This window comes from Panthera leo, chromosome B1, assembly GCF_018350215.1.
Source record: "Panthera leo isolate Ple1 chromosome B1, P.leo_Ple1_pat1.1, whole genome shotgun sequence".
NCBI classification, from domain to species: Eukaryota; Metazoa; Chordata; class Mammalia; order Carnivora; family Felidae; genus Panthera; species Panthera leo.
Window position 1 is genome coordinate 142,343,778 of NC_056682.1, and position 288,358 is coordinate 142,632,135.

Consider the following 288,358-nt stretch of genomic DNA (forward strand, 5'->3'; position numbering starts at 1 on the left):
TGAACCTGTGGAAGACCCCAAATTTATCTTCAAATGACAGTGAAGGACTTGAGGAAAATTTGATTAACTATCAAAGGCTGTTTTTATTGGGCTTTTTCCAATAATATTAACCATATTTTGTTGTCTTTTCCAGTGTCTCCCTGTATGTTGCCAAGACTCCTTCACTGCCATAATTTCCAGCTGATAGATAATCCTTTCTATTCAAGGAGGTTCAATTTATAGTTATCTACCTTGGGCTGGCTGCCTCTGCTTTTGGTAACTCCTATATATAAATTCCCCAACTGATGAATATTGACTCAAAGGTAGGAACATCTCTATGCCCCTACTCAGCAGGAAGAAACTATAGAAGATGAGATACTCTGCCTTCAGCAACTTTAAAGATTTAAGGGTCAAAATGGTTCAGGGGGGGAATGATGTGGGAGCCAAAGGCAAGCTGAGGGCAAAGCACAAGCTAACATCCCCGCCCCAGGTGGGATATGTCTGACATTCCACAGGCACTCCTGGCTGCCCAAGAACAAAGGAAAGGAAAAAACCAATGGTTAACTGATAGAGATCACAGTTATGCAGAACATGAGTCTCCATCAGTTTACAAATGCCTTAGTAAATTATAAAAAAAAAGGGGGGGGGGCAATCTTATCAGTAACCTATCTCCAGAAACCTATAGACTCAGTTTCCTGGAGCCCCAAGATCACCCTCCCCTCTACAGTGATGTGAAGAACAAAGACAAGAAGGAAATGGTAGGTAAAATTAAATTTCCTTATAACCTGCAGCCCATTGACAAATACTTGAGACTGGCAGAGTATAACATTTCTCTAGGAACTCCCTGCTGTCTTGATGTCAATACCTGGCTAGAGGAAAAACACAATCCTAGCTTGACAATAGCTAGGCCTCCAGTGTCTCTGGAGTCTTCTTTAGCATATGAAAGTCATGTTGGAAAACTCCCTTTTGCCTTTACCTCCCCCAACTCAAGAGTATATAATCAGTCAGTCCTCACAATCTCAGTGCCGATCTTTCTGCCCACAGGTCCTGTCTCTGTGCTTTAACAAAATCACCTTTTTGCACACACACAACAAAAATTAAATAAAATTTAAAAATAAAACATTTATTTGAAGGAAAAAATTAGAAAAAGAAACCCACAGGAATTTTAAAGATAAAATACAAGTCTTCAAAATCTTATGCCTATAGCAAGCTGCTTTAAACTATACCTCCTCTAGACTTGGTATAAGCACTTTTCCATTTTTAGAGGTAATTTAGAGCAAAAGTTTGAAAAGTGGTGTGTTTAGCTAGATGAATCCCAAAGCTGTTTGGAGGATGGGATAAGGCCAGAGGCTAAGAGGCCAGCTGGAATTGAGCTAGGGTATAACAAAGCAAGAAGTCTAAGGCAATAAGCCAATGGACAAGTAGGAACAAATTGACTTTTTTATTTCTGTGATTGCTACCAGTGCTTTCTGGGAATTTGCTAATTCCAGTCATCCATTTTCATCTTGAGTGTTCATGTATCTATAGTCAGGAGAGAGAAGATTCTCTCCTGAGGCAGTCAGTAGCATCAAAATTGCCAAATATGCTTGCAAAGTATGTGTTTTTAAAAAAACAACACCTAAAAGCCAAAAAACAAAGCACATTACCTACTATGGGAGATACAGTAAGTAGTAAAGAACATGGACTATAAAGGGGGACAGACCTGTGTTTAATTCTCCACTAGATTTACCTCTGCTTACTAGCTCTATGTTCTCACACTAGTTAACCTCTGTAAGCTTCAGCACCTCATCTGTGAAATGAGAATAAAGAATGCTTACTCATAAGATTATTGTGAGGGTTGATTAATAACATGTATAAAAAGCATCTAGAATAGTTCATGGCATATACACAGCACTTACTATTACCTAGATATGTTCTACATCCAATCCGTATTGACTCATTTCATCCTCACAACAATCCTGTCATTCATCTTTATGTTCCAAATGGAGAATCTGAGCCACAAGACAATGAATAATTGGCCCAAGGCAACATAGCATATAAGCGATGGAGCTTGATTCCAACCCAAACAGTCTGGCTCTAGAATCTTTGCTTTTAGCCAGAACACTGCACTGCCTCTTCTGTTATCAGAAAGGAAGCAAGAAGAAAGGGGACATGGCATGCTGAGAGGTCCAAAAACAGGTACCTTGATAGGAGGGAAATGGTCAGCTCTACCATGGTACTACAAATATATAAATAATGCAGGTATAAATTGGGAATGATATCAAACTCATGTCTAAAAGCCAATTGGAGTGGTAGCACTTGCTTCTGCAGGCCCAAAAGTCAGTGAGAACATTCCTTTATAAGTCATGTAATAACATTGTAAAAGTAAAGTTTACCAAATTAGAGACATGCCCTCCCCACATGCTTATCCCAGCATTTTCTCAGTTGATTTCCTGTACAGAAATCTCAAATACCAGACAGTCCAATTCAAAACTAGACCCGTGACAATCCTCACTGTAGAGGAGCCAGCCAACATTCCACACTTAATCATCTTTCTTCAAGGTGAAAGCCAACCCAAGCCTGAGGCAACATTCTTGAAGGCTTCTACTGCTTCCCAGCCTAAGTAGAGGGCAACCACAAAAGTGAAGGCCCAACTTGGACTCCTAATTTGACAACCCCATCTCTAATTTACTGTTCAAATGTTACCATCCTTTGAGTCCTTACTCTGAGCCGGATGGCCTATACTTTGACTCATTTAATTCACCCTTGACACCCATGAGATTAATATTGACATTACCATTTATGAATGAGAAAATTCAGGTTCAGGGGGATTAAACAACTTTCCCTAAGTTACACAGCTAGTGAGAGTCAGAGCCAGGATTTAAACCTCAGTTGTTCAAATTCCAAGGCCCTGCTCTTCAGCACTAAGATATACAGTTGAGGTTGTCAAGAAAGTGTATTTGAAGGGCAAAGCCAGTAACAACTTGTCATGGCCTTATTATCCCTTTTTCCAATGAAAGATCCCTAACACCCACAAAAAAATAGAAAAATGTTCTTTCTGCCACAGGAGCCATCCATAGGGACAGGCACAGAGAGAAGAGGTGCAGGAAAAGTACTCCAATTTTTTTTTTCAACAGCTTTATTTCAATTGTTACTTTTGAACCAAGGCAAACTGCTAGACTCCAAATCCTACTCAACCTTTTTGTCTCCTTTGCCTCCACCAAAACCTGAATTGGTGAAAGAGGAAACGGAGGAGAAAAAGGGTTTGTGCAAAGAACAATTCCAGTTTCAGTTTTCCTAACTCATTCTAAACTGGACTAATTCCAATAGGTTGTTCACTAGAACTAATTGCTGCTCTCAGTGCATTCTGATGCCTGCTTGGACCCTGTGCCTATTCTTTGAAGAACAAAGGTAGCCAGGGAACAGGTGGTGGAAGGCGGCCACCATCCCTACAAGCACAGAAGAAAGAACTCTCTGTGTTGGTGGCCTGCCCTTTGGAAGCTGGATGTGTTGCTCTGTAACTCATTGTATGGAGCTGATGGTGTTACATATACAGATATATCATAGTATTTATTTGATCTTTTACAGCATCCATGTGATATTGAACTTCAGAAGCCTAATTTAGAATATAAACAGACCTAGAACTTTCCAGTTCCTTCTCATGCCTATATTTCTATGTCCCCTGTTTGAAATGAGAAAGCAGCTGCCCGTGTAGTAAAAAGCCTACCTATATAGACTTTCTCATGAGTCCACCTATGGCAGCATCCATTCGTCTACTACTGTAGCTTAAGCCCTTAGTTCTCACCTATTCCTTTTCTCTACCCTTCCTACTGTGTTCACTATTTGCAAGGTCCCACCTTCTAGACCATTCTCCACACTATATCCAGAGAGGGCTTTCTAGGACAAAACCCTTCTCTGGCTCCACATCATGATTGGGATAAAGACAAATTCTTTCCACAGTAAAAAACAAAAACAAAACAAAAAAGAGGAAGGGAGGGAGAGAAAGAAGGAGGGAGAGAAAGAGAGGGCTCATTTATTGACTGATTCAGTCTTCCATCACTCAAGTGCCATTCTATTCTGGCTCCCTTTGGTTCTCCTTCTAGCATTTCCCCTCTACTGTTCCATCCTCTAGTACATCTTCTCTCTTTTTATTCTCCCCATCTCCTGGCTAATTCCCATTCATCCTTCAGGGAACAACACAAGTTGTGTCTTTTTCAGAAAGCATTTCTCTATTAGACTCCCCAACATAAGTTAAGAACCTCCCTCATGTTCTCTGAAAGTAAAAAAAAAAAAAAAAAAAAAAAATCTATAACCTCTTGTTACAACTCTGTTGTCATCATCTGTTCACTTGTCTGTTTCCTTCACCAAAATTGAGATCATGGAAAATATATCTTCTTATTCACCTTTATGGCCCAGTCCCTAGAATAGTTTCTGACCAGAAATAGTTACTCAGTTATGATTTGTGAGGGAACGAAGGAATGAAGGGATGAGTAAATGGCCAGGTTACTCTATCTAGGAATAAATGACATACTCAAATGGTGTGATTGAGAAGAGTTTAATAAAGACACCATTTATAAAGGTGTAGACAAGGTAAAGGAAAACCATAAGAAAAAACGAAGCATCCTGGGGCCAGCTACAGCAAGAGCTGGGACGATCTCTAGGTCTGAAGATACAAAGAGAGAGAGAGAGTACCTTCCAGAATCCAGAAGAGTCACTGAAGGGGAAGAGCAGTGGACAGGAGGTAAGTTCAGTAGTGGCCTTCAGTAGAGGATACATCCAACCTGAAGTGACCTGGTGTGATGGGAGCTGAAAGAGTAAAGTGCCTGAAGGCACTCTCCTCCTATCCTCCAATCTCCTGCTACTGCCTCTCACTGGTCAAACCCACCAGACACCAGAGGGCAAGGGAGCCCATGATGCAATCAAGATGGTCAACTTCTCAAGGCACAGAGCAGGCTGGGGAGGAGATCTGAAAGAACTAATGGAAGCTAGTCAACAGTTTCTTTCCAAGAACAGAATCTCTGGCTGCATCCTAAAGGTTAAGCAGTTTAAGAATAATAACCAAAGAAAAATTGTCTTCTCTGCAGCTGGTAAGAGAATTATTTCTAAAGAGAGAGAAATATTTGATAAGCCAGTTCTTATAAAGAAGAGCAATAGGCTGGCACCCAGGTTTCTTGCAGAAGAAGCCCCTTTTTCTGGATGATAAATGAGAGAAAGGGAAGGAGAATGGGGTTGAAACTTGGGGCTAGTTTAAGAGGAAGAGGAAGACAACAGCCAAGGACTGGGAAGAAAGAGTTAGGAGAAGAAATCAATCTAATGGAGATTTTCCAAATGAAATTGTGGGCACTCTGTGCAATGAAGTATCTTTTTGTGGTCATTATAAACTCACAGCAAGAATTTTTACAAAAACATTATATGACCACTGTGAGTGGATTTTTTGTGAAAGTTAGTGAAGGGATTTATTTACATCAAGATTGGTACCAGGCTGCCAAAGACAAGGGTCCAAGAAGGAAGACACATTTCCTTAGTCAACCAGAGAAGGAACTGGGGTTCAGAGAAGTAAAGTGACTGAATGAAGGCTGAACGAAGAGCAGCATTAGAGGAGACAGAGCAGGACTCAAAACCTGGGCATTTTCCTCTGTCAATCTGCCTCCTTCCATTGTGTCGCTGACACAAGAGGAGAGAAGGGCATGTGAGAAACTTAGGTCTCTGGAATATAGGAACCATGGCTAGGTACTTCTTATCATTTACAGTACATGCTGATAAGGATTAGAATTAATGGAGGACATACTTTGTGCCAAGGACTTTATGTGGGTTATCTTGTGTAATCAAAGTAACCCAGGAGAGCTTCCACTACCACCGCACTTCAGTGATGAGGAAGTACATTGGAAAGATGAAGCAACTTTCCCAAAGTGGATACTTAGAATTCAGCTTTCAAACCCAGCCAGTCTGTATTTGTAGATCATCTCAACAGCTGTGAGTATATTTACTCATTTTCAGCATTTTAAAGGGGAGCTTTTATAGCCTTAAAAAAAAACCCCTACAAATCAGGGTATTTTTGAAGCTGGGTTGACACCAGCTCTAAAATACTATGGATCTGTTATCACGAGGCTCCCTTGATTTTAAGCCCCAATTCCTACTGTCTTGCATACCTCAGTAGCTGCCACAGTTGTATTTTTCACATTTTCTCTTTGAAATGAGACTACTGTGTGGCAGCTCTGGAATCCCACGGTGCTTCTTCAGGACCCCACATGTTAGAAGAGGTCCCTACAGTGACCTCTGCAGCAGCTCGTCTCCTCCCTGCAGGTCTGCTTCAGATCCAGGAGCTCAGAACAAGGCAGAAGGGTTCTTTCGAAAAAAGGAAAGGAAGAGGAAGCATTGTTATTCTCTGTGGTTCATATTCCTAACAGTAATGTTCCAAGCACTTAGATTTTGGTAGTACTTCTCCCACTGATACTTCATCCCACAGGGATGGTATTCTGCCTTTATCCGGAATGTTTTTGATGAGTACTATGGTCAGAAATGCTGGTTTGACATGTCTTAGGCTTTTCCTTAAAACACTTTGTCTATGGATAGTAAACATTTAACATCATCATTACATTTCATATGAACCATGAGTTTTGAGATGACATTGTTAAACTTTCATTTCATAGACAGTAAGAAAATGTCACATAGAGAAGTAAGTGACCTATCTATGTCATAAGTCAGTGGCAAAACCAGGACCAATATCCAGTGTTCCTGACACCAGAAAAGATTAATTCATCTCCTGAAAATGTTCTGTTTTTCCTTCTTGTATGTCCAAAGCCTCTGTTACCTACAGAATAAATATCAGCCCTTTAAGAAATACCAGATCCTAATAAGTATTTAATAAGTATCTAATAAGTAGCAGTTCTTTCGTGCTACATGTTAAGGGAAGAAGCCAGCACCAACCTTCCCTTACAACTCCATAGCCGCAAAAGCATTTGCTTTGGAGTCAGAAAGCAGAATTAGAATCCCAGCTCCATCTTTGAATTTAGGGATAAATCCCTTCACATTGGTAGGTTTTAGTTTTCTGTAAGATAGTAGACACTGCTAGTTACCTGCTCAATGTTTACTCCCCTTTGTATCTTCTACTAGAAACCTGGCTTAGTTCAGAGCATCAATGTGCCAGGTAGAAACATTGACTTCTCTAGACTGTCTCACAGCTAAGGGTGCCCATTACCCATGTGATAAAGTTCTGGGCAGTGAGTCATAGCTGAGAGTTTCTGGGAAACTTTGCTTCCCTCAGTAAATGCTCACCCATCCCTCACCTCGTCTTCCTACTTGGCTCCACTTTTCCTTCCCCCCCCCCCCCCACACTTGAATATTCATTTCCATATATTTTTTATTACTTTATTTCATGGATGAAATAACTAATTAGTTGAAATTAGAACTCTTCTTCCCTTTGATACCAGCCAAAGGTACATTTGCAAACACCCTCCTCAGCACCTCCCTGGAGAGCCTGCTGAAACTGAGTCTTCCTTAAAAGCCTGAAGTTTTTATCTATTTGTTTTCAGAATCTCTCAATTTTTGAAGAACAACTCACACCTCTCTACAGAGGATCCAGACTTGATTTCCTTATCTCTCTCTTCCTTATTTTCGTCCTAACGATGTTGAGCACCATCTCTACAAAGAGGACAAAGGAAATGATTGGGTATCTTCTCTTTGTCATTCAGTTCCACTCTCAGTTCTTCTCCATTGTGCTTTCTACCCAGGAAATAAGATGGGCTGTATCACAGGGCTCTCCTTCTCTCTGGCTTCTAGGGGAGCCAGCAGGGAACCCTTGCAGAGATCAGAGGGAGGAAGAAATATGAGATCCTGGCTCCTTCCTTTAAATGGGCTGTGTCTCCTCAACTGAGGTCACAGGTCCTCTCTCATGTCTTCTCTTCTGCTTCATTTCTTCACTAAAGAAAAACCAACCCAATAGGTTAGAGATTTCAAGCTTTTCATGTTTTAAAATTTGTTACTTACTAGGACATATAACCTTACTTTGTCCTAAGGTTTTAATAAAGGCATTTCCCTTTGCTAAGATTGGGAAGCCCAAAACTAATTTACTCAGTTTTCTCAGTGAGTGTTGACTTCACAAGGACTGACTCACTCTAACCAAAGTAATAAGAAATTGATATGTGAAGCAGAATGCCAACCTACGATTTAAAATAAGATCTATGATATGGGAACTTTACAAATGTTATATAAGTCATGGGAACCAGGCAATGAGTATATCACCTACAAGTAACAGGGGAAAAAAATGAATTAAGCCATAGGAACATTATTTATTGTTTATTCAACAAGAAGAGCAAGCAGTCTCATCAGCGTCAGCAAGGAATTATACCATTTCGCATGTTTGCTTATGGCCTCATGGTTACAAGATGGCTGCTACCCTAGACATCAGTACTGCATTCAAAATCAGAAAACAAATAGCTGGTTGGCAGAAAGGGAAAACACTTTCTTTTCATAAGGCTTTGTTTGTCTTTTAGCCCAGTTAGCATCCCAGAAGTTCCATGGGCAAGAACTGGGTCTCATGGTCGTTCCAATTGTCAGGGAGGTTGGGAAAGCAAGCATCGAACTCTCCAGCCCCTATTCAGTGGTAAGAGTCAGCACTGAAAGAGATTTGGAAATGGCCTTGGATACTGTAGCAGCTATGGAGGGTGTGCTGCACAGACCTCCCTTCAATAGAGCTCATGGTTCCGCTTTGACAGGGCAGTTGGCTGACAGCTTCTAGCTGCAGTACCTTCAGGATATGCCTCATATTTGAGCCAAGGCCCTACTGTTCCTGTGTAGCCTCAGGCAGTACTGTGCAAACTGGGAGTACTAGGGTCTGGCCATGTCCACCCGATGCAAGACTCCTCTCATCTTTGTTTCAGAGATCCCTATTGAGCTGGTAGAGACTTGTTCAGATCCACATCACAGTCTGAAGCTCTCCCTGCACAATTCTGCTTCCTTCCCCATTTCCTTTCACAGATGTCAGATCAGCATTGTGGCCAGAAGACTTTCCCCGCCCAGTCCTGTTTCCTCCCTCTTTATCTCTCATGGTCATTATCCCACAAATACATCTCTGTACTCCTTACATTTTTTTTAAATGTTTTTATTTATTTTGAGACAGAGAGAGACAGAGCATGAGCAGGGGAGGGGCAGAGAGAAAGGGAGACACAGAATCCACAGCAGGCTCCAGGCTCTGAGCTGTCAGCACAGAGCCCGTTGTGGGGATCGAACTCACAGACCATGAGATCATGACCTGAGCTGAAGTCGGATGCTTAACCTGCTGAGCCACCCAGGCACCCCACATCTCCATACTCCTAACTCTATCTCAGTATCTGCTTTCTATAGGAGCTGAACTTAGAGGAAAGGCCTATGGCAGCAGAATTGTTCCCTATAAAGAAATCTCCATGGAAATCAAATAATATTTGTGTGCTAAGAGAATACAGGATCAGAACAAACTAGCCTACTCTGAGGAATCCACTTTTACCGTGAGGATATTCCTAATGTAAGCATTCCTCTCTTGTGTTTCAGAAAGGACATCCATGCTTTCAGCCTATACTAGTAAACACTGGCAAAGTTGATCACTGCTTCTCTGACTCCCTTTTTTCTTTTTCCTTTAAAATCATCTCTGTTCTGTCGGCTTCTGCTTTCTTGGCAATGTTGATTCCAACATGGGATGCTGTAACCAATCCTGTTTTCCCCACCTTGGGACCTGGAAGACATTCTATTTTCTCTTTTGTTCATTTGTTTGCTTGTTTTGTTATTGCTTTAAGGATAATATGCCAAAAATCTGTTCTCTTCCATTATGTGTTGACTTTATGGTTTCAATTCTCTGGGTTCTGAAGAAGTCTCACTGCCACTCCCTTTTACTTCTTACATGGTTCTGGTGCAGGTCTTTATTTATTTACTTATTTATTTTATTTGTTTAATTTTTTTTCTAAATATAATTTATTGTCGTTAGCTAACATACAGTGTATACAGTGTGTTCTTGGTTTCAAGAGTAGATTCCCATAATTCATTGCTTACATACAACACCCAGTGCTCATCCCAATGAGCCCTCCTCAATGCCCATCACCCATTTTCCCCTCCTCCTGATCCCCCCAACCCTATTCTCTGTATTTAAGAGTCTCTTATGGTTTGCCTCCCTCTCTATTTAAAACTATTTTTTCCCCTTTCCTTCCCCCACGGTCTTCTGTTAAGTTTCTCAACTTCCACATATGAGTGAAAACATGATATCTGTCTTTCTCTGACTAACTTATTTCACTTAGCATAATGCCTTCCAGTTACATCCACATTGTTGGTGCCGGTCTTTAAAATAGCATCAGTTCTAAGGGTGCCTGCGTGGCTCAGTTGGTTAAGTGTCCAACTCTTGGCTTTGGCTGAGGTCATGATTTCACAGTTTTTGGGTTAGAGCCCCACATTGGGCTCTGTGCTGAGAGCATGGATCCTGCCTGGGATTCTCTCTTTCCCTCTTTTCCCTGTCCCTCTCCTGCTTGTGCATTCCCTCTTTATCTCTCTCTCACTCTCTCTCTATCAATAAATAAACTTTAAAATAAAATAAAATAAAGTAGCATCAGTTCTAGAGCATAATTTCTTCTCAGGAATCCTCAAATAGCTTCATTTGTTTATTTGTTCATTCAACCTTCACTTATTAAGCAGCTACTAAGTGATAGACTCTCTAGCAGGTGCTAGGCATACAACAAAGAAGAAGACACAGGCACTCTCCCAAGAAGCTGTTTTGAAGTTAAACAAAACTAGAAAAAAAGTCAGAAGAGATGAGATGTAAGTCAACAGAATAGTGAATCACTCATCAGAGCTTTTCTGCCACCTAAATATTTTAAATTTTCCATCCTCTATGAGATACAACTTCAAAGGTTTTCAGGGCAATAAGCCTCTCTACATGCACTGGATATTAAATATGGATATGGCTTATTTTCTACCAATCTATGCTGCTTATCACTGTCTGGTGCCACGTTAAGATTCCCTCTGCTGATAGCTTCCTGCCTGAGATGGCTTCTCTCTTACCAGGGCTTGAAAAATAATGGAGCTCCCCAACTGGTGACTATTTCTGCACAGGCACATTTGCAGCACCGTCCCAAGTATGTATGTGTTAAGGCATTTATCCTTGTCTTGGTTTCAGATTGTATTTGTTCTAAATGTGCTCATTCCCATTTATTAGTGTTTATCATTCCATTTTCCCACCATAATTATTTATATAATCCTTTATCAGTTCTACCCTTCTAAGTACAAATTAAGAAAGCCCAAGACAGATTTGACTGGATCACAGACTGGATATAATCTTAAAAGAGATTACAACTAGAAATAATGATAGCCCTTTAGTCTAGGATTTGAGAAACGCTCTCCCAGAAGACAACAGTCTTGTGTTGCTGTAGTATTTTCTTCTCTAAGTTTTGGAAAAAGAATGGCAAACTACAGTGCACTTCAGAAAGTCACCTAGCCCAATATCCTCATTTTACAAAGAGGAAAATTAGCTCCCGAGCAATAGATTAACTTCCTTAGGTAAGACGACTTGACGGATAAGGCGCTAAAACCCACTATTCCTTAGTCAGGCACTTTCCAACAGCTGTCCACACTGAATTTGCCTGGCCTCTCTGGCTTCCACAGCTAATTCTGCTTTTTCCATATTTAATCCCCACCACACCCCCCTTTCTTTCATCTTCTGTCATCTGCAGTTTCCTTTCCTTCTCTCTTGCTTCTCCCTCCACAGGATTTTTTGCATTCCTGTCAGTCCTGTGTGTTTCCTATTCCTGAACCTTTTGTTTTTTTCTGTCTTGGTGAGCAGTAAAGGAAGAAAACCAATATATGTGTCTATCTTTGTATCTTCTATATTTAGTACTTTTAAAAAAAAAAAGCTTGATGTATATGGAAATCCTGAACTATCTTTAAAGTAACAATTCCACAAATACACTATAAATTCTACTGGAAAAATAATGCTTCTGAATTCCCAGGGCTTAATACTAACACACTTCTGAGACAGCAGAGTAGGTTTTGAAATAATTGCATGGGGCCCTCAGGACTTCAAGAAAAGATATAAAGTTCCTGTAGGGGGATTAGTCTTCTGTAATATAATCAGATCAAAATGTAATGGATGATATTAACTCTCCATACAGCAATGGAAATAAATGACTGAGAAGAGTTTCACAAAGCACAAAAACCACAAAGTCCCATCACATTAACTAGAGAAAGCTTCTTGGAGACAAGCAGAGGCACCAAATTCCATCCAGTCTGCACGGGATGATGCACAGAACAAAACTATTCTTCTTAGTGTAAGATGTGAACCAAACTGAAACCATTTCAATGTCCCGCATATTCTGCTAGCAGGAAGGGCATGTTTCTGATGGCAGGCATTAGCATTCTAGATCCAAGGAAGGGAAATCTTCTAATATAAATCAATTAGTTGGTACTCTCATTTCCTGTCCTTGCACTCCATGTGTTAGACTCTAGCTCTGGGCCTGCAGAGCTGATATTCTGACCTTGAACTCTGGTGACCCCATCAAAATGCTGTCACCATGAGCACGGCCCTAATGTCCACCCAGCTTCCCTCTTCAGCATTTTGGGGCCCTTCCTACTTCTGTAAGTTGATAAATTAACAAATAACTATTGAGCATGATTGCACGGCCTTGATTATGGTTAAGTTGTTTGCCCTTTGAGAGTAGACAATCTGGATTTAAACAAACCAGTAGTGGGTAAAAATGATTTGAAGAAATGGATGGTTAGGCCTGCATTCTTCTGTGCCATTTCTGTTCACATTCTTCTAATAGCATCGAAAAAGGAAGGGAAAGCATTTCTGAGACATGCTGGGACTGGCCATGAGTAAGCAGACACACAGTTCTCTCTGCTCCCCAGGCAAAGGAAAAGTACCTCTTGTAGGACCATTTCACTTCTTGCTTGAGTGGCCCTGGCCGTTCTCAAAATCTCAGAGTCCTGGAAACTGTTTATAGGAGCTATGTCACTGAACCTCAAACGGGACTCCTGCCCTAAGTCCAGGCAACAGCTGTTAAGCAGCTGTGCCATCGTGTCCTAAAGCCGCTTAGTGTAAGATGTGAATGAAAAAGGGACCAGCTCTCTGAACCTCTGTGAAAAATACTAACCCCTGAGACAACAGCTGGCAGGTAACATATATTGTGAAAATATTCATGGCATTAGAATGGATACATGGTGGATGATCTTTAGATTTCTATTTTAAGGTTTTTTTCCCATAAAAGTTATGCACCCTAATCTTTTCAACTTAAGAAAAATTAATAAGGAAGAAAACAAAAAGAGGGAAAGGGAAGGACCCTGGCAGCTGGCATAACACGAGCATGGAAACAGGTAAAATGGGACTCCCTGTCATCCTCACCTTCTTCTACTGCCTGGTGCCCCACCCAAAAATAGCATGAAAGGCTTCCCTGGAGCAAGCAGGATAAATGTCTGCTCCTGGGGCCAGGCCCCAAGTTCAGGCACAGCACCACTTCTGAGAGTTGGCACCTTGTCTAGCCTTTGATCAACTTTCCTTTGTGGGACACGTCAACTTTGTTCCTCTTTCATGTACAAGATGGGACAAGAGCTTGAGCCAGGCAGGTATAGCTGCAGGCAGGGCTTTCTTCAACGCTGGGCAGAAAGGCTTTTGCCTGCCCAGGCCCAAGGAGAGCCCCTACAGTTGTTTGCCTGCCACATCCTACAAAGAGGAGTCCTGGTGTTCTGGTGGCTTGGCTTGCGTGTTGCCCAACAGCAGGCAAGCTGGGACCTGGGACCAAATGGAAAGCAGGCAGCAGGTTATTTTCTAAGCCCAGCTTTCAGGGTCACTGCTTACCTCCCCTCCCTCATCCCTTGCACAGTAGCACCTTCCTCTGAGCCCTTTAGGAATCTAATGATCCCGATCACTTTTTCTGACCCCCTTCCCCTGTCCCCATCAAAATCCTCTGGTGCAGAAGTAAGGAAACAAATTGACATGCTCATTGATGGGAGTATAAATTCTGAAAGTATAACGTTTCAGGAGAACAGGTCAACAATATAAAATTTTAAATGTGTATTCCCTTAGAATAAACCCAGGAATTTCACTTCTAGAAATGTATCCTAAAGAGGGGCACCAGGCTTGCTCGGTGGGAAGAGCATGCAACTCTTGATGTGGGGTAGTGAGTTTGAGCCCCACATCGGGTGTACAGATTACTAAAAATAAAGAAACTTAAAAATTTTTCAATGTATCCTAAAGAAATTATTATATGGATAAACCGAAATGTATGCATATGAATGTTTACTGCTGCTTTGACTACAAATACTGAACAATTGGAAACAAAATAAGTATCCATTAGAAGGGGATCTTAAATAAATTGTCACATAAGCATGCAATGAAACATTCCACCACCATTAAAATTAAGGAAGGAGATTCATACAATTGACACTGACTTTTGCCCTGGCACATTGTTAAATGAGAAAAGTGGGTTATAGAAATGTATAGAGAGTAGAGTCCCATTTATATTTAAAAAAAAAAAAAGTTTATGGGCACCTGGATGGCTCAGTTAATGGTGTCTGACTCTTGATTTTGGCTCAGGTCATGATCTCACAGTTCATGAGTTCGAGCCCTGCATCAGGCTCTGTGCTGACAGTAGGAGCCTGCTTGAGATTCTCTCTCCTTCTCTACCCCTCCCCAGCTCATTCTCTCTCTGTCTCTCTCTCTCTCTCTCTCTCTCTCTGTCTCAAAATAAATAATAATTAACTTAAAAAACTTTTTAAAAGTTTATATGTTTATACTTGTATAAAAAGAATGAAATGATAAATAGCATTTTGTTAACAGTATCTCTGAGGGGTAGCATTGTAGGTATTATCACTTTCTCTATATTGTTTACATTTTTAGAAACGAGATTTATTAACAGAAAAAATATTTTTGATGTAATTTTTAAAACTGTCTCTCAGGAAAATATATACAATGCCTTCACACTGAGAACCATTTATATTTGTAAAGAGATTCCCAGTTTACAAAATAACTTCTATTTTCTCACGAACTCATTCAGTCCTCACAACACTGTGATGTAGGAAAATCTTAGCATTGTCAAAGATTAGCAAAACTAGGCATTAGTTAAGGTGGTGAAAAGAGAAACCAGGAGAGAAAGAGCTAAGCAGAGGCTCAATAAAAAATGACAAAGTTGGGGGTGCCTGGGTGGCTCAGTCGGTTGAGCGTCTGACTTTGGCTCAGGTTGTGATCTCACAGTCTGTGAGTTCGAGCCCGGTGTCGGGCTCTGTGCTGACAGCTCAGAGCCTGGAGCCTGACTCAGATTCTGTGTCTCCCTGTCTCTCTGCACCTCCCCCACTTGCACTCTGTCTCTCTTTCTCTCAAAAATAAATAAACATTAAAAAAAATGTTTTTTTAAGTGACAGAGTTGGTGAGTGTAAATGTGGTTAGGCCAGCTGTACCCTCTATCCAGCAGCTTTCAAAGTTAGGATGCTAGCTTCCCACAGACACTGGGAGACAGAAGCCCTACTCTTCCTAATGATTACATCGCAGAGGTTTTCAGATACTTGAGAAAGACACTCCTGAGTGTCACACATCAAAGGGCTAGAAAAAGTGTCACATGTCAAAGGATTAGAAAAAGGATTCACAACGTTTGGACCTTTTTAGTAAGTGCTGTAGGAAAGGGAAGTCAGGTGTTGGCTAGAATGGACCGTAAGTTCTCTTCCCAGCTGTGGGGGCTGGGGTTGTCCCAGGGACATAACCAAAAGCTAAAGGCCTGCTAAAATTTGCTCAAGTCTCTAGTGCAGGGGTTTGAATGGAGTGATCTTGCTAAGAATTTTTGCAGTTCTCAGTATCTCCCCTTTTCAGATTAAAACACTTGTTCAGAGATGGTAGGTAACAGCTTGGAGATGCACCAGTTGCATCTTTCTCTGGAAAGGACCTGCCATCCCCTGTAAGGAGACCAGTAGCCAACAGCCACCAGGGGCAGCCCCTTCAGGAGCCACCTCTGCACCAGGCCATGCTCTTCGAGAACAGACCCCAGCCAGTGACTGAGCACTGGGAGCGCTGAGCCTGGCCATTACCACCCACGGGGCTGTTCTAACTGGCAGCTGGAGTTCCCAGGTTAGGTGAGTCTTTGTCAGACCTGCCTCACAGCCCCAGGCTCTCCCTGTCAACCCACCTTCCTCCCACTTTCTCGTTCACAGGCACCACCCCTGAACAAACCTACTGCACTTCTGACTTCTCAGCATCTGCTTTCTAAGGTTCCCAAACTAACACATGTTTCTTGCCCAAAACTATACTCACAGTGAACAGGTACTCAAACCATAGTTTCTGAATCCCATTACAGTATAAACCCTGCTGGAGATATTTGCATTTCCTCAGACTCATAATCTTTAGCTAAAAGAAAGATTTTCCAGAAGTGAGAATGACAGAATGCACTAGAGGGAAACAGGGATGTGAGGGGCACAGGAAAGAGGATGGACCATCAAGGCCTCCCTGAAATTACCAAAATCACACCAAATGATTATCAGAAATCATTTGGTTCTATCCAGAAGATGCTATACTGTGCCTTGAACATATTTCTGTTATTGTACTTCTTACATTGCATAGTAATTGATTGTCTGCCTCTCCCTTTAGAGTATGAGCTTCTCAATGGTAACACCTGGGTTTTGATTCCTTTTTGTATTCTAAGTGCCTAGAGTAAAAGTCAGTACATCATAGCAGCTCAACAATAGTTGAATAAATTGAGTCTTATCTTAGCAGCGAAGTAAGAAGATTGGGCAAAAGTAGGGTAATAATTATTATAGCCAATATTTACTGGGAGCATATCAAGCACTGTTTCATATTCTTTATCTTGTGTCATCATGTCATTCAATACACATAGTAACCCCACCAGTTAGTGTTACTGTGGTGATGTCCAGGAAGCAGACTCTGAGACAAAGTTTATGGTGCAGGATGTTCCTTAGGAAGCACCCTTGGGATCAACATCCATGGCAGAGAGGGAAAGGAAGCATGTTAGGGTGTAGGAAATTGAGCCACAATGCTGGCCCAACAGCAACCTCAGCCAACCCCCATGAGGAGCACTGAGACCAAAATGATCCATCTGGGTTTTCCTGTGTTGGACTAAAGTGACCAAGCCTTTATACCTCCTCTCGCCTTAATCTGGCATAGATGTGGGCTCTTCTGGGCAGGGTATGACCTTGGGTGGGGCTGTTCTCTGGGTGCATGACCTCAAAAGGGTTGTTAGCTGAAGGTTTTGTGTCAAAAGCACTCCCAACAGCTGAAACATCTAGGCAGCACATTTCTGTGTCCAAAACAAGTAAGTAATGTTACTTACCCCTTTACACAGAGAAACTGAGGCACAAACACTTTAGTTAACAGCCAATCAGGTCACATACTGAATGGCCAAACCAGGATCAAATCTTGACAGTCTGGTTAGAGAGCCTGTGTTCCTGATCACTACATCTTACTCATGAATAACGTGTATAAATTGTCGCAGTGGGCTAGGGCCCCTGCATGCCTAGTAATGACGTGAAATCCTAACTTTGGGGAGGGTGAATTCATCTTTGCATGCAAGGAAGTTCATCTCTACAAGCTATGAATCACTGCAATCAGGAATGGAAAAGGCACCATCAGGTGAGATACATGTAGAAGATGTTGACACCTGTTTTACCCAGCATTATACTAGGCACCATGAAGGATAAAAAGGAAGCATATCACATGGTCTCCTCTCAAGGGAAGCTTAGAAGTTAGGCAAAGGAATAAACCACAGACACATGAAATAGTTATTGGAAAAATCCCAGAACAGTAAATGAGCAAGTGGGAGATGATGGTTACGTTGGATAATAGTAAGACAAGCAAAGGGCAAGCAGACCTTTAACCAAACAGTCCTTTATTGATACAAAGTTCCACCCCCTTTAACACCGAATGACTGCGGGCCTTGGAACCCAAGATAATGATAAAGTATAAACTATAACCTAAGCATAAAAAGGAACCAGGGATTGGGAAGGGCCCACATTGGGAATGGCTCAGGCGAACACAAAGAAGTTTCCAGGGCAAATTAAAATCCCAGCTTTTGAGAGACTTCATCTTCTCTACCAATATACGGTCTTGAATTTTTCTATTACCACTTCTAACTCCTGGGCAATTAAAGACATTTTAACTCTAAATCTTAGCCACTTTTTCTTCATATGGGTGTAAGCACTTAGAAGTTGAAGAGAAGAATACTGTGACTTATTTTACTGGTATAATGAGCAGCGTTTTCCTTATAAGAACTTTTATGTCACTCATTCAACAACTGTTTAATGAGTGCCATCAACATCTGGGTAGTAGTTTAGCATTGTGGTTAAGAAAGAGCATAGGGTTTGGCAGACAGACTTGGTTTGGATCTCAGCCCTGCTACTTATCAGATCTATGTCAAAGTACTTGTCTAATCCTTAGCTTCTTTCCTTGTAAAATGGGACCAACAGCAGTATTTGTCTAATAGATTATGGCAAAAATGAAATAATTCTTGTAGGGTGCCTGAAACATATCAATTGGTCAGTAAAGTTACTTGTTATGGGTAACAGCCAGAGGAGAAGGAGGGCCAGATACTATGCTGGGTGTTGGGAAGGCAACAAGCAGCCCCTGCCTTCCCAGAGCGGACAGGTAAGTTAAGCAAACAAGGGAGACAGACAAGCAGGGTATTGACTGCTAGGGTAAGAAAAATATAGTTTTATGGAAACATGTAGCACTGAGAAAGAGAGGAAAATGAAGGAGCTCCAGAAAGATTTCTTGGAAGAAAATACCATCATAACCTTTAAAAGTCATATTCTTTGCCGTGCATTGTTTGGTTTCACCACTAAGTTGCATGAGGGCAGGGACATTGTGCGTTGTGTTTGGTTTTATGTGTAAAGCTCTTATTGTAGTGCCTCGCACATTAATAGGCATTCAAATATCTGGAGGAAATGGAATGACTCTGAAGGTGGAAGGTAGGAGTTTGCCAGATGAGGATGACAGGAAAGGTGTTCCAGGCAGATGAAAGAGTATGCATGAAGCCACTGAGGTGAACAGAAGCATAGTGAATAGGAGGAGGTAAAAGGCAATCAGGCTGGAGCACCTGGGTGGCTCAGTCAGTTATGCACCCGACTTTGGCTCAGGTCATGATCACGCGTTTTGTGGGTTTGAGACCCACATGGGGCTCTGCACCAACAGCGCAGAGCCTGCTTGGGATTCTCTCTTCCTCTCTGCCCGTCTCACTCGTGCTCTCTCTCACAAATAAACTTAAAGGCAATTAGGCTGGAAAGGTGTACATGGCTGCCATGAGGGATGAGGCTGAGAAGGGAGCAGGGGTCAAATCAAGCAGGGTCTTGTAAGCCTTGGTAAGCAGTTTGAACGTGATGCGAAGGAACAATGTGAAGCCATTAAGGATTTTAATCAAAGAAAGGATATAATCAGTGCGGGTTTTTTGAAGTTCATTCTTTATTCTGTTAATACCCTAATAACTCAAATCTATTTTAAAATGAAAAAATGGAAACTACAGATACGCATTATTAGAAAGAAAAACATAGTATCAGCACTCAGAAGTAACCATCAGACAATAAATAACAAGCAGCCTATCTCAATTAATTCTTGCTGTATATAACAAACCACCCCAAAACCTAGTGGCTTAAAAAAATTCATTGTTTTCATGAGTCTGTGGATTGAGTGGGATGAGCTAGGTGGTTCCTTGGCTCTGTGTGTTGTAGCCGAGGACACCTGTGCAAGTTGCATTCAGCCGGAAACTTAGCTAACACTAGAACATCCAAGATGACCTCTCATCCTCAAGAAGCACCTCTCCACCTGGCCTCTCCTCTTTCAGTAATCTAACCCAAGCTTCTCTGCAGCATGGTGGCTGGCCTCCAAGAAGGATAAAAGGGAAGCTGCCAGTCTTCTTAAAGCCTTAGGGTTGGACATACACTGAAATTCTTCCACTGCACTTTGGTAAGCAAAACCAGGCACGAGGCCAGCTGAAATTGAAGGGGAACAGACTCCACCTCTTGACGGGAAAGAGCAGCATGTACGCATAGGGATGGAAAGAATCATTAGCTATTAGGAAACTATCTACCACACAACCTGATTTGCTAAACACAAAAACAGTAAGTTGTTGACCAATTTCTGGTACAAATAATTAGAGAAACTTGGTTCAAAGTGACAAATGCAAAGTACATGGTCTTTGTCCATGTAAGAACCTGGTAAAATGGGTTGCCTAAAAAAAATTAAAAAAATAAATTTAAAAAAATGGGTTGCCTAAATAAGCTAGCAATTTGTATGTGCACAGGGGAAGGTGGGAGGCAAGGGGGAACATCATGTTAGAACTTAGTGTTGAAAGAAAAGGAATTGAAGGGAAAAGTCAAATCTTTGACAAAAAAAAAAAAAAAAAAAACTGGTTAAAATTGTCATGAATTCTACAACCAATGCCTCTACAGTTGACCTGAATATTAACTGAGTGTGACAGGTGATTAAAACATGTTATTTGTTCAATCTCTCTTCCTGAGGGCCAAATGGGTGGAGACCAAGGGACCAGGCAATGATACAGCAGCATGAGGCAGCAGAAGCAATGAAGTATGCATGCCACATCCTAGGAGATGACTAAGATCTTGTAGTGACTCTGCTGTACAGGGTTAAGTACAGGGTTCAACCAAGCCAGTGGCAGAAAAGAGGAGACAGAGTAGTACAAAGAGCTATACAGTATAAATGAAATCATATAAATGGAAACCTCCAGTAAAGAGGTAGGAGATGTGGATATCCCTTAAGTTTCCAACTTGAGTAAATGGAATACCTATTCACCAAGATAAACATACAGGAATAGCAGGTTTGGGAGTATTCAAAAACTTGCAAGTGGGGTGGCCAGTTGTGAAAAAACAAGCTGGGAGCTCAGTAAAGACAGCTAGACCAAACGTACTGAAAGCCAGAAAGGGGAACAGATGAAACCATGTGTGCAAATTCACAGTAAGAGCATCTAGTAAGAAAAGCAGTGAGATCCTGAACTGAATGAAGAGGGTTTTGAGATTTAGAAAGCCACCAATACCTTTTATGTTTCAACAAATCAAAATCTGAAAGCAGAATATATTGTCTATTACCCAAATTACCTAAGGAGAAGGTCATCCTCAAGCCAAGAGTCACCCCTAGGAGGGTTAGGAAAACATGGCCCTATCTCCAAGGGAGAAGAGGTATTAGTATTAAATGAAAACCACATTAGTAGATCTGATTTTCTAACCAACTAGAGAAAACAAGTCTGCAAAATTAACTAGACGGGTAACATATGCTCCTACACACACACACACACACACACACACACGCGCGCGCGCGCGCGCCATGACTTTCAAAACAAGCCTAAGTCTTGGAAAAAGAGGTCCAAAGTGCCAGAGGCTGGCAGGGTCAGTCATAATAACACTCCTCGTGTTTATTTGCCAAGCAACCTTCTGATTAGAATTTGGCGTGTCTGCAGAAAGAAACTATCGATCTCCCAACCTGAGTATTCCGGTGTACTTGATACCTGTTGCCTTTCGCTATAAATTAATAGGCATTCAGGTCAATACATCACTCTTTTGTTTAATATAAGTCCACCCCAGAGAGTGGTCAATTCTCAAGTGACAGATTTGCTTTCAGTATCTCCAAGGCTGAGGGCCAAACTGTGATGAAGAAATATTACCTAGAGGACTTCTGGTAACCAGATAGACAGCTTACCTTGGAGGCACTCCAGCCTCACTTCAAGCCTTTCCACTGAAATACAGCAAGCACTTTTTCTTTTTGCCAAAAAAATTAAGATTGCAGACGAAGAGTATAATTCATTAACCTTTTTATTTTGAGTTGTAATCTATCATTACTTCAAAAAGATTCACTTCAGAAAACATCCAATGGATGTTGACTGACCATTTAAAAAGTCATCAATGTATTACTTAGAATAACAGAATACACAATAAATTATATTTACATGCAATGACTAGACTACCACACACACAAGGTAAAAAAATACAGTATTTTTATGTACATTTTTAAAGATTTACATTTTCATATACAATTTATAAAGTTAAAAAAAATTCTCTGTACAAAATCCCAAGTGTACAGAGTTTGTAAATCCCTATTCTCATGGCTGTACCACCACACAGATATGCTTAAAACTAGAATGCTACAAACACTTTTTTTTTTTTTTTTTTACTTCATGTTCAGTCTTGGCACCCATACACTAATACCAATATTTTTGAAACGTGAATTATAAAGGGAATAAAACATAATCATGCAGACTTTTTTTTAATATAAGAAAATGAAATAAAATATGCTACAAAGATCAACATTTATCATTCCAGTTACCTATAGTTCTCTTCAGCTTCCTGTACTGCTTTCATATAGATGCATGCATAACTAATAGATTATGGATTGTTTTAATAACATTAAAATAATACTATAGTCTGACAATACTTAGGCATTAGAAATGCAACTAACAACCCTAGCCTGTCAATGATTTCTGCTTTAGCAGAAACCTCAATTAACACATTATATACTAAAATTCACAGAAATGTCACTATTATAATTCCTAAGTTTATAGAGTCTGCATCAGAGAGTAAGTGATCATTTAGAAAACAACAAAGCAACAAAAAAAGTTGTCTGACATTTAAGAGTATATTCTCTGTTCCGAGAATGGAAAGTAGGGGAGATCTATGATAAACCATTAAAGGATTATCCAATGTCCCTGCTGAGGAAGCACTTTTATGCTCCCAATCTGTTTAAAGAAAGACACGTGAAGGCTTTATAAAAAGTTTAAGATAAGCTACACTATTCATCTTTAAAAATCTTCTTGAAAAGTAATAAATTGAAGGTATCAGCACCTTCCCTCCTCCCCCAAGTAGCTAAAGATCAATGAGAAAAATAAAGTGCCAATGTGTAAAACATTGTTAATTGTTTACGAGGCACTAACCCATTTGATGGCTTAGGATTAAATATGAAAATAGGCCAGATCTGATCTGAATAATAAATAGAAGGTAGGTATTCTAGTCTATGCGATTCCTGCCTAGATGGGGGATGGACCAGAAAACTACCTACTCCCCCATTTATTGCTTTGAAACCTGTATACGCACTTTAAATTCTGACACAGAACAATTACATTTCTAAGATGGAAAGCACAATGTCTGTGCCACTTTGAAGTTGAAAAAGAAAGTGCACTCTTGATCGCTGGAAGGAGAGCTGCTGAGACTCTCTTCACAACTCATATCTTCACAAGAGTCCTCACTAAAGGGAGAACAAGACACAAGAAGAAGATTCCATTGTTTAGAAAATACTTAAAGGTTTTACAGGCCAAATGAAACTGCTAAATGGGTATCTTTAGTCTCAGGGTTTCTGTATCAAAATTTAAACTTTATAGAGACAAAATTTAACTTATAAGGACTTCCTAAAATGAATTATAATCTATTGTAATCTTAGAAAATATAGATTCTAAGAGATTTAGATAAATTGCCATCTGCCAAACTATTATTCTTGTACCAATTAATACATATTAGCAACTAACTACAATTCTAACCACTTTAAATCCAATAAATGGAGACTAAGGACAACATATCTTCAATCACATGGTTTTGATATCTTTCTTGCATTAACAATTGTATCCCTATTACTCTCAAATATCAAACCAAGAAACCAGTAAACTGTGAAAATAAAACTCGTTATTTCTAGATGGTAAAACAATCAAATTTAGTAAAAGTATTCATTTTATGAACGAAAATGAACTCTGAGTAAGACAATGGCATCTGACAAAACCGTAAAAATATCTACATAAGTCTGCCACATTAGTGGTGGTGGTTCCCTCCCTTTTCTGGTCATTTAACCCGCAGCACCATATTAGGAATCCATACTAACCCTGAAAAGCTGGTAAAGCCATTTCAGGTTTTGTTTGTTCTTAAACTAGATTTCAGAGAGCAAGGGAGATGTGAAACAACCAGTTTTCAAAAAGGGAGGCAATGAAACAAGTCATACTGAGAAAGACAAATACTGTATGATCTTACTTCAGTGTGGAATCTAAGAATGAAAAAAACAAAAACCAGAACTCATAGATGCAGAGAACATATTGGTGGTTGACAGAGGGAGGGATAAAATAGACGAAAGTGGTCAAAAGGTACAAACTTCCAGTTACAAGTCCTGGAGATGGAATACAGAGCATCATGTTTTGCTTTTTTTAATAACGAAAAAAAAAAAGGGAGGGGGGGGTTGGGAGCATATCACTAAATCCTCACCTATTTTCATAAAACTACCTCTAGCTAATTTTCTCAGCTGAAGAGATGATGCTATTGGCTTTCTTTAATACTGTGTAGTATTGCCAGGTTCCATTTTGAGTGTAAAATCAGTGTTACTTACTCTGAGGAGGTCTAATTTGTCAAGGAACCTGCTTACCTTTCACTTTCATCAAAACAACCCCCTTCTGGTATTGTTGGCAACTCAGGAACACTATAGTAGCTGTTGTGGAGGTTCTGGGCTGTGCGCCTTGAAACAATCCAAACCAGTTTCTTAAGATCTGGTTTGCAACATTCAGGAGAAGAATATTCAGCTAAGCATTTAGAAACCAACTCCCTCCAGTAAATGAACTCGGTGTCATTAACCTGGAAAAAAATATTTTAACGAAGAAGTTAAATACCTCAGAATCACCTGTGATGCTTAAAATATACTGATGCCTGGCTCCCACCACCAGATATTCTTATTTGATATGGGATGTGAGCTGGACATCAAGATTTTTTAAAGCTCCACAAGTGATTCGAATGAGCAGTCAAAATTTGGTAACCGCTGATTTAAGGGAGGAGCATCACAGATACAAACAATTTACACAGAACCTAATAAAATGCTTTGCCTATTTTAAGAAAATACACTGACCTAAAAACATTAGGTCTGCTAATCAGCCAATTATTAAGTATATTCTTTAATAGCCTCAATGAAAGGAATGTAACATGATTTAGGTTTCTGTGACATAGCATTGTTTGGATTGCTAAAGACACCAGATATATGCTAATGGGGAAGTTAGCAATATGACAGAAGAGGAATTTCCCCAAAAGGGCATAGCCTCTCCACCACTGGGAAATGCCCCAATTTATTAATGAGTCAATTTTCACTTAAGATATTTCCAGATAACGTTATTAAAAAAGGTTTGGATTAAAACTAGTAAGTTCATTATTTAAATGAAAGCTAGAATTCATCTGCTAAAAACAAAACACTTCACAAATACTTTTGCCACAAACAGAAGATAATTTTATATCATCGTGGTCTCCATTTCCACCTAATCCACCTACATCTTAACCCCTTTGCAATCTGGCTTCTACCACTAGCTTCTCTTTCTACTGACATCTCCTCTAGGTATAGAATAGCCTCCTTCAATTCTTTTTATACTGGGCATCTCATCTAAATTCAATATTCCTGACCACCTCCTTGTTGATAACTTTTTTCCAACCTGACGGCACACTTACTTGTCTCATGTACCCTCCTTCACTGGACTCTTATGGGGAAAACCACCAACACTGAAAACCCAGAGTTTCAACTGACCCCTAAACAAAGAACTCCCACAAGTTTCTTATGGTTTCTATTATTATTTCTTCATGAGAAATTCCATATTTCAATCTCCAACTACAATGTACCTTCTGAGTTTTTATTCCAGGCTGCCAAATATCTGCTAAATATCTACCTACCTGAAAGATATACAAATACCCAAAATCATAATTTGATCACAAATTAGTGTCTTTCAAGCTTCCTTCAATGGGGTCAACATTCTCCCCATCATTAGGTTCAAATCTTGGTCATTCATGACTCCTTGTCTCATTTCCATGCTTGGCTTCCAAAATCACTATTTGAGTTGGATCTCCTTACTCCTGGCTTCTGACTATCACCTAGACATTCCAACTATAAGCCAACCTTAAAATGATTCTCAAACTCTTCTAGTCCACCAACCTTCTGGCCACAAGCCTCTGCTACCCAAACTTTCATTGTCTAAGATTTTTTTGGTCCAATGAGACTCCCAGTCATAGTGCCTCTCACAGTCTGCCCTACCTCTGTGCTAACAGAACCCTGAGGCACTCCTTTTAGTACTAACACCTTTTACTGCAAAACTTATTGAGCTGGCTTAAAGAGGTTTAAAAAGAAAAACATTGTTGAAGTTATTTTGGTAATGCTACTAATGGGATAATGATTCAGCCCTACAGATGTAACGGGCTGCCATTAGTATATTTACTAAGTCTATTTCCTAGTATGTATTTTTGAATAATCTGCACGTTGCACTGCAGAACACTGTTATCAATAAGTGAGAATACCAGAGAAGATACAACATCTGAACATAGAAAGAAGCTAGGGTAAGTGGTCAGGTTCCCTTCCAGTTTAATACTGTCTGGGTCAGAGCTGCATTTTGAGAACGTCAACACATGAGGTACAAAACAGAAGTGGAAAAGGTAAAAGGCCCATAAGGTTATTATTTAATGTTTAAATCACCACAGGGGTAAAAAACTGATAAATTAGGTAACAAGTCTGCTTTAAAGAATAAGAACTGAAGATCAATTACCTTGGAATGTTTTTTAACAAGCAGAAGAATTTCCAGTAATTCAATGGATTTCAAAGTTTCTACTTCCAAATTGAGAAGGCACAAAGCTAACACAGATGGCTATTAAAAAAAAAAAAAAGAAAAAAATATTTTTTTAAAAATTAAAAACAGAAACAGCGAGACCTATGTAAGCAAGAAATCAACTTACTTTTGCTTTTGAAAAGGTAAGTCGGCAGTTGCAAGCTTTCAGCTGAGCTTCTAGTTTATCTAGACTCAGTATCTCTTTCCTATACAATGAAAAGGTAGGACAAAATATTTATTAAACTTCCAAAGACTTAAATGATTCTAAAAACTTGCTCTTGAAAATCCAAGTTGAAAGTTTAGAAAAGTAAAAATATAAACTTCACTGGCATTACAACTGTTAGCTACAGGAATGCTAAAGCACAAAATTTTTACTTTTAATCCCACTGACCTTTCTGATGTATGACACAGTACGATAGTATGGTATAAGTGCAAAAAGTTTAAGGCAGTAGTAGCTTCCAATTCATAGTGCAATTTTTCTGAAATTATTTTTTCCATCCGTTTTATGTCAGAAGCAGTACATTTACATTGACTGATCCGGATTACGTCATGAGTGGATGGAATATTGCATTCTTCTTCAACTATTCTAGCAGCCAGCAAAAAACAACAGACTCCAATGCAAGACAAATGTTTAGGTTTCACCTGAAAAGCAAAGAACAAAAAGCTTCTTCTAACAACTGTCACTCTGATTCAGTAAAGCCGACACTTAATATGATGATGTCCCTAACTCTTAAGACAGAACACAATCTGTTACCAATACTTTACCCTTATTCACAATTATAATTAATCATTTTTACATTTTAAACTGACTTAACTTCCTCTTTTTTAAAAAAGGCATTTTAAGCATTTAAATTAAGTAATTTAAATGCAAATTTAACAGCTAGGTTTCTAACACTGAATTATACTTTGTATTTCAAACATGAAATTCCTAATAGTGCAATCTCCCCCAAAATAAATTAAGCCTTTCAACTCTAAGAAAATATATACTTCTTTGAATATAAAAATAATACGTGTAACTTATCTTTTTATCTTCTTCTCTACTTATCTTTAAATATCATCCTACATTTCAGTGCAAATTTGCCCAAGAGAAATATTGCATCAGTTGTGCAGAACAGAGCATATGTAAAAGCTGCCATGGACAGATGGCTGCCCTTTTCTTTTCAGTGCCCTGAAAACTGACCCAGCAGCTGACAGCAATCCTATTGGCAGAAGAATTGCCACATTTTTCTAACAGTAGCTGGTTAATAAGACTATGGTTCCCCGCTTTGAAAAGACTTCTCACAGGGAAGGCAGTAGGTCACCTTTAACATACTGCTATACTTGAATTTATGTTTCAGTATTAAAAATACCTAAGCTCCAACAGAAAATGTGATGAAAGATGAAAATGTGAAAACCTTATTTTGAGAATTGTATACATATACAGGGAATACCTAAAAACAGTGTTCTTCATTTTGTCACATCTGCAAAGAGAAGGCATAGAAGAGGGACAGCAAAACCAAACTTAAAATCCAACACAGTTAATTCTGTAATCTCTTAACCTGGCACTAAAGATCACACTTCCAATTAAAAATGTTTATGCACAGTGACATAATTACATTCACTTGTCAAACATTTATCGAACCCCTGTATCCTAGGCACTGTGCTGTGCACTACGTTTAGAAATATAAAGATATAGGGATGCCTGGGTGGCTCAGTCGGTTAAGCGTCGGACTCTTGATTTTGGCTTAGCTCATGATCTCATGGGTTCCTGAGTTCAGAGCCCTGCACTGGGCTCCATGCTGACAGTATGGAGCATGTTTGGGATTCTGTCTCTCTTCCCTCTCTGCTCTTTCCCTGCTCGTTCTTGTTCTCTCTCTCTCTCAAAAACAAAACACACACACACACACACACACACACACACACACACACACACACACACACACACTGGTTAAATACCTTCATAAGAGCCAAGAATCTGTCCAAAATATTGACAGCCAGGACAAAAGTTTCAGTGCAAGATCCAAAAAAGTTGGTTAAACTCCTTAAATCTTCTACTTTGGCATTTCTCAATCTTGGACACAAAGTGTTATCATCCTGAAATAAAAACCAAGAGCCAAAGTTATGACTTTCTTAGAACTAGATAAATACACACAATTAGATTCAAATAGAGTAATTTTTTCCCTTAACCTTTAAGAATATGGGGGGAAAGAGTGGAATCATTTAATGCTACAAACCTTTTCAGGTACGAAATATGTATACATATCACTGCTTTTTTAAAACCTACATTACAGAAGAGCTTCAGAAAACTGTTGTCACTTCCAGGGGTTAAAGCAAATATAACTCCCTTGTAATGGAGATAATTAGATTTTTGTTTTTTCTAATAAAGAAAAGGCCCTACTATGAAGTATTTCACGGGCAAAGGTTATTTCCACAACGGAACTACTCAATTCCGACGTAAGAGTCTCCCCCCCACCCCAGAAGCTGCAGGTTGGAGGTACCACATTTGAAGAAACACTTCTCGAGGGTTAGTATCACTCTCGTGCATAATATTGTAAGATTTATCTTAGTACTCTAGAAAGCCAAAATTTTATCTTAAGAAAATTTGCAGCCTTTAATCTTTTTTTTTTTTTTTTTTTTTTTTTTTTTTTTTTTTAATATATGAAATTTACTGTCAAATTGGTTTCCATACAACACCCAGTGCTCATCCCAAAAGGTGCCCTCCTCAATACCCATCACCCACCCTGCCCTCCCTCCCACCCCCCATCAACCCTCAGTTTGTTCTCAGTTTTTAACAGTCTCTAATGCTTTTGCAGCCTTTAATCTTGATTCAACTTAAAAGTTATCCTTTTCCAAGCCCTATCAGCTGTTTGAGCAAGACATCTTTTCTGGGAGCTTACCTCCGGTGTAGCCTCGATCAAGCTCAGCCCTTTTTCTCGAGGTTGGAATCTCTGTTCCTGTTCTAAATAGAGGTTCAACAATCCGAAGAGCTGGACCCCTTCACGACCCGCCAAATACTCTGCCCCTAAATCCTTCATCTGCAGCAAAGACACCACCCACAGTTAGAGTAGGTATCCTGGGGAGGGGGTGGGGAGTGGGCAAAAAAAGAGCTGGGGTCAATACCTCAAGCTAGAGACGCCCCAGCACACCCTGGGTAGGAGCGGATGAGGGGATCAGTCACGTCCTCCAGAACCCCGGCGCAATCCTCCCCCACCGCCAGGGAGGTGTGGCAGGAGGAGGGGCCGCGCTGTCGTCCGCCGGCCAGCGCTGGGTCAGACCGGCCAGCCCCAGCCTCCCGGAGGTTTCACAAACCGGAAACTGCCCTGGGGCGGCAGTGTCCGTCCGCCCTACCTGAAGCCGTGGGGGAGGAGGGGCTTCTGCCCGCGGAAAGCACCCGGGGCACCTAAGGCAGCGGGTCTTGGGAGTGGGCGCTTTACACAATAAGGGGGAGGGGAAAGAAAGTCTCGCGACTGAACAAAGAACCGGGGGGAGGAGACTCCCGAGCCCCGCCTCTCCCGGGGAGCCCAGCTCCTGAAGCCCCTCTCGCTGGAGTTCAGTCCCCAAGCTTTCTCATCCGCTTCGGCAGCGCCTATCCCCGTTCCACCCGAGTGGCAAGACCCCGATCCGTGAGAGCGGTGGGGTGGCGTGGCCCACCCAGTCGGGGGACAGAAGTCCAGCCCACCCCATGCCTGGACATCACCCGTCCATCCACTGATCCCAGGTTCCTCAACCGTGCTGAGCCCTGGGGCTGTCAATCCAGGAAGCACCACCCCAGCGAGCCCCCGTGACAAAATGGGGGTGGGTTGCAACTAAAGAATTGTCTTCAGTCTCCCCGACTCACCACTCCTCCTTCCAACATCCTTCCGTCTTCAGTGCTCACTCCCCCGGGGCAGGGCTGAGGGCAGGACCGGAGTCGCTCCGGGGCCGATTGGGTACTCCCACATCCCCCTACCACGTCCCAACCACAAACAAAGAAACCCCGCGAGCCCGGGCGAGCCCACTCACCGTGCCGGAGAGGAGCCTCAGCCGGCCCGCGTCGTCACGGTCCGGTGAGGACTGGGCACGGCGGGGGCGTCCGAACCTGTCTCCGGAGGTCGGGGACCCGCCGCCTCAGCGGTGCCCCCAGACCGGCATCGGACCCTTCCCCCCCCACTGCCACCTCCGCCTCGGCCTCACAGCCGGAGCTTCATCCCACTACCCGTGCGCCCACCCTCCGGCTGGGGCGCAGTGCCGGCCCTTCTAACCCTGGCCCTTTGCGGGCACCGCCGTCTCCACAGCGGAGGCCGAACCAAACCCCTTGTTTTTGTTTTGAGTTTTCGACGCCCCCAAGGGGGCGGGGCACGTGACTCCCCGCGGAGGGATCCGCGGCTACCGCAAAAGACTTTGAAAAAGAGTCCCACCCCATACTGCTGTCCCCAGCCGGATTTGTGCCCTCTTCAGCTCGGTTTTGCTTTGCCGAGCCATCCCTCCCTCTCGGTCCCTGGGCGGAGGGTGGAATCTGGGCGTCGGCTTTCCACGATTGATCCGGAGAGGGGAAAGACGGGGAGTGATAGGCTTGAGAGGCGGAAGGAGACGGTTTCTGGTCGCATTGCACCTTTTAAAGGTCCCCATTTGTTTTGTTTTCGCTGTTTTGAAAAGTCCGCCCAAAGCAGCCAGCTCTCCGATTGGATACTGGTACAGAGATCAGAATGCTGAGCATCTGATGCACTCTAGAATCTGGATTGGCTAACTGATTAGCCTTTGAGTCCTCTGATTGGCTTTCGTCTTATCCGGAGCCTCTATCTTCCTTGGGGCCTTAGCAACTCTGGGGTCTGGATTGCGCATGCCTGATGGCTCCGGAGGAATTTATAAACCTTACCCGGGTCTAGTCCCTCCCACCCCCACCTCCACTCGTCTTGGGGGTATGCCACTCTACGCTCTTACCTTAGAAGAGCCGTAACAGCTAGAAAACATTTATTTGTTCTGCGGGTCCACTTTACGGTAATAGTCAATCAAGTTATTATAAAATTTTTGGGGTGTTTACTGAAATATTTACAAGTAAAATGTTATCTCGCGTTCGCTTTAAAGTTTTTCCTACCAAGAGGAAAACAATAGAGATAAGTGAAACGAAATTGGGAAAACGTTAAGAGGTGATGAAGGTGGGAGATGGGTACAAGAGTGTTGGTTTTAAGTATTCTTTTTACTTTGATGTGCCTTCAAATTTTTCCATGTACAAGAGGGGACTTAAAAAAACTTAATCTGTGTATGTGGATAAGGGCACATAAACTTTTAATCATTATAATATCATGCCTCCAGAGGTTGTCATTGTGCTGTTGTTTTAATGAAGACTCCCAGAGGCTTCTTGGTCTCAGCCACCCATAAATTATAACTTATTGTCCATTATAATTAACGTTATTAAGAGGCCACACCTCTTATGGAGCAGAGCAAAAAGGCAAAACAAAGGGTGCCTTAGGCCAGAGAAACAAACCTGCACACAGAATGTCTTTGAGAGGTGTAAGAGACTCCCTTCTAACATTTATACTTTCTTCACTTTCTCTGTCAATTCCCAGCCACAGTCAGCCAAATACACAAATCAGTAAATAGTAGGTTCTTGAGTTCTCATCTAAGAAATCAGCCCTGAGGAACAGATTCTCTTTTCTGTTCATCTGCATGTTTTCTGTGAATTGTTTTATTACTTGTAGAATATGAGAAATCATACAACACTGCTTTAGAAGCAGATTTCTTTTCAGAGCAGCTAAGGAAGTTTAGAAATAGATCCCTATGCATATTAGAGGGGACTAGACACAAGAGTCTCCAGCACAAGAGCAACTGAGTGGAAGGGAAACTCAAAGAGCAAATCCTATTTTAGAAAAAAACCAAAATTACATTAACAGACTACTTTTAAATGATTTACAGACTGCATAATTTTGTGCAATGCCTGTGATCTTGTAAACACTATTAAAACTATTGTTTTTATTTGACATAAACTTTTTGCTGGAAATCTGTGCTGAAAAACATAAGTGAGGATATGTAACTAATATGGAAAATAAAGCTAAGATTAGAATTAAGTAGATAACAGCTCATTGCGGTATATAAGGAGGCTCCAGAGACAGAAAGCAGCTGGACAGAAAACATACACCTCAAGAGAAAGGAGAGTTTGTGGCCAAAACATGAAAACTTTTTTCAAGTAGGAGGGCAAAGATAGAAAAGGAACATAAAATAAGTGATGTGAAAGAGGAAATGTAAAATTATGTGGTAGAAGATTTTTTAAATAGAGATGGTATAAGGCAAAAGAAAGAGATCAAGAAATTGTACTTGACTTAGATCACTGTTATAAAGTTATACAAAATGTATACTATATGATATTTCAAAATTGGGTTTTTTTTTTTAATCTTTTATCAGGCAGCCTTTTGAATGATGAGCTGTTCTCTAAGAGTAAGACAAGAAAGCTTGGTAATCTGTGTTCAATTTCCTGCTCTCAGCAGGCTCTATTCAGTAAGGGAGAAAAGACTGATCAAATTGTCCAGTATGGAGCCCTTTACCCACCTCAATCCACTTACCTTTTTAAGATAAAGGAAATAGCAATCATCAAAAAATAGTGGACAAGTAGTTACATCATCCTCTTTTTCAAAACACCTCCTTTTAACAACGATGATATTCTGATAATGCAAGTTTTCTTTTGTTATGCTCATTTTTTAGGTTATTAATATGGCCTTTATTTTTTTATTTTAATTTTTAAATCTTTTTTTTTTTTTTTTTCCAGAGAGCAAGAGTGAGCATGTGCATGATAGGTGTGGGGGAAAGGGACAGAGGGAGAGAGAGAATCTTAAGCAGGCTCCATGCTTGGTGCAGAGCCTGATGCAGGGCTTGATCCCATCACCCTGGGATCAGAACCTGGGCAGAAACCAGGAGTGAGACGCTCTACCAACTGAGCCATCCAGGCGCCCGAAGCCTTTATTTTTTAATCTTTAAAATTTTTAAATAAGTTATTTTTGAGAGAGAGAGAGAGAGAGAGAAAGAAGGGATGGGGCAGAGAGAGGGAGAGAATCCAAACAGTATCCCTGCTATAGCACAGAACCCAATGTGGGGCTCAACCCCATCAACCATGAGATCAGGACCTGAGGTGGAATCACGAGTCAGACACTTAACAGACTGATCCACCCATGTGTCCCAAATTTTTAAACTTTTTTAATGACAGACTTTCTCCAGGCTCCATTTGTCTGCTCTTATCACTTAAGTTTACTTTCCTGCAGCTGTGGGTCTTATTTATTTAAAAGACATTTTCCTCTAGGTACCTTTCAGCTACCTTTCAGTGTTTCCTAAGCTTTCTTGGGGGCGACTTTCCTGCATTAGGCACGCATACAAAACGGAATCAGAAATCTGGCAGTTCCTGGGATGCCTGGGTGGCTCAATCTGTTAAGTGTCTGACTTGGGCTCAGGTCGTGATCTCATGGTTCATGAGTTCGAGCCCTGTGTTGGGCTCTGTGCTGACAGTTCAGGAAAAAAAAAAAAAAAGGAATCTGGCAGTCCCCAAAAAGGACTTTGAGGGGATTTATTTCATTACAAGATACTTGGTGTTCTACAGCACAGTGATAGGGGTGCAGTGTGATTGGGTAATAATCTGTCCCCAATAACCCCATGAAGGTCAGACAGGGAACTTGTCCTCAGTGACATCTGAGACTGTGAAACTAGAAAGTGGGCACAGAGCAGGAAATAAACAGCACACCCACAGAAACACAGCCTTCATTCAGCGAATCCTTGACTCTTGAGGAGTGTCTTTCAAACCACTCAGCACTTAAGCTTCTACCTTGGAAATAAAATAGAGTATTTCCACGCAGCTGCTGCACTGCTTCCCTTAGTGCTTTATACTTGGACTTTCCCTGAACTTTGTAAGGCATCAGAATCCCCATACAACTTTTCTGATAACATCTTTCTTCTTACAAATGGTAGTTTTAAACAATAAATCCTAACTTTTTATTTAACTGACATTTAATGAATATATACTAGATACCAGGCATAGTACTAGGCCTCAGGGATACAAAAATAGGTAAATAAAACACAGTCCCAGAATATGCCCAGAATATGCTGGTACATCTGAGGTGTAGGGCAAAAGCCCTAGCTGAGGGATCTGAATACCTGACTTTGAGTCCCAGCTTTCTTTTTAAAAAAAATTTTTTAACGTTTATTTATTTTTTTAAATATTTTTTTATTTATTTTTGAGACAGAGAGAGACAGAGCATGAGCAGGGGGAGGGCAGAGAGAGAGGGAGACACAGAATCCACAGCAGGCTCCAGGCTCCGAGCTGTCAGCACAGAGCCCAACGCGGGGCTGGAACTCACAGACTGTGAGATCATGACCTGAGCTGAAATCAGACGCTTAACCGACTGAGCCACCCAGGTGCCCCTAATGTTTATTTATTTTTAAGAGAGAGAGAGACAGAGTGTGAATGGGAGAGGGGCAGAGAGAGAAGGAAACACAGAATCTGAAGCAGGCCTCAGGTTCTGAGCTGTCAGCACAGAGCCTGATGTGGGGCTTGAACCCACGAACTGTGAGCTGGTGACCTGAGCCGAAGGCAAACGCTTAACTGACTGAGCCATCCAGGCACCCCCTTACTTAGTAGAAATAGCACCTTAAATACCTTGAATAATGTGAATTGTACTGAACCTTAACTTTGTAATCTGGAAAGAAAAATAGGCAGGAACAATCACCAGGGGTAGTTGTTTCCTCTTCATATGTAAAGAAACGTTTGTAAAGGCACTTTTACTATATCCACCTATGTATGCTGTCAGGACTTTCACAATGCTGTGACTTCTTGAGGGAAAAGAAGGGACCATCCCTAGCTTTGTCAAAGGAATCTAATAGCAAGCAGCCCTGAAAGGAAACAACTTCAGGATGGGGACTGGTAAAGCTGACATAATGCCACACTCCCTCTTCCACTCATGCACTATTTCTGGCTCTAAGCCTTGGCTAGTTTCTGTCATTTAGGTGTTTTGCAGACCCAAATCTCCTGTTTAGATTAACCTTGCTAGCAGAACCTGGAAAAGGGGACAGGAATGCTTTCTGGAGGGAAAGGAACAGGGAAAGCATAAACTAACCTGGGGTGCCATCTTGAAGTAATTCAGGTTTTCAACCAAGTGCTCATTTTTCTAAATCTGAACTTGAAGGAATGAGATGATTTTATATGCAGACAATTAATTCCTTTCTCCAAGCAATCAATAAATGAGTGAACATCTCATATATTCTGCCTTGTGACTTTTTCTCATAGACAAGCCCCCAAATCTGAAATTAGCGAATTCAACATTTACCATTTATTTACTATATATAGAACTTGTTGTTTTTGTTGTTGTCAATGTTGGAGCATGTTGTATCTTTTAGAGGGAGTGTTTATCCATGAGAGGGTTAGTGATATTCATAATACAGTTAATCCCCCAAAAGTGATGTGCTCAGCCTTGGAATTGTGGGACCTACCACACGGTAGAGACCTTCTGAAGAGACCTTTTGCCAGCCAGCCAGGTTGGGCCCTCCCAGTCCTACTATCCTGCAAGTGAGTCAGCCTTATAAGAACTATCTCTGAAAAACCCTTGAACTCAATGCACATTTAACCTCAGTGTCCTGACTCATTACTTAGTGTCCAGAACTCTTTCTGTTACGCTAAAGTTAACTGAAATAAATGGAGTAGCTTTGACATGGCATGGAGAGATGGGTAAAGGAGCATGCAACCGATAATTTGGCAATTCTTGAAATCAGAGATGATTATCTCAAAATGGTATATCTGTCCCAAAGCAAATATATTTTAAGTGGTCCAGGCTGCATTCTGGGACATTGTACATTATTATTTACATAACACATTCTTCTTTTATGACTTGTTCCAAGAACCATAACCTAAGTCAGATATTTCCTGTCTTTTCTTGCCATCACAGCGCTCTGGGAAGTTGATACTGTCAGTAAAGAATCATTTAGGAGACATCTGTTGAATACATCATCTTAATGCTAAAGGAAGTTTTCATTTTCTGTGAAAGTAATTATCACTTATTTTAATCTCAGATGAAAAGGCAATTGACATTTAAGGTGATATGAATAAGTAATATAAGCTTAAATTTTGCTTTTGTTATTTTAAGGTGTCTTCAAAATGAAGGATTTTTTTTAATTTCTAAGAAGAAAGGTTGCATAATTTCAAAGATCCTCAGGTCTGCTTAATTACATATATTATTATGTTTTTTAACCACACTCTGAATAAGAAATTCTGTCTACATTCAAGAACAGAACTAACTTTTTTTTTTTAATTTACATCCAAATTACGTAGCATATGGTGCAACAATGATTTCAGGAGTAGATTCCTTAATGCCCCTTACCCATTTAGCCCATACCCCCTCCCACAACCCCTTCAGTAGCCCTCTGTTTGTTTTCCATATTTAAGAGTCTCTTATGTTTTGTCCCTCGCCCTGTTTTTATATTTTTGCTTCCCTTCCCTTATGTTCATCTGAACAGAACTAAATTTTTAAGGAGGGGTTAAAGCTTTCCAATTTAGAGGAGTTCTCTCTAGGAAAAAAGAGTAGGATTAACAATACAAAATTAGATATGAGCGTGAATGTTTATTTAAGATGAAGCAAATCAAGAAAAATTGTAAATTTTTAAAAGCTGATATATGCTAACTGGCCCAGTTACTTATTGCTGTGCAGTGAATCGCCCTAAAACTTAATGGCTTAAAATAACGATAATCTTATTATTGTCACTCACCGTTCTCAGTTGGGCTGAGCTCAGTGATGCAGTCAGTCCTTTCTCAGGGTCCTTCATGAAGTTGCATTGAGATGGTGGTTGGGGCTGGAGCCATCTTGTGGCTTGCTCCCTCACATGTCCGGAGTGGGGGCTGACTGTGGGCTGGGCTGAGGCTGGTGGCCAGAATGCCTGCATGTGTGGCCTTTCTCTGTGGTCTTTTTACTTCCTCACAGCATGGTGACAGGCTTAAAGAAACCCAGGTGAACACTGCGCCTCCTTTTACAAACTGCCCCTGGCAATCCCATTGTTTCTATACTAGTTTCATACTGCTACTATAACAAATCACCATAAATTTAGTGACTCAAAACTACACAAATGTATTATTTTATAGTTCTGGGGGTCGAAAATTTGAAATGAGTCTCACTAGGCTCAAATCAAGGTGTTGGCAGAGCTGTGTTCCTTCTGGAGGCTTCTATGGAAGAAACATTTCCTTGCCTTTTCCAGCTTCTTAAGACCATCACATTCCTTGGCTTGTAGCCCCTTTCTTTATCTTCAAAGCCAGTATCCTAGAATCTTCAAATCCTTCTCAACTCTGACTCTTCTGCCTTCCTTTTCCCCTTTTGAAGATCTTTGTGACCTTTCTCATTCACAGTATGAGCTGTAAAACTTCAGGGCATCATTGAAAACTAGCCATACTCATTAATTAGCTTCTCTGTTTCCTTATTGCAGAAACATATTTTGAGTTTTATGTTCTCTGTGTCAACATCAATATTTTATATCAAATCAGCAATAATTTTTTTATTAATAAACTGCTTAATGCATGGTTATAAAACTCTTTGCCAAAGTTAATGGCTTCAAACTCTCCGATTACCTCTTCATAAGATGATAATATTGTAATATAATTTTCTATAGAATTTTGTAAAATTTAGTCTTTCCTCAAGCATGGCTTAAAAATTAAAATAAAAAAATTGTTGCTACCTTAAGATATTTCTTTCAGTTTTATGACTCATTAGGAATATCATAATACATGAAAAAAACTGGATAAAGTTTTTCTTAAATAAGACATCAATCCTAAAGTATAATATTTGCATGTTTCTAAGTTAAAAATAGTTAAAGTGGTATGTCCCCAGATCAACTTACCCTTAGCCAGATCCCAAAATACTGGTGGACACTCAAATACCTTTAAACACAGGAGAAAATGGTGCAGTGGAATTTGACATGGAGAGAGACAGCAGCCTTAACTGACTACAATTAAAATGTCTTCCTTTTGCAAAACTAAACAAAAAAGGGGGGGGGGGGCTCTGCTAGACCCCCACCCCCCTGCCCCGAGACCTCAGGAAGAGCCTGTGCAAGTGAGGTCCTCTAAAGCGACACAATAAATCCACATCAGCTTCACAATAAATCCACACTTAGTAATCAATAATTAACTGTCAACCATTATACTAAGTGATTTATATGTATTGACATAATTTTAATGGCTGTAACACACATAGAGGCAGAAAAAGAGGTCCGGAGAGTTTACGTAACTTGATCCCACACCAGGTACTGGTGGATTCAGGTGGATTCAGTATGCACTAGCAGACTCCATGACCCACACTCCTTTTTTTTTTTTTTTAAAGAATTTTTTTAAAGTTTATTTATTTTGAGAGAGAGAGAGAGCCAGAGGCGAGGGGGCAGAGAGAAATGGAGAGAGAATCCAGCAGGCTCTGTACCACCAGTGCAGAGAGCCCCATGAGAGGCTTGAACTCATGAACCGTGAGATCATAACCTGAGCCAAAGTCAGCTGCTTAACTGACAGAGCCACCCAAGCGCCTCTATGACCTCACATTCTTAACCACTATTTTACATAGTGATTCTGGTATCAGGAAGAAGGAGCATAAAACTCCAAATTTGGACATAAGCTTGCTCCATTTAGTGCATTTCTTAAATTCATGTAAAATGCTTGCATTAGTAGTTTAGGTTAGCCTAAATCAAGGCAATTTAGATTTGGATGTTTTACTAGGAAAATTAATAAATTAGCCACCTGCATACTTGTGCAATGTGTTTTTCTTTTGTTGTTATTTTTTTCTTAAATAGCAAGACATCGTATTTTTCTCTGCCAAAGTAATCTGAAAAGAAGTTGTCCAGGGGTGCCTGGGTGACTCAGTTGATTAAGCATCCAACTCTTGGTTTCGGCTCAGGTCATGATCTCATGGTTCATGGGTTTGAACCCTCTGTAGGGTTCTGCACTAACAGAGTGGAGCCTGCTTGGGATTCTCTCTCTTCCTTTCTGTCTGCCCCTTCTCTCTCTCTCTCTCTCTCTCTCTCTCTCTCTCTCTCTCTCTCTCAAAATAAATAAATAAACTTAAGAAAAGAAAAGAAAAAAGAAATTGTCCAGATAGAGACCAGACCTACCTGGATTAACTCTTCCCTGGAATTTTGAATTAATGTGTTTCTAACAAAGAGGCCAATTGTTTGAGCACAATTTCACCACTCCAATCACAGGAAAGCCAATAAGGGAAGAAAAAAGAGGCACTTTCTCCTCTGCCTTTCTTTAGACATTGCAGGGAGATGTCTAAAGACTTAAAACATCATGTGAGAATGTCATATCAGTAGTTGGCAAATGTCCGAGCAATAGAGAGAAATTGCTGCTGTGTTCCTACTGGTCTTAATAAGGGGCTATTTTGCAGATATCTGGGCTGTTTTCCATCTTAGGATATGTAAATATTTTTTCTCTTTGTAACAGAAGATTGTAATCAGCAAATACTCTGATTGCCCTACCATGGTTAGTTGTACTCTCCTCAGAACCTTCATGAGGAAGTCAAGCTCTCTAATCATTCACTGCTAAAAATAGCAGTTTTGAGCCTTACTACCTGCGCTGGACAGAAGGAAGGTGGACCTGAGGAGGGGTAGCACAAATACTATGTGGAAGATACTTCTCTTGGCATGAACGCAGAGGTTACCAATTTACTGTGCTTATTGTGTTGTGCAATGTTGGTAAGTTTTTATTATGGACATAATATCTGATCTTCTATTTAAACACAATAGAAACTTATTGACTCATTCTGCATGAAGATTAGCCTCTAGAATATTCAGGTTTTTGTAGCCATGTGTTTTATAAATGCAGCCCACACTGCATTTTAAAATTGTTGCTGCTTCTTTGTTCAATTTAATAAACATTAACAGGGCAGCTGCTCTATAGGAGGCACAGTGGTAGAAATAAGAGATACAAAGTGGCTACGGTTAAACACTCCCCACAAGGAGCTCCAGCCTAGTAAGGGAGAATCAAGTCTACAAATAACAATATTACTCTCTGATCTAGGACTGTGCCCAAAGTATAGCAAACAAGACCTGGGAACAAGTTGTATCAAGAGGGGGAAGGGAGATTAGGTAAATCCGTATATAGGACAGGATTATTGCTTGCTTCTAGAAAAGTTGCTTTTACTCTATGGCTCTATCTTCTCCATTCAACTCAGAATGTTGTATTTATTTTTAAAACTGAGCTGTTTCTGGGGCACCTGGGTGGCTCAGTCGGTTGAGCATCTGACTTTGGCTCAGGTCATGATCTCGCGGTCTGTGAGTTCGAGCCTCACGTCGGGCTCTGTGCTGACAGCTCAGAGCCTGGAGCCTGCTTTGGATTCTGTGTCTCCCTCTCTCTCTGCCCCTCCCCCACTCATGCTCTGTCTCTCTCTCTCTCTCTCTCTGTTGAAAATAAATAAACATTAAAAAAAAAAAAAAACTGAGCTGCTTCTGTCCTGAGAACAGATTAGGAGCATCTGAGTTTTTCAGGTGTTCATGTTGGTAGAAGTTCTACCTTCAGAATGTTCTTTTAACACTGGTGTTTGTCAGGTATTTGTGATATTCATTATCTTAACTAAAACTACTTCAAATTACATTTTATGACTTATTTAGGCTAAGTCAGAATATTGCCATTTCCCTATAAATGGATTCCTTTAATGTATTTTAATTATGAAGATAATAAAAACACATTAGAGAAAATATGGAAAAAGGAATCACCTATAACCAAACCATCCTACACAACTAATGTGATTGTGGTGATGTAAAATCTGCTGGTCTCTTTTCTAATGTTCTAAAAAAATTTTTTTTTAATGTTTATTTTTGAGAGAGAGAGACAGCACGAGCAGGGGAGAGGCAGACAGAATGAGAAGCAGGCTCCAGGCTCTGAGCTGTCAGCACAGAGAGCCCAACGTAGAGCTTGAACTCACGAACTGTGAGATCATGACCGGAGCCAAAGTAGGACGCTTAACTGACTGAGCCACCCAGATGCCCCTCTTTTCTGATGTTTTTAAAAAATCATACTGCTGAGGGCCCCCTGGGTGGCTCAGTTGGTTAAACGTCCGACTTTGGCTCAGGTCATGATCTCGCAGTTCGTGAGTTCAAGCCCCGCATCGGGCTTTGTGGTGACAGCCCGGAGCCTGGAGCCTGTTTCTGATTCTGTGTCTCCCTCTCTCTCTGCCCCTCCCCCACTCACACTCTGTCTCTCAATAATATATAAACGTAAAAAATTTAAAAAAAAGTCATACTGCTGAAATATACATACAAGAGAGTATGTATAGTTTACACACCATTTAAAGACCGATGATAAAACAAGTGATATATCCACCACTCAAGTTAATATATATAGAATATAATCTGTACCTTTGAAGCCTCTGGATGCCTTACTGGGGTCACATCCCCCACTCTCTCTAAAAGTAGTTCTAGTACTAAATTTTCAGTTAATCATTCTCTTCCTTTAAAAAATAGATTGGTTTATGTGTATCCCTGAACAAAATATTGTTTTGTGTCTGAATTTTATGTAAGTAGAATCATATTGAATGCATTAGTCTGTGACTTCTTTCGACATTATGGTTTGTTGGTTTGTTTTCCTTTTTAAGAGAAAACCTGAATGGGAGCCCAGCCTCAGGACACTGGATGCTGTTAGCTTTTGCTGCCCTCCTGGATCAACTTTACGTTTTTGAGCTTCCTACATGTTTGCCTACAGCCATAGCAATTTTAATTGCTAGATAATGTTACATTGTATGAAAATACTACATTCTATCCATTTTACTGTGGATGGATTTTGGATATCTTTCCAGTTTATCATGATTATAAAAACTGCTGCAATTCATGCCTCCCCCCCGCCCCACCACATCTCTTTGTACATACATCCAAGAGTTTTTCTATGTTAGATACCTATAAGTGGAATTTTTAAGCCTCAGGGCATGAGCATTTTCAACTGGATTGAGTAGCATCAATGGATTTCCTGAGAAGTTGAACTAACTTCCACTCCCATCAACTCTCTATGAGAGTTCCTGTGGTGACACATCCTCACCAACAGGTTACCTGTTTTTTGATACGTAAAAATAAAATTCAGAATGACTTACAAGTCTGTATCTTCTTCTTTATATAAAGCTAACCACAGAGCAGATGCTCAGTAAAAATTCTCTGGTGGCTAGATTTTGGAGACTATATTCTAGAAAATTCAAGACCACTATACTTAAACATACAAGTTCTATTTCCATAGATAAGAGAATGCTCTGCTTTTATTTTTAAATTAACAAATACGTACATACATAAACATATATGCAGACACATACATACACTCAAACACAATATGTAATGCTTGATTATTAACAAAAAGCATGGGGGCAAAGAAACACTATTTCTTCAGTTAAAAAAAGAGAACCTGAAATTTTTCTACCGTACCCACACACGTACGTGCATGGTGTATATGGCACACACGTGTGTGTGTGTGTATGTTCCTCCTTAGATATTTGAATCTGTGAATAAATGGGTTTTAAAACATTGTAATTTGAACATAGTAGTCCATTTCACATGCTCCTCATTTGAAACCACTGATTAGAGGTTCTCAAATTGTGTAGAAATCAAATTAAAAATACATAGTTTAGAGGCACCTGGGTGGCTCAGTTGGTTGAGCATCTGACTTTGGCTCAGGTCATGATTCCACAGTTTGTGAGTTCCAGCCCCGCATCAGGCTCTGTGCTGATAGCTCAGAGCCTGCAGCCTGCTTCAGATTCTGTGTCTCCCTCTCTCCCTGTCCCTCCCCCACTCGTGCTCTGTCTCCCCCCCTCTCTCTCTCTCTCTCTCAAAAATAAACATTAAAAAAAATTGGGGGGTGCCTGGGTGGCTCACTCAGTTGAGGGACCGACTTCAGCTCAGGTCATGATCTCACAGTTTGTGAGTTCGAGCCCCGCGTCGGGCTCTGTGCTGATAGCTCAGAGCCTGCAGCCTGCTTCAGATTCTGTGTCTCCCTCTCTCCCTGTCCCTCCCCCACTCATGCTCTGTCTCTCTCTCTCAAAAATAAATAAACATTTAAAAAAAAAAAAGCCAAAACATAGTTTAGGGGCACCTGGGTGGCTCAGTCAGTTAAGTGTCTGACTTTGGCTCAGGTCATGATCTCACGGTTTATGAGTTCAAGCTCTGCATCAGGCTCCATATCAATAGTGCAGAACCTGCTTGGGATTCTCTCCCTTTCTCTCTGCCCCTCCCCGCTCATGTGGTGTCTGTCTCTCTCTCTCTCTCTCTCTCTCTCTCTCTCTCTCAAAATAAATAAACTTAAAACAAAATAGATACAGAGCTCCTGGGAGGCTCAGTCGGTTAAGGGTCTGACTCTTGGTTTCAGCTCAGGTCGACATCCCAGTTCCTGGGATGGAGCACTATGTCGGGCTCAGAGCTGACAGTGCAGAGACTGCTTCCAATTCTTTCTCCTTCTCCCTCTGCCCCTTCCCCACTTGCAAGCTCTCTCTATCAAAATAAACATTTTTTTAAATTAAAAAATTTAAAAATACACAGTTTAAAGTGATCTTAATTAAAAAATGTGACTCTATCCAAGAAGAAATAGTTTTGGTGAATTACTTGAAACTCTAAATTTACTGTTTCTCTATATCAGATTTTCATCCTCTTGCCATTGCTGCCAATTTAAAACCAAGTTTATTTAAAAATATATATCTTTTATTCATCTGTCAATACAATCAATTTCAACTTAAGACTTTGGTAATTTTAAAGCCAAAGACAGTGGATTCATGCAATTTTGACATATTTCAAAATCAGAATATAAAAATTTTAATGATAGTTGTAAAAAAATAAAGCCATTTCTTACTAGTTAAATACATGATTCTTATCTAAAGTTTAAATGACTACTAAGTGATAATACATTACAAAGAGTAAGACAATTGCCTTTGTTTTCTAATAATTTTGAGAATTATTAGAAAATCAATACTTTTCAGATACTTCAACTGCAGAGAAGTTGTGTTTTACCAGTCAGGAAAGATAATGAAGTAAGTAGCAGAGAATATAAGCTTTCTAGTATCACACCCGATGAATTGTATTGGATCTCATATTTAAAGTAGTATATATTCTAATTTTCACTGATAACACTTCATTCATGTTTTTAATTTTTCATTAAATAAAAATGGAGTGGCTGGGCCTGATAGGGCCTGAGTAATCTGGGTAATTATGAAATCTACATTATACTTTGTACTGCATAGACTTTAATTTCACAATAAGTATGCATATGCCTGACCTCAGCTGTCTAATAGTTGAAAGATCCTGAAACCTCTAACCATCACACTTAGCTCTGAATATTGTCCCTGACACCTACTAGCTGAGTGATCTCTCAGAGTCTCCATTCCCACATTTGTAAAAACAGAAAATAACTCCTGACTATCTTAGAAAACTGTCTGGGAAGATTAGGTTAAAGAACGTATATAAATGCCCTTAGTAAAACATAAGATGCTAAACAAATGTAAATTGTTGTTGTTATTGTTATCATTATTATTGTTTTGGGGGGTTCAAACTCCAGTTTTATTGTTTAATATCTCTATGACTTATGTGGCAAGTGACTTAACTTTTTAAAGCCTTTTTTCTTATCTGAAAATATCAGTTTTATGAGGATTAAATGAAATAATACATATGGCAAGCTTAAGCACAGAGCGGATGGTGAAGACTTAGCAAAGGTAACTATTAGTTCTTATTGTAACTTATTACCATATCAGGAGAATAATTGCTTGAGTCATTCTTCCAATAATCATAATAGATAATACTGAACTGTCCATATGGTCAATGACCTGCACGTTAAAGAGATCTGATTTGGACAGCACCCAAGCCAAAGCAAAGAAACAGATGTTTTCTCTCTATAGAGCTAACCTGCCATTATGAGAACTGACCCTTGTTCTTATTAGTTAACTGGCTGAATCAACCTGGACATAAACTATGTAAACAAATTTCATATGCCAAGAATATTGTTGCAAAGCCCAAGGATCAACATCACTATAATTTGATGACTATTACACTCATAAAATGTTTAGATAAAAATTAATATTGCTTGTTTACTTCATACAAGGACAATTCAATCATGACCGATTTCTTTCTTATTCAAGATACAATTCTGTACTCTGTCCTTCCTTATTGCCCATTTCTACAACCAAATGACTTGGGCTGTCTCTTCCCAGTTGTCTTTTTTCCATGGTTTTTGAGAGGTGGACAAAATGGGTATCTATGGAGAAAAGCCACGTGCTACTTCTCACAGGCTTAATTCACTTTCCCCTACAGCCTTTGAGGTCAGACATCTCCAAGAAGTTTATGACCCAAATTCAGGTCAGCCACGTGCCAGGGAAAGCAGACAGCTGTATGGGACAATTCTGGCTCCAAATGATGCTAACCCTTTATGTTATTCCATTAAAAAAAAAATAAAGTGACATACATTTAAAAAGTATGAAATTTTTGGTATATTGTAGTATGTGGCATACAGAACAACAGTAATGTAAACCAAGTAAATATTGTTTTATTTCTCCATAAATATATAACAGCGTGTGTTCCCAGCAGTCACTGAATCATGGTAACTTCTGATCTTATCCCAACCAGTTGCACAAGTACTGGGAATCAAACACCTGTTTATTTGTTAATGCAACTGAAGGAACTTGATCACTGGGTTTCAATGACTCTAAAATAGACGCACGCATTCTGTTTCAGATCAAACAATATATTTCCTTTCGTGTATAGGTTTGTTGTTAATAATCTATTTCCTATTTGAAAAATAAAATGGTGTGATTCACATATTTACCCCACTTCTGATGGTAACTTGTTTTTTTTTTTGTTCTCAGGGAATAATAAATTCTATATGAATATTATCAGCCAGTTTTTAAGTTTTAGGGATTGTATATGGTGTCAATAACTGACTTGGCCTTACCTTGGGGTGTAAGACAGTTAAATGCACTTATATCACATCATATCCTAATATAGGAAATGTATTCGCTTCCAAACTATAGATTAATTATAGACTTTGGCCTCTTCAATATTCTTTTGGAAGAAGTTTTTCCCTACTACCCAAAGAGATTTACTGGGTTATATATTAGTTGTTATTCTGCCACTTCTGGAAGAGTTTTCTAAAACAGCACAAAAACATTGATGAGGAGAAAAACATTCACTATGGCTCAGTGAGCACTTAATGAGCAGCTACTGTGTACCAGGTACCATGATGGACACTGGAAAAAAAAGAAAAAGGAAGAAGAAAACATAGCCCTTCACTGGTCAAAAGGCAAGCACATAGGTCATTCAAATAAAACATTGTAAATGCTATAATATAGGTGAGCACAGGGCCGTGGAAGTACAGAGGAGAAACTAAAACCTTCTTTACTGAATTTCAGACTCACTAATCCAACAGCCTACTGGATATCATTCACTTCTCAACACGTGCAACACAGAACTCAGAAACTGTCCTATTCAAATACCTGTGTAGCAGAAGCTGCAGGTAACCTGTTCATTTTCTCTGGCCTCCAGAGTCTGTCCAGGCTGTATTTGAGAACAGCCCTGAACCAATGACTGAGTGGGTGAATATATAACCCATCTGTCTCCCAACACAGGTGGGATAGCTCAGAGATGGGATAATTCTTTCATTTGTTCTACAGTGGTCTCACTGAATCTCTGCATAGTGAGGACCATTATCGTAAACATGGGTCAAGTAGAAGACCCCGGAAATTCTCATCCTTACTAGGACTGTAGCCTAAAAACAATGCCTCAACCCTGATGGAACTTCAGAGATTAGCATTCCCATCAAAGATTTGACAAAAAGCAGGGGTAACGAGACCTATAGTATTACCATTTACTTTGCCTGTTTGACCTATAGGGAAGTTGGATGGATCCTTGCACATGACTGTGCAGTATGGCAAACTCCATCAGGTGCCTTCAACTGCAGCTGATATTTAAATGTAGCCTCTTTCCTGGAACACATCAAGCATCTCTGGCACCTGGTGTGCGGCTATTGATTTGAAAATAAATCTTTTCCCATATCAGCGTGCACTGGCCACCAGAAGCCATTTGTGTTTATCAGATGTAGCCTCAGTACTATGTCAGCTTTCCTGCTCTCTGCCACAATGTATTTGGCAGAGATTATGCTGATGTCACAGTCCACATAAAATCACACCGGGCTACTGCATTGAGGGCATTATATTGGTTGGGCCTGATCAGGACCTCAAGAGGAAGTAGCAGGTATTTTCTGTGACTTAGAAAACACATGTGAGTCAGAGAATAGGAGATAAACCCCATGAAGTTTCAGAGGCTCATTACATACGTGAAGTTCCTGGGAATCAAACAGTATAGAACATCTCAAGATGCCCTTCAAACTGAAAGATCGTTACTGCACCTTGTAACGGTCTACCTCTAAAGAAGAGGCACCTCTTGGTGCCTTTTTGGATTTTAGAGGTAATATATGCCATATTTGAGTGGGCTACTTAGGTCCCACTTACAAGTAATCTGCAAAGCTGCCAGCATTGAGTGACACCAAAATAAGTATGGGATGAAGGGCAAGCTGCTCTTCTTGGTGACCCAGAAGACTCAATGATACTTGGACTGTCTGTGACAAATGGGAGGTTGAGTGAAGTTTCTGGCAAGCAACAGTTGCAGAATCAAGTGTAGAACTCAGGGTTTTGAAACAAATGCATGCCTCGTCCACCGATAAAAATTCTTTTCAGAAACCACTTCTGCTGTGAGACCGGTACTGAATGCCTTACATATATTCTGAATTTCCCATTATGAACTAGGTGACCTTCCTGGCCGTAAGATTGGGTATACAAAGAAGCGACTATCATCAAATGGAAATAGTACACAAGAGATTGAGCCCAAGCAGGTCCAGAAGGGCACAATTAAGTTGCCCGAGCAGGTGGCTTACTCCTTCAATATCAACTCCTGGCTCTTCTTCAATCCATATCTATATAGCCCCATAGGGGAGTTTCTTATTACCAGTTGAATGAGGAGGAAGAAGATCAGTCCTGATTTACAGATAGTAAAACAATATCCTGGGACAAACTGGAATAGACAGTTGCAGCATTATAGTTCTACTCAGAACTATATGCCCCAAAGGCAGAACTTCGAGTAATATATTTGGTTGTCCATGTTTTCTGAACTAAGAGATGGCCAGAAGTATGGACTTACCCTGGTTCATGGGCAGTTGGTAACAGTTTGACTGGATGTTCAGGGGCTTAGTTAAAAAAAAAAAAAAAAAAAAAGGACTGGAATAATGGTGAGAAGGGATCTGTGGCAAAGATGTATGAATGGATGTCTCATAATAAGCACAGAGTATGAAGTTGTTTGTGAATACCCTCCAAACAGCATACATCACAGAGGAAGCTTTCAGGAATCACGTTGGTAGAAAAAAATGACATAGTCTGTATAAATCAGTTTCTTTCACCAGCCGTTGCAGGGCTTGCTCACTGGGCCCATATATAACATGGTCACGGTGGCAAGAATGGAAGCTATTTGTGGACTTAACAACATGGACTGGCCTAGCCACTGTTACTGATGAGTCCATAATTGGCCAACATAAGGGATCAATACTGAGTCCCCAATGTAGCACTGTTCCCCAGGGGACCAACCAGCTACCAAGTGCAGACTGATTAAGGTGGATCCCTGTATTAAAGAAGAGGCAGAGACTTGCCCTCACTAAAATAGACATGTATTTTGGAGATAGATTTGCCTTTCCTTGTTGTAATGCTTTTGCAAACATCACCATTTGTGGACTTTAAGAATCTTTTATTTGCCATAGTGGCATTCTGTACAACGTCACTCCTGGTCAAAGAATTCATTTCACAAGCAAAGAAGCAATGGGTTTACCCATGGAATTCACTTGTCTTACCACATGTCTATCAGTCAGAAGCAGTTAGCTTACAGGAAGAGTGGAATAGCCTCCTGAACTCACAATGTCTCCCAGAGAATGGGGCTCTAGCATACAAGATAAAAACACTCTAAATCAGCAACTAATATGTAATGCAGTCCCTTCCATAAGCAAAATACACAGGTTCAGGAATCAAGGGGGACATGGGAATGCATCCCCTCAATATTACATTTAATGACCATTCCCAGGAGTTTTGTTACCCATTCTTGCAATTTACAGTTCTGTTGATTTGGAGATCTTGGTTCCAAAGAGCAGAATATTTTTGCCAGGAGAAAGAACAGTGGCTCCATTGAATTGGAAGTTAAAATTGATACCTGCCTCTTTAGGACTCTTCTTATTACTGGCTGAATGCGTACTTGAGACTACTGGAACGATGGATCCAGATTACTGAGGTAAAACTGAATTGCCACTAAACAACAAAGGAAGGGGGTGAGGACTATGTCTAGAGCCCAGGGGATACTTTGAGGAGCTTCTCACTACTTCAATTTAATAGAAAACTACAGCCATAAAAAAAGTCAGGACAACTGAATATTTAGATGCCTCCATACTGAAAGTTTACATGATACCACCAGGCAAAGAATTCCTATCAGCTGAAGTCCTACCCAAGGAGAAATAAAATATAGAAAGAAAGAGAGAAATTATTAGTATCAACGATGGTCTTGTGACCAGTTTTAGAAATAAAGACTGTAGCAGCTTTGTATATTTTTTCTTGCTTGTCATGAATGTGTGTGTATATACAGAGAGAAAGGGGAAAAAAACGATTTTATTCTCTCTCCTTCTTCCCCTTATTATTTTACACAAGTTTTGCTGGAGGTTACCTTTACAAGTTAGCCTATAGTAGAAGAATATTCAGGCGAGACTATGACTGAATTTGAGGAATACTTGACATGGTCCAGATGTAGGTGGTGCAACCAACACCCAGAAACTGATTCAATGATTATCAGCACCTTGTGTCTCCTCAATTTGACAAGAAAGGAAAAATATCTTCAATTACACAAAGGATAGTTGAGTCTTGCTGAGTGGAAATGTAGAGTTCTTTTCATTTTCCATCCGATCGAATACCAGGGTGAGTATGGATGCTGTGTAGCTGAGGAGTAAACTGTGTCAGTTACTAAGCTGTTATCTCTCAGCTGCAAATGCACTCTTCTCTACTCTTGTTTTGTGATGCTGATACAGGAACTCCCACACTTTTGTTCTGCCAGCTGGCTGCCTGTTAGGCACCACTAAGAAGGTATTCGAGAAGGATACTGCAAAACTGCAGGAGGATGAGGGCACTTTCTGCCTGCTTTCTGTGCCTGTGAGCATTGCTCTAACATCATGTCTTCACCCTAGCAGCACCATTTCTTTTCTTCCCAAAGCAGCAGCTTAACTCTATTTGCAGTTTTTCCTCTTCCTGTAGAACCATCCTCATTTTGCCCTACTTTAAAGACAGCAGCAGGCAGCAGGCACCCTTTCCTCAGAGATCTGGCTTCCAGCCCAAAGGGCTCCTCTTCCAAACTTGAGAGATACCAGCACCAACTGAGCAATCCCTCAGGCTATGATATCTGAATTTCAGCTCCAAGCTTCTAAGTTTTAATAAACCCAACATCTCTCTATTCCACCAGCCTTGGAGTGGTGGCTGCTCCCAGCAATTGTTACTTCCCTAGTAATTTGGTGTTTTTCTTTTGTCTTTTTTGGTTCGCTAGGTAACAACATTGTACCTAGATAATAATTCCTTGTGTTACATTTTGGTGTGCTTTTTGTCTCCTGACTGGATGCGGACTGATACAGACACCTTCCTAGGATTCCCTCGCCTGCTCCATCCTCCATTCTAGGCTGGAAATTTCTCTCCCACCGTACTACCATTAACAACCCTCTAGCACAATAATTATCATATAATTTTGTGGTTGTCTGTTTTCTTATATCCCTGATAAATGGGGAACTCTGTATTTCTAAATTAGTCATCCTGGCATCTCCATTTCCCAAAATAATGCCTAGAAAATAGAGACATTTGGTGGATATTTTTTTGGGTGAGTAAAGGAATACTCTAGGAAGTTTCCTAATGGGAAGATGACAGAGGAAAGAGAGTAGCCAGCAGACCAGTGGTTCACCAATATATTGATCTCAGCATTCCTTTGGAGAGTAATATACTGGTAAATATTGAATAAACAGCTTTTAAAAAAAACTCTGATTTGTAGCATATGCTGATTTTTCTTTTGTAAACCCTTCCTCCATCGCTGATGTCAAGCCATCAACATGATGTCATTGAATGCAGAGCTGGAAGGAGATCCACACAATTGGCTCTCATGAACCAGTGCCTTCAAGCTCCAACACACCATTGCTTTACAAAGTTATTAAGGACTTCAAAGGACTTTGGTTTATGTAAATTACATCTGCAAATATTTACAGCATTAGTAATTAGAGCTGAGAAATTTTTCAACTCTTTATTTCTTAGCTCTATTAAATATAACAATAATCCCACTACTTGTTAGCATAAATAACATTTTTGTAAAATATAACTATACTTTCAAAACAAAAAATAATTAGTGAGAAGAGGAGCATGGTTTTACATTTTGGCAAATCTCTTAATTATGAATTATGAGAAGACAACTGGATTCTCATATCTCCTTCAACATTCATTCTATTGGGATATGTTGTTTTGGTTTAAGTATATGACGAAAATATAGTCCCACGTAGATATGTTATTACAAAAAAGAGGAAGAATGCATATTTTAATATCCATTTCAGATCATTGAGGACATTCTTCTTTGACAATACACTAAAACTCAGAAAGTGGTAGTTTCTTTTTTTTTTTTTAATGTTTATTTTTTTTATTTATTTTTTTTTTTTTCAACGTTTTTTATTTATTTTTGGGACAGAGAGAGACAGAGCATGAACGGGGGAGGGGCAGAGAGAGAGGGAGACACAGAATCGGAAACAGGCTCCAGGCTCCGAGCCATCAGCCCAGAGCCTGACGCGGGGCTCGAACTCACGGACCGCGAGATCGTGACCTGGCTGAAGTCGGACGCTTAACCGACTGCGCCACCCAGGCGCCCCTTTAATGTTTATTTTTGAGACAGAGAGAGACAGAGTGCAAGTGGGGGAGGGGCAGAGAGAGAGGGAGACACAGAATCTGAAACAGGCTCCAGGCTCTGAGCTGTCAGCACAGAGCCCGATGCGGGGCTCAAACCCACAAACCGTGAGATCATGACCTGAGCCGGAGTCGGACGCTTAACCGACTGAGCCACCCAGGCGCCCAGAAAGTGATAGTTTCTTAAAGGTTAGTTATAATGTGGAATCTGAAACCATACAATAAACTTTTAAACTCTACTACAAGAATGTCCATTAGTCTATCTTGCATTCTGAGTGGATCTTTTACCCAGCATGATTTTGTAAAATAAAACATTGGTCATTTGGAAAGTATTGCTTCACTGAGTTATACAGCTGTTCCAAATATTGTCATGCTTCATTATATAAGGTCAAAAATTATTTTCACTAATATCACCACCAATCTCATCAGTAAAGTTTTTAATACTCGGAAACTATCAAGCTCACTGTGGTGGAGATAAGTTTCCCAAAATTCTAATTTTCACTCCTATTTTTCTCATTGGCAGAAAGCACCATCAATTGTTTTCCTTTAAGTGACAGGTTCACTTCATGCATTTTTAATAAAGTGTTTGCCAATGCCCAAGTCTGAATAACTATCATTTTCTGTCAACCATTTTTTCAAGAAATAATGTTGCATGTGAAAAGCAACCAGTTCAGCTTACATCTACAGCAATTGTCCAAGCCATTTTAATCAAGGCAACTATTGTACTCTTCTCTCTGCAACAGAAGTGCTTTATGCATATTTCCCACTTCTTTACATAGAATATTGAAAAATATATAACCAAGTGTCAAGATTCAAGAAAATTTATTTTACCATTCCATCTAGGACTTTTTTTTTTTTTAATGTTTATTTATCTTTGAAAGAGACAGAGACAGAATGTGAGTGGGTTAGGGGCAGAGAAAGAGGGAGAGACAGAATCAGAAATAGGCTCCAGGCTCTGAGCTATCAGCACAGAACCCAATGCGGGCCTCGAATTCATGAGCCATGAGATCATGACCTGAGCTTAAGTTGGATGCTTAACCAACTGAGCCACCCAGGCACCCCTCCATCAAGGACATTCTTAAGGGAAATTGGCTTGCTTGCTTTCTTGCTTTCTTGGTTTTTACTGTGAGTGCAAGAAGGTGAGAAAATATAATGACTCCTAGTACAATTCGGTGCCACTGCCTTGAGTCACACTAAGATGCCAGCAATTTTAAACACTATTGCTTTATCCCATTAGTGCAAATGTTAACACAGAGAAACAGTATTATAATTTTGTACTATCTTAGTATTAAAATAAAAATAATTTGGGGGTGCTTGGGTGTCTCAGTCAGTTAAGTGTCCAACTTCAGCTCAGGTCATGACCTCACAGTTTGTGGGTTCAAGCCCTGCATTGGGCTCTGTGCTGACAGCTCAGAGCCTGGAGCCTGCTTCAGATTCTGTGTCTCTCTCTCTCTCTCTGCCCCTCCCCCACTTATACTCCGTCTCTCAAAAATAAATAAACGTTAAAAAATAAAAAAAAATAATAATTTTAACCTCACAGACTCCAGAGAGGATCTCCCAGGGAGTCTATTGACCACACTTTGAGAATCACTGCACAAGACAACTGAAAAAGTATCTAGCCACAAGTCATCTTCTGGGAGGCTTGCATATATATAAGGGCCATACAAATGTGAATGACTGAACATTTTTGGGAAGTTGTTTTACCAGGTCACTATGAAGGAAGGAAGGAAGGAAGGAAAGAAAGAAAAGAAAGAAAGAAAGAAGAAAGAAAGAAAGAAAGAAAAAGAAAGAGAAGGAAAGAAAGAACTTATTGAGAGCTATATTAAACAAATGAATCATGTCCATGGTCTCTCCTGAGATGGAGCAGCTCTAGAATGTCATGATTTACCATGAGACCATACAGCTTTTTCATAACACCCAGCATCCCTATTACTGTCCAGCTATGACTTTGGACTGAGGACACCCAATATAGAGGATCATAGCAACCAGGATATTATAATGACATTAATCCAAGAGCTATTCTGAAACAGAGATTAACTAAACAGAAATCAGACTCCTTCTCTCCAAAATTTAAATATAGAAATTAAAAAAAGAAGAATCACAAAAATAGGCACGTAGATCAAGAGAACAGAACAGAAAACCCAGAAATGAACCCACAATTATGTGGTTGATTAATCTTTGACAAAGCAGGAAAGAATATCCAATGGGAAAAAAACAGTCTCTTCAACAAATGGTGTTGGGAACACTGGATAGCAACATGCAAAAGGATGAAACTGGATCACTTTCTTACACCATACACAAAAATAAATTAAAAATGGAATTAAGACCTAAATGTGAGGCCTGAAAAATCCGAGAAGAGAGCACAGGCAGTAACTTCTTTGACGTCAGCTGTAGCAAATTCTTTCCAGATACGTCTCATGAGGCAAGGGAAACAAAAACAAAAATAAACTATTGGGACTTCATCAGAATAAAAGGCTTTACACAGCGAAGGAAACAATCAACAAAACTAAAAGGCAACCTTCAGAATAGGAGAAGATATTTGCCAATGACATATCTGATAAAGGGTTAGTATCCAAAATACACAAAGAACTTATAAAACTCAATAGTCAAAAAGTGAATAATTCAACTAAAAAATAGCAGAAGATATGAATAGACATTTTTTCAAAGAAGACATACAGAGGACCAACAAGCACATGAAAAGATGCTCAATATCACTCATCATTCTGGAAATACAAATCAAAACTCTGATGAGATATCACCTCATACCTGTCAGAATGGCTAAAATCAACAACACAAGAAACAACAGGTGTTGGTGAGGATATGGAGAAAAAGGAATCCTCTTGCACTGTTGGCAGAAATGCAAACTGGTGGTGCCGCTCTGGAAAGCACTATGGAGGTTCCTCAAAAAGTTAAAAATACAACTACCCCACTATCCAACAATTGCATTACTAGACATTTACCTGAAGAATACAAAAATACTAATTCAAAGGGATACATGCACCCTGATGTTTACAGCAGTGTTACCTACAATAGCCAAATTATGTAAACACCTCAAGTGTCCATCAACTGATGAATGGATTAAGAAGGTGTGGTGTGTGTATGTGTATATATATATATATATATATATATATATATATATATATGCAATGGAATATTAGCCATAAAAAAGAATGAAATCTTGCCATTTGCAACAACATGGATGGATCTAGAGAGTATTATAAGTGGAATAAGTCAGAGACGGGTACCATATGATTTCATTCATATGTAGAATTTAAGAAACAGAACAAATGAGCAAAGAAGAAAAAAAGAGAGAAGGAGGCAAACCAAGAAACAGATTCTTAACCGTAGAGAACTGATTATTACCAGAAAGAGAGTGGATGGGGGTGAGGGGTTAACTAGGTGATGGTGACTAAGGAATGCACTTGTTGTGATGAGTACCAGGTGATATATGGAAGTGTTGAATCACTATAGTGCACACCTGAGACTAATATTACACTGGATGTTAACTAATTGGAATTTAAATTAAAAAAGAAAAAGAAAAAAGAAAAAAATATGAACTAGAGAAAAAAAGAATCAGCAAGTGTAGATGACATAGAAGCTGAGAGGGAAAAAAACACTCAGATCAGAAATGGGGTAGTCAGGGCTATAATGGCTCACAAGCATACAAAAATTATAATAAGCTGAAGCTACAAGAAAAGAGACAATGAGTGAGGGAAAACAGATGAAGTAGAGAAAGGGGGCTGAAGAGAGGGTGAGCAAGTTGGTCAGTAGAGCTGCAAAAGCAATTCAAAAAGAGGTGAAGAGGAACCAAGCCATCATGATGGTAAAAGGGCAACAAACTCCTGCTACTGAAAGGTTAACTAGAAAATCCAGTTCTTAGAGTAGCTGTGCCAGGCCTCAGCTCTCCACTGAGATTCCTTTTGTCTATGTATTTCCTTCCAAGAACCCAGTGTTTAAAAAAACAAAAACAATAACTTGAGTGTTCCTTGTAACCACTGCAGTCCGATGAACTCCTAACTACTAGGGAAGGCATCATGCTGGGTACTTTCACATCATTGTCTCAATTTAAGCCATATTTCTTGGCTTAAACATATGTACCAACAATGCTCCCACACATCAGGTGCAATGGGAACAAACAAGGTTGACATGACTTTCATTTCCATAAGCCATAAAATACATAAAATACAGAGGCTACAAGCCAGAGGGAACTGTGTAGTTGGAGAATTTGTTGCTTTCTGGGGTGTCCCCAGTTGGGATTATTTTAGTTGCAAAAAAAAAACCCCAAAAAACAAAAAACAAATCCAGTTGAATTAAATTAAGCTAACAGGGAGAATTCATTATAAACTGCAGGGGTATCTCATAGAAACTTAAAGAGATGCTCAGCCTCAGAAAGAGCCACCTCTGGATTCCTTGTGTCTCCATCATGTTTCTCTAAGTGTAACCACTGCATTCTTCTGTCCATGTACCCTACCTTTCTGCCTCCCCGGTAGAATGAGGCTACCCACAACTCCTGACTTTGCAGGTCACCATCTAATTCCCAGGGAAATTGAACCAGTTTCCTCCTTCCTTGCCTTCTTTGTTCCCTCTACTCTTCATCCACCTCAATTCCAAATTTGTAGAAAAAGTGCTCTGATTGGTCTCGCCTCAGTCAAATATTCATCACTGGTACAATGAACTGCAACTGAGAAGCAGAGTCAAGGAACCACCTTACACAAAATGGAATTGATGGTTGGAATAATGTAGGAGTTGGGGAGTGCTTGGTTTTACTACCATGAATCACCAGATGGGGCAATTAAGTGAGGGGTGGTGTTTATTATTAGTTGGCTGATTCCAAAAGATGTCCACTACAAAGGATGAACCATATATCACCACCACATTAAGCGAAAACAACTCTTCAGTGATTCCAAGTTGATGAGGCTCCATCTCACGGCTTTGGAAAAGGACATTTGAGATCTACCACCCTCAAAATACAAACAACAACAAAAACCACTTTCTGACACCCAGCAATAATGTCAAAATATGTTTTGAGAAATCTCTCCCTTTGCAGACTTCCCCCAGCATATGCCTTATGCCTCCCACAGCCCACTTTGTCACTAAACCTGGGCTGGCCATCGCCCATGCACTACTCTACCTTCTAGACCTGTTCTTCACCCAAGTATTACCTATCTGTTCTATATTGCAGTCTTTTCCTCCATGATAACAACTGGAAAAATAACCTGTGTTAGAGTTTTAATTGTCTGATACTGTTAGCCATTCCAAATAAGACATATACCAAATATATATATATATATATATATATATATATATATAAGAGAGAGAGAGAGAGAGAGAGAGAGAGAGAGAAGTGGTTCTGACAGTAGCAACAACAACCCTGGGCCACTTAAAAAAAAAAAAAAAAGATACATTAAGAAAGGAGGCCCATCAATGTACTACTTCTAATGCAGCCCATTTCTCCTAAAATGTGGATCTTGACCTTTCCTTCTGTTCCCATTCCAAACAGTAGTCTTGTTTTCCAGACCTACTTTGTAATTGCTATCTGTGTGTTTGCACATTTTAGCCATCACGCTGTGTTCTTTGCAGAATAAATAATATTATAAACAGAAGGCACTATATGCAAAATCCTAAGGAGTCTGCATTTGTGCAATACCTTCTAACATCCTAAAGAATGAACAAATTTAGTTTTTAATGAGCCCTAAGAGAGTTTTCAAAGATGGGAATTTTCCAAAATTTGCAGTTTCTGTCCTCTTAAAATGCAAATTTACAAGCGTCCAGCAAGAGCTGGTTTTTTAAAAAGGAACATGGGTGTTTACATGCATTTTAATAAGTGTTACCCATATTTTCAGCTCCTTTCTCATTTAAGGGGCTGCAAATCATCTTAGAAACTGACCTACTTAATCTAAAATTCTGTAACTGTGGTACAGTAACCAACAAAAGGAGATTATAAATTATTCTGTCATAGCTTCCACCTCACTCTGTCAGCTATAAAATCTATACGCAGATCATAGATTTGAATTCTACTTCTCTCTTGCACAAAAAGACAGTATGCCTTACTGGTCAGTCTGTGGACACGTAACCAGACTCCCTAGATTTAAACCCTTCAGTCAATAGTTGGGAGGCTTAGGGAAAGTCGCTTAAACTCTCTGTACCTCACTTTCCTCACCTGCAAAATGGGAATCATAACATTATCCACTCTTACAAATATTGTGAAGATTATTTAATATCGCAAAGCTCTTTGAAAAACACTGGTCAGGGCGCCTAGGTGGCTGTTAAGCGTCCAACTTCGGCTCAGGTCATGATATGGCTCAGAGCCTGGAGCCTGCTTTGGATTCTGTGTCTCCTTCTCTCTCTGCCCCTTCCCCGCTCATGCTCTGTCTCTCTCTCTCACTCACTCAAAAATAAATACACATTAAAACTTTTTTTTTAAAAAAAAGAAAAAACACTGGCCATACTAAGCATTAGTTATTAATGCACTAACTTTATAACCTCCACTGACTCTTGGTTATTGCTGATGAATACTCTTTCCCTGACCTACTTTTAACCAGCCTCCTATGAGCTCTCTGCTGGGCTAGGTCAGACCTTAGGTTTCACTCTTTGTCCTGTAGAATCCAGTTTAAGCAAGAATCCTGCTAAATCAGTTTAATGATCTCTTATCACCCTGGCCTGCTTTCAGCAAGAATTCTATTGAACCTGCTAGCAAGAATCCTCCTTAACTTATAATGTTTCCTCTTAGTAATTTTCCAACCACTGACTCCCCCACCTACCTTGGCTTGTCCTTACTGGAGTCAGAGTGGAGTCAGATCTCTCTCCTCTACTACAGAACTTCACTGAGGTAGCCCCAACTTGAATAAAGTCTGCCTTACCATCTCTAACAAGTGTCATGAATAATTTTTTCTTTAACACTGCCCTGTTTTTGTTTTTAAATGATCAATCATCCTTGTGCAGCATGGGAGAAGAGATGTATTTGGGAGATGGTTCTAATATTTTAATCTTGTCTTGAATAATTTAATCTAATTTATTAATATTTAGGAGTTAGTAATAGAATGTTTATGCCTTAACTACATAGGAAAGTTGAAAATGAATATGTAATCGTTTAGAAGGACCAGCCTGTGAGAGTTAGAAGAGACAACAAGAATTACCTCCACCAGAAAAAAAAAACATGGTCTTATGATAAAAATTATTTTAATTTTGATAAGGTTTGCATTGATATTGTTCTTTATCATGCAGTCATAAGCTCATTTGTTGAGATGCGTAAATAAGGAATATAATAGCTAAATCTCCCAACCTTGTTAGGGCTCTGATAAAGATGACTGCCTCTCCAGGAAGGTTACCGGTTTCCCCTAGATAGGTTTTATTCTATTATCTTGCAAGAAGCATGGAAAAACATTTCTTGACTGAATGGCTTTTAATGACCACAAATTTGTGGGAAAGTGCTAAAACATATATCATTCATATAGATACATACATATTTACTGTTCTGTTAGAGATATTCCTTGGAGGACAGACTAAGTGCCAAAAAATATTAAAAAGTCACATTAAAAAACTAGTTGTTTAGTCTTCAGAAGAAAAATAGAGGGGATATGAGGTAACATGTTAAAATGTCGAGGTCTCTGTTAAAACTTTTACAGACCTACATAATGTTACCAATCCTATCCCAGACAATGCATCTAGGAAACTATTCAATAACTTAAAACAACACCTGTTGCCTTAGATCAGGTTTTGTAGATGCAGAGGCCAAGAAAGGGTTCTGATATGTATACTTTATTGAGTGAATGCCGTTTAGGAAAAACCTGTAATGTAAGGAGGAGAAGAAGCAGGATAGAAAAGAGTTGAGTAAGGATATGGTCCCTGGTAAAATCTGGGAAAAATATGAAAGAGTGGAAATGAGTTAGTCCTTGGTTACACTTGGAGAAGGGAAGGTATAATCGCTCAGGAATCTCCAGTGAAGGAGCCCTACTTAGCCCAGGTCAAGTCTCTGGAGAAAGTCACAGCTATAAGCTATTAGCACAGCTGCTGAAGGATGGCTGCCCCAGCCTATAAAGGGGATCTGGGCTGGGAACATCTACCATAATGCTCCTCATTTTTCTTTAGTGATGAGTTTTAACACATGACAATAGAGACTTCACTTTGTACATGCTCTATATCCCTGGTACTTATCACAGTGCCTAGTTATAGTAGGTTTTTTTAAATAAACTGTTTCATTAATTTAAATTACGTAGTGAGAGTAGCCTATTGAATTTTTTAAAATATCTTATTTATATTTGAGAGAGAGAGACAGAGTTCGAGCAGGGGAGGGCCAGAGAGGGAGGGAGACACAGAATCCGAAGCAGGCTCCAGGCTCCTGAGCTGTCAGCACAGAGCCTGACGTGGGGCTTGAACCCATGAACTGTGAGATCATGACCTGAGCCAGTCAGATGCTTAACTGACTGAGCCACCCAGGCACCCCACCTATTGAATTCACAAAAGCAGTTTCTTAAAAGAGCCATTTAAAGTCAGATTTTATTGGGGCACCTGGGTGACTCTGTTGGTTAAGCATCTGACTTCGGCTCAGGTCATGATCTGACAGTTTGTGGGTTTGAGCCCCATGTTGGGTTCTGTGCTGACAGCTCAGAGCCTGGAGCCAGGTTCAGATTCTGTGTCTCCCTCTTTCTCTGTCCTTCCCTCACTCATGCTCTGTCTCCACCTCCCTCTCAAAAATGAATATTAAAAATAAATAAGTAAAACATTTTAAAAATTCAGAATTTTGCCCATTGCTAAGTAACATTGTGGTGTTTCCGTTCATGCCCTTGTTACCACCCCAGCTGCTTACATTTTATATTGCTTTCTGCATATCAGTAAGAGAGGAAGGAAATGTGGTCTTGTGGTTGGAAGAGTAACTTGAAAACCCAGAGATTCTAGCATTACCTCTCTCATTGGATGTCCAAGTGAAGTCACTGAACCTCCCAAACCCTCAGTTTTAGGAAGGGAGAGTAATAACTCCTTAAAATGGTCTGTTTTATTTCAGATTGACTACATCTTTCGAACCTCTCTTTTTATGTTAACCCTTTTTATGGTATACACCATGAATGAGAATTATCTTAAACACCTTTCTACAGAAGAGAGGAGGCTAGAAGCTCTAATGTTTACAGAACACATTCCTGGAAACTTAGAATCAGCTTACACACTCTGCTGTGGATAGAGAAGAGCTCAGATGAGCTTGTCTTTGCTTATAACGCACATGGGCAATGCACATGGCCTCATTCTGTATGTATATACATAGAGGGTAGAGAGATCTCAATGGTGAATCTACTCTCTCATTAGCAAGAGCACTGGGCTTCTTTCACTCTGCTTCGAGTTTTGTCCATCCTCCTCCTTAGACCTAGAGAAACTGGTGACCATTTTCTCCCTGTCTGACCATACCTCATATACCTCATCTGATCATACCTCATATACCTCACAGAGTGGGGGCCAGTTCACATCCAAGAAAGTCTTCATTTTTTAAATGGATTGAGATAGGCTGGCCAAAATATCATGTTATAGAAATTATGTAACTGAAGCCCTTAAAATTAGAGAAAATTGGGGAATAAGGGCCTATCAGAAAAATGCAAAGATCTTACTGCATAGGATATATACATGCAAACACGAGTGGAATTAATAGCCTAATTAAAATGTTTGCTCATAAATTACATATAGATTAAATTATAAATTAATAAAGGCTTTTATAACCACAAATTATGCCAGGTATTTACCTCAAGAATAATCATCTGGCTCCACCAGGACCGAGGACTTGGGGGTAGAGGCATAGAAGGCTTTGCAACTTGATTTAGAGAGAGAATTTCTGAAGTTGACTCTGTGTGTGTTTTTACTGCAATTGTAAATAACTACGTGTGTGAAGTGGGAGGGAAAGCTGGTTTTGGAGAGGCAGGGATAAATAGGCATGGGCAAGTAAATGGAAAGTTCATAGGTCTCTAAGGATAAATCTTAAACATTTCCCATCATTATACAGTGACAGGGTCAGATGGAGAATTCTACTACCCCCATTATCATATCACGGTAGGGTTAGATGGCAAATAGGTTTAGGGCAAGGAAAACTGGTTTTGACTGGCGTCTCTCTTCTCAAACATAAGAATCTTGTCCATTGAAAGATTTAGTCCTTTATATATATCACACCCAGTGTCCAAGCCCTCTCCTTTTTTAGCCTCTATCCTAACTCAGCTAGCTTACTGCTAAGGATAGTCCTCAGGAGTGGGTATAAAGATACCTACAAACAAGTTAAGGACATTTGGGGTCATCACTGCTGCATGTCTGAGTACTGGGGTAGAAGGGACATTAGGAAGAGAGAAAATATGGTAGAACCTCAGTAGTGGTCATCATAATTGGGTTCCTACTCAGTCTTGGACACACAAACACTTTCCAGCTTCCCTTGAAGTTAAGTAGGGGCCATGCATGGGCTCTGGCCAATGAATGGAGAGTAGGAGTGATGTGTGTTATTTCCAGTCTATAGCAACTGAGAGCACATGTGTGTTCTCATTCTCTCTCATTCCCTGCTTCAGTGCTGCTGGAAGTCTTGTGTTTCAGATAGAGTAGCTGTAAGATGAAAGCAACCTGATTCCTAAGTCATCACTTGCAAGGAAGCTCCCTGAAAAGCTACTGGACCTATAGTACACTTTGCATGAGTGAGTTAAGTGAAGACTTAGGGTTTATTTATTGCTGCAGCATAGCAGAGCCTCCCCTGACTAATGCAGAGAGAGATGAAGAAACAGATGCAAGGAGGTATATATACCCAGCCCTGCTCTCCTCACCACTTTCCAGAGCTACAAAGAAAGAGCCTCTGTTCTAGAAAAGGCATAAAAAAGTCTTCAGTGAAGGTGGACTTTTATCTGTCTGCTTCTGTACTTTTACAATAAGAATGTACTTCCTATGTAAGTTTTAAAATAAAAAAGTTACCAAAAAAATTCCCTGGGCAACTTTCAGAAGGCTTCATAATGAGGAATTTGGAAGACCTCCACAACCCTCAAAAATGTTTCCTCCATTTATAGAAAGATTTATTTGGGTTACCAAGTGCTCATTTAAAAAAAGAAAAAGAGTCCGTGAGGCAGCATAAACAACTGAATTCCTGGATTGGTAGGATTTGCATCACAAATCCTGGTTGTTGCTGCCTCAGGTCAGCTAGATTTGACAGGTTGATGGTGTGCACCATCTCACTCCACCTCACTCCAGTTGGTGAGCCCCGGCTTTTTTTCCCCCTCACAGTGATTAGCAACAAGACCCCAACCTTCTTTAGCAAAATGACATGGTTTCCATTGATAAAGTGTATTTCCCGCTAGCAGCCTGAAACGCTTCGTGGAAGGAGGTAGGATATAATAAAATACAATTGTACGTAATAGGCACTCCTGACTTGTGTAAAAAAAAAAAAAAAAAAAAAAAAAAAAATGTGGGATGACCACTCTGTTGAGTAAACCATGAGAAATTAGAGTAGCTCCTTTGAATGCATTCCATGAGACATCAGCTCACTGGACTCTGTGAAAATGACTTCTTTATTAATACTGTTGGTGGCACTAGCAACTGCATAAGCCAATAAAATCATCATAAATTCTGCTTCACAACCTTGGTAGCACAACGGGGCCTAGAGGCAATACTCCCAAGTCACCCGTGTAAAAATACCTTCACAGACCCTTGTGTTAGCAGACATTGACAAGAAAGAGGCCCAAATAGACAAAAGGACCCTGAGCTCTCTCCTTCCTTAGCTCTGCCCACTCGACCCCACTGCTACCTACGCTGAATTCCCTCTTCCTAAAACTCTGGGAACTGCTCTAATCAGTAATTTATTCTCTTCAATTGATTAACTGCTCACAGGTAGGAATACATTTCTCCCAGTGAGCTACCACAACCAGGAATTTTCTCTGTAAGTCTTTTATCTCTGCTTGTGGAGCCATAGAGCTATCTGTTGATGGGATTTTACACATCCACACTCAGAATGTTTTGGGGACAAAGGGTCTATGAAATCACACAGGATTATTAGTAGGGTGGCCCAGAAATGGGAGCTAATCAAGATCATTTCATGCTCCTGAAGTGAAGGTCAAAAATCACAGGTCTGAGGACGCCTGGGGGGCTCAGTGGGTTAAGTGTCCGACTTCAGCTCAGGTCATGACCTCGTGGTTTGTGGGTTCGTGCCCCACATCAGGCTCTGTGCTGACAGCTCAGAGCCTGAAGCCTGCTTCGAATTCAGTGTCTCCCTTTCTCTCTGTCCCTCCCCCACTTGTGCTCTGTCTCTGTCTTTCTCTCTCCAATCACATCTCTGTGAGTCTCTCCTCAAAAGGCTCTCTCTCCTAAATGAAGATCTGACAGGTTTCTGGGAAGCCTGTCCCCAGGAATCCTCAGTGATAGCCAAGTTTTTTCCCCACCCTGGACCCGGCCTTGCCCTTGTGTGGATTTTTTTAGAACACCCCTTCTCCTGGACCTCCCCTTTCTCAGCTGGCTGAGTAGGAATTTCCACTGCCTTCCTTATTTCCAAATTTTAACATTTCTCCTTCCTATGTTCTTAAGAACTGAGATGCATAGTCGACTTTTTCTAGGAAATCTGACTTTATTTTCATTATGGAAATATATTTTTATACCACCTCTTTTCTGAAAATTTGGAATGCTCTGATTTAATAAAGAAATGCCCTAACTTACTCAGAATATAGAAGTATGAGATTGTCATATTTTTTGAAGTCTCATTTTAGCATCCATTATTAGAGGGCCCAGAATCTCCAAATTCCCCAACCAAATGCATATACATGTCATCACATCTTTTTCAATTAAAATTGGTCCTGGTACCAATTCCAATGTGTGTGGGGTTCCTTACATGCCAACAAGCAATTCTGACACTATCTGCCTGGAGACAGCATCAGATTCCACAGGTTAAGAGTTCAGTCCTACAAGACTGTCCTTCCCGCACATGTGCCAGTGGTAAGCCTAGGTTATTACCCGTGCTTCTGATCCAATGGCTACTGATTGGAGGTTCCCACCACCCTCTCCTGGAGCTCCATTAATTTGCTAGAGTGGTTCACAAAATTCAGAGAAATATTTTACTTACTAGATCACAGGTTTTTTAATAAAAGGATATAACTCAGAAATAGCTAGCTATATGAAAGAGATGCAGAGGGTAGGGTGTGGGAAAAGGGTACAGAGCTTCCATGCCTCCCCAAGGATGACACTCTCCCCAGAATACCTATGTGTTCACCAACCCAGAAACTCTCTGAACCCCACCCTTTTGGGGTTTTGTGGAGGCTTTCTTACATAAGCACACCTGATTTAATCATTAGCCATTGATTTGATTCAACGTCCAGGCCCTCTCAAGGCAGTCAGGGTGTAGGACTGAAAGTTCCATACCTCTAATTGTATGGTTGGTCCTCCTGGCAACCAACCCCCTCCCTTAAATACTTTCCAGAAGTCACTTTATTAAAATAACAAAAGACACCTTGATCATTCTCAACACTTAGGAAGTGACGTGGGTTTGGGAAACTATGAGCCAAGAACTGTGGAAGACCAAATATATATAAGAAATATATTTTGCAGGGTGCCTGGGTGGCTCAGTCAGTTGAGCATCTGACTCTTGATTTCGGTCCAGTTCATGACCGCACAGTTCGTGAGATTGAGCTCCACATCAGGCTCTGTGCTGACAGAGGGGAGCCTGCTTGGAATTCTCTCTCCCTCTTTCTCTCTGCCTTCCCCTGCTTGTGCTTGCTCTTGCATGCACTCTCTCTCTCTCTCTCTCTCAAAATAAATAAACAAACATTTAAAAAATACATACATATTTTGTTTATTCAGATGACCAAAATGTACTTCTTGTAAGTCATAGATCGAACACATGTGAAGACTGTTGTATTAAGCCTGAGTAATTATAATGAAGTTAAACTGGTCTGAAAGAACAGACATTGTGACTCACTCGGTACTTCAACCCAATTCCAACTTTCTTTGATAAAACAAGTATTTGTTCCTGATTCTTCATCAGTTTCTGTGTTATCTCCAAAAATAACTTAAAAAATTTTAGAAAAGCCTGCATCAGATTTTCATTGAGGAAAATTGATTCATTGCCTATGTTGTAAAATTGCAACTAATTTGAGTAATAAATTATGATTCCTTCAAGTTTTCTATTTATTAAAATTCCAAAAATTAGATGGACTAAAGGGTGTTTTTCTAATTTAAAATATCTGAATAATATAACTGCCCTGAAGGTTTCCCTGTTGCAACTTCACATTGCCATGTTATTTGAGTAGCTTAAAACCCATGAATCTTTGGTAACATACAATACACTGTAGATGTTAAATATAAGACAACGGGCCCAAAACAGAATCAGTTAATTGTAAGCCCCATGTCACCAAACCTATACTTTATTATAGTTTCAGTTCTCCCAGGAATGGAACTCAAACCAATCAGAAGTCACCTCATCAGCACTTGTTAGGTAATCTGCCTGATAGAACCATGCCGTCCCCTAAAGGAAAGTGATCTTGCCATAACCATTCACTTTTTTGCCTAGTATGACTTCCTTGTTCCAACTCTCATCTGTCTATAAAAGCATTTCATTTTGCACAGCTCCTCGGAGCTCCTTTCTGGATGCTGCTTGATTTATGAATTATTGAATAAAGCCAATAATATTGCCGAAAACCGACCTCCATGCTTCTGAGCCAAAATATAACTCAAAGACTGAGTTTGGGATAAAGATGAAATAGAACTTTCTTGCTTTGCCGGGCAAAGGGGGCTGCATCAGGCCAAGTCCTTCAAAAATTGCAAACCCACCCAAAAGAAGGGGCTGAAGGTGGGGGTGGGGGGTGGGAGGGTTTACAGGGAAATACAGGATCTAGCCAGTTTTGACAGCAATTGTGCACATGCTGTCAGCCAGCTTCATTTGTCTCCTCGGGGTGATATGGGTTTCCTAAAACAAAAGGCTAAGAAGGGAGGAGAGGTATGCAGAATAGAGAGGAAAAGGGTTACTTTAAAACTGAGCTTCGCTGAGGCATTAGTGCAGCCATTTTGACTTTTGTTCAACTTTGTGCTTTTAAGCAGTTTCAATTTGATCTTTAAAATTTACTCAATTCAAATTTGTTTCTTTAGCATAGATTACACATTGACCTATGTAGTGTCATTTATAGCCCAAACAATAAGAGGCTGTATTATTAAAATATGTGGAGCCACACAGAATGACACATGGAGGTGTGTAAAAACTTGACCTGGCCTAAAACTTTCTCCCCTCCAACATCACCCTAATAACCCGAGATGTGAACTAGGAAAGACAACAGAAGAAATGGGGTTTTCTTGACTCTATTTTCCTCTCTTATGTTGTGAATGAGTGTTGAAGAGCAATGCATTGGTCAAAAGGGAGACAGCAGGAGAGAAGTCAGAAGAAACATAGAAGTTGCAACAAACACAAATTGAATAGCCAGTCCCTTCATAAATTATTAGTAATGGTGCTCTCAACTATTGATTAACCACATGAACGGGAGAGAGTTCCTATACTAGTCTGCTAGGGCTGCTATACTGAAGTACCACAGACTGGATGGCTTAAACAACACATTTATTTTCCTTCACAGTCCTGGAGGTTAGAAGTCAGATCAGGAGCATCTGGGTGGCTCAGTCGGTTAAGCATCCCAACTCTTGATTTTGGCTCAGGTCATTATCTCATGGTTCGTGAGAGAGTGCGGAGCCTGCTTGGGATTCCTTCTCTCCCCCTCTCTCTCTGCCCCTCCCCTGGCTGCGCATGTGGTATCTCTCTCTCTCTCAAAAATAAATAAACGTTAAAAACTAAAGAAGTATGAGATCAAAGTGTTGGCAGGGTTGATTTCTCGGTGAGGCCTCTCTCATTGGCTTGTAGGTGACTGTCTTCTCCCTGTGTCTTTATATCATCTTCCCTCTATACATACGTGTCTGTGTTGAAATTTCCTTTTTTTCTTTAAGTTTTTAATTTTAATTCTAGTACAGTTAACAGAGCGTTATATTAGTTTCAGGTGTACCATAAAGTGATTCAACAATTCTATATATTACTCAGTGCTCATTGTGATAAGTGTACTCTTGATCCCTATCACCTATGTCACGTATCCTCCCCTCTAGTAACCATCCATTTATTCTCTGTAGTTAGGAGTCTGTTTCTTGGTTTGTCTCTCTCTTTCTCTCTCTCTTTTTCCTTTGCTCACTTGTTTTGTTTCTTAAATTCCACATAGGAGTGAAATGTATGGTATTTGTCTTTCCCTGACTGACTTATTTTGCTCAAAATTATGCTCCCTAACTCCATCCATGTCATTGTAAATGGCAAGATTTCATTCTTTTTTATGGCTGAATAACATTCCATTGTATACATACCATATCTTCTTTATCTATTCATTTATTGACGGACACCTGGGTTGCTTCCATAGTTTGGCTATTGTAAATAATGCTGCAATAAACATCAGGGTGCATGTGTCCCTTTGAATTAGTGTTTTTGTATTTTTGGGGTAAATACCCAGTAGTGTGATTGCTAGATTGTAGGGTAGTTCTATTTTTAAATTTCTGAGGAAATTTCATACTGTTTTCCAGAGTGGCTACACCAGTTTGAATTCCCACCAACATTGTAAGAGGATTCCCTTTTTTCTACATCCTCACTGACACTTGTTGTTTCTTGTGTTTTTTATCATAGCCGTCCTGACAGGTGTGAGGTGATATTTCATTGCAGTTCTAATTTTTTCTTCTTAAAAGGACACTAGTCCCATTGGATTAGAACCCATTCTAATTATTTATTGTAACTTAGTCACCTATTTAAAGGCCCAATCTTCAAATACAGTCACATTTTGAGGTGCTGGGGGTTAGGACTACAACATATAACTTTTAGGAGGGACACAGTTCAGCTCATAACAGAGCCCCAGCACCAAATTTTGGTGCTGAAAACCACCAACATTCCATTTATAATAAGCAATGCATCTTTTTAAGTGCATCAAGGGGCTGAGAGGGAACAAAAATACACACAAACAGGCCAAAAACTAAAGTGGAACCTAGGTAAATAAAGGGAACAGAGAAACTGTTTTCACTTTGAGATTACTTGTCAAAACCTGGTAAATGTAAACATCTGTTTTTTTGCTTTTGCTTTTTAATTTACAGGGAAAAGAGAACAGGAGATGAAACATAAGACCTACTCAAAGTATGGAACCTAATAAAAGCCCCCTCAAACTGAAAGGATAAGCATTCAGTGGAAGGGTGAGCTAGAAAGAAACCTGGCCCCTACTCATACATGCAAACCATGGATGGGACCTCCAGGAAAACTCCCACTCTTCAATCATGGTGTTGGGTGAAGGGAAAATTCCTTTTCTAATAATTCATGGTTACAAACCAGCCTCAAGCAAGTCAGTAGCCAGGAGTCATACTATTTTTTTGCCCAAAAACACTCTAAAACCGAGAATTTAAGTTAGAGTCTTATATTGGTCTTATTCCCAGGTATCTGGCGGAAGTATTCTGGTCGCTGATTGCCAAATAAGAACCCACATTCCTCCAAACTTTGTACTATAAAACAGTGATATTATTATACTTATGGATTCTGTAGGTCAAGAATTTGGAAAGTATACAACAGGGACAACTTGTCTTTGCTCCATGGTGTCTGGTGCCTATCTGAGAAGACTGAGATCAGGGGGTCACTGAGGGGCTGGAAGCTGGAATTATCTGTAAACTAGTTTACTCTCATGTCTGGTGGTGGATACAGCCTGTTGGCTAGGACTTCAGCTGAGCCTGTTGGCAAGTATACCTGCATATGGCCTTTCCTTGTGGCTGCATGGGCTTTCTCATAGCATGGTGGCTGGTTCCAAGTGCAAAGCATCCCAATAGAACCAGGGGAAAACTATCTTGCCTTTTATCTTCCAGGCTTGGAAGTCCCATAGAATCATTTCCACCCTCACCCACAAGGCCTCCCAGATTCAAGGAGCAAGAACATAGACCCCACTTCTCAATGGGAAGAGTGTCAAAGTCACATTGTAAGAAGAGCGTGTGGAATGCATGATACTGTTGTCACCATCTTTGGCACATACAATCCATTATCCAAAAGCATACGCAATTTCTTTTTGGAAGAGCATTTTTTCAACTCAGAATTCAAAGTATTTCCCCAGAAAACATCCCAAGGAATAGCAGCACAAAAATCACAAAATACATAAAATTCATAAAGAAGACATTTTTGCAAAGTTAGCAGAAGCAACCAACAGAAGAATCAGACCTACAAACCTTCAGATATTGGAACTATTAGGCACAGAAAATAAAATAATTGTTTATTTAATGTGTTCCAGTGAATAAAATAAAGGCAAAAATATGAAAATGGAAGAAAATACCATAAAAATGACAAAGCAAATTTGAAAAAGAACCAAGAATTTCTAAAAATGAGAATATGAGCATTAAAATGTAAAACTGAGTGGGCGAGCTAAACATCAGATTAGCCACTATTAAAGAAAAAAATCATGAACTAGAAGATAGATTGGAGGAAATTACAGAGAGTGTAGCACAAAAAGTTAAAGGCATTTGAAATATAAAAGAAGGATTAGCATGGAGGATAGAGGAAAAGGCCTAATATTTACCCATTCAGAGTTCAAAAAGGAGAAGAGAGAGAGAATAAGGTAGAAGCAATATTTGAAGTGATAAGATCTGATAATTTTATGAGCCAATGAAAGACACCAGTCTACAGTTTTAGAATTATCTATGAATCCCAAGCAGGATATATAAGAGGAAATCCATATCTAGACATATCATAGCGAAACTGCAATCCAGAAACAAACAAAAAAAATTTTTTTAAATCTATTCTCCCAAGGAGTTAACAGTTATGCTGACATCAGATTTCTCAATAGGTATATGAAAGCCCTGAGTCAAAAGAATAAAATCTTCAAATATATAAATCTAAAATTATATATCTAGCAAAAGGGTGAAATTAAGACATTTCCAGAAGCAAGAAAATGCAGAGTTTATCACCAATATATCTTAACACAGAATGTCCAAAAGATTGAAAGAAGAAAAGTAATTCCAGGTGAAAAGTCTAAGATATAAGGATGAATAGTGAGCAAAGAAAATACATCTAAATAAATATTGCCTATATATCATAAATATATAGTTCTGTCTAAATATAACATATATAGATATAATATAACAACAATAATGTGTTATTGGGTTAAAATAGCCAACAACAATTGTATATAAGTCAGGAGAGGGGTAATCAAAGCAAAGGTGATCCAAAGATCTTTCTATGGTTTAGCAGGAAATTAAAGATAGTATAAATTTCTAAAGTAACCACTAAAATAATAGAGATGGAATGAGAAAAACTGCTCAAATAATAAAAAAGAAGTCATGACAGAAGAAAAAAAAAAACATAGGTAATGTGGGAAATAAAAGCTGAGAAATAAATTACAAAAGCAATCTCAATAAATGTAAGTAAATGGACTAAATGCTCCATTTAAAAGAAAGCTATTAGACTGGATAACAACAACAAAGTCCAGCTGTTGAGCTGTTTACATGTGTGTTGGGTCTTCTCTACTCTTCTCTGTCTGGCTCTATGCCCAGGTCTGTGCTCTGCATTCCTGAGATCCTTTGCTCTTTAACTTCCAGTTGAGTTTGGTCAGTAGCTGATAGTGGCAGAAGATCACAGGGCAGGAGGAGAGAGAAGTAGGGGTATTAATTCCCCCAGCTTCCCTTACGAAAGAGTTTTTTAGTGTTATCTCTACTTAAGATCACAGATCCTGCAGGTGTCCCCTCTCCCAGCAACAGCTTATACTGGGTTCTACTAACAGTGCTCCCTCTCTTTGACCCTTCAGAACTAGGGTATAAATGTTTTTCTGTATTTTTAGTGTCTGAGTATTTTACTATCTCTTATTGCTTATTCCTTAATGCTGTCAATACCTCTCTAAAGAAATTTTGTTAAACTCTCCTCAATGAACATTTTGAGGGTACTGCCTTTTTATTTCCTACCAGAATCCTGATTCACAACAGGAGACACACTTAAAACATAGTAACACTAAAAGGCTGAAAAGAAAAGGTTGAAAATGTTAGCTCATGCAAATACCAACTAAAAAAAGCAAAATCAAAAGCTGATGTCACTATACTAAAATAGACTTTAAGATTAAAAGACAATATTAGAGATAAAAGAGATACATGATGGAAAATTCACTTCACCAGTAATATAACATTATTAATACCATAGCCTCAAATTATATAAAGTGAAAAAAAATTGAGACAAGAATTAGATAAATATGTCAACCTAATGCAGAGTGAAAAAGATAAGAATGATCTACAAATAAGTGTTTTTAAAAAGTACACCGTATACTTGAATGGTTTTATAACAAGCCATTTATATTCTTAATTTTATGTTTTCTAGATTAATATCACCCTTAGTTTGCATTTACCTTAGAAAATACTGGTTGGCAGTGGAGAAAGGCAAGTACAAATGTAGAGGATTGAAGAGCAGAGCTGGAAAATGTATCTGGATCTGGGCAGTTCTGAAACTCATGTGCTAAACTATTATGCAACACAATGCTCCAATATTATCACTTAGAGCATACTGTAATAGTTTAGTTAATGTATCTACTACCCCCAAAGATTAAACTCTTTCAGAGTCTGAATCATACCCATCTTTGTATTCCAGCACTTAAACAGTGCCTGGCAAATGACAAGGGCTCAGTATTTTCTTCTGGGATGAATGAATAGCAATTGTACATGTATCAGTTAAATAAAAATTTAAGGTGCTCCATAATTGAATGTGAAAGTTAATGGGACAGACAATAAGTGGTTTTAGGGGCTCCAAGAAAAGATCCAGCTGTACTATAGCATTTGTGAAGACTTCATTGTGCTCTGGAATGAGACCTTAACTCAAGAAGAGATTTGATTTGATGACAAGAGAAAAGCTGCAGGTGCAAAAGTAAAGGCAAACAACTGAAATGAACATGGTGTGTTTACAGTATATTGGCAAACTCAGTGTAATAGAGAGAAATAAAAGCGAGATTAGCTCAGAAGGGTGGGAGCAATTTGTGGCATGCTTTGGAAGTCATGTTGAAGGATGTGGATAGCATAGAAAAAAGATTAAAAGCAGACTTCTAGTTTCATGTGGAGCTTGCATCCCACAACCACCAGTAGCTAGGTGATCCTGGGAGTTTCCTAAATGTTCTAAAATTCTTCCTGCCTTGCAGAAGCCACCACTCCTGAGCTGCCTGTGTTGCCCGGTCATGGTCATCCCAATGTTCTTCAACATGGCATCAATGGTGAGCTCTTGGGATGCATCTCCTTCCAGCTGTTTGCAGACAAATTTCCAAAGACAGCAGAAAACTTTCAAGTTGTGAGCACTGGAAAGAATTTTGTTTTCACAGAATTATTCTGCACTTTATGTGCCAGGTGGCGACTTCATTCATAATGGACTAGTAAATTCACCTATGGGGATTAAGTTTGATGAATAGAATTTCATCCCAAATCACATTAGTCTTGTTATCTTGTCCATGGCAAATGCTAGACCCAAGACAAACCAGCTTTTCGTGTGTACTGAGACTGAGTGGTTGGATGGTCTTTGGCAAGGTGACAGAGCGCTTTGGGTCCAGAAATGGCAAGACTAGCAAGAAGATTATCATGGCTGACTGTACAATTATGCTCATCATGTTAAGTGTACTCTTTAATCCTCTTACCTATGTCACCATCCCCTCACGCACCTCCCCTCTGGTAACCACCAGTTTGTTCTGTATGAAAAGTTCTTAGAGTAAGAGGAAAACAGGGTAAAGCCCTGCTAATGAGCCAGATGTGTTATGTGCTCTGAGAGGTCAGGATTAGAGGTGAAAGCAGGCCATTACATGGACTACTGTTAGTAAAGTGATGGTGCAGACATTCAAGGAATGCCAAGAAAGCTGAGAAATAAAGGCCTCAACCTCAGTAAAAAACAATAAGGCAAGACCAGTTGCTGAGAGTGAATGGAAGAGGATGAGGCTGAATGCTTAGTTGGGACCTTGGAAGAAAAGATACAGACCATTGGAATTTGGGTAATTTGAGGGAGTTTATAGAGCTGTGAGCAAGGCTTAGGAAGAAGAACAAGGGATGGGGCATTACCCCAGGGCTGGAACTAGGTGGGACTACGACCATCCGTAGGCCTGAAGAAGCAAAAGGAGGGACACTTACTGGGACCAGAGATAGCTGTTTGGAGAGGACCATCTGACTGGAACTATGGCCTTTCAGTAAAGGGATATAGCCCACCTGCAGGGAACTGGTAAGGAGGTAGCTCGGGAGTAAATAATCTGACCCACTCTCCTCCCACCCTCTAGATTTTAGCTAAAATCATTCGTGGAACTCAACTAGAAGCCATAGGGCAAGGGATCCAGGTTGTTGCAACCTCATGGTCAGCTTCCTGGGCACAGAGCAGGGTAGGTAAGGTGTAGAATGGGTCCAACACAACTGCTTAAGAAGAGTGGGAAAGGTTCAGCAATGACAAGTGAGAAAAAGGATGAGGAGCCAAAACATGAAAAAGAATTGCTGGGCTTCTCTGGAAGATCCAGCTGATCTAGGCCATACGTTAAAATAAAGCTATTCTCTTTATCTGATTACAAGGATCATACATGGTCATGGTAGAATATTTCAGAAGTATTAAAATCAAAGAAGAAAATTAAAATTACCCCAAATTCCATTCTCCAATGGTAATCAAATCTAATATTTTGAATATACTTTCATTATTTTCTCTGTGCACAAATAAACTTTTCAAAAAACAAAATGAGATTACATTATACACACTTGAATCATCTAAAGTTCTTTGGATATAAGCAACAGAAACCAAATCAGATTAATTTAAGATTAATTACTTAACTAATTCGATATTTATTGCCTGCCTAGAATGTATAAGGAATTTAATAGTATTACAAAACAGATTAAGTTTATAATTTCATGGAATTCACATTCCAGTAGAGAGAGACATATTATATATATATATATATATATATATATATATATATATATATATATATAATATTTTGGGGGGAGTCATAAATGCTGTAAAAAAATAAAACTGGTGGGGCACCTCTGTGGTTCAGTCAGTTAAGTGTCTGATTCTTAATTTTGGCTCAGGTCATGATCTCATGGTTCATGGGTTTGAGCCCCATATAGGGCTCTGCATTAACAGCGAGGAGCCTGCTTGGGATTCTCTTTCTCCCTATTTCTCTGCCTCTCCCTCAATTGCACTCTCTCTGTCTCTCTCTCAAAATAAACATTTTTAAAAAACTGAGTGAGGGATGGAGGTGGGAGGCTAATGCAATCGTCAATGTGAAAAATCGTGGCTTGGACTAGGAAGGTAATGAAAGAGGTAGTGAGAGTTGGATTCTGGATGTATTTCAAGGTAGAGCTGACAGATTTGCTGGTGAGAGTGCATAGATGTTCTCTGATTGCCCCTTCAGATCCACACTCCATTCTCTCCCATAGGCTGGAAGTCTGACCTCCACAGACCACACACCTGGATTCTCCTGTCCTTCTTTGGTTGGGTTCAGACAACTGGAGATTGGAGGGCAGGAGGAGAACAAGACCAGGACGGTTATTCTCCTGGATCCTTCCCTGCCACCCTTCAGTCTGGCAAAGACTACCCTTCTCTCCTGTTAGGCAGCAATCTCCCATAGCTATAGCTCTTGCTGGCTCTGGCAAACCCCCCCCCCCCCCCCCCCCCCCCCCCCCCCCCCCCCCCCGCCAATGCTCCTTCCTGCCTACAGGGAGTAAAGTCTTCCTGCTACCTCTTGGGCACTTCACCATTTCTTACTAGTTTCCCTTAACCAGACCACATATTTCTAAACAATCTTTTGAATTTTCCTCAGATACCCTTTTAGTGTGCTATTTGTATCCTGCAGGGACCCTGAGGTCACAGCAGGTGAAAAAGGAGTCCAAGATGACTCGGAAGTTTCTGGTCTGACCATCTGGAAGAATGGAGTTGCTATTTACTGAACTGGGGGGAAAATTAGTAGTGTAAAATGAATTCATTAGAAGGATATGGGGTAGCCCACAGAAGAGAATAAAAAGAAATGTAAAGAGTGGATTGAGGCTCCCAGTTGGTGGAGAGCTCGGATTCAGAAGTTGGCAATCATTAGACTAGGGTTCCTAAAGGAAAAATGGGCTCACAGTATTCCACTTAAACAGAAGGCACCAGAGATCAGCTCTTACTGCCTGAAGGAGGAAATAAAACAAAACAAAACTTGCTGACTACATTTAGCTACAGCATTTAACAAGCTTGGGGCCTAGAGGAAACCAAATACTGCTAAGCATCCTTCAATGCACAAGACAACTCTTTCAACAAAGAATTCCTCAGCTCAACGCATCAATATTGCCAAGATTGAGAAACCTTGCTCCAAATGGAGGCTATCACTTGCTCCAGTTTCTAGGTCTGAGGACAACAAATCAGATTATGGTACTCTAGATCCATGACCTCAAAATTCTATTGGTAACCAACTTTAAAAGTGGTAGTGGTAAATATATGGGTACTGCCCAAAAGAGGCTGTGCAGGAATAGGCACCACATCTGGAGATCTTAGTTTAAGAGTTGAGACTTTATCTTTACAACACTATAGTAAACTGCAAGGGCCCAAATGAATACAACCCCCCTCACTATAGTGTTTAAAATAGTGTTTTAAATAGCGCATTGTGTATGCGCTCACAGTTGCAACTAAAATTAATAAAGTTGCACATCATGTAACAACTTTAAAACTCCTGCAGGAACCTCTCCAGGAAGCAGAGAGCTATGGTGTTGTCCAATGACAGTTTCTGAAGCAGGCTCACACACAGGTTGCATTCATCAGGCACAACATGTTTTCTGTGTCCCAAGGATCCTCTTGAGACATTCTGATTTACCTGGAATAGGTAGACAAACTCATTAGAGAATGCAGCATACACTTCAGACATACTTTTGTCCTTAGCACAATGGTAGAACTGAGAATTTGAGACTGGCCAGGGGCCAGGGAGGAGGCACTGAGAGCAGATGAAGAAGAGGAACTTTGCAAATGAGCCACAGAGCCTCAGTGCTTGGACGACTCACTTGTTTCCTAACATTCTGGCAGAGACATTTTTCATAAAGTAAGAATGATTTTTTTTTTTTTCTATTTGGAGCTAGAAAGTTTTGCGTCTAAAATAAACATGATTCATGTCCCAAGAAAGCTCCGTTCTAGAGAACTCTGTATCCTTGGCTGACTTATGACTCCCAAACCCTCAGGATCTGATTTCTGATTCCCAACTCTGAGGTACTACCTCTCTGCCCTTTATTTTCAAGGTCCAGGAGGACCTCGAACCTTAAAAGAAAAGGGTAGAAATTGTGCAGCTATGTTCCAGGAGTTTGAGTTTCAATTATCAGAAAAGTGAGATCATTCTATGGTTTTCCCCTCCTCATTTTGCTACCTCTGGAAGTCCCCTAAGTTTAGTTAACAGTATTTCCCTGAAGCTATAAAGGCAGGCTTTTTCTTTTTTTTCCTTAGCTCAGGAATGTTTTCATTATAAATATGAGATGCACAGAGATTTTGCTTGAGTACTAACAGTTTAGGCTGTCAAGTTAGTTCAGTAACATAATTCAGTCAACTCTATTAACTGATTTTTTTTTCTGTCACAAATAAATATGTAAGTCCTCTTTTCAGACATGTGTGGTTTGAACTTTATGCATATTAATAATCAGTGTGAATTAATTAGCAATTATTCATTCAAAATATCCTTAACTCGTAAGGTTAACCAGAGTATATTTATACTATTATTAAATCTTTGTGTGTGTGTGTGTATGCTTTATACATGTAACATAAACACTTCGCATTTTAAAACATATTCTATATTTCTTTCACAATCATTATAGTACTTGGACTAATTTTAAAAAATTAATTTCATTAAAATTTTTTTTAATTAATTTATTTTTGAGAGAGAGAGACAGAGAGAGCAAGCTGGGAAGAGAGAGAGAGAGAGAGAGAGAGAGAGAGAGAGAGAGAATCACAAGCAGGCTCTGCACTGTCAGTATGGAGCCCAATGTGGGGCTCGAACTCATAAACTGTGAGAACATGACCTGAGCCGAAACCAAGAGTTGAACGCTTAACAGACTGAGCCACCTAGGTGCCCCTCATTTTTTAAAGTTACATTTGGTATTCATGTGTTTATTTCTTATTTTATGATATGGAAAAATGACATCTGTGGGGCATTTTTATTCCCCCAATACAGCAAATATTCTGTGAAACATTATGATATTCATTGTTATCTTTTGAAGCTTCTGATTTTCCTTCTCTTCATTGACTTATTCTTTCTGGTTATAAAACAGCTAAATTAAAATACAAGTTTATGACAAATCCCTCTTAAATTCCATATACAAAATTAGTATTCTTTCAGGCACTGATAATAATGGAAATCCCTATGGGGCTCCTGGGTGGCTCGGTTGGTTGAGCATCTGACTTTAGCTCGAGTCATGATCTCCTAGTTCGTGAGTTCAAGCCCCACATAGGATTCACCGCTGTCAGCTCAGACCCTGCTTCAGATCTTCTGTCTCCCTCTCTCTGCCTGCCCCACTTGTGCTCTCTCAAAAATAAATAAACATTTAAATAATAATAATAATTGGAATCTGTAGTAAATGTATCATTAAAATCTTATTAATTCACTCCAGAGTTCACTTAGCTTATCTCAAAATGCAATCTTCAGCCTACCTGAGGGTGCAGCAGTTAAAATGCAGATTCAGGACTTCATCTCAGAAGTTCAGATTCAGTAGTCCAGACCTGACCCAGGAATCTGGTTTTTCTCTCAAAGTAGCCAACAAGTAGCACTCTTACAAACATCTTTTACACATGTGTGCTTACTCAGCTTGACTGAGCTATAATTGACAAATAAAATTGTAATATATTTAAAGTATATAAAGTGACTTGATATGTGTATACATTGTGAAAGGATTCCCACATTTGACTTTATTAACACATCCATCACCTCACATATTTACCTTCTTCCCCGCCCGCCCCCCCCCCCTCCCTTGGTGAGAACACTTCTACTCTCGGCAAGTTTCAATCGTACAATACAATTTAACAGCTATAGTGACCAGGTTATACTTTAGATCCTCAGACCTTATTCATCTTATAACTGAAGGCTTGTGTTCTTTACCGACCTCTGTCCACGCCCCCTACCCTCCTGGCAACCACCATCCTGCTCTCTGTTTATATGGGTTTGATTTTTTTCCTTTAGTTCCACACATAAGTAATACCGTGCAGTATTTGTCTTTATCTGACTTATTTCACTCAGCACAATGCCCTCCCGGCCCACCAATGTTATTACAAATGGCAAGATTTGCTTTTTTTTTTTTTTAAAGACTAAATAATATTCTATTGTAGATTTAGAGATATAGATATAGATATATAGACATAGACATAGATATACAGATATCTCTTATCACCTGCTGATGGAAACTTAGGTTTATCCATACTTCAGCTATTGTGAATAATGTTGCTATGAGCATGGGAGTGCATATATCTCTTCAAGACAATGATTACATTTCCTTTGAATATACATACCCAAAAGTGGGATTACTGGGCCACATGTTAGTTATATTTTTAATTTTTTGAGGGAAACTCCATATTGCTTTCCACAGTGGCTGCATCAGTTTACATCCTACCAACAGTGCTCAAGGATTCCCTTTTCCTCCATATCTCACTAGCAATGAGGGAAATGGGGAGAGGTCAGTAAAGACAAGTCTTTTTGGTAATAGAGATCCTAACAGGTGTGAGGTGATATCTCATTGTGGTTTTGATTTGTATTTCCCGGATGATTAATGATATTGAGTATCTTTTCAGATGTTGGCCATTTGTTATGTCTTCTTTGGGTCTTTTGCCCATTTTTTATGTGGGTTTGTTTTTTGTTTTTGTTTCTTTGTTTTTGTTTTGTTGTTGTTGTTGTTCTTTTGTTTCCATTTTTGTTTTGCTATGTAACTGAGTTCCTTGTATATTTTGGATATTACCCCCTTATTGGATGTGTGTTTTGTAAATATTTTCTCCTATTCTGTGGGCTGCTTTTTCATTTTGTTGATTGTTTCCTTTGCTGTGCAGATTTTTAGTTTGATGTGGTCCCTCCTGTTAAGTTTTGCTTTTGTTTCCTTTGATTTTGGTGTCAAATCCAAAAAATCATTGCCAAGACCAATGCCAAGGACATTTATCAATGCTACTCACAGATCATGTAATTCAAAGGAAATGATGGAAATCATGAAAGATTTCAAAAGGAGATAAAGAAATCTATTATTTCTTCCTATCTATTATTATTTATCCAAACTAAAGAAGAAATCCTGGTGATAAAATGCATCACATTTTCATAAACTGATGCCACCTGAGAGGAGACTGAAGCTGCAATTCTAGAGCATAAAGTGGATGAAGGCAAGAGAAGAGAGTTATACGGTCATGGGAATAGACGACCTATAGTGCCTTTTGGGGGATCACCCCTGGTACCAGTTATGGTATTTGGTCAGATGGTATTTTGTAACTAACCAGAGGTTTAACACTATTCTAGGACCAACTCTGATCAGCCCAATTTGAACTGGGATTAAAAACATAAAAAAAAATATTATGTCTGTATTAGATATATCAGTCATCTTTCCATTCACAGCCTATTCTAAGAGAATCTGCCTTCTAGCCTTTGGCCATGACTATTCTAAAAGACTCTGCCTTTGGTCATGCTTGTCTCAGGTGACTCTGCTTTCCTGGCTACAACTGATTGAACCAGGGGTAGACATCTGATTCAGCCTGAGCCAATTAGATGTTCTCATGTCAGAAGTTGAATGAGAACACAGAGATTGAGACTAGTCAAATTGTGCAGAGGAGCTCTTAGCCATGAAGGATTGGGGCAAATATGATACCATGGCAAATCAAAGTCTCAGAGGAGAATTACAGGGGAGTGAACTTCCAAAGCTTTGGAAAGATCAGAAATGGGGATGTAGAGGAGATGGAACAAGTGGGCATACCCAGAGGAACAGAGATGAGAAAAAGTAGTTTTTGGATGGCCAGCTACTTCCTGTGAAATAGGACTCTACCTTCTGAAATTAGATTCCCTGATATTCCCTGCATCCCTTCAATAAATAACCTTCCCACACATGGTGAGAGAGTTAAGTCGAGGGGGTTTCTGCTGCCATTGGCAGAGATCCCTAAGCAAGACTATCTGAGCTTATCAGCCACAGTTTTCAGAGTTAACTAGGAAGGAAGCACACATCCTGTGAATGTGCTCAAGACTGCAGGGCTTCCTGTGGGATGCACGTCGAGTGTTGAAGCTCAGCCTGATGGGCTGGCCCTTTGTGACAGTGCAGTGACGGTGCAAAGGTGACACTTTTTGCAGCGACGGTCAGCATTAAGAGATACTGCTGCACAGTGGGCTGAGATTTTTCTTTACTGTTTTCTTACTACCTCCACTCCTTTGCTCCAAAGACTAGTAAGAACCTCAAGGGAACTAGGATGAAAGTGATGTATCTGCCAGAGCACCAACTGCTAGGTTGTTTTCCGAAAAAATGTTTTTAAGAGATACAGATCATATTAATATGTGGCAGAGTTTGCTAATTGTCCTCTCAACATCCTTTGTCTTCCATACTAATGACAGTTTAAGCTACATCTAAATATAGCTAAAGACAGCATAGTAAATGGAATGTAAGCAGAATGACATATGCAACTTCTGGGTCAGGTGTTTTCTTCACTCTTTTTCCTTCAAAGTGAGCTTGGAATCAGGATGTGCTGGTGAGCTCTTTTCGGGGCACAAAAATGAAGCCAAATCTCTAAGGCTGGAAAACCAACAAGACGGACAGAGTTGATTCTCTATATTATAGAGCCACCACTTTGGTATCTTTATTTTTGAGTCTTTTGTTTCAACAACCTAGGCAGTATCCTAAATAAGGCCATCATTGTGCAGACCTTTCAGATGATTCTCTCCCCATTTACTGGAACCTGACATAAATCTAAGGGAAGAGCACAGAACATGTTTGAAGAGATGGTAGGTATGCACAGTAAATCCGTATCAGGGGCAAGAAACAGAGCCCCGGGAGGTGAAATAGATCCACTGAGATTTTAACAGGATCTTAGAATAAAGAGAATATTTAAGAATACTTAGGGATGTGCTAGCTAGAGGGGTGGGGAGGTGGGCAAAATGAGTGATGGGCATTAAGGAGGGTTAGAATAAAGAGAATATTTAAGAATACTTAGGGATGTGCTAGCTAGAGGGGTGGGCAGGTGGGCAAAATGAGTGACAGGCATTAAGGAGGGCTCTTGTTGGGATGAGCACTGGGTGTTATATGTAAGTGATGAACCACTGGTTCTACTCCTGAAACCAATACTACACTGCGAACTAACTTGAAATTAAATAAACTAAAAAAAAAGAAAAAAAGAATATTTAGGAAAGCAGAAACTCTAAGTATTTTCTAAGAATACATAGGAAAGTTACACAAAATATTTGCATAGCTATTCTCAGTTTTCCCTTAAAATTATGATCACTGCATATTTCCCAATAAGTATACTTGTGTTTGTAACATTATCTCCTGCTTTTGTGGTCAGCTTGTGCTCAGCTTAATGTTTCAACTCAGCCCAAGGCCTTATACACAGTTGATACTCAATAAATATTTGGGTATTTACAGAGTCAGATGGAGTCCCATATGACTGCAGCTCTTACTAGTAAATGTAGCTTGCAAAATCAACTGACATTAGCCTCAGTCTGTACCACACGATGTACCAGGATATGTTTAAATATGCCTTCAAGAATTTATTGCATTCATCTTAAAGAATTTGGAAGTTACTTAAAATGTATCTTTTACAATACCTACTTTTTTTTTTTTTTTTAATTTTTTTTTTCAACATTTATTTATTTTGGGACAGAAAGAGACAGAGCATGAACGGGGGAGGGGCAGAGAGAGAGGGAGACACAGAATCAGAAACAGGCTCCAGGCTCTGAGCCATCAGCCCAGAGCCTGACGCGGGGCTCGAACTCACGGACCGCAAGATCGTGACCTGGCTGAAGTCGGACGCCCAACCGACTGCGCCACCCAGGCGCCCCTACAATACCTACTCTTGAAAGAAGGAGAAATGAGGGGGGGGGGCTCTAATGAAAAGGTATAATCTCATCAACTTACTGGCAAATACAACATGGAGTGATGTTGCTCTGGCCAGGATATTTCATCCCAGGAAATAATTCTTTCTAGCAGCTTCTCTGGGGGTCCTACTCAGAAAAGAGGCTTGACCCAAAAAAAGCTATTGAATGATAGTGGATAACAGTTTTAAAAAACCCAGTTAACTCTAAAGAATGGAGATGGTCAATCTAAATACAAAAAGTTTCTGATAAGAAAAATAAAACTTACAAAACTGAATAATAAAGATTGATTTCATATATAATCTTCAGCTACAACAGTTTCTCCTTATCTCTCTTATCTAACCATAATATTAAATGAAAAGTCATATTATTGTTCATAGTAATAATTCTATTAGTAAGTAATTATAAGTCTATTATAAAAAGAATTTTATGTTTCTACTCCTTTGTTAACAGAAAGTGAATTTTTCTCTTAAAAAGTGAGAGTTATGTTTAACACGGGGGCTTTACTTACTTACGCACTTTATAGAAAGTAGGGCCACCAAAGGCTCTAATGGATCTTGAGAAAGAGAGATGGAGAGAGGGTCAGAGAGAGAGAGAACACTTTGGAACTCACAGTAGTCTCTATAGGAAAGGATCAGGTGAGAGAGAGGCTGCCCCCTAATTTCTTTGGGGGTTACCTAACGTGGGCAGGGAACTCACTCTGCAGAGTTGCAAGTTAAAGTGTCCAGACACAGACACTTCAGGAGTTAAGTAGTGTCACATTAAATGTTACCTGATCCAGTGCCACATAAGTCGACAACAGAGCATTAAGAGCTAAAAGCTGTAAGAAATGTGTCAACATAAAATTTGACACTGTGAGCTCTATAAAAATGGAAAGCAAGTCCACACCGTTTAGAAATTCATTGAAAGGATTATAACACCAGCAAAGAGAGAATCCCTCAGTTCACTTCACTCTTTCTTTACTTAGAACAGCATAGATACTGACTTGCAAGGGACCTAATCCAACAACAGCAATGAGGACAGCGATGGTTGGCTAAGCATAAAATGTGAGGCAGTGACCCCCACAGGTCATGCCAAGGTCAGTACACATCTGAAGAGAGCCAGCAGCGCAGCTGTGCAAAGGCAACCAGGCAGAGAACAGAGATGAAATTCTTTCAACGTCTATCAAACAGATCAAAGTTTACTCTTCTCGAACCTGCCAAGGGAAAGTAGAAAGTTTGAGTGCCAGGAGGATTGGGGCACCAGCATTGACAGGGGTTGCTCAGAGCCAGCAATTCCTGTTGTCATGGCATCTACCCCTTGGGTTATACCCCTTCAAGCTGCTGTAGGACATGAGGCTACGTACTGATTGCAGCAAGCTTTAATGAAATTTTTTAATGTAAGATGGTTCACTCTTAATCCAAAAAAAGCCCCCCACTCAAAAAAACCTGTTGAAAATCTTTTCTCATGCTGGCTTTTACTGTAATTCAACTCCTGGAATTAGAAATAATTTTAGTATTATGATAAAGGATCCTGGTTTTGTTAGCATAGAAATTACATTTTGTCTCGGTTCCTTAGTTTAATGTATATCAAACTTATAAAAGTCAACAGCTACCACTTGACATTAAAAGTTTTATAAATTCATTTTGAATTCAGTGAATAGTGAGAACTTAGTGAATAACTACTTGGCTTTTGAATAGTTTTAGAAACTAAAGCACTAAAATATGTTAAAAGCAAAGGCAAATAGCAAGATACTATGTATAAATATAAAAGCAACATTATCAGTAACATAGATAGCCTTGTTTTTTCACATAGACAAGATCCAGTTTCTGTGGCCTTAACTATAACTTTCTACAGTAAAGAATATGGTGCATATATTATAATGCATGTGGGAGTAGTTGTCAAAAGAAGTCTGTTCTATTCAACAATTCTCTGGGTGGAAAAAAAACCTGACTTGGCATTCAAATCAGTCTTTTAATATTCATTACCTATTTATATGTATGTTATAAATTTCTTATAGTGGTCAGGAAGCCAAGTTTCAATGGACCTATAAAAATTGATCAGTGGCTCTCTCTGAGAGGCATGATGGAGAATATCTGATATCCTAGGAGGAATGGAAGGTCCCATGGAATACTGCAGTCTCTTTAGCACAATAGTTGTTTCCTCTCAATATTATTTCTGCATTATTTTTCCTCCTTACCAACCTCATCCCCAAGCATTCAGAAGACAATATGGACTCAGGAATAGAAATTATTTTACAGAATAGTGAGTTTGGGGTATTTTTCTTTTTGCTTTAAAATGCAAGTGGTTATAAATATAGATAAGATTTAAGTCAAAATTAGCTGATCATTTTCTACACAGGTTGATCCAAAGTATATTTTGTTTCGTTAGATTTTGGGGTCTTCATTTCTGCCATCACAGACTTCAAATGAGTAATAATATAAGGAATAGTTTTCTGAAATATGCAAAGGAACACAATTAAAAGGAGGAGTATATTTCTTTAGAATGGATTAGTTAAGAGGATTTATGGAATACCTCCAGTGGCAATCTTTCTAGGTAAAACAGGAAAACTATTTTTCCAAGATGGTTTAGATTTAATTTTACTAAAGACAGAAAGATAAAGAAACGATCAAAATCTCCTTTATTCATTGACCTAGTATTTGTGTTGATATATTTGAAAATAAAAGAAACTGATTTTGATAAAACCTTTGTTTCCTCATACTGTTAATGAAGCCCTTTTCCTAACACACTAAATATGGAAATCACACTTGGTTGAGCTTGTAGGATGATCAGTAGCAACGAGGAGATGGTGGGGGAAAGAAAAGAACACAGAGCAGCACTGATGCATTAAATATTTCTTTTTTAGGAAGCTAGCATCTCTTTCAAACGATGTTGATGTCTTCTTCACTCACCCAAAAAATCTGCTCATTTAATAGAATTCACCAACCCATCTAGTGGTGTTATCCACCCATGGGTGCTCTGAAACTCACAAATTATATAATGATGTGTTTAAGAGGGAAAGTGAAAATTGGCCTATATCCATAGAACTAACTCCCAAACTCTCTTACCTTCTTTTATGCTTTACCACCAGGTCTCTGCCCCCATTTATTTTGCAAGTCCAGCTCTGTTTCCCTTCTAGTTTGTTGCATCTTTGGCTCTGCTGGTTGTCCAGACTTTGCTTCCTGTTCTCTCCGGCTATGGCAGGATGTAACCACAGACTTGTAATTCAGATCACTTTCCAGTGGCCTCACAAGACTCTCCTGCCCACGCTATATGTGTCTTGTTCTCAACGAAGGCCCAGAATGGAGTGGGCCAAAAGAATAGGCTGGAACCATTATGACTTCAAGTTCTGAAGCTCTGAGATAAACATAAAGAATTTCCTGCTCGATGTTAGCTACAAAGAAAAATATCTCCAGCAACAAGGATGAAACAGCTTTTCTTTTATGCACCCTCTGCAAAGAAAAGATGCTTGAACAATATTTATACTTTTAGAACCACCAAGTCCAGCTGGTATACAAACTGGGTCCTTTAGTTCCCACCTACATTTTTGTCTTTCTTCCTAGTTTTGCATTTCAGTCTGGTAGGAGGCATGGCTTAAAAGGAATCCTTGAAAAAAGGCACGAAAACAAAAGAAAAAGTTAAGAGAAAAAAGTCCAAGTGAGGAGAATAGAGAAAAATAGTTTTGAAATGAGTAAACATTTTGAAATATGGGAAAGGCTAATTACTAAAACTATGTGGATTGGGAAGGAAATCATTGAAAGGAAAAAGTGTAATGTCAATAAAACCAAATTTTTCACTTGTCAAAATAGTACTGAAGATGAAGCATGACAAATATTCCAATATACCTTCCCTAATAGAATTACAATATTCTATGGGAATGCCCCACCAATATCAGATGTTCAAAGTCATGTCTGGTTAGACATCAGAAAGCCATGAGAGAGCCACTGGTTAATTTCTGTAAATTCAGCAATCTGCTGAGTATGGTATTTGGGGCCCTTTGCAATCTGAACCCCAAATTGTCTGTACTGTACAGGGTAATATGATGGTTAATTTTATCTGTCATCTTGGCTAGGCTGTAGTCCCCAGATATTTGGTCAACAATTATCTTGGATGCTTCTGTGAAGGTGTTTTTTTGGATGAGATTTAACATTTAAATTGGACTTCGAATAAAGCAGATTACCCTCCATAACATGGGTGGGCATCATCTAATCAGTTGAAGGCCTTACTAGAACAAAGACTGACCTTTTCTGAACAAGAAGGAATTCTGCCAGCAGACTGCATTTGGACTTGAACTGCAACTCTTTCCTGGGTCTCTAGACCACCGGCCTACTCTGCAGATTTTGGACTTACCAAACCTCCATGATCATGGTTGCTAATTCCTTGGAATAAATTCCCCTTTCTCTCTCTCCATATAGAGATAAATGTAGATATAGATGGAGTTGCATCCTTTTGGTTCTGTTTCTCTGAAGAAACTTGCCTAACACAGGTAGTGATAAGATCTGGATTCTAGAACTGAAAATAGGGTTCAGAATCTGGCTCTGCCACTTACCGTTTAACACATGATGGGAAAGTTACTTTACCTTTCTAAGCCTGTTTCCTCATCTTTAAAATGGGAATAACAATAACTCCCTTAATTCTGTATTCTTTTGTTTCTGTTCTTCCCTTGCCTGTCATAAGTTTGTTCCTGTCTACTGAGCTAAACCTTACTCTTCTTTCCATACCTGTGATGGTCCTAAAAATATGTTCACAAATTCTTTGATGCTCTTCAAGTTTAATTCCCTTCTCCTTAAGTATGGCCTGGTTTTAGTGAGTTGCTTCTAACTAGTAGAAGAATATGGCAGAAGTGACGGTACATCATTTCCCAGTTTAGGTTATAAAATGACTGCAGCTTCCACCTTGGTATTCTGATTCTCTGTTTCTGTTTGCCTCTGTCTCTCTCATCACTTGTATGAGGGAGCTAACATGAACAGCCCTTTGGAGAGGCCCTGTGGCAAGAAACTGAAGCCTCCTGACTACAGCCACACGATGAACTTGCAAGCAGGTTCTCCAGGCCCCTCATGGCATCAGCTCCAGCCAACAACTTCCCTGTAGTCTCATTAGAAACCCTGAATTAGAACTACCCAGCTAAGATACTCCTGGATCTTGAGCCTCCAAGACTGTGTAAGACCCTAAATACTTGTTTTATACGGCTGTTATTTTGTAAATATAAATTTGATACACAGCAAATAATGCCACATTCAAGTTTATAAAAGCACCCCTGATCAACAGAATTTCTCCTCTGTTTACCCATAGCATTCTGCATAAAACTATTATAAAACTTTTCATGTTATATGAATAATGTTCGTTAATGCGATTGTCTCACTTGCATGGCTGAGAGCTGCTTGAGGGTGGCCATCTTTAACTGTATTAAGTGTAAAAAAAAAAAAAAAATCACACTCAAGCCTGGCACATAAAGGACTCTTACAATAGTTAGCCTGTTAGTGTCTCCAGTGTCATACGTTGATCTAAGTAAGTCTTTTGCAAATATTTTCCCGTTTAATCCTCATAAAAACCACGAGACATATTATTACCCTCATTTTACAGATGATGCAGATGATGAAACTGAGGTCAAGTTATAGAGAAGCTGATTAACTTGCTCACAGGCACACAGCTAGTAAATGTTGCTGAATTACAGAATGAATGAATATGTTTCTTACAAACAGGACCATGTATGACTCACCTTCCATACAGTGCCTAGCCCAATATGCGACTGGGACTCAGTATTTACTAAATCACCGTCTGGTAATAAAAGTAGCTTAGCTATGTGAGAAAGAAGTTTTGGAAACCCTGATTGTGGATAATTTCAATTGATTCCCCAAATAGTTCTTTTCCTTTACTTATAAGAAGGGTTGCAGTAAACATATGTTGTGATGAGACTAAAACTTTGGAAGATATTTACCTCTCTGTCCATACATCCCCCATAAATGTTTGACAAGAAACAATATGTATTGGTAGTTTGATTATATTAGATATGTTTAAAAAGATTTTTTTCCCTGAAGTTACTAAATTTGGTCGTTCAAGATTCAAAACAGTTTGTGAAAGAGTAAAGTGGCGGCATTTGAATGGTGTATTTTTGTTCCAACAAGAACAACAAAAGAATATTTCTACTGAAGACTCTTTGACTTACAAATTTAAAATAGGTGACTGCTGTTTGACTTCTGAGGCCCTTCTTAATGAAGCATGCAACCAATGATCCCTTTGGGTGAGGTCTTTCTAAATTAGCACCTGAATATGAAAAACCTAAACTAAAGCCAGCTTGCCTTCAGAGTTGGTCAGTCTGGAAAGCGGCTTGTGGCTTCCTATTTTTGAATTTTTGACTTGTTTTGTCTGAGCCCTTTCTCCCCACTTACTAGTAAGTAGGAGGTCTTTATATTATTTGATTTCTCTTGATGTCTATTTGGGAGGTTTATTCCTCTTACATTCTGTCACCATAGTGATTAATGAAAACATATTTTGGAAGCTGTAAAAAGGATCCTTAAGTGTAAGCAGATGCTAAAGATAAGTGGTTATAGTGGAAATAAATCATTTCCTTGGTTCCTGTAGGCCTCAGTATTTCTCCCTCAAGACAGTACCTTCATAAATCTGCTGGGAACATTATCCTAAAAGTTTCATTTAAGACAAAGGAGACCAGAAATTTCTGTCATTAAAGATTTAATAGCCTGTCTTCTATACTCATAAAAATGTAAGCAGTGTACTTCTAATTATTTTTCTTTAAAGATTAAGGACGGCAAACCATTTTCTGCTCATCAACTTGATTCCCTTCAGTTGTCTCACTTTACACTATTTTGCATTTCCGAACAGAGCCTTTCTTATGACAGTAACACTGTTTCTCAGGTGTTTCCCTACTCTACCACTCTGCATTTGGAGCAAGGCAGGTTTATTATTTCAAGATTCAATATTCCAGTCATGAACTAAAACAGGTCTAAGAAAATTTAATAACCCCCTTTTAAGCAGAAATCAACTCTCTAGAAATACAAATATAAACTGCTAACTAAAAACTTAAAAAAAAATTATGTGTTCTAAGATTAAAGGCAAGACAAAAATAACCAGAGGGTTAGTATTTTTGTTCAAAGATTTAATGTAGGCCAGAAATATCCACAGGGTGAGGCAGGAAAGGGTAGTAATTGGAAGCACACCAGGCTCCAGAGTTAGACATCCTAGGTCTGAATCCTGGCTATGCCTCTTCACGCCTGCAGATTTACTTTACCTCCTTATCTTCTGTAAAATGGGGACAACAAAAAATACCTACTATCGAGGAGGAGGAGTGCTGTGGGAATAAAAATGAGAGAATGCAACATGAGTGCACTGCCTGTACATAGTAAGTAATCAATGTATTTTAGTTATTATTATTTTCAAGTGCCATATGGAAAGATATTTATTTTTACTATTAGGACAAAAGGGAAACATTTCTAAAAAGACTGAAAAAAATGAAAAACGATGAATTTCTTGCCAATACACAGATATTAATATATTTACTTCATATGCCTTATTTCTTTTCTAAGGGAACTTCAAAGGCTTTCCTTTTTTACAACTATACTCACTGTAAAAGCAATTTCACAATTATTAAGAAAATAGAGATGTTGATTGCAAGGTCTTATGGGTGAACAGGGTAGAAGAAAGTTGATAGTTTTTGTTGGGACAACTGAAACTTGTTCTTACCACCTATTAATTACTTGAAATTCCGTTTATAGTATTGTAGATTAAATTGTCACTGGCACTCTGACAGACAGTAAGACAGTTTTAATAAACATAAAGTTCAAAAGGGTTAAGTACATAATGAAGTAGAAGCTCTTAAATGTTCCCAGTTACATTTTAATTGGTTTAACCCCTCTGCCAAATGGCCTGGCAAATTGGTATTCATCAAAAGCCATGAAGCTGTAAGTACTATTGGACCCAGTAATAACCCAAAAAAGGTCACAAATGAAGATGTTAATTGGATTCTTTTTGTTTCTTTCATTTTTTTTGACAACTGCATTATTGATATATAATTCACATTTCATTCCATTCAATTAAATGTACAATTCAATAGTTTTAAGTATATTCGGAGTTGTGCAACCATCATCACAATCAATTTTTAGAACATTTTCCTCAAAAGGAAACCCAACATCCTTTGGCTATCGTCTCCCAATTCCATCTTTGCAACCAGTGCTAAGCAACACTAATCCTTTATGCCTCTATAGATTTTCCTATTCTGGACATTTCATATAAATGGAGTCATTACACTAAGTGAAAGAAACCAGGCACAAAAGACAACATACGTTTTCAAGGATCATCCATGTTACATCATATATCAGTACCTCCTTTTTTATGGCCAAATATCCCATTGTTTAGATGTACCACATTTAATCTATACATTTATCTGTTGGTGGACACTTGTGATATTTCACTTTTTTGGCTATTATGAATAATACTGTTATGAATATTCATGGACAGGTGTTTTTTTAATTAAAAATTTTATTTTTATAGTAATCTCTACATCCAACGTGGGGCTTGAACTCACAACCCTGAGATCAAGGGTTGCATGCCCTACTGACTGAGCCTGCCAGGTGCTCCCCATGAACAAGTTTTTGCTTGGGCATGTTCTGATTTTTCCTGGCTACATATCTAGAAGTAAAATTTATCATGATTCTTACAGGACTGAAAATCATGGTCCAACAATGTAATTATGCTGTGCTCCCAAAGGTATTATGCAGAAGTGTTACACTCTCAAAAGTATTCTGCAGAAAAATGTTTCCCATGTAGAAGGAAAACCACATAGTAATATGGGAAAAGGCCACATGAAGTGAAAAAAAAAGCAGGATACAACTCACTTAAAATCCTTCCTGGGCTTCCCATTCTCTGCTCTGTCCTATGGACCTGTGGTCCTCGGTTCTCTCCCCCTCAATTCTCAAGACAGCTATATATACTACCTTTCAGAGATTTTTAGAACATCTCAGCTTCAGACCCTTTGTACATGTTGTTTCATCTGCCTGTATCACTTTTTCCCCACTTCTTTGCCTAGTGGTTTCAAGTCTCATCTTAAATGTCACTTCCTCAGAGAAACCTTCTCTGATATCCCTAACTAGGCTAAGGTTAAGTGTTTCCATTGCAGTCTGCAATTTTCCATCTTAATACTTTTGAATCTGGTAATTTTTTAGTAATCAAATATTGAGAGGTTATTAAAGGGACAGGGACACAGGGTGAAACAAAATATGCAAGATCCCTGTCATCCTAGATCTTGTATTTTAGGGTGGGAATACATCTACATGTATACAACTCAATATACTGGGTAATTTTATTCTTCATTTCATTTTATTTTATTCCAGTGTAGTTAACATACAGTGTTATATCAGTTTCTGATGTATAATATATTCAACAGTTCTATGTATTACTCAGTGCTCACCCAGTTAAGTGTACTATTAATCCCCTTCACCTATTTCCCCCATCCCCCCCCCCCCCACCTCCCTCTGGTAATTCATTTGTTTGTTCTTATAGCTGAGTCTGTTTTTTGTTTGTCTTTTTTTGTTAGCTGTTTAGTATCTTAAATACCACACAAGGGATATATGTCTTTCTCTGATTAGCTTATTTCACTTAGCATTATACTCCATAAATCCAACTATGTTGTTGTAAATGGCAAGTTCATTTTTTATGGCTGCATAATACTCCATTGTGTGTGTGTGTGTGTGTGTGTGTGTGTGTGTGTGTGTGTGTGTGTTGTATACACTATATCTTCTTTACCCACTCACCTATCAATGGACAGGTGGGCTGCTTCCATAGTTTGGCTATTGTAAATAATGCTGCAATAAACACATGGGTGCATATATCCCTTCAAATTAGTGTTTTGTAATCTTTGGGTAAAAATGTACTGAGTAATTTTAGATAGTGATAATCAGATTAATGTTTATCCTGTTTGGATTGTACACTCCATGAAGGCAGGAGCTATTTCTGTCTTGGTTACTTCCAGTTTGCTAGACCTTAGCACTGAGTCTAAGTGCTGAATATGCTCAATATAATTTTTGTCAATGACTGGTAAAATAGGCCTATAAAAAATAAGAGCTACTCCTGTAAATAGTTGACTTTGAGGGCTTTTTTTTCCTTTCTGTAATTTCACATATTCTTTCTATAATTGCAGCAACTAAAAGATGAGCCCAAAATTATCATAGGTGAATGAAAGAACCTCAAATAAAACACATTTATATGTCCCCACACACTCATTAAAGACCTGGTAATAAAACCTACTCAAATACTCAGATGTGTTGGTTAAGTGTATAGAATTCCCTTGGCGCATTACCAAGAAGGTTCCCCACCATCAGGAGTATAATTTACGGTTGTAAAAGACGACTTTAGCACCCAAGAAGGTGCTTATGGATATGAACCTCCGAACTGCCAGATTTCTAAAGCCCTTGAGAATCTACCTCCATCCACTATGCGCCAGAGAAAAACCGCAATTCTACTTATACGTAATTGTCAGACACTTTTTTGCGAGGTCAACAAAGAATGCAAGATCTTTACACAACAGAGTACCAGCCCCTTCCCAATAAACCCTTCTTACAAGCTCTAGAGACCTATTAGGTTGGATAAAATCAGGTAGCTCTGGGGTCTTCCAGGAGGGCATCCAGACAAAACCCCACCCCCCAAGCGGAGCTCTCAGCCGCCTCTTTCTTCCCCGGGGCGCATGCGCAGCGTACTCTCCGGCCACCGCACGCCTCTGCCAGCGAGTGGAGAGCTCTTACGTCACCGTGAAGCTGATGATGTGCCCTTCCGCTTCTCCAAGGAAAATGAGTCCGTGCACTTTTGACCTCCCTTGGCATACAGAAAACGTCTTCCTTTCTTCCACCCCAGTGCTAAAGCCTTCTCCCTCCCGTCTCCAACAGCTCAGCTTTTTTTTGCCGGGCTCCTCTGTACGTTCGTAGGACGAGGAAGGCGGCGGAGAGGAAAAACGACAGGGCACGAGACCAGTTCAGCCTTGTTTACAGGGAGTGAGCAAGGATAGGAATCGGTCCGCGAGGGCGGAGCCGAGGAACCGGCACTTCTTCCTTCCCTCCCCTCCCTCCCCAGCCTTCCCCGCGAGCGGACGCGGCAGCGCTTCTGTCTCGCTTTTTCTTATTTTCCCCCCCTTCCCCTTTTTTTTCCTTTTTCTCCCATTCCCCCCTTTTCACCATTTCCCCTCGGAGGCGCTTCCCCCGGGCAGGGGCAGAGCCGGTCTCACCCCCCGCCTCTCCCCGGCCCCCGCCGCCCTATGGCGAGAGGGAACCCCCTCCCCACCCGGGCACTAGCGGCGGCGGTTGGAGGAGTGGGACCGGCGGTGGCCGCGGCAGCCTCAGGTCCGGGGAAGTCATGGAACTAATTCGCTGACCCACCGGCCACAGCCGTGCGTCCCGCTCGATCGCCAGCGCCCGCGCTCCCCCGGCCCGGTTCCCCCTCTTCTCCCTCCTCAGTCGGTCCGGTCCTCGTCCCGCGCGCCCCGCCGACGCGCGCTGAGGAAAATGGGGTGGTAACGGGCCCCCGGATGACCCCGCGTCACCACTGTGAGGCCTACAGCTCCGCCGGGGAGGAGGAGGAGGAGGAGGAGGAAGAGGAGGAGAAGGTGAGGGGGCGGGTGGGGGGGGACTCGCGTCTCCGCGCCCCGCGCTCGCGCCCCGCCCCCCGCGCCCCTATTGCCCCTCCACCCAGTGCCACTCGAAGGGAAGCTCCGGGAGCCGCGCTCCCGGGTTGAGGCCCGGCCCCCGCCTCCCCCTCCAAAGGAAACCTTCGCGACCACCCCCCACTCCGCCCTCTCCACGCCAGAACGGTTCAGCACCTGCCCAGTTTGTAAACGGCACTGCTGTGTTCCCTTTCGGGCTAGTTTTTTGTCAGCGAGGAACTTTTTTGTAGCAGCAGCAAATTGTCTACTTTGGTGCACTGGGCACCTCGAGCCTGTGTAACACACAAAGAAGGAGACACACCCCCACCCTTAGACTTCAACGCTACTGCGGGAGCCAAAGGAAGATAATTGACATTGCAAAGCGGAATGAATGCCAAACGATCCGTTGAACGGCCAGTACTGCGGGCGCTCGCGGGAGGGGAATGTTACCCCGGGTGTGAGTGGGTGGGGGAAATTGGAAAGGAGGTGAGCTAGAAAGGCGGGGTTGAAGTACCCGAAATTTTGAAAAGAGGACAGAACGGCCCCCTCTTGAGCTCGAGGTTCCTTTGCAGGTCATTTGGGCAAGGGTTGAGAGTTGGGTAGCAAAGTAGTGGAAGGTGTTCCTGGGGAGGTAGAATGGAGTCACTGAAAGCCTCTGAATGTCAAGCTCAAGTCTTCAGCTTTTTTATTCTCTCAGTGGAGAGCGCCTCAGCGTTTGAGGAGCAGGGTATGATGTTAATAAATAACACTTGTTGAACCTTTTTATCTGACGGCATTGTTCAAAGCAGTTTGCAACTCACTGAAGCCTCAAAAGGACTCGTGGTGAGGCAGGTAGTTCGGGAGCCTTAGTTTATCCAAGAGGAAAACTGAGGGTCCACAGGATGAAGTAATCTACCCTGTAGGTGACAGCTAGAGCCGGATGGCCAGAATTCAAACCCGAACAGCCTATGTTGTAGACTCTCTTTACCGAAAAATGCATTTGTTGAAAACATTAACGATAGGATTACCTGCTTCTGCTTTTTCCACGTGATTTGTGGTAGATGAGATAGAAGGTAGTGGACAAATAGGTGAAGAATGAACAGGGTTTAGGTTTGCAGATTTGGAACCCGAAGGATGGGAGATTCTGAACTTCTGGACTGGGATAAATTTCTTACTACTGATGTAGAGCAGACTAGTTAGAATCAGCATGTGTGGGGAAGGCACGGTAGCGATGATTTGCAGCGACGAATAACTGGGTTTAAGCGACAGTGTGACTCCCAGTAGGTTAGAATGGAGCTCTACGATGTTTTTTGGTGAAGATTGGAAGCTGAGAGCGTGTACACGTTTTATTCCGATTGTAAAACACTTTAAAAACGAAAGGTACCTTTCTGTACCTTTCTTCATCTTTAAAAATGGGTTTAATAATACCAACTTTGTTAGGTTGTATAAAGATTAAATGAGTTCATATGGTGTAATAAATACTTTGAACAATACCTGGCTGAGTTGTAAGCACTGATTGCTTTTTCTTATTCAGAACTTAAGCATAAGCTATTTATTAGGCATAGTGCTAAACTCTGGAGCGTTTGCTATCAAAGAACTCAGGGTTAGTGGGAGAGACAGGTCTATCACACAGCAGATAAATTCAAAAGTAGGATTATGTCCAAGTACAGATGTGAGAAGGCAGGGTACTATTTACAGACCTGTGCAAATGACAGCTCTGTAGAAAGGGAGGTGCCAGCTAGAGAAGGACATTTCGGGTTGAAAGAACAGTGTGTGGAAAGGCATGGAGCTAGGGAAGCAAACAGCAGGCTGTTTTGGAATTACAAGTACCTGCAGTTCTTTATTAGGTTAGGAACATAAAGTCAAGATGGTCACATTAAAATCCCTCTTTTTAGAATAGGAACTTAGTTCCAGAAGTCAGCATCAGTACAGAATTATTTTAATGGAGTCGGTGTTATGGTGATAATAAAGATAAGAATTCTGTGTTAATAAAGTTTCTGTTGTTTATCCAGCCCTGTGCAGCACGTTTTCTTAGAAGAGCAGGAGGCTCTGTATGTAGATTTGTAATATAGTTTATGCTGTACAGTAGGCATTTTATAAACTATTCACTCATACATTAAGTTATTTGATAAACATGGAGAAAGAAGCAGCAGTGGTAAGTGAAAGAATGGCAAGAGAAATGTGAAACTACTGTAAAGTTAGAAGTGTATGGAATATGCCAACCAAAACAGTCTTTTTGTTTCTTAGTTCCTAGAGACTTCTAGCTGTCTGAGCACTCAAAGTTTTGGATGTAACTAATGGCATAAAATAATAACATATACATAACCATAAAGTTCTAGTATTTCAAACAGTAAAATTATATTTTAAGTGTATTTTATTCTTTTAAAAAAAATTTTTTTTAATGTTTATTTTTGAGAAGGAGAGAGCGTTAAGTGAGGGGCAGTGAGAGAGGGAGACACAGAATCCGAAGCAGGCTCCATCCAGGCTCTGAGCTGTTAGCATCGACGGGACATGGGGCTTGAACCCATGAGCAGTGAGATCATGACCTGAGCCGAAGTTGGACGCTCAACAACCTAAGCCATCCAGGCGCCCCTGTATTTTATTCTTCAGCAGGTTTCATTATTCATCTAACTTAATCTATTTTACACATCAGAAAACAAACTTGTACATTATCAGAGAAACAAAACTCAAGTTAATGTTTTCTTCACTGTACCATTATTTGTCTTACTAGAATCTTAAAAAAGGAACCTAAAAGGTATCCTGGTAATATAAATACTTCCATAACTTGTCTTCTGTTGGGGGGGGGGGGGGAGGTTTTCCAACATTCTTAACTTGAGAGTAATTTCAAAAAGAAACCCTATTCCTAGATTCATCTGTCATTAATATATCACCCCACTTGTTTTATCATTTATCCTCTCTTTCTTTGTCGCATATATATGTTGCATGCATTATGGCCCTTTACTCCTAAGTATTTTACTGTGTATTTCCCCAAAAATACGAATATTCTCTTATAGAATCGCAGTAAAGTTATCATTAGTAAGTTTAACATTGATAACATTTTTTAAAAATCTTTTTAAAATGTTTACTTTTTGAGAGGAGAGAGCATGAGGGGCAGAGAGACAGAATCCAAATAGGGTCCAGGCTCTGAGCTATCAGCACAGAGCCTGGCATGGGGCTCAAACTCCCAACCGTGAGATCGTGACCTGAGCTCAACCCGACTGAGCCACCCAGGTGACCTTAACATTGATAACATCTACTTTAATTTGTCTGTTCCCATTATGTCAGTTGACCCAGTAATGACTTTTAGCAGTTTATCTTCCCACTACAGGATTGAGTCTACGGTCAGATACTGAACTTCCATTTTTCTGTAGCCTCTGATCTGGAATATTTCTGCAAGTGTCCTCCGTGCTTTTTTCTTTCACTTGGATTATTTATGTCTTATTTTTGAAAGATAAAGGAAGTTTTAACTCTTTATTTTTTGTTACATTCCCCTAGTGTGAACAAAGAATGGTTCCTTTATTTACTCATTTTCATGTGGTGTATTACATAAATTGATTTCCTGAATGTTAAAGCAACTATGCAGTCCTGGGCTAAATCCCACTTGATTATGGTGTATAATCTTTTTTTTTTTTTTTTTTTTTTTGCTAGTATTTTGTTAAGGAATTCCACATCTGCATTTAGAAGAGATGTTCATGGGGCACCTGGATGGCTCAGTCGGTTAGACGTCTGACTTCGACTCAGGTCATGATCTCATGGTTCATGGGTTCGAGCCCTGCATTGGGCTCTGTGCTGATAGCTCAGAGCCTGGAGCCTGCTTCGAATTCTGTGTCTCTCTCTCTCTCTCTGTGCCCCTCCCCTGCTTGCTCTCTGCCTGTCTCTCTCTCTCAAAAATAAATAAAAATTAAAAATTAAAAGAAGAATAGATGTTCATCAATAGTTTTCTAGTGCTATTGTTTTTGCTTCACTGGCCTCATAAAGTAAGTTGAGAAATGCTATTTATTTTTTGGAGGAGTTTGTGAAGAATTTTTAAAATTTTTCTGCAGATGTTTGGTAGAATTCACTAGTGAAGCCACTTGGGCATAGGCTTTTCTTTGACAATTGTTTGTTTACTGAATCAGTTTCTTGTATGGCTGTTCAGCTTTTTCTGTTTCTTTTGAAGTCCATTTTGATAATCTGTGGTTCTAGGTGCTTGTCCATTTCATGCAAATTGTCCAATTTATTTGCAAACAATTCATAAAATTTCTTTATAATACCTTTTATTTCTACAGCATAGGTGGTAATGTCTTCTCTTTATTCCTGATTTTAGTACTTTAACCTTTCTGTTTTTTCTTGGTTGGTGTAGCTAAAGGTTTGCCAATTTTGTTGATCTTTTCAAAGAACCAACTTTTGGTTTCATTGATTTTTCTCTATTTCTCTATTCCTTCATTAATTTCTGCTCATATTTTTTCTGATTTGCTTTTGGTATAGTTTGCTCCACTTGCACCCTATGAGTTTTGGCATATTAGGTTTTCTTTTTCATTCATCTTGAAGTATTTTCTAATTTCCCTCATGATTTCTTCTTTGACCCAGATTCCTTTGTTTTAAAAACAATTGTTAAAGCATCTAAATATTTGAAAGTCTTAGAATCTTAACTGTAGAAGATTGAAGAACAGGAATCTCTTGAATCTGAGGTTACTCTTTACATGATTTGATGCTGTGCGTGCATCTCTGTCCCCTATTCATCCGATTTAAAAGTAATTTTCAAAGCAAACATTTTGAGGGAAGAGTAATCACAGGGGCAGCTAGCCATTGGAGAATGTTGAGAAAGTTGGGGGATCCTGGTGAGCCACCCTGTTGGGTATAGCTAATGGAATGAAACAGGTAACTTTCGACAAGAGTTAATTATGTACTAAAATGGTAAAGAAGAAGCCTTAGAACCAATGAAGTTTAATCTCCAACTAATATAGGTGTTTTTTCTAAATATCTCTTAACAGATGGTCATCTAGCTTATACTCCATTTCCAAGGTTAATATTTATATCTGCTTCAGATGAAATTATAGTGACTTTGTTCATCTAATTTTAGAGAATCTGGGAAAACTACCAAGGCAACAAAATTGGAATCTCAGAACACCTCAGCATAATGTAACAATAGTTAGAATCTAATAAGGTGACTCTCCTTCAAGATGACTTTTTTTAAAAAGAAAGAGTATATTTATGGTCCTGAACAAGGTCCCCTCTACCTTCAAAAAAAGGGCACCAAAACTGCACGCACAATGGAGTAGGGCAGGTGAAGAGAATTTGCCTGAGTGTACCTTAGTAAGTCTTAAGAGTTGTAGTTGACCATAAATTCTATCTGAATTGATAGTGTGATGCAGACTCCGAAAAAATAGCTAATGATCTTAGACTGTATCAATACTTAAACTGGTGCTAATTTAGAAGAACAGAAATCATGTCATGTGAGGAAACCTTGAACAGTTTTACAGCTATGAAAAAGATGAGTTGGTGGGCATGGTAGCCGCTTTCAAACATTTGAAGGATTGGCTTGTGAAAGATTAGATTTGGGTTTGTTTGTTTTGCTTCTTGGTTGTTTTTGTTTTTTGCCCCAAGGATTGAAACCAGCCTTTGGTTGAGTCCCAGTTTTATCAGGGTTCTATGAGTGATAAAAAGATAATATTGGTAGGTATCATTTCATTATCCTATAGTTTATTATTTCATAGGAGGTATAGTGGGAAGGGATAGAACCTGGTACTGGCACAAAAACAGACACATGAATCAATGGAACAGAATACAGAACCCAGAAATGGAACCACAAATGTGTGGCCAACTAATCTTTGACAATGCAGGAAAGAATATCCAATGGAAAAAAAAAGACAGCAAGTGTTGTTGGGAAAACTGGACAGTAACATGCAGAAGAATGACCACTTTCTTACACTGTACACGAAATAAACTCAAAATGTATGAAAGGCCTAAATGTAAGACAAGAAACCATCAAAATCCTAGAGGAGGACACAGGTAATAACCTCTTTGACTTCTCTGTGGCAACTTCTTACTAGACATGTCTCAGAGGCAAGGAAAACAAAAGCAAAAATGAACCATTGGGACCTCGTCAAGATAAAAAGCTGCACAGTGAAAAAAACAACAAAACTAAGAGGCAGCCTACAGAATGGGAGATGATATTTGCAAATGACTATTGGATAAAGGGTTAGTATCCAAAACCTAGGAAGAATTTATCAAACTCAACACCCAAAAAACAAATCTAGTGAAGAAATGGGCAGAAGACATGAACAGACACTTTTTCAGAGAAGACATCCAGATGACTAATGGACCCATGGAAAGATGCTCAACCTCACTCATCATCAGGGAAATACAAATCAAAACCACAATGAGATACCACCTCACACCTGTCAAAATGGCTAAAATGAACAACTCTGGAAATAACATGTTGACGAGGATGCAGAGAAAGGGGAACACTTTTGCACTGTTGGTGGGAATGCATAGTGGTGCAGACACTCTGGAAAATAGTTTCTCAAAAATACCCCAAAAACAGAAACTACCCTGTGACCCAGCAATTGCACTGCCAGGTATTTATCCAAAGGATACAAAAATGCTGATTTGAAGGGGCACATGCACCCCAATGTTTATAGCAGTACTATCAACAAAGTATGGAAAGAGCCCAAATGTCTATCAACTAATGAATGGATAAAGAAGATGTGGTATATATATACAACAGAATATTTCTCGGCAGTTAAAAAAAAATGGAATCTTGCCATTTGCAACAGTGTGGATGGAACTAGAGTGTATTATGCTAAGCAAAATAAGAGAAAGACAAATAAGATTTCACTCCTATGTGGAATTTAAGAAGTGAAACAAAATAGGAGAAGGGAAGGAAAAGTAAGAAAAACAGGGAGGTAAACCACAAGAGACTCCTAATTACAGAGAATAAACAGGGTTGCTGGAGGGGAGTTGATTGGGGGGAATGGGCTAAATGGGTGATGGACATTAATGAGGGCACTTTTAGGGATGAGCACTGGGTGTTATATGTAAGTGATGAGTCACTTAATTTTCTTAAAACCATTACTATGCTGTAAACTAACTTGGATTTAAGTTACAGAAAAGAAAGAGTACCTGGAGTTGAGGATAAGGGTGGCATGGAAATTGAATAAGTTTATTTGTTTAAAAAAATTTTTAATTTTATTTAAAACAAATTTTCATGTCAATTCTAGACATTTAAATTTTTTTTAAATCCCATAAATCTGAAGTGCATACATAATATACACAGTTGAAAAATGAAATTGTTATATAAGGTTTATAATGAAGAACTGCAGTCTCCTGCTTCTGGACTTCTCACCCTTTTCTCACTTTCTTGAGGTGAATCTCTGAGCACTTATCTGTTTCTCTTGTTATTTAAGATATTTTCAAATAACTTGCCCTACTGTTTTTTGATATTTCAGTTTTAGATAATAGTTTTCCTACTGTGACATGTAAAGGGGTGGCTCTCGTTTTACCTTGTAATACCTCTCATCTTCTCAGTGCAGTTTTATCTGTTTGATAAAATCCCTATTTAGTATATTCATTATTGTTATGTAAATGTCGATATTATTACGTTTGCCTTCTTGCATAATCTTTTTCTGATGTTAATTACCCTTTCATTACCCTTTCATTTCCTTAGCTTTTATCAAATCTAGTTGAGTCTTGCCACATCTTAGCTTCTCAATCCAATTTTCTTTTTATTTTGAGAGAGACAAAAGGACAGAGTGTGAGTGGGGGAAGGGCAGAGAGAGAGAGAATCCCAAGTAGGCTCTGTGCTGTCAGCACTGGGGGTGGGGTTGGGGGGGTGGGGTTGTGCTTGATCTCACAAACCTTGAGATAGTGACCTGAGCTGAAATCAAGTCAGATACTTAACCAGCTGAGCCCACGTAGGCACCCCTCAATCCAATTTTCTAAGCATGGTTGTACCTCTCAGTCTCTAGTTTCTTTTTCTTTTCTTTTCTTTCTTTCTTTTATTCTATTATTTAAAAAAAAAAAAAAAACAAAAAAAAAAAAACTTAAAGACCTTTCTCCTGGACTTTCAGTTGCACTGCACTGATCTGGACTGTTGCTCTTTAGACTTGCTTATTTTAGGGTGCCTGTCACTTTATTGTTGAGTTTTCTAGATGATCACTCTCTAGTAGACTTTCTGCAGTGATACAGATGTTCCTTTTCTGCACTATCTGATGCAGTATCCACAAACTACATGTGGCTATTGAGCATTTGAAATGGGGCAGTTGTGACTGAGGAATTATATTTTAACTTCATTTAATTCTAATATAAATAGTTCTGTGTTAGCGGACACTGTATTGGAAGCACAAATAAAGGCGATTTCATACTGATTATATGGGTATGAGTGGGATATAATGCTATGGATTTCATTTTTTTTTTAATGAAAGAAAAGGTTAGTAACCTTTATCTGATTAGATTTTTAAGAGGAATATTTGAGATAACTACTTCTAAGAATTACTAGTATGAAAATCCAATGACTTAAAATTTGTTGGCACAATTTGAGATGTAATAATATATTTTCTTCAGAGTCTATAGGTTCTATCAATTATATGTCCATGTTTTTATTGTCTTTACTACTGGGTTTCATATTAAAAGTGAATATGTTTAGGTAACATAATTATTGTAACGTTTTAATGTATTTTAAAGACCTATGAAATCCTATACTGCCTTGTAACATTCTTATTTTGTTTTATGAATTGCTTAATAAGAACAACATATTTGTACAATGCTACATGTACTCTATAATTAAAGAAAAAGCATTGTTTTATATTTGATTTTATAGGTAGCTACATCAAGCTGGGAGGCAGGCAGATCCAAAGGATATCATGAAGTTTCCAGGGCCTTTGGAAAACCAGAGATTGTCTTTCCTGTTGGAAAAGGCAATCTCTAGGGAAGCCCAGATGTGGAAGGTGAATGTGCCGAAAATGCCTACCAATCAGGTAATAATTTTTCTCTTCACTCTAGATAGATGACTTAGAAATAAGTGTACTACTCTCATATAGTGGTGTCTTGACACTGCCTGGGAGAAATACATACTATTAAAGGATATGCTCTATTTTTTATTTAAGAAACTTCTTGTTTCATTCTGAAACAAGAATGAACTTTTTGTTAGCTTTTGTTATCTGAGTTACAGCTTTAAGAAGATATATTTGTTCTCTTTCACTATAGCCCAGTGCTAACACCAATAAGCCTTCTTTATTTCTAGGTATATAGTTAGCTATGGAAGCTGAAATTATCTTTAGTACACAAAAATTGTTCTTTCTTTCTTGAATATTTATAAGGGGTTCAAGTAAGCTACTAAGATAATGCCAATGTTGGATGCTTCTAGAGAGATAGGCTTCTTACCACTCAATTACTATTAGCCATATGCCTTTTCTTTTAGAAATGTATATGCTTCTAACATATAATCCTATTAATGGTTTTTTTTTTTTTTTAACAAATAATTATTCAGTTTATGCACTTCCAAAGCTTATTGTATAAGCTCTTTTTATCCCTAGTATCTTGCATTGTGCTTGGGATAAAGAACAGTGGCCAAGAAATTTTGATCTGTGTAGGTAAATGAATAGCAAATATCTGAGTTCCTCCTTTGTTGGTTTAGGTTAACCTTTGTTTGTAGGTTTTTGAAATCTAAATGCATCTTCTAATTCTAACCTATTTCTGTCATTCTTTGTCACAAGCTGATGAAAAATGTTTTGCATTTATTGTTACTTACTTGTCATTTAGCAGATTGAAATTAGTTATCTGGAGTGTGTTACCATATTTAATCCTTTGAAATAGGTAATAGTCCCTTTGCTCAAGACTTTATAATTATAATTTTTTTTAACGTTTATTTATTTTTGAGGCAGAGAGAGACAGAGCATGAATGGGGGAGGGTCAGAGAGAGAGGGAGACACAGAATCCAAAGCAGGCTCCAGGCTGTAGCTGTCAGCACAGAGCCTGATGCAGGCCTCGAACTCACGGACTTTGAGATTCATGACCTGAGCCGAAATCGGACGCTTAACTGACTGAGCCACCCAGGTGCCCCAGGACTCAAGACTTTAATAAGTAGTAGAGTTATAATTTGAACCTGAGGTAGTTCTCTTCCCATTATACTTTGTTTTCAGTTTTTACTTTTATGTACTTGTGTGATTTTTAATTTTTTTATTACTATTTTTTTAAAGTTTATTTTGAGAGAGAGCAAAAGAGTACAAGCTGGGAAGGGGAAGAGAGAGGGAGAGACAGAATCCCAAGCAGGCTCTGCGCCATCAGCACAGAGTCCGATGTGGGGCTCAATCCCATGAAACATGAGATCATGACCTGAGCTGAAATCAAGAGTCGGACTCTTAACCAACTGAGCCACCTAGGCACCCCATCTTGTGTGATTTTTTTTAGATTACTTGGGAATTCAGTCATTCAGTAAATGTTCATTAAGTATCTGCTACATTCTGAGCACTTTAAGCATTGAAGATACATCAGTGAGAAAACTGAAATTCCTGTCCTTATGTTCTGACATTCTGGTATGCCTCAAAGCTTAAATACACCTGGCTTTAGAACCATTTCTTTCTTCCTTCTTCTGCTGTCTCCTTGAGTCAGCATGTAACCAACAATAATATTCTTTTACAACATAGTCTTTAAAGGTGGTACTCTACCAAGATTATAGTATATTGCTATGTTATCACTTAACCTGGCCTATTTCTATAGGTGACTTAGTAAATACTACTGAGGTAATACCAGAGAATAGAACAGTATTAAACTTCTAAGAGGGAATACTTAAGGATTTGCTTTTAGTAACATCAAGTAGAAGCCAAAGTTAATTCTCAAATGTGGATGGGCTTGTTCTGATGGAGATAGGGAATAAGGTAGAGATAAGAGGAAAGAGCTGTAAGGGCTGGAGCCACTTTCTATAGTAACCCCCAAGGACACTTCTGTATTCTAGTTCAAATTTTTTTATTTTCTTCTATCACTCTTCACGGACTGGCTTTTTTACTTCTTTTTCCACTATTACTTCTAATCATGTTTTCCCTTCTTGATTTCTTGCAGAAAAGAAACAGTCTTGTTGTTAAGCCATATACATACTTTGTCCAACTTTTCTAATGTTTTTTTAAGTGCTGGTAAAAATGGAAAAATAAAATATTTTAATTTTCTGCTTTGTGTCTTTCCTTCAGTTTCCTTATGTTTCTTTCTCTACCTAAACTGTACCTCTGGATCACTCTCTTACAGTTCTCTTTTAATCTGCAGCTCGTATCCCCAAGTTTAGAACAGAGTGGTCACACGAGAATGTTATACATCTATCACTCCCTGTGTGTGTGCTCCTACAGCACTTTTTACTTCCCTTATAGCACACAATATTATAATTTCCTAATGATGTGATTGTGAGTTCCTTTGGGCTAGGGTTGTGTTATTTTATTTACTGGCATATAATAGACATATAATATAGTAGTAAACATTTACTGGCATATAATATAGTAGTAAACATCTCATTTCTTTGTAATTATTTCAGGTTAGAGAAGTTCTTTTACATAATAGTACGTTCAATTACACGATAATTTTGTTATATGAATTTGGGGGAAAAATTGAAGACTGGTCAAAGTGACATGCACTTTCAGATATTCTTTATTTTGCTAAAGTGCTTTTCATATGCAAAGACAAAACTATGCTTGAAGCTGTTACTATAAAGATGGTTTTCATTAGAAGTTTGAAACTCTAAGGAATCTTCAAAGGCCATATAATTATGTAGTTTCCAATACATGATCTCGAGCCACTGGGCTTCTGAGTGTATCAGAGTCACCCAGGAGACTTCTTACAGAGATTCCAGACCTCACTCAGACTTCTTGGGCTTGTGGTGGCAATTATGGAAATATGTATTTTAAAAAGCTTTATAGTTTTATTAACATGAATTAGATTTGGGAATCACTGATTTACTCTAACCACACAGTAGAAAAGTTCTCCTTCTAACATCTCTGGTAAGTGATCCTCTGTTTTGGATATTTTATTCATTCTACTATGGAAAAACTATAAATTATTGTCAAGTTTTTCCTAAATTGAACCTGAAAACTCCTTCTTTCTAGTGGCCACTTACTGGTTCTAGTTTTGTCCACTGGAGCAATACAGAATAAATCTCCTTGTTTTGAGTGGTAGCCCTTTATCTATTCAAAGATGTGTTAAGCCCAAAAAGTCATCTCTTTCCCTTTCTTTCTTTCTTTCTTTCTTTCTTTCTTTCTTTCTTTCTTTCTTTCTCTCTCTCTCTCTTTTTAATTCAAGTTAGTTAACATACAGTGTAGTCTTGGTTTTAGGAGTAGAACCCAGCGACTCATCTCTTACATATGACACCCAGTGCTCATCACTAAAAGTGCCCTCCTTAGTGCCCATCACCCATTTAACCTATTCCTCTACCCACCTCCCCTCCAGCAACCCTTAGTTTGTTCTCTGTATTTAAGAGTCTCTTACGGTTTGTCTCCCTGTTTTTATCTTATTTTTGCTTCCCTTCCCTTATGTTCATCTGTTGTGTTTCTTAAATTCCACATAGGAGTGAAATCATATATTTGTCTTTCTCTGACTGACTTATTTTGCTTAGCATAATACTTTCTAGTTGCATTCACATTGTTGCAAATGGCAAGATTTCATTTTTTTAATTGTGAGTAATATTTCATTGTATGTATATATGTACACACACCCCACATCTTCTTTATCCATTCGTCAGTTGATGGACATTTGGGCTCTTTCCATACTTTGTTGTTAGTGCTGCTATAAACATTAGAGTGCATGTGCCCCTTCAAATCGGCATTTTTGTATCCTTCGGATAAATACCTGGCAGTGCAATTGCTGGGTTGTAGGGTAGGTCTGTTTTTAATTTTTTGAGGAACCTCCATACTGTTCTCCATAGTGGCTGCACCAGTTTGCGTTCCAAATAGCAGTGCAAAAATGTTCCTCTTTCTCCGCATTCTTGCCACCATGTGTTGTTTCCGGAGTTGTTCATTTTAGCCATTCTGACAGGTGTGAGGTGGTATCTCATTGTGGTTTTGATTTGTATTTCCCTGATGACGAGTGAGGCTGAGCATCTTTTCATGTGTCTGTTAGTCATCTGGATGTCTTCTTTGAAAAAGTGTCTGTTCATGTCTTCTGCCCATTTCTGCACTAGATTATTTGTTTTTTGGGTGTTGAGTTTGGTAAATTCTTCCTAGATTTTGGATACTAACCCTTTATCCGATAGTCATTTGCAAATATCTTCTCCCATTCTGTAGGCTGCCTCTTAGTTTTGTTGATTGTTTCCTTCACTGTGCGACATCTCTCTTGTTTTTTAACCATTTTTTGATTAAGATTTCTCTCGTACCACCCCAGGGTTTCTTTTTCAAGATCTACTCTTTTTAGTGTGTTTCTTAAGTTGTGATCTTTCAGTTGTAGTTAATAATAAGCAATGAAGTGAAACTATTACTTTATCTTGGTTTGATAATTTCATTAAAGCAGCCTAAATTTTGTTTAGTTTAGTTTTGGCAGCAGTGTCATGTTGGCTTATTGAACTTGTTTTTAAAGCCGCCTTTTTTTTTTAAAACATTTTTTTAAAATGTTTATTTATATTTGAGAGAGAGAGAGACAGAGGGTGAGAGGGGGGAGGGGCAGACAGAGAGGGAGACCGAATCCGAAGTAGGCTCCAGGTTCTGAGCTGTCAGCACAAAGCCCAATGCATGGCTCGAACTCACAAGCAGTGAGATCATGACCTGAGCCGAAGTTGGACGCTTAACCAACTGAGCCACCCCGGTGCCCCTCCCTCTCTTTAAATACTGCACTGCCTTAGTTATTATAGCATTATAATAAGTGTTTGGTGGCATAAACTTTGTGTTTTTCTCAAGATTGTGTTGGCTGTTGTTAGCCCTTTGCTCTTTGAATATATTTTAAAATGCACTGGTCAGTTAAAAAGTTTGGGGAGTCAGTTACTGAATCTGTCAGTTTGGGGAGAATTCTTTGTAATATGAGTCTTCCATTTCATGAACATAGACTATCTCGCCATGTTCTTTAAAGTTGGTCCTCCGGAGCATCTGGGTGGCTCAGTCCGTAAAGCATCTGACTTCGGCTCAGGGCATGGTCTCACGGTTCATGAGTTTGAGCCCCTTGTCAGGCTGTGTGCTGACAACTCGGAGCCTGGAGCCTGCTTCAGATTCTGTCTGTCTCTCTCTCTCTCTCTCTCTCTCTCTCTGTCTCTAGCCCCACTTCCTCTGCTTGTGCTCTGTCTCTCAAAACTGAATAAATGTTAAAAAAAAAAAAAAATTAAAGTTGGTCCTAAGTTTCTTTTAATAATGGTTGGTAGTTTAGGTTTATTTCTAGATATTTGAGTCTTGGTGAGGCTATTACAAATGGTATTTTAGATTTTTTATTTTTTTAATATGCTGTTTCTGTACACTGGTATATGGAAATAAAATAGCTTTTTATATATTGATCATACTAAATTAGCTTACAGACTGATTTGTATTTTTTTTATTTAAAAAAATTTTAATGTTTATTAGTTTTGAGAGAGAGAGCGCGTGAGCTGGGGAGGGGCAGAGAGAGAGCTAGAGACACAGAATCCGAAGCAGGTTCCAGACCTCCAGCTGTCAGCACAGAGGCCAAGGTGGGGTTTGAACTCACAAACCATGAGATCATGACCTGAGCCAAAGTCACACTTAAGCAACTGAGCCACCCAGGCATCCTGGACTCATTTGTATTTTTGTATATTATACATAGACATGTTTACTGTAAATAATCATGGTTTTGTTTCTTCCTATCCAGTTCTTAATACTTTTTATTTATTTTTCTTGTTTTATGGAATTAGCTAGGGCCTCCAGAATCCCACTGAATATAAGCAGCAAGTATCTTTGTCTCAGTTTTAGTTTGAGAGGAAAGTTTTGAGTATTTCACCATTATAATATTTGTTATATATTCTTTAGGTCATCTTGATCAGATTAGGAAGATTATCTCCCTTAATTTGTCAAGAGATTTTTTTTTAAATAGGTGTTAAGGTTTTTTATTTACATCATTGGATTTTGTTAACAGTGTGCTTAGGAATTTTGCATTTATATTCATGGGTAAGATTGGTTTGTGATGCCTTTTGTCAGGTTTTCATAATAAAGTATGCTGGCTTTGTAAAATGAATTGGGAAATGTTCCTGCTTTTTTTAAAAAAAATGCTCTCTCTCAATTTGTTTAGGTCGGTGTTACTTCTTTCTTAAAGGTTGGCAGGTTCCACTGGGGGCCTAGAGATTTATTTGTGGGAAAGTATTAAATAATTCAATTTCTTTGGTAAACGTGAGACTAATCAGGTCTTCATTTAAATCTTATTTTAGTTTTGTAAATTGTGTTTTTCAAGTAATTCATTTATTTCATTTAAATTGTCAAATTATTTGTGTAAAGTTGTTTAATATCATTTTTCTTTTTTTTTAAAGGTAGAGAGAGTGCACACATGAGCAGGGGAGGGGCAGAGAAAGAGAGAGGGAGAGAGAGAATTGTAAGCAGGCTCCATGCCCAGCACAGAGCCCCCACATGGGAGTTGATCTCACAACCATGAGATCACGACCTGAGAGTAAATCAAGAGTCAGATGCTCAACCAGCTGAGCCACCCAGGCAGCCCTATAATATCTTTTTAACATTGAAAAAGTTCATAATAATGTTCTTTTTTCATTTACTTATTGATTTGTGCTTTTTCTTGATTAGTGTTTCTAGAGATCTGTGGATTAGTCTTTTAGTTCTGTTGATACTCCCTGTTGTACATTTGCTTTTTTTTTTTTTTTTTTTTTTTTTTTTTTTTTAAGTAGGCTTCCCACCCAGCACAGAACCCATTGTGGGGCTTGAACTCAAGACTGTGGCATCCAGACCTAAGCTGAGGTCGAGTTGGATACCTGAGCCACCCAGGCACCCCACACATTTGTTTTCTTTTTAAGTTTTGCTCTTTTTTTCATTTCTTGCTTCTGTTACCTTTGTGTAATTTGCTGCTCTTTATCTTGAAGTAGATGCTTAAAAAATTGATTCTTGTATTTTAAGATACACATTTAAAATTAAGGTTTCCTCGAAGTGTAGTTGTTCAACCATGTCTCATTTGCCTCACATGGGGTTCTTAATTTCAGTTACTATATTTTTTAGTTCTAGAATTTCCTTTTGGATTTTTTTTATAGGTATCATTTTTCTAGTGAAATTCTTCATTTTTTCATTTATTTTCCTGCTTTTCCTCTATTTTCTTGTATATTAAGTCCTTTTTTTCCTTTTTTTAAAAATGTTTATTTATTTATTTTGAAAGAGAGCACGAGCAGGGGAGGGGCAGAGAGAGAGAGAATCCCAAGCAGAGGCTCTGCACTGTCAGCACAGAGCCTGATGTGGGGCCCTGTCCCATGAACCGTGAGATCATGCCCTGAACTGAAACCAAGAGTTGGATGTTCAGCTGACTGAGCCACCCACGTGTCCCTTAAGTCCTTTTCAAAGATCTAGGTCTTTTTGTTGCTATCCCTTTTTTCTCTTGGTTTTTGGTCACTTCGTTCTTTTATCATACCTGCTTAATTTTTCTTAATTAAGTTTTTAATTTTAATTCCAGTATTGTTAACATACAGTGTTAGAGTCCAGATGTACAATATAGTGATTCGGTATATCTATTCCTTATTCAGTGCTCATCGAGATAAGTGTATTCTTAATCCCTTTCACCTATTTCACCCATCCCCCCCCCACCATCCTCCCCTCTGGCAACCATCAACTTGTTCTCTGTAGTAGAGTCTGTTTCTTGGTTTGTGTGTCTCTCTCTTTTTCTCCCCTTTTGTTCGTTTGTTCCATTTCTTAAATTCCACATATGTGTGAAATCATATGGTATTTGCCTTTTTCTGACTGACTTTGCTTAGCATTATACTATATAGCATACCCAATAATTTTTAATTGGATGCTGAACATTATGAAAAATTGTAAAGGCTCTAGATGTTTTCTTGTTACAGAAGGGTTCAGTCTTTTTTTGGTGGGCAAACTGAGTAGGAGATGAATCACTTTAACCCAGTCAGAGATGGTGCTGATTGAAGTCTGGGCAGCAGTTGGGTATGGCTTCATCTCCCTATGGTTTGCCCCCCTCCTAGAGTGTAACCAAGAATTCCACCTGAGAACTTGGGAGGTTGCTGAAGGGTGCTGAACTCATTCTTCCTTTTCAGAGGCTTTTGCTTAGCTTCTTACATCTCTATCCTTCCCAACTTCAGAATTTTATTCAGAAAATTTCATTCAAGGGATTCCTGGGTGGCTCAGTTAAGAGTCCTGTTTTTGGTTTCTGCTCAGGTCACGATCTCATGGTTCATGAGTTCAGGTCCATGTCAGGCTCTGCACTAATAGTGCAGAGCCTGCTTGGGATTCTTTCTCCCTCTGTTGCCTATCCCCCACGTGCTCTCTAGTTCTCTCAAAATAAATAAATAATAAACTTAAAATTTCATTTCAAAATTAAGGGGGAAATCAACTGAGTGTCACATTTAGTTCTCTGACCCTCCCTGTCCCTCTAGGTTCTTGGCTCCTCAAGTCTCCATATTTTGTCTCTAGCCCTATAAAAGCCTCAAAAGCTCTGTAGGTTTCCTTGCCCATACTCAGTCTTTTGGCATACTCACAGGAGGGGCAGATGCCCTGAAGGAAAACTACTATAGAATATTGATTCCTCTCATTTAAGGTTTCCCCATACTCAAAAGTGAATAGAACACTCCTGTGAAAACTTTTGTAAGCTGAAATGTTGTAAAGTGAAGAAACAATTACCATTAACTTATCAGGGAAATTTTTTGAGTGTTCCTAGACCATCTCTTTGGCTTTTCTGATACCTTAGGACACATCTTGCTAACAGATGGACAAAGTAACTCAAGATAGTACTGATGCTCTCAGACAATGTTCAAAGCCATGGTGGCTTGATGCTGAGATACTGAGTGTAGTTCTGGGGAAAGGAGATTGGCAGTACCGATCTGCTGCTCTGGGTGTACCATCACCATCTCCTTAACATCTTGTTGCAAAACAAGTGCTGAATGCTGTGTTTACTTTTTGCCTTTTTTCGTAAAAGTGAAAATTCTCTTCAGAGTTTTTCATGTACTAATGTAGATTTTCAGTAAAAGCTAAGTGACATAACATGGACTTTTGAAATTTGAGGATACCTGTACCTCGCATCCAGGATCTTAGATCTGCAAAGCCTGGTGGTCCTAGAAGTTCTGATGACTTCAAAACAGGTGGTGGTGGTGGTGGTGGTGGTGAATAGCTTTTCTAGTTCTCCGCTGGACTGTAGGTTATTACCTAATCTGTCATAGCGAAAAGCAGAAATGTAACTTTTCTTAATGTTCAACTTTAGAGATGTGACAGGAGAGGCTGTGGGAGCAGAGGAAAGTACTTTGCTCAACTAGAATTACTAGGAAAAGTGTAGTGAGGAGTGACCATTGAAATAGCTCTTCAAGGATAAATAATAGGACAGGTAAAAGAGAAGGGGTGTGTTCCAACCAGAGGGAACAGTATGAACAGAGGAGCAGTGATAGAATAAAATAACATGGCAGAAGCAAGGAAGGACTATAAATATACAAGTGCTATCCTTACAGTATGAATTTTAAGGCAGAAAGAGATGGAAGGTGAGTGAGGCTGGAGAGGTAGATCATAGGGATTTGTATGCCATGCCTGGGGGATTGTACTTAATCTTTTAGGTAATGGTGAGCCTTTTAGAGTTTAAAGCTGGGGAGGATTTGTATTTTAATGATCAGAATGTAACATGTGAAATATAAAGCCCTATGTTTTACCAGGTTGAATCAATGCATTATAAATTCTCTTGAGGATTGGCTGTTAACCAATGAACTGAACTCTCTTAACCCTATTTGAGGAATCCACGGAAAAGAAAACATCCCTTGATCAAGAAGTACTATCTGCGGTGGGCAGGCAGTTCTGCTTTCCTTTCTTCCTTCTGTCCTTCCTTCTGAATGGGATTACTTAGACACAGAACTTAATTTTTCTAAAGCTATCCTAATAATATTACTGTTTCATAAGTACATGCTTGAATCGATTTGAAAAAGTGATGTTAGTACGACTTCCCTAAGAGTGAGTCTTAAACTGTTAACCTTTTGTGAGTTTTTTGTTGTAGTTGTTATTTTTGTTAATTTTGACTAGTGATATTAATACTAGCCATGCAGGAATGCTTTCTTGGCTCTGTTCCCAAATTTTAATATAAGATGTAAAGTCTAAAGATCCTGTTATCTCTTTTATAACTAGTTGTATTATACTTGGTTTAAAAATTATATGTAATATTTTGTAAATTTTTTCTGGCATCACTAGAGCATCAGGTATTTTTAGAAGTGGAAAGAACAAAACTAGTATTTTAAGTGCCTTTTGCATTCTGTTTCTACATTTAGTTTTATAGCTACGATATGAAATCTATATAACCATGTTCCCTATGTTACATACTCTTATAGCACATTATGTTCATCTTTTGTGGCACTTCTTACAGTTATATGTTTGTGTTATCTGTTTAATTCAAAAATACCAAATAAACACACTATGTAATATAATTTATGAGTTAGGGATCTTTTTCTCCTCTATCCCCATTGTGTAGATGTCTGAGCTGAAGGTGGAATTAATGGTGTCTTTGTTCTTTCATTGATACTCTAGATCATTGTTCTTTCACCTCCCTAAAACCTCCCCAGTTCCATCAGATTCTGTCACCATCTGTTTCTCCTTGCATGAATGTATTTCCATGTCATTGATTTGTTTGGATGGCTTGCTTAACATTACTTTTCTGTTTTGGCATTTTAGATAAAAGCTCATCTTGGTAGGAATTTAATTTCTCTTGAATGCTTAAGTCTCTCCATATACAAGTATCGTGACTGCCTTCATTTGGCTCTCAGGGAGCCCCTAGACCGGAACTAGTTCTTAAAGTAGCACCTGAGGGCTCTGTGGAAAATGATATATTATAACCAGTGACTATGCTAACTGCTTTTTGACTCAGGGCCTAGCTGTCAGTCTGTGTCTGCTTCCTCTCGCCTTTCTCAAGAAGCTCCAGCTCCAGATGATAATGTTTTGCCACCTTTTTGAGACTCTTTGAGAGAGAATTGAAGCTCCTGGTTCTAATAGCGTAACTCCAGTTTCCTCTGTCATGTTGGACAATAGTCTGTGCAGGATATAAATTCCCTTGCTACTCTATGCACCCAGAACCTGTCAAGCCCATAGCTTCAGTTTCATGAACTGCCTTATGTTTCTTTTTGATCAGTGGCATTATACCACTGATTCTCAGAGTATCTGTTTCTAGCAGTCTTTTTCACCCACCTTGATTTTATTTGTAAGTCAGAAGAGCTTAACAATAGGTTATTTCCTCTGCGTTAACATCATTCCTATGCTTCAGAGTAAAGTTCACAGGCTTAAAAAAACAGCTCTTTTCCGTGCCTTTAAAATGATCATATTGTTTCCTCACTTTTTAAGATGCAGATGTGTTGTTGTCTCTTATAAGAAGCTTTCATTCTACTTCCACACAGGACCAAGTGCCCTTCCAGTATGCTCCCTTAGTGCCTCATACATACCTCTCTTTTACGCTAATCACAGTTGATTGATATTTTCTTAAGTTTGCCTCACCATGAGACTTTAAGTTTCAGAGTTTAAATAGGAAGTTTTTTTATTCATCATTGTATTCCCAGGATGTGTCATATGATAGACACTAAATGTTTATTAATATGAACTGAATTAAATGTTTTGATTGTCAGATGTTTTCAGATTATTGGTCATAGTCTTAACACCAGTTTGGTGGTGAGATGTTAACATAAGAGGTTGTAAACCATTTTTATCTCATTTTCTTGTCCGTATTTCTTGTGTAGTATTCTAGGGTCATTCTTTATTGACAAAAGGAGTTGACCAGAAGGTAGATATGGCAGTTAATCTTCTAAAATACCAGTTAAAACTGGGTTTAGAGTTAGATGTAAAAATGATAATAAGTGTGATTAGTTGGTTTGACCCACACTAAGAAACACTTTACTATGTTGTGCCAAAGTGAAAAGTGACAGAGAAGTTGGAAAAAAATGAGAAATTGGCTAGCTAGTTCAATGGCAGAGATTTTAATGAGCACCAAGTCATGTATTTCTCACAAGACTAAAGAAAGCCAGGAGGAGGGAGAGAGAGAAATTCCAACTTAAACTTGGAGGAGATAAAGTTGTTAAGATATACAGCCCTCCATGTTTTAAAAAAAAATTTTTTTTTTTAATGTTTATTTATTATTGAGAGACAGAGACAGAGCATGAGCATAGGAGGGGCAGACAGAGGAGGAGACACAGAATCCAAAGCAGGCTCCAGGCTCTGAGCTGTTACCACAGAGCCCGAAGTGGGGCTCAAATTCACAAACTGCCGAGATCATGACCTGAGCCGAAGTCAGACGCTCAACTGACTCAGCCACCCAGGCACCTCAGCCCTCCATGTTTTAATAGCTCTTAATGTATCTTTCTGTGCTATAAGAATTAATTTCATAAAATTGACCCAGAGTAATCAGGAAAAAGGTTTAAGCTATGACCTTTCTACTTTCTAAGGAATTAGATAAATAATATATTTTAAAAGCTTTCCATCTAAAATGGTTATGATTATAAAGACTGCAGTGCTTTATAATCTGGGTTAAAGATTAAACCTTTACTTGTCTGGAACCCTCACTTACTAAAAATACTTTTTTCCACTAATCACAGTCATTTCTGTACTTTGTTGTGTTTACCTGGCAGAAGTAGTACTTACAGATCTATTTTGTTTATTATAAGTATTAGGTTTTATTTATTTTTTTTTGTGGGGCCTGCAAAACTCAAGGGTAAAGTTATCTAAATAATAATTACTTTAAAGTGTGTACCATCTAAAAATTAAGCCTATAAAGCAGTTTAAAATAATACATAGGAAGCAGTAACATTATATGTTTGTATAGTAATATCTCCATTGGTAAATTAATTCAGGTGATTTTCTCTTCAGTATTTTTCTGTGATCTTTAAATTTGTAATTCATCTGTTGTCACTGGTATCTTTCATTTATTCTTGTTGATTTTAGTTTTAATTTTAATGGGCTATTAATCCTATTGCCATACTCCATTTGTATTTTCTAAGATGGTTTAATGGCTATTTGCTGCCTTAGAAAGAAATTCCCTGTATTTTCTTATTCTCTAGAATTGGGAAACTTAATTCCAAAGTTACTCTCAGTTGATAATAGTGATACCTAAACTTTTAAAGTGTTATATATTCCCTGGACACCTTAGATTAATTGAAGTATAAGTATATGGTGAAATGACATAATGAAGATTATTTAATAAAGAAAAAGAGACTGGTGGATATTGATAATAAATGCTATGATCAGTAAATAACATTTTATCTTCATTCATCTCAAGCTTGATAGATTTTGAGTAAAGTTAACATTTTTAGCATCTAAATGTATTCCATTGCATTTGCTAACCTTTTATAAGAGAGAATTCATTCTTGATGGTAACTTGGAACTTCACTTGTTCTCTCTCTCTCTCTCTCTCTCTTTTTTTTTTTTCTCTTTCTCTTTTACTTGTTCCCTTATAGAATGTTTCTCCATCCCAGAGAGATGAAGTGATTCAGTGGCTGGCCAAACTCAAGTACCAATTCAACCTTTACCCAGAAACATTTGCTTTGGCTAGCAGTCTTTTGGACAGGTTTTTAGCTACTGTAAAGGTAAATATTTTAGGATACACTTAAACACAACCTCTTGTTTGAGGGTTTATATGCTAAACCAGGGGCAATTAGTAAACATTCTGGAAAGTGAAAAAGAGTGGAAAACCTTCCTGGAAATGGTATATGTGCCTATTAAGACATGATGTTTTTTGCCATTGCTTTACATTTTTGGAAATATTTCTAATTGTATTCTGTAATTTTCTTTTTGCTACAAGTATTCATAACTTATACTTAACCTGTGAAATTTTTGATTTCCTGATTTTAAATACCATATATCAGCAGAACGTTGTCTTTAAACACATTGGTGTACTAGAAGTGGACAGTGAACTAGACTAGAAAAGTATAAGCCTGTTGCACATTTTTTTCTTTATTTATTGAATATCCATATTGTGTAGTGTTTTGAAAATATATAAATACATTCTAGAGGCATACATTTGGAGTATAACAAGATGAACAACGTAAAATAAGTTTGTTATGTTTTTGTTGAATGACAGCATACAAAAATACATAAAGAAGTTTATATTGTCCCTGTTGGTGTAACATATCATTGGCTATATTATGTGAAATTTGTCATAGTAGGCCCTCAATTGATTTAAATCAGAAATACAGCATTCATTTAATGGCAAGGCATGAAAAAGTAGAAGAGTAAATCATTTGTTGTCATTTGTATGCCTAGGAATATGTAAGCTGGGGGAACTACGAATTCAGTGTCGGGGATGCTGTACTCTTTGTTATAAAAAATAGAAGCCAGTGGAAGAATTTGGATGGCCACTCAGTTACCTTTTTATAAAGTTTCACACTTGTACTCTTAAGAGACTTAAAGAATTTTTAATTATAATGATACTAATTGCCTGAAATGTAGGTAATCTGAGACGTCTACTTTTAGCTCTGTATCAAGTCCCCCCCTCACATTCCCCCTACTATAGCTAACCTCCCTTACAGAGAAAGATAGTGTCCTTTATTGATTTTTATGTCCTTCACAAATTATTAATAACCTTATTGTAGCTTCTGTCACAGAAAAGGTTCTTACCTTATTATTGAACATTTTAAACAAATTTGGGGGAGTTTCTGGATCAGTTAGAGAATGTTGCCAAGTATAATGTCATTATTTTCACGTTTCTTATTTAATGGGTCTTGTCATGTTATTAGCATAAGATTCTCTTAGGTGGTTAATCTGTGTTGAAATATGTATTCATGTTTTAAATAAAAGCAGACCATACAAGGCTGCAGCAATGAATGGAGCCTGAATCCTAGCTGTGCAGAAGAAAATGCTACGTAGCTCTTGAATTCAAAAGTATGGACCCTGATGGGGCACCTGGCTGGCTCAGTTGGAAGAGTGTGCAGCTCTTGATCTTGGGGTTATGAGTTTGAGTCCTACTTTGGGTATAGAGATTACTTAAATAAATTTAAATTTTTTAAACAAGTATGAACCCTGAGCCCTATTTAGCTTCTGAATCTGAATCTCTAGTTGGTGATATCTGGATGTCTGTATTTAAAGAAACAAAACAAACTGCACAGATGATTCTGATGTACATCCAGGAGTGAGAACTACTGTTTCTTTAAAAAAAAAAAAAAAAAAAAAAAAATCACACTTGCTATTGGGATTCTTTTTATTATAAAATTTATTGGTGCCCTTGATTTAAGGGTTGCATTACCTAACCTAAAGTTGTTAACTATTGGGCTCTTCTTTGTAGTGAACTCTGATTACCTCAAGGATTTGGTCTGTTGTATACTTGGGGAGATAAGGGAGCCTGGAAAATGGTCTTAGCTGCAAGATCTGCCTTCACTTCCTATATCACTTGTGTGATGTCCCTTAACTGCTGAGACATAATAGACATGACAATATTTTTGGAAGTGCTTTCTAAATCATAATATTCTGATTAATATTAATGATTACCTAAAAATGTTGATAGTTTTGAACCAGCTGTTATTTTTCATGTAGGCAGAGGACTAGAAGGTTCTAGACAGTATGCCACTTTAAGACAGTGGTCACTGGCGTGTTTATTAAATAAGTTAATCAAAGCTGCATCAGGTTACCTGAAGATTTCCATAATTTCACAGGAATGTAATATTTGAGTATAAAATAAATGTCAAAACAGGGCTGGCTTATTTATGTTACATCTATGTCATTCAGTATAATTGGACTTAATTGTTCTGGTTATTTGAAACTGTATTCTGATGCTGGGTTGGCAAACTCTTATACTACCAATAAGATAGAAAGTAGGCCTACCTTGTCATAGATCAGGAAAACAGGCAAATTCAAGCCCTCCTATGTGTGTTAAACCCTTTAGAAAGATTTCCCCCCTACTAATTGATTCTGTATGTATTTAGGAACCTTTCTTATGGAACTTGAATATATGTATATGTATATATGTATATGTATGATGCATATACATATGAATATATGAATATGTATATATGTATATATACACACACACACACAATACACACTTGTTTTTGTGGACACTTAATTAGAAAATTTCTATTCATCTGCCAGCCTATAATTTTTAAAGCATTTCGAATGTGTTTATAGTCTTTTTTTTATATTCTTTTGGTTTAATTCTCCTAACATCTAGTATGTTAATATTACTGACGTGACAGGTAAAGAGAGTAAGATTAAAATTAGCTCAAAAAATACACACATGTACAAAGAGTTAATTTTTGGAACTTTATTGAATAAAAAATTGTCTTCTAAAATTAAATTCTTTTTTGCTGGATAGAAATTTAACTTTAGCTAACTAGCATTGGTTGAATTTCTAGCAATGTAGTATAGTATTTTCATAGAATATAATATGGCTAGGGTTGTGAAGTTAAAAAAGTTGGTCCTGGTCTTAGAAAACAATGGGTGGGAATCAGATTAATTATTCCTTAGAATTTTGTGCATACTGTCTCACCTATATATCTAGTTTTGTTTGTTTGGTTTTTTTTTTTTTTTTTTAACAAACTCTTACAGCTTTTTGAAAAATCACTGAAGTTGCTTTTTTCTCCTCTTCAAAATTTTAGGCCCACCCAAAATACTTGAGTTGTATTGCAATCAGCTGTTTTTTCCTAGCTGCCAAGACTGTTGAGGAGGATGAGGTAAATATTTTCCTTTAAAGATTAGTTATGTCTTTTTCTTGAAAATTTCTCTCCATTTATTAGCTTGCTTTCTATTTATGTGAACAAAAATTGAAAATTAGCTTATTTTTTTCTGTCCTCTTCGCCCTGCCGTGTTCCTCTTTGCTTTTGACAGAGAATTCCAGTATTAAAGGTGTTGGCAAGAGACAGTTTTTGTGGATGTTCTTCATCTGAAATTCTGAGGATGGAGAGAATTATTCTGGATAAGTTGAATTGGGATCTTCACACAGCTACGCCATTGGATTTTCTTCACATTGTGAGTATACCTGAATCTCTCAGATTTTTATTTGAATATGTAGTCTTATTTTAGTAACCTAGAAAGTAGATTGCCAACTCATTTTTTTTGTTGTGATTTTTAGGAAAAGAAAAATTACTATAGATAACCAAGGAAAACTGGGAAATTAACATATATGTCAAATTACATGAAACTAAAACTACAGACTTAAGAAATTGAGTAATACCTGAGGTTAATATCAGTTTCTGTGCATAATTTACCTAAAACTTTAAATAAAACTAGTATGATGTTCTTACGATTTCTTTTCAGTTCCATGCCATTGCAGTGTCAGCTAGGCCTCAGTTACTTTTCAGTTTGCCCAAACTGAGCCCATCTCAACATTTGGCAGTCCTTACCAAGCAACTCCTTCATTGTATGGCCTGCAACCAACTTCTGCAATTCAAAGGATCCATGCTTGCTCTGGCCATGGTTAGTTTGGAAATGGAGAAACTTATTCCTGATTGGCTTCCTCTTACAATTGAACTGCTTCAGAAAGCACAGGTAGGTGCCAAATTAAGTGTTCATTTTAAGTTCATCTCTCATTGGGATACGTAGGGTTGCTAGATGACTATAAAACTAAGAGACATTTCTAATCTTATAATGGCAAACTGCTTTTAAGAGGAGACAAGAGTAAAGTAATATACACTTCAAACTTACGGGTTAGGTGAACTTTTTTCTCTTGTAAAGCTTAGTATTTTTTTTGCTTCTTTTCAACCCTTCTAAGTTACTTAAATTTTTAAGAATCTTGACAAATTAATAAGATTCTCTATAATATATTGTCCTTTAGTTTTGTATGAAGAACCTTCTTAGCTATATTTGTAGGTTTCACCATAGTACATCTATACTTCGCTTATTTTGTAAAAATCAAAAACATAAATGGCAAGAAGTTTGCTTTTTAGACAAGCAAATAATTGACTAGAAAGTGAAGTATTTGTACTAGACTTTGTCAAGTAGAAGCTAACTTTCTGAAAGAGGTTTTGTCCTGGTAGTTCCTATTATTGCCTAAAATTAGTCAATCACTTCTATCTGCAAATTCGTATAAAATTTTACAGGCCAGTTAAATTTTTTGTCAACTATCTATATAAAATGTAAGAGTTTTAATGGAGAAAATTCTCAAATGGATAGTTAGTAATGGTACTATATGTTAGCAAATGCTTTGAATAATCTTATGTCACCCAATAGAATGTAAAGTTTAGATCTGCAAACCATATGCCTCTGCCAACTGAGTCCATAAAAGACTTATGAATTCACTTTCCCTTTATATGTCCTTATTTATTCTTATTTGGTAGTAGTTATTCTGATATATTTTATTGGATTTTATTTAGAGAAGAGACTTAAATTCTGAGCTAAAGTAATTATATTTTATAATAAAAAAACTAGTCTTAGCAAAGAGCTTCAGTTATTGAACTAATAAAACTTAGAATACTATTAAAGAAAAATGAGAATAATACTTGAATTTGGTGTTTTGTAAGATGCTTATAATTGATGTCATAGATATGAACTGTGAAAGTTAGCAGACATAGAAATACCTCAGTGCTACCTCTTAGCTCTGAAAATTTTAGGCCCTAGTCTGTGAGCAGAGAAGGATTGAGGGTCTTTTCATAAAAGGTTGGTGATCAACACAGTATATTAGCTAGCGGCCCATTCCTCTTCTGTTTTGTTTAGTTTTTAGCATGGGTCAGCTTGTTCTATATCCCTGGGATAGATAGGCATATGATGTTAGTTAGAAACACAGGCTGTTTCTCTTTTACAGGAGAGAGATTTTTTTTTCTTCAATTTTTTTTTTTTTAACGTTTGTTTATTTTTGAGAGAGACAGAGACAGAGCGTGAGCAGGGGAGGGACAGAGAGAGAGGGAGACACAGAATCTGCAGCAGGCTCCAGGCTCTGAGCTATTTGTCAGCAGAGAGCCCGACATGGGGCTCGAACCATGAACTTACGAGATCGTGACCTGAGCTGAAGTCAGACGCTTAACCGATTGAGCCACCCAGGCACCCTGAGATAAGTTCTTCTAGCGTACCTTAGATTGTTATAATTGAAAAGTATTTCTTTCCATTGAAATTAATGCTATAGTGAAAGTAGATTCTAGGAGATAGTTGCTATTTAGTGAGAATTTTTAGAAACTATCACAAATCATAGAAGAGAATAGTGTGGTACAGGAAATTTACTTTGCTTATCTATTGTATTGGAAAGTGAAGTTGAATGTTAATCATTTACATTAGACTGTGGAAGTGGGGTATGGGACGTTAATAGAAAACCTCTACATTTCATTTTTCATTTTTTTATTGGGACAAATGACATCTTTAAATGCTCTGACTTGATCTCTGTGCTAATTCCCAAAGCTAGTACAGGAAAAGTTGTTATATGAACTGTTACTGTCAAAAAGAAAGGACGGACTTTGAAGCATAAATAATAAGAATGTTATAAATAGCGTATGTATTCTGTAGCTTTGAGAGTTTATTTCTAAAAAACACTGGGAAATATGCTTATTCTCTTTCATAAGTCTTCTGGTGTTTTGTGTTAAGAAAATGTTCATTGAAACTTGTTCCTTTTTTACTGAAGTAGTATTATAGACTTGGAATTCTTGGAATTTGAAGGGATCTTCTTAGAAATTCCATTCAACTCCTTTATTTTAAATCTGCAGTTCAGGGTACTTGGTACTTTCTCAGAGACCCACAGGACTACTTAGTAAAGGACCAGTGCTTTGTCCATACAAACCTTAAAGATTTAGTTCAGTGGTTTTCAGAATTTCTTTTAGAACTGGAATCCTTCCCTTGACTCCAGTAAAATCTTGTACACACACAATCCCAGAATGTAAGGTAGGAAAGTATTTCTTTGTAATAATGTATTTGGGGCAGAGACCTGTTGGATGCAGAGTCTGAACATGGCCCCTTCCCTTCTGCATGTTGTTTGGATATAGTTTGAAAACCAGTGTTTAATTTTCTTATACATACATAAATATATTCCACAAACTTTTACTGGAAAATCTGTGATCCAGGCACTGGGAATACAGTGGTTGTAAAAAAACAAAAAAAAGGTTCTGCCCTGTGTAGTATTCAAATTCTAACGGAGAAGATAAAAACAATTGTCACAGCACTTGAGATTTTGGTACTTGGTCTTAACAGTTCTCTAAAACCAGCTGGGACTGATAGCCAACATACGTGGCCTAAACCTGGTGGATCTGGATTCTTGAAGGCTCAGTGCTATGTTTGCTAAGTTCATTTGTGTTTAGGTAGGAATACGAGGTCTAATATCTTTGTAATTAGATGGGTTCAAATAAATATTCCTCCTGGATTCTTGGGTCTAGTATAGGAAATTTTTGTGGAATATTGGTGAGACCATGCCAGAATTACTTATAACATGTTTCCCAGTATCCTGGTTTGAGAGGACTGCTCATTTTTATCCTAGATACTTCATGCTGTGCGGGGGCCACTGTCACTGGCTCTGCCTTTGTTCCCTCTGGAATTCAGACAAAGTTTCCCTGGTTTGAAAGGCAAGCTTCCCTCCTAGTTGACCACCCCTGCCTCTTAGCTACATGTTGGTCGCCATTTTGAGATGGCCAAACCTCTTTCTCTTACCCCTTTTTTCATTGCCCTACTTCTGTAGCTGTACTCACATCTTCCTCTTTCTGACTGATGTGGCCCACCTTTGAGAATCTCAGGATGTTAACTTTGCTGAAAGAGTGTGGTGGTCTTCCTAGTCCCTAGCCAAGCAGTAGTCACAGTTGATGTTCTCTCCAGTAGTTTAAAACTAGAGGAGGGTGTTATGTGGTGCCTGGGTGGCTAAGTTGGTTGCGGGTCCAGCTTTTAGCCCGGGTCATGATCTTGTGATTTGTGGGTTGGAGCCTGGTGTCAGGCTCTGTGCTGACAGCTCAGGCCCTGGAGCCTGCTTCAGATTCTGTCTCTCTATCTCTCTCTCTCTCTCTCTCTCTCAAAAAAAAAAAAAAATAATAATAATAATAAATTAAAAAAAATAAAAAAAAATTTTTTTAACTAGAGTAGGGAATTAAAGAAGCAGGCCTTCCTCACCAGGATCTCCCAGTTCTTCTTTAAGGTGCCTAAGATCAGACTGCTGCAGCAGGTGTTTTCAGTCCTTCATGCTGTCCACCAAACATGGGTCCTTCAAAACCTATCATTTATGTGATGGTATTCTTCACCCCTTTCCCATCTGGATGTCTGTCCTATAATTGCCCCACCTTCCTTGGTGAGCTACATTACAGTTGTGTTTGTTTTCTTAGCAAGCGATACTTAAAAATGTTTACCGTATTTGAAGTCTGTGAACGTAGTCATGAAAAATAACAATAGATGTTCTCTTAACATCCTACAATTAGAATGAGTTCACTTTAAAACAGTTTCATTAGAGGACTTGTCTGGTGTATGAAGTTGTAGTAATTCCAGTTTATGTGCTTGTTTTGTTTCCTCCACTGGATCTCAGCAAGGGTCATACTCTTACGTAGAACAAATTCAGGTAGTAAATTAGAAGGAATTTCTTTTGATATGTTATTTTGGAAAAAGGATTTAATTGGATGGAAATAGAGTTCATATAGATGGTATTGGTTTGAATAATGTCTTTCTAGCTCTGTCATTTTCTAAAATACAGTTGACTCTTGAACACAGGTTTGAACTGCATGGGTCCAGTTATAAATTGATTTTTTTTTACAGTACGCTCTTATAAATATGTCTTACGATTTCCTTAACATTTTCTTTTCTCCATCTTTATTGTAAGTGTATAATGCATACACAAAATATGTGCTTATCAACTATTTATGTTATTGGTAAGGGTTCTGGTCAACAGTAGGCTGTTAATAAAGTTTTGGGGAGTTGAAAGTTAGATGCAGATTTTCAACTTTGGGGGTTGGTGCCCATAACCGCCCCATGTTGTTCAAGGGTCAACTGTGTAACGTTCTATTAAAATTTATTAATTTTTTCACAGAGAAAGATTATAGTGGCATACTCTTCCTTTTACTTGAAATACATGTCTTTTTTCAAACCAATAGCATCTATATGAACTCTACTTTTCAGGATTCTGCTGTGGTATTATGCCCCATGGCCAAGGCATGAGAGTATGTATGATACTTTTGTGGGCCCCCGAGCATTAGTCATTTGCTAAGAACAGTATTATACTCTAGCCCTTTTTTCATTTCCCAATTTGTGTCTTTCATTTCTGTTACCACTCTTTTGTGGGCTTCTTGAAGCATTGGCTAGGGTACCTCTTTCTTTAAAGAACTTTTAAAGCCCCATTCCTCTTCTGTGTTTTTTGTTCCACTGTTCTTAGCATGACTCAGCTTGTTCTGCATCCCTGAGACATGATAAGCCCTAGCCTATGGTTGTAAGCTTAATAGTTGGGGACTATCTTTAAGTATTATAAATTCTTTTAAGGGAAGAAAAGAAATTCTAAGACTAGTTAATAGTATTTTGCCCTTAAGGTGTTACCTAGTGTTTTTTAAACTAGGAAAAAATTTAGTGAACAAAACGGTAGATATTAAAAATGGTCATTTTCGTGTATTATTTCTGACAGTTTTAGGCATTTTAACATTTGTACTGTGAAAGCACCTGCTGTTGATTTCTTCTTTCCACTGATGCTTTCCTGCATAACAAATAATATTCTTACAGATAAAAATAGTATTGTGACCAAATATGTTTCTGTTATCGCAGACCATATTACTTTATTTTCTCTCTGGTATTTCACATAGTTATGCTGTGTACTGCAGGTTATATAGGTATAAATAAGATGTGGTTAAGAAATGTCCAAAAATACTTGTAAAATATACAAGACTAGAAAGTGACCCCGATAGTTAATAGTTTAAATAGGCTTCCTGGAGGTGGTGGCAGTTAGCCAGGTCTGGATGGAATTGGTAATCCAGTTTTAACAGGTAGAAACAGGATGAGCAAGGATAAAGTAAGAAAGGGCAAGATTTACACAGAATAGAGAAAGCACGCCTGTTTGGCAGAAATTGGGGTAAGTCAGGGAATAAGGCTGAAAAAGAGGGTTGGGGTCAGATTGTAGAGAGCCTTTATACCAAGCTAAAGAGGTTAGCTTATTTCTGGTAGGCATTGGGGTGCCGCTAAAAAAATTGAATAGGGGAAGAAATGTATGTTGCCTAGAGGAAGATTATTTTAACTAGAGCTATAATTACAGGGAAAGGAGGACACAGAGACTAATTAGACTCCTTGAAAGCCTCCTATTATAGTCACTGTGCTAGAAAAGAAAGTTTGGGAATAGAAATGAATATGATACAATGGCTGCCTTTTGGGGGCTTATAGTCTGTAATGGAAAAAGTAAATGTTTAATGGATTATTTTAATACGATGTGGTGTGTAATGACAGGTTGAAATAGATATAGATGGCCCTGGAATTTGGGTGTGTGGTGGCAAGAGGAGTTAAGGGTAGCTTCAGAAAGGATACCTGAACTATCCTGAAGGTTAAGAAGAAATTAGTCAAACCCCAAATTAAAAACATTTCTTCTTAAAGTTGTCAAGCCTAATTTCTACAAAAATATAATTTGTCAAAAGTTCTCATTTGCTGTTTTAAAAACAAAATACTTAAATTGTTCTAAATTCTTAGCTAGATGATCTTCCCCATCCCTTACTTAAATTTTTTTGTGCCTCTGGTTTTTTCCTTAAATTTTTAATGAATTTTGTGTTTATCTGTTCCTTGGTCCTCATGAAGAGATTGGAAGTGGCAAAGAGGGTAGAGTGAAGGGCCCTGTAGACAAGAGGAATACACTGGACAAGAGTGGACATTGCATATACACAGTGAACAAAAGAGAATAGTTTCTGTTTTCATGAAGATGTTGCATATAATTGCAGTTACAGAATTAAAGGTCCAAAGAGACTTCCTTTAGAAGTACAGATTTGGACATAATCCCTAAGAAGATGATGGGTAGACTGGAGGAATAGCTGGATTTCAAGTAGAAGATGTGGGGAGAGACAAAGCTGGGGAGGACAGAGGGCGCAGTGAGGAAAAGCTGCCAGCATATTAATTAAACGATCAACCTTTGTTTTTTTTCTTCCTGGCCCAGATGGCTAGCTCCCAGCTGATCCACTGTCGGGAGCTTGTGGCACATCACCTTTCTTCTCTACAGTCTTCCCTGCCTCTAAATTCCGTTTATGTCTACCGTCCCCTCAAGCACACCCTGGTGACCTGTGACAAAGGAGTGTTCAGATTACATCCCTCCTCTGTCCCAGGCCCAGATTTAGATTTCTCCAAGGACAACAGCAAACCAGAAGTGCCAGTCAGAGGTGCAGCAGCCTTCTACCATCATCTCCCAGCTGCCAGTGGGTGCAAGCATACCTCTGCTAAACGCAAAGTAGAGGAAATGGAAGTGGATGACTTCTATGATGGAATCAAACGGCTCTATAATGAAGATAATGCTTCAGAAAGTGTGGGTTCTGTTTGTGGCACTGATCTGTCAAGGCAAGAGGGACATACCTCTCCTTGTCCACCTTTGCAGCCAGTTTCTGTCATGTAGCTTCAAGTGTTACCTTCAAGTGCAAACTAAGGTAGACTACTCTGGGAATTAGGAACATGGAAAACCAGGAAAGTTTCTATAAAGTTACATACCTTATCAGGCCGATTTGAAGTGAGCCAGAAAAAAACCCATTTACTTGGGTAGCAAATTATAATCAACATTATTTAAGCATTTAAAGACCAAAAAAGTTAGAAACTTCAGAAAAGATCATTTTTTTTAAGTTAAGTTTTTTTAGTATTTGTCAGTTCCATTCTTTTCTCTGCTAAGATGTAATGGAGATTGACCCCATGTCAAAAATTTATATTCAAGTGTTTTAAGTTCCAAAATTCATAGCTAGCACACTCTGTCACCAGCATCCTGATTTAATTTTCCTCATTTTTGCTTGCTTGTTTATTGAATACTAAATGAACTTTATGCATGTTGATCTATAGCCTGACTTCCACTGATTAGGAAACCCTCAAAATTATTTTTTAGCAATTTAGTGAATAAATTCATTTCAGTGTGACAGCCATGTTTTAATCCATGATTCAAATTAATCCCAAAAGGGTACTTTAAAATTGCCCTATATGAATGAGAAGTGGTAATAGAAAAAGGACTGACATTACCACATTGATTTTGGGTTTCTTATTTCAATTCCTGGAGTCTGGAAACAAAATTATTGTTTTTATTTTTGTTTTTCTTAAATTGAAGCTTAAAAGTGGCATGTAATTAGGATATGGTTATTAGATTTGTTGAAAGCATTTTTGAAATTTATATAAAAGAATTTGTGATAAAGTTCATGTATCCAGGTGCTCACCAAAGAAACCTGTAACAACTAAGATTTTTTTTTTTTTTTTTTTTTTGGTAACTGATCAGTTTTCATTCATTTGTAATCAGTAGGAGAGACTGTCTAGATGTCGGGGCAGCTCTATGATTCGGGTCTATAACATGTAATAACTGAATTCAGTGCCCTAGATTTATGTTAAGCTATTAGGATTTTCTTGATGGAAGTTATTCACCCTCCCTGTATTTCTCTTAATGACTTCTGGATCCTCAGCTCCCTGTGCAGTCTGAAGAAGGTATTGCAGTCAGAACCATGTGCTGATGATAAAAAGCCTCTGGTAGCAATAAAAGTTGTCCTTAACCTTTGTATCTTTAACTTTTTTTCTGCTTGTGAAGAGGTACAAGTTCCTGATTGCTTAGACACTGGTATTGGGATAAAAATCCCAAAATATGCTCACAGAAAATAAAACAGGATTTAAATGTGACTGAGGAATGTAGGTTTTGACGTAAAGAATTTTTCTATTATCTCTTTTTCTTACCTTCCAAATAGTAAATTTTCATTTGATGGAATGGTTTGTGAGAGCACCCATGTCTGGATGACATCATTTTTAGCCCACTGGTTTCGTTCTGGTTTAGCAGAGCAAGAGTATTCTTAGGTCACCACTTGACTTCTTTGAAATTACTAAGGTTTGACTGCCTGCACAACCTTGCAATCCATTCAAATGGGAAACTTTTACTTCAGTGTAAGTACAGGCAGTGGGAGGGAAGATTTAAAAACATGAACTGTTTATGGGTGAAGATAGCAAGAGATTGGCTTTGTAGATACACATTTTAAAAAATCACACCCTAATTTTCATCTGGTCTGTTACTTAATTCTCCTGCATTGGGGAGCTCTAAGAAATTTACAACTACATGTGTTCACCATTTCTGTTAAATAAATGGCACTTAATCCCCCCTACCTCCATTTAACAGATGTTCAAGCTAGGGATGAAACTCTTAACATCAGAATATTTCTAGTCCAGCCACTACAGATTGAATATAAGAGGGCAATAAGATTTTAATTAGTTGACTTTGAGGTTTTCTAATCTTACCAAAAACTGATAAATCAGTTTGGAACATAGTATTGTTTCTAAAAAAAAGTGTTTTTTAAAATATTTTGGAGAGAGAGTGCACACAAGCAGGACAGCAGAGAGGGAGACACAGAATTCAAAGCAGGCTACAGGCTCTGAGCCGTCAGCACAGAGCCCAACGTGGGGCTCGAAATCATGAATCGAGAGATCATAAACTGAGCCAAAGTCAGACACTTAACTGACTGAGCCACCCAGGTGCCCCAGAACATGGTAGTTCTTATGGGAAACTGAGTTGGGATGGTTGGGCTGCCAGCTTTCATGCTTCAAAGCTATTTAACCCATAGTTCAATTAAATGAAGGTACTTAGGGGACCAGACCTTCCTGAGCACCCTTTTCAAAAAGTTCACTGTTCCAGAGACCTGAGCTACCATGGGTTCTTGGCTCTGAGGAGCCTGAACTCATGGATCGAGACAGAAAAAGCACAATATTCTTGAACAGCATGGAGTTTTTCATTGAATATGTTCCTGCTCATTACTCTGTCCCGAGTTACTTGTCTTAAATCTTGGCATCACATCACAAATTATTCTTTCAGTATTTGGAAACTTGAGTTTTATGGGTAATTGGTATCTCCACGTGGTTAGAAAGCCTATCATTCCATGAAACCTCCACAAAGGCAAGGGAATAAACGGGTATAAATTATCCAATCTTTCATTTAACAGAAAAAGTTAAAGTGAATGCTCTACCTCTTGAAGATCAGACTATAGCGAAGAAGCTAAATATTTTTTGTTCAATTTGAGAGTATAAAGTTATCTGTGGAGAACTGAATTTTTTCCACAGATGATGTATTAGTGTGGGGGAGGGGGAAGGCTGGGAATGGGGAGTGTTCCCAAATGCCAGTAAAAAGGTAAAACCAATTTTGCCACAAGTGTTGCTGACACTGCCTTTGGTTTGAAGGAAGCTAGAGCATAGCTCTTCACTCAGTTGAGCTGATGAGACGGAGCTTAACATCTCCACTGTTGGAATTAAGACATTGGTGCCTGTCCCCCAGGTAGTATTTCTTTTCTTCTGTTAGAAACAACATATGTGTGTCCGCTGTACTCTACATACCTGGATTTTCAAGCTTCCTAATTTACTCATTCTGGAGTTCCTGAAATAAGAAAGTAAGTCGTGCTTGAACATTACTGCCCAGAGCAACACTGGCCTTTCACTTAATGTGACTGCTGATACTAGGCCAACATGGTAAGGAGCTTATCTTTGTCCTAAAGGTAGTTTGTACATTTTCAGGTGGAAAGGGAAGATACTATGCCAGATGGTCTCACAACCATCCTGAAAACTCCTACCCCTGGTCTGCATTAGCAAGTTGAGGGTTAGAGAATTACCTAATGCCACATAGCTAAGAATTTTTAATAAGGCTCAATTTCTAACTCAAACCTTTGCCCTTTATATTTGATAACACAAGGCATTGTCTAATGTAATTACTTCTGAAACCTCCAAAATTCTTGATATTAGCCTTTAAATTGTTAATAGAATGTCTCCTGTTCCTGTTATTAAATAATGTTTTGAGCTTTGGCCACTAGGTGGTGCCTCGAAAATAAAACATCTTTTTAAGTATCTGGGAGAAATTGAGTCACTTGGGCTGACTGTAGGAGAGTGAGGAGTTTAACACTTGTCTCTTGTTAAACATTAACATCATTTGCAGTTATAAATTCACATTTAAGCACAGGAGACCTGTGTATGTATCTGGGACTGAGGGAAAATGACCAAGATCTGCCATGGTATGGAGCAGATTGTGACGACAGGTCTACCAAAAACAGAAACAAAACCAGTTTTACAAAATTAATCATAATTTTTGTGAGTTGTCTAGTCCTGCAAAATAACCTAGAAATGTGATTGAGAATACTTGAAAATAGCCAACCCCCCAAACCTTGCTGGATTTGAGTCCAGCAAGCTTTGAGTTAAGTTGATTTGACCAAATTCACTAAGACAGAAAAGATGAAGTACAGGCTTATATAGCATAGATTACATCAAGGAATTAAAGCTTTCACTCACAATGAGTTTATGGTTTCTATGATGTAACAATATGCCTAAGACCCAGGTGTAGGATAGAGACCTCTGTCTTGCAAGCCCTTTATTATTGAAAAGTGTAATAAGAGGTAACCAAGAATATCTTACCAGAGAAATTTGGGCAGCGCTCACAATTCATTTTTAGTTTCCAGGAGCTTCTGAGTTAAGGGTGAACTGGGAAAAACCTCTCCCTTTGTCTTGACTATAAAGTACAATCTTCATAGCCTATCAAATGCCAGAATTGTTGATCTTAATGTGTTACACAACAGCAGAGTAGTAGAAAAGTATAGGCCCGGTGAACTGGTTTCTCATTTCTCAGAAACAGCTTATTTTGTTAGGAAAGAGGACACTCCAGACTGAAGGGCAACCTTAAGCAATCAATGAAAAGCAATCTGGGCAAGGTGGGGGAGAGGGCTTTTGCTTTTCAGAATACAATGTCTTTAAGCAATTTAGCATTGAAAGGGCTTACCTTTTGCTCCAAAAACTTGCTGTGTTCATAAGATATACAGAGACAAGTGCAATTCAGTGTGTTTGGCTACATTCCCAGCATCTAATGTAGGCCTGGTACAGTATAGAGAATAAAGTGTTTGTAAAGAGAGAGAGGGACAGGGTGGGGAAGGTGGGTGGATGGATGTGAATAAAGGGCAGGAGTGCTAGAATGGCGCCTTCACAGTTCTAAGAGCATTGGGCAGAGAATGCATGGTTAAGTTGGACTCTGAACAATTATTATTCTACACTACCCCATACACACTTTTGGGTTTTTGTTTGTTTTAAATGTGGGACAGGGACCAGCCTCCTTATAATAGCCTCTGCCTCCTCTGATCTAGGTGCTGTAATTTTGAAAGTTTCTACATGAACCATTCAACTCACAGCACTGCAAGTAACTGATTTGAGGCAGATGTTAGATCTTCATTTGTGCTTCAACAATATTCCACTGACAGCCAAGAGATCTCATTTCTGTATAGCTACTTGTCAGGTTAGGAAGGTTGGGAAGGGAGGTGAGTCGATATCTAGGCTCACAATCATCTTTTCTTCTTGTAGTGCAACTATGCAAAACTACAATTAGTCTTTTCAAATCAACACATTAAATCCCTTCGATAGCCAAGGGGGTTTCAGCTACTTGCTAGAGACTGATCTGAAAGCCAGATGGTACCAGTCACAAGGACTAAATGCCATGGTCTTAAGAACTCAAGTGCAAGGATTTTCAAAGGGATCCACACTGATACCACTGTCTCCAGGGTGGAAAGGACAGTCATCTGCAAAGCAAAAGGTTTGGTGTAGAAACAGCATTGAAATACAGTGAAGGTTCTGTAGTTTTTCAGACATCCAGAACGGTTTACTTATAAGCTAGGCCAATAGGCAAAAACCCATCAATAAGAAGGAAGTTTCATTTGGTAGATACACTGGATTGGGGGGGGGGGGGGGGGGGGATTTGGTCTAACATATTGGGAAGATGAGCTAATTTTTTTTCCGCTCCAGCTCAGCAAATACTGATTCAGAAGATCTCTCCTTCATACATGCGCCAATCTCAAGTAGACCATCTAGACTACACTTGTAGCAAGCAAGAAGGCAATCTGTATCTGAAATCAAGTAATATTTTTAAAAAGACCAAATGAAAAATAAAAAGCCCATTACCAATGGAAATCCGTTCAGTTGGCTCAGTTCTTGCTTTTCTTTTCGACAATCTAGCTAGGGATAAGCAAATGATTTTTATTATTGATGATAATTAGTCCTGGGATGGTTTCACATCTCTTCACTGGTCAGCCAGGAGAACTTGAGAACCTATTAGTTTTTTCAACACCTGAGAAAAGGAACCACCTGAAGTAAAACTCCAAATCAATGGAGAGGGCAGCACACTTGACCGGTGGTATCTGGTCAGCTTTCCCTAGGTCACTGAACAGAAGCTAACCTATTGTAATAACTTGTTCCCCCACATTTCCTCTAACCTGGCCAAAATGGGAGAAAAAAGGGAATAGGAACAATAGACTGTACATTTCTCTACTTTAAAAAAAAAAAAAACAAAAAACTACCTGGTTGGATTTTTAAATATTGCTCAAAAAAAGGTCTTTACCAGCTGATGCAGAATTCATTTTTAACATGACTGATAGGGTTAAATTCATATCAAAATATTAAAAATAAATCTCATTACTGTTCTTAGTACGTACATGGTTCCACATAATAGGGTGTTTGTGTTTAACTTATGAAACTGATAGGTCATGCTCTGGTATCAGTTAAGGAGTTGCCACCTACCCTTCCACCCCTAAACCAATCACTAGCATCACTAGTGTCACCAATGGTGACATCACTAGCAGGTTTATATGTTTACAGATTATAATGTAATATGGAGGGGATGGCTCTTGACATTTATATTTCGATCATTTAATGGCTCAGGTGAATTTGACTTTATTGCATTTAATTACAGTATCTAAGAAAGACTCTCACCAGTGTGCTCATCCAATTGCTCTAAAGAAACCTCTTTCCAAGAAGCAAATGATTCAAATGATTTAAGAGGTAGGGACTGTTGTTTCATTTCACCACAGAAGCACGTGTTACCATTCTTAAATGGAGGAGAACACTCCCAAGTGCAACCCGTGCCACCAATAGTATTTTCATGGTCCTCCTAATATGGGGCTGAAAAGTGATGGAAATAAGCAAAGACTAGATATAGACAAGTAATGAAATTATAAGGTAACTTAAATGCATGTTCGTGCTCTAGAACAGAAATGACTTTAGAAGTTGTCCCTTGATTAGGAAAAGTGCCCCTAATAGGTGACTGCTAATAAAGTAATCTAGCCCTTCCATCTCTCCAGCCCTTCACAATTGGGTCAGCATTAGAAACCACAGGCTCAACTGGCAAAAGTTTGTGTTTGCAGGCTGGGTGTACTTTAAGTGAATTCTAGCAAACTTTTTTCCACAGACATGGTAGAGAAAGCCACCTGGGTAACTGAGAAGACAATGTGATCAGAACCACTGTATTGAAGCGATTGTCTGGGACAACTTTATAGTTTGTTGGGGTTTGTTCCCATGGTCTGGGACACAAAAAACTCTGGAAACAAGGTAAAGCGGAGGTTCACAGTACATAGAAAGGCAGGGATGGGCCAGAAAGTTATTTTAAGGTACCTTTAAGTATAAAGTGAGTCCCAGGGGCAGAAAAGTCCTCTACCCAACACTGGCACATTTTAAACATGATTAAGACTTGTAGGTCATAACTCCAGTGACAGCAGAGGGATCTTTTGGTTGTATCTGAGATGACAGATTCTTAACCAGAATTCTGTGACTTAAACTTCACTTAAATTTCCCCTTGAACTTAAAACTGGCATAATTTTGATACCAAACTAAGTTTGAATAACCAATACATAAAACAGAACTGGCTAACTGGATTTTTTTTTTTTTTTTCCAAAACAGAATCCCAAACCCAAAACAACTCTTATAAGGGATGCAGATAACAGAAAAAGAGTTAAATAAAACAACAATGGTTCCTGAATTTAAAGGAAGGATGCCCACTTCTCTCTCTCAAGAGGCAGATGGTCAGCTGAAAAATAAAAACATTGCATCAATAGAACACTCCGAATAAAAAAAATTGTAGCCATCTCTGTTCATGCAATATCAAATGTTAAAAAAAAAAAAAAAAAAAAAAAAATCCCAAACGCGAAAACAACTCATAAAACTAACAAAAGGAAGGAGAATGTTGCCCGGATCTTATGACCTGATTGATGGTTGAGGGTCCTGATGGGGCTGTTCAGAATGTTGCTCATGGGACAGAGAGGTCTGGAGTTAACATGAAATCAAGTTTGTGGACCCTGGAGGTGGTGACCACCTCAGAGTAGGATACATGCTGTCTTCAGTCCGTGAGTTCTCAGATCAGCAGCTTCAAGAACATAACAGCTAAGCAAGAGGATTCCAACACATGGCTATCTTGGGTCTTGGCCCAAGTTCTTTTTTTCACTCAATTTCCTTTTAAGTACTATTGAGTATTCCTGTTTTTGGTAGTGATGAGTCACTTTAGTAACCACTATGGGCAGTGGTTTGTAAACAGACATTGACAAGTACAAACAGCAATGCAATATTTGACCCAGACTTTAAAAGAATAGGAGGCGATGGTGGAAATGAGGTAACTCTTCCCCAACACGTGTGAACAGACAGCTCCTGCTCTTCTAATGCTCTATGTCCATTAGGAGAGAGTAGGGCTTGTCAACAGGATGGTTACATAAAGAAGAAGCTACAGAAGAGAAAAAAGAAAGATTCAGATTCAAATTTGATTCTTAAAGTCTTAAAAAATAAAAAAAAAAAGGGGGGGGGGGCGCTTTTCTACAACTGTGAAAGAACAGCAGTGTATCAGTTACAGGGATGACTTCCCGGAGCACAGCTGGGGCTGAGCAGCCCAGCAGCGGTAGCACCAGAGGCCAGGGAAGAAGAGGAGACCTCGGCTTGGCCTGGAGGCGGTGCGGTGCCAGGAACACCAATCAGGACAGAAGGGAATGGGAATGAGGGAGAAAGGGTAGCAGAGACCATATGTGAAATACAGGATACCACATGGCAAGTATCTGGGAGGAGCTGGAGCCGTGCAGATGGTAGCATTTGAAATCCACCAGACAAGGCAGGAAAGCAGGAGACTCTTTCATCCCTACTTCTTTTGCCCAACATAATAACCATGTGTACATATGCATACCAAACACTGACTAAAAAGAACTCACAAAAGGGCACACATTGTTTGGGTAAAAATATATTTTCCCCCACTTTTATGTCTTGGCACTAGTGATATATGCATAGATTACCTGTCCACCACTCTCCTACCTTAACAGACACCAAATTACCGAGCATGTTTGCTAAGTGATTACTTTCTTACTTGAAAAAAATGATATAGCTCATATCGATACAATTATTTTAGTTTTTAAAAAGGACGAGTGTCTAACATGCAGCTTACATATATGACAATTCTGCATTAACACTGAAAGTAGATTACACAACACTTTTTTTTTTTTTAGAAACACATTGGTTATTTTCAAACAGCAAAATGACAGTGTTCTACAACTACAGTTTAAGGCATATCAGCATATTTTAAAATTAAGAAATAGACAAAGTTCTAATGCTGTTCACAGCTTTTCAATTTATTAAAAAAATTCCCTTCATACCTACATACAATCTAGACTTTGTAGGTCATAATTTCCACTAAAGAGTCATCACATATGTATCCTGTCAATGGAACCAAGACTTCTGGAAGCTGAGACTTGACGATTTCAGACACTTGCAAATGGCAAAGCAAAGGGATCTGAAAGGACGGTTTGGAAGGACCACACAGAGACAGTATGACATGGGTTGATAACAGCTGAAACCAAGATTCAACAGTCTGTATGTGACACACTAATGGATATGTCAAGAAAGTGAAGAAACCCAGTCCATTTGTTTGAGGTGCACAAGATATGAAGACTAAGTGTTATTGCTGGTGAGATTCCAAAGCAGAGAAGGAAGGTAATAAAGAACCTGTGCTCAGTGTGACATTAAATGTTCCCCTGGTTGAGATGCCCTTTCTGGACAAAACTTTGACCAGTTAAGAAGGAGCCTAGGTTGGGAAAACATAGTCTCTAACTGCTAATAAATTCCCAAAATGCTTCTCCATCACATTCTCCTGCATGTACAACTGTTACGAGTATCTAAAGTCCAGAAGCAATGGTCATTATGGTTGAACAAAAGATTTGGGGAGAGGCCAGCTAGATCTGGCAAAAAAACAAAAAAACAGGTGTGTTCACTGCTAGCAGTTAGCATGAGGGAAAGACCATTAAACCAAGATCGTCAAAAAAATTAAGCAGTCATAAAAGCAGCTTAGCATAAAAAACATTTTCCTCTTGATTTTCTCCAATGGAAGGTGGTAGTTTCTTATTCTACCTTTATTTACATAGTCAGAACCAAGGACCCTCTAATCTCCAGCGATGCCCACAATGCTGTGTAGAACACAGCTGGGAACAATAATTTCTGACCTCCATACTGGTATCAAAAAACTGAATTTATATTTCTTGTGGAAAAGGTACAAATGTGGTTATTTTAAATATATAGTTTTTTTTTTTTTTTTGTAAGCAAAGGCTACTCAAACCATTACCTCCCTATACCTCCCTCCAAAAAAGGAAAAAAAAAAAAATTCACCTATCCCGTTTGTTTCTCTAATTTTAAAAAAGTCCAAAAGATCTCAAAGTTTTCTTACTACTGTACTTACATGCAAAGGCGAAAGCACATCCAATTAGATTTGAGGGTATCATTTATTCCGTGCAGAGCCAAGGACTACTGTGAAAAAAGGCACAGATACAGAAAGAAGAGAAGGGCAGCAATAACAAACCAAACAGGGCAGGGCAGCAGGAGTAGAAAAGAGTTCAGAAGCAACATGTTAAAAAAAAAAAAGCTTCTAGAACTTTCTTTTGACTTTTTATTCCCTGACTCTCCATATGATTCATTTTGTCATGAAAATTTTCATGGGAGGAAAAAAAAATCAACAATCTTGGAATCAAAAAGTCAGCTGGATGGATGCCTTTCACAGCGAGGCTCACTTTTGAAAAGGTTTCAGTGATGCATTAAAAATGGTAATTTTAAAATGACCATTTTTGGAATTTACATGTATATTTTCTGTTACAAGGCACAAAAATGCTCACACAAGCAGCGGTTGGAACAAGCATACAACACAAGTATTCAAGCTTTTGTCTGGTGCACAGCACATGAGCAAATTTAGCCATGGTTAGAATCGGCATGCCATCTAGTATTTGGCTGCTCCACAACTAGCTTTGGACTAGAATCATTAAAGAAAACAAAACAAAAACATTAGTCCAGTACCTCCTAAATCAGTCTTTATACCACCATTGCTGATTCTAGTTTGCAGTTTCTAGCCCAGCTTAGTTTGGGCTTCAGTGAAACTGAATTTTTACTTTGCCTACTTAAGCCTAACTCAGTTCATGGAAAACCATAACTTCTTTCCCCTGAAAGTATGATTGAGAGTGAAGAGAAGGAAAAAAAAGAAACTTTTTTGGAATCAACTAGAGACTTATTTAAAAAAAGGGGGGGGGGTGGATTGCATGTGTGTGTCAGGGAAGGTACAGTGTCTTCTATCCTATTTACCTAATGTCTGACTAGTGAAGGCTGGGAGGAAGCACAGAGCAGGAGCATCAGGTTCGTGAGAAAGAATACTCTTTTAAGTAAGGAACAGGAGACTATTGAGTTAGAAGTTGGGAAGATCTTGTTAATGGAGGGGGGAAAAAATCAAGAAGATGAAGGGATAAGCCTCACAAAGGAACAGAACCAAAAGGAGAGTCAATATGCCCCTTTCCGTGGTCTGTGTCGTGGCCTGTGGGTTGGCCCTGATTCTCAATGACAGGGTGATGGGCTGGGACACAGAGAGCAGGTGGAGCTAGTCATGGTGAGGACAAAATGAAGAAACTCCTTCAAGACAACTGGATATGAAAGACCAGCTGCTCTAGTTCTCCTTCCCGTTATCGCCAAATATGGAAAGGAGACCATGCACAGAAGCTAGATGTGCAGCTGAATTTCTACCTTCTTCACTCATGGCTTTGTGTCAAGTTCCTTCCCATTTCCTTCTTAATGTTTTATTTTTTTTATTTTTGAGAAAGGAAGAAAGAGAGTGTGTGTGTAAACAGGGGGAGGGGCAGAGAGAGAAGGGCACAGAGGATCTGAAGCAGACTGTGGTGACAGCAGAGAGCCCGATGCGGGGCTTGAACTCATGAACTGTGAGACTGTGACCTGAGCCCAAGTCGGATGCTTGACTGACTGAGCCACCCAGGCGTGCCCCCCTTCCCGTTTCTACCTTAAATTGATGAGATCCCCTCATAATTTGTGCTGCAGATGATATACAGTTTAACAAATTTTCTATTTGAAGCATTTCTGAAAATTTTCTCCTCATGATTGAAAAGTATTATTAGAAGTACGGATATCCTGGAATCGGTCATTGACCACGGAGAGCGTGAAAGAGTGCTCATTGTAAGTGGAAGGGAGGTTGTGGGAAACCCATCATCCTTAGTAAAGGATTCTTCTACTAGGCAATGTTACATGACCTGACCTTGGAGATCACTAACTGTGAGAGGATCAGGTTGTACTGATAAAAGAGACCATCAGCAGTTCTCTCATTACAGTCCAACTTGTCAAGGATTTGAGAGATAGGGGTTCAGACATATTTTGAAAGCCATATGAGGGGACAGTGTGAAGAGACCCACAACATGGGTCAAATAAAATTATAATAATGAATCTCCATGCAAATGCATAGGTCCTAAAAAGCTGACCCACCATTCTACCTACATACAAAGCTACCCTGGTTGGGGCACATGTGGAGAAGAGGCAGAGTGAGTTCAGGGCTTCTGCCACCATGGAGATGAGAAATCAAGAAAAGCCAAGTTGTTGTCATGGCTATTCAGGGTTATGGTTCAGCTGCTGAGACGATGAGAAGTTCTCCTGACAGACGTACATGGAGCCATTGACCCTCCGTCCCTCGGTCCAAAGCAACATACAAGCAACAGGCATGCTTCCTGCTGCCGCTCTGAACAGGCATAAAAGGCAAATCATTTACTTTCCAGAAACAAAGTCCAGCTGCACAGGGCTTTTGGTGTTATTCTCTTGTTCTATCATTTTCCACTACCCAACAACATTCAGCAAAATGAGTTAATAGTTATTGGTGTCTGGGGAAGGGTAAAAAAATAAAATAAAACAAAAGGACACAGATGGCAGAGATACAATATTACTGCAAAAGCAGGTGAATGCGGGACCATCCTTGGCTTGCCAGGCTTTATGTGAAGCTTGCACTGCAAGTTAAAAAACAAAACAAAAAAGTTAGAAATAATAATAAATAAAAAAGAAAGGAAAATTAGGAGTGCCAGCACCAGCATTCGGTGATGGTGAATGCTCATGCAATGATTATGGAATCGACAGAAATTAAAACCACAAATTTGAGTAAGCTACTCTACACGACAAGCAAAAGCAAAATTTTAATACTGAATTAACACATGGTTAGTTTCCGTTTGCATGTAATTTACGAGTGACTTCTTGAAACCACTACATGTGACAGTGGAAGGATTTGCTATTTGATTTTCATTTTCTCAAATAACATAAATCACAATCTGTTAGGTTTGGTCATCACATCGGTACTGAATAGGAGCAACACCTTCCCATTACTGAGCGGCTGGAGTCAGAGAATAAATCTACAATAACGTCTTCAAAAGATGAACTTGGGGACTGGGATACAGTGAGTGGTCATGCTATTAATCTACTTGGAAAGGGAAAACAGGATGAGCATCGTGTGGCTACAGCTACAGCAGGTGCCAGGAGCCTTCCCCCGCGTTTAGGTACAACACAAAACCAAACCCGAGATCCGCACATCTAATTTTAGGCAAGTCTGAAACATGCAACTTCACTCCTTAGCAAGAATAAAAAAAAAAAAAAAAAAAAAAAAGTTGAGGTTTTTTTTTTTTTTTTTAAGATGAGTGGATGACTGTATAAACCATGGTTATCAGATGCCGGGTACAGTTTTAAAATGATGGATTTTAAAACTTCCTTTTGGGATGGATGAAACGTCACCACCAACGCCCACTGGCAATTGTGCAAAGTTTCAGAAAAGAATGCTGTCCACTGAACAACTTACCCTCGGGTACTCGCACCACTGCGGCATAGCCGCAAACAAGGGAAGTGCCTTGGTGGCCAGAAAGGGCAGGAGGTGGGGTCCGGCTAACGGCAGTGCCAGGGTTAGCTCTACTTTGTCTGTAATCTTAGGGAAGGTTATATGCTCTCATGCCACTACAGCTCAAGTAGAAGCATAAAGCCTTACCTACGTTATAAAGGGAGCGTGTCATTAGAATAGAAAAAACAGAATTTAAAACTATTAGAAAAACTAATTTCCGAGGTGGAAGCATACCAGGTGAATAAATAAGCGTCTCTTTCCTAAAAATTGTCTCCCTGAAACAGAGCCAGCCCCTAAGTGGCATGTATGGTGACTCCAGCATCTCTTCCAGCTACACGAGGAGACAAGAGTCTCCCATTTATTTTCAAAGAGCTGCTCTGGTTACCCTGGTGACTGTCTTTCCGTGGTCCTCTCTAACCAGAACTCTCCCCTGGCTGGAAGGGGTGGCGGGGGTGGGAGAGGGGTGGTTAACTTTTATACTTCAGGCCTCCAACTTGCAGTTGCTTTCTGTGCTCAAATGGGAAAGTTTAGAAAAGGTTAAGAACCTGCCAACACATATGTGCCATCGTCAGGTACAAAACCTGGTCACTACTGCACACCAAATGAAGTCTAATTCTATTAATGATACACAAGAATGTATAAATAAGGCTAAAATAGAATTTGCACATACTTCATGTAAACTTGAAAAGCATTATACACCACTAAGGCCCAAGGCTGGGGTGAAAATAACCTAAAATGATCAAAAGGGCAAGGAAAACCTCCCTACGCTGGGAAGTCTATTACTGGAGAGACCTTTTTTTAATGGAGGCACAGTACGGATCCGCTCTTGGAACTAGTATTGCTTAAAGGCACATCCAGCGTACGTGAAATATCCTTGGAACACTGCTGGTCTTTTAAAAACATTTTTAGTTCTGAAACATGTACCTTTATGCACATTAGTGCTTAAGGGTAAGAAAAACTTGACTTTGGGTTTCCTAAGCTGTGAGTCAGCAGCTTTTTTGTTTCATCCATGCCTATGGATGTGGTCATTTACACACACACACACACACACACACACACACACACTCTCTCTCTCTCTCTCTCTTTTTTATCTTGGGTTAGTTAGGATCAACAAGTGTATAGATAGTGCCAAATGACTTTCATTTCATCTCTGAATCTCTGCATGGGGAACGTCACCATGAGTGACTGATACTCTCCCAACAAGCACAGCACAAGGCACTTTCTTGAACTGGATTAAAATCTAGGCAATTGTTACTCCCAGAATTAATCCAGCATAAGTAAAGTTTCAGCCCCTTGGGAGGCCTTGAACACTTGGGTCTGCACCAACCCCATAGAAATCACACCACATCTACACCAGCTACTTTCTATTGCTTAGAAAACATGCTTACTTCTTTGTTCTCTTGACACATTTTCTGCTGTCTCAGAGCTTGGAAAGTCAAAGGCATAATTTAAAACTCTCTCCGTGTATCACTGTAGAAGTCTATTGTGCTTTCTGCCACAGGCAGTGTAATGAGGTCCCTCAGGGGTGAGTCTGCATGCTCACCAAGACTAAGGACACCACCACTGTGCCCAGTCCCCCATGATAGGTCTCAATTACTGCGCAGATTCAATCCTATCTGCTCTATTTGTTAAAATTTAATTCTTTGCCTACCCAAGTACCAACATTTTTATCGTTTACTTAATTGTCCGCTTTTCCCCTAGAATCTCAGCATCTAAGGATAAAGAGCAAGAATCCTGAAACACATTCGGGGCTGCCTTATCGCTGCCCTAGGAGCACCGTGTGTTAGACCAAGCAGGGCAGTATCTGTGGGTTCGCCATCCAGCCGCCACAAAAGATTTCCTAGAAGGTACTGTACTGACCACTGTGCTTATTGTCAATCCAGTAGCGATTGTCATAAAACCGCACTCTCTAGTCGTTAAGGTGCTTTGATGTAGAGCTTCAAATCATGAGAGAATTTCAAGGCAGGCCCAAGTCTCCCACTGGATTCAGGCAGCCACTATTGGAGTATTACAGGAAGTGACTACTTTAAGAGCAGAATCTGACCCTTTGGCACATTAAGTCAAAGCCATATTTAAAAAAAAAAATTTTTTTTTTTTTTTTGGTATGGAGATAGGTGTGTTTTGAGGATTGGTGAGGGTGTCTTAACTGGAAGGGTATTTTGATCCCATTTCCACAATAAAACAATTCACCATCTTACTGAATTTAAGGGAAAACTTGTGGCCACTAGCGGTTCGTCCCGATCTTCCATTTCGGAAACAAGGCTTTCAGTGACCGGCTTATCAAGCCTCACGACACAGGATAGAAAAATTTTAACAATCATCATTTTAGGATGCCCTTTATCAAGAGTCATGAGGATTGTCTCCAGGGAGTAGTGAAGAGATATGGACTGTCTTCTCAAGAGTCCTAGTGTTGGTGCAGAAGATGCCACCGGAGACAGCAGGTTCCTCCAGCCCTGATTGCTTGGTCATGTGGTCAAGTTTTATAAATTAATATTTCTGTACCCTTTACAAATACTTTAAAAACCTGTATCATCTTCCCTGCACTGTAGAGAAAAGACTTGCATTTATCTTTCTGGTAACAGACCAGTTTCCAGTCTGTAAATGGGAAAAAGTAGAAACATGCAAGAGGAATCAATGGTTAGAGGGCCCCGATGCATGGGGGGGACACCCGCTTACTTTTTCTTATCCTTGTCTTTCTTGGTTTGCTGGGCCCCAGACTGCTGTGCCTGGGACTGCAGGAGCTGAGCCGCTGCCTTCTTCTTCTGGAAGTTGTTCACCTCCTCCTCCAGCTCCTTCTTCTTGTCTTCCACTTTCTTCTTCTCTTCTTGGTGTGTCCGCTTTAGGAGGTCAAACTTCTCATGGAGCTGGAGAGGAAAAGAGGAGGCCAAGTTTGGTGAGGGGAGTGGAAAGTTACAGCTGAAGATCTTCTGCATCTGTTCAAACCCCAAACATGCCTCGTGTTCCTGCACGTGCTTTAATCCCACGAGGGAAGCACCGTCTGGCACTCCTGGAGGAGCCAGGCTGAGAGGGCAAAGATCACCCCTCGGAGCCCTATGAGCCTTTGAGATTTGGAGCCTGTGGCACTCACTAAAGGGAATTCTGTTCATTTTTACTGATAATAAAATACATATTCATTGTAAAAAGCATAAGGAAGAAAATAAAAATTATCCATGCTCCTAACAGAAATTACCCAAGTGGTAATGGTAGTTCTTTATTTCTGGTCCTTTTTCAAAATGTATAATATACAGTTACTTAGAGACATACACAGTGACCACAGATGATGTATGGTGTTCAAATAATAAGAATATGTTGGGAGATTTCTGGCAAATTTCTTGACAAACCAAATTCAGAAAATTATCACAAGGCAGAAACAAAAGCAGGAAGGAAGGGAGGGAGGGAGGGAGGGAAGAAAGAATGAAGGAAATAACTCTTAGTAGATAATTCTAGATTTCCATCCAGCATCCACTTGGTATTTATAATCAACAACAAATAAGGCTCAACTTTCCTTTCTCTGTAGCAAAACTATACTGAGTGCTTAGCTATTTAAATAACCTCTAAATTTCAATAGCCTTTATAAAGATAAATGAAAAGAGAATGATGAAGAAATTATTTAGACAATTTGGAAATGAATATAGCTATAGGTCATGCACTTGAGATACTCATTATCTGCCATCAGAGACAAACAGATTACTCTCCCTCCCTCCCCCTCTCACGCTCTCCATATGAGATAAGTGTTATGCAGAAACCCATATGACCTTCTAGGAGGCAGTTAATCTGGCCTGGTCACGGGCAATGAGAGGAGTCAAAGGATGCTGGAGCAGGGAGAGCATGCCCACAAAGGAAGAAGATGCATATACAGATAGGGCATATGGAGACCATTACCCATCAGGTTGTGCCCAAGGGCCCATCCACTGTTTAGCTCACTGAGTTGGCTCATAGACTAAGACAATAGTAGTAATAATAGTCCCAGAATCCCAACTCTTATGTTGCAAGACTTATAAATTAAGGAGATATTGAGCTACAGAGAACATGAGACCACGCCTGAAGACCTAAGGTCTAGTTTTGGTTTCAGCTCTGTTACTTACTAGGTATGTGACTGCATAACTCATTTTAGCTTTATGGCTCTCAGTTTTATCATCTGTAAAATGGGAATAATACATGACCTGCTTCTCTTACCATGGTAGCTGCTCATGTGATAAAATATATGTAGAAAGTACTTAGGAGAGCATGAAGTTCTATATAATGTGAAGTATTAATAACACATCTTACTTATTTTTCTCTCACTTGAAGGAGGACAGATGGCTTACCTCTTTCTCTGCCTCTTTGAGTTCAGCTTCTTTCTCCTTCACTCTCATAACAAACATTTGCCTCATTTCTTCTTCTTTCTTCTGAAGTTCTCCCAGAAATTCATTTCTTTTTGCTTCGTACGTCTCCTGAAGACTATTCAAAAGCCAAACCAAGGACAGTGTTGTGAAGTTGAATAGGAAATTTCAGCTCATATAATTTCTACTCATTGCTTCCAAAAAATAGGTAAGGCTGCCACTTACCATATCAAAGGACACATAAAATGGCACACCATCTTCTTTTGAGTTATGCAGTGATCAGAAAGACAAGCACATCAAGAGCCAGAGATGAGTCAATAAACATAATTTGGCACTACAGGGATGTCTTACTGGCTAAGTGTATCCTATCTCTATTCACACAGAGAAAGCCTGGGTTGGACTGGCTGGTATTTTCCAGATCAGCAAACAAGTAGACACCAAGATTAGAGTTAGAATTTTAAAAAATGAAAGCAGTAGTGTAGGGAGAGAGTGCAAAGGCACTGGAGCCACACACACCAGGGTTTGGATTCTGGCCACAGCAACTTACTGACTGATCTTGGGATGGGCACAGACCCTATGCTTCCGTGTTCTCTGTGTAAGATGCAGCTACACCAGCATTTACCTTCTAGGGATAGGATTATGGGGATTCAGTGAGGGCAAAGTGAGTAAAGCATTCGATATACCATCAGTGCTTAGCAAATATTACCCTTCCCCACTCACCTCCCTCCAGCCCCCAATTCAGAAAACAGACTCAGTGAACCATCTAGAGACAATAGTATATCTAAACATATTATAGAAAATTGCTGCTTTTCAAGTTATATTATCAATTGAAAGTAGAGCAGGGAAGAGTTTTATTTTTATCTTAAATCCCATCCTCCTCCTGACTCTCTACAGAACGTTGAGCCCAATATTTTAAATTGAATGCTAGATTCAGCTTTACCTCTAAGTCAGAACAAATATATTGGCAGAAAAATTGCTTTTGGTAACACAACTTAAGAAAACACACCCCCATACCTACACCTACACAGAGAGACAAGTGCTGATATTTGATAAGGTGCGGTTTCTAGTTCTCCCTTGCAGTCTCCCTAGAACAGCACCCGTTACAGTAATGCGAGTCTGCAGAATATCCGTCTCTACCCGTGGGCTGAATTCATCCTAAGTGCTGACTCCAAATTGGAGTGGATAACCTGTGGATAACCCCGGGGACCATGCAGAGCTGCCTCCCAGCATCCACACTGGTCCTTTCAGAAGGAGAAAAAGGACATTCAGGTGGTAGGAGCAAGCATGCATGGAGTCAAACAGTCAGAAAATGTCTTCAATAGGATTGCTTATACTTCTATAATCAACACTTTTATTGGTTGATTAAAAATAAGTTCTCCTACCCTCAAGGGTGTCCACACTAACCTGTTAATGAACAATCAAGCACTTTGAGTTTCCAGAGGTATATTTAGCTTTCACTTATGAAACAAAAACATTCTGGGCCAATGTTGACATTGGCTAATACTTACTAATAGCAATATTTAGACTTGAGATTTAAGATACATAGCCACGGAGATATAGAAATGTATTGACAGAACTAATTCATGGATTTGATTTTGCTTGTTAGCATCTAATAAACTCTTCATTACCAGTATTTAGATCAGAACTGCTGAAGGCAGAAGATGACCTCTCCCTGCTATAAAATTTGGGGGGAATCTCTCATAAATATCTCATTTATGATAATGAATAGATCTCCCTTTTCAAGGGAAAGGAGAATGAGAATAGGTACTTCAGTTCAGACTTCATTCTGGTAATTCACACAGTGTAATTCTCTCTCTGTTACAATCTTCTGGAACTACCTGGTGAAGGGTATCCTGGAGAATAACACATCACCAGTGGTACGAAGCAATTTACACACAAGAATTCACTAATCCTTACACACCCAATAAGGTGGGTATTACTATCTACCTCCCACTTCATAGATGAAGAAACTTGGAGACAAGTGTTTAGTAATCTGTCCAGGTCACACAATGAAGAGTAACAGACCTGGGATTTGCACCCAGGCCATCAAGCTCAGACAGGAACTCTATCCACTGCACTCCATTGCACAGAGGTCCGCATGTTCCCCAAAACAAATGGGTCTCATGAACCTGAAAACTTTGTGATCTCTTGAGAGAATAGTGGTAATTAAACCCTTTTTGTGACCTGACAAGAGTCAGGGGAAGGGGGCACTCTGAGATAAGGAATGGGCAGTTTGGACAGGGACTGTTGGGGTAAAGTACAAAGGAGTCTCAGGAGAAAAGAATCAGGAACAGGATCAGTCCAGTCCCTATTGTGTCCTACATCCTCTTCCCTCTTCTGGCATCTTCAGATGCCAGCCGGAAGGGGCCAAGGTCTCAATGAGGGGGACCTGGGTCCAGAGAATGCATGCTGCCCTGGTTGGGCTGAAGACCACAGGGCAGCAGGTGGTAAGATGGGCACAGGAGAAAGCAAGCTGACATGTGGGTAGGTAGGTAGACAGATACACAGATTCTGCCACAGGACAACAAAGACACAACTCTAAATTGAGGCAGGTCAAGGACACCACCAGAAATACATTCAGTTAGCTTTACTGGCTCTGACGTACTTCCAAGGCTTTCATACAGCCTCTTACTGTGTTTGTCCAGCTCCTGGTTTTGCTTCCTGCTGTACGATATATTCAGGTGATGGCTGCCCCTTACTAGCCTTGGCTTTAGAGATTAAGATTACTCTGTGCTTTATAAACACAAGAGCAGCTTGGAGGACAAAGAGTGGATACCGGGTGCTCAAAGGAAGGATGGACCTCACTGTACACCCACAAAGAAATCCTCTGCTTTGGGAATATACTTATATTCCTCCCAGCTCACCCAAAATTCACATGGAAAAAAATCCAAGAGCATCTGGGAATGATGGCTTTGAAGATGAAATTTTGGGAAACAACTCATATCAGCAGCAGCTTTTGCTTCCCCTTAATTGTGGTGCCCTTCATGCAGGGTCCCCTCACTGCACCCCTTCAGTGTGGTCCCAGGCTCAAGAAGTGCTGGGGATGCTGAAAATGCCTCAGAGGGAAAGTCTGAGACGTCTATAAAATGTTGCTACTGCCAATGTCAGAGAAACTGCCTGTGGTCTCTTCCATGAGTTTTATGGTTTCAGAGCTCACATTTAGGCCTTTAATCCATTTTGAGTTTATTTATATGCATGGTGTGAAAAAGTGGTCCACTTTCATTCTTTTGCATGTAGCTGCCCAGTTTTCCCAACACCGTTTATTGAAGAGACTATCTTTTCCCCATTGCATATTCTTGCCTCCTTTGTCACAGATTCTGACCACAGAAGGGTGAGTTTATTTCTGTGATCTCTACCCTGTTCCACTGATCTATGGGTCTATCTTTGTGCCAGTACCAAACTGTTTCAATTACTAGAGGCTTGTAGTATATCTTGAAATCTGGGATTACGATACCTCCAGCTTTGTTCTTCTTTCTAAATATGTCTCCTCAGGCAAGGGAAACAAACGCAAAAATAAACTATTTGGACTGCACCAAAATAAAAAACTTCTGCACAGCAAAGGAAATCAACAAAATGGCAAGGTAACCTACTGAACGGGAGAAAATATTTGCAAATGAAATAGCTGATAAGGCAGAGGACCTGAATAGATATTTTTCCAAAGAAGACATACAGACATACAGATGAAAAGATGCTCAATATTACTAATCATCAGGGAAATACAAATCAAAATCACAATGAGATATCACCTTATGCTTTTCAAAATGGCTAATATCAAAAAGACAAGAAATAATAAGCAGTGGTGAGGACGTGGAGAAAAGAGAACCCTCATGCACTTTTGGTGGGAATGTAAATTGGTGCGACCACTGTGGAGAACGGTATGGAGATTCTTCAAAAAATTAAAAACAGAAATACCATATAATCTAGCAATTCTACTACTGAATTATTTACCTAAAGAAAATAAAAATATTAGTTTGAAAAGATATGTGTACCTTATGTTTATTGCAGCATTATTTATAATAGTCAAGATATGGAAGGAACCTGAGCACCCATCAATAAATGGGTGGATAAAGAAAATGTGGCATGTATACACAATGGAATATTGCTCAGCTTATAAAAAAAAGAATGAGATATTGCTATTTGTGACAACATGGATAGACCCAGAGGATATTATGCTAAGTGAAATAAGTTGAGCAGAGAAAGACAAATACCATATGGTTTCATTTATATGTGGAATCTAAAAAATAATAATAATAACAAACGAACAAAGCAACAAACAAGCAAACAAAAACCAGACCCTTAAATATAAAGAACAAACTGGTGGTTGCCAGAGGGGAGGTGGATCAGGGGAATGGATGTAATAGGTAAAGAGGATTAAGAGGTACAAACTTCCAGTTATACAATAAGTAAGTATGGAGATGACAAGTACAGCATGGGCAATATAATCAATGATATTGTAATAATGTTGTTTGGTGACAGACAGTGACCACTGAGGAAGGTACAGAATTACTGAATCACTGTGTTGTACATCTGAAACGAATATAATACTGTATGTTAATTATACCTCAATAAAAAAAATAAATATAGTGAGATGTAAAAACAAAACAAAACAAAACAAAAAGGAAACCTTAGGCCAGAAGAAATGGAACCAAATGGGACATGGAAGATGTGTGAATAAAGCATATCCTCTACAAGTCAAAAGGCCTGGACAACATCTGCCACCATCCTGAAGTCCCTGAAGTGAGCGAGGCCAGAGCAGGAGGCTGGACCCAGCTTGGCCAGGCCTTCAAGAGCCCTGCTGGACCTACCCAGCAACACCTCCTTCTGGTGGGCAGTTACCCTGCGCTTGCAGGAGGTATTTTAATTTAAATGCCAAAAACAGAGACAGCAGAAGAGGGAACAGTCTTTACCAAGGAACGGCAGCCCCTAATCATGCCCAGGCACACCTCACATCACCTCAACTGAAATCTCCATTAAGACCCAGTGTGGGCCCAGTTTGGACAAAGCAATCCTCTTCTGGGCCCACAGGTGGCAAACCTGGCCTGGTGGCCCTGCCTTCCCTCCCCACTCTGTGGCCAAGGTACTCAGCCCCTGCCGCCCCTCCCCCACGGCCTAGGTTCTGACAGCAGCTGGGCCTTTGCTGGGCCGCTAATTCTGCATTAATTCCCCCCTTCACATTTTGCCACTTCATCTCCATCCATCGATGATGTGGGAAAACACACAAGAAACTTTCTACAAGTTATTCCCTTTCTTCCTCATTAGTTGTTAGCATTGGACTGAAACACAGAGAGCTGATAAGAGTCCTGGGAAGTGAAACCTGGCTGGCAACCATGAACGAACGGAGCAAACTGTACTGAGTGGCCACACCTCTGTAAATGCCTAGACCAGGCTCTGTGCCTCTGTGAGTATAATGATTAAGAGCAGGGGTTCAAAACTCACTCCATCACTTCCTACTTGTAGGACCTTGGTTAGGTTGCTTACACTTTCAGTGCCTTAGTTTCCTCATCTGTAAAATGAGGATGGCAATGACATCATCTACATCGCTTAGTTGAGATAATACCAGTAAAGTGGTTATCGCAATGCCTGGCAATTATGCTTACTAACGTATCCCCACCAGGTCCCTCAATCACTGCTATCTCAATCCGACAAGCATTTTGGTGATGGAACAACACACCATTCAAGCCACTGTCTGGGAAACAGCTGATTGCTAGGTGCCCTCATACCTGAAGGGCTTGCTGTCAGGGTCAGTGTCCTTGAACCCCATCTCCTCAAGCTTACAGCGCCGATACAGTTCATAATGGCGGGTGTGAGTCTGTTCTCGCAAATCTTCCATGTTCACGCGGATCAGCATCTCCCGAAGTTTCACAAAATCACAGTGGTTTTCATTCTCAACTGCAAGAGATGGGAAGGTGGAAGCGGCTATCAGCAATGACATCCCTAAAAATCTGAAGTGACACTTTCAAAAAGTTATCACCATCGCTCCTGAAATCTCAAAGCTGTGAAGACCCTTCACTGGATTCGCCTTACATTCCCAACAAGGACAAGATTTTCGACAATGTGGACCATAATGTTGATGACCACAGTGATCGCAGAGTGCCTGCTCAGGGCAGGGCATTGCAAGAGGAACTTTATAAACATTGTCTTTATCCTTCAGAACAATTCTGCCAAGTAGGCATTGTGACTCTCGTCTTATAGATGCAGAAGCAAGGCTTTGATAAGGAAGCTGACTTCCTGAGTACTGGGAGCAGAATCTACGTTCAAACACAACATCTGGCTGCAAAGCCAGGTCTATTTCCACTACTCCGTGCCCCCTGGAAGTATACAAGGCAGGTTCTACATACCACTTCCTTTAATTTCATCAACACTATGAAAAAAGCTTTATTATAGAGAAATAGGTAAGATTCATAAAAATTGTAATTTTCTTAGAGATCCGAAAGGTACAATTTCTTTTCCCTTCTCACAGATTTATTGCCTTTATTCAGAAAAAAAGAAAAGGGGGACTGATAGATCTTAAACTAATGAAGAAACTTTCTATAGCTATCCTACTTAACCTATAGCATCAGATGTCCTCCCTCAAAACACACAAAGGCAGGAAAATAGGGTCCTTGCCTATCAAAGTGACATATGGGAAGCTTCTTCAGGTCAGAGACTATGATCATGTCTCCCAGCACCAAATAGGTCATAATTCTCAGATATCCACTGAGATAACATTTAATTGGAAGACAGGTTTTCCAGAGATAATGGAGAAACAAGTAACTTCTTGTTTACAAGAAATCTTTTGCAGCTTTCTTATTATACTTTGCTGATGAAACTGGTATGAAAGTTGTTGAAACTTCTAGGGAAGAGCTCTTTTCTACCAGGAATTTATACTCAATTTGCCACACAAGCCAACATTCTTGAGGGGCTGCCTCACCGGAAGTAGGGCACTGTGGTCACTTCTCCCCACCATCTACCTACTTGGTCACAGGGTCTTGCTTCCTCACTTCACAACTGCCATGTGTACAACCCTCCCTTCGTCCTGCCTTTGGTTGAGGACCTCCCCCAAAACCTCCCCAAATAGGGCAGAGAGAGAAGAAGCCAGAACAGTCACCACAGGAGTTAAATGTGGAGACCCCTTTCCCCCTAATGTGCACATACCCTGCACCACACCCCAGGGGTACTGCCTGGCCTTCGCCATCTTGTTGCCGATCTTCACCTCTTCAGTGCTGCCGACCACAGCAAACGGGAGATGGACCTGGGAAGCAACACAAGGACAGAGTTGTTACCTTCTCCAGGTCTTGCCCAGGCTGGTTCTCCGCCTTGCCTAGGCTCCGCCCCTTCTGCCAGCCTCACTTAGTGAGGGGGAGACAAAGGGGAGGGTGGGTAGAAGAGGGAGGAAGCTCTGCAGGTCAGCAGAGGTGGGCTTCGTGTACCCCACCCCTCCTATGACCAAATATTGATTATGTGGTATGAGCTAGATTCAAAGGAAACTGTAGGTGTCTTTGCAACCACACAGGAAGCTTCAGACACATGTTGTCCAAGACTGTAGCCGCTAATATATGTGGCCACTGAGCATCAGAAACAGGGCTTACAGGATCAAGAAACTGAATTTTAGTTTTATATACTTTTCTTTTCTTTTTTTTTTAAGTACAGTTATTTTGAGAGAGACAGAGACAGCGCAAGTAGGAGAAGGGCAGAGAGAGAGGGAGGGAGAATCCCAAGCAGGCCCTGACTGACAGCAGAGCCCAACGTGAGGCTCGAACTCTCAAACCAAGAGATCATGACCTAAGCTGAAATTAAGAGTTGGGGGCTTAACCAACTGAGCCACGCAGATATCCCACTTTTATTTACTTTTAATTATTTTACCTTTGAACTTAAAAATATAACAAAATATTTTTCTGTGAAATAAAACTGTATTGTTTTGGGACTGCACTTCATTTTGCTTTAAACTTAAATTTTCTAAAAAAAAAACAAAACAAAAAACTAAAAAACTAGTTTACTCAATGTGGATGAAAACATTAGAGGAAAATTATCTTTTTGGTACTTATTTCATGTTGAAAAATTTTCTTTTTTTTTTTAAAATTTTTTTTTCAATGTTTATTTTTGGGACAGAGAGAGACAGAGCATGAACGGGGGAGGGACAGAGAGAGAGGGAGACACAGAATCGGAAACAGGCTCCAGGCTCTGAGCCATCAGCCCAGAGCCTGACGCGGGGCTCGAACTCACGGACCGTGAGATCGTGACCTGGCTGAAGTCGGACGCTTAACCGACTGCGCCACCCAGGCGCCCCAAATGTTGAAAAATTTTCAAGTGTGTTAGGAGTAATTTGGGTATGCTTCCAAATTGGGATATGCTGTAACTGTAAAATATACATTGGATTTCAAAGACTTACTATGAAAATATCTCATTAATTTTTATATTGATTGCATATTGAAATAATATTTTATTTTATTTCTTTTAACATTTATTTATTTTTGAGACAGAGAGAGACAGAGCATGAACGGGGAGGGTCAGAGAGAGAGGGAGACACAGAATTGGAAGCAGGCTCCAGGCTCTGAGCCATCAGCCCAGAGCCCGACGCGGGACTCGAACTCACAGACCGGGAGATCGTGACCTGAGCTGAAGTTGGACGCTTAACCGACTGAGCCACCCAGGCGCCCCTTGAAATAATATTTTAAATATATTCAGTTAAATAAGTTTTTTAATTAATTTCACATTTCCTTTTACTTTTTTTAATGTGACTACTGGGAAATGTTAAATTGTTTGTGTGGTTCATATTATATTTCTAACAGCATTGCTTTACAGTTGGCCATTGCACAAAATTCAAATCAGAACTACGTTTTGGCCCAAATTATTGGCCCAAGCCTTGCAACCCAGACTTCTCCCAAGCAGAGGTGGTGTTCAAAACAACTGACTATTTCACGTTGCTTTATTTGGTAGCTATGGCTACATTCTGGGAGTGCGGGTGGTAGGGACAGTAATTCCATCTTTTTTTCTATTAAAATGTAAGAATAAGAAGATCTGAAATGGTTGTTCTGAGAATTATTATTTTAGTTCCTTGATCCACTGCTCTTCTACTGTAGGCAAGTTGAGAAAGATGAGAATGTCCTACAGCCAAATCCTCTCCCACAGAGGACATAACCCTCAGCCCAGGATGCCCAGGTGGTACTTCATTTGCTGCTCAAGATACTTATATTCTCTGGTTCATCTCACACTCTATAGGAAGGAAAGAAAGCACATTCCTTTCACAGACTCCAAGTCTGGAACTGTAATGTGTCCCCTGAAGTTGAGGAGCAACAGGGCCCCGCTGGCCACCATTCTGCCATAATGACCAAGGAAAGAGTTTTCTCCGCTCACACTGAGTGACAAAAGCAACTGCCAGTGAAATCTGTTTTCCACATATCATATGGGATTTCATCACCAGGAATTATTGGCAAGGAAGAGACTTAAAAAAATTCTTGTTAAAGAACAAGATTAATTTCGGACTATCAGTTTGATTAATCTGATAAAGAGACAAAGAGCCAAGATTCATGGGACTTTTTTCTAATGTTTATTTTTGAGAGAGAGAGAGAGAGAGAGAGACTGAGTGAGTGAGTGGGCGAGGGGCAGAAAGAGAGGGAGACACAGAATCTGAAGCAGGCTCCAGGCTCTGAGCTATCAGCATAGAGCCCGATGCGGGGCTCAAACCCAGTAACTACGAGAACATGACCTGAGCAAAAGTCGGATGTTTAACCGAATGAGCCACCCAGGCATCCCCATGGGTAGTTTCTTTCCAAGAAATTTAACACAAATTTAGTTTCATGAGCACCCAAAATAATTTAAAAGGAAGGGGAGAGATATAAAGAGAACATTAGACAATATTCACTCATGTCATTTATTGAATCCTATGCTGAAGTTCTACAGCAGAAGAACCCCAAACTGAAGTTCTACAGCAGAATAAACCAGCGCTATCTCAGCCTGGGCTCTAATGATGCTGTAAAACAGGCACACTGCTCTGCTGGCACTGGAGCTGAGCTGCCTGCGTTCAAATCCTCCCTGCACGACCGATGGCTGGACCATGCCAGGCTGCAGTTTCCTCATTGCGAGTTAGGGATAATAATAGTGCCTACCTATGGGACTGGTGTGAGGATTAGATGCAAATAAAACCTCTCACGGTGGCTGATGCACAGTAAATCCTCCATAAATGTCAAAAATGACTGGTGCTATGATGGCTATGAAACTCTCAGTACCCATAGCCAGAGAAATTTAGACGTGGGAGAGACCTCACATGTTATCCATTTCGATCCTGCTTCTACAGTATCTAAATGAGTTGAGATACGGAATCTGTTGTCCACCACCTTGTGATGGGAACTCACTCCTTCCACAGGGTGCTTGCTGTGCTGCGGTGGCACCGATGGCCAAACGTTCATTTCTCGCTGGGCCCCAACCCCTCACTACCCTTCAGTTCTGTCTTTTGAATGAGAACAGTTACCCTCCGTCATGATGACCTTCCTTTCGTACCCCCTCCGGCCATCCTCCCAGGAAGAATCTGCTCCCCAGTTTTCACAAATTCCAGAGTCTTCACGATCCTGGCCACAGGAGCAAGACAACCAGAGTAGGTCACACAACTCCGAGTGTGACCACACTAGAGCAGAGTGGAGAATGGACAATCTCTGCTCTAATGGGCCCCTAAATTTTCAGTTCATACAAACAGCCCCAGATAAGGGAGAAGTTACATTTGCTTCCAAAGTCCTAGTCATATTGGGAAAAATTTAAGGAAAATATTCCTCCATAAATGATAACAGTGCTATATAGAAAAGTCCATATGCTGAACTGAAGAAACAAGAAGGAGTTTTGTGAAATATCTCTGTTCTCCTAAATTATGATAGCAAACAACACAAAACTGGTATCAGGGTTGAAATCTCAGTGCTGCTTTGACCAAGCCATTTAATTCTCTAGATGAGCTTCAGTCTGAGTCCCTTTATATGAAATGTCCAGAATAGGCAAATGTCCAGAAGAGACAAGAAAGTAGAGTAGTAGTTGCCTAGGACTGGGATGGTTAGAGGGTTGACAACTAAAAGGAACATGATTTCTTTTTCAGGTGATGAAAAGGTTCTAAAATTGGTGGTGGCAATGGTTGCTCAACTCTGAATATACTAAAAACCACTGAATTGTATGCTTTAAACGGGTAACTTGTACAGTACATCAATTATATCTCAATATGGCTGTTAAAAAAAAAGAGTGCCTTCAGGGCAATTTAATAATTACTTCATTAGACACTTTTCATGATCAGATCTAAGGAAAGTAGAACACAGCTCAACCTACCACAATTTAAAAATGTACACTGACTTCTGCTGCCACCAGCACACTTTTGAATCAATTTTTAGCACGTATTCAGGGGAAGGCAACTTATTTAATAGCTTCTAATTATATTTCGCAGAAGCTAACCTACAATTTTAAGAATCCCAAAAGCCATCATTGGTCATCTACTATGTGCAAAGGATGCTAGTTTTACACAAGTTATGCATTCCCAAATGGAAAAAAAAAAAGTATAGGAATTGTGGCCCAGAAATGAGCCATGTATCTCTTTGTGAGATACACAAAGAGGCAGTGAGAAAGATTCGGGATCAGCAGATAGCATGAGGACACGGACATCATATCACAGGTGCACTTAGAATTGCTGAAGCTTTACTCAGTTCTCTCTTGTTCTCTGCCTGGGACATGGAGAAATTATACCCTCAACTGCCAATTAACCTAATGATTCAGGAAAGAGTAGGGGAAACAGAATGGAGCAAAAGGCAGGAACCCATCACAGAAGCAAAAGGAAGGCAGGTGGAGATATTTCTGCCAACAATGGCAGAAACAAGCAGAGATCTATTTCCTTTAAGCTGCTTTGTGTGAGACGGTGCTGGGCTGGCATTCCCTTCCCAAGAGGTCTGCTGTAGAAATCCTGCCTGTTGGAGCAGGAAGGAAACTGGAGATAGGCTTGTCTAACTTTCCCATTTGATAGATGGATACCCTGAGGAGTAGGGTGGTTAAATGACTTGCCATAGTGGCAGAGCTGGGCAACGCTAAAGAATCCGATTCCTGGCCCAGTGCTCCAGTCACTCTACAATGCTGCTACCAAGAAAAGCTTTCAGGACAATTTCTGGTAAGTTCTTCCTAACTTGAGGACTTACACTCATTGTTGCATTAATCTCTGCCACCGTTTCTTCATCTGTGGGGAACTGATATATCTGGACTCCATTGCTGACTAGTTCACTCATGATCTTACTCTTGAATTTGTGCAATTCATTTTTGGCAATCGTGTCAGCTTTTGCAATTATTGGAATGATGTTCACCTATAAAACAAACATACCCATTTTTACACAATTCCAATATAAGAAAAATAAGACAAATGAATGAAACATAACAAAAGTTGTAAAGCTTCACTTAAAAAATAGATATTGAAAATAAGGCTTTGTGCCCAGAGGGAAAATTAAGAAGACATGGATAATCTTTTAGCTCCATCTGTGAACACTTTTACTTCCTCCCATCCGGCACTGACAGCATACTTGTAATTTCCTCTTCTGTGCTACCTCATTTTTTTTTTTTTTTTTAACAGAGTAGAAGGAAGTGTTACTCTATGACAAATAGCAATAACAAAGAAGCCTATTCTTTGAATAACCAACCACTCCTTTTAGACCCCTCCCAGCTACTTAAAAAGCTTGATTTTTGCATGTTCCTCACAGTGCAAAGCAAAGACTGTGTTAGAATAGTGGAATATTCATCTCTATGCAGGCTAACACCCTCTCTTTTTTTCTAATGACTACTAGGGGTAGAGAACCTACGTATTAACCAGAACAAAGACGGCTTCACCTACTTTTAAAGTTTTCAAAATCACACCAATTAATTCTTTTGAAACACCAGCTTCTAGCACATTACTTCTTCATGTCAGAATGAAACCTAGCGGCAAAGGCTCGCTTTCAGAGCATTGACTAGAGACCAGGGAGAAGGCAGAGTTTGAAAACAGTGGCAGAAAGCCCAGTGTGAGAGCTGAGGACACCCTCAAGCCCAAGCCTCAAACCCCAAAGTGGGTCATTCTCCCAACTTTGCCCAGCACTGCCCACACAGCACATTTTAAAAAATTCGTTTTTTAAGATTAACTTTCTTCCACTCCCTGGTAGCCACAGAGGTTTCAGTAAGACACAACTGACATCTGACACCTGGGGCCATGCTCTCCCAGCTCAGGGGAAAGGGGGACAGACTCAGTGAGAAAGCCACACTAGCAAGAGATGAGGGAGTCCTTAGGGAGGTTTTCTTGGTCATGTCTGCATTCCTTTGCTTCTTTTATTCCAAGAGCCGAATCAAAACCCCTGATACACCACAATGAGAAGACATGTGGATAGAATAACATATTCTTCACCTATTCCTCCACCCACTCCTACCTCATCATGCTTGGGCTCATCCAGCAAGAGAAACACTAATGGTGGGGATATGTCTGGGTCAGAGCCCAAGAAACAAAACACTTCCCCGTTGTTCTTGTTGGTTATCTTCTCTACATGTTTAGTATTCAGTGACTATTACACAGACAAAATGGCAGAGGTTCATACCTTCTTGACCAGTTTGATCAGAGTAGATAGACACCACAGGCAATTGAGATTTAAAACCTCTTTTACCTCAGTGGCAGGTGCTTGAAAATCATTTCTGAAATTATATGTTTATGATATATATACTTAAGCACCTTAACTCTTCACTTCACTTGTATAAACACCCTTTGCAAATACCATTTTCAGATGCTCTCCAGCCCTCCATCTCTACAGCAGTATCGGTTCTTTAAAAGCAGTTTAACCTGTTTTCAGGGACTTTTTTTTCCAGCTGTGTTCATTTGCCTTATTTTCTTTCCCTTTTTAAACCAGCCCTACTAAGCATAACCCTTTGTTGAATATTTGCCGGGCTTGGTCCACAAACATGGCCTCAGTTAGGACACCACCTCCATCTCTGCCCCTCCCCAGCCCTGTTACCAGGGACATGGCAGCCTGGGGAGCCAGCCTCATGGCCCAGAGCCCTCAACTGCCTGCCTGCCCGTGGCTCACTGTTGCGGACACAAATGCATGAAAAGGATTCTATTTATTCTCCCGAGAGTCCTCCAGCTGCAATAGTCCCTTCACATCACTAGACCATTTTTCTGTAAACCAAGGTATCTGTGCATGCTGGAAGCCCAAGGAACTCTGTGCATGCTGGAAGCCCTGTGTCAGCCACTGCAGCCCATTTGGCGGCCAGTTCAGCCAGAGGCCTCGGGGACAGCTGGTCATCTGACTGCCCTCCATTACGTTCCTCTGGAGAGAAAGCATCTTTCAAACAGCATTGTTTGGACACAAAAATAACACCCAACAAAACCCCCTAAAGATGATACAACTTTTTATGGAACTTCAAGGAAAGTTAAAAAAAATACCACAGCTTCTTTTTCTGGCTGTTTTCCTTTTCATTTGCTTCTTCAATTCAAAATATACTGCCTTCCATTTATTTCAAAATGAAAAATCAAATTAATTGTAAAGTACATCACTTAATGTTATCAAACTTATCAGTACCTCTCTTCAAATGTTGTAAAAGGAAGAGTTTATTAATGTGGAAAGCCCAGGTGTCAAACTGAAACCACTTTTTAAAAACATTTGGGTGCAATTCACTTTTAAATCTAAGAAGCTGGACTGTCCTTATCACATAAGGAAAAAAATTAACACCTGTTTTTTTCACTCAAAACTTCATATTAAAGCCAAACCTTTAAAACAGAAATTTAGAGAAGGTTTTAGGAAAGTAAACAATTTGTGACTTTATATTTCAATCTCCCTAAATTTAACCCTTCCTATGACCATTTAGATGTCTCTGCTATATAATTCCCCAACCTTCATCAGAGCATCCGCTGGTGCTAATTTAAGAACTAAAAATACTTGGTAAAGAGCTCCATGGTTTTATTTGTTTGTTTTATTTTGTTTAGCCTAACATCCAGAGGTTTTGAAGCATTTTTCTCACATTGCTAAACCCTATTGTTCTGTAAACCAGAAAAGACAATTATGGGGTTGGAGGAAGGGGGAGGGATGAATAGGCAAGAGCACAGAGGAGTTTGGGGGCAGGAAAACTACTCTGTATGCCTCCACGATACAGGTCTTTGTAGGTTTGTCCAAGCCCACAGGCTGTGCACCAACAAAAGTGAACCCTAATGTAAGTAACAGACTTTGGGTGATTATGGTGTGTCAACATAGATGCGTCGACTGTAACAACCCATCAATGGGACCCATCAGGTGGGGGTGCTGACGTGGGGCAGGGGTATACATGCGTCTCTGTACCTTCCTCTTAATTTTGCTGTGAACCTAAAACTGCTACAATAAACTGTCTTGTAAAACAAAACAACTCCAATTACATTAAAAGAAGGAAATAAATCAGGGCCTTCAGATAAAGGTGATCCAAAAGGCAAGTGGATAGTCACCAAAGTGTCAGTGAGTACCTTGCTGTCCAGCTTTTTCATGGTGACTAGGTCCAGAGACTTCAGTGAATGGCCAGTAGGGGCAATGAAGTAGAGGCATGCGTGGATCCTGGTGTCGTGGTAGTTGAAGAGAGAACGTTTGATCTTCAATTCCTCTTGTAAGTAGGCTTCAAATTGAGCATCAATATATTCCACTATTGGCTTATAGCTAGAATGCAGAAGAATTTTTTTTTTTTTTTAAACACATCTTCAAATCAGCATATTTCTAGCCTTCAACCTCTTGTGCAGCTCCATGCAGGCAGTCAAGTCTTCAATGGTTCCCTCTCCTAAGAGCTGAAGTCCCAGTTCCTTACCTGGGCATCCCAGGCCTTCCATCATCTGGTTCCTGAACATCTCTCCAGCTCCTCTCTCCCACTTCCTCCCTGGCTCACCATTTCTGTCCCAGTCATCACACATAGCTGCCTTCATGACCTGGTTCATGCTAACCCCCTACCCGGAACAGTCTCCTTCCTAGTATTCCCCTGGCTAACATTCATCCTTTAAAGCAGAGATTATAAATATGTGAACCATGCTGTCACTTCCCATGGAAGACATTACTAAGACATTGTGGCATTCTTTCCTGCTGGGCCAAAATGGAAGTCTCAAAATTTGTCTCAGTAAAGTGATTTTGACAGCCTCTACCAACTGATTGGCTTTGGCGCACAAAAGGAAAGTGGTTTTTGATTTCAGGCTATGGCATAACCTAGTGGGAGCTCTGCCCCCATGCTTTGTCCCATTCCTCCAGAGATGAGGGCCCCTCTGTGCTCTCATCTAGCCCAGTGCTCCTGGGCCATTATAGGCTTCAAGATTATTTCCAACTCTGAAATTTTATGATTTGAAGGTAAACTCTATATCCCTTTCTTCTCACCAAATCATAATTCAAATTTGTTTTGAATAATTATGTATGATTCTATTAGCAGACCATCATCATTAATAACATATTGGGAATATGCATTCAATAAACCATATGTTCTCCAAGGACGAAGCAGTACATTAGGTAGGTTGCTGTGGAAAAGCTATAATCTTTCAGGTTTCCAGGGACCTGCTCAGGAGAAACCAGTGTGAGCAGCAGTGAGATTGGGTTACTAGGAACACAATGGGTTAATTCTCCCCAAACCTATTACCTTGCTGAGGAATGACTTACGCTTTAAGAAAAATAAAAACCTTTCAACACTTTGCTCCCCCAACTCATATATTAAACTGAAATCCTTAAGGGAACAACAAATCTTTGAAATAAGGATGACAGCACACACTCTAAGAGAAAAAACAAACAAAACAAAAAACACATTTATAACCAAAAACCAAAAGCACTCAGAAAACGGTTTTTGATATTTTTCTTTGGTCATTCATTATAATCCACTGATTCAATCTGAGCAGACAAAAACTCTAGCAGTTAAAAGAAAAAGTAGGATACACCAGTAAGTAAATAGGACAAAAGAAATCCCAATAAATTCCAATAGAAAGAAGGAACAAGTGAGAAGTTTCTTCTATGTTTTCCACTTTCAAAATACAAGCGGGTGTTCTGAAGCAACAGTGATAATATTATAGGATGGTGGTTAGAAGCATGGATTCAAGACAGATGGACTCCAACCCCACAACTTACAGGATATGTAACTTTGGGCAAGTTCCTAAACCTCTCTGTCTCCATTTCCTCATAAGTAACTCAAGGACAAAAAAGTACCTATATCAGAGAGCTACTGTGACAAATATGTGAGCTAACATATGTAAAGGCCTAGCACATAAAAGATAGAACTATTTCACAGTAATAATAATTTTAAAAAAGCAACAACTAAGAGAAAAGCAAGCTTGACTTTTGAGAAAGTTGGGGGTGGCAGGGAGGAACCTTACACTCACTCAGTTCCATGGTAACCATCCTGCTACTGTGCTCATGCCCTGTAGGGAAGTGGACTGACTGGGCCACTCCACCGAGGTTCACCCATGCCAGCCGAGAGCCTGATCTTCCAGTCTCCTGACACTGAGGCATGTGTTTGGGGAACCAGGCTCTCTCTCCAGCACCCTCTTAGGAAAGGAAAAGCAGCTCACAAGCAATTGCTCCTTCCTGCCTCACTAGTTCCTGATTTTTAGCTTCTCAGCACCTCCTCCCAGCAGTGGTCCAAATAGGTTTCTGCTTTCTATTAATTTCCCTGTTGCCTCTGGTGTTGATTCTAATCCTCCAAGATTATAGGAGGTATAACATCTCTCCTTTTCCAGTGAGGCATGTTTTCTGCCCTAGATTCAATATACCCAAAGAAACTTTTTGTTCTCCTCTTATACCTTGAATTCTTTCTGCCTTCCCCTGTCAGGGAGTTCTGGCCAATCATCCAATCTCCGTTTTTTCCCTTTATGTGATCTCCCTAGAAAATTCCATTTATTCCTGTGTTTTACTTACCATCTAAGTGATGATAAATCACAAATTTCTGCTTGTAGCCCAGATCATCCACCCAAGTTTCAGCCCCATCCATACAACTGCTTACAAGATATCTGCATTGGCTCTTCTAAATGTGTCCAGGATGGGACTCTTCATCTTGCCCCCAAACCATCTCCCTGTTTTCCTTAGCTTGGCGAATGGCACCTCCATCCATACCAATCAGAGACCTCCTCTTCTACTTCCTCCACACAATCCAGCGTGAAATTCCACCAATTTTACCTTCCAACTATTATAAACAAATTAAAGAAACGTATTCCAGGAGAACTATTTACCAAAATCATTATTCCCTGTGTTTAAGTCAGCCAGTGGTTTTGTATTCCCCTTCACAATCCTTTAAACAAATTACCTGCCCCTCTTCTACTCCTTTCCACTTCTTATCTACATCCAGTCATAAAGATAAGGAGGTTTAATCCCAATTTTGCCTTTTGATAGTTTCCATTTTATAGAAAAGACACCCATCTGGTTTTTGTTTGGCCAATTCCAACTTCTCTGGGTTTCAGCCATACAAAGCAGGGGAAAGTGAAGGAAGGCAAATCATATGCAGTATTTACATTCTCACATCATTTCCTTTTCAGGCATGGGGATGGTCCTTTTTACCCACAACTCATTTCTTTTCATATACCTCCAGCCACAGAATTCACAACAAAATACAGAGGTTGACCTAAAACTGATGGGAGAAATATTTTATGCAATGTTTTCTATCCACCCAAGTTACCCACTGACCATTCTTCCAGAAGAACCAATGGCATTGTTCAGAGAGTGACTCTCCATTTTACATACGGCCAGATACCTACCATTCATATATTTTTTTCTATCTTGCTGTTAGTGAAAGTTAGTTTTCCTCATCTCTCAACTACCTCCCCATCAGAAAGGTGGTAAAAACAGAAATTAAAGACCAAATGGTCCACTTCACTACCATTTTATAACTCTGATATAAAGATTTGGTGAGTTTGAGGAGTTCAATTATCCATGATTTTCAGGGCTAATAATCATCACAGTTAGCAATATGCCATTGATATTCTAGCTCCCATCTCCCAAATGTTGGGCAAATGAATTATTCTATTTCCAGTTCTATGACAAAACTTGGTTTTCCTTCTCCAGACCTCTTTGCTTCTTCACTGGAAAGTACAGACAGCAAAACAAGGAAGCCCTTAAACCATGAAGAGTTAATCATGCTATTAAACATAACAGGAAACCTTACCAGATCTCTCTTCCTGCCCCCTTCTAGCTAGCTCAGTCCCAGGCAGATACTCATGCAGGAATGCATGCTGACATGACTGAAGCCTATATAAACAAGCTGGGACATTCTTGAAGTCCTGCATTCATGGCAGAAAAGCTTGCCTCATCCCCAAAGTAGTAAAAATAATCATGGGTTTAGAGAAACGGTATATTGCTTCCCATATGATTACATATCAATGCAAAAATGCATACCTCACATCCAATTCTTTTATGGAATCAGATTGTCCAAAAAAAATTTTTTTTTTAAGACAATAGTCACTTGGGTTTGGAGTCAACAGTGTCAACAATGCCTTCTGGGGCACAGAGTTCTAAATGCCATTTAAAGAGGTTATGCAACAGCTGTCAAGAAATTTCAGAAGAAAAAAAAAAATTGGTATCTAGGTTAGGTTAATATCATACTTCCTCTCTTCTAAATCTCCTTGGAAACTATTATTTGACCCAAATGAGTCAGATAATTTCTTAAAGGGACCTCCAGCTGCAAATATGAGAATTGGTATTGTAGTAGCCACTTGGCTATTCAGTGCTGGCCAGTGAAAATCCACCAGGCTAAAGGAAAATCCCCACTTAGGGGACAGGCAATTCAGTGGCAACACTGAGGCAATGAGCCTGAGCGGGAAGAGCAAATGGAATCTTAGCAGCAAGATGCTGGCAGATGTTCTCATTCCTGCAGGAAGGGACCCTGAAAAGGTCCAGTTACTGCCTTCCAATCAGAGTACACAAACATAACATTCTCTAACCCCAGAGAGAAACCTATGTGGGTTGGAGAGATGGAGATACATCTTGCTCTGAGTACACTGTGATTGCCCAATGACCAGGAACCCTGGCTCTCTCCCCAGCTCCCACAATGCACCTGTGCTCTTTTTCTTGTTGCCAAGGCTTTCCCCTCATCTATTTCACTTGGCATCACAATCAGCCTTCAGGCAGTAACCTCTCCATCATTCCTTGGCATTGAGGTCATAAATGAAGAGCAATAGCCCAGCTGCAGGGTCTGAGCTTAGCTGTCCCCACCCCACACAATGTACAGATAGTTCACTTTGACCAGATGCAAAATAAAATCCTTCTCACTACATGTAACAATTGCTCCTGTTATTACAGGACAATGTTTATTGAAGAGCATTTAAATTGCTCTATAGATAAAATAGAGCTCAGTGCTCAGCTAGAGAATGAATTAAATATTTCTTCCTAATTACTATGGTGCCCGTATACATCAGGGATACTTAAAATATCTCTAGGCAATACACACACATTCTAGATTAAAAAAATAGTTCAAGTTCCTCTTTACAAAACACATACATATAATACATACCATTTTGGAGAAAAAAATTTTTAAAGAAAAATCCCTGGTACTAATAAAATTTCTGAGCCCTAAGCAAACATAACTTACTGATGTGGTGTTTTACTCCCTTAATGTTGTCACTGCACGAAAATGTCTCTGGAAGCCTCCTTCTAGAATCATCTTTGGGCCTGGGAAAATTTTAACTTTCTCTGACTTCTTTTGAAAATGAATACAGTATTCAAAATAGTCCTAAGACACTTGATGTTGAGAATGATGAATAGGATGGATGATCTCGAGGAGTGTGAACAATATTTTGGGACTGAGGTTAACCTATGGGTTGAGCACCAGGAAGTTTTAAGATTAACAGCTTCTCTCAATAAAGGCATATAGCAACTTAGAGAGCAGAGTCAAACTTACTTGGCTTTATAAATTGAGTATGTGTTTTCTAAAAATAAAAATAAAAATAAAACCTTACTGTATTATAATTATATCTTCATGTTTATGTGAACCAGTTTTAATGAATGAATACATAAGATTGATTTACCAGGTAGTAGCCTCTATCTACACACAAACTATTGGAACAAAATTCTTAGAAAGTATTTTATTTCTTAAGCAGCTTAAACACATCTTTTCTTCCACATATATGGATTATTGTATACATTACTTTATTAGCTTAACAAACTCCACTGGATAGAGGGAAAGTTTAATCCAGCTGACCTCAATTCCCCATTAGGCTTGACTGAATCCACAATCATTACTCAGACTCGATTTGACAATTCTGCGCCAGGCATGCTGCCCACCCCTTTAGTAGCCTACAGAAAGACCCAGACACTTCACAGAAGACTCAGTGCCTCACACCAAGCACTCACACCAATAGCAAGATCTGTGCCAGCCGGAAATCAAGATTTTTCCAACAGATCTTCCATAAAAATGCTTTCTTCACTTTGAGGTTTTAGGAGCTAATACCACTTTGACCAAAGACATCAAAATACAGGAATACCCCCCTATTATTACCATACCCCTCTTCCAGGCCTTGCCTTTCACAGCGTCCTTCCTTAGGCCTCTGCCTAAGAATAGGACTGAATACAGGATCACACGGGAAGAGACCTCAGAGATCGTCTGGTGACATTCCCTTAAAGTGAGATAAATTGTCAAGGTCCCATAACCTGTCAATCGCAGAATCCAGGCTCTAACCCAGGTCGCCTAAATCCTGAGCTGTGGATTCTTTGGCAGAATCTCATCAGCTCTCAGTTTTCATTCAAAATCTGTAAGAATTTGGGGGTTAAGTCAAAATCCCAATGTGCCTCAGGGACTAGGAGAGTTTGGCAGATGCTTTTTTGAATTCCTGACTCTTTAATGCCTTCTTATTTTGCAGAGTTGCAAAACAAACAAACAAAACAAAAACAACGCATTTCCCAGATTCTTGCAGCTAGTATTCTAGATGTAATTTAGTTTCTACCATACAGATGCAGCCACACAAGACCCGGAAGCAGGGAGTGAGGAACACACAGCAGAGGCCACCGTTGTTCTCCTTGCAAGGGATGGGGAAGGCAATAAACATCATCCTGTAACACTGTCCCAACTCTAGGACAGAACTGGTGGAGGTTCTAAACACCTCCCCTCAGCATCACAGGTACCAGTGGCAGGTGACCAGTGGCAGGGGTTTCTGCTAACTGTCCTGTTGGGTCATTGAGTGTTTCTCTAGATTGCTTTTCCTGCTGGGAAAGGTCCCAAATCTAGTTCCATGACCCTGCTGGAAAAATGCCATAAGCTAATGTATTCCTAAGAAATTCCTTTTTTCCTTACACGAGCTAGAATCAACTGTGTTGTCTCATTCTGACCTCGGGGAAGAACATTCTAAGAAAACTTCTCAGAGGAAAAGAATGTCTTATCTTTTAGGCAACAGAAAATTAGCCCCATAATTAGTGAACATTTTTAGCCTTTGAATTTACCCAGGACAAGTCCTGCTATCTCCTGATCCATTTCTATCCCCACAAAATCCCAAAACGTACCTGTCATCTTTGTTTATCTGGTCTCCAAATCCCACAGTGTCAACGATGGTTAACTTCAGCCGTACATTGCTTTCCTGAAGCTCATAACTTCTGGCTTTTAACCGGACACCTGGTTCATTGTGAGTAGCTGGGTCACTTTCAAATTTGGTGTTGAATAAAGTGTCCATTAACGTGGATTTGCCGATGCCGGTCTCACCTACGTGGCCACAAGAGAGACATCAGAGAATGTGTCTGTCAATGCCTCTCAGACATCAGTTCAATTCATTAGGAATTTCTTATATTTGTAAAAAAATTTTAGAAGTCAGTATCACCAGAAATCCCACTATGAAAAGATAGTTCTTTACCTATGTGATCAAATATCTCCCTAGAAAAGTCTTAATGAATTCCAGAAACCAATTAGCATAAAAGATCTTGTACTTACAGGTCAGGATGCTGTTCTTAACCTCTATATAGAGAAAAAGAACCTGTAAGCTTGCCTGTGGTCAGTTTGTACATTACAAAGACATAAACTGTATCTCTTCTTCTCCTAAATGTTGATGTGTGAAGTTATAGAACTTTAAAAAATACTCTATTGTTTCTGATACCAGGAAAAAAAGACTGATCTCATTTATATTATCTGATGTCACCAAATTACCTGATACCATCTAAAGTTGAAACGAATTACATTTTTCAAAACAACACTCTTGACAATTACAGCAATAATAACAAATCCAGCTAAAGTTACTGAGAGCTTACTTTGTGCCAGGTCCTGTAGCAGGGCCTTCCCATGCATTATCGCATTTAAATCCTACTACTGTCCTCCATTAAATAGGTTTCCTTCATTTTACAGATGGGACAGTAAGGCCTAACTATGGTAAAGGGTGTTGTCTAAAGTCACATTGTTATGTGGCAGAGTCAGGGTTCAAACCCAAGTTTGTGTGGTTCTAACACCTACACTCAACCAACACAGCATCCTGACTTTACTATTATAGAGAAACCGATGGCCTGATCTTTCCTAATATTAGTTATGCATCTGTGTGAATCCTCCCTATTATTTCCATTTTTCTTTCTTTATTCAACTGGAATCAAGATGGGAAACATTTATTACATAGTTTTCCCAGTTTCAAGGTGATATCTGTGACAATGAGACTAAATGCAGTTGAATGACTTCCAACAACGGCCTTGTTAATTCACTTTGTTAGTTAAATATGTGTTTATCGCAGCTCTAATGTGTACAAAGAAGAGTGGCAGGGACTGGTAACACTACTCTAATCAAAATGATGAGACCCAAATGTGGAGGGAGCAATGAAGAACGTGAGCTAGGCCTCCAAAATCATGCCAAGCAAAATTCCCTCTTTTTTTTAATCTTTAGTTTTGAGAGAGAGAGAGAGAGAGAAGAAAGAAAGAAAGAAAGAAAGAAAGAAAGAAAGAAAGAGGGGGAAGGGCAGACAGAGAAGGAGACAGAGAATCCAAAGCAGGCTCTGTGCTGACAGCAGAAAACACCATGAGATCATGACCTGAGCCGGAGTCAGATGCTTAACTGATTGAGCCATTCAGGCACCCGGCAAGATTCTCTCTTCAACCCAATTCTTATGTTGAGTCAAAAATAGCTGGCAATGAGAAAGAACCTACCTTTGTCATGGGTGGTGGTGGTGATTGTGTGTGATCATGGAAAGAGGGAGGTAAAAATCAAGAAACATTATCCATAACAATGCCTTTGTTTTTCAAATCTGGAAAATTTCCCAATTACACTTCCCGTTCAATTTAAACATGCCAATATGCTGCAGCTCTTTCAACAAATCCAAATCCCATGATGTTCCTCTTCTAAAGGATTGCTATAAAGACTTTTAGGATGGTGACAGTTCTATGGGAAAAAGAAGAGCTCTGGGATTTGTAGCTTTAAAGCAACAGTCCCACTGTAACGACAAATCCACATATTAATGAGAAGTTCTGTAATAATACTCATGGCTTTCAAACACAATGTGAAAGTGAAGATGGAGTCTTTTTGGATTTGAGCTTTCTCTTAGAAGCTTTATGTTTTACCACTGTCAATAACAATTCACTCACAGGATAAAAACTGTTGAAGTACATCTGCCTTACTCCTTAACCTTTCCCATTGGGCCCTTATACATCTAAGACCAAAGAATGTCCTCCTTCACCAGGCTTCATTTAGCCAGTAGTTTTTCAGTGCCTACTTTGTGCCAAGTTCTGGGAATACAACAATGATCTAGCTTGATATGGTGCTCTCCCATTGCTTAGAATTTGACCTGGAACATGAATGAATAGCAGTCAGGCTCTAATTTATTGTTACGGAATGATATTCTAAGTGTCTGCCATAACTACATTCCTCTTAGGAGCAAGACCACACCCTGTGATCTTGCTAGTAACCACAGGTAACTGGACCAGGATTAGCCCCCTTGACCAAAAATACCTAGAGCAGCCTGATCATTAAGCTCTAAGAAAGTGCTTCATACTGGACAGTGACCTGTCCATCCAATTAGAACTTCTCTCTTTCGGAGTCTGAATGAGATACACAATCCACACACAAAGCAACAGCATGGAAAAGAAGCCTTGAGGCAGAAAAGGCTGTAAATAAATAGAAGATGTGTTGTTGACAGACAACTAGTTGAGAATACAGGAAAAGAGAGCAGATAGATGAGGTAGAGCTTAGTATCCAAAATTCATTCCTTACTAATATTTGAGTACTCTGTGACAAGCATAGATGCTACAGAGAATACAAATGATACTGACTGAACTTCTATAATATCCTGAATGTCATCCCAGATCTTCACAAAGTCTAGCAACAGTTGAAGACTGTTTCCTGTCTTCCTTGGCTTCTTGAATATTCTTACAAAAAAGCCCATCAATGAAAGTTATCTAGGGGCACCTGGGTGGCTCAGTCGGTCGAGCATCTGACTTTGGCTCAGGACATGATCTCACGGTTTGTGAGTTTGAGCCCTGTGTCGGGCTCTGTGCTGACAGCTTGGAGCCTGGAGCCTGCTTCAGATTCTGTATCTCCCTCTCTCTGCCCCTCACCCACTCATACTCTGTCTGTCTGTCTGTCTCTCTCTCTCAAAAGGAAATAAGCATTAAAAAAAATATTTTTTTAGTCATCTGAACTAGTTTCTGCTCCCTAATGTGATAGAGCTCAAAACATTCATATCCATGTTTCATGGCTTAACAAAAATAACTTTGAGCAAAACAAAGTTACTATGTGATGGATACAGAAACAAAGAGAGCTCTCACTCTATATACTTAGAATCTGGTAGGCAAGTCAATACTGTAGGCACTGGAGTCATTTGAAGCACCTGCTACCTGTGTAACTTTCTCAAGTGCAGCCAACTTCTTCTCAGGATTTATCCATTTTCAGAACTTGGACAAAGGAACAAGAGCAGAACTATCTTATAAACGTCTCTCCACAAGGTTAAAGTTTCTGTCAGTACAAAGTGACCCATTTAACTTTCATCTCTTTTCCTAAAACAGCAATCAAGACTTCAATTTACATGGTAAGGATTCTTGGTTACTTAGGACTGAAATTACCATCCCATTTTACTAGGTTGAGAGTTAGTTAAGCATGTGTGAATCAGGAACATCGTGCTTTTTCTTTCTTTCTTTCTTTCTTTCTTTCTTTCTTTCTTTCTTTCTTTTTTTTTTTTTAAGGCAAGGTAATTTTAATTATCATGTACATTAAGGTGGAAATTATGAACAATTAGCATTCCAGGCACTACTTATAGCACAGGGTTAATCAATGGGTTGGAAAAACCACTGTTCCTCTAAATTTCAGAGTGCTTTGCTTTCCATTTCTATGCTCCGTGCTTTTAAGGGCCGTAATTAGACGCAGCTACTCTAGCAGCAGTGTGATTCACCAAAAGCAGCTGAGAAGGAAATGACAGATTTTGGAATAAAAGGAATTACAGAACTAGGGAAGGTTTTGAGTGCATTAGCTTGTGAGGCCTCTCTGTATCCTCGGAAAGTGGGGCATCCTCTATAATTCTGAGATACCCAAAAGAGCAAAAAGGCTTCATTCTAATTGAGTAACTGAAAGCCTACTGGGCAAAGGCTTGGATTCAAACCCAATAACCATAACAATATTTTGAGAAAATAAATGACTAACACCAACTCTGAAGCATTTCAGAACTCCCTAGCAGACTATCTGGCACAGAACAGGCATTTATTAAAGTTAATTGAGGGGGGAAAAATGATCATGGTGATAATTTATACTGAGATTTACCATTCTGGTAGATTTTTCAGAGTTTGTTGTGTATTCTGTTATAAACACATCTGCCTAAACATTCCGTTGTTGCAGGAGAGACTTGCTCTTCAAGTGCTATCTGTGGCTTCTGTTTTTCTTGCTCCTGCCAGTGCTGGTGAACATGACACCCACATCACAGAGGGAAGCAGTGCTACTTTCCATGCTATTCTCAGGCTTATTTAAACCACAAGCCCTAAGCTGGACATTAACAAAGAGAGAGAGAGAGAGAGAGAGAGAGAGAGAGAGAGAGAGAGAGAGAGAGAGAGAGAGAGAGAAAGAAAAAGAAAAAAAGACACAGAAGGATTGTATTATTAATTAGAAGGTAACTGCAGATTGAGTTGATCAATGATGATGCTGATCAATGCTGATCGATGATTCAGCATCTTTTACTGATTGCCACATTTGGCAACCTATATAATTATCCAAGTAATTGTGCATGAAGGTCTGCCTGCCTCCTCCAAATATTCCAGATTTTATTCTTGGACGGAGCCACATAATCAGAGAGCTATGTACCTAAGCTGTGTTTTTTAACTCCTTTGATGAAACGTGCTTTGGCTAATACCACCAGCCTGCATGAGGGACTTGAAAGAACGGCATTATGACACTTGGCATTGCATGGATTAATGCAGCGATCTAGGGAATACCCAGGAACCTAGGCCTAGCTGTAGTGACACACACCATAGCTCTTCTCAAAATCCCTGGGGAGATTTTTCTAGGGGAAACTATTTCATCTGGAGCAACTATTTAGCTTTTACTTTACAAATACTATAAATCTGACACTGTTGAACTTTTAACTCATGTTTGGCACATAATATGTGCTCAGTGAGTGTCCTTTGGATGAATGGGTTCACTCTAAGCTCTGACCACTGGCTGAGAGACAAATGTATCCCTGACAGAATTAATTGGCACAGATTGACTTGATAGCTTTGAGTTCTGACCCTATCTCTGGCTTCTTTTATTTTCTCAGGTTAATCTTATCTTTATGCATTTACTCATTATTTCACCCTATAAACCATTTCATATCCTTTCCTAGAAAAGCAAACCAGGATAAAAGTGTACACCTGAAGCAAATGTAACATTGTGTCAGCTGTTCCCAAATAAAAATCTTTTAATAAAATTCTTTAGAAAAAAAATTGAGGTGTAAAATTCCACAGTTTGTGCTGATACTGTAGTCTTGGCTAAAATGATCTTAAACTTGTGTGTTTTCCATTCCTCTTCTATCATCCTCTCAAAACAACTATAGCTGGATTATAAGAAAGATTTTTATTTTCAAGATGTATTATTAATTTACTTTGACCATACTACTGCACTGGTTGTTCTTCGAAAGCATGTGTGGTACAGTATTTTATCCATCTTTGTATATGCACAAAGAACTTACATACTTCTGGACTGATGTTGAAGCTTCTCATAGATCAAATGCCATTTTTGAAAACGAATAAGATATATAAATTTAAGATTGTGAAGAAAGGCTGAATAATTTTAGACTCTCTGGAGAAATACAGCATAAGAAAGAAAGGGCTTTATTTAAATGCAAGTGCAACGTGGGGGGGGCGGTGATTTTGTGTGTTATAAGCAAGATGGAAGGCAGGAAGGGAGACTATGAACTCCTGGGTGTTCTGATGCCCAATTTAACACCAAGAATTTTCGTCCCTGCTAAGTGAATACTACTCTCCTCTTTATTACATTTCTTTCCAGGACTCAACAGAGATGGGTTCTAATACCATACCAGACATTTAATTCATTCCCTCTAAAACTACACTAAACTGGGGTGCCTGGGTGGCTTGGTCGGTTAAGCATCCGACTTCGGCTCAGGTCATGATCTCACGGTCCGTGAGTTCAAGCCCCGCGTCGGGCTCTGTGCTGACAGCTCAGAGCCTGGAGCCTGCTTCCGAGTCTGTGTCTCCCTCTCTCTCTGACCCTCCCCCATTCATGCTCTGTCTCTCTCTGTCTCAAAAATAAATAAACGTTAAAAAAAAAAAAAATTTAAAACTACACTAAACTCATGACAGGATTAGTTTCTGCCCTGGTTTGTTTCCTTTCTTTGCAAGGTAAAAGCTCTTGCCACAAAATAAAATTAGATTCTAAGACCTTTTTGATAAACAAGATCAGTTTCCTTTCAAGGATCACAATTCTTTTTTTAAAATTCTCAATCCTCTCCCATATTTATCACATGAAAATGATGCTATAACTATCACACATGTGCATAATGTGTTAAAATACACGGGGCCCCAAGGTAGCTCAGTCAGTTAGGTGGTTAAGCCTCCCACTCCTGATTTCAGCTCAGCTCACAGTTCATGGGTTTGAGCCCCAAGTTGGGCTATGCGTTATGTCCCTCTCTCTCTCTGCCCCTCCCCCTGTCATGTGCTCTCTCTTTCTCTCTCTCAATAAATAAATAAATTTAAAGAAAAACAAAGGGACATTAGGATGACAAGGTGAAAAGAAAGTACCATGGATACACTTAAATGACACCTACTCCTCTGAGTGGCTGTCAAAATATTTCAATCAACTAGTTACTTTTTCATACACCCTTACTTTAAAAATAGATGGACCATTAATTGGCAGTGAGAGTTGTTTTCGTATACAGATATTTTGCTATAAAATATTTGTGGCAAAGGGATTTGATGTGTTCTACCCTCTGTGGATAAGTATGCTTAATACTTAATCCTGACACTCTGGTGTCCCAAAGAGCTAATGCTGGCTCCAGCCAAATGGCTCTAAGGAGTCATGGAAGAATAGCCAGGATTCACAGTGGAGTGAAAAGAAGAAGGAGGAAGAGGAGGAGGAGAGGAGGAGGAGGAGAGGAGGAGAAGGAGAGGAAGGAGAGGAAGAAGAAGAAGAAGAAGAAGAAGAAGAAGGAGGAGGAGGAGGAGGAGGAGGAGTAACAGAAGAATATGAACAGCATGATCTCATTTGTATAAAACCAAAACATAAAAGTATTTATGTAATTGTGAGAGATCTGTTTGTATCTGTCCATGCCCAACCTCTTTTCTGATTGTGTCTTCTTTCTCACAGGGAACCCCTTGTGTTTTGCGGTGGACTAACCCCTGATCCCACCCTGAGTGGGCACATGATTCAGGCCTGGTCAATCAGAGACATCCTGTGACTGTTCAGCGAGACTTGTCAGAACGGCTGGTTCTTTCCTCTGGGGTTGTTAAGCCGGCCAAAACTGCTGGAAGCCATACTACCCCCATGAAGAAAAAGCCTGAACATGAAGCCAAGCAGAAGCAAGCAGGATCAAGAACCAGAGACATAGTCTTGAAAACATGCTGCGGATCCCTAGAGACAGCTGTTCTTAATTACATGATTCCACAGATTACCTTTTTAGTGTGCTTTGGAGTTGCAGAGGCCTCTTAACTGAGTTTAAACCAGATTTCTGGAGTTCTCTGTGGAAATTTTCCTAATACAAAAACAATCAAAGAGAAATGCAACACTGCTGGCTTTGAAGATGGAAGAAAGGGTCCACGAGCCAAGGATTCAGGTCGCCTCTAGAAGCTGGCAACGGTAAGGAAATGTATGTTCCCCCAGAGGTTCTGGAAAAAAACACCGCCCTATGGATGCCTTAATTTTAGTCTGGTGAGACACATGTGGGACTTCTACAGAACGGTAAGATAATAAATTGGTGTTGTTTTAAGCCACCAAAAATAATTTTTAAGTATGGAAAAATACAGAAGATTTCTAGAAGGATTCCACAGTGCTACCTCTATGGAATAGAAATAGGATAGGAGGGGAAAAGGGCTGGGGGAGACCTTATAATTTTTTAAGCAACAAATACATATTATTTTAATTAGATTAAAAACTAATTTTAAAAATGTTTAAGAATGAGCAGTGCCTGGGTGGCTCAGTCGGTTAAGCATCCGACTTCAGCTCAGGTCATGATCTTGCAGTCCCCTGAGTTTGAGCCCCGAGTCAGGCTCTGTGCTGACAGCATGGAACTTGCTTCGGATTCTGTGTCTCTCTCTCTCTCTGCCCCTCCCCTGCTCTCTCTTGTGTGCTCTCTCTCTCTCTCTCTCTCTCTCAAAAATAAATAAACATTAAAAAAATTTTTTTTTCTTTTTAATGTTTAAGAATGAGCCAGGGGCACCTGGGTGGTGCAGTTGGTTAACATCTGACTCTTGATCTCAGCTTAAGTCATGATCTCACAGTTGTGAGATCGAGGCCCAAGTCAGGCTGGGCATGGAGCCTCCTTGGGATTCTCTCTCTCCCTTTGCCCCACCCCTACTTGCACTCTCTCCCTCTCTCCCTTAAAAAAAAAAAAAAAAGAATAGAAAAGAAAAGAAAAGAACAAGACAAAAATAAGCCCAGAATAAAGATCTAAGAATCACAGGCATGTTCACCCACCTAGGACAGTCAGGACAGCAGCTGCTTTACAAATCCATCCAGCATGCATGTGGCTTGTGATGAATTCCAACCAGCATCCTAATTGTGCTATTTAGCAGACAGGGTCAGCCAATGAGCCAATACACCCCACTGCACACTACATACTGGGTCAAACCAGGTCCTTCCAGCCAGCCCAACCCCACTGAAAGGCTTTACCCTGCTTGTAGGGGCTGGGACATAACTCTCACATGTATTCTTGAAGCTGATTTTAGAGACAGGGTTGGGGGGAATGGGGAAGAGAAGCCAGAATAGTAATTGGCCTACAATTTAGCACACTTTTCAATAGAAAATCAACAAATTGCCAACAAATTGCTACGCTAATGAAGAATTGCCCTGCTCTGCAATGAGCATTTACCCTAAGAGAAAAGACAACTCATTTATGCCACGCTGTAGAACTAGCTGCCATTCAGGAGCTCTGCTACTGAATTTTAAATGGCTTCATGCAGGGAAAAGGGGAATGCATGAGAGCTGGCTGCTTTGGTCATATTTCTCTCCAGTTATTCTCTTATCCAATGCTTAAGACATAATGCCAGAGTGGGAGCTCATCTCGTGTGCCAGTTGTGGCTCTCCACAAATGAACACCCAGTACAGGGGCCACATTTAATACGTTCGAGCAGTTTTTGTTTTTGTTTTTTAAGTTTATTTATTTGAGAGAGAGAGAGAGAGAGAGAGAAGGCACATGCATGCACAAGAGGAGGATGAGCAGAGAGATAAGGAGTGAGATAATCCAAGCAGGTTCCATGCTGTCAACAGAGTAGACTGGGGCTTGATCTCACGAACTGTGAGATCATGACCTGTGCAGATATCAGGAATCAGATGCTTAACCAACTGAGCCAGCGAGGTGGCCCCAAGAAGTTTCTGAAAAAGAAAATATCTGCCCCTTCTCCCAATAACCAAGAAAATTTAAAAATGATGGTTCTTATGTTTAATGCATACCTTTTCTAAATTCACTTCATTTTACTTGGATGAGAGAAATAAGTCTGGTACATTCTGCCAAGTTTAGGGAAAGGATGGTCCACTTGGCTACATATGTGTAATTTCTTCCTGTCCATCTCAGACTGATATCTCGTAAGTATACGCCCAGAAGACAACGGCCACAAAACAGTGCAGTCCAAAGCACTTTACTGCTGTATAGCCTGGCTGTTCATCAGGAGTGACAGTGAAGGAAAGGCCATTATCTGTTCCAGGGACATTTCTGCTTTAAACCAACCAATTTATATTTATATTTTCCTCTTTTTTCCCCCACATTCATTTCTAACTTTCCTTCTCTTACTTTAAAAAGGATATGGCTAAGACAGAAGAAAAGTAGCAAGGCCAGAGGCCTCGGCTAATGTACAACATTTACAGGATACATAAAACATACTGAGGAGGTGGGGCACCTGGGTGGCTCAGTTGGTTAAGTATCTGACTCTTGATTTCAGCTCAGGTCATGATCTCACAGTGGTTGTGAAATTAAGCCCCACACTGACCCTGGGGTCAGGCTCCATGCTGGGCATGGACCTTGCTTAAGATTCTCTCTCGCCCACTCAGTCTGCCCCTCCCCCTCTGGCACCCACTCTGAAACAACAACAACAACAACAACAAACATATTGAGGAAGCAGATAAATCAGGTCTCTTGGGGTTTTTTTTTCCAGTTATCTACCAGGAATAAACTAAGGTCAATTTTAAATTCCAATTTAAAAACAGAAGTTTAGGGGTGCCTGGGTGGCTCAGTCGGTTAAGCGTCCGACTTCGGCTCAGGTCATGATCTCACGGTCCGTGAGTTAGAGGCCCCACGTCGGGCTCTGTGCTGACAGCTCAGAGCCTGAAGCCTGCTTCAGATTCTGTGTCTCCCTCTCTGACCCTCCCCCATTCATGCTCTGTCTCAAAAATAAATAAACATTAAAAAAAAATTAAAAAAAATAAAAACGAAGTTTAATTTGATAATTCAGGCAGAAAATTTATTTCAACTATAAAATAGAATTTTAAATTCTTTTGCTCTAAAAATAAAAAATTTAAACATTATGTTTATTAAGGTAGTTAAGAATAATTTCAGATTTTACTTATGTTAGGTAGTATATCTTTAAAAAGACCTCAACGGTGGTAACTGTTGCATTGTAGTCAGAGACCCTGGAAATAAAAATGCTTTCCAATGATCTTACAATGTGTGTACATATCAGTTCCTTCTTACAATTTCCTATAGTCTAGTTAGGATCTAAGTCCTCCCCACCCCACCGCCCAAAAAAGTTAAAATAAATATTTTAATAACAATATTGAATGACTGCTTGATGGTGTGACACAAATAAAAACAATTTGAGTAACATCACAAAGCTTACAAAACATTTACCAAACACAAGTCTCAACCTCTGTAACTGTGTGACATATACAGAGCGGGTATTATTGCCCTGCTTTACTGATGAAAAAAGCGAACAAAATTATCATTCCCCTCTTTCCCTGAAAAGTGCCACTCTGACAGTCACTTGCCAACAGCTAAGGGTCAGACTCCTTGCTCAGCAGCAAGAGATGAGTCACTTACCAACACAGAGGATGTTGAAACAGAATCCTTGAGAAGTAGACTTGTTGACCAGCTGGTCAGGGAGACTGTCAAATCCAACATGGCCAGAAAGGGACAAGTTTCGAAGCTCTTCATTCTAGAATTTCAGAGGGGAAACATTTGAGAATTCTTGAACTATGCCACCTGGGTCTCCCACGTTGTGGACATTACCATTTCCTTCCTCTCTTCTTGACAGGTATGGAAGAAGGAGATTCCCTCTGTACCCACATCCTTCTTGGCTCCTGCACAGCTGATGGGACCAAAAATTCCAAAGCCATGCTCTTACCACAAAATCACACTGACTCCCAAAGCAGATTCTATCCCAAGGCATCTCGCTTCCTGCTAAAAGTGTACTGGCCCAGGGAAATAGGAGCTTCCGGAGGTGGCTACTTCAGATATGCATTAAGTGATATAAAAAACAATCATGTTGATGGCTTCAAGAATTCAAAAAAAACTTCCAATTTACTTTCAACCCAGAATGAAAAATAAGTAACACTCTTCTAGATATAGGAAGGAGTTTTGAGACCCTCAGAGTGGAGGATACATACTTGTTACAAATATAAAAATTCTGTAACCACTATACATGCAACATATTTAAAACTATTTGGCACTTGAACTGATCCCATCTCCACCATCTGTTGTACAGGTGTTCAGGGCATCTTTGCTTCACCCTGCACAGCACCCAGCACAGGCTCTGCGTTCACTGGGACTTCTCAGAGTCTACTGAAGGAGACTGGGATAAGGTAGTCATCATACACTTAAAAAGTTGGGTGGTTTATATTCTTTATAATGTGCTGACTGCCTCCATGACTTTGAATCAATCTCATATGTGTTGGAGGTAATCTGTGAAAACTTTCTTTCCAGGAAAACAGAGGTCAGCTACGGTCCTTCAATTACAACATCATGGTTATGGTTTGGGATTCCAGAAACTAGATACTGAAAGCCTCCTTGAAAACAAGACTCCTGGTATTCTGGCTCTCTTACCAGGTCTTTATATTCAAAATACTAGGGGCACCTGGCTGGCTCAGTAGGTAAAACATACTACTCTTGATCTTGGCGTCATGAGTTCGAGCCCCCCACGCTGGGTGCAGAGATCACTTAAATAAATAAATAGGTAAATTCAAAATACTGAACTTTGAGTGAGAAAATGACCCTCAAAATTCTATTTTTGTAATAAAAAAGAAAAAGCTTTGCACAGGATCATTTAATCAGTATTTCTTTTCAAAAATATTGGTTTTCATTATTCTTCTATTTGTTACACAATGGTGAGAGTGATTTCTTTTAATAATCAAGGACTGAGACTCCATTTTCACATCTCTCTGGTCACTATACAGGCAGGGAAATGTGACTCTCTAAATATAGTGATTTTAATGGAATGTTTTATGAACATTATAATGCCTAAGGTCCTTGCCATTCTAAAATTCTCATTCTGTGAAATAAAACTAAAAACCAGCACGCTGCCTGAATACCATGATGGCAGCTGCAGGTTTGAGGTCAATGGGACAAAGAACAGATGCCTGGTCTATGAATAGTTTCCTTGAAACCTGCCAACAGTGAATATGAGACTCGAGAGTAGGCACTTCTCCTTGAACAGGATGGCATGGTCGACAGCTCCCGAGCAGCTTTGGTAGCAGGGCCCCATGCGCAGCAGGCCTGGGAGCTGGCCAGGCCTCCCAATACCACTGTGTGGCCCCAATTCTACCACCTGCCCCTGCCTCTTCAATACCTCAAAGGTTCAGACATCAGGTATTTTTAGGGTGTTTACCACATCCTCCAAGACTTGGGGGAGGAGGATTTGAAAGGAGTCTGGGTTATATTTAGATCTCTTTCCACCACAGCTGCACAATGGCTGTCGTGCATCAGGCCCGGGAGACACCATCACACGAGCCTTCATTTTAGTTGCATCACTGACCTGAACAGTCAGTGAAGGGCCTGAAAAGAGGCAAAGCAAGGAAGAACCATCATCCTACCCTCCCCCTCCTCCCACCACAACAATTCTTTTCATTTCCGGAGGAGGGTGGGGGTGAGGAAAGAGTGGTTTATTACTGTGGATTCCACATTGTTGGGTTTTTAGATTCAGATAGATATCCACCCATGAGCCAATCCTGGGAAAGAATCAGAGTTAGTAATTATAGCTCTCATCCCAGAACCCAATGCACAGCATCTCATATTCTCACCATTTCCAAAACACGAGAAACCACCCACACACCCACTGAGTATTTTTATACCCGCTGAAAACCACATACAAAATGAAGGGTTATAAAACAGTTTGGTCTTGAAATTTTTTAAATTTAAATTTATTTCTTCAGAGTCTTATAACTTTGTAATATGAAATATGTAAATATTATATTGCCATTTTAAAATTCCATAATTTGAGCCTAATTCTCTGCCCAGGATTAAAAAAATTCTGAGGGCTATTGCCCATCAGTATGTGATTGGGAAAAGGCAAGGAGGAAGTTCCTCCTATGGTTCATGAGACGGTTTAAAAACTGGAAAGCGCTATAAGCAAAGCAAAGAAAGGCTCTAAGTCCCACACAGCAGCTGAATTGAATTCCTGCACTCCAACATTTTATGTTTCCATGTTTACTGCTTCTTGCCTTAGCTGCCTCTCCCCAAAAAGTATGGGATCTCTTTTGAGTTACGGATGCAGTCTGAGGGAATTTCATATACAGTAAAACCTTGATTTGTAAGCACAATTCGTTCTGGAAACATGCTTGTAATCCAAAGCACTCGTATATCAAAGTAAATTTCAAGAACCACTGGCTCAGTTGTGATCACGTGACATTTGGCACCACGTACAACTTGTATTACAAGACATCACTTGTTTATCAAGTTAAAATTTATTAGAAATGTTTGCTCGTCTTGTGGAACATTCGCAGAAAAAGTTACTTGCAATCCAAGGTTTTACTGTATTTTCATGTCCTTACCATTACCACACATCTAGAAATGACTCTCAGCATTTTTTAATACTGAACTTTTTGCCTGAGTTCCAGTTCTGACTTTCTGGAATGGTTCCCTTGGGTTGTCCCACCTGTACTTCAAACTGATGTTCCTGAAACTGAAATTGTATTTCTCTATCCCAAACCCATTCCTACTCCAGAGTTCTCTATTTCTGTTAATGGCACTTACCTATGCTTGAGACCCTCCTACACCTTGCATAAATTCCAGAGAGTTACCAAGACCACATCCTCCTCTTTATTCTTACCTACTCAACCACCTTCCAATTTGTTTCCTTGCCCCCACCCCACTCCCCCTAATCTTTGTAGCTGCAAAAGGATCTCAGAACACAAAGACCCACAATCCAAACCCCTTGGCCTGCCATCTCAGGGCCTCCATGGGTTAACCCCAAATCCCTTACCTCCTCTCCCACTTCTCCCCATGGAGCACCTTCCACTGCCGCTAACCTGAATTACTTACTGTTCCTCAGACAACCCCCATGTCTCTCCCCAACAGTTTATTCACACCATTTCCTCTACTTGGAAGGACATTTATAGCCAATGTTTACATATCCAAACCTTCCAGATACTGCTGAAATTTGATCTTCAGCATTATCTTTATTATTAAATCTCAGACTTTCAATAAATACTCCCCTTAGCAAAGAAAGGAAAATAATGATTGGATAAAGATGGGTCAGGGTATTTGGTATTCCATGTTCATCATAACAGCTAATACTTATTGACCATTTCCAATGTTCCAGAAAAGCCTTAATAACGAGTGAACTGGTTAATTTATCTTAACAATTCTATGAAGTAGTTACTATTACCCAACCTCAACTTCAGATGAGAAAACAGGCACAGAAATTTAGTAACTTGCTCAAGGTCACAAAGATAAGCTGAGGAGCTGAAATCTGAGCCCAGAAGTTAGGTTCTAGAATCCAGAGACCTTGCGTTTAGTCACTGGTATCACAGGATGATCGACTAAGTTCTCAGGTAGCCCCAGACAATACAATGGTTTCAGCCACTAACAAAATCTGTTATGTTAAAGTAGAAAAAAATTCTCTAAAATCATAATTCTTCGCCAACCATTAGAGATGGAAGTTGAGAATGAGAATTGGCAAAGTAGCTCCAAATATATTTTCACTGGTCTTGGCGATGCCAAGGCCAGACTGATTTATGCAGCCATGACACATGAAACCAATAATAAGGCTTAGTTCTGACCATTCTTTAAATGAAAGTGCCAACACAGAGCCACTAGGTAACTAACTATAAGACCTTAATTGAGTTAGTCCTCCATTTGCTAATCTATCCATGAAGGGTCTGTGCTTACATGATTTCTTTGCCCGCTCCATCTTGAAATGAGTTGTGACTAAATTCTATGGTATAAAGTAATTTAATGGCCTCATTTTTCTCTTTTTAGGTCACCTCCACATGAACACAATTATGTATTTGTTCACTCAGAATCACTCACTGCTCAGGGGCACCTGGGTGGCTCAGTCAGCTAAGCATCTGACTTCCACTTCGGTCATGATCTCACAGCTTGTGAGTTTGAGCCCCGCCTCAGGTTCTGTGCTAACAGCTCAGGGCCTGGAGCCTGCTTCTGATTTCTGTGTCTCCCTCTCTCTCAAAATAAATAAACATTAAAAAAATATACTCACTGCTCAAAGCACTAAGGGAGCAGATGTTATTTTTGTTATTCATTGATAAACTCTTCCTGCCTTTAACAGGTTTACCATGTAGCAGGATATAATTTAATGTAATACTACTAAGGATAAAAATGATAAAGTGACTTTATGGTTGAGACAGGTTGATATAGGGGGAGAAGTAGCTTTTGGCTAGGGAAATTCAAGGAACATCTTTTGGAGGCCAGAGCTCCCCAACTCTACCAGGGGAAAGAAGTCCAAATTGCAGAAGCCTTCTAGATAAATATTTATCGACCATTTCCAGTGTTCCAGAAAAGCCTGTCTTTGCCCAAAGGGTCAGTTTACTATGAATATAGACTCTGAAGTTTATAATCGACAAGTTTTTCAAAGATGCCTAACTGATTTCATTATTGAAATAATTATAAAATAAGTTATCTAAGAATATATGCCAACACCTACATTCTGAGTGCTACTTTAAAAAAAATTTTTTTATGATTATTTATTTTTGAGACAGAGAGACACAGAGCATGAACGGGGGACGGTCAGAGAGAGAGGGAGACACAGAATCCGAAGCAGGCTACAGGCTCCAAGCTGTCAGCACAGAGCCCGACGTGGGGCTCGAACTCACGGACTGTGAGATCATGACCTGAGCCGAAGTCAGAATGCTTAACCGACTGAGCCACCCAGGTGCCCCATGAGTGCTACTTTAAAATAAGTTCCACAACTCCAAATCTTGCTTAACCAGGAGCAGGATGGCAAAGGGCCTGGAGTCAGACAGACGTGGATTTGAATGCCAGCTTTGCTTCCTACTTTTCTTAGTCTGATGGAGCACTTGGCAGGGTGGCTGGGAGTGAAGGAGTCAGCAAGTATGAGAGTGCCTAACACTTAACAGGTCCTCAGGAAACCTGGGTTTCCTTTCCCTAAATTGGGTGGGAGGAAGAGACGGCTGTGAGTTTAAAATCAGAAATGAATGAGCTCAGCTAGTGCTGCTGGGCACCCCAGGAGAAGCTGCTGATCAGCAAAACCCTCAGACTCACCAAGAAAGAAAGATCACAAAGGGAAGAACAGAAAGAACAAAAAGGAAGTGAAGGAGAGAAAGAAGATGCTAACAGGAAGAAAATTCACCCTAAATAGGAAAGTCATTTACAAAGCTGGGGGGAAGCCACAGAATCACATTCCTGTCTGGAGGCATCAACATCTTCCACAGCTGGAAACCATTCTGGATTCCCCGCTTCACTCTTCACTGTATTTTAATTCAGCCCAGAGCCTCCAGAGGTGAACAAACTGGATGTGCCCAGATGGGTTCTATTCACCATATTCAAAGTGAAAGGCTAGCCCCTTTCTTTACATTTAAAACTGAAGGCTTCCGTGGGTGTGGTTAGGTGATCTATGGCTGCCGATCCTTATCAGACAGAAACAAGAAAGAGAGCTTGTTAACCAAGGTGATGTAGGTTTTAATGTACCACACAAACAATTAGACTTAAGTTTTCCTTTTAAAAGTAGATATTACCATTTAAGTTTAGAAAGATTTCACCCCTTTAAAAAAAAAAAAAAAAAAAAAAATATATATATATATATATATATATATATATATATATATATTTAAGCAATAACTTTTATGCATTCATTTAGAGAACTGGAGATTTTGTTGACAAGAAGTGGCAATTACATTCTTCTCAAAGCTTCATTTTATAGATAATAAGTTATATTGATCCAAGTCAAATCCTGGGCTTATGTTTCCTCATCTGTAAATGAGGTTTAACCAAAAAGCCTCTAAGCAAAGTCTTTCGTTCTAATGCTAATTCTATGGGTTTTTTTTTTTTTTTATACTTATTATTTTTGAGAGAGACAGAGTGTAAGAGAGGGAGGGGCAGAGAGAGAGAGAGAGGGAGACACAAAATCTGAAGCAGGCTCCAGTCTCTGAGGTGTCAGCACAGAGCCCAACACGGGGCTTGAACTCACGAACCAAGAGATCATTACCTGATCATTACCAAAGTCCGACACTTAACCACTGAGCCACCCAGGTGTCCCCTATGGTTTCTTGAGTATGAAAATCACAGACACATAAATCCAGTTGTCATGTTGCTTGAAGAAAGCCAACACAAGGTGGAAAATTCCTGATAGTGTATTTTCTCTTCCCAAATCAAGATGGCTCAATTTTTAAATGACCCTTGAAAGCGAGTTTCTATCACTTATCCTGGGAAACTCCAAACCTAATTGAAATCTGTGTGTATACCTCTGTTTTCCGGCTTAAACAAACAAAAATGTAAAGTTAACTATAATTATGAGTTAGTTTTTAAAAAATGTTATAAACCCACCCTTTACAGCTGCCCTGCTTAGAAACATTTTTTTATTCCTTCAGCTGTATCTGCTGACATCCACAAGATTTTTGAAAAGTGGATTTATAGCCTCAAAACAAAAAATAACTCTTCTGTGTAAGTTAATCATCTGTGCTCAAGAAAAAAAGTAAATGTTTATTCATGCTTTTATTCATTCAACAAATATTTATTGTGTGCCACTATGTGCTAGACACTGCAAAATGCTAAGGAGGTGACAGTGAGAAAATAAAGCATCCTTAACTCATGAACCATATAGTCTAGTGGGGCACATCGATGTTAATCAAGTAGTCACTAACATATAATCATAAACTATCCAAAGTACAAGATGTGGTGCAACCTTATAACTCATGTGATTAGCTAGTCATTCTTCCAGGGAATCCACCTGCCTGGAGTATGTAAAAACGGTGTTAGCCTGCACCACTGTCAGATATTAATTTAGTATATAGCCCCTATGTATAGTTGAATTCAGATGAAAGCAGAGTCTATTTGACCAGCATTGCCTGATGGGTGGAGGTAGAAATGACTAAGACTCAAGTCTTAAAGCAAATGTCCAATTTTAAGTACTGCTGAGATGGAACCAGGAGACATACTCCCTCTGCTCTGTCTTATCCCCATAATGATGATGCCCACTAGGAGAAAAGAGAAGGTGCGTATCCTTCTTCATCTTAGGTAGTGCCTTGTCATGAGGTCCTGTTTCAGTGGTACGGGTGCCACCCAGATGAAGCTGGGCAGAGAAGAACATGCTGTGCCTTACATGAAATCCTTGACTGAACACCAGCCAGTGTTTGGAGAGATCCTGGTCTCACCAACTTCCCAAGAAGTAAGTTATACCCAAGTGCCTGATGGATCATTTTCATAAATACACATTCTTATCAACACCACGTTTTAGAGAGTATTGAACTGGTTTCATATTCTTTTAAAGAAAGCAAAGTTGGTGGGAAGATGGGAGACGCCTTTAGTTCCCAGGCAAAGGGGAAAACCCTGGAATGTGAAGTATCTCAAACCACAACTATGAAGTCTGCAGGGGGATGCCATTAAAGCCAGGCATTGCTGGGGTAATTTCCATAATATAAAACGTCTGAAGCATCTTGTTACCAATGAGGATCCCATTCTTTAAGGATGACTTGGAAAACACTGGCTATGCTGCTTGTCATCTATACCATGAAATCCCAATGTTGGAGCCAAGAAAACCCCCAAGGAAATTGTCTCACACAAGCAGCAGTATAGAGACAGTCAGGAAGAAGGAACAGTCACGAGGAAAACCCTAAGAGGAAAAAAACTTGAGTGAGAAGAAGCATCCCCAGGGACCAGCTCCCAAGTCACAAAGCCAGGGAAGGAGCATCCCCAGGGGCCAATTCCCAAGTCACAAAGCCAGAGAAGGAGCATCCCCAGGGGCCAGCTCCCAAGTCACAAAGCCAAGGAAGGAGCATCCCCAGGGGGCAGCTCCCAAGTCACAAAACCCAGAGAAGGAACATCCCTAGGGGCAAGCTCCCAAGTCAGAAATCCAGGTAGAGATCAGCTCTGCCCAACAAACCCAAGGAGCCACCCTTAAAAACACCACCAAATAACCAGAAAAGATTTTGATAAATATTGAGTGTCCCAATTTCAAGTGTCCTTTCTAAGTTAAGTCTCTCCAAAAGACTGCCAGAGGAGGAACAAATTTTGCTTTGCCAGATCCTTGCAAAAATAATTTGGTGTAGGGGTTTTCTTTGGGAATGATATGACTACACGGAAATTTTACTTTCTAATTGTTATGTTTCTGTAATATTTGACTTATTATGAACAAACACCTCACACCTTTTAAATGGAAAAGAAATAAAAGATTTTAAACATCAGGAAATGCTAAAAGCAATAATAACAAATAACAAATTATAAAAATCGTTTTAAAGGAAGTAATAATAAAGGGGTAACAGGATAAAATGTGCAAGTATTTGGTTTTTTCTAATAACAGAACCAAGTCCCATTGAAAGTGATAAAAGTGAGCAGAAAAGTAGAACAGCACAGTGGAAATTGCTTGACATGTAAAGTCAGAGGGCTCAAGGGCAACTTTGGCATTATTTAGCTGTGTGACCTATGGTAAGTCATTTAACTCTCAGCTTCAATTCTGTCAACTTTAAGATAAAGGACTTCACAGGGCTATTGCAGGAATTAGCATAATTCTCTATCCTCACCTCAGTTTACACACTTTTCTCAGATGACCTCTTCCTAGCCTGCCACTTGAATGACCTTCCAAAGGCTAATGACTGCCTTGGCATAACCCGTAGCCACTTCTCCCTCTTGGGCATCCCTGGTGCCGGCATCACTAAGTCAACATCTCCCAAGTGGAGCTCATCCTATCTTCCATTCTCAATTTAAATCTGTCCTTCCTCACCTTTACTTATGTCAAGTGGCAACATCTACCTCAAGGTATCAGTGAGTCCCTAGAATAACATTGATTAGCATGCATATTGCTATAACCCTGATAAAAATCTGCATAAATTTATAGGCTTCCACCCTGTTGCAGGAAAAAAAAAAAAAAGTCCACTGCATAATCATCTTAAACCCCCTGCTAGCCTCTGAACAGTGAAAACAGTGAAGACTTCTCTTTTTTAAATTATTTTAAATGTTTATTTATTTTTGACACACACACACACACACACACACACACACACACACACACACACAGAGTGTGAGTGGAGGAGGGGCAGACAGACAGGGAGACACAGAATCCAAAGCAGGCCCCAAGCTCCAAGCTGTCAGCACAGAGCCCCACGTGGGGCTCGAACCCACGAACTGAGAGATCATGACCTGAGCCAGAGTTAGATGCTTAACCAACTGAGCCACCTAGGCCCCCCAACCGTGAAGACTTCTTGAGGACATTCGTACCAAGCTGGCTTTTCTCCTTTGTGTCCAAATGTAACAACCACCCACCACACCATTTTTGGCCAAACCTTTCCCACCCAACCCTTTAAGTGACTGAATCCAGTCTATCAGCTGATTTCATGACTTGGATACTCCCCTTTTCCTCACACTACCCCCATTAGACTTCACCAAAATTTGTATCTGTGTAATGTTTCACACAGTCATATTCTCCACCTCCTCATTCTCTGATAAGGAGGCAAGTACAGCTCCCGATTGGTTTTCCCTATAAACTGGGCCAGGTGGACAGACAGCACTGCAGTGAACACCCAGCACCTGGGGCCTGGTCTGCCCTTCTCTCCATTACACTTGGCCTGGCTCTGAAGGGAAGAATTCACAGCGGTTGCTGAGTGAAGCCTGATCCCAAAGCCCTGGACACACAGTGCTGGCGTGGTTCTTGTTCACTGGTGCCCCCCAGCTCCTTTCTGTCTTCTCTACATCCTACCTCACATCACACAGCAATGTCCCACACTTCCTCCAAGACCTGGCTGGCTTGTTTGTGATTAGAGTCCCACCTCTGACCCATCAGAAATTCGATTTCTCACATAATTAGGAAAGATACTGTTTAAAAGCAGTCCTCAGAAATGGGTATGAGAAGCGCACAGAGCCCCAGCTGCCGCTTACAACCCTGGATTGTGAGGGAGTGGGGGAGGGGGAGGAGGGAGATGGTGTTGAATTATTAGTAAAGCAGACTTTCAGCAAATAGCCACCGAGTGTGACAATCCAAAAATTGCAAAAGTGGGAGCACTTTTTTCTTACAGACAGAATGTGTTTTTAAAAGTCCGTATAAGCTCAGAGAGGTTAAGTCTAACTGCATGCCAAGAATTAACAACAACAAAAAAGACATTTTCTTAAGTTTCCAAAGACCAGTCTTTCTTTTTGAGTCAAAGTGACTAATGCCTGTAACAGCCTAACGTTACAAAGTGCTGATCAGCAGAAAGTCTCATGTTTGGGAATGACAAGGCCCACATGTGCATTCCAGAGACTCTTACAAATTTTGCAGTACTTAGAGGAAGGGAAGACGAGGTGGGAGGGAAGCAATGTGACAAACAGTCAAGAAGTATTTATAAAAGCACGATCCAATTAGAAACAGATGCTATAGCTGTTCTCTCGCACCACTCCACATCACAGAGATGATGAGAAGCCCTTCCCATGGCTAGCCACCTAGGAAAGTTAATGAAAAAACCATGGAGGAGGGCCATAATCATTTAAAAACCCTCTGGCTCTGCAGTGGGATCCCAAGTAACTGGATTCCATTTCAAACATATCACCTATCTTGCAGAGGAGAAAACACCCAAATGTCTCACAGTTGCTCATGTGGGTCATTTTTGTCCCTTCTGCCTGCCTTTATGGTGTACTATAGCTTCCATGCAAGCTTTTTCAAAACAGTGATGAATAGGAGGTCAAAGATAATTAATGGCCCTTATCAGTTGGGAGTTTTTTCCTCAACTTCTCATGTACAGTTCCACTCCTCATATTCACACATCAGTTCCTCAGTGCTTCCTTTCTGAGAAATATTGTGGCTCAGTTCATGTATTTCTATTCACTGAATGCATTAATCAGCAAATAATGAAATATGGATGGGACACTTCCTTCCCTATGCCACCATTTCTATCACCGGATATAAATTAGCAACTTCCTTTTTGACAGATATCATTTTGTCCTGTCCCTTTCTGATAATGGAAGGGGATTTCAGTTATGGCAATGACCATGTAATGGTAGTCTCTGAAAAAGGAGAAGAAAAAAATCCAAACCAGCTCTAAAGCAGTCAGAAACAAAAGCACCATGGATGTTTCAGCCCCAACCTTGCTAATGAAAAGTAGCCATATTCAGTTCCTAAATCAGGCTGGTCTAGAACATCTCGGAGTGCAGCAATACATTTCTAGCACCTGAGAATTGAGGGGCTATACCGAAAATGACCAATGCCATGGTTAATACATTCTCAGGAAATAGACATACAAGTTAACATTTGATATCACTCAGCAAATATTATTAAACAATCCTGGCCAAAATTCTCAAGTCTTCCTAAGTGTTCTACTGCATCTTAATCTCAATCCTGGATAAAACACTATCAGGGTGGAATGGAGGTCGTTTATATACATTTGGGGCATGTATTAATTTCCTATTGCCATGTAACAAATTACCACAAACCTGGGGCTTAAGACAATGCCTACTTATTAGCTCTTGGTTGTAAAGGTCAGAAGTCTGGGTGTGGCATGGCTGCGTTCTCCGCTCAGGATATTACAAGGCTAAAATCAAGGTGATGGTGTCCAAGCTGAGTTCTGATCTGGAAGCTCTGGGGGAAAATTCCACTTCCAAGCTCATTTTAATTATTGTCAGGATTCAATTCCTTGCAGCTGTAGGACTGACGTCCTCCTGTCCATGATGGCTATCAGCCAGGGACTGACACAAAAGGTCGCCTACAGTTACTAGCCATGTGGCCACCACCTCTTCACAGCCAACAGGGAATCCCTCATGTCCCTCTTCACATTTCAAATCTCCTTCAAGAAGAGTCTAGTTCCTTTTAAGGGACTGATTAGGTCCTGTCTACCCAGGATAATCTTCCTATCTGAAAGTCAGCTGTGCCATAACATAACTCAATCATGGGAGTGACTGTCCCATCATATTCCCAAATTCTGGGGGTTATACAGGTGTGTTCACCAGGGCACTGGGATTTGGGGGCCATCTTATGATTCTGTGTTATAATATGCCTATATTCTCCCATGTAACTTTAGGATAGGATAATATTAGCACTTACCTAACTCAAAACAAAACACAGCTAAGTCTCCAGGAAAAAAAAGACAAATTAGTAAAAGCATAGTGAAAGAGATCTCCCTCAAGGCAAGTTACCACTAACTAGAGAGTCACTTTGCCTTTCCTTCCAATAACGGAAGTAAACTTTGCAAATATTTAAGTGCCTCCACATAATAAGAATTCTAGGAAATGCAAAAGCTTTTAAGGAACTTAAGCCTTATTAGGGGAGAAAGTCACTGAGACAAAACAGAAGACAAATGGAAAATGTCTGGTGATGAAATACAGCACAAAGCTTATCAAGATTGGACAATGGAGATGGACATCGGCCCTAGCAAGAAGGTAAGGTTTCCTTAGAGGAAGACAGATCTGACCTAGGTCATGGTAAGGTTAAATTAGATTCAGAGTGTTGTGGAGAAGGAATGGAGATGGGAGGAGAGAAAGAAGTAGTCTGTCAAGGGAAGCAGCAGGAAAACAAAGAGATCCACAGGGCAAGGAAATCAACGAACTGGAAAAAGTGAAGAATAATTAAGAATAGAGGATATAAGACTTTAAAACTGGTTCACATTTCAGTTTACTGGAAATATTCCTTAAAGTGAAGTATTATAAAGAAATATATAAGCAATACATAACTAAATACATGCCCAGGCTCTGTTGCTGTGTGTTCCAGTGCTGAGTGAGGGATGGGAACTAGGAACAATCATTGACCAGTCATCATGAAAGATTTTTCTGTTCCAACCAGTGCACTTAGGAACATCTCACCAGAGCAACAGACCAAGGGATCTTGAGTGTAGAACTGCCTTCTAGCCAAGGTTTTAACCCAGATTAGAAGCCTGGGCAACCATCCAAATGGTAAGCTATTTCATGCAAACTTCCTTTAGAGCATTTAAAAAAAAAAAAAAAAAGTGTGTCTTGCAGAGAACCTAATACATTGACTCCAGTAGTTATGACTATAATTTCTGCCATTCTAATCAAGCTAAAGCTTTCTTCTTTCTTACTCTGTTCTCCTCAAAAAAATAGAACCAATTAACCCCTAAAAGAGAAATACTTCCACCAGCAGAACAGACAACTTTCTGCCTTAAAGAAGTTAACTGCATATTATAGAAGCATCCATCCAGCCATAAAAGAAAGGTGGTTTAGGGGTTTTCTCACACATATTGGTGTGCTTAGGAAAGCAGACCCAAGGGACTACATTATAATTTTCCTCTATTCTCAAATGTTTGCTACTGATGGACGGTTTTGGATGCTGGCTTCCTTGTCTTGATCAGCTAATGCAAAACAAACCTTCTTTTCACATGCTGCCACAGAAGAATGTTCCCACAGTCCCCTTCACCCCCTCCATTGTCTCTTAAAGAAGCATTTTCATTATCATTATTATCATGGTATTTCTGAATAACCAAGTAGGACGAAAGGAGGATGGACGGAAACCTCTACTACATACAACATTGTTATAAAATCCCATTAGCTCTCAAAAATAGATGATAAAATATGTGCAGCAAATAGCAGAGGTTACAATTTCATGCACGTTGTTCCCACAGAGCACAAAGGGGCTGGGTCAGCAGCCCAGACTTCTCACTGAGATGGGGTCTGGTTCCACCCCAATGCTCCTCGATTAACAGATTAAGAATTAGGGGATATGTGAATGGGAATATGTTTCTGACAGTCTCTGATAGCACGATTAGAGGGAGGCATTAAACTGAAATCAAAACTTGAAAAATTATACCTTGGCAAGAGATCCTTACTGTAATTCATATATTCGGTATGAAGGAAAAACTGAGAAAGTTAAATGAGAGCCAGTGTGAAAGAAAGTCTTAGGCACTGATCCAAGTAGCTGCCTTTAAACTCTTCCAAAGCCTAATGGTTCATTAGAATAATTATTATTCACATAGCGAAAATGAAAGGCAGGCAGGGGGGAAAAAGTGGTAATTACACTGGCAAAAACAAGAAAAGCAACTTTGGCCATTTAGATTTGAGAAAAATCCAAGCCTCAAATCCCTCCCACATAAAGAGGGTCAGACCATATATCTTACTATAATCATGGCTACACAGAGTTAAACCCCTTTTGCCACAATTGCACCAACTGTGCATAGTGAGGTTGGTTATTACCAGGAGTGGGTTTTGTGCACTGTGGTAGCTGCAACCACCAATGTAGGGAAACTTGGCATCTATCCCCCCAGGACTCCTGCTCAAGCCAACTTCCTACACACTCTTTAGCCCAGATATTAATAATTCAGAAGACAGTGTGACAGCCACAAGTCATCTGGCTGGCTACTCACACGCACAAAACACTCAGGGAATAATCACTAATTATTAGTGAAGCTTCAGTCCTCACAGAAGAGTAAAGCACTAATAAATGTACTTTGTACTCTGGGATCAGGGTGGAAAAGTAGACTGATATCTTTTAAAGGTATCAATTCAAAGTTGCCTGGAGTACGTGAACAATGAAGGTTTAAGTATTCAGAGTAGTGAAAAGAGGGAACAGGCTCTACCACTACTTTAGCCAGAGAACTAAAAAGCGGGGTGGGGGGGTGATATTTCTCTTGATCAATCAACCAAAAAGCAATAACTGAAGATTTATGTAAAGACTACAATGCTAAGTGTGGTTTAGCAAAAACAAACAAGATAACAAGATACCCCAAGATGACCGTGTGTGGTCTCTTCGAGTATTTTCCTCCTTTTGCCACAACCGTCATGTAAATAATGGTTTACTGGATACTTTTTTTTACCACATACTGTACCTGGACCTTTATAAAAAAATCTTCCTGCTTAATCCTTATGACCTCGTGAAACAGATGTTATTAGCTCCATTTTATAGATGAGGAAACAAACCAAAGCTCAATTAAATGGCAGAACCAGCATTCAAACCAGTTTTGCCAGATTCCAAATCCATCACCACCAATACCTTAAACTGGACAACTGACTCTTTTCGAAGCAACCCATCTCTGCACCGAGAATGCCTCCATCCTTAACTCTATGTGAGAAATCCTACTCATCCTTAAAATTCCAGGCAAAATCCTATCTTCTTCATTAAGCTTCCCTGGTTCCTTAAATTACACACCACTGCTCTCTATTCACTGTACTGGGGCCACTCATCACATCCAGCATCTAATACTACATTTAGCTTTCCACTGGTCAGGCCCTGGGAAGAATGTGGATTTCTTAAGGACAGGAAACCTGCTTTACTCCTCTTCCTCTGTACGGTACCACAAGGTCACCTGTGCCAGTGCTGTATATTTAGGGTGAATGAATGCAGAGACACAGTTCTCACAGAGTTAACAGTCTTCCTCTGCCTCCCCCAACAAAAAAGGACTGCCATGCAGGCGTGGCATTCGTTATGGGCTAAAATGCCCAGGGTGTGTTTGATGGAGGAGATGAGGTTTAAGAGGGCCATTGGAAAATGGAGAAGAGAGATTAATGCTTCAGCCACATGCTTCAGTATGGTCTCTTCCCAATACTTACAGGCAAGCAATTGTGCCTAGTGTGAAGTCCAACATCATACGGGCTCTTGCTCTCAGGAAATAATCATTCTGCTACGTTAAAGTTAACACTTACAAAGCGCTTATGTGCACTCTCTCCCTCTCTCCATAAATAGATTTATATGCATATGCCAGGCACCATCCTGGGTACTTTACATTGATCTCACTTATCTCTCATCATCACTTCTGAGATAGGTACTATTATTATTCCCATTTTATAGTTGAAGCTCAGAGATTGAGCTGCTCAGGGTGGTTGGTTCCAAGCCAGGCAGACTACCTCCAAAGTGATTGCTACTACGTTAGTAAGGCCTGGCCAACCTTTTATATACCACAGAGTGATATGCATGTCTTGGCCATCAGGGCATATCCACAGCTTCACACAAGTGCATTGCTACCGAGGTCACCATCCCCGGGGTCAGAAATGAGAGTAGCCCTGCCAGACCACAGGTCCTAAGCCACTATGTGGCCCTTAGCCATGCTAAGGGGCGTGGGGAAAGCAGGAAGCAAGAGGAGTAAGAATCTGAGAAGCCATGCATTTCCACAACTGCCCAAACTGATTTATTTTGCACACAAAAAGAACAAGTCTAAACTAAAGATTATAGATTAAAGCTAACAGCCCACAGCAATCCCTCACTCATCTAAAAAGCAAAACTTAGCAAGCCTCCTTATTTCTCTCTAGCAAGGCTATAAAAACCAGTCACAGAAGAAAATCAACCAAAGCTCATACAGAAGATGCAAGGAACATGCATCAGAGATAGAGTAAGAAATGTAGTTAGCCATCCGGACTAATTAAAACCACATGACTAATGCCTCAAATTCCTCACTTCCACCTTGGCTACTCACAGACCACTGAGGAGCGAAGGCAAAGATGGTTATATTTCCCCCTAAAACTTCCAGGAAGTAAGGGCTACAGAAGAAGAAATATTTTCTGTATCCCTGCTTATTGTGTGCAAGGAACTGGCAAGCCATTTTATCAACTTAATTCTTCTTTAAAAAGATGTCCCTTTTGGGATAAGAGGACATCTCCAGATTCATTACCTCATCCAGTTTAGAAGAGGGTAAAGAGGCTTATCAGTCACATATTTAAGACTAAAGAGAAAATAAATATCTGTTGATATACTGATGGAACACCATTTTCCACTTTTCCTGAGTTTATATTAAAAAATAAACCTTTTAGGGGCTCCTGGCTGGCTCAGTCAGTAGAGCATGCAACTCTTGATCTCAGGATTGTAAGTTCGAGCAATACACAGGGTATACAGATTACTTAAAAATGAAATCTTAAAAAAATAAAAATAAAAATAAACCTTTAAAACTAGTAATATTTTCACCCTCAGGGTTACTAACATTCATAATTCTAAAGCTCACCCTGATCTAGGCATTAGTTGGCAATTTCACTTATGTTGTTTCACTTAATGTAATATTTACTCAGACTCCCATCTCTGAAGGCATTTTACTTGCAATCACATTCCTTTACATGCACTTCTCTGCAGCTTACAATTTGAAACAAATGTCCAGACTGCCAGCCACTGTGGCACCAACACAAAATACCCGTTTTGTTTTGTTTTGTTTGCTAACAATCTATGAGGTAATTACAAATAGTTTACTCAAGGCCATGGAAACCATATTCAGATTTCATCTATTTAGGCAATAATATTTCTGCCTGGGAAACAAATGGCAAAACATTCTAAAATCAAATTTTAATAAATCTAAAGTTACATATTATCGAATACCATTTTCTTCCCCTCCAATAAAAACTGGTAGTTGCTTTTTCTTAAGATTTTTCCTATGGTCTAAATTTCTCTCTCACCAAATATGTACCCTTCAGAATACTCTCCTCCCCACCTCATTCCATATTATATTGTGTAGCTGGACAAAGCCACCTTAAAGCAAATAAGCACACACACATATAAAACTACTTCAGCCATTATGTTCCAAAGCTAAAAATCATTGAAGGCTTCCAGCCTTATTCCAGGTTGGGTATACTTTAAATGACACACACTACCATTTCTCTGGGCTTCAGTTTCATCATCTACAACACAGATGAGAGGGGCTGTTGAGCAAGGGTACATGAATGATGTCTACTTCTTAAATTACGAGATTCTATCACTCACAATGGGATCAGAGAAGAAAAGCTGCCAGAGCCCACATTAGAGTACCTTAGTACAAATATTCAGCCATCAAAACAAAAGTATAAAATACTGAAGCCAAATGTGAAGAAACAACGGAGGGACAGATCCTAATGCAAGTCAAATAGTTGGTTGCCCTGTCCAAGAAGCACAAACTTTAGTACAGTTTTGAAACCACAAAACCAGCCTATTTTCCAGCAGAAAGCAAAACAACTGACTAGCCTTTGTGGGCCTGTATCAATGAGACACAGAAGGCTTGAAGCAGTGGGAGGCCATTGTCATTAGACCATTCCCACACCAAGAGAGCTCATGATTCTAGCCCCATATTTCAGTTTGAAAGTCTCTAATTTTTTTACTCATACAACAATAAGGGAATCATAAGCCTTAGCTCTTGTGTTAACACAAGTACAGGAAGTGAAAAGGGACTCTGATAGATATAATTATAATTCGTGTATCTAAACAGGTGTGTTTTAAAGCTAGAAAGATTCAAGAGATCTGTGCCAAAACAGCAGAAAGGATTGGATGAGGAAAAGAACAGATTCGTCGTTTCCCCCAAGTACTAGAAACATCCAGCCCAAGTAACTGAACATTAACCGAAAGCTTTGATGCCCCAGAGCAGCCTATATGATGGCATCCCTGTCTCTCATAGCCACCAGCAGATGCAAACTCTATCCTGGATTTGCATAAAATCATTTTCTTGTTTTTCTTTATAGTGTTACTTATACACCACCTCGGCATAGTCATTAAGAGTCCTAACTTCAAAATAATAGAAGTGCCTACTTCCTTCCCCATGCCACCTATCAGGAAATCCAATGCTCTTCCCTGGAGGGGAATGAATGGGGATACAGAGACTAGGAGAGTTACTTGAAACGAGTAGTTCTCAAAGTGTGGTCAAAGGTTTCCTGGGGCCTCTCTGGGAACTTTTTTGGGGTGTATAAGTTCTTCCTTTTCTAACCATATTTCTGCGCAGCTAAATCTTCTTCATGTACTTCAACTACAACGATATACTGCATTAGAGTAAATGAAAAGCAGATCTGAAGACCAGGCTGTCTTCTATTAAGTCAGACATTAAAAAGATCTGCAAAAATATAAAACAATGCATCTCATCAATGTTTTGGTTTGGAAAAATGTATTTATATTGCATAAAACTGTTACGTATGTTAACACAGAATGTGATCATTGTTATTTTTAATATTTTTAATAAATGTTTTTAAAACTTAAAAAAACAAAACTGGATTGATGTTGTCACAAAAACCCCTTGGGAATGGCTATGGGACACACTTTGTTTTGTAAAGTATGCCAACTAACCAAGTATGTCCCAAACTGACACTGTCACAGTAAGCACTTTGGGATGGCAGAGAATTTCAAATGGTGCTCTGTGTTTTAAGTCATTGGATACTCTTTAGTCTACAGGCTAGAGGGGCACACACAGCACCAACAGTAGCCCAAGCTGTGTTACATAACACTTTTACAAGGGCTCACATTTTTACAAAGCGTGCTTCACCATAAATGTCCAAGTGTGTTGAGGACCTAAGTTAAACTTGATTCAATATCATCTGCAGCCCAGCTCTGAAACCGTTAAGATATTTTGCATCATAAACTAGTGGGTGACCAGTGTCCTAAACATGAGGTAAGAGCCTGAAAGGGGAGTTTAGGTTTTCTCCACTGGGCAACTAGAAACCACCAAAGAATCTGCTGACAAACTACCTATCCAGAATGCCTCAGTTCAACTGTCCTTGGATTTGTAGTATAAGCAAAAGTCAGGGGATTTGGCTCCAGTTCTGAGTCTGTGGGCCTAAAGCAGGTCACTTACTCTCCTGGGTCTTGGCTTCCTTCTCTGTCAAATGAAAGAGCTGGATGAGATTATTTCTTTAAAAATCATTCCTGCTCAAACACTCTGTGAAAGCCCAAGCAACAAAAACCCGAAGGCAAAGGCTAATTTTGCCTCCACAGCATCTAGGACAGGGTGTGGCAGAATGTCAGGGATCAACATGGGTTACTGAGCTGTAAACAGTTGACAAGCACCATAGCTAAGGGGTAATCTTAAGGAGGAAGAGGGCAACAGGAAGAGGAAGTAGGGAGCATCAACAGGGACATCCAGGATGTTGGGTTTTTTTTAATTATTTTTTTTAATGTTTATTCTTGAGAGAGAGACAGACAGAGACAGAAGGTGAGCAGGAGGGAGGCAGAGATAGAGGGAGACACAGAATCTGAAGCAGGCTCCAGGCTCCAGACTCTGAGCTGTCAGCACAGACCCTGAAGTGGGGCTTGAACTTACAAACTTAGATCATGACCTGAGCTGAAGTCAGACGCTTAACCAACAGAGCCACGCAGGGGCCCACAGGATACTTTAATCCAGATTTCAGCTTCTGGGTAAAATGTATGACCACCACTAATACTGAAGGGGAAAGAACCCAATTCTTTAGGTTTAAATGGGGGGACTTCATTTGAGTGATCAAAAGAACATGGCGACAGTGAAAAAAGAACCAAAGCCAGAGGGAGTATTCTGGAGGCTCAAATAAACCCTACTTCTCTAGAGACCTTAAGAAATGCCTTCATCAACAAGGGGAGGTAAAAGTGCTACCAATTCACCCAAACTATCAGAGATAAGAATATAAAGATGTCCATGAAGTGTACTGAAATTGTACAAGGACCCCCACTCTAGAAATAGCAGCTTATTGCTTTAAATCTATAAAATGTGCTAACATTCACATGGTTCTATTTATATCCTGGGCTTAATACGCATTAAAGTATGCATCCTCACAACCCTATAAGAGAGATACAATGATCCGCATTTTACAGATGTCACAGAGATATAAAGAAAGTTGCCCAAGGTCTCAGAGCAAGTAAGTAGCAATGCCAGAATTTTTAACCTGCTTCAACACTATGAAATTGTATTAGTGATTCACCTCAGCATTTCTTGCATATAAACAAATGTTAGTTTTTGTCTGGTTTGCTTGACTCGTGTCTCACTGTCAATGAAGTGGAAGGTTAGGTTTAGGATAGTCTGACAAAATGCATGCCAAGCTGGAGAGTTGAACCATGGATGGAGGAGCCCTGGGGAGATGGTCATGTTCTGAGTATCAGCAAGACACCTGCTTTCCTTGCGCATGCTCTGTGTGGCTGCCTCATATGCATGCGTGTGTCTCATGAAGACATGCCAACAAGGTCCATCCAGTCCCTTTAGCGATTGGATCCCCAATCCCGTACAGCAACATGGAGTTTTGCCCTTGACCTGAGTGAAGGTGCTAGAGAGCCAGGTCATAGCTTGGGAGAAATTGGCCCATTCCTCACCCAGGCAGAAGGTAGCAAAGAAGGGTAGAGAAGATGGACCCTTGCAAGGAAAGGGCTTTGATTTGTTTTTAAAAGTTTCAAGCAATAAAGTCCTGCAAAATCTTCTTGCTTCCACTAAGAGCAACTAACTCAGGGCATGCCAAAAGATGCTTGACCGAGCCTGCTTTTCAAGTAGAACAGGCACAATCATCGACTCCAGGGACTCATCGCTCAGTATCTTCACAAATACTTTTTATTTCCAAAAATGTGTAACAATCACTTTTGGATGGCACATAGTTCAGAAAGAATTGAACTCAAATCTTGATACCACTTACTTACCAGCTGTGTGAATTGGGCAAGTTATTTAACCTCCTAGAGTCTGTTCTCTCATCTGTAAAATGGGATAATTATGGCACCTACTCGTAAGTTTGACTAAATGAAATGATGCATATAAAGTGCTCAGGCACAGTACCTGCCATACACTGAGTATCCAGTATTATTACTTATTATTATTACTAAGAGAACTTTTTAAACCTGGAAATAACCCACTTGAAAGGAATATTAAAAGGGGATTTCTCCCCCACCTCCAAACTGCTAACGTAAAGGCCCTATCACTAACCCAAGCTCCCTTGTTTGTCCTCCAGCTAGCTCAGTGTGTACTCAACTGTTAATTACAAGTTAGGTGTTAATTAACTCATAAAAGTCTCTTCAAGTCACAGAGCATTGAATGTCTGCATCCCTGTAAAAAAGGCTGGATTCTTGAGCTCTGTTACTTTTCACGTCCTGGGTTCCGAGCTCTTCCCTTTCTGTCTCCTCTTTGAGTTGTTTCTAATTTATTATTTCAGGACATCTCCCACTGGATGAATAGACTCTGTTTCTTAACAGTTGCTACATTCTTGTCCCCTCTAAACCACTGAGCAAAAGACAAAACAGTTGTTAACTATAATTAAATGAACTTCTGTGAAGAGTGAACTAGATTTCTAAAGCAAGACCCAAAATACAAACCAAAAAGACGATGACACATTTAAAGCTTCTGTACAACAAGACACCAAAAACAAAAGTAAAGATACATGGCAGACTGGGAGAAGATTATTTGCACATATAAAAGGATGAACGTCAGCAAAATAGAAAGAAATAGCCCAGCTGGGGGTTGGGGGGGGGAGGGGTGGAAGGCAAGCATGTGAATAGGTTATTCACAAGAAATAAGTACAAATGGCCAATGACCACATGAAAAGATGTTCAGCCTCACTATAATCATGGCAGTTAGATAGCCTAACCACCTGAAGATTATTGTATCTTGCAGTGCCACTGACCATCTTGACTTAAGAATTACTTAGGAAAGTAATTTCCATTCCTATATTTTAAAAGGCCTATTTTTTAAAGGACCACGTAAAGCTGGACAGAAAAGAGGCACTGTAAGTACCACCTGGCATTTCATACCCAGACCCTCACTGGCTCATTCCGATATTCTTTTAAGATGAGCAGTGTATCACCAAATATCCCCACAGTCATGACCATGTTAAGGTGGCTCTCTTTCCCCCACTTTCCCAAGCAAATACTACCCTTTTAAGTAGCTCGTAAAAATCTTGGTATATTCACAAGTGTTATGCTACAGTCAGACAAGATTCAGTGATCATAATTAAGACACATTTAGCTAAAATAATGAACTTCAATACTCTGTTACAGAACAACGCATAAAATGATTTAAGTTTTAAAAATTGTGTGATCTCTCACCAACCGACATCTCAGGCAAATGTGCATGAAGTCTCTGGTGCCATTTTTAGATCTAATTTAATATTTAAATACCAATATCTTAAGTGATAGGCTTGGGAAAAAAGAACTCTCTGAAATTAATATAAAAAATACAAACATGCATGCATGGAACAGTGTGATAAGCATCAGCTACAAGTCAGTCACGAGTAAAAAACCCCAGCTCTGCAACTGTTGAGGCAGGTTGATTCTAAGTCCCCTTTTCTTTAATTGTAAAGTAGGGATAGTATCGATATTAAAGGTTTGCTATAGTTTCAACTGACATAATAGAAAGCCCCTGGTATAGTCTTGACCACTTTGAGCAATTTCCTAGTAGACAACATTTAAAATATTTATCAATTTAATGTCAATTCTGCTAGCCATTGAATACATTTATATGGTACACACATACAGATATCACACATAAACTGTAAAAAAATGTGAAGATTTGTTCTTCCCATGAATCCTGTATCCTCACTTCTACAGGACGAGACATCTATGAAAAACCACTTCTCACGCTATAATCTCCAGCATTTTCACCAAGCATGTTGGCAGTTCTCAGGAAGGTAGTAAGTAATAAAAACACTCCAAGCAGCACACTAATTGCTACACAGAATAGCTTCAGGGGTTGTTGCCATACATATAATTTCAATAATTAGGAAAAATAAACCCAGGGAAGACCCTCAACGCAGCATCAAAGAGAACTACAAAGAGAACAACCTTTACCATTTCCCAAGGCTGCCTCACCCGGTCACTCCACAATATTTTCTGATGAACAGGAGCAAATTATCTTATGCTTTGTCAACTCCAATTTTTATGGTCTGAGCAACCCAGGGCTGAGACAAGAAACAGGTGAAATGAAAATTAAATCTTCAGCCCACTGCATTTGTGTTCATTTCTTAGCCCTTCAAAGCTCCCTCTTGTCAACCATTAAATAATGCTGAGAATTCCTGGGGAAATTTAGCAGATCGTTAAATTCTTTGTTCTGTAATCTCCTTCCAGGATGTTATGCCAGTTATTTTTACTGATTAAGTCCACTATACAGGCAGAAAGCCTGGGCCTGTTACTGCACAGTTATTTTTGATGTATTTACTGAGGAATTCCTTTTGCCAGGCACTATTCTTTGCTGAATGGACAATACGAAAATGAATCAGGCATGAAAACTATGGTACAACATACCTGCTTATTACAAGAGCCTAAGATAAATGGGAATTCAGAAAGCTGTCTTCCAAACTCTGCCTGGGTGAAGGGAAAGCAGAAGGGCCTGGAAAGTCTTGAAGGATGAGTAGCTACAGAGGGTGGGAAGAGGCCAGGAGAAAGGCATTTACATGAGGTGCAAGACAGAGTGTGAAAAAAGGGGACGTATGGTGCCCAGGGCCCTGCAAGGAACCGCAGGAACCAATTGAGGATTATGAAAAGAAAGGCATCAAATCATGGAAAGACCAGCATACCATCCTGGGGAGGTAAGCCTTCATCCTGAAGAGAACAGTAGGGAAGGGTATTTTTGCAGAAATAAATTAAGAGGGAGGAAAACAGACTCAGCCTGTCCGATACTTTTTTCCTTCAGAAAACCTTTACCCCAATAAAAAGGCCCTTTAGTTCTAAAGTTTAGTTCTGTAGTTCTTTTCAAGAACTAGAGTAAAGCACTCGAATTTAAAGTAATAGTCAAAAGGGGCCTGAAATGTCAGAAGTGAATTTCTAACTAACCCTCCAGTTCAAAGTAGTACAGAAAAATCGCATTTCCAAGTGGCTGTTTGTGATGGCTCTTTAGCTGTATTTATTCAGCTGTGGCGCACTAAGATCTTTATGAACCATGAATTTTGTAGTTTGGCTTTCTCCAATTGACTGGATTTAGGTTGGATTTCTGTTTTCTAATTTATTAAGAAAAATGAGCATATATTAAATATTAATTCCCTTGATGCCTAAAGTCAAAAGATATATTTCATTTTGTCAGCGGTCTCAAATATGATTCAGAGGTCATAATATCCTTCAAATAAATTTTCCCCTATCAGAGTTAAGTTCCCATGTCTCTTATTTTATACTTAGTTTTGTAATCCCCAAAATACTAAAATGCCACATCTTTTACAAAAGTTGTTTTGAGAAAGCCAATGTTCAGTGGATTCAATTCAGAAAACTAGTAGAAGAAAAGGTCTAAAGTTTATGACATTTCTTTCTGTGGGTCCATTTGCTCCCCTGACTCCTCCACCACCAAATCACAATTAGGCTTCAATTTCAGTAACAGGGCAATGTTTTCAAGAGTCTCAGATCCCCAACTCGGGGTGTAATATTAATATAACTGCATACCAAAGTATTGTGCTGTTGACCAAGACAAAATGAAAATCATTCTCATTTCAACTGACTTCTGTTGGCCTGAAAAATCAGAAACAAATCCAGCATCTGACTTTGGCTTGGTTGTCTTTTCTTCAAGGCGAAGGGAGGCTTTTCAAGCCAAACATAGCACGTGGGGGAAAGACTGTTCCACATGTGCACACAGAGCTTTCAATACCCTATTTCTCCGTAAAAAACAAATGCTCTAGTATAACAATGTTTGAGCAGGGTAACATGAGAATGGCTGAATGGTCGATGACCATGTAAAATGTCAACCATGCCTTTAGAAGAACAGGAAGCTACCCCAATACTCATCACCCTTTTGCTCAAGCTACTGTCTTGAAGCATATGACACTACCATTTTTGTAGTTGAAACAACTGAAATCAACTATTTCATGTGGTTCAACCCAACACTAGGAAACTGCAGAAAGGTAATAAATTGCCACATTTTCCTGTTGAGTACCTAACTGGTTTTTGCTTTCTAAAAATAGTATGGAAAGGTAGGCTTTTGGAAAGAAGCGTACGAAAACTGACACAAAAACGGCACCAGAAATTTTAACAATAAAAATGTTTTGGGGCGCCTGGGTGGCTCAGGCAGTTAAGTGTCTGACTCTTGATTTTGGCTCACGTCATGATCTCACGGTTCCAGAGATCAAGCTCCCTGTTGGTGTCTGTCAGTGTAGAGCCTGCTTGGGATTCTCTCTCTCCCTCTCTCTGCCCCACCCCAACTGGCACACACTCACTGTTTCGCTCTGTTAAAAAAAAAAAAAAAAAAAGTTCTAACAAGGACAAACTAAATCAACAGCCTAGGAAGATCTTTTCTACCTATTCTGTTTACTAAACACCTGACTTCTTTGTTTTTCTGAAAGACTGTCCAATTGCCACAAATAAATCCTGGAAGACACATTTTCCTATAGGCAGGAAGAAGAAGAGAGGAAAAGAAAGGAAAGGTTGGGTTCCTGCTGGACAGGAAAGAGTTAATGAGAACTTTCAGCCTCAGCCCAACTCCCCAGGCCTCAGTTTCCTCATCTCAAAGGAAGTCCCTGGATTGGGTGACCTCTGAAGTCTGTCCTGGCTCCAGCGCTAACAATTTATTGGGATTTGGTAACAGACCCTATTCTACCTATCTCCACTTGCATTTCACATCATCCTACTGCCAAACTCATAAATAATTTCACAGCCTGTAAGGAACAGCCATTAACTGTCATTGGACCTAAACCAAAAAGAAAAAAAATCCAACCCCATTCACTATATATAGCACACGTTTTTGCAGAGGGACGTTGGCACTGGACACCAACACTCAAGAGTCCCCACTACTCTCTCGTTGTGGGCCCTAGACACACTGTACGAGGTCCTGCTTCTCCCAATCTGATCTCCTACAGCTCAAACCTGTTAGGAGATACCCTGTTAAGGAAACCATTTTCCTTACTGCCTTCAAGTAATTGCTTCACTTCTGTTTTAAAAACAAGCACATTTTCTAGAAAAAATGCTTTACTTATTCAAATCTGAAAGCATTTAAAAAGACACCCCCCCCCAAAAGTTAATGGCTTCTTTATTCAAATACAAGAAAATATAAATGAATTATCTTCAATGGAAATCAGATTGCTGACTGGCAGTCTCAGCCCACGAACATGTTTATGTGGCCCACACAGTATTTTAAAAATATTTGACTTAACTGCCAAAATTTTCAGATGGGGAAATTTCACCTCGAACTCTAAATGTCCGTGTTCTCTTGAAATACTGAAAACTATGGTACCACTGAGGTCCTCATTTGGCCAGGTAGAGCTAAGAGGTGGCCCATTTACAACATTTAACTGAAGAATCTGAGGGTTGTCCTTTTCGGTACTTTTTTTTCCTCTCATCAATAGGCCAAATAATGAAGCTGGTCAAAAATGGTTTATTTATATCTCTCCCTTACTATTTTACCATGCCATAAATAATTCAATCCAGAACCAAACTGAGGCCTATCAAAGCTGTGATAAACCACTGTTCATTAACTATTTTAAGAGAATACATAAGGCAAACTTCTATTTTTTATTAATGTGATGGCTACATCAAGTTCAGCACTTTTCTAACTGTAATAAAGTGTAAGCATTAATTGAGACCTAGATTACATGAATTTATTTTCTTTTTCAAGATGCGTTATTGCTGGGTTTAAATTTTGGTTTTTTTCTAAATCTGTGAACTTAATATAATAAGAAAAATCTGCTACTCATACTAATATTTCACCCTCTTTGCTGAAAATAGTTGCTGTATTTCCCAATCAGGTCATGGTCATTTTACAAGCCTTACTAGTTACTTGTTTTTACCCTGCATGAAAAGGACAGTAGAGATAAGAAAACCCATTTCACTGGAGTATTTGCAAAAAAATGGCATAAATCCTGAGTCACAGTAACATCAACACATAGGGTATTAACCAACTATTCGCTTTCTCCAGGAACTATGCAATAAAAGCAAACTGGACAAAGCTGCAATGTAGATGCTGAGATTAGACATAGCTCTTCCCTCTCTCCCAGGAATGCGGTTAACAGAAGCTCAGGGAACAACTCCTGGAGAGTTAACTATGGAAAAGGAATGGCATCCTGTTGCAACAGTAAGCTTGCAGTTGTTCAGAATGTTGCTGAAATTTTTAATAGCTCTTATTCTGAAACATATCATCTTTTTCCATCAATAAAACAGCTGAGCCAAGGCCTGGGCACATTTCTGATGATACAAGATCCTTTACCATCACAAATTCTTCCTCTTAAATCCTAAGTTCCAAATTTAGAATATACATATTCTGCACAATATCATAAGGAAGAAAATTATTATTAGCTCCTAAATTCAACTACAAAAGCACAGTAACAATTCTTGCTTTACGTTGTGAAGGAAAAAAAGCACTTTTAAATATCAATGATGCAAGCATTATTTCCTTCAATGTGTCCACATGATCAAAATGTGCTTGCTACAAGAGTTTCTTTTATAAACAGAAATACAGAAAATAAACAGGCATTTCCTATAATAATATACACCAGTAACAGGCATAAATTCTCAACCCATAAGAGAAAATTTTGTTATTGACACAAACATTTCTCTCCAAAAGAGTATCTATAATACCTCAAATAGACTTAGAAAAAACATGTCTGCTCTAAAAGAGGCCCTAAGAGTCTGCCGTTTTAAAAAGTAGGTAAGCATAACTTAATGCTACAGTTTTACCTCAGCCAGTCAGCTGATCAGGCCAGGGTGACAGACCAAGTGCTGGGCCACTCAAAGGGAGCTCAGAACAAGCTACTCCTCTCTGGAAATAAACATTCTGAGGAGATTGGGCTAAAGCCAAATGATCCTCAGCTTGCTTTCCACCTTTAAAAATCCTATGACTCTATAGCACTGTTGGCATTCAATAAGGTTCCATGATAAACACTCCGTATGAATGTTTAAATGATTAAATTATCCATGAACCCGAAGCTCAAGAAAAGCACATGTAACCAAGCTTGGGGCAGTAACTGTTCCATCTATGCACTCATGCCTGGCCATTCATTACAATGATGGTGATGATGAAATATCTCAACTACAGAGAATATCACTCATCTATATACTCAGTACCTATCTTTGACAAACTATAACTTTTACCATCCATACACTTGAAATTTTTTTTGTCTTTTGTTTTAAATCACAAATTCACTTTGAAGATCCCTGAATACCTCTTCCTGATGCCATGTTCCTCCTACCCCCAGGTCACCAGCATAGCTCTTAAAACAAAATGAGATCAGACTGAGCCTGGGATTTACTCCAAAATAACTAGGGGCGTGGGGGGGGAGGGGGAGGGGCGCGCTGACTGGCTGGAGCAAGAGCATATGACTCCTGATCTCAGGGTTACAAATTTGAGCTCCATGCTGGATGTAGAGATTACATAACAATAATAATGATAATAATAATAATAATGATAATGATAATAGTTTTTAAAAAACAAACTTGGGGTGCCTGGCTGGCTCAGTTGGTACAGCATGTGACTCTTGATCTCAGGTTTGTATGTTGAAGCCCCAAGATGGGTATAGAAATTACTTAAAAAATAAAACCTTGAAAAACAAACAAGGGCGCCTGGGTGGTTCAGTCGGATAAGCATCAGACTTGATTTGGGCTCCGGTCATGATTTCACGGTTTGTAAGATCCAGCCTCACATAGAGCTCCGTGCTGACAGTGTGGAGCCTGCTTGGGATTCTCTGTCTCCCTTTCTCTGTCCTTCCCCTGCTCAATCTCTCTCAAAATAAATAAACTTGAAAAAACAAACAATTTGGGGGGTCAGGATGAGGAGAGAGGAGGTTAGAGAGAAGGGGTAAGAGATGACATAAGAATGGCCTAGGTGATAGGATAGAAGGGTTGAGTATACCTTCTCTCTTGTGTAATGTTTGGAATTTTTCTTAATAAAGTTTTCTAAAATATGAGAAAGAAATATCAGATTATAAATACTTCTAGACCATACTTCTTGTTTTAAATTTTTTTAATTTTTTAATCTTTATTTATTTTTGAGAGAGAGAGAGACAGAGTATGAGTGGGGGAGGGGCAGAGAGAGAGAGAGGGAGACAGAATCTGAAGCAGGCTCCAGGCTCTGAGCTGTCAGCACAGAGCCTGATAACGGGGCTCGAACTCATGAACCATGAGATCATGACCTGAGCGAAAGTCAGATGCTTAAACTACTGAGCCACCCAGGCGTCCCTTGTTTTAAAATTTTTTAATTTTTTATTTTTTTAAATGTTTATTTATTTTGGAGAGGGAGAGAGACCACAAGCAGGGGAGGTGCATAGAGAAAGGGAGACAAGAATCCGAAGCAGTCTCCATGCTCTGAGCTGTCAGCATAGAGTCCAACGTGGGACTCAAACCCATGAACCACAACATCATGACCTGAAGTAAAGTTGAACGCTTAACAGACTGAGTCCCCCAGGTGCCCCCTAGACAATACTCGTAAAGTTCACTGTTCAACATGGTAGCCACTAGCCACATGTGGCTATTTAAATTTAAATGCAAATTAATTATAATTAAACAAGATAAAAAAAATCTAATTCTATGGTTGCACCAGCCCCATTTCAAGTGTTCGATAGCTACATATGGATAGTGAATACATACTGGAGAATGCAGTAATAGAACATTTCCATCATTGCAAAAAGTTCTGACAGCATTATTCTGCAGACTAGGGTTGTATCTCCATTTGGAAAGAAGCTGTAACCAGTAGTTAGAAGACTTTAACTTATTTACCATGGCAAGTCTGAGTCCTGATCCATCAAGGACTGAAAAGCTGAAAAGCTTGGGTTCAAGCTGAAAAGCTTGGGTTCAAGAACAGTGTCTACTCAGACTACCTCATAAGAAAACTGTAAAGATCAATGTTTACCCAATGAAAGCTAATCAACAAGAAAAATGTGTGGAATTGTACAATTTCAATTAGGACACCACTGTAGTGGGTGCAAGGAGTTCAATGGCAAAGGCAATGTGCAAATTAGCAACATTCCAAATGTATGTTTAAAGACAAAAAAAAAAAAAATCTGAAAAATAATTCCAGTTTTAGTTTGAGAAATAACACATTTCAGTATCCAATTTAAGTTTTCCCTCCCACTCCCTTTATTTTGGAATAAAAAACAAAGGATTGGAAAAGGCTTTGAAAACAAAGAAGTATATAATAAACAATCAAGTCATTCCAAAAGGCAGAGGTACAGACCTATATCGCCCACCCCCAAAAAAGTCTAAACCAACCTCAGAGTGAAAGCAAAGGTAAGATATTTGGGGAAAACTGGAGAATGAATCTGTTTGGCTTGTGGTATTTCCAAGGATGTCCCCTACATTATCAGAAACTGCCTATGGGATAGGCTCAAAGTGAAGAGATGATGTGAATAACTCTGATGAGTTGAAGAACTTTCAGGCAGATACTTAAGTTAATCTGGGCCCATAAAATTGCTGAACATTAGCTCACAAGAAGTTGCCTCAAAAATTTTTACCTCATTCTTCCAATCTATGCAGTATAGGCCACAAAATTTCTTTTTCAAAAACAGTTTTAAGCTTTGGCCCAAATTCACAGTTCATGTATCAAAAACATTTTCCCCCATACACTCTGTATCTAGTTTCTAGATTATAAAATATGTAACTGATTTGAAATGGGTACATTAAAGAAATCACAGAACAAAGTAAGCACTATACATTCAGAGACAAGTACTTCCATCCTGAGAGACTGTGGGTTCCTCTCCAATGAAGTAGAAATGAAAATTATAGAAAAGATTAGATGATGCATTCAGTTTTCTTCTTTTCTGAGCATAGCTCTTAATAGTTTGAAGTCTTCCCTCCAATAAATAGTAAAACCCTGATTAAAGAAATATCAGTTTGTTCTCAGCGTATTTTTTTTAATTCCAGAGGAATTTGGTATGTTACCAAGTAACATTCACACTCCCTCATTTGCATAAGGTACAAGAGTCCCAAACCAGGAAACAAGGTGTTTTCATCAAAATGCAGAGGCCTGAGACTAGGGCTTGCACATATAAAGCTCTTTGGGGAAATGATCCAAAGGAACAGGAGTGGGGACCGAGAAGTATGAAACAGAGAAGGAGGCACAGTCATCCTAAACATATGTATATGGAGCTAATCACACTGTGGGCTGAGGCTAGGGCCCATGTGGGACCCTCTGAGGAGCCATATATATTGTGCCTCAGAATTGTCCAAAGTTAGTGACAAAAGAGAGAAGTATTTGTCCACCAGATTCCATCTCCCATCAGGCAAGTGTTGGCCCATGGGATGGAAACGCCCTTGGACAGCCAGATGTGTACATAGGTCAAAATAGTGAAGCAGAGCCCAGGTGGCTACAGCAGAGAAGCCTGGGGGAGAAAGCTATAGATATGAGGTCTACACCTGCCTGAAACGCACACAGCAACAGCATGAATTACATAAAGGTGGACTGAGAGGAAGCAGGCTGGCACAAGTCTTATCCAAAGGATCAATTTTGTTCATTCAGTCACATGTTTATTAACCAGGGGGGAAGGTGGGGGGGGGGGTGCACAACACAGTCTCTCCCTGCAAATCTGGAAGTAAGGCTAAGAATACATGAATGTGGTCAAGGCTAGCAGAACATATGTTTGTGGTAATGAGAGATTTATTTTTTTTTTTTAATGTTTTAATGTTTATTTTTCAGAGACAGAGACAGAGAGTGAGTGGAGGAGGAGCAAAAGGAGAGGGAGACACAGAATCTGAATCATGGCTCCAGGCTCTGAGCTGACAGCACAGAGCCCCCACATTGGGCTCTAACCCACCAACCAGGAGATCATGACATGAGCTAAAGTTAGGTGCTCCACTGACTGAGCCACCCAGGCACCCCTGAGAGATTTTTTTTAAAAACATTCACAGCTATATTTGATCATTCCTGTTTATGTATGTATGTATGTATGTATGTATGTTTATTTATTTTTGAGAGAAAGAGAACACAACCATGCTAGAAGCAGAAAGAGAGGGAGACACAGAATCCAAAACAGGCTCCAGGCTCTGAGCTGTCAGCCTAGAGCTGGACACAGGGCCTCAACCCACAAACCACGAGATCATGACCTGAGCTGAAGTCAGATGCCCAACCAACTGAGCCACCCAGGTGCCCCATTCCTATTTATTTTAAATAGGGTCTTGAAGAAAGGAGTGGTGAGGGTTGGGGTGGAGACTCCAGAACACCATAAAGGTGACACACGAGCATTGCAGGCAATCACTGCTGCAGGAATTCAGAGACAGAAAAATTACCAAAACTTGGATGGCGAGTCAAGGCTTCGAGCAGACAGTATATTGGATCTATGCCTCAGAGGTGTGCTCTGATTAGAAAAAGGGAAGACTGCATTTTAGGTGTGTGAGAGAAGGGGCAAATGCTCACTTCCTGCTGGGGTGGGGTGCGGTGGGTTGGCAGTTCTGGCTGGAGCCCAGTCTTTGGTATAAAGTCATTATTAGTTCCATATTTATTTCCTTTTTATTGAGGATGAATGTTTCACACATCACTGAAAGCACTTTGTATGTCTTAACTTATTTAATCCTACAAATCTTTGAGGAAGGTACCATTATTATTTTATAGCTGACGCATGAGATGTACACAAGGTATGTAACTTGCCTAAGATCACAGAGATGGTTAAATGGCAGAGCCGATACCCTAGAACCCAAGCAGTCTGACTGTAGAGCCTATGTTCATAATCCAAATGTGATATAGTACTACTGCCTCTCAGTGAGAGAAAACAAAGAAAGAGAAGGGTGCCATCTGATGCATCTGCATTTAGGAACAGATGGGCTGGGAAAGGACAGATTTGGAAGCATCCCAAGGGAAATAATTCTGTCAAGCAGCTGGAAGTCCTAATGGCCTCAAAACCATTTCCCAGAGAGTACAGTCCCAGAGTTGGGGCCACCAGAGAACAGCACAGAAGGTCTTTCAGAAGGTCACCACCCATTCCTTACTTAGTTAGGATGCTACTGCAAACTCACGGTGAGTGAACAATAGGAATAATCACATCCTCTGCCTTCAACTCATTCTGGCTGCTTAACACACACACACACACACACACACACACACACACACTATTCCTCAGCATTCTACCATGTCCAACTAGAATCAGAACAGGACAGAGAGTGGGAAAAATCATTACAGACTGGGAAAGACTTTTCAAAAATAATGAGGACCCTTGGCTCCGTAGCAGATTCCCTGACTAGGACCCTTGGCTCCATTGTAGATTCCCTGACTAGGACAGTATGGTGAACTGTTACTATTCAAAATAATCACCCCCACCCCAGCCCAGGATGGGGAATTAAATCCTCATTCCAGGGCCCTCAAGTCTTGGTCAATTGACTGGCAGAGCCACTCTTTGCAGAAGGATTATCCATCACCATCTTGCTGAATTTAGGAGTGAAAATTTACTTTAGCCAATGAAATTCATGTAGAAGTGACCCATGGTAAGAGCTTGATAGTTCAGGGGTCAGTTTATCTTTTTCCTCTGCCACCGGACTGGCAAGGTCCAGATAGAGGACCTGGATCCTGGGGTCAGAACAGCATGGAGATCTCAGAGGATGAATCAAAGATTGTGGTTAAGAAATAAACCTTTGTTGTGTAAGCCACCAAAATTTGGGACAAATGCATTACTTCAGCATACGTCAGTCTAACAGACCGACACAAATTGTAGCATAAGTTAGTCTAACAGACCAACACAAATTGTAGGTCTATATGTATATTGGTCTAAGAACCTTGGTTCTAAAGCCTAGTGCTCCCAGTAACTGGCTGTACACATTAGGTGTTAGTTTCTTTGTTCCTCAGTTTCCTTGTCTATGTTACTTCTTGGGAATTTTGTAAGGATAAAGTGAGATAATTATCTTGACAATTCAAATAAAATTTAAAAATCAAGATGCCAAGAAGGCTTGCTGTGCACAGAGGTTTTTGTTTTTTTTTAAATTAACTATAGTTAATATACAATGCTACATTAGTTTCAGGTGCACAACATAGTGATTCAACAACTCCATACATTAAGCTATGCTCACCATAAGTGCAATTACCATCTGTCACCACACAACACCATTACAATATTATTGGCTATATACCCCATGCCGAAAGTCTCATTCCTGTGACCCATTCACTCTATAACTGGAAGTTTGTATTCTCTTCATCTCCTTCACCTACTTTGCTCATCCCCCAACCCCTTCCCCTCTGGCAACCATCAGTTTGTTCTCTGTATTTATGATTATGTTTGGCATCTTGTTTGTTCATTCACCTTGTTTTTAAGATTCCACCTAAGTGAAATCATATAGTATTATCTTTCTCTGACTTATTTCACTTAGCATAATACCCTCTAGGTCCATCCATGTTGTCACAAATAGCAAGATCTTTTTTATGGCCGAGTAATACTCCATTGTGTGTGTGTACACACACACACACACACACACAAAACTTCTTTATCCATTTATCAATGGATACTTAGGTTGTTTCCATATCTTGGCTACTGCAATAACATAAAGGTGCATGTATCTTTTTGAAGTACTGTCTGTATTTTCTTTAGGTAAATACCCAATAGTGGAATTACAGGATCATATAGTATTTCTATTTTTAATTTTTTGAGGAACCTCCATACTGTTTTCCACAATGGTTGCACCGATTACATTCCCACCAACAGTGCATGAAGGTTCCGTTTTCTCTATATCCTTGCTAACACTTGTTATTTCTTATTGTTTTGGTACTGACAGGTGTAAGGTGATATCTCATTGTGGTTTTGATTTGCATTTCCTTATGATTAATGATGTTGAGCATCTTTTCATATGTCTGTTGGCCATCTGCATGTCTTCCTTGGAAAAATGCCTATTCAGGTCCTCTTCTCATTTTGTAATTGATTTTTTTGGGAGGGTGTTGAGTTGTGAAAGTTCTTTATATATTTTGGATATTAACCCCTTATTAGCTATTTCATTTGCAAGTATCTCATGCCATTCAGTAGGTTGCCTTTTAGTTTGGCTGATGGTTTCCTTTGCTGTGCAAAAGCTTTTTATTTTGGTATAGTCCCAATAGTTTACTTTTGCTTTGTTTCCTTTGTCTCAAGAGACATATTTAGAAAAATGTTGCTAAGGTCAATGTCCAAGAGATTACTACTTCCTTTAAAGAGTTTTATGGTTTGAAGTCTCACATTTATGTCCTTAATCCCTTTTGAGTTTATTTTTGTGTATAGTGTAAGAAAATGGTCCAGTTTCATCCTTTTGCATGTAGCTGTCTGGTTTTCCCAGCACCATTTATTGAGGAAATTTTCATTACCCTATTGTATATTCTTGCCTCCTTTGTAATAGATTACTTGGCCACATAAGTGTGGGTTTATTTCTGGGCTCTCTATCCTGTTCCATTGATCTATGTGTCTATTTCTGTGTCAGTACCTTTTATTTTAATTACCATAAGTTTGAAGTGTATCTTGAAATCTGGGATTGTGATACCTACAGCTTTGTACTTTCTCAAGATTGCCCTATTTGAAGTCTTTTGTGATTCCATACAACTTTTAGGATTATCTGTTCTAGTTCCATGAAAAATACTATTGGCATTTTCCTAGGGATTGCATTGAATCTATAGATTGCTTTGGGTAGTACGGACATTTTCACAATATTAATTCTTCAAATCCATGAGCATGGTATATCTTTCCATTTGTGTCATCAATTTCTTTCATCTTTAAAAAAAATTAAAAATCAGGATGCTGAACAGCTTCCTGTGCACAGATGGTTTTGGTTAAGCCTTTTCCTTTCAACAGTAGGTCTGAGTAAATGTAATGGGCACCCTTAATGATACTCACAAAATTTATATTGACATGAAAACAATACACAAAGGGATGTAGTGAATGAAAAGGTGTTAAGTCTTAAGAAAACCATAGCTTTTAATAGACTTTACTCCTACTTTCATACAATCCTATGGTTTTTTTTAATATTCTTTATGGAGAACACTGTTGGACACTTGTAGTCCAAGATAGAAGGGGTCCTACCATTCTTCCACCCTTTAGGACTCACTTGCTTCAATGTTTAAGAAAATAAGACTTTGTAGTTCTACATCTTGAGGAAGGCCTCAATACAGAAGACTAAACAGAGGAAGACCTATGCTGGGGATGCTGTCACTGGATCCCTCCTCCTCTTTGTGTGTTTCCTCTGTCTTCACTTCCTCTATTCTTAAGGATGCGATCTGGTCATGAAAGGAATCAACTCCTCTATCCTTTCTCATCTCCCCTCTATTCTACTGAATCCTGAAGAATTCAATACTCTGCAGACTTTCAAGGTCTATCAACCAATTCCAAGAATCTGAGATATCTTAAGTTGGGGCACAGGGTGGGTAGGATATAAAATATCTTTAAAACTGTGTAGAAAATATGCACGTGTCTTAAAGAATACACTGCATTATCTGGTCTCCTCCCACCTGCCTCGACTCACATCTATTTTCTCTACCCCACCCTGAACAGTGACGTCATAGGTGGATTTCCTCAAAAGGCTGTCTCACACCCAGAGCTTTGCAGGAGCTATTCCCTTGGCTTAGTACACTTTTCCACCTCATTTTCCTTACTCATCCTTTTGCTTCCTTACCCATCCTTCAGAGAAATTTTTAGAGAGCAGCAGGGATGGCATCTCAAATACTCAACATCATAACTTCAGCATCTGCTCAGAGAAAGTATGAAAGAAATATCTGATGAAGCAGATGGATTAGGAAACTAAGAATGGCTATTGATGTGTTTAGGTTGTTGTGGGTTGTTTTGTTTTTCAATTTCTAAGCTATCTGTATTACTTCTATAAGAAAAAACTTATGAAGAAAATCATAAATTCATCCCAAAGTAATGTTACTTAACTATCAAAACAGGTATGTGTATACACACACACACACACACACACACACACACACACACACACACACATTTTTTGGAGACATAATTCCCTTATAATTAATACTTGCTAGAAAATGGAGTTTGACATTACTTACTATTATTTCAACATTCACACAGGCTGAATGTCACAGGCATATGGGTGTACTATCACTACAAAATGTCTTTACTTCTCAAGTAGTTTTAAATTATAGCTATGAAGGTCAGTTACCAGAGCCAAACTTGTTCTTAACAAGTAGAATTTTTATATCCATTCAATCAAAGAGTCCCTCACATCTTTCTGTGCCTATTCATTTGCAGATAGGAGTAGAAATTGTAACTGGGCTCCTCATATCATGCATTCACATGTGACGCCCATCTTCATATGCTTTCCAATTTCTTTAGGCTAAAAGATGTGACTTGCAGCAGGGCCACATAGCTGAGGAAGTTCCATATGGAGGAGATCACATCCTTGAGCATCTTCCCTTTCACCTCCTCAGAGTCCAGCTTTGGCACAAGCCCCTCAATCAGAAACATCTCGGCTTTGCTTCCCCAGCTTTCAGCTGCCATACTCTATTCTTTTCTGAGGCTGATGCTTTATGCTATGTATTTTTTCACCACAATTTTTAAAATGCAAAAAAAGGAGGGGGGCATGAACAAAGCTTCTGCTTGTTGGATACCAAAGACATTCTTTTTGGAACATGAAGCCTGATCAACCTCTTCATCTCAGCCTGCCCCTCCCACAACATATCACACTCAATCCCACACGGTCACAGTTCAGCAGGTGGACAGAATGCAACCACATAGGTCAAGTTCCTGCATCCTTTGACTTGAGCAAGACACTCACACTCAGTGGCATGGATCCTTAAAAAGGTGGCTCTAATGCCTTGGTTCTGGCATATGAGGGTAAAGACTCCTGATTTCTACCTGAGACCAGCCCTGAGAGGACACAAATTTGATTTCATATCACCCAGCAAAATTATTTTTAGAAGCCTGTCTCTATCACCTCAGCCCAAATATTGGTTTTCATGTTCCACAGTGGTTGCATTGATAGGTTGCCAGCAGGCCTGAGTGGGTCAGAGGCAGTACTGCTTAGTTGGGAGGGAGTTTTCTGTCAATCTGGATTTAAAAAACAACAACCACAAAGCAGGTATCAATTATATTGTAAAGTAGATCTCCTTAGGGAACAGGATAGAAGCTTTGGATCTGCTGGGTCTTTGTTTAAATAATGGTTCACTTCACTGACCCCAGTTGAGACAGGTCTAGCTAGCACTATGGAAGAGTTTTCAATAAATTATAAAATCCAAGAGCAGCCCATACCCACCCCACCCCCAGTCAAGTTTAAGGTCCTATAAAGAGAAACACTGGCTTAGAAAACTCTATACCCTGCCCCACAGGAAGTCTAAACCCAAAGATCATTATCAGCTGTGGCATCATCAGTGGACATAAATACTAGGCCTTCTGGCAATCAATCAAAGTAGGACATCCAAATCATTCGCTCCTTTGTCTGGACACAGACAGAGGGTGGCCCCTTTGAAAGCACTAAGCATTGGTGTCAATTATATGGGTGTCCAAAAAGACAGGGTCTAGCAGACACACAGTTTGGTTTCTAAGTCACAGTTTTTAGATGGGTTAAGCTTACTTGTGTAAATCTCACAAAGTTGATGAAAACGTGCTAACAATCTAATAACTCTTACATCAGGATGGTGGGGTATGGGTAGTTTTGTTCTTTTAGTCGATTTCCACGAGTCTGTTTTTCATTGCAATGTAAACACTTCATTTTTAAGGAAGATATTTTAAAGCATATAAAAAAAAAAAAACTATAGCTTTCAAAGATTTGAAAAGGACAGATTACTACACCTCAAACACTTCCAGCATTCCTTAATAATTGCTTATAGAGTCTCAGTGTGTATAATTTATACCACTGACAGAATTTTAATTTTTAAAGACCTCCCCCTAGATGACAGTCCCTTTATCATTTAGATAGCCATCCCGAAGACCTTTTTCAGCTCCATTAAGCTTTTGCCAGGTACAAAAGAGCCAGAATCCCTCATGCAAGGACCACAGCATCAAGTCTTAGAAATGGCAATTTTGTAACACGGGAAAATAACGTTTCACTGTCAGTCCTCACCCTCCTCCTGCTGAAAACAGACCATATCTTCAGGAACCATCTCTAATGATTCCCAGACAAGATCTTTACCTGCATCATAAGTGTTGAGTCAGCAACAGGCACATAATTTCCTTTCTCCCTAAATGGCTTACATACTCCATACTCACTGAAGTTCATCACTTCACTACGCATAGACACTAAATCTCTCAGAAAATAAAAGCTCCAGGTAAAAAGAGAAGGTCTCTCTTGTCCACTGATGTAACCCTGGCTCCCAGAACAGTACCTGGCACATAGGAGGTACTCGGTAAATACTTTTAAATGAGTGAATGAACTTGGTTTTTCCATTTCTTTTGGCTCCACAGATAAAAGAATAATTAAATAGGTTTCTTGAAGGATATCATGCGAAATCTCCATCGCTGCAAAAGTTTAAATACATACCATCTGTTAGGGATAAAGTAAGAAATATTTTTGCATTGGGAAGAAGGCTGAACTGAATAATCTCTTAAAGTTCCTTTCAACTCCTAGGCTATATAACTTGAACACCACACCTTAAGAGAGAGTGGATCAGCTACATAAAGCCTGATTCCCAAGTAGAGTAAATTACCATGTTCTGTTTAAAAGAAAGATAATAGCTGTCCTGGGACTTGGATGCAAAAATACTAACTCACCCAAAATGTGGACACATCCCTAAGGGAGAAATGCTCTCGTTAATCATTAGTTATATTTTGAAACAGATATGCTTTAGGGTCTTCTCAGAGCCAAGCAGCAACACCATCCAAGAGAAAATGGAGACACTAGGGGTTGAGATTAGAACAAAAATAAACAGTATCACACTAAACTCAAACTTTTGTTTTCCAGCCAACAAATCAACTTAAGAAACATCTTAATTCAGCCTTAAGGTTTAAATGGTTATAACTGAATATAACCAATTCATAACACAGAAAATACTGCATCTGACATACAAGGTTTTTCCCCAGTAAAATCTCATATTTACCTAGGATATCACACAAAGACATTCAAGTTCAAGAATGCCTAACATTGAGAGCAAATTATTCTAACTGAACTTTCCTTCAATCTGGATGGGAGAGGCAGTTTGTAGGGAAAGGAGATCTATTCATGTTTCCCTAAACAACTTTTTTAAAAAGTCTAAATTCTAAAGGAGTAACTAGGGAAACTCCATTCATACATAGTTCAACTTTGGAGTGGTTCTTTTCTCTCAACACACCCTTCCTTTCATTTGTTCAAATCAGAGAATAGATAAAGGAACAGGAGGGGCAGAGAATTCTAAGATGAAGGATGTAGTGTTGATCCCTTGGAGCTGGATTTGGATAAATATGTATTCACGAGGGTTGTTTTGAAGGTACGACTATAGGCACCACACTTAAGGCAAGAACTGAATGAACAAAGTAAAACAAGTCAACAATTCGTTGGAAATGTATGAAAAGACTTTTCAACTTTGTAGTCAACTTTTGATCACCCAGACCACGGCTCAGTCCAAAAAAAAAAAAAAAAAAAAAAAATGTCTTCTGTTTTTAAACTGCAATTTAATCTTAATTCCAGTGACAACGGGGAATGTGCAGAGAAAGCAGTTACCTCCTCTGTACACATACTCTTTTTGGAATCTCCTCTATTATTTGAATAAGAGGTCTTAGAGAAGAATTCTGTGGGATTAAGCTCACATCTGGTTGGCAGACCTGGTGTTGGATATGATTATGGCCACACAACTAAATCTCAAATCCACATACTGTTCCTATTTAACTGACATATATGAACTAACTAATTTATAGAAAATGTGCAGCAAATTATTTCTTCCACCTCCCCCAAGCCTCAAGAATGCACCAGCAATAGGTGTTACTGAACACCCCCCCCCCAAATTTGCATTCCTAGACACTCTCCAATTATCTCAAGCAGTTATCAGTTATTTTAGTTATGGAAATATGTGCCCTGGAAATAAGTACAGTGTGGGGACGGTGAGAGAGAAGGGAGTAATTTAACCAGATAAACTTGACCTCTCTGTACCTCAATTTCCCCCACCAGAAAAATAAAGGGATTAGCACAGAGACTATGTAAATTCCCTCAGTAACAATAATCCAGGACCACTAATTATCAAGGGCACAATTTGTGTGCAAGAGGAAACCTGATTCTTAAGCGTCAGGTCATTAAATATTAGAGTATAAAATGCCCAAAAAACCCAGTTACACTTCAATAGGACCACAGCACATTGTGACAGTGGAGAACGTCTTTGAAAACATGCCTGCAGCCAAACCACCAAACCGAGTTAAAGCACGCAGAAGGACCCCGCGAAGTTCCCGGGGCGGGGTGGGGGCGGGGGCAGCAAAAGGCGCGTGTATCTGGAGAGGAGTTCGAGGAAGAGCTTGGAGTCCGAGCACAGCCTTGCATTCCTGGGGCTTCGGAGCTTCCAGTACGCCTGTAAGTCTTTCGTGTGGAACCACAAGACCTCTCAAGCCACCACCTGCGGCCACACAGTTGTGGGAGGGAGAGGAGAAAAGGAAGGAGGTAGAGCGGGAAAAACCTCGCTCGAGGCGCGCCCCAAAACCGGTGGTGCGAAAGTGGACTTCGAACATCGACAAAGAAATGGGGAAAGAGAAGGAAGGAGGACTCCGCCTTTCCCACCCGGCTCTGCTCCTTTCAATAAAAAAGGAAGGGCCGCCGCCGTCCCTCCCCCCCACCCCCCTCCACCTTTCACCCTAGGATGCGGAGCACCGACTGAGACCGCACCCTCAAAGTCCGGCTCTGAATCGCGAGCTGAGTCTTGCACCCCACCAGGCGCTGCCCCTGCCCGGCTCGTGAATTTGGGGCGGGAGCGCACCCTCGGTCCTTCGCTCGCCCCGAGCCGCGGGGCACCGGGTTCTCCACTCGCCCGCCCTAACCTTCCTCTTCCTCGCGTCCGCGCCTCCTCGGTTCGCCGCCCCCGGTCTTCTAACCTCGGAGCATTTAATACTTCCACCCACCACGACAAGGGGGCCTTGTGAAAACTTTGTGTGTGTAGCTAGGGCTTTTGTCCACATCCTGGGCAGGGCCAGGTCAGCTGGGTGGGTGCCTGGGGGTGTCCCGGCTCTCACGATGGGGAAGCCACCACGGAAATCCCAGCCTTCCATTTCTGACCCGCTTCTACGGCCGTGTGACAGCGCGCTTCGGGGAACAATTCCCATGCCCTGGTCGCCCCTCGGCGAGGGGGAGTCAGGAGGAAACCCCCGCACTCGGTGCCTCTCTCGACTGTCACGAGAGAAAAGGTGTGCACGCCGAGAGGGAGGCAGCCGAGAAATACCGTGCCTGAAAGAAACCTTTTAAAGGGAAAAGAGGGAAGGGGTCCTTTCTCTCCCACATCTCGGGAACCCGGGCGCGATGAGGCGATACACTGTTGCATCACGTAGTAGCCCAGCCTCTAGTCTCCTAGCCCTCCCCTCAGCTCCAGACGCGCGCCCAATCTCACGCACACACCCACAGCCGCCACCATCCGGAGCCCCCGCCCGGGCCCCGGTATTCCCCCCCGGCACCCGCCTGAAAGCGGGGACCACCCAGTGCCGGGAGAGCCGCGGGCAAGGGTGGTGAGGCCCCAGCACTCACAGACGGTCTCCCCACGGCCACGGCCATCGCGGCTGCGGCTCCGACTCCAGCTGCGCCCGGGTGCTCTCCGCCAACACTGGCTGCTGCTCCCGCTCGGGCTCGGGCTCCGGCTCGCCTCCCCCGCGCCTCCCTCGCGGCTGCGCTCTGCCAACACCCGGCTCCCGCTCGAAGCCAGCGGCATCTGCTCCCCCCACGCCGCCGCCCCTCCCGCTTTATTAGAGCAACATGGCCACCCGCCTGGAAGGGACCATTTGCTTCCCCGGGAAGGGGTGTGAGTCTGCGCGCCGGGGCTGAGGCGGTGGGAGGGGGGATGGCGTGCGGGCCTCCAGCCGGGGTCAGCGGGCTCAGGCCGCAGGACTCGCCCTCAGCGAAGGTAGCCGTGGGCCCCGAAACGACCCTCTCCAGTGCCACCGAGACTCCCGCAGCCTGTACTCTGGCCGCCACCCCCCCGCTCCACCACGTGCTGGAGTCCGAGTAAAATCCTGGGCGCGGAGGTCCTAGCCTCGGGTTCCGCCACGCGCTTCACCAAGCAGGAGAGGCTGCGGAGAAGGTGAAGGGACACTGGGGCTAGACGGGTCTGCGGGGACAGCGTCTCGCGGCCAGTTAGCCCAGGGCAAGCACGCTCCACCCGGAGGAACCGGCTTGGAAGGGCTGCGGGCCAACCTGGGAGAGAGAGAGCGGTGGGCGACCGAGGTGGGGCTGGGCAGACCCCCACGAGGAAGCGTTGCCCCTCCACAATTCTTTTCATAAGGGAAAGACTAAAAGGCTGGAAGCTGTCCCTAAAGCGCGCGGCTGGGTAGGGGATCACATGGAGAGGAAGAGGCCATAGCGGTTGCGGCTGCGGACGACCCAACCACCGCCGGCTGGAGAGGAAGAAAAGGACGCCCCCGCTGGAGAATTCACGCAGCTGTTGGCAGCCCCAGAGCGTGGGGCCAAGGCCTTCCCCGGGTGCAGCGAGAGCTCGTTGGTCACCCGTGGGGGCTCAGCCGACCTTATTTGATTGCTGGAGACAGACCCGACGACGCGGAGGCGCGCGGGCGGGAGTGCGGCTGGGGAGGGGCTTGGCGACAGCGCCGGGCGGGTGACCGTGAAGTCGGCGCGACTCCGGCCGCGTGGGGCTGGAGAACTCCTCCGCTGTGGGGAAGGACTTGCGCAGCAGATGTTGGGGCGTTACTGCGTGTCTGTGTGGCGGACGGAATGGCAGGGTTCTGGCGCGTGCTGGGTGGCGAGGTGTGCTAGAGCTGCTGTAGGTGACCGCGGCCCCTCGTGGAGCGGGAGGGGCGGACCTCGAGGACGAGGTGATTGGGCATAGCAACCTGTCCGCGGCTGGATTGGAGAGCGGGGAAAGTGTGGTGCGGAGGTGAAGGGTGGTGATCAGCCCACGCGATCGCGCCCTCAGGGAAAGCCTGGGCCTATTGAATTAGGTGAAAGACAAACCGCCTGTTTAGACTGAGGCGCCTCGGAGTCTGACCTAAGCGCCCAGGTTTGTAGCGGCTTTGCGTCTGCCTCTGTCCACCCGCCCCCACCCATCCACCTACCCACAGTGGGCCGCAGGATTAGAACGCGCCGCCTTTGGCTAAGGATGAGTGGGCTCCGGGCGTGGGCCCAGCCGCTGTGAAGCAGACGCTGGGTTGCCCCGGGAAGGGTTGAGGGGCTCAGTGCTGAATTCCACCCGCAGGGCTGAGAGTACCGATGAAAGCAAGATGAGGATCTCTGAATGGAGACCTGTTGTGCGTGTGGGCGGGCCCAGACTAGCAGGGAACGAACCTAGTCAGTTTTGACCAATATCTGCCCCCTTGACTGCAAATCTTTTGAAGAAATGGACCAACATTTATGCCAGGCATACAGTAGGCACTACGTGTTGAATTCAGATGACCGTGTGGATGGGTGATGTGCAAAGGGAAGGGGAAAAGAGAAATACTTTGATCTGCTCTCTGTATATAGCCATTTTTTCCTTCTCCCTTAGGGAGGATTAGACAGTGGCACTGCCCACGGACCAAAGGTCTCACGTAAACCCTGTAAAAAAACATCGCTCTTCACCTTGCCAACCAGATGTAAGGGCAATTGGAAACCAGCTCTCCATTTTGTGTTCCGTTGACCAGGCCAGATAGCAGGATTTAATTAATTGTTTTTATTTTTATTTACTTCTTTGGTTCGTGTTTATGTTGAAAACCTCAGATTAGACTGTAAGACTATGAACTCGCTACTTGGTGGGTGGGTTAGTTTATTCTCATCACAAAAGCTTAAAGTCACTTATTCCAACAGCTCAACTGTTGGAAGAAAGCCTTTTAGGACAAAATGATCCCAGTTTACCCGACTTCTGCCTGAATTTTTTCACTGACAAGGAGCATTGCCTTAAGTTCCCCTCTCTCTGCTTTTTGTTGTTTTGGCAGGTAGGCATAAATATATTTAATAAAAATACAGTTTTATTACTTTTGGCCAATAAGGCTATTTCAGAATGTCATTTCTCATTATGAAGCTATTTTTTTTAATTTTTTTTTAACGTTTATTTATTTTTGAGAGAGAGAGAGAGACAGAGCATGAACGGGGGAGGGGCAGAGAGAGAGGGAGACACAGGATCGGAAGCAGGTTCCAGGCTCTGAGCCATCAGCCCAGAGCCGACGCGGGGCTCGAACTCACGGACTGTGAGATCGTGACCTGAACCGAAGTCGGAGGCTTAACCGACTGAGCCACCCAGGCGCCCCCCATTATGAAGCTATTTAAATAATCATTCTACAACCAGACCTACCTAGGTTCAAAAATCCTGGCTTTACCACTTCATAACTGTGTGACCTTGGGCGAGTTACTTAACCTTTCAGCACTTCAGTTTTCTCATCTTAAAATCTGTTTAATAATAGCTCTTCCGTAATAGTTACAAAGGGATTAGATTACCTTTTTAGATTATACTGTGGTAAGAACTAAAAATTTTTAAATGCAGATGGCTCTCTGACTCTTAACCAGTGTGCAGTCTGCTGAGAGACAGATGTTTAAACAATTCTGCTAGATAAGACAAATCCTAGAAAAGATATGAATTATGGGGGCACCTGGGTGGCTCAGTCGGTTGAGTGTCTGACTTCAGCTCAGGTCATGATCTCACAGTTTGTGGGTTTGAGCCCCATGTCAGGCTCTGTGCTGACAGCTCAGAGCCTGGAACCTGCTTTGGAATCTCGCTCTCGCTCTCTCGCTGCCCCTCCCCTGCTCGTGCTCTGTCTCTCAAAAATGAATAAACATTAAAAATTTTTTTAAAAAAAGAAAAGATATATGAATTATGGGATTTTAAAGTATGGTAAAAGGAACTATTCACTCTGTCAGAACAGGAAAGGGTTCACCAAGGAAGTGGAGCAGGAGAGACAGCAAGAAAGACATTCTACTTTGTTCCTTTAGCCCTAGGAGTAGTAACGGCTTCTTAGTGTTACTAATTTTGGGATGACTTGCCATCTCTTATTTGTCCTTCTAACTTTGCCTACTTCAGCGCTTCTCAAATATTAGTACCTATGAGTCACCTAGGGATCCTGTTTGTTTATTTTTTTAAGTTTATTTATTTTGAGGGAGAGAGAGAGAGCAAGCACACGTGGGAGAGGGGCAGAATCCCAAGCAGGCTTTGCACCATCAGTGCAGAGCCCAATGCGGGGCTTGAACTCACCAGCTGTGAGATCATGACCTGAGCTGAGATCGGGAGGCTTAACTGACTCCACCACCCAGGTGCCTCTTAGGGATCTGTTTAAATGCAGATTCTAATTCACTAGGTCTACGTGGGGCCTGAGAGTCTCCAGTTCCCTCTGGCTCCCAGGTGATGCTGATACTGCTGGTCTGGTAATCAATCATACTAGACTAGCAAGGGTTTACAGTTGATAAGCAGTTCCTTTATTTAAGTTTCTTTGTTTGAAAAATCTGCATTAAATTCTTTTTTCCACTAAGAACCTGGTAGATATAGATGGAAACACACAAAAACTTGAAATTGTCATCCATGAGCTCAATCTCTTTTCCTAATTGTGAAAACATTTGTTAAAAAATTCATTCTGGGGGCACCTGGCTGACTCAGTGAGTAGAGCCTCTGACTCTTAATCTCAGGGTCTGTACATTGAAGCCCCACATTGGGTGTAGAGATTACTTTTTAAAAAATTCATTCTAAACATTGTAAATTTACCAGTAATTCTCAAATTCTCTCTTGCTTTTTATGCTCCTTGAAAATCAGGACAATATTTGCCCCTCTTTAGTCTTCTGGCATTTCTTTTCTCTGGCTTTCCAAAGCTGGCTGTATTGATTCCACAATCACTTATGCTAAGTATTTCATGGATAATTCATTTAGGCCTGGAAAGTTTAACTCACTTAAAATAATTGGTTGCTCGTTAACCACATTGGATTTTAGTAGCCTTTTAATCATTAAAATAATTTTTTTTCATTAAAAAATTACTGTCTTTAAGAGAGGAGACAAAAATGGAGAGGTCTTGTCCCCCCCCCACCCCTTTTTGTCATTTGATAGCATTGTATCCTCAGAACCCAAGAAGTGACTTTCATCCTTTCTTGTTCACCCTCTTGTGGCAAGCATTACTTGAAAAACAAAAAAATTCTGGAAATTCCTTGGTATTCTTTTTTTAAAAGCAAAAATTATGTAAGCCTACAGTATTCGTCCTTGTAGGCTTGTGCTACTCTTTAATACATGCTCTTTTAAAATCTGATCTTGTTAAGAAACACCCTGTGAAATGACATGCTCCCTGGAATATGAGGACTTGGACACTGGCCACTCTCTTTGGCAGCCAGCCCTGGAGTAGGGTCAGTTCCCCTGTTGTGGCACCCCTAATTATCAGATAATTCCTTTCTCCCTGGGAGCAGTCATTTCCATGTCAGTTATTATTTCTCTTTGTGAGCCTAAAAAAAGTATGTAGTTGAAGTCCCTCTTACTACTAGATGTTGCCACGGAGAAGAGAATCCTATATATGCACCTGTATATTATGACAGCAATATCGCTTCTATAGTCTCACCTTTTGTCTCAACCTATTTGCTAGCTACCATTCCACCATTATCAGTTTCCACCAGCTGAATAATTCTATTGCATGGGGTTACTCTGCACCTACATTTCTTGTCTTGTAGACTTGTTCCTTTTGAATGAGGTAATACTTCCGTATTTCAGCCATAGGTTCCTTGCTATTTCATCTACCAATATCTGTCCACTTGCATTCATTTCCTTCTGTTAAGTTTTCCAAGTTCTGTTTGCTTTGCCATTAATTCTCCCTTTCCAACCTGAGATTTCAAAAATCACCAGCACTATATTCCAAGTTTCTTCTGTTTTCATTTAGTCCATCTAGATCAACAGAAGTGGATATCAGTCAGTTGGTATGATAAATTTTAGCGGATTATGCTTCATGCCTCGCCATTATACTCTTTAGAAGAATAATAGAGTCAGCCATTGCAAGGCTTCCTCCATATTCATCCATAGCAAAAAAACATGGGCTTGGGAGTCAGAACAATAGGGGTCATGTTCCTGCACTGCCAAATATCATATGCTATGCAGTTTCTTAAATTGATATATTGATTTGGGTATAGGCTATTTCTATAGTAAAAACACCCCAGGCATGCCTGGGTGGCTCAGTCCATTAAACGACCCACTCTTGATTTCTGCTCGGGTCATGATCTCACAGTGGTGAGTTCAAGTCCTTTGTTAGGTTCCACTCTGACTCTCTCTGTCCTTCCCATTCTCTCTCTTTCTCAGTAGGTAAAATAAACTTCAAAAAAAAAATTGTTGGGGTGCCTGGGTGGCTCAGTCAGTTGAGCATCTGACTTCAGCTCAGGTCATGATCTCACGATCCGTGAGTTTGAGCCCCACATCGGGCTCTGTGCTGACAGCTCAGAGCCTGGAACCTGTTTCAGATTCTGTGGTCTCCCTCTCTCTCTGACCCTCCCCCATTCATGCTCTGTCTCTGTCTCAAAAAAATAAATAAACGTTAAAAAAAATTGTTAAAGAAAAGAAACACCCCAAAAGTCAGTGACCCGAAAAAGATAAATGTTTATGTCTGATGAAAAGTTCAGGAGGTGGTGAGCAGTCCAGAGGCCTGGCAGCTGTGATTCTTGAGGCCATCCAGAAGTCCACATTCCTTGTTGCAACCTTGTTGCTCCATCGAGTTCTGATTATTACCTTGTACACTCTGAATAAAGCTGGTTCACCAACACCGTATCCATAGTCCAGCCCGTGGGAAAGATGAAAGAGATGAAGAGGCAACGGAAGGGAAGCAATTTCCTTTTAAGGAAGTGACCTGGTCATAGCATGCGTCACCTCTGCTCACAATCCATTGCGAAAACTCGGTCACACAAATGTACTCAGGTGCAGGGGAGGCTAGGATTTGTGATCTCTTATATGACACCAAATGCCACGCTAAAAGGAAGAAATGAAAAATAGATACTGGGGGAAATCAGTCTCAGATGTAATATATTTACATAGTTTAAATTTTGTTTTAATGTTTATTTTTGAGACAGATAGTGAGTGTGTGTGGGGGAGGGGCAGAGTGAGCCAGAGACACAGAACCTGAAGCAGGCTCCCGGCTCTGAGCTGTCAGCACGGAACCTGACGGAGGCTCCAATTCGTGAGCTATGAGATCATGACCTGAGCCAAAGCCGGACGCTTAACCAAGTGAGCTACCCAAGCGCCCCTATATTTACGTAGTTTAAAAAAATAATATAAAATTGTGTACAATGAAGTCTCCCACTCCATATACCATCTGTCCAGTCCCCATCCCTTTCCCTAACAGATAAATAATTTATTAGTGTCTGGTATATCTTTCCAGAGTTTTCTTAAAGCAACTTCAAGCAAATTTAAATATATATTCTTATTTCTTACCTTATCCCAAGTTTTACATAAAAGAAAAACCACACAGATCATTCTGTACCTTATTTTGTTTATTTAACACTATTTTGCACATCCTTTTATATGACTGACTAATTATCTTATTCTTTTATACTGTTGCCTAGTACTTTTAAGGCTGTATCATCATCTATTTAATAGTCCCATTGATAAATTCAGGGTTGTTTCTAATCTTTTACCATTACAAATGATGCTGAAATAATAACCTTGTGTTTGTAATTTTGAACATGAGAAAGCATATCTGTAAGATACATTTCCAGAAGTAAGATTAGCCGATCCTATGATACTGAGCCAGTCTCTTGATCTCGTTAAGTCTCATTTTCTGTACCTATAAAATGAAGTTCATATTTACCTCATAGATAGGGTCATTATGATAATGAAATAACTAAATATAAAGTTATTCTACGATAGTATCAAAATCATAAAATAGAGATACATTTATCAAAATATGCATAAGATTTGTACTCTCAAAACTACATAACACTGCTGAGAGAAAGGAAACCTAAACTGAGAAATATACCATGTTCATGGATTAGAAGACTCAATATTTTTAAGATGTAATTCTCTCCAAATCAGTCTATGGATTTGGTGTAATCCCAATTGAAATCCCAAGGAGCTTTTGTAATAGAAATTGAAAACCTGATTCTAAAATTTAATGCAGAAACACAAAAGACCTAGGATAACTAAAATAATTTTGAAAAAGAACAAAATAACAAAGTTGGAGAACTTAAACTACTTAATTTCAGGGTTTACTAAAAAGCTAAAATAATCAAGACATCGTTGAATTGGCCAAAATATAGTCACATAGTTTTTGAATGATTCAGAGAATCCAAATATAGACCCACACATGTATGGTCAATTGAATTGTGATAAAGATGCCAAGGTAATTCCATGGGAAAGGATAGTCTTTTCAAGAAATCCTACTAGAACCATTACATGTCCATATAGACAAAAAGAACCTCAACCTTTATTTTACTTATACACAAAGATTAAATCCAAGTGGGTCATAAACCTAAATGTAAACACTAAAACTAACATTTGGGGTGCCTGGCTGGCTTAGTCAATGGAGCATGCAACTCTTGATCTTAGGGTCATGAATTTGAGCCCCATGCTGGGCATAGAGATTACTTTTTTTTTTTTTAATTTTTTTTTAACGTTTATTTATTTTTGAGACAGACACAGAGCATGAATGGGGGAGGGGCAGAGAGAGAGGGAGACACAGAATCGGAAGCAGGCTCCAGGCTCTGAACCATCAGCCCAGAGCCCGACGCGGGGCTCGAACTCACGGACCGCGAGATCGTGACCTGAGCTGAAGTCGGACGCCCAACTGACTGAGCTACCCAGGCGCCCCAAGAGATTACTTTTTTAACAAGTAACACTTCTAGAAGAAATCAGGAAAATTTTAATGACTGGATTAGGCAATAATTTGTTAGGACACAGAAAGCACTAACCAATTGGACATTATCAAAATTCAAACTTTGGCTTCTCCAAAGAAACTATTAATAAAATGAAAAGGCAAGCCACAGATTGGAAAAAAAAAAAAAAAAAATCTGTAATACTTAGTTTTCTTAATGGGCAAAACACATGAATATACACATCATAAAACAAGATACATATTTGGCCAAATGTGCATGAAATGACACTCAACATCATTATCTTTAGGGAAATGCAAATTAGACTACACACACACACATATCACCTACTAGAATGCTGAAAATCAGAAAACCTGGCAATACTAATGGTTAGGGAGGATATGAAGTACCTGGAATTCTGATGCATTGTTTGTAAAATATACAGCCACTTTGAAAAACAGCTTGGCACTTTCTTATAAAGTTAAACATCTATCTACTATGTAACTCAACAGTTCCTATCAGAGGTATTTACACAAGAAAAATGACAACATGTATCCACAAAAAGAGTGTTTGTAGCAGCTTTGTTTATAATAGCTAAACAATGGAAAGAATCCAAGAGTGTCAACTGGTTAGTTGATACATTGTGATATACCAATACAACTGGACACTACTTAGCAATAAAATATACTATAGATATATGCAAAATGTGGATAAATCTAAAAAATAGGCTGAGTGATGGGGAGCCTGGGTGGCTCAGTGAGTTAAGCATTCAACTTTGGCTCAGGTCATGATCTCGCAGTTCACGAGTTCGAGCCCGGCATTGGGCTCTGTGTTGACAGCTCAGAGCCTACAGCCTGCTTTAGATTCTGTGTCTCCCTCTCTCTCTGTCCCTCCCCTGCTCATGCTCAATCTCTCTCAAAAATAAGTTAAAAAAATAAAAATAAAAATAGGCTAAGTGAAAGAAACCAGACAGGAAGTATATACAATGTGATTCCATTTACATGAAATTATAAAAACAAACCTATACTTATAGAAAGCAAAACAGTGGTAACCTAGGGTCTCAACTGGGGAGAATTGACTTGAAAAGGGCACAAGAGGAATTTTTGGAGTAATGAAAATGTTCTATAATTGTAGTGATTATACAGGTGAATTTGTCAAAGCTTATTGATCTATATGCTTAAAATGGATATGTATTATTGTATATTATATATCAATAAAATTTATTTTTAAAATCACTGGGGCGCCTGGGTGGCTCAGTCGGTTAAGCATCCGACTTCGGCTCAGGTCATGATCTCGTGGTCCGTGAATTCGAGCCCCGCATCAGGCTCTGTGCTGACAGCTGAGAGCCTGGAGCCTGTTTCAGATTCTGTGTCTCCCTCTCTCTCTGACCCTCCCCCGTTCATGCTGTCTCTCCCTGTCTCAAAAATAAATAAACGTTAAAAAAATATATTTAAAAAAAATCACTGTACCAATGTAGTTGCTTTTATAATCAAAAACTCTATGATAGGTCTGTTTCTCTAGAAGTTATCACATACCATCAAATTTCTGTTTAGACTTATTGAATGCTTACTCTGTCAGGCACCATGCAAAGTATTTTGTATGCCTATCTCATTTAGTCCTCACAAGAGCTCTCTGATATCTCCCTACCTTACAGATGAGGATAGTGAAGCACAGAGACATTAAGAAAATTGTCCAGCGTCCAGTCATCATCGCGACACTAGTAAGAGGCAGAGCCAAGATCAAAATTGAGGTTTGTTAGACTTCATTATTCACGTCTTTCATCATCAGGCTGTGTCCCTCCTTCTTAGCACTTGCATCTTTCTTAATGCAGCTCTTTGGAGCTTTACTTACCAAGAATAAGCTGCATTATTAAAATACTAACACAAGCTTTAGCATTTGAAGGAGAATCTTTAGATGGGAAGAGATAGCTGACCGAGCAGACCTAATCTGATTCTTACAGAGTATATGTTTAGCACAACATGGAACATAGGAGGCACTCAATATACATTTGCTATTACTGTTGTTGTTCTATCATTTTCACTAATTCTTAGGTTCTCTTCCTGCTGCCACCACTATACTGATATCCAGAGTCCACTGATCCCATTTAATGCTTTGGCCTCAGTCTCGCCAAAAACTCCTCCCTATTTGCCCCTTAGCCCAATAGAAATTGGCTAGAACTTTACAACAAGACTTTAATGCTAGTGAAGTACAAAAGGCAAATAAGCAAAGTCAGTAACTAGGATAAAAACCGTCTGACTTACAGGGCACCTGGGTGGTTCAGTCAGTTAAGTGTCATCTCTTGATTTCGGCTCAGGTCATGATCTCACAGTTTGTGGGATCGACTTCCACATTGGGCTCTGCATTGACAGCACAGAGCCTGCTTGGGGTTCTCTCTCTCCCTCCCTTTCTGTCCTTACCCCATTCATGTGCATATATACTCTCTCTCTAAATAAATAAATTTAAAAATATTTTTAAAAACCCATCTGGCTTACAAAATACATGTTCTTACCATTTATTAAACATTTACCAATAATGTACTATACAAAAAAATGTAAGACAATGTGTACTGTGCCACCATTTCTCTAAAAAGAGAAGAACTCCTAAAAATGAACATGCATAGAATATCTCTAGAAGGATGCAAAGGAAACTGGAAATACTGTTTGCCTCTGTGAAAGGGCATATGGGGCAGGTGTGAACCAAGGTAATAAACACTGTGGGTGACTCAACCATATCCATTTTATTCAAATGCATCTGGAAAACTGACTTTTTCTCCAGGGATGGCTCTGATTGGTATAAATATGGTTCCATTCCCTTGACAGTGACCTGTTATGGGTGACCCAATTCTGTCTAATGAAATGAGAGGAGAGGTTTGCTGGAAGCTTCTCAGATTTATGCTTTCTCACTCTTATAAGTTCATAGGTCAGTTTTTCTCTGTCCTGTTGGATGCAAACAAGGAACCATGAAGCCCAAGGTTTCCATTTTTCAAGTATAAAAGGAATTCAGCCTTAGGCTAAAGCCCATGGACTAGAAAGCAGAGTAGAAAGACCGATAAAATCTGGGTCCTTAACAATACTGTGAAGCTGCTATATCAACTAACTCTGAACCCTATCCCCATCTCTCTGGTAAGCGAACTAATACATTTCCCTATCATCCAAGCCAGTTTTAGTCAGCTGACAAGTTTCTGCTACTTGCAGCTGAAAACAATGAATGCAGATAAAGACATTTTTCCTTTTATATATCTCCTGTATTTTGCTTTTTAAATCATGTGCATGTACATCTATTTTAAAAGATTTTAAGAGTTCATTGTGTTCCAAGCATTGGGAAATCGCACTTAACAAAAATTCCCTTTAATCTTAAGGATGTGGAGTTACCCTTTATAGAGTTATATAGGTGGAATTATATGAAATTGACATATTTATATATGTCAAAATGGTCAAATATTGGCAATTTTAATGCCTTTTTTTTTTTTTTTTTGAGAGAGAGAGAGAGAGAGCATACAGGGGAGGGCCAGAGAGAGAAGGAGACCTAGAATCCTAAGCAGGCTCCAAGCTCTGAGCTGTCAGCACAGAGCCAACGCGGGGCTCGAACTCACAGACTGCGAGGTCATGACCTGAGCTAAAGTTGGATGCTTAATCAACAGAGCCACCCTGGTACTCCAAATACTGGCAGTTTTATAGTATAAATTACTAGCCATAGTGTTCACATGAAAGAAATTATACGCATGTTAGTACCAAGGGCATCACTCCTCCCATGCCAATGCCCTGAATATGTTGGCCCTCAATGAACTTTTCCCTTGGGCTTTCCCCAGTTGCTGGCTATTTTCATCATTTCTACCCCTACACTACAGAATTGATGGAGGGAGAAAGATAAGAGCCCTGTAAATCAGATCACCATATATTTGTGCTATCTACACAATACACCTGCTTTTTGTTTTTTTCTATTGCCTGACATTTCCTCTAGTAGCTATTTTATGCTTCTTACTTAAAGAGAAAACCATGTATTCCGAACAGAGGTGCCCTTATATATCCTCACGTACAAGTTGGTGCATGTGTCCATAGCCCTCAGCATCCCTTCTCTTTTCCAAAAATGCTGCCCTCAAACTCTGCTCTCTCAATTGTCTGATGTTGGAGCAGAAGACAAATAGGACACTAATATGATATTGAATATTGGTTAGCTGTTACTGTATAACAAATTACCCCCAAATGTAGTGACTGGATAAACAATGATTATCACAATTTCTGTGGGTCAGGAAATCAGAAGCAGCCTAGCTAGGTGATTCTGGGCTCAGGGTCTTTTAATGACATCTCAGTCGCAATGTCGAGGCAGCAGTCATCTGAAGGCTTGGCAGAGGTAAATGGTCTGCTTCCAAGGTGACTCACTCAGACGCCTGCAAACTGGCACTGGTTGTGGGTGAGAGGACTCAGTTCGTCGCCACACAGACTTCACCACAGGGCCGATTGAGTGTCCTTGTGACATACACAGCAACTGACCTTCCAGAGCGAAGTAATCCAAAACAGAGAAGAGAGCAAATACTGGAGAGTCCGCCCCCAGTGAGGACTTCTAGAGCAAATACTACCCATCAGAGTTGTCTGTCTTTGGGCAGAGATGGCCAGGCCTTTACACCCACCCTGCTCGGTCACTAGATGACGGCTTCTGGAAGCTGTGACCTTAGGAAGGGCATTTCTCCACAGCTCAGGCACACTCTGAAGGAACTGTTAGTTGAGACTGTTTGCTAACTGCACTCCCAGTGGCTGGAAAGCAAATCCGTCCTTGAAGGGGATCTGTGGTATTTATTTGTTTACTACAAGCTTCTGGTCCTTTAAAGTTTTTCCCAGTTTCAAAGCTATTTATTTTTTTTTATTGGCTATCATTTTTTAATGAACATTCTATTAAAAATGTTTTTATGTTTGTAGAAAAACTAAAGATGGCATACCTCATATAACCCATACTCAGTCTCCCTATTATTAACATAATTTTATGGTACACTTATTAGAATTAATCAACCTATATTTATCCATTATTATTAGCTTAAATCCATAATTTATTCAGATTTCCTTCATCGGGTAATTCAGATTACCTAATGTCCTTTTCCTGTTCCAGCACATTTAGTTGTCGTGTTTCCTTGTGCTTCTCTTGGCTGTGATAGTTTCTCAAACTTTCTTTGCTTTTGATGCCCTTGACGGTTTTTTTTTTAATTCTTTTTTTAATGTTTATTTATTTTTGAGAGAGACAGAGAGAGAATGCGAGTGGGTTAGGGTCAGAGAGAGGGAGACACAGAATCCGAAGCAGGCTCCAGGCTCCGAGCCGTCAGCACAGAGCCCAATGTGGGGCTCGAACTCATAGAGCTGTGAGATCATGACGTGAGCCCAAGTCAGATGCTCAACTGACTGAGCCACCCAGGTGCCCCTCCCTTGACACTTTTCAGGAGTACTGCTCAAGTGTTTGGTAGAATGTCTTTCAGCTTGGATTTGTCTGATATTTTCCTCAAGCTTAGACTGAGGTTATGAGTCTGTGGCAGGAAGATTAAAGAGGTAAAGCGCCATTCTAATTACATCATACAGTGTAGATGACAAACGCTACCTCAGCCTGATAATTAAGTCAATATCAACAATGAGTCATGTTGATAGTATAGTATCCATGATATGATGTAATGAGAATAGCATTGGGAGCTATTTCAGTTGGCTACTGTGTCCCTTTAACATACCTCTTTTATTGATTTTTGTTTTAGTTTTTGGGTGTGGTTTCTTTTTTTGTTTTTTTGGGGTTTTTTTTGGGGGGGTGGTGTTTTGTTTTGTGTTTGAGCACTTTCTTATTTTCTGGCACTACAAAATGCTTCAGGCTTATCTTGTATATTCCCTGCTCCAGTCCTAGAATCTGCCACTTCTCTAATAGGCTTTGGTTCCTTTCACTGGAGGATGGCATTAGAAACTGAGATCTAGGTGCTAGGGGTGCTCATTGCTCATTGGGGTATGGTTGCTTCTAGGCCCTCCTAGTGTCGGAGTAAGGACATATGTGTGTCTACTTACCTGTGTATTTGCATATATCTACACATATTTTTATACGTAGTGATTTATATCTATATGAAGATAAACATGAGTCCATACGAACGTCCCCAACTCAAATCCATTAGTCCATAGAACATTATAGCCTTCTTCCTTGTTTGTAACCTCCCAATTCAGCAATGAGAAACGTGGCTCAAATCATCCACCATTCATTTAGTGAGTTGTTCAATGTTAGTGTACTTGTAAAGTAGTTTCAGAATTGTTAACATACACCCTATAAGAAACAACTGTATCAATTGGAGCACAGTGTTTATTATGTGTTCTACCTTGTGTACAGTTTCTTTTGACTTTAATCTACAGACTTCACTCATTTCCAGAGTTACTCAGGTCAGCACCTTTCCCTTCAGTGAGGACTTTTCATTCATCTGTAATACAGTTAGATTCCTTCGTCACACTCTGTGTTCCATCCTGGGATCCCCAACCTCCTAAATGATTTTTTTTTTCTAGTTTACATTCATTAAGGTTCCCTCTTTATGCGAGTTATGTGGGTTTTGACAAATGCATAATGTCACGGTTTCATTCCATATATGATTCATACAGCATCATGCAGAATAGGTTCACCATCCTAAGGCATCTTCGGTATTATACCTAGTCAACCTTTCCCAAACCCCTTACAACCACTGATCTGTTTACAGAGTTTATAGTTTTGCCTTTCCCAGAATGTCACAAAAATGCAATCATACATTATACAGCCTTTTCAGGCTGACTTTTTTCAGATAGCAATATGCCCATACTTCCTTTTTACCTTTCATTCAATATCTAACTACTATCGGATAGAAACAAGTTCCTATAAAGAAAATTTTAAGAAGTCTTAATTAGGCTAGGATTCTTTTTGTGTGTGTGCACATTTTGAAGGTTTTGATCCATATTGATGTTTTACAGGAAGGCTCTCTACACTCTTGCCACTATTGAGTTTCAGTTGTTTTTTTTTTTTTTTAAGTTTTTATTTAAATCCCAGTTAGTTAACATACAGTGTTATATTAGTTTCAGGTGTACCATATAGCAAATCAATACTTCCATACATCATCACTGGGTATCACTGTTAAAAATCTTTGCCATTTTCATAGTAACGAATGACAGTTTGTAGTTTTTTAAATTTATGTTTTTGTAGTTTTTTAAATTTAAATTTCTATGACAATTAGTGGTTGAATTTTTAAAATATTTTTATTAGCCATTATTTTCTTTCTTTGTAAATTTTCTACTTGTATTGTTTGCCTATTATTTCCATAAGGAGTATTTAACTTTTTTATTGAATCATAGAAGTTTTTATGCATGAAGGGTATCAACCATTGTTATAGATATATAAAACATCTTTCTGGCTACAAAATAGTCCATTGTATCAGTGCATCAAAATTTCGTAATCATTCTCTGATTATTGAATGTTAGGTTGTTTCCATGTTTTTTTTTTCTTTTTTCTCTTTCCTTCATCTCTCCTTCCTTTTATTCTTCATTCCTGCTATTATAAAAAACACAATAAACATCTTTGCACACATGTGTCTAAATTTGTAATTATTTCCTTAAGAGATGTTCCTGGAAGTGAAATTACTGGATGTAAGAATATGAATATTTAAAAATTTTTGATATATAGAGTTATTTTTCAGAAAGAACCAACCATTTTATATTCCCATTACTAATATATTGGGGTCCCCAGGCCAAGACACTTTCATAAAGACAAATGTTTCCTTAAAAACAGAACAACCATATGTTCCAGCAATTTCACTCCTGGGTATGTATCCAAAGGAAATGAAAACAGGATATTAAAGAGATATCTGCACCCCCCCCCCATTAATTACAGCATTACGCACAACCGCCAACATATGGAAACAATCTAAGTGTTCACCAGTGAGGAATGGATAAAGAAGATGTGTAAATATATATATACTATATATATAAATATTAATAGAATATCATTCAGCAATGACAAACAAGCAAATCCTGCCATTGCAACAATATCAAAGGACTCTAAGGGCCATATGCTAAGTGAGATAAGTCAGGCAAAGACAGATAATGTATGACATTACTTATATATGGAATTTAAAAATGCCGAACTCACCAAAACAGAGAGTAGAATTGTGGTTACCAGGGGTGGGGGAATTGGGGAGATGTTGTTTAAGAGTACAAACTTGCAACCAGTGGATAAATAGGTCCTGGAGATCTAATGCACAGCATAGTAGTTATATGCGAAAATACTGAATTATAAACATCAAAGTTACTAAGAGTTCCATCTTAATTGTTCCCACCACAAAAAAGAAATGATAATTATGTGACATGATAGAGCTATCAGATAAAGCTACAGTGGTAATCATATTGCAATACATAAATGAATCAAATTAACACATTGTACACCTTAAACTTACACAATGTTATATGTCAATTATACCTCAATAAAAATAAAATTTTAAAAATAGAAGACAAATTATTCCCTTTGCACATACCCGGCACTGCCCAAGGGATGCCCTTCTTTAAGCCTGTTCAGATAAATCCAGAAGTCCTACAGTGGTCTTTTCAATTAGCATGTGTAATTAAGAACTTGTATCGACAGACCTACGGCTGCTTATTACAAGATTCATTCTATTCCATTTTCACCATTTTTTAGAACTTCCGCATAAGCCACAAAAGTATTGTGAATTGAAAAGGGACATACTGACAGCAAACAACAGCATACTTGTTAAATATACTTGTCTAGGAAAGATATAGCCTAAGAAATAATTAAAGAAATTCAATCCTAGCGCTGAGAAACACAAAGTTTCTAGCATTCTTCTGTAGAATTGTCATGTTAGATAATGACCTTTTGTGACTAAACATTTGTGGAATCGTTGAATAGTAGTCAAAGGATTTATATTTATATACAGGTTGTTTCTTATTAATGCTCTTCTACTGATTTCTTCAAGGAAATAGTACTCGATTTATGACATTTCTTATATAAGTAGAACTATGACCTCAATATAGAAACACAACGAAAAGGAGAAATGAGAAAGGAGAAAGAAAGAGCAAAAAATTCTTACCAAATATTCTCCTGTACCAGATTATTTTTTCCTTTTTTTTTTTTTTTTTTTTTTAAGTAAGCTCTATACACAATGCGGCGCTGGAACCCATGACCCTGAGATCAAGAGCCACATGTTCTACTGACTGAGCCAACCAGGCACCACTTTCTATACTGAATTTTTAATCATACCTAAAATTTCCCTGCTTACAAAGTTTTCTGTATATTTTAGATAACCTCACAAAATTATGTAAATATGCTTTAGCAAGACGTCAACGCTGGCTTACTGTAGAAACACAATCTAAGCATTGCCTAGAACCATGAAATTCTGTCTCAATTGTCAGATATAATAATAATTACTATCTGTTAGGATCTTACTATAGGATCTAGTAGGTGCTATCCGCACATTCTCAGTCATCACAGCAATTGTGAAATGGGCTTAACCAAAAGCAAGATCTGAGACAAGAAATTACGTGCAAATAGACTATTTGGAAGGTGATCCCAGGAAGCACAAGGGAGGTAGCAGGAAAAGTGAGACAGGTAGGTGAGAAAAGCCAATACAGGGTTTATTAATAAGCTGGTTACCACTGTGGGGCTCAATCCAATTGGAGACACACTGAGGAGGTTGTTAATGTGCCCCAAATTGCCCCGCTGAGAGTCAGGAAGATTCTCTCTCACTGGTGAAGGTTTGCACTTGGGGACATTAACTCCTTGTACTTCTGGGCTGTCCAAGTCCCTGGGCACCAGAAAAAGCCCAAGAGCAGTGAAAGAGATGGAAGCAGCCCAGAGGCGGGCAGCTGACAGGGCATGGGAGCTATCCCATGCAGCAGCAGTGGGCTGAGGGGCAATGGAGCATGGCATTGACAGTGTCAGTGTATTAACCTGTTTTTTTTTAACATGAAATTTATTGTCACATTGGTTTCCATACAACACCCAGTGCTCATCACAACATTAACTTGGTTTTAAAGTTAATAAACTAGAATTCAGAAAGATTACCTGCCTAAGGTTACATTGCAGGTAAGGGGCAGACCAGGGATCCGTTTAGTGCGACTACAATCCTATGCTCATTACTACTCCTACAACATGTTAATGTTGTAGGCACACCCTGAAGATTATAGAATTAATTACAGAAATTTGGAGCCAGGAAGTACATTAGAGATTCTTGAGTCTGTTTCCCAGGGTAAGGAATCAGGATGCTGCATTAACTTGTGAGTTGAGGTGATAGAGCTGGATGGTTTCAGAGTAGGACCTAGAACCAACACCTGAGACTTCCATACAGTTTCCTTCCACTATAATGCACAGCCCTTTTTGAAATTTATTTAACTCATTGATAAAATAAAAAGATACATATTTATTTTTATCACAAATATAATATACATTCCATTTGGAAGTTAAAATTACAGAATGGCCTCATTTCTTCTAAATAGTATCATGAGTCCTGCCTGATGGAATCCTAAAGATTATTACGTATTTGATTAGTTCTCTTCGTGTTGCCTGATACTTTCTCTCCTATAAAGTAATTTCCTAAATAAAAGTAGTAAAGCTGAAATTAAATAAGCAATCAAAAATAAATGAGCTACTTATTCGTTATGGTCTCTAGGAACCACTTTGAATGAAATAAAGTGTTATTCAGTTAGCAAACTGAAAATTGTCTACATAATTTTGTTCATGTTCGCCATTTCCTCAAGGTGCTATGAACAGAGACTCCTATAGTTTTAAAATATTAGGAAAATAACATAAGACATTTTCTCTAGTGTAAAGGCACTCTATAAAGACCCGTCGTAAGACTCTAACGGCAATCTTTTAAAATGAGAAAAAATTCCATTCAAATCTGACACTATGAGGACCCCACTGGTTAAGGGCTCAGTCTCACAAGACTGCCCCCACTTGGCAAACATCTGCAAGTCCAGGGGGCCACCTGCACTAGATAGAAGAGGTTGACTACAGATTTGGGGCTTTCTATAATCTGTTGAGGTTTCATAATTCACTAGAATGAGTCATAGAACTCAGAAAGTACTATACTTTTAATTATTTATTTATTTATTTATTTATTTATTTATTTATTTATTTAAAGTTTATGTATTTATTTTTTGAGAGAGAAAGAGAGTGTGAGCAGGTGAGGGGCAAAGAGAGAGAGAGGGGAAGGATCCCAAGCAGGCTCAGCACCGTCAGCACAGAGCCCGATGCAGGGCTCCAACTCACAAATTGTGAGATCCTGGCCTGAGCCTAAATCAAGAGTTGGATGCTTAATGGACTGAGCCACCCAGGCGCCTCAGGAAAGCACTGTACTTTTAATTACTGTTTTATTATAAAGGATCAACTCAGGATCAACTTTATTATAAAGGTCTGCCCCTTACCTGCAATGTAACCTTGGGCAGGTAATCTTTCTGAATTCTAGTTTATTAACTTTAAAACCAAATAGAAGTACATATAGGACCAGGTCTGGAAGAGGAAAGGTTGGAAGCCTATGCCACCCTCCCAGTACATTAACATATTCCCCAACTCTGAACCTCTAGAGTTTTTATCAAGGTTTCATTATTACATAGATATGATTGATTAAATCACAGTTATGTGTTTGGTCTCAGTCTCCCCATACAATTAGCAGTCACTACCCATTGCCACCTCCCACAGCCGCCAGTAACTTACTTTTCGTCTCTATGGATTTGCCTATACTACACATTTTGTATAAATGGAATCATATAGTATATGGTCTTCATGATTGGTTTCTTTCAACTAGTATAATATTTTCTTTTTTTAACTTTAAGTTTATTTATTTATTTTGAGAAAGAGAGTGAGGGCAGGCAGGGGTGGGGCAGAGAGAGGGGGGAGACAGAGGATCTGAAGCCGGCTCTGTGCTGATATCACAGAGCCTGACGCAGGGTGCGAACTCACAAACCGTGAGATCATGACTTGAGCTGAAACCAAGAGTCGGATGCTTAACTGACTGAGCCACCCAGGCACCCCTCAACTAGTATAATATTTTCAAGGTTCGTCCATGTTGTAGCATGAATCATCATTACTGCATTCCTTTTTATTGACTAACAATATTCCATTCCATTGGGATAGATCACATTTTGTTCATCCAGACAAAAATCATCATCAATTTGGTGTGTGACACTTGAGCTGTTGCTGTCTTCTGGCTATTTGAACGATGCTGGTATGAATATTCAGGTACAAGTTTCTATGTGACCGTGTTTTCGTTTCTCTTGGATATATGAGTAGGAGTAGAGTTGCTATGTTACATGGTTTCTCCATATTTAACCTTTGGGAAAATTACTGTTTTCCAAAGTAGCAGCACCGTTTTACTTTCCTCCCAGGAGTGTGCGAACAGCACTGGATATTATCTCTTCACCCATGAAGAAATGAAAACTCCTCCCTTAGCTCCATTTTTTTACATGGAAGTATAGTTGATACACAATGTTACATAAGTTTCAGGTGTACAACATGGTGATTTGACATGTCTCTACAGTAACACTATGCTCACCACAAGTGTACCTACAATCCGCCACCACACAATGCTATTACAATACTATGCGCTGCATTCCCTATGCTCTACCTTTTACTCCCATGACTTATTTGTTCCATAACTGAAAGCCTGTATGTCCTACTTCCTTTCACCCATTTTATCCATTTTATCCACCCCTCTGGCAACCATCAGTGTGTTCTCTGTATTTATGAGGTCTGTTTCTGCTTTTTTGTTTATTCATTTGCTTGCTTGCCCTAACGCCAATTTTTAAAAACCAGGGAAAAGATTTTATTTGGCCTGGTGAGGGTCAGTTCTTCCTTCCTGGCAGCTGGAATGCAGATGTGATGGATGGTGGTGGGACAGCCATCTAGACTATGACAGGAAAATCTCATTTTGAGAAACAGTGGCACAACGAGATGGGAGGAAATGGACGTATGATGATTGCACACTGTCATACCAACTCTGGGCTGCTTGTGGTCATGTGTAAAGAAAGAAACTTTTTTTCTTTTCAAATTTTTATTTAAATTCTAGTTAGTTACCACACAGTGTAATACTGGTTTCAGGAGTAGAATTCAGGGATCCATCACCTACATACAACACCCAGAGCTCATCCGAACAAGTGCCCTCCTTAGTACCCATCACCCATGTAGCCCATCCCCACCCACCTCCCTTTGTCAATCCTCAGTTTCTTCTCTATCTTTAAGAGTCTCTTACAGTTTGTTTCCCTCTCTCTCTTTTTCCCTCCTCCCATATGCTCCTCTGTTTTATTTCTTCAATTCCACATATGAATGAAATGTGGTATGTGTCTTTCTCTGACTGACATTTCACTTAGCATGATACTCTCTAGCTCCATCCACATCATTGCAAACGTCAAGATTTCATTCTTTCTGATGGCTGAGTAATATTCTATTGTGTTTTTTAAAAATCTTCTTAATGTTTATTTATTTTTGAGAGACAAAGAAAGACAGAGCATGAGCGGAGGAGGGGCAGAGGGACAGAGGTGGAGACAGAATCCGAAGCAGGCTCCAGCTCAGAGCCTGACGCAGGGCTCGAACTCATGAGCTGAGCCAAAGCTAGACGCTTAACTGACTGGGCCACAAGGCGCCTCTACCACATCTTCTCTATCCATTCATTATTAGTCAATGGACATTTGAGGTCTCTCCACAGTTTGGCGATTGTTGATAGTGCTGCTATAAACATTAGGGTGCATGTACCCCTTCAAATCTGTAGTTTTGTATCCTTTGGGTAAATACCTAGTAGTGCAATTGCTGGGTCGTAGGGTAGTTCTATTTTTAACTTTTTGAGGAACCTCCATACTGTTCTCCAGAGTGGCTGCATCAGTTTGCATTCCCACCAACAGTACAAGAGGGTTCCCCTAAGAAAGAAACTTTTATCTTACTAGGTCACTGTGACTGGTTTTCTGTCACTCTTGGCTGAACTGAATCCTAACCAATAATCGTCTACCAGAACGTGCTGGGCACCTTCTCTCTGGGCCGGGTACCATCCTACAGAAACACTCCGTGTGCCTTAACTCAGTGATCCTCCACATCAAACCAATGAGATAAGTGCTCTTACACTTACCACCTCCCTTCAGTTTGAGATGATAGAAAACTGAGGCTCAGGACAATTAAATAACTTGCCCAAGTTCACACAAATTACACACAGAAGACACTGCCTCCAGAGCTCATGTCTGAAACTGTCCGGCTGAGACACCAACAAATTAATGAACCAAGAACAAATTGACCATAATACTAAACTAACAGTAATATATAATTAATAAATAAGAAGAACTGTAAGCAGAGCCTCAGCTACCTCAGTTTACTCCTGATGATACATAAGAAATGGACTGTTTGAAATCGGAGGGAAATCCAACTATCCGCAGATGTGCATTGGCCAAGCATTTCTGTGGCTGCCAGGCTTTAGAGTAGAGAGCTAAAGGATGTGGCTCAGTGGATTATGTGTCCGACTTTGGCTCAGGTTGTGGTCTCATGGTTCATGGGTTCGAGCCCCGCATAGGGCTCTGCACTGACAGGAGCCAGGAGCCTGCTTTGGATTCTGTGTCTCCCTCTCTCTCTGCCCCTCTCCCGCTCATGCTCTGTCTTTCTCTCAAAAATAAATAAATATGAAAAAAAACTAGAGTAGAGAGCTCAATTAGAATCTTTAGCACTCTGTTGATACGTGTCAATTGTAGTTTATAAACGTCAATTTTTAATAACCCATTTAGTAGATTACTAAGTAGCCCTTAGCCACCTGCAAAAAGAAGAATCACTGAAATTACACATCTTTCACATGTAGCGAATGAAGATATGCATTTGCTAAACTTACAGTCTGTCAGAAGGAGCTACAGGTCATACCTTGAGAATCATCCTTATAAAATGTTATATGTGAAATTAAGGCTCTTGCTTTAAATCTGTGGCTCTCTGTTTCTTGTTTCTTTATATTTCATATGTTTCTGCATATCTCATATGTATCTCATGTTGGTTGGAGATTTAAGATAATGAATGTTTTGAGGGACACCTGGGTGGCTCAGTTGGTTAAGCATCAGACTCTTGATTTCGGTTCAGGTCATGATCTCACGGTTCATGAGTGTGAGCTCTGTATCAGGCTCTGCACTGACAGAGTGGAACTTGGGTTTCTCTCTCTCCCTCTCTTTCACTCTCTCTCTGATCTTCTCCCCATGTAGGCTCTCTGCCTCTCTCTCAAAATAAATAAATAAGCACATTTTTTAAAAAGAATGTTTTGAGATTATTAAATTCAATTAACACTTGCAACACCCACTCACAAGAGCTGTATGGCATAGGGACAAATGATGACTAAGAATGATCCTTCCTTTCTGGAGACTCACAATCCACTAGGGAGATGCTAACAAGACAAGCACAGAGGTAAGTTCTAAAGGAGTAGAGAAGAAAGGGATTATTTGTGCCTCAGGATGTTAGAGAAGTCTTGAACAATCATTAGGACCCTGCCAAATGGAGAAGAGAGAAACCAGACTGAGAAAAAGTAACAAAAGCATAAAACTGTAGAAAAAAATGGAACAGGCTTAGGGAATGACAAGTAGCCCAGGGCAATTTATTTATTTAAAACTATATGCATATACTGCTATACTAATGTACACTATAAAAACAAACATAAATAAAAATTATAAGGAAAAAATAAGCAGTTGTAATCATGACCATGGTGAGCACTAGGTAGTTAAAAACAGTGAGAACTGAAAGCTCATTCATTTATTTTCTAACTTTGTAATGTCTAACAATATGAAACTGAACAATTTATTTATGTTTGGCTGGGTGCTTTACTTTCTCTGGGAAAGTGAGGAAGATCGTGAGAGCTAATAAAAGCATGATGATACGCTACTTGGGAATGTTTGTGAACCATCATTCTATAAAAACAAAAATTATAGTCACAGCAGGCTCTATGTGTATGTTGCCAAAAAAAAAAAAAAGATATTGCTAATCACGATGGATTTATGTTTATTTATTTATTTTGAGAGAGAGAGAGGAAGAGAGCTGGAGAGGGGCAGAGAGAGAGGGAGAGAAAATCCCAAGCAGGCTCTGAGCTGTCAGCACAGAGCCCCAAGGGGGGCTCGAACCCATGAACCGTAAGATCATGACCTGAATCTAAATCAAGAGTCAGATGCTTAACTGACTGAGCTCCAGGCACCCCTATCATGATGGCTTTTAATACTATTATCAGCTAATACTTCAAGCCCCAATTCACACTTGAGGAGTAGCTCATCATTAAAAATGGAGAATATAAATCACTGTTTCAAATGTTCTTTACTACAGTTTTAAATTTGGGGCCCAATTCTTGTCAGATGTAGATACTGTTTTAAGTTTAAGGCTGTTTAAGGCTCATACTAGGTGTAAGCCTCCCTTAGGCTTAAAATTAAGTATTATCTTTAATTTGTAGTTTCTTTTGAGAATTTTTAAAAAATCATTTGCCTTCTTGGTGAAGATTAATTTAAAGCTACATAATATAATCTGCAAATTCACTCAAAAGGTGTACAAATACAGGGGTGCCTGGGTGGCTCACTGCTGTCAGCACAGAGCCTAGTTCGGATACTCTGTCCCCCTCTCTCCACCCCTCCCCTGGTCTCTCTCTTGCGTGTGCGCTCTCTCTCTCTCAAAAATGAATAAACACTTATTTTAAAAAAGGTATACAAATACCAACAATGTTATAGTATAGTATAAAAACAAAAACTATTTAGTATAAAAACTTTTATACTAAAGCAAAGAGGTGAGGATGCCACCATCAACCTGTAGCATCTTCCCTTAGGGTACTTCCCTTACTGCCTACAACACGAGGCGGTCCAAGTGCCCATCTATATATGCGTGTGACATCTCCCTCATTAGTATATAAAGTCAATGAGCACAATACCATATACACGGGAGGCATTCAATACACATGTATTGAATGAATGAAAGAATGAATAGGGAGAAAAGGTAGATCTTTGTAGGTAGATCTTAAAGATCTTGACCTTGTAAGCAATGAAGAACCATTGCAGAGTTGTAGACCTTTTCTGTTACTGTTTTAACAAGACAGCAGCACGATCAGATCTAGTTTTTAGGCTTAGAAGATGAGCAGGAGGGTGGAGGATGGACTGGAGTTGGAGAAGGAAGGCTAGGAATTTGAGATAAAGTTCAAGAGATGGAGTTGATAGGACTTAATGACTTATTGGCTGTGGGGGTGTGAAAGTGTTTGGCATTAATTCAAGTTGTCTAGTTTGGATGCCTGTGAACTTGATAATATAGGAAGAGTGACTTTGGGGGAAGGAAAGGATAATGAGGGCTGGTCTGGACATGCTGAATTTGAGCCCCAGAGACCCAGAAAAAAGCTGGCAATGTGAGACTGGAGCTCAGGAGGAAGGCTCAAATGCAATGAGCTATTTTGAGGTGATAATTAAAACAATATTTGATGATGAGATTTCTCCCAAAGAGATGATACATTTGAAAGAGAAGTTCATCCTATCACTTCTCAGCTTTAAGGCTGTTGGACACCTGTGATCTAAAAGATAAAATCCAAATGTCTTAAATCAATACTCAAAACTCTTCTCAGTCTATTGCCAACTTATCTCTTGTTCAGTCTTTTATTCAACCCATCAGTCCTTACAGAGAGCCTGGATGTGCCACAGTGTGTGCCAGGGACAGAGAGATGACTAAGTCTTGGTTGATGGCCTGGGGAAGAGGGACAACAAAACAGAGTATTAGGATTTAATAAAATATGGATAGTAACAGGGACTATCTCATAGGCTGTAGCAAGAATTGAATAAGTTCTACACATTAAACCCTTAAAACAGTGCTGAATATGTATTAACTGTTATTATAGGAGGGGCAGGTAATGGGCCTAGGAGTGTGGCTCCCTCAATTGGGTGGCAACTGAGATGAATCTTGAAGACAATTTAAGTTAGCTAACATAAGGGGAAAAAGGGTGGATATAGAGAAAGGCATTCCTGAACTTCTTGTTCTCTTGTGTAGTAGGCTGAATGTTGGGTCCCAGAAAGATATGTGCATGTCCAAATCCCTGCAACCTGCGGATGTGACCTTACTTGTAAAAAGGTAAAGCTTTATAGATGTAATTAAATTAAGGATCTTATGATCATATTATCCTGGATTTTCTGAGTGGGTCCTAAATCCAATGACAAATATCCTTGTAAGAGACAGAAGAAGAGATGGCCATGTGAAGAGAGCCAGAGATTGGAGTGATGTGGCCACAAGCCAAAGAAGCCAAGAAATGTGGACAGTGACTGGGAGCTGGAAGAAGAAGAGAAGGATTCTCTCCTAGAGTCTCTAGAAGGAGTCCAGCTCCTCCAACACCTTGATTTCTACCGTTTAACCTCCAGAACCATGAAGGAATACATTTCTGTTATTTTAAGCCACCCAGGTTGTGACCATGCATCACAGCAGCCCCGGGAATAATACACATTGTTATTCTGAGTCCTCTGCACAACTAATTCTTTGCTAGTGGTGAACAAGATGCAGTTCTGGCCCTCATGGAGCCTACATTCTGATTGAGAGGGCCACACAAAAATGAACAAATATATAATTTCTTTTTTTTTTTAATTTTTTTTATTGCTTTTGAGAGAGAGCATGAGTGGGGTAGGAGCAGAGAGAAAGGGAGAGAGAGAATCCCAAGCAGGCTCTGCACTGTCAGTGTCAAGCCAGGACTGGAACTCATGAACCATGAGCTCATGACCCGAGCCGAAACCAAGAGTCAGATGCTTAACCAACTGAGCCACTCAGGCGCCCCTATAAATTACTTCTTTTTGTTTAATTAAAAAAAAATTTTTTTTAATGTTTATTCATTTTTGAAAGAGAGAGAGAGAACATGAGCAGAGGAAGGGCACAGAGAGAGGGAGACACAGAATCCAAAGCAGGCTCCAGGCTCTGAGCTGTCAGCACAGAGCCTGATGTGGGGCTCAAACTCACAACCTGAGATCAGGACCTAAGCGGAAGTTGAACCCTTAACCAACTGAGCTACCAAGGCACCCCCCCCCCATAAATTATTTCTAGTAGTAGGTGTTAGGGGCTATGAAAGTTAAGCTCCGAATTCTATATCCAATTGCCCACTTGCCATCTCTACTTAAATGTCTAACGGGCATCTCAAACTTAACTTTTCCCAAATAGAAATGCCTGAGATGCATGGAGGTGGGACACTGATCAAGATGGTCTGGGGGAGGTGATATATGCAGGAAGAATAGATGAGCTAAAGCAGTGACTAAAGGTAGGGCAGTTCCAAACAAGGCTCTCATTTTTGCTTTTGTTTTACTTTAGGAAGGAAAACAGCCAGTAGAGGTGATGAGAAGAGGCTGCAGATTCAGGGCAGAGGGGTTCAGAAGGAGTAATGTTTCAGAGCAGGCGGGATGCTATGAGGCAAAGGTGGGAAAACAGTGTAGGTATCAGGGTCTTTGAAGGGAAACAGGTACAGAGTAAAGGCTAAATGATGTTGACTCCAGATTAAAACTATCTGTCACTTACTGGTTGTAAAATAGTAGGAAATTACATTCGCTGGATCTTCATTTCCTCAACTATAAAAAAGCATAACAATAGCTCCTACCTCATAGGAATTTGTTAGGAAAATTAAATATATTAATATGTGTTTAAAGTATCTGGCTCAGTGTCTGGCAATGAATATGCAATAAATGTCATTATTACTATTAACATTATTAAAAGTAGCATCAGGTTTAGAATCAGAATGTGAGCACTGAAAGGAACTTCAGAATCATCTAGTCAGATGCCTTCATTGTACAAATGGAGAAACTCAGGCTGAGAGTGTTTGTAAATTGGCCAAGTTTAAAGAAATAGTTGGAGGCAGAGCCAAGACTTGACTAATCAATTGAAAGTCTGCTTTCCCTGAGTGGGCTTCACATATAGATTTGGAAATCCCAAGAATAGAAGTGGTAAGTGAATCTGGGCACACAGTCAAAGTAACTCAAGTAGGACACAGTGAATGAGCAGAGAATGTGGAAAGGAGAAATGGAAAGAAGGGCTAGCAAAAAGTGTGGTCAAGGAGGTAAGAGAAGCACCAGACAAGAGTAATGAAGCCAAGACAGAGACTTCAAAGGATTAAAATGGTCAACTGAGTCAAATACTCCAGAAAGTTGAGGGAAGAGTATGACTCTAGTGCAAAATGCTACATTTGAAGTCAACTTGATTTGAGTATCAGTTCCACAAGATGCTAAACTCTGAGAGACTTGGTTTTCCCACGGGTAAAATCAGGACGTATGTGGAAAATCTACTGACTCTTTTGACAAATTGATACCTATACCTTCTAAAGTTGGGAGGAGTCTTTCCACTTGGAGAGCAGTAGCTGGACCTTAGTCCAGACCCTGAAATTAACCTTACTCTTGTTTCTGTCACACTCATAGCCACAACCAGCAGATGGGCCATGGGAGGAAAACATGGATTTACAGTTCCTCTCTTTGCCATTAGTATGGCTGAGACACGTTATATAATATTAAGTAAGATACTAGTAAAGGCTAGACCTCTAATGTTGGGGCTGGTCATGGAACTCTTTGTTTCACCTTCTAGATCCCCTCTGTAGATAAATTCATCTCATCCATTAGCTTTAATTTTTTATTATTTTTAATAATAAAATAAGTTTTCAATAATTTTATTATTTTTAAAAATATTTATTTTTGGGACAGTGCAAGCAGGGGAGGGGCAGAGAGAGGGGGTCAGAGGATCTGAAGCAGGCTCTGCACTGACAGGCTGTCAGCATGCAGCCTGATGTGGGGTTCGAACTCATGAACCGCGAGTTCATGAACCGAGCCGAATTCGGGTGCTCAACTGACTAAGCCACCCAGATGCCCCAAGACTCTCAGATTTATTTCTCCATTTCTGAATTCACCCCTGAGCTCCAAACCTACATGCCCTGCTGCCTTACTCTAGACCATTATTTAGATGTCTAATAATCATCTCAAACTTAAGCTTCGCAAAAGGGAACCCTTGACTTCCTGCCCCCAAACCAGGTCTTACCTCAGTAGTCACGATCTTGGTGAGTTTTAGTCAACACACGAGCACATTCTCTAGGTTTTATCTCCAGAACATTTTCCAAATCTCAATCCCTCTCTACACCTGATACTTGCTATTGCAAACTACCACCATCTCTTCTTACCTGGGCCACCGCATTAGTCTCCCAAGTGGATTTTCTGCTTCTACCTCAGCATCCCCCTTAATCTATTCTCCACACAGCAACCAGATAAACTGTTTCATATGGAAATCACTGGTTACCCTCCTGATTATAAACCTCCAAGGCTTCCCATCGCACTTAGATTAAAACCCAAACCCCACTAGGCCTTATAAGATCCAACCCTGCTCACTGTTTGGACTTCTTCTCACTCCGCATCTCTCACTCCCTCTTTCTCGCTCTCTGATCCAGCTTAGCCCCCAGTTTGCTTTCTGCTCCTGAAACACACCACACTCATTTCTGATGTAACATTAGCTATTCCCTCTATCTGGGGTGCCTTCCCCCTCCTGCTTTGCTATTCTCTATCTTTACATGGCTGTCCTCCTCATCACTGAGGTCTCTGTTTATTGTCACCCTCGGAGAGAGGCCTTCTCTGTCCATCCTTGCTAGAGTAACTCTCTGGTCAGTCTCCATCATATCCATTGGCTTTTGTTTCTAATTAGTTGTCACTAGTGATATTTTCATGTTCACTTTTATGTTTATTGTGACTCTTCCCTACTGGAATGTAAGTTGTAATGTTCCCTACTGGAATGTAAGTTGTCTGTTTGGTTTACCACTGGGTTTTGGAGCCTCTGAAAAATGCATATGCATGGTAGGCCTTCAATGAATACCAATGAACAGACAAACAAATAAATAAAGGTAGGCTCTGGGCTGGAGAAAGGACATAAGTGCAGAGAGCCCTGTATCATTAGTTCATCTGACTTGTAAGTTAGAGCCCTGAACTTCAGCAGGAAAATGCCTTCCCCTGGCTACTTCAGAGTGCCCTGGGGACTACCCAGACTTATAGTGAGTGGGTGAGTGAGTGAGAGAGAGAGACAAAGAGGAAGGCAGAAAGGAAGAGGAGGGGAAGGAGAAGGAAGAGAAGAGATAGAAAGAGAGACTGGGAGAGAAAGACAGAGTGGTGGGGAGCCCTGGTTTACTCTCATGCTTGTGTAAGGTTCACTTTAGCTCTGGTTTCCCCTGAGGATCTCCCTGCCTACCTGGATGATGGACATTGGGCAGTTCCACCTTCTTGGATGGAAATGTCATTCTATATCCACTGTAGAGGTTTGGACCAAAGGCAAAGAATAAGCACATCAGAATACATCCTACAAGAAATACAATCATATTAATAGCAAAGAGAGCTACTTTGTGCAAGGCAATGGTCTCTACTCTACACATTTCCCACATGTATTCTGAAGATCAGATAAAGGGAAGTGATCTGGATTGTGCCACACATGGATAAGTCACTATATTACACTGCTGATGAGGAAAGTGAGTACTCCTGGCAAAATGTCCTCTGTGTTACTCATGCCACAAGACTGAGGGGTTTACAAAGGCGATTTCTGTGTCCTCTCTATCCCAGATGACTCCCATATCTCCTTCAGCACCCCCTCATGGTTCCGTAATGTTACGATGCTCTCACTTCCACTATGCTTCATTCTCATGGTTGCACTCTGAATCTTATCGTACCCTCAAAACAACTCCACTGTGGAAACCTTCAGCCCCAAGACGTAAGAATATTCCATGTTCCGCTCACAATATCCCACCCTTCTAGCTCTCATATTCACTTACTCCCATTGTCCCTGCTTTTCAAACCCCACCAAGACTTCCTCAAACCTTTTCTCCCCATCTCTTAGCCCACCAATTAATGTAGTAGCTATTTTTTTTTCTTTCTATTCTCAATAGGTAAAGTGGCTCTCCCTGTCCTGTCCCAGGGAATCTCTCTACCTGAACTCTGGACTCCAGCCCCACCTCCAGCTCCTAATTTATCAATTATTTACTCTCTCCTCTAGGTCTTCAACTTATCTCTTCCTGGCGTTTTTCCCTCAGCACATAGATCATATCTCTTCAAACAACTACTGAAAAAACAACCAACCAAACTTAGATTACAGGATCTGATATTCTCCTTATCTAGATTTCTCTCCTTCCTTTCATGGCCAAGTCTCTCACCCCATGGTCACCCCACTCACTCTTCATCCCTCTGAAACCTGACTTCTGTCCCCACCACTCTTCTGACACTGCTCCAGACCAGACTCCAGTGACCTAACAAGCTACGGTCCTATTTCACTTCTTATCAAACTTGGCGTCATCTCTAGAAAGCTGTCCCTTCTTCTGCTTCTGTGCTTCTGTGCCACCCCACTCTGTGGTGTTCCTCTTCCCCTCCAGCAGCTCCTTCTTTTTTTTTTTTTATTTTTATTTTTTTTTTATTTTTTTTTTTCAACGTTTTTTATTTATTTTTGGGACAGAGAGAGACAGAGCATGAACGGGGGAGGGGCAGAGAGAGAGGGAGACACAGAATCAGAAACAGGCTCCAGGCTCCGAGCCATCAGCCCAGAGCCTGACGCGGGGCTCGAACTCACGGACCGCGAGATCGTGACCTGGCTGAAGTCGGACGCTTAACCGACTGCGCCACCCAGGCGCCCCTCCAGCAGCTCCTTCTAAGTCTCCCTAACTCATTTCTATTCCTCTTTCTCTTTGGTAAGGGAGGATTTACCCTCCACCCCTTCCCTTCCCACCACCTGTAAATCTCTCTCTAAACAATTTTGTCATTGCCTAAGGCTTCAACAGTTATTCACATATGCTAATCTCATACATTCTTGGAGTCTCAAACCTATATTGCTTTCTAGATATTCCTGTTTTTATGGCCCACAGGCACCTCCACCTCAATATGCCTTGAATGGAATTTATAATCTTTCCCATTTCAAAAACTGACTTTCCTCCATATTTTCTATCCATGTAGATATAACAACTATCCATCCAGTGACTCAGGCTAGATGCAAGAGAGAAGCCAAGTTTGTTCCTCCCCACCTCAACTGTGTCCTCCCCACCGTCCTGGCTCCTCTGGCTCCAAATCCTGTCGAATTTACCCACTAGCTATCTCTTCAATCCATCTGTTCATCTCCCTGTCTTTGATACTGCTGAACTCAGACCTTTCACAACCTTGTTCTGGATCATCTCAATAACTTCTGGACTGTTCTCCCTGCTGAGAGCTTCCTCTCCCTCCTCCAGCCTGGAGATTTGATAATGTTTTTTTCTTTGTCATGGCGATTCATTTATGTCCTTTTTTTCTCTTTAGTGTCTTTTTCAAACTAAAAAGTAATACACTGTTATTGTAAAATAGCCAAAAAGTTTATAAGGTCATAAAGAAAAAGTTAAAGTCACCTTAATCCAGTCCTCAAATCTTACTCCCAAATAAGCCTTTTGTTTTTTCTAAAAATATGATCATATTCAACATATTCTATTTGTTTTACTTTAAGAGGCACTTGTTTTTCCTCACATTTAACATCTCTGAAACCAAAATGTATCATACAATCCATGGCATCTTAAATTTCTTAAATATACTACTGTTCTGCAATGTACTATTTTTACTTATTAATCTGGGTCATGATTCCAAACCAGCACTGCCTCCAGGATGATCTTTCTAAAGTACAAATCTAGTCAGGTCACTACCTTTGCCAAAATTCTTCAAAGCTCCCCTCCTTTCCCCTCCCCCATCCCCCCCAACACCCCACCTCCACTCCCCTCCATGCTATAGGCCCTTCATTTTCTGACTCTCCTGCTTTTCCAGTTTCTTTTCCAGCACATCTGCACAGTCTTCCTTAAAGCCTAGTACAGTAAAACCTGGATTACCAGTAACTTGTTCTGCGAGTGTTCTGCAAGATGAGCAAACATTTCTACTAAATTTTAACTTGATAAATGAATGATGTCTTGCAATACAAGTGTACGAGTAGTGCTTCAAGTCCAAACTTATGTCCATATCATCACTCCTCCTTGCCATAAGACCCCTTCTTTTATTTTTTTTTTAAATTTTTTTTCAACATTTTTTTATTTATTTTTGGGACAGAGAGAGACAGAGCATGAACGGGGGAGGGGCAGAGAGAGAGGGAGACACAGAATCAGAAACAGGCTCCAGGCTCCGAGCCATCAGCCCAGAGCCTGACGCGGGGCTCGAACTCACGGACCGCGAGATCGTGACCTGGCTGAAGTCAGACGCTTAACCAACTAAGCCACCCAGGCGCCCCAACCCCTTCTTTTATTTTTAAAAAATGTTTCGTATTTATTTTCGAGAGAGAGAGAGAGAGAGAGAGAGAGAGCAAGCAGAGGAGGAGCAGAGAGAAAGGGAGACAGAGAATCCCAAGCAGGCTCCTCACTGTCAGCATAGAGGCTGATGTGGGGCTCCAACTCACCAACTGTGAGATCATGACCTGAGCTGAAATCAAGTCTGATGCTTAACTGAGCCCCCCAGGTGCCCCAAGACCCCTTGTTTTAACCAGAAGTTTTGAGAAATATCAAAGGGCGGGGAGGGGGAGGGTGGTTCTTTCTACTTTCTGCTCTAAAATGCCCACCTGAGTTTACCATTTGGACTCCTTCCTGACCTAGGCATACACACACCTCAGTCCCATCAAAACTCCACACCAGGAAATAAACACAAAAGGAAGCTGAAGTTTAATACAAAACTTTTATTTTAATAATCATCTGAAAAACTTGATGTTAATGTTCCACCTCAGCAAAAACCCCTATCCCCTTCTCAACCCAGTGTTGGGTTTGAACCACCACTGGCATTTGAAAATGCCAAAAACAGACAACAATTGTTCCCAGTTCTTCATTCTGACCTAGATAATGTAAAGCCAAGGATTCCAATTCATTCATGGAAAACTACCAGGGTACTACTGGGAACTTAAAGCTCATGTGCCTGGCAGTCACGAAGATTGGTCCGTGTTGACAACTGTCGGGCCAACATACTTTCAACACCCTCCCTTAGGCAAAAAGGATAGGGACTCATGAAACCACCAAAAATAGTAGAGCAGAAGGAAAAGTGCAAAGATAAGCGGGGAGTATAGGAGAGAAAAGTGGTGTGACAGGGTAGGAGATAGAGACTTTATAATAGGAAATACAGCTGAAGGAAAGAGTGGGGGAGGGCATGGAACTGTACAGGTACACACACAGGTAAAACAATAAAAGTATCTTGGGCATGGAAACAGAACCAACAAACAAGAAAGACCTCCACTCAAAGACCTCAATTAAAGAAAATAAACAGATGAAATGGAAGGGGAAAGCAGTTGTTAGGAAAAGCACTGTAATTCCACAGTCTTGAGGCCAATGAAAAAGACAGCTCCAATCTACAAATGGACTGGATATTAGGAAGTTTGCAGGCTCTCAATGGAGAATGAGAGTCAAGCCGCCATTCTAAGGTTGGGAGCAGTGGGGTTAAAGTAGGCAAGCTTGTAATGTGCACCTTAATAGGCTTCAGCGTGTGGGGAGAAACCTTACATTCTGAGAGGAAAGACAAGAAACACCACTCAGGCCAACACAAAAGGGACTGTACAAAAATCTCTTCTGTTCACAAACTTTGGAGTAAATAGAAGCAAGGTAACAATAGACAACAAATACCTTAACTGCATAGTTCCTGTTCCCTTAAAGCTGCTGGGGCAATCAACTATCTGATTTTTCCTAAACGTGAGACAATTACTAAGGCAAAGAAAGGCCGAAACCAACCGGCAACTTTCATCATGATTTCTCTTTTCAGTACAGACTTAGGTGTATTTAGATCTCTTGCAGCCGGGTGCCGGAGGAGAAGCCGGGGCAGTGTGTCCAGATCAAGGAAGGCTTATTTGGGATGCAAAGTCTTCAATACCACGACTTCAATACCACCTCAGGGAATCTGAAATTACTACCCCAGAGCGTTAATAAAGGCACCTTTTTGGGAGACCGCAGAATGCCAGTAAATTTACACCTTCTTCCCCACCCATCGACTTTCGCCATGACTTGCGCAGGAACGGGTTTTCCTTGCTTTCGTTTCTATGTGGCCAAGACCCAAAGGAGCGGCCGGTCGCTTACCTGCTTTCCATTTCCCGGCCCGGGAGGGGCTCCTGGTCCTGCAGAGAGGTTCGCTGCCGGCTCCCTCTGGCTGGCGACTCACCTACGGAGCTGTCTCTGGCTGGGACCAGCCTGACTCATCTGGGAGAGGTGGCAGGGCCGGGGAGACCTCAGAGGGCGGAAGGACAGGAGGAGGCGGGCCGGGCCCTTCCTCCAGAGCCAGGGAAGAGGCGTCGCCGGGGCGCAGGTGAAACCGATTCCGACCTATCCCGGGAACTTTCGCTGCGGGGACTCGCTGGGAGAGGCCCGCGTCGCGCAGGGGCGGTGGGGGAACCGCCCTCTCCCACCCGGACTGCGTGCGGGGGCTCAGCCCGGGGGCCTCGCGCGCTCTTGGCGCGCTCCGGGACTGCAAGCAGCGCCGCCCTCCAAGGCTGATGGAGGCGGGTGGCGCCGCCCCGAGCGCAGGTGACACACCGCAGGCCAGGGTTTCGGCTGGCAGGGGAGAGCGCTGGGAGGGCGCGGACACCCGGGGCCAGGGGACGACAAGGCAGCGATGGCCCGAGAGTTGAGCCAGGAGGCACTACTGGATTTTCTGTGCCAGGCTGGAGGAAGAGTGACCAACGCCGCCTTGCTGGGCCACTTCAAGAGCTTTCTCCGAGACCCCGACGCGCCCCCCAGCCAACACCAGCGCCGCCGCGAGCTCTTCAAGGGCTTCGTCAACTCGGTAGCCGCAGTGCGCCAGGACCCCGACGGCACCAAGTATGTGGTGCTCAAGAGGAGGTACAGGGACCTTTTGGGGGAGGAGGGGCTGCAGCGACCCCGCGACCCGCCCGCTGCCGCCGCCCCTGCAGGGAGAGCTGCTCCCTGTTCCCCGCAAGGCGCGCGCCAAAGGGATCCGCCGCCGCAGCCGCCCAGGAGGCGGCGGCACGAGAAGGGGCCAGAGGAGGAGCCAGCAGGTGCCGCAGCCCCAGCCGCCCACGCAGGTTGTAATGGACTCACCGCCAGCCGCACCCGGGAGGCAGCCCGGGGAGGCGGCGGGCGGAGGGGCGGCTCTGGCCACAGGGCCGGAGCGAGGTGCGCGGCTGTGGAGACGCAGGGCCGCTGCTGCTGGGAATGCCACCAAAACAGCCTGGAGGGACTCCCGGGCGAGCAGGTGCTCGGCGCAGTCCCAGACCCCGCCACCGCCACCGCCGGGAACAAGCCGGCGCGTGTCCCGCTGGCCCGGGATGATCGCGAGCCTCCCGGGCAGCAGCCGGAAGGTTTGCCCGCTGAGCACGCACCGGTGCCCACAGCGCCTTGCTCTCCTCCTGCAACCGTCGAGGCTGCTGGAAGTGGGGCTTGGCCGCCTCCTCTCCTGTCCCTCCCTACTTCCCCTGCAGACCAGCCAGAGCTGCTGACCCCGAGCTCTCTGCATTATTCCATCCTGCAGCAGCAGCAACAGCGCACTTGGGAATGGGTGGCCAGACATCCCCAGATACCCAAGGCCCGGAACCAAGGACCCATCAGAGCCTGGTCAGTGCTGCCGGACAATTTCCCCCAGATACCATCTGAGCCCAACCTCTGTGTCCCAGAACCTGACTCAGAGCCTCTAGACCCCTCTCTTTCATCTCATTCTCTCCTTCCTGTTGTTCCGGAATCCAGTCCCCAGAATCCTCCATTGACAATCTTTCGTAGCATTCGTAGTCAGCTGTCCCTCCAAGATCTGGATGACTTTGTGGACCAAGAGAGCCATGGCAGCGAAGAGAGCAGCAGTGGGCCCAAAGAGTCCCCAGGGGGTTCTGAAGAGGGGCTGCAAGTTACCCTGGGAACCCCAGATTGGAGAAAGCTCAGGGATCCGGCTGGGGGCCTTTCTCCAAAAGAGGGCAGCCCCAGCAGGAGCCCTCAGGGCCTCAGAAACAGAGGGGATGGTCACACCTCTCAGCAGGTCTCGACAAAGGCTAATGGCCTTGTAGGCCACCCCCAGGAGTCTTTCCCCTGGCCAACTCCCAAGTTAAGGAGAGCCCTCAGGAGGAGCTCACAGGCAGGGAGAGCCAAATTGTCTTCTTCCGATGAGGAGTGTCTTGAGCAGGACTTGCTGAAAAGGACTCGTCGCCCACCACGGTCCAGGAAACCCTCCAAGGCAGGAGCAGTGTCCAGCCCAAGAGTGGATGCTGCTTTGACACCACAACCTGCAGACATTAAGGCTGCTGCTGCTGAGTGGCGTCCTCACACCCCCTGGGCCGAGGGTGGGGACGAATCTGCAGCCTTGGTCCCGCACAGACCTGAGCACAAGTCATCTCTGGTCCCCCTAGATGCCAGGGAGCATGAATGGATCGTGAAGCTTGCCAGTGGCTCTTGGATTCACGTGTTGACTTTGTTTTGGGAGGACCCCCAGCTGGCTCTGCACAAAGACTTCTTGACTGGGTACACGGCCTTGCACTGGATAGCCAAACATGGTGACCTCAGGGCCCTTCAGGACTTTGTCTCTAGTGCACAGAAAGCTGGGGTTACTCTTGATGTAAATGTGAAGTCCAGTTGTGGATATACCCCTCTGCACCTTGCAGCCATTCACGGCCACCAGGGGGTCATCAAAGTGCTAGTGCAGAGGTTGGCTTCTCGGGTCAATGTCCGGGACAGCAGTGGGAAGAAGCCATGGCAGTATCTGACCAGTAATACCTCTGGGGAGGTATGGCAGCTACTGGAAGCCCCTCGGGGAAGGCCCATTTTTCCTGTCTATCCTTTAGTCCGAAGCTCTTCCCCCACCAGGAAGGCCAAGAGCCGGGAAATATCTAGAAATATCACCCGGAAGTCTTCCTTTGCTGCACTACTCAAAAGTCAGCACAGCAAATGGAAATTGGCCAACCAGTATGAGAAATTCCCCAATCCAAGGGAAAGAGAAGAGTACAGTGACTGAGGTGGGCCCCTCTTTTGAACATGCAGCCACACACCACACACCAGCACATCCTTGAGGTGTTCATTGAGAAAATTCAGGGGGAATAGAAAAATTGCTGAGGCGTTGGTAAGGAAGAGATCGTCTGACGTGGTTTACCTCGTGTTTACCTGCCTGGATTTTATGTCAGCACATCCTGGACCTTAGGGGTCACCCAAACTTTCTGACAGCTCAAGTCTTTGGGCCAGTGAAACCTAGACACAGGGCGGAGTCAGACTTAAAACCCAGTAAATAGTCTTCCTCTTTCCTTGTCACCACAGATCTGGGCACAGTGAGCCACATTGGTTTTTGAAGCAGCAGCCCCAGGCCTTGACTACAGAGAGAACAGATGTTTAAGAAAAAGGGAGCCAATTCAAGGGATTGAGGAAGCTCAAACAAAATCCTCTGGCTAGTACCTCTTTGGCCTCTATTCATTTGGAGAATAAATCCTGGCTGAGTGGAAAGCACCAGGTTTGAAATCAGATGGCTCCTATTTTCTTCTTTTTCTCTTTTTCTTTCTTCCTTCCCTCCCTGCCTCCCCCTCCTTCTTCCCTTCCTCCTTCCCTCTCCTTCTTTCCTTCCTTCCTCCTTCCTTCCTCCCTCCCTCCTCCCTCCTTTCTTCCTTCCCTCTTCTTTCTTTCCCTTTCTTCCTTTTCTTTCTCTTTCTTCCTTTCTTTCTTTCTTTCTTTCTTTCTTTCTTTCTTTCTTTCTTTCTTTCTTTCTTCCTTTCTTTCCAAATCAATGAAATAAAATTATTACTGGAGAGTAGAACTCATTTTAGGATTCCTCAGCCCTATCTTCAGATCTTCCTTTGAATACAACCTAAGGTGGCTAATATGTGAGATGATTAATACCTTATTTGTATCTCTTCTCCATGATTAGAGAAGCAGTTAGGTAAGATCCAGTTATGACTGGCATTCAGGCTCTGCTTTTTTAAATAAATCAACCTAAGGGAAACTTTCCAAATGTAAAACTGTTGGCTCATTTGCATAGTTGCTGAAATCATCTTTCATGGAAACTCCCTGTGTAACAAATGGCAAAATCAGCATTAGTAGTTTTCAATAGGATGGAAGAGCCAATGTTCATATTCTGGGGAAGCAATAAGGGTTAAGAGGTAAATGCTTCCCCACCGGGAATTTTCTAAGCTGCTAAAAATATAATTTAATTTGCACTAAACTTGTTGCCAATTAAGATTAAACATTAGCCTTGAAGTGCTGTATCTCTAACAGGAAGTGTTCCTTTTATTTGTTTGTGATGGTTCTGATCTCTGTGGGTCCATGGAATGAGAGAATGGCTACCCTGTAAATTGCAGTAGAACATTAAGATTTCAGAATGTAAATTCAAACAGAGCTGAAAAATTAAATTTCCATATGGAAATTGTTAATTTTTTATGGAATGTTTTCATGTGCAATGTCAGTGATGTATTTTCACAGTATTTTTGTGTTTCTTCTAGTTATTTTTCACCATTGAAATATCAACAAATCTTTATAAGTTATTGTACTTATGCTGATTACTATTGACTTTCTTCTTTAGAAAATTGTGTTTCAAATGAGTGTCAAATATTTCTTTCTTTGTAGTTTTACCTTATAATTTTGCTGAAATAAATATAACTCTGTTCAATTAGAAAACATACAAAAGATAGGTATAATACATAACTCTACAGGTTGTTTTTTTCCAAAAAGACCTTTATAAGAGATGAAGCTTTGGCAAATCAAATCAAGAAAAAAACAACGATCACAGACGGTGGGGGCATGGTTAGGAGAAATGAAATTTGAAAGCATAAAAGATAAACAACTATATAAGTACCCTAGTGAGAGATTTTCAAGGAAAAAAATTTATAAATATCAACTTTTTTTAAAAGTCAAAGAATGTTTTTACCTTACTGTATTTTCATCACAACATCAATTTATTCAGCAAACATATTATTGACTAGTGCTGGGGGTGAGTGCGCTGTGACCTCACCTTTCTTGAAACTTACCATCTAATAATTCATCTTAACTTAAAATCTAATGAGATCTGTTGCTGATTGATGTATACCTTATCTTGCTCCCAAGGTGTCTTTCAAAGCTGCATTATATTAGATATAAGCTTTTAAAATGAGACAGAGAGTGGGGCGCCTGGATGGCCCAGTTGGTTAATTGTCCTACTCTTGATCTCAGCTCAGTTCTTGATCCCAGGGTCATGAGTTCAAGTCTCACCTTGAGCTCCACACTGGGTGTGAAGCCTACTTAAAACAAAATGAGACAAAGAGAAAAAAGGTGGTACCAGGAATGAGGACAAAACAGCCACTATGCAAGAAAAAATTTTCAAAGTGTCCTAAGTACAAAATTCAGTGCTCCAGAGAATTTCAAAGGAGAGATTTCCTTGGGCTGGGAAAATCAGAGAGGGCTTCATGGAGGCCTGGGATCTTCAAGTGAATGCTGCCGGCTTTCCAAAGAAACCAGCTTTATTGGTTCTACCACATTCTTGACATCTGTTTCAGTGTGTGATTTGCATAGCACTGGTGTTGACAGATGGCTCACTGGTTAGAACACAGTCCTGGGTCTCATGTTGATTCTTATGAGGATTCAGGTTCCTTTGGCCTTTGTCCACACATCATACTTATGGCTTTGGTTAACTCTCTTACATGGTCAACATTTATGTTAGGAGGGGGCAGGGCTGAAGAGGGTACTGAGAGCAGAGTAAAATACAAATCTGATTGTGTCACTCTCTTGCTCAACTTGTGAAGTCCAGGCTAGGAGGGCTGACAGGCCTACAGCATATTTTTCCAGCCTCCTGCCAACCACTCCCTGGCATGAACCCTAAACTGCAGCCACACCAGACCCACTGGAGTGCTGATGGCCCTACCCTCTCTGTTTCTGTCTTGGTGCTAAATTCCCTCAGCTCAGAATCCCTATCACAGTTTAAGTGGCAACCTTTTCCTTATTTTTCAAGGGACAGCTCAAATGTCAAGCCTCTAAGAAGATTCCAGGGTAAACACCTCCAAACCAGAAGATGTATAGCTTTTTCACCAGAATTCTCATAATGCTGTGCACACACTTCACTGAAAGTTTCTGCCACAGGGCAGTTTAATAAATTGTTTGAATGTTTTATTTTTCCTGAAGACTTTGAACGTCTGAAGATTGGAGAATACGTTTTCAATGCATCAAAATTTAGCAGATATTTATGGAACATCTACTATGTGACAAAGATATAATTCTTACCTTCAAGAAGTCATAATCTATTGGGGAAGGAGGGTCACTGAAAAATAATTTTAGCACCGCAAAGTAGATGGATAGATGAGTGCATCTAGACTATGAGAATAGTATTTGTGGAGGATTTTCTTTGTATTAGGCTCTATGTTTGTAGGACATACAACATGTTTATAGAAATACAACATCCAATAAGGTAGACACATTTCCTGCTCTCACAGCACTTTTTAGGACCAGGGAAGTTGAGAAGGTAAAATGGGGTTGCCTGGGTGGCTCAGTTGGTTAACTGTGTGACTCTTGATTTTGGCTCAGCTCATGATCTCAGGGTCGTGAGATCCAGTGAGCCTCTGTGGGACTTTGTGCTGGTAGTGGAGCCTACCTAAGATTCTCTCTCCTTCTGGGGCACCTGGGTGGCTGTCAGTTAAACATCCAATATCAGCTCAGGTCATGATCTCATGGCTTGTGAGTTCAAGCCCCGTGTCAGGCTCTGTGCTGACAGCTCACAGCCTGGAACCTGCTTTGAATTCTGTGTCTCCCTCTCTCTCTGCCCCCTCCCCTGCTCCCACTCTGTCTCTGTCTCTCTCAAAAATAAATAAACAATAAAAACAATAAAAAAAAAAAAGATTCTCTCTCCTTCCTCCGCCCCTCCTCCTCATGCTCTCACACTCTCTCTTGAAAGAAAACAACAAAATAACAACAAAAAAAAGGTAAAATGGAAGTTAGTCTTTGAAGGGCCAAGTGGAGAAAGAAGGAGAGAATATTCCAGAAGAAGGAAGGAGCTTGAGTAAAGCTGCAGGGTGTGTTTGAGGGATACTTGGACACTTGTGCTGTGGCGAATACACAGGCTGAGGTGAGGTAGTGTGGAGACAGATGAAGATATAACGGTAATTTAAGGCCAGGTTGAGAAAAGGATCTTTTATGCTATGTCAAGAAATATAGGCATTTTCGGGGTGCCTGGGTGGCTCAGTCAGTTGAGCGTCTGATTTCAGCTCAGGTCATGATCTCGCCATCCATGAGTTTGAGCCTGGCATCGGGCTCTGTTCTGACAGCTCAGAATCTGCTTCAGATTCTGTGTCTCACTCTCTCTCTCACCTCCCCTGCTTGCACTCTGTCTTTCTCTCTCTCAAAAATAAATAAACATTTAAAAAATGTTTTTAAAGAAATATAGGCGCTTTCTAAGAAGCTAAGGATTGTCGAAACTCCTCCAGAAAGCCTTGGTGTTATTGCAAATATAGATGATTTCCTAAAGTCTTAATATGAAGACAAAAATATATATCAAAGTATTAGGTAGGATGTACTTAGTTTAAAAGTTTCCCTTTCAAATCTTTCTTAAGTCTTCAGCGTTGTTAATGCTTATTTGCCAGGAAGTAGTGGTAGGCAACAGAATAATTTAACAAATGGCAATTTAATAATAAAGACAAACATCAGAAACTGTCGGATAACCTTAGCTCAATCTCTTGCCTTTTTGTGTAGGCATAGTTGTAAAGTAGTGAATTTCAATCTTATAAATATATATGGTATATACCATAGTCTTATTTCCTTCTAGTAAAATAGCTTATGGTTCAACATTTCAGGATGTTACCTATAGCATGCCAAGGCTTCCAGACATTTTTTATTGTAAATTTTTTAATTTTTTTTTAACATTTATTTATTTTTTGAGAGACATAGAGACACAGATCACAAGTTGGGGAGGGGCAGAGAGAGAAGGAGACACAGAACCCGAAGCAGACTCCAGGCTCCGAGCTATCAGCACAGAGCCCGACGCCAGGCTCGAATTCACAAACCGTGAGATCATGACCTGAGCCGAAGTTGGACGCCCAACCAACTGAGCCACCCAGGCGCCCCTGATTGTAAATTTTTAAAAATAACTATTGACATTCAATTCCCATACCATACAATTCACCTATTTAAAACATACATTTCGGTGGGTTTTAGTGTATTCTCAACCATCACCACAATAAATTCCTGTATAAGTTTGAGACCTACTGACCCAGGCAATGGGAAGCCATTGACAGTTTATTGCAGGGGAATGATTTATGTAGACTGAAGCAAAACAGATTCCTCTTGCTAGGGTAAGGGAAACAAACAAGAAGCAGAGACCAGTCACTATAGTTTCTTAGATTTATGTTAGAAATATTACAAATATCGTTGCCAGATAAGGTGAATAAGATTGGTTGCCTACAGTGAGGAGAGCAAATTCTAGTCAGAGAGGCTGATTTGGTTGAATAGAATTAGGGAAGAACCAAAAGGTTCTATTTCCTCTCATCTGTAAACTGCCCTTGTTCAGTGATTATATCATTTGATTACTCTGATGACTGTCTAGGTTCATGATGCCACTGGATCTAAGAGTGTCAAACTCTATATGGGCTGATCAGCATAGCAGAGCTAGAGTGTGTGCTTGTGTTTGCTAACATCAAACAAATAATTCAAAATGTGTAATGAAAGCATAGGGAAGTGCAGTAGTTAAGCACATGACAATGAAGCTAGGTTGCCTGAGTTCCTCTGTGCCTGGTCCGCAATAGATCTTGAATAAATGTTAGCTGTTACCTATTTATTTATTTATCTACAGAGAGAGAGCATGTGCATACAAGCAGGGGAGGGACAAGACAGAGAATCTTTTTTTTAATGTTTATTTATTTTGAGAGAGAGAGAGCGCGCGCATGAGTGGGGAAGGGGCAAAGAGGGAGAGAGAGAATCCCAAGCAAGCTCTACATCGTCCGCATGGAGCCCCACAGAAGGCTCAATTCTACAAAACTGTGAGATCACGACCCGAGCTGAAATCGAGAGACGGACACTTAACCAACTGAGCCATCCAGGCACCCCAGCTGTTGTTATTTTTAACACCATTTAAAAGCATTAAAGCAGTTCACTTTAAATTTCCATCTATGCTGGAGACAAAAATCCTCTGGTTGATTAAAAAGGTGCTACAAGAACAAGGTTTGCTACTCAAACCTTTTTCCTTATGCTCCTACAAAAAAAAGATGGTCGCATTTCTCATTTCTGATGAAAAAGTCTATTTAACTATCCCTTGTGTGTAACAATCACTAGCTATTACGATATGTCATTAAACAGAATTATGTCGAACTGAAGTCACATAAACTGACAGTTGTCAAATTAGCAGTTCTGTTCTGGCCTGGAACTAAAAACCGGGCAAAACTCTGAAGAGGTAAGGTTTATGAGGAGTTGAGTGTGTGGTTATTTGAAGCCATTATCACTTGTGAAATTTAAAACATCTAAATTCAACTATGTAGTAAACTTCATCAAAATTTCACTAACTTGGTCAAAATCAAATCTCATTGAAGTGGATTAAAAATTATTGACATTGGGGCACCTGGCTGGGTCAGTCAGTGGAGCGTGCAACTCTTGATCTCAGAGTTGTAAGTTCAACCCCCATGTTGGGTGTAGAGATAACTTAAAAATAAAATCTAAAAAAAATTATTGACATATTAAATTATTCCTCCTTTTTGGTCTGAAAATAGTACTTCTTGATCCCCACCTCCAAGTTTAACTCTTCTACTTTTTATGAGTTGGGTTAAAAAAAAAAAGCATTATTGTATGTAAATTATGCCTCAATTAGGCAAGGAAATGATAAGACAAATAAAGATAATTTTCAACTAGTTTGTTGGGACCAAAGCCAGCACCCTGTTTTGAGAGGGTCTAATTCTTTTCTGTGTTCTATTTCTTCTGTTGAGATGAGTAAACACTCCCAAATCTAGCAGTTTCTAATAGGTATTTCTATACCATCAGTCTTTCTGAAACCATAAGAGTTAATCTTACAGGACTTGAAGCTTTTTGCCATTTATGTCCTGAAATACAATCAGCTTTCCACTGAGCTCTTATCTTTTGCTGTCAACTAGGGAAGTGATGCAGGGACATGACTATAGTGAAACCAAGCAATTTACCTCAATCCCACGAGGGGTCTCATAGTACGAATGACTGAGCCAGTCAAGGTAGGACTGAGACCAGGAGGAATCAGGCCAGGAATAGTCCTATTTCCTTAGTGGTCTGAGGACTTAGGCTTGCCGGATCACATAAGGTTGTCTCGATGAGAGTATTTGGAGTTTGTAATTAAAATGAACTTTAAAAAGTGAGCAAATGAGGGGTGCCCGCGGGGCTTAGTTGGTTAAGCGGCCAACTTTGGCTCAGGTCATGATCTTGCATTTGCGAGTTGGAGCCCTGCTTCGAGACCCCTCCAGATCCTCTGTGCCCCTCTCTCCCCGCCCCTCCCCTGCTCATGCTCCCTCTCAAAAATAAATAACCATTAAAAAAAGTTTTTAAAAGTGAGCAAATGAGGGGTGCCTGGGTGGCTCAGTCGGTTGAGCGTCCGACTTCGGCTCAGGTCATAATCTCGTGATTCGTGAGTTCAAGCCCTGCGTCGGGCTCTGTGCTGACAGCTCAGAGCCTGGAGCCTGTTTCAGATTCTGTGTCTCCTTCTCTCTCTGACCCTCCTCCATTCATGCTCTGTCTCTCTCTGTCCCCAAAATAAATAAACTTAAAAAAAAAAAGTGACCAAATGAGTATTCATTCAGTTAATGCCAATAGCTTTGTCTGAATTGATGGTCTAGGGAGTCATATTGATTTTTCTTTCTGGAAAGGGCTAGCATATATCACCTACATAGGACTGGCTATGCTTTTACAGTGTATGTTGACTGAATGTTCTTAATTTTCACCTCGTATGACACTAAATTGCTCTATGCTGAATATGAAATCTCTGTGAGCCTTGATTTTGTGAGGAAAGGAGAGGGGAAAGAAAAAGAAAAAGAGACCAATGGCATCAAGTTGGCCTCTGATCTTCAGGATGGAAGGTGCTGAAATGTGCAATATTACTAACAGGTAGCAGCAAATTTGGGGAAACCATAAAAGGTGGATTTTGCTTTATCCTGAGGCCAAATCTTCTCACAGTAGTGATTTTAATTCTTGATTCCTAAGGGGCATATGACCTAAGTAACATTTCGTAATGGCATATAATTAGCTAATCCGTGGAGCCATCTCTCTGTGCATTGCAGAGAGATCAGAAAATATTGCCCTGATTTCTTGGGCAAGATTCCTGATGCCTGTTACAGATGCTTGGGAAAACCAAATTCTAGAACCACCTTTCAAAACTGAGGTATAAGCACTTCTTTCAGAATCAGTGTGAATTTCAGTGTAGATGATATTTCACAGGAATTTTCTCTTCTGATCTTCGTTCTTGGCCAGCTACAGGCTTTAGTCAGGGACTGACTGAGGGGTTGAAACGCAAGACTACTTATTAAGATGGTAAAATTATTTGAAAACATCAATTACTGGTGTTATTGATATTTTTGTCACCCCCACACCCACCATGTATGTTCTAAAGGCGTAATAGGGAGTTGAACTGGTTGTAGCTGTATTCTTCCACCATAGGATTTATTGTACTTATTTAAGATGTGTTCCCGATTGTTAGTGAAGGAAAGCATCTGCATGAGGCAGCTAACCCAGGGACCACTAAAATTCCTAATCCTGTGAATAGCCTGTGATTCTTTGAGAAAAGGATTAATTCTCTAAGCACAGAGCAAAGACAGACATCTGTAGGCAGAAGTTGTATTAGAGGTTACCTGACCGTAACTCTCTGTCTCTTACATGTGTGACACCTAACACGTTCTTGTGGTCTCTTGGGTCCAGGTGTTTTCCCTATAAATGCTTCTTCAAAGCATTAAAAGCCGAGTGGCAGAGCAGGTGGACAAGTATCACCTGGCAATCCCAGCACTGTGGGCACGAGATGGCTCTTATTCTGCCATAGTTAATGCTTCCCTCTTTATTGTGGTACATCTCTGACTCAGATTCTGTTTTGGAGGTTTTAGTGTGGTATATTCTTCAGTTCAAAACTCCCTATGCCTTTATGTATTGTCTGTGAGTTGGGAAAACGTTGAGGAAATCCTATCTATAAATGTAAAGCCGCAGCACCTGAATACTGACTTATGATGGAAAATGGCTTTGAAGTAATGGATTGTTGGTGTTCATAAAAAGAAATAGAAAACTTATATGAGGAGAGGTTAGTGAAGTAGTATTTTGTGATGTGGAAAGGTACCACTATATATATTCCCATTATCTGGTAGGTTTGGGAAATGGATTGCTTTGATTAATAAATTATTCCAGTTAACAGAGTTTTCTTACATATGCTTTACATAATTAATAGTTTAAGATAATTGAACTACAGTTAAATATACACAGCAGTAAAACTAAGCACAAAGTAATTTATGTGTTTCAAAAAACCATGCAGATCTTTAAGTGCTTTGTGCTTATCATTATGAATATCAATTATTTCTGCATTAAAAAATTTTTAATGTTTATGTATTTTTGAGAGAGAGAGAGAGACAGAGCGCAAATGGAGGAGGGGGCAGAGAGAGAGGGATACACAGAATCCAAGCAGGCTCCAGGCTCTGAGCTGTCAGCACAGAGCCAGACATGGGGCTCGAACTCAGGAACCGTGAGATCATGACCTGAGCTGATGTTGGACGCTTAACCAACTAAGCCACCGAGGCGCCCTTTATCTCTGCATTTTAATTTTTTTTTTTAATGTTTATTTATTTTTGAGACAGAGAGAGAGCATGAACGGGGGAGCGTCAGAGAGAGGGAGACACAGAATCTGAAACAGGCTCCAGGCTCTGAGCTGTCAGCACGGAGCCCGACGCGGGGCTCGAACTCACGGACCGCAAGATCATGAACTGAGCCGAAGTCGGACACTTAACCGACTGAGCCACCCAGGCGCCCCTATCTCTGCATTTTAGATGCACAGAACCAAAGTCAGTTGATGAAAGTTTGAGTTTTATAAATTTTACATCATTTGTATGATTTTAAAAAATTTGAAAATCATACAAATAATACAAGCTTATTGCTAAAAAAAAAAAAAAAAGATCAGATAACACAGGTAAAGAGAAGAAAAGAACACAAAAACTGCCTTCATTTCACCTTAAGGGAATTAGTTATATTTTTGTGTGTATCCTTCCAGAATTTATAACAAAAATGAAACGATGCTATGCATAGCAGTTTCCAACTTATTTTGTTTAATGTATTGTTATTTTCCCACTTGAATTAGGTATTATATATTGAGTTCAAGGTAAAGAAAATTTCTGTCTTCAGATGGCTGAATGTGGGCCACTTCAGAATTTATTTGTAGACCAGATTCTGCTTCAGTGTCACTTCCTTTCTCTGGCAACCAAGGAACTATATCTCAAATGTACTAAGTGTTGAATTATTTAAAAAGTCATTCTTTGCATTCCTTTCATTAGAAGCAATAATTTTCTTTTGCTTTTGTCCAGCTTCATTGCCCATTGTTCTGGGTTTTCAGGTATGAGGCCCCTCCTCCAGGAAACTGGTTGCCTGCTCCCACCCAGGGAAGGAACTCCCAAATGTGACTACCCATCTCTCACCTGTAACTGCTTATGGGGCAGCGGAGACGTGAGACAGGTGTGGGACAGATATGATTGAAGAACCTTTACTACGCTTGACTGCAACTCAAAATGGGCTAGATCTACCAGTACCACTGGTCCAGTTTTTTTATCTTTATTTTTCCTGAGAGTTAGGGAGTCTATTTTAGAACTACTTTACCACTCAACGAAAGGATGCAGAAGGGAGAATAGGAATCTAAAATATTTTTTTTTAATTTTTTTTAACGTTTATTTATTTTTGAGACAGAGACAGACAGAGCATGAGCATGGGATGGGCAGAGAGAGAGAGGGAGACACAGAATCCAAAGCAGGCTTCAGGTTCTGAGCTGTCAGCACAGAGCCCGACGCGGGGCTCGAACTCACTGACTGCGAGATCATGACCTGAACCAAAGTCGGATGCTTAACCGACCAAGCAACCCAGGCGCCCCGAATTGAAAATATTTTTATTTTATCATATATTACATCTTATCATAGATCTTTTATTGAAAGCATTTTCTGAAGATGAGCAATGTTGTAGTTTTATTTTTTTCGTAATAATTTTTAAAAGCAATTCAGTCATGCTCACAGAAGATATAGTCTAAGGAGTAATAAATTCTAATGATTTCCAATCCTTTACATTCCTTTTTAACTTCGGGTTGCCTAATTCAAACTAGCTTGCATATTTCATTTTGCCCTGCATTATTTTCATTAACAACATATTCCATACATTAAAACTATTTTCAGAACAAATGTAAACAATTTAGTTTACATTTTCAATAGCCAGAAGGTACGCCGCTATGTTAATATATGATAGTTTGCTTAGCTATTCCCCTACTGTTTGACATTTGGGTCATTTCTCAAGGTCACAAATAGTACTGATGTCAATATCTTTGTAAAAAAATAATTAGGAGGTTCTTTTATTTCTTGGCTATTTTACCAGGTGCAATTTTAGTTTTTTTGTTACATTTATCAGCTTGTACTTCCGAAAGATTGAGTCAAGGTAAAGTGATACCAGCAAGGAAGTAAATATTAAGGAAATCTGAATAAGCTGTAGACTTTAGTTAATACCAATATGCTATCAATGTTGGTTCATTAATTGAAACAAATGTACTATACCTGTTTATAGTAATCTTATTAGTGAGATATTACTAATAGGGGAACTGTGGGGGTGGGGGAGGCAGTATATCTGAACTCTATGTACTATCTCAGTTTTTCTGTAAATCTAAAGTTGTTCTTAATAAGTCTATTAATAGATAGGAAGGGAAGTACAGAATAAAGATGGTAACATGTTAACATTTGAGGAATAGGAGTAAAAGGTAACTAGTTCTTTGTTCAGTTCTTGTAACTTTTCTCCAAGTTTGAAATTATTTCAAACTAGAAAGTTAAAAAATATGTAACAGATGATCCCTTTCTTGAACTAAACCTAACCTCAATGACCCAACAATAATTATTCCTTCAATGTAATAAAGGGTTGTTGCTGATATTGTTAATTAAGGTTAGTCACAGCCAATGGGAATCTCAAATGACATGTTACTGGGCAGAATCCGGGTCCCTGCAAGGAGGAAGTGGGCAGGGCTAGAGGAGGAAATAACTACAGGCTATTTTCTGGCCAGAGAAATAAAGGTTCCAGTGTAATCCTGAAGTATATCCTAGCAGCCACTTGAGTTTAAAAATTTTTTAATGTTTATTTATTTTTGAGAGAGAGAGATAGAGCGCAAGAAGGGAAGGGGCAGAGAGAGAAGGAGACACAGAGTCGGAAGCAGGCTTCAGGCTCTGAGCTGTCAGCACATAGTCCAACGTGGGGCTTCAACCCACAGACTGCGCAATTGTGACCTGAGCCAAAGTCAGACGCTTAACCAACTGAGCCACCCAGCTGCCAAAATCACTTGAGTTTTAAAAGGGTATCTCGAGCCCTTGTCTTCTCTGCTGGTAGTTTTCCAAAGACCCCACAGTCTCCTGACCTAACCACTCCTTCACCCAGCCAATTTCATAGAGACGTCCTCTGGAGTGGGGAAGAGGTAGATATATGCACCGGCACCAACCCCTTAACCTGAGGTAAGAAAAAAAAGGGGGGTGGTGGGGAGAAATAAGGAAGAAGTTAAATTATACAGTGTAACAACAACAGCAGCACAGCGGTTGATGGGTGTGTTGAAGCAATTTTTTTCTTACAAGCTTCACTTTATGACTCAGACTCTTGAAGAATCATTGTGTTTTAATTACACGCCTGACGGAGAAGTGGAACTCGGGGCTGGCTACAAATGGAATAAAATTCCCTTTAGAATTAGGTGAAAGCTTCCAGCAAAGATTGCCTTTTCCTCCCAGTATAGTCTCCAAGCAGTTGGATGTATTATTTGGCAAGTGCTAGGATGGTGATCACATGGAATGTGTGGACATCCCACCGTTTCGCCTCTAGGGCACCTCTGGGAGAGGAATCCGTGCCAGACAGCCAGACTCTCACTGCACCCTCCAAGTTTTAAGATGATAAAATTACACCGAAGCACTGAGGAGATATTATCATTGTTTATCCGAAGTGCATGTCCAGTGACTGAGTAGCAGAGATTCTTAGAATCAGGAAAGGAAAGTTAGAGCGATTCTTCAGCTTGTTTTTTTTTACATTAACAGACCTATCAACGCGGCCAGTTTAGTAGTGATAAAAGTGACTGCTCACCTATAGTGTTATTATCCCAAAATGACAAGACATAAGACACCGGTTCAAATTTAAAGCATAGGCGTTTTCTTTTTCTTTTTTCTATTTTCTATTTTTTCCATCAGAGCGGGCAAGCGAATGTGAAGTGCTCTGTAAAGCTTCCAACTTGGGGTGGCAGGGGTCAGCCGTGCTGTAAGTTGGTGAACTTTGCAGAATTTATCTTCCGTAGCAGACAGAGCTCAGGACAATTGGCCACTTCTGGATGACAAATAGGTCATGACCTTGGAAGATGATGGGAAGCATGTTTTTCATAGCATGTGGTCTATGGCTCATCTGTATCATTACTTCTCTTTTTAGAAAAAAATGGCAGAAACCTAACCTCCAACCCAGATTTAGTGAGTCTGAACCTCTGGGGCCAGGACTGGGGAATCTCATTTAATTCCGAGGTTCTGGTAATTATTCTGCTCACTGAAGTTTGAGGACTGACTTCTGCTCTGCATTCCTCAGGCATTGTATAATGTGGAAAATTTCAGATAAGACCACCAATATTTCCGGGAGTCTGAGAGAGTTTTTGCAGTTGATTTGGGCTAAATGTTTTTTGAATTGCCAGTTTCCTACAGGATCTCATAAAACATCATAAATCTTTGTCCCTATATTCTCAAAGTCAAAGTCCTAAACAAAAACTTCACCAGAGACACACATTTTAGTCAGAAGGGCTTCAAAAAAGTTTCATGTTATTTGCTTCAATGTTTACTACACTTTTAGAAAAATTATAATGGTAATAAAATCACATTTAAAATTTAGAAAAGGGAATAAAAGGGAAAAGTCTTATATTATCCCACCACACACACCATACCATTGTTAGCATTTTGATATATTTCTGACTACAGCTTTGGGATTTTCTCTCCTCAATAGTTGTAGTCATAGGATAATACAATTTCTACCACATTATTCTAGATTCTTCTTGAACATTACTTCTAATACCTGTAGAATTTATGTAGCCCTTCCCTTATTACCTATTGAGGGAGCCTGTTTCCAATTTTTAATTATTTATTAAAAAAATTTTTTTGTTTATTTATTTTTGAGAGACAGAGAGAGACAGAGCATGAGTGGAGGAGGGGTAAAGAGAGAGGGAGACACAGAATCAGAAGCAGGCTCCAGGCTCTGAGCTGTCAGTACTGAGCCCAGCACAGGGCTTGAACCCATGAACAGGGAGATCATGACCTGAGCCAAAGTTGGATGCTTAACTGACTGAGCCACCCAGGCACCCCTTTAATTATTTATAAGTAATTCTTCAGTCAGTACTTTTATGCAGAAAACATTTTCTGCATTTAAAATTGTTTCCTTAGGATTTTCAGAAGTAAAATTACTTGGTTAAAAAGTAACAATTATTTTTTGAAACGTTTGTACAAATTAATGCAATTTCAATCTGGGCATAACAGATGGTCCCTAAACTTTATTCGTATACACTTAAAAAAAATCAACCACTAAAATAATTAGTCATGAACGTTAGTGATATATGTATGTCTGTACATATACACTTGTATATAAACAATTCACTAATTATCATTCTTCAATGATAGCTCCATAAATCAGTTTATGTAGACTTCTGTTAGTGAAAGAATCATTTAACAGAGGCTTTTGTTGCTTTGAATAGAGTATATTCTGTGAGTGTTCAATCTAACAGTTTCTCCCTGCGTGCCTCCCAGGATTCCAGGCACTGTGCTAGAGAATATGATACACATATTCCTCCTAACAGAATGCAGAGACTAGGGATGTGTTGGTAAAGACAGAAACAAGCAAGTACAAAATAATATGGTGAGTGCTGGAGTAGTATTCTCTACCTTAGATTAAAAAAAATGTTTTTAATATTTACTTTTATTTATTTTTGAGAGAGAGAGAGAGACAGAGAGAGACAGAGTGCAAGCAGGGGAGGGGCAGAGAGAGAGGGAGACACAGAATCAGAAGCAGGCTCCAGGCTCTGAGCTGTCAACACAGAGACTGATACAAGGGCTCAAACTCACAAACTGTGAGATCATGACCTGAGCTGAAGTCAGACACTTAACTGACTGAGCCACCCAGGTGCCCCCCTTTTTTTAAATGTTTACTTTTGAGAGAGAGAGAGAGACCCAGAATCCAAAGCAGGCTCCAAGCTGTCAGTCCAGAGGCCCACCGGGGGCTCAAACTCACCAACCGTGAGATCATGAACTTAGCCGAAGTCAGGCGCTTAACCGAATGAGCCATCCAGACACCCCACTCTACCTTAGAGTTTAAGGACGTCTTGTTTCAGGTTAAGTGGTCAGGGAAGGCTTCTTTGAGGAAGTATTGTCCGAGCTGGGACCTAAAAGGATGAATGCACCAGAGTAAGGAATGACACCTATAAAATAATCCCAGCAGCCAATAAAAATACCCTGGAGAGAAAATAGTTGCACAGTTTCTCAAAAAGTTACCTACATGAGTTATCATATGACTGAGCAATTCCACTCCTAGGTATAGATGCAAAATAATTGAAAACGTATGTTCACATAAAAGCCTGTACACAAGTGTTCTCAGCAGCGTTACTCATAATATCCAAAAAAGGAGAAATAACCCAACTGTATACCAACTGATAAATAGAGAAACAAAATGGGATATTTGTTCAGTGGAATATTTTTCAGACATAAAAGGGATGAAGTTCTGTTATATGCCACAACATGGATGAACCTTGAAAACATGAGGCTAAGTGAAAGAATCCAGACACATATTGTATGATTTCATTTCTATGAAATGTCCAGAACAGGTAAATCCATAGAAGGAGGGAGTAGCTGAGTGGTTGTGGGGATGGAATAAAAAGGAATGGGGTATGACTGCCTGTGGGTATGGAGTTTCTTTCAGGGGTGATGGAGATGTTAGGTGGTAGTAACAGTTGCGTAACATTATGATTTATACACTTTAAAACGGTTAAATGGTGAATTTTATGTTGTGTGAATTTTATCTCCATTTTTTAAACTGAAAAACAAATTCTGAAACAAGAGTGCATCACTTTTGAGAAACTGAAAGAAGCTTGAATTACAGGAATGCCTGTAACAGAGAGTGAATGGGGAGTGCTCAGCTATGAACAGAAATGGGTAGCTGGTCCAGATCTTGGAGGGCCATAAAACCTGTTGCAGAGCTTGGCTTTCTCATGAAGGCTCAAAGACGCCATTGGAGGAGATTCAGTAGGGTGGTGACCTGACCTGTTGACGTGTGTTTTCCAAGGATCTTCTGACTACAAAGGAGACCCAGAGGTTATTTTACCCACAGGTTGTCAACTAGTTCAGGACTATTGCAAACTGACCTGAGAAAATTGGATCATACACAGCACTCAGCTTCTTTGTGTAAGATGACAGTAACTGCTCAAGAAATTTAAGGTGGGAGAGACAATTAACTACCCACCCACCCAACTCAATCATGACACATGAATAACTGGTTATAATAAATGTGAGCCTCACACCAAATTCTGCTGCCTAGTTTTCCAGAGCAAACTCTATTAGCAAGCAGCATATGGTTTATACCACCTGTTCTGTAAGCTCAATTAAGTTCCCAGTTTTCTGGGGTTTTTAGGTGTGTCGGTCTGATTAAAAGGTTCTCTTGAGGCACATACAGTCTCCTTTAATGGTAATGTCTTACATAACCATGGTATGAAACATTTTAAAAGTAAATTATAAGACTATAAGTAGTTTTCAGGAGACATACGTGATATCTCCCCTAATAACATTACTGCAATTTTTAATTTATTACTAGTGTGTTTATTGTTGGCATTACAGTAAAATATTCCCAAAGGCATTGCTGTAATTTTAACTGTTTATATCATTATTATTTATTATGTTATAAATCATAGCAATCAAATTTACTCCCATCTATAATATTATAATTTTTACGTTCTTAAAACTTGTCACACATGAAAAATACAGCAGAATCCAGACACACATATAAATGTTCTTCTTGGAAAAGAATGGGCTTTTTGTTTCTCATAGAGGCGCTCAGATTCTTTAGTGGCATGGTTGATAATTTGTAAGATGGGAAAATTTGAATGTCCTGATAATCCAGTTTCTTCACTTTAAATGAAAAAAAAAATGCCTTGTCCAAGATCACTCACACCAGCAATTGACGCAGCTTCTGCTTCCAAGCCATGTCTTCATGTACCAGTCATGGCTGAGCCATCTGGCTCATTCTTGTCAATTTACCAATGAGAGGCTCATTTCTGCACCTCCCATTTTATCTAGGTCTAGGTCTAGATCTATATAAAATTCCAACCACCATTCTAGACACTGAAGATGCAGTGGTGAACAAGACCTACAAAGTGCCTGTTATCATGAAGTTTATAGTCCGTGGGGAGGAAAAGGCAATGAACAAAAAAGCATAAGTAGACAAAACACACAGTATGTTACATTTTCCTAAGGAAAGAAATGAAGCATGGATGAGAGTAGAGAGTATTAGGGAGGTATGGAGGTTTAAATTTCTCAAGGGAGTGATCAGAGAAGGCCTCACAAGAAGGCCATAATCTTGATGCCAAGGTCTACCATGTCCTTATCACATTCATACATTTTTGACCATGCTCCACACAGTTCTTTGACCATAGAAGACATTCAACACATATACTGAATTTAATATTTCATATAGTGACACTTGAAGTAAAAAACAAGCTAAGAGCCACCCCCCCCCCACCCCGCCGCCATGACCATTTTTCCCTAGAAGAATGCAAAGAATCAGAATTTCCATAAAACTAGAAAGGTCCTTAACTATGGAGCAAACTTTGATATTTAATTATTGTTTTCATTATTTTTATTTTTTTAGGAGTTTCATTTTACCAAATATGGTATATTTGATATCTATATTATTTGCTCAAAATTAATGTTAAAAGGGAAAGAAGCATATTTTGATTATTGGCAGAATAGCTCTTCACACAGACAAGCTTAGGTTGAGTTTCTTTTCTGAAATTCCATAAAACCAGTCATTTTGTCATGCCTGGAACTAAGGGAAGAACTTTTTTCAGAGATTAGTTTAGAATAAACGAGATATGCCACAGACACAGGAAGACTTCCAATCCAATTTGCTTCCTGTGTAAGAAACACCAATATGCTCTGATTCCTTGGTGTCTCTCTCATTTTTACTAAGCATTTCTAGGGGGGAGAGGATGACAATTACCCAGAACTTGTTAAACATATCTTCCCAATGAGATTTTTCCAGTAGAGAACCAAAGACCTAGTTCATTTACGTAATTAGCAGGAATTTATTGAGAATTTACCCTGTGCAGTTCCCAGTGGGGGCTATGAGACTATCAAAGGACCACAGAAGGACTACTAACTGTCTCGCAACTCCTCATGACTGTCGTCCAGGAGAAAGAACAATCCCCTTTCTTTTTGTGCATCTTCATTAACCAGTAGTTGGGGTTGGCCAACACATTTCACTGAAGGTAGTATAGCAGAGGACCCTTGATCTCACAGCTGGAATACCTGCTTCTTGGCCATACCTCTATCTTTTATTTTTTTAATTGAAAAAAATTTATTGAGACGTAATTCACATATCATACAATTTATCTTTTTAAAGTGTACAATTCCGTGGCTTTTAAATATTCAGGGGTGGTATAGCCATTGCCACTCTCTTATTTCAGAACACTTTCCTCCATCATTCCAAAAGGAATCCCCATCCTCATTAGTGGTGCCTCCATTTCACCCCAACCTCCCTCTTAGCCTAGCCAACCTACTTTCAGTCTGTATGGATTATTCTGTTCTGGAAATTTCATATAACTGAGGTCATGCAATATGTGGCCTTTTGTGTCTGGATTCTTGCACTTAGCATCACGTTTTCAAGGTTCATCCACGTTGTAGCATGTGACAGTACTTCATTCTTGTTTATGGCTGAATACTATTCTTTGAATAAATACACTACATTTTATTTATCCATCAGTTGGTGGACATTTGGGCTGTTTTTACTTTTTGCTATTTTAAATAATACTGTTCTGAACATTTATGTGCAAGTCTTTTGTGATATGTCTTCAATTTTCTTGGAGCAGAAGGCTGTAATTAGAAGTGGAATAGGGACACCTGGGTGGCTCAGTTGGTTGCATGTCCAACTCTGGAATTCAGCTCAGGTCATGATCCCAGGGTCGTGGGATGGAGCCCTGCATGGAGCTCCATGCTAAGCATGGAGCCTGCTTGAGAGTCTCTCTCTCTCTCCCACTGCCCCTCTGCCCCATTCGTGCTCTCTCTCTCTCTCTCTCTCTAAAATTTAAAAAAAAAAATCTTAAAGAAAAAGTGGAATGCTAAGTCATATGGTAACTCTATATTTAACATTTTTAAACTCCAAATTGTTTTCCAAAGTGACTGAACTATTTTATATTTCCACCAACAGTGTGCTAGGGTTCCAATTTCTCTACATCCTTCCTCACCAACACTTGTTATTGTCCATCTTTTTTGTTATAGCCATCCTAGTGGGTAGAAGTGGTATCTCATTGTGGTTTTAGTTTGCATTTCCCTACCGATTAGTAATGTTGAATATATTTTCACATGCTTATTGGAGATTTGTTTGTATTATCTGAAAAATATTTATTCACACTTTGCCCAATTTTAAATTGGGTTATTGGTTTTTTTTTTATTGTACTATGCAAGTTTTTAATACATTCTTGATATTAGTCTCTTATCAGATATATCATTTATAAATATCTTCTCCCATTGTGTGGGTTGTCTTTTCACTTTCATGGTAGTGTCGTTTGCAACACAAAGGTTTTAAATTTTGATGAAGTGTAATTTATTTTTTCTTTGTTGTTATGCTTTTGGTGTTATATTTAAGAAACCACTGTACATGAAGTTTCGCTCCTATTTCTTCTAAGAGTTTTATAGAGTTTAGACATTACCTTTAGGTCTTTGATTGATTGTAACAGATTTTAAAAATTTTGGTGGATAATGTGATAGTGAATTTTATGTGTCAACTTGACTGGGCTAAGGATGCCCAGAGAGCTGGAAAAACATTATTTTTGGTCGTGTCTGTTGCAGGGGGTATGGCCAGAGTCATAAAAGATGAGTCCTCAAACAAAGTGCAGTTAAGTGAAGGTCCTCATACTCGAGTCAGACTGAGTGAGGCCCCGACTCCAGAATGAAGCTTCTTTTTATTAGTATAATTGCTAAAGACTATGTGCATAAAGTCAGCTAAGCAAGTGTGTTAATCAATCTAATTGTTTAGCTTTTCAAGGTTGAACTTTGAGTTAATTGGTTTCTATATCACTAGGAAGGAGATGTGAAGGAGGATCCAGCCCTGGACAATGTTAATGGCTCTAGGCGTTCCTTAAGAGCTGCAGCTGAGTTCAGCTATGTAAACATGTCCTAAGGCCTTGCACCTTCTCCAGCCCTTCCCTTTTGAAGTCTTTTCCTTTGATGTTTCTCTCCTGCATCTCCCACATGTGTCTGTGAGGGTGTTTTCAGAAGAGATTAGCATTTGAATTGGTAGACTGATCACACTCACCAATGTGGGTGGACATCATCCAATTCATTGATGGCCTGAATAGAACAAAATGGTGGGGGAAGGATGAACTTGCTCTCCTGCTCAAGGTAGGACATCCATCTTCTCCTGCCCTTGGACAGGCATTCTTAGTTCTTTAGACTTCAGACTTAGACTAAGACTTATACCATCAGCCCCCAAGTTCTTAGGAAATATACCACTGGCTTCTCTGGGTCTTGAGCTTGCAAACAGAAGATTGTGGGACTTCCTGGCCTTCATAATTGTGTGAGCCAATACTTCAAAATAATTCCCATTCTATATATCTACCCATATCCTATTGGTTGTGTTTCTCTGGAGAGCCATGACTAACACAGGTAGGGTTCAAACTTTATTTTTTTGCATGCGGATATCCAGTTGTCCCAGCACGATTTGTTGAAAAGACTATTCTTTGCCCCATTGAATTATCTTGGCACCCTTGTAGAAATTAACTGACCATAAATGTAATAATTTATTTCTGGATTCTCAATTCAATTCCATTGATCTATATATCTATCCTATGTTAACACCTTACTGAATGGATTACTATAGCTTTGCAGTAACTTTTGGAAGTGTGTAATTGTAACTTTGCTTTTCTTTTTCAAACATGTTTTCACTATTCCGAGTCCCTTGTATTTCCACGAATTTTAGAATCAACTTGTCAATTTCTGCAAAAAAGACACTTGGAATTTTGATAGGGATTGAATCTATTGATCCATTTGGAGAGTATTGCCACCTTAACGGTGACACCATTAAGGTGTCCATGAACACAAAATGTCTTTCCATTTGGTTAGGTCTTTCCTGGGCATGTGCACAGTTCACCCGTTTGCATCCTTCTAGATTTCTAGGAATACATTGAACTTTTTCAAAGCTCCCTCTGACTATCTCATTTCTCAGCTTTCCCTTTTAATTTTCTTTTAGGTTGTTTTTGTTTTTGTTTTGTTTTGGTCAGCTTCTTGTTTGTTTCCATTATTACCACTGACTCAGGCAGTTGTGGTGTTAAATAATTGCTATTGATTGTTTCTGACAAATGTCAAAAGGGGAAGAAGCTGTTCTGACCCAGTTCAAATTAAGACAAGACCTTAAAAACAGGGTTTTCTGGAGCACTGCCAGACATGTTAAATGATAACTTTCTCTGAGAATGGTGTTTTGGGAGTTCTAAACCCATTCTGTCCCTTCTAGTGGCTACTAGGCTGCTGGTTTGCATGAGTGTTGTTTTGCTGCAGAGCTGGGGAGAAGGGTGGGAATAGAGCAAGTGAAAATTCCACAAAGCTCACTGTGCTTACTGAGATACAGCAGGTTTTTTGTACACGAATGCTACACTTTTACTAATTTCCAGAGTTCTGAACAAGTTGTTTTGGCCATTTTTGTTAGTGTTCTTGTTGTTTTTATGGAAGACCAGCTTTTCAGAGGTTCTATCATTCTCACTATTGCCATCATCTTTCCACTCTGTCTTGTCATTCATTTTTGAATAAATAGTTAATTTCTCTTAACCTCTGTTTCACCATTTGAAAAAAAAGGAGACAATTCTTTCCTCAGAGACTGGTAAAGATCAAATTTTACACACACACACACACACACACACACGCACACACACACACACTCAGGCCCACTGAAAAAAATAGAGAAAACTGTACAAATGTGAATACAATTGTTACGCCCCTTGTTGGGGAGGATATAAGTTCTGTACATTCTATCTCATATCAATCCTAGTTTTTAAATCTTTCCTGACACGTGAATTCATCTCATTATCTTTGAAGGATTGTTCAAACAGTTTGTCATTTTAGATAGTACTGAATGCTGAGAATTTCCTCTCTCACTTGAGTCCAGACTAGAGAGAATTGGGAAACCTCCTTTGTCTCCTCTTGCTGTAGAATAAAGGATAAATCAAGAATTTGAGACAAAGAGCATGAAGTGATTTGTTTCCATTTACATAGCTAATAATTTGTAGACTCAGCATTGACTCCCTGGCCTGACTGACTTGCTATTTCTATTATGTCACTTGGTCTCCCAAAAGGCTGGGAGTGGGAATAACAGTTCTTTTGGTACAACTTGTTCTTCATCATATATATTATTTTTAGAGACAGTAGGGAAAGATGGATTATCTGATCCAAAGCCATAGGATAGAAATGAAATTTTATTTAGAATGGAAGCATTACTGGAGTGCCTGTTTGGCTTAGTCGGTAGAGCATGCAACTCTTGCTCTCGGGGTCGTGAATTCAAGCCCCACACTAGGCGTGAAGCCTACTTAAAAAAAAAATTGAAGCATTATTAGCCCCAGCTTAGTATAGGTAAGTAAGGAACTCATCTGACTTTTCAAAAATTCTGTTTAAATTGTTTACTGTAGGCTGCAGATGAGCTTGAACCTCCTGCAGAAAGTGGACCAGGAAATTTTCAAGGAAATCTGTAGCTACTAAGCTAAGTTTTCAAAAGCCACTATTACTTGCTTCAACCTATAAAGTGCAAAATGTTGCACAAATAGCCCATATAATTAATTTACAATTACCTTTTGAGCAAGAAAGGCATTCATTTGGCCTTAATTCACTGGTCTCAGTGGTCATCACTAGTCCTTTTTATGCCATGAACTTTCCACTATTAAGTTTAACTTATTTCTCAGTGCTTAGTATACCTTGGGGTAATTTTTTCAGAAATGTTATGAAGGTAATAGATTGGGCCCTTGAATAACAAAGAATGGATTTCTGTTGCCTTCATGCATGAACAACACCTCAGCTGGACCATAGACAATTAGATTACAAATGTTTCTGCTCTGAAAATACAGGCATAGGTATAGACATAGTTCCACTTATTAATATAAAGTTACAACATTTCATGAGTTCTAGAGAAAGGATCTGTATGGTTTACTAAAGGGACTGCACAGAAAGCCTCAGGCCCTGGTTTGGGTGTTTTAGATGCTCCTGAGGGTATCTGCTGGTGTCTTTTGAAAGTCTGCCAAGGAGGGGTGCCTGGGTGGCTCAGTTGGTTTAGCATCCAACTTTGGCTCAGGTCATGATCTTACAGTTCATGAGTTTGGGCCCCACATCGGGATCTCTGCCATCAGCGCAGAGCCTACTTCAGATACTCTGTCTCCCTCTCTCTCTGCCCCTCCCCTTCTCATGCTCTCTCTCTCTCAAAAATAAATAAACCTTTTTTAAAATTAAAAAAAAATAAAAGTCTGCTAAGAAGTAGTGACTCTGCAATGGAGGGTGTGGACAGAAGGCTGGAAAAGGATTCAATCTCCATGGCAACATGACTAAAACCTTGCCAAATAAACTGCCCTTCTTTTGTTGCAATTTCAGGTTCAAAGGTTCTCAAAGTACAAAGATCTGAGGTCTAGCCTCCTGCCAACAATGGAAAGGCATAGAGGCTAGGGCTCAGTCAGATCCAGTGGAAGATAGATCCCAAAGTTCATTAACCCTAAGGTGGACAATCTGAGGCCAATAAATACCAGGATAATGTAATAATCCATATTCATTTCCAAAATGTAACTAGTGTATATGGCTTAACCTACCACACTATAGTAATAATAATAGCTAACATGTTCTAAGTGTTTACACATATTAATTCTTTTAATTCTCACGCAAACTTAAGAACTAGGAACTATTATATCATTCCCATTTTATAGATAAAGAAACTAAGGCAAAGAGAGGACCAATCAGTTGCCCAAGGTTATATCCTTATCAAGTGGTGAAGCCTACAGTAAAATTGATTGAGGCTGATAGCAATGATAGCAAAGGCTTTGCTTCTCTCCATTACACTGTATTGGTATAATGACATAGTAAACTTTATCATCATGAATGTCTTTAAAATTACTATTGTATTATCTATAAAAAAGAGAATTTACTGATTCTGACTATACAGAGTATTGTAGGAAAATGTGTAATGAACACATTGATGAATACAGCTTTAGATTTTTGGCTTGGGATCACTGAAGTACTTTTGCCTGGGTTCAACTGCTTCTCCTACCTGCTGCTCTTCCCCTTTGGTGACTACTTTTGTTGCTTGCAAACACATTTCTTAAAATGATATGTACTGTGAAGGACTTTAGATGAGATAATCACTCAGGTTTCTTTTGACTCTAAAATTCTGTGATCCTGTAAGAATTGTTAAAGAAGGGTGTTATGCCTATTAAAGTCATCAACATAAATTGAAGTGATAAAAATATATTGGATATGCTGAGGGGAAACAGGTGCACTCATATATTACGTAGTTCATTCGTTAAATTTGTTCTTGAGAGCAGTTTGTATGTGTGTGTGTGTGTGTGTGTGTGCGTGCGTGTGTGCCTGTGGGCATACAGCTATAAAAATCTGGTATTTCTACTTTTAGAGGATTATGTCAGTTAGGAATGCTTATAGCTATAAATAACAAAAAACTTGACTTACAGTGGCTTAAATGCATAGGGTTTTTAGTAGTTTCCCCTTATTCGTAGAAAGGTGAGTATAGTACAATAAGATATTTTGAGAGAGAGACCACATTCACATAACGTATATTACACTATGTTGTTATAATTGTTCTATTTTATTATTAATTGTTTTTAATCTCTTAATAAGCCTAATTTATACATTAAACTTTATCATATATATATATATATATATATATATATATATATATATATGAAAAAACCTAATGTATACAGGGTCTGGCACTATCAATGGTTTTGGGCACTCACTGGGGGTCTTGGAATGTGTCTCCAGAGTTAAGGGGGGACTACTGTATGTTTCTTGCCTAGCAAGAGGTCTAGAGGCAGGTAGTTTCTGGCAGGGGTTCAGCAGTCCAATCTTGTTCAGGATGGACCTCTGGGGATGCTCTTGGTCTTTCTGATTTGGTTACAAGATGCTTTTTGCATTCATGCAAATTCACCACACAGACGTCTCACTGCAGAATGAGAATTCAGTGACAGCCCCAGCTGTCTGGGTCTGCCATGGTGTTCACGCTGAGCTGCTCCCAGCCAGTGACTGACACAGCCGGGGTTACAGCACAGGGCCATTCCTGCAAGATGCTGTAAAAGAGTAGTGGACAGTTGGCAACATTTGCATAAGGCCCTTAGGTTAAATATAGTAGTGGATCAAAGTTATTTTTTTAATTTTGACCATTGTACTGTAGTTATGTCCTTTTTAAAGGAAGTACACACAGAAATGTTTAGGGATTAGGGAGTATTATATCTACAACTTATCTCAAATGGTTTGAAAAAAAAGTATACACAGAAAGAATGGTAAAGTAAACATGGTAAATGTTAATATGTGGGGAATCTGGTATACAAAAATTCTTTTTTTTTTTTTGAGAATTTTCTGTAAGTCTGGAATTGTTTCAAAATAAAAAATGAAACATATGTAAAGCAATACTCTGAGATTCAAACTAGGTCTCATAATAGGTATGAATTTGTCAGGTTTTATGGTACAATAAATGGGGGAAATGGTATGCTGTTACTAGTTCACCCTATCTTGTATTTCCTTATCTCTTAGACGTTTCTGTGCTAATTTATCTAATACTAATGATAACTTGCTACTTTTCAATGTAAATTAAAAAGCAAAAACAAAAACCAGTTTTCAAAGTCCTACTTTTATAAGAGAAAACCAGTGGGAAGCAGAATTTGGTGGGTCAGGTGTCGTTGTGCTGACTCATCTGCCTTGCCCTTTCTCTCCTGCTCATCCTCTGACCTTATGTCCAACCTCTGGGGTCTGTGGTTCCAACCTTAGTTTCTGTCCCCTGGGCCCTTTGGTATCCATGCTTTGTGTTCACTCCAGGATTAGGGCCTTAAAACTGCTAAACTTTGGTTCAGATTGCCTCTTTGCCCGTGGTATCTCTTATTGCCTTAAATAATATTCTTTGTCTAAGCCTGGACCCTAGAACCCACCACTCTTACCTGTCCTTTGGCTCAGCAAGCTTCAACCCATTCTACCCTCCTCTCCCCCAACTGGTCAGAGATAAGACCAAATCTGTTTACTCCTATTCATGCCTTCAACACATACTTACTAAAGGTCTACTAAGAACTAGGCACCATCTAAAGCCCAGGGAACAAAACAGCCCAAAACTATGCTCTCATACAGAACCAATATTC

At 40.0% G+C, this 288,358-nt stretch overlaps 5 protein-coding genes and 1 long non-coding RNA gene across 22 annotated transcripts; 2 read left to right on the forward strand and 4 right to left on the reverse strand.

The window, feature by feature from the left end:
• Positions 1-1,156: 1,156 nt before the first annotated feature.
• CCNG2 (cyclin G2) lies at positions 1,157-30,776 on the reverse strand. 9 transcript variants are annotated; one of them, XM_042936127.1, is made up of 10 exons: positions 30,489-30,776; positions 30,325-30,378; positions 29,607-29,633; positions 29,384-29,521; positions 28,443-28,580; positions 26,899-27,149; positions 26,635-26,713; positions 26,448-26,546; positions 24,305-24,510; positions 21,706-23,149 (listed from the first exon to the last, which is right to left on the reverse strand). In XM_042936127.1, exons 4-10 carry the CDS (start codon positions 29,519-29,521, stop codon positions 23,029-23,031), a joined length of 1,032 nt encoding a protein of 343 aa, XP_042792061.1. In that variant the 5' UTR covers positions 29,607-29,633; positions 30,325-30,378; positions 30,489-30,776; the 3' UTR covers positions 21,706-23,028. The 9 variants fall into 9 exon arrangements, 8 of the variants coding, with proteins under 8 accessions (XP_042792062.1, XP_042792061.1, XP_042792056.1 ...); XM_042936122.1 differs by having other exon boundaries at positions 29,607-29,914; XR_006201880.1 differs by lacking the exons at positions 21,706-23,149; positions 29,607-29,633; positions 30,325-30,378 and adding exons at positions 6,236-6,303; positions 7,522-7,877.
• A 46,179-nt stretch (positions 30,777-76,955) lies between these two features.
• On the reverse strand, positions 76,956-86,888 carry LOC122217101. Its single transcript, XR_006201289.1, has 4 exons — positions 86,460-86,888; positions 84,398-84,607; positions 79,026-79,189; positions 76,956-77,211 (listed from the first exon to the last, which is right to left on the reverse strand). It is a non-coding gene; the product is annotated as an uncharacterized LOC122217101 (long non-coding RNA).
• Positions 86,889-94,440: 7,552 nt separating this feature from the next.
• On the forward strand, positions 94,441-129,629 carry CCNI (cyclin I). Its single transcript, XM_042936138.1, has 7 exons — positions 94,441-94,996; positions 103,812-103,968; positions 117,519-117,647; positions 120,651-120,725; positions 120,880-121,020; positions 121,309-121,539; positions 128,057-129,629. The coding sequence occupies exons 2-7, from the start codon at positions 103,855-103,857 to the stop codon at positions 128,504-128,506; spliced, it is 1,140 nt and encodes a 379-aa protein (XP_042792072.1). The 5' UTR covers positions 94,441-94,996; positions 103,812-103,854; the 3' UTR covers positions 128,507-129,629.
• A 1,682-nt stretch (positions 129,630-131,311) lies between these two features.
• On the reverse strand, positions 131,312-223,647 carry SEPTIN11 (septin 11). Of its 9 annotated transcripts, XR_006201881.1 has the most exons (12): positions 223,479-223,646; positions 179,918-180,032; positions 168,795-168,990; positions 161,822-162,008; positions 158,520-158,681; positions 153,520-153,616; positions 152,106-152,274; positions 146,371-146,503; positions 144,740-144,927; positions 138,611-138,678; positions 136,109-136,621; positions 135,825-135,934 (listed from the first exon to the last, which is right to left on the reverse strand). XR_006201881.1 is itself a non-coding variant. In XM_042936132.1 (11 exons), the coding sequence occupies exons 1-10, from the start codon at positions 223,503-223,505 to the stop codon at positions 138,654-138,656; spliced, it is 1,299 nt and encodes a 432-aa protein (XP_042792066.1). In that variant the 5' UTR covers positions 223,506-223,646; the 3' UTR covers positions 135,825-135,934; positions 138,611-138,653. The 9 variants fall into 9 exon arrangements, 8 of the variants coding, with proteins under 8 accessions (XP_042792063.1, XP_042792071.1, XP_042792066.1 ...); XM_042936132.1 differs by lacking the exon at positions 136,109-136,621; XM_042936131.1 differs by lacking the exon at positions 135,825-135,934 and having other exon boundaries at positions 136,027-136,621.
• Positions 217,846-218,985, reverse strand: LOC122218128 (mitochondrial import receptor subunit TOM5 homolog). The gene has a single exon (XM_042936139.1). It carries the CDS (start codon positions 218,348-218,350, stop codon positions 218,162-218,164), a length of 189 nt encoding a protein of 62 aa, XP_042792073.1. The 5' UTR covers positions 218,351-218,985; the 3' UTR covers positions 217,846-218,161.
• A 35,587-nt stretch (positions 223,648-259,234) lies between the features above and the next one.
• Positions 259,235-261,574, forward strand: SOWAHB (sosondowah ankyrin repeat domain family member B). Its single transcript, XM_042933991.1, has one exon. The coding sequence runs from the start codon at positions 259,235-259,237 to the stop codon at positions 261,572-261,574; it is 2,340 nt and encodes a 779-aa protein (XP_042789925.1).
• The last annotated feature ends 26,784 nt before the right edge of the window (positions 261,575-288,358 follow it).

Excerpts from the sequence above, each read along its gene's own strand:
- LOC122218128 (XM_042936139.1), bottom strand. The coding sequence starts at position 218,350 with ATGGCAGCTGAAAGCTGGGGAAGCAAAGCCGAGATGTTTCTGATTGAG.
- SEPTIN11 (XM_042936129.1), bottom strand. The coding sequence starts at position 223,505 with ATGGCCGTGGCCGTGGGGAGACCGTCT. Across the intron at positions 162,009-168,794 it reads CAGATAAACAAAGATGACAG|CTATAAGCCAATAGTGGAAT; the intron begins GTACGTTTTGGG and ends TCTGCATTCTAG. Across the intron at positions 146,504-152,105 it reads CCTGACAGCAAGCCCTTCAG|TCTTCAGGAGACGTACGAAG; the intron begins GTATGAGGGCAC and ends GCTTTTGAATAG.
- SOWAHB (XM_042933991.1), top strand. The coding sequence starts at position 259,235 with ATGGCCCGAGAGTTGAGCCAGGAGGCACTACTGGATTTTCTGTGCCAG.
- CCNG2 (XM_042936120.1), bottom strand. The coding sequence starts at position 29,521 with ATGAAGGATTTAGGGGCAGAGTATTTGGCGGGTCGTGAAGGGGTCCAG. Across the intron at positions 28,581-29,383 it reads TGATCGAGGCTACACCGGAG|GATGATAACACTTTGTGTCC; the intron begins GTAAGCTCCCAG and ends TTTTTATTTCAG. Across the intron at positions 27,150-28,442 it reads GATTCTTGGCTCTTATGAAG|GTGAAACCTAAACATTTGTC; the intron begins GTATTTAACCAG and ends TTTGCTTTTCAG.
- CCNI (XM_042936138.1), top strand. The coding sequence starts at position 103,855 with ATGAAGTTTCCAGGGCCTTTGGAAAACCAGAGATTGTCTTTCCTGTTG. Across the intron at positions 103,969-117,518 it reads CGAAAATGCCTACCAATCAG|AATGTTTCTCCATCCCAGAG; the intron begins GTAATAATTTTT and ends GTTCCCTTATAG. Across the intron at positions 121,540-128,056 it reads AACTGCTTCAGAAAGCACAG|ATGGCTAGCTCCCAGCTGAT; the intron begins GTAGGTGCCAAA and ends TTCCTGGCCCAG.